The following is a 288358-nucleotide window of genomic DNA, read 5'->3' as shown; positions in this document are numbered from 1 at the left end:
GATACCAGCTGAGCTTTCTCGCTCTCTCATCTCTGACAGCGAGTTCACACACACACACACACACACACACACACACACACACACACACACACACACACACACACACACACACACACACACACACACACACACACACACACACACACACACACGCGACACACACACGCGCGCGCCTGCCTCCCCTCACTCACACATTTAATTTTCGCCTCTCATTAATAAATGAAGTTCTTTTTCACTGCTTATTGTGCTTAAACTGTCAAATACACACAAAATAATGTCAAAATGCCCGTCTTGGTGAGTATTCACATATGTTTTAAGTGAACGTAAACAGTTGAGAAAGAAAATGCATGTGTAACAATATAATGGATATGTGTGTCACATCTTAAAGTGACAGCTGCCTAATATAGCTGCCACATTATGAGATAATATTACAAATATCTATATGGCAGTTATTTCCCCATGGTATCAATGTCAAAAGTGTGGCCAGTAAAAATGCTGAGTGGCTAGTAACTGGGAAAAACCACTAGCCACAGTGGCTGGTGAGCAAACACGTTAATGTCAAGCAATGTCAAACAATGTTAATGTTTTCATATATATACTTTTATAATACTTTTTCTAATAAAACACGACAAAAGGTGGCTAACAAGTAAGACCATTTTTTTAGGGTCAATACATAATTCACATACTTAGTACTATTTTATTTGATTTGATTTGATTGAATATCTCTAAAAAAAAGATCATTCAGTCAAATGAAGATGCATATTTCTGACAATATAACATACATGATGAGGAGAAACAGGAGGAACTTTTAACATTCATAAATGAGTAAAAACTAAAAAAAGGAGTAATTAATGTGTTTCTCATCCGTGCAACTGAACCCTAAAGCAAGACTTTCCATCGAGTGCTCTTAACTAATGACATTGTATTGTTTATTGTACTATAGTGGTTTATTCAATTATTGGATTATGTTCGGTGTGTCTAACACTGCTGGGAAATTACTGGGCGTGCAGGATTGGAGGAACAGAGATGGCCACACACACATGCTTCACAACATTGCGCAAGATTCACTCTCACACACTTGTAAATAATTTTCATTGTAGTTTAACACCCTTGTAAATGTTATTCACCTCATATAGTCTATTGAATGTTGATATCTTTTTGTCTTTTTGTTATGTTTTTCTTGTTTCTCTTGCTCCTCATCTTGTCCCAGATGTTCAGCGGTTCCAGAAGCAGAAAAGGTTCAGATTTCTCTTCGCTTCTCCGTCGTGGTTTGGTCAGCTCTCTGCCTGCAGGTTCTGATGATTTTAACAGACTCTGACCTCCCTTTTCAGATGCATTCATCACGTCTCTCGTCTGGTCTGCAGATCGGTATAAATGCCAAGCATAAGGCAGACAGAGCTGCTTTAATCTTGCCACTCTTTACTTGAACCAGTTCTGAGATTGAATCCAGATTGCTTGCAAAAAGTTGAGTCATCGGCCCCGATTCCACTTTGCATTGTGTAACTAACCTTTGAATGACGTGGGATCTCACATAACTTTCTTTTATAACAATGATTCAAAGCCTTTGTCAGGTCAGGACGTCTACAGGAAATTTTAATGTGAGTACATGGTTTTCACAGGCCCAATTTATGGGTGGTTGACGTGAAATATTCTTACGGAAAGATTGCATGTCCTGCAGTGTGACATGCTATATGGCATGTAAAACTATTTTAGATGCTTAATTTAACACTTTATATCATACATATATGTGTGTATATATGTGCCTTTTCTCCTTTGGTCTTAAAGCCCTGGATAGCCAATAACGTCCTCCCTTCCTTTTGACTTATAGTGTAATAGTTTCCACATTAGGGTTTATAGCTTGTGTGTGTATTCAGACATGCAGCCAAACAGCCATTGACACCAGCAGGGACCCTTGTGTCAACTATCCTTTAGAGAGTACTGGTGGTGTTAAGGATAAACTCATGCAACAGCTGTAACCTGCTTTGATCCCATTGGTTCATTATGAAACGGACTGCACAGAAATCAGATTTGCAGTCATCGCAGTCATTCATTCATTTGCCAGCAAAAATGTCCCATCAGTGACTATATTTAGCATCATTAAGTGCAGCGGTTCTCAAGTGAGAAGTCGTGACCCAAAAAGACCCGACATATTTATTGTTGTCAACGTCAAACTTTCGGCGCAAATTCATGTGTCACTTGGTAGAAGCTCTACAAACGAAGCGAATGCAATATGATCAGGTTGCGTGACATGTCCCCATTCTCGAAAACCAAGAACAAAACTACTCAAGGTAAAAGAAAAGAAAATCCAGACTATATTAAATACAGATTCATGTGCGGTGAGCCAGGGAGAGGAAAAGAGCGAGAAGGACAGAATGTGAAGCGGGTAAATAGGAGGGTGTGGGTCACACAAAAGTGTCTGAGTTTTATGTGGACATTTGGCCTCAGGTTTACTGGCCAGATCCTCTGACTCTGAGCTCAGCCCAAGGCAGATGGCCGAACGGGTCATCATCTGCATCCTCCACTGATCTGCCACATCACACTCTCCAGATGATAAATGAGCACACAGTGTCTCCAAAGTCCCACCTGTCCCTGACAAATAGCTCAGGGGTCAGTCAGAAGAAATTTTGAAACCATATTACTTTTTCATCACCAATAAAGCCGGACACAGTCTGGTTCAAACTCATTGGTGATTTTAGACCTTATTTAGGGGTCTTGATGAGCATTTAATGCTATCCGTCACAATTGAATGACGTTATTTTTTACTTGAATTATATCTCATTTGTGATCAGATCTTCTTACGCTTTTCAAATGGCCAGTAATGTAAGGCATCCAGTTGTGTGATAAAATCGCTGTCAGTGTGAATGAGGCTTGAGGCTGAAATCCTAATCGCCCCCTTTCTGAACGTACAGCTTATCTTTCCTGTCTCCTGAAAATGTGCCAGAAAAGCTCAAAAGCTGATTTAGGAGAATTGACTCATACCAATTCAGCAGCCTTTCAATTTCGACAGGAAAAAGAGAGAAAGTCAGGCAAGTGTAGAGTAACCGAAATAAAGAAAGACACAGAGGGAAGAAAAACTGGGTCTTGATTTCAGTAACTAGCTGAACTCGAGCCAACTCCTCCTTCTCCATTCTGGGTTCCTCCATTTGCACATTCAATGCTCTTCCATGCCTGTTACTCAGTACAAATAAACAAGCTTAATAAGGATTTGGAAATGCTGTACGTGTGTGTGTGTGGTTGAGGTTACGGGTCACCGAAAAAAAGTTTCTTGTTTCAAAAGAAACAAAAGTATGGTGGGTGGAAAGGAGGGGAATGTTTCCACCACGCAAAAAAAGCAGCGTGAAGTCCACCGAAAGGTTACGCGAGAGGGAGGGAGACGCTTTTGTTGTATCCAGAATTCCCTATCTTTACCAGATGACACAGTATGGGAGCCCGCCAATGCCTGTATAGTCCCAGCCTCCCGTCTCCAAACTTTTTTCCCCCTCGTTCCAACTGCTTTTGGATCGCTCCAGACCGGGGGAAGTTCTTCTCCAATTGTCTCATTTGAAAGGGACGAAGAAATCAACCCCTCCCTCTCTCCTGTTCTTCCCTCCCTCCCTCCCTTCACTCGTCCTCTCTCTCTCCCTCTCTGTCCTTCTCTCCATCCCCTCCCCCCTGACAGAGCACACCTGCCTGATCTTGGCTACAGGCGTCCACACAACGATCTGCCCTCGGCCTGCCGCGCTGCACATCGGCTCCAGCCCTCTCTGGATTTGCGGATCTTCGTCTACGCGCTCCTGTACGTACAGGTAAGATCAGCTCACCGCAAGCTTTCCTGTTAACTCCTCTGAGTGCTGAAAAGTAGGGATTGTAAGAGAACAGATTGACTGCCTCAAAGAGAGGTTGACGGTTTGCACGGATGAAATGTGGGTATAACCCCTCGGGAATCTGCGGTTTGGTGGCTTCTGCAGATCATTAAAGGTTGGTGCAGAAATGAGGACTTTGCGTTGGTTTGGCTGTTTGCCTGAAGCTTTTAAGTGAAGTTTTCAATGAATTTGATTCCATCTGGCACATTCTAGATTTAATATTTCAGATATAGTGCAATTGAGAGAATACAGAAGTGTGTTTATGATTTAAAAAATACCTTTCTTTTGAAGCTGCCTGTATATTTGTACCTTGGTAATAGCTCTGGATGGTTTGCATGTGGATTAAGGTCATGTTTGCATTCTGATGAGAAAACCATCATCTGTATTTCAAGCCAGAAAAGTGTATGTTCATGCAAATTGATTGCCGGTTTGATTTTATTTGTTGTTCAGATGGGAGGACAGGACATTTTCTGTCTTCTCCAAATTGCAAGAAGTTTCCCTGCTCTGTGAAATCCCTCACACACACTCACTGTTGTGAAAAAGCCATTAACTTTTCGAGTGCCCAAACTCTCACTGCTTCGTCCTGGCTTTTCCATCCCAGTTTTTCTTCCTTTTGTGCAGCACTTGGCATTTAGAGAGAGTTCATGCAAGGCCTGAAAACACTAGAGGATTTCTAACAGCGCTCTCCTCGGATAGACCTGTCTGGAGAGATGTTTTGTCCTCTGGCCTCGCTCTGCGTCTGCTTGCCTCCACTCGCTCAAAGTCGCATCCTAAACTCTTTATTCATGGCGTGGAAGCCAAAGTGCCTTGAGCCATATCGGCTGAAGGATGAAAGCGCTCTGAAGGAGAAAAGAGAGAGATGGAGAGAGTGAGAGCGTGGGACTGGTGTCTCATTAATCCTTTAATGATAGCTTCCTTCCAATCGTAGGCAACTTTGACAAGGCACTTCCTGGTAATCCCACCACAAAATTCCCAGCTAACTCAAAACATTCGGAGGGGGGAGAGGAAGAGGCAGCCGAAGGTTTAGACGCATTCGATGTGCGGAAATTGAGACACTTTGTGATCTTGAGATGACACTTTGTCTAAACTATCAATTCGTGGGTGCCATAATAATGACAAACTTTATTTGTCTTTTGTTGGGGTTAGGGATTGGGACTAGGGTTATAAAACGTTTTACTCTTTTTTTTTTTTATGGCTTACAACTTATATTAATTGTGAACAGAACCCACATACACAGTTTGTACCATGACATGCAACCCTCTCTTCCTCTCTTCCTCCCTTCAAAGACAACATCATCAGGCCATGCAATAAGTATTCTTTGGAAGCCAAAGGTCTCCATTTGATTCAAACTATGTGATGTTAGAAAGATAGAGTCAATATAAAGGACCATGCTGGTCAATGTCTGCTTTTCCGCTCTTTATTTGACTTTTAACCCTTTGAGGAAAGGAAATGGGAGCTTTGGACCAAAGTCAAAGCAGTTGCTTATGACAGATGGGCAGTTGCCATGGAAAGAGGAAGTGAGAGGATGAGTGTAAGAGTGCTCGTATGTAAATGTGAATCAGAGTCAGAGAGTGGGATTGACTCAATTTGCTGTCTTAGATCAAGGACAATACAGTCATGGTCTTTTTTTTTTTCATTCATTTTCTTATTAGCCAAAATAATCAGACGTCCCATAGCATAAAATTGCTTATTCGATATCTGAAGGACCCTTTGTGGCTTTCGAGGTAGGTTCTTTTGAAGAAAAAAACTTTTTTGATGGGTTTAACTATGGTTTTGATCTGTGAGAAAGTCTAATTGTGCTCTGGCAGTGGCTTTGGAGTTTGGTTTAGTGGTCTGGAACCAGTTTGACCGCAGAGAGCAGAGTGGTCAAAACCCTTGTGTGCGGGTGTAGTCCATAAGTGCAGTTTGTTGAGCTGAATAATAAGTCCTCATATTTCTTTCTTTTTTTGCCCTTTTTGTGCTTTTATTTTGATATATGACTCATTGGAATGAGTAGATAAATACATTTCTGAAACATTCTCTCTGTGTTCGTGGAATTCTGCGTATTTTAGAGCTTTTAGTGGGCGAATGCTTTCATAAATAAGAGGCAGTTTTCAGGGTGCATTGATAAGATTGGGCCGTCTATGTTTTTACGTTTTAAAATGAAGGGAGCAAGGGAGCACATATGTTTTAAATGTCCTGTAGCCTGTAAATGCCTTTGTGTGAGTCATTGCTGAAAGGAGCAGCAGGTCAGTGTGTGTGTGTGTGTGTGTGTGTGTGTGTGTGTGTGTGTGTGTGTGTGTGTGTGTGTGTGTGTGTGTGTGTGTGTGTGTGTGTGTGTGTGTGTGTGTGTGTGTGTGTGTGTGTACAAGGAAAGGAAATCTATTAAGTTTTGTTGTTGTTTTTGCATCTTCCAATGGGGTACGAAAAATAATCTTATTTTCCCTTTGAATTAAGTTTATTTTTCTCACCCCATTGAAAGATTCTTTTTATTGTTTTAGGCAAAAAATCTCCCTTAATTTTTATAAATTATCTTTATTATCTTGATTTAGAACGGAATGTTTTTGCTGAAAAACAAGACAAATACGTATAAGAGTTGTTATATGGCAATGCAGTTAATGGCAACAGGTAATTATAATGTGTACAAGTTACATGTTGGGTGCATGTTCTACTACTACTATTACTACTACAACGTTATACAGTAATATACAGTTAACATGAATATTGTAATCTGAGTTTGCTCACATGACCTTATCTCCACCACACTATCCCATAAATCACTTGTTCTGTTTGGATAAGCCAACCTTTCTAAGACACAATGCAGTCTGAATGATACAGTACAGAACTATAATTACTAAACAAACTAATGTCCCAATTCTGTAACATAAACCACCTGTAGTGGACCAGTCTTGAGATTAAACTCAAATGTAGTGTATGTATTTATACATTATAAGCTATTTATGTTAGCTGCTATGTCAGTCTACACTGCCAGATTATGTATTATTATACATAATACGTTCTATCAAAACAGGTCCCCATGTCTTTGGCTCTCAAATTTATCTTATGTAAGTATGTTTGCATACATCAAGACAAAATTGGTTGATTGAGGGAGAGAAAAAGAAAACTAGACGTTTCAACCCTCCCTTTAAATCAGACTTGCTGTGACACAATCCAGACCTCAAGAAAGACAAGAAGGTAGAGTGAAAACAAGGGCAGAAAAGCATGGAGAAAGAGAATTTGAGAGTCAAAGTGGACATTTTCCTTTCTCCTCTTGATTATTAAAAGCCCACATTTATAAGACCAGAAACAGGCCAGTGCTGATTCTGGATTCTGTGGAGCACTTCAGCTGGATCAGACTGTTGCCCGACCCGCAGACGGAGAGAAATCAAATCCGAGGGCCTGTACCAGACTGGCAGAAGCTGATAGTTAGGCACAGACCTGCGTCTGTGAAAAAGCACTTCTCAAGTTTATTTAAACTCAGTCCTGTTAATCGTTGACACATTGAGCCATCTGACACTTTTCCTTTGGTTCCTGCTGAGAAGATACAGACATAGCATCCTTCCTGTTGAGCTGGTCTTCGGCTACTTTCTCTTTGACTGCGGATACAAGTAGAGAGTGAATTGAGCCAATTAAACCAGCCATTCAGTTTTATTACCAGCAATGAAACTATTTTGCATTATTTGTAAAAAAAAAAAAAAAAAAAAAAAACTTTATTTGACAATGTATAAAAACATAATGTACAGATGTGTAAACATATTTTTAAATATATTTTAAAATCTAAAAATATATAGATTTAAAATATATATATTTATATAAAATAAAATATTAGAAATCACACACCATTATACTGATGTTGATGACATATTTAACTAATCACATTTGGTTAAATACAATGAATCAGAAAAATGATTTCATATTTGTAGGTTTCTGAAGTTGTTTATCCGCAAAATGCTTACGTAGATGCAATATTAATAATTAACATTTATGTGCTTTAATCCCGATTTACCTACGAATACCTCCTATTTTTTAAGAGATCACGTTCACACCTTTTTTTTATGAGATGATGGTCCTAATATATTTGTTTTGGTGTTTGGCACATGAAGTTTTATGTTGAAGTTCCTTATAAAGTTACCAATTTGTTAGTCTTGCGTAGCCAGACTTTCAGACTAATGGCAATAGGTATCCATCGAAGCTTCGATTGGCCAAGAAAGTACATATAAAGTAACCAATCACAGTTTGTTTTGTTTCCACATCATGTTTAGGGACGTGAAAATAAAAACTTGACGTCCAATAACAGACCGGCGTGCATCCACTAAATTATTCATTTAATAACAATGGCGCCCATACTTTTGAAAATCCAGCGTTTAGTTGATGATAAGCGCTCATTGTCAAAGTTGTAAACGTGATGGCTTTCTTTTTCCATGAGGGGGTTTGGCATCACAACAGCTTTGTTTTACGTTAAATAATGCGACACGAGTCTCCCGGAAATCCTGTATTATTCAACCAATCAGATGACGACTTCGAAACTCCTGAAGTGTTTCCCATTTCGTGTGTCTTACGCATGAACCTTTCAGCCAATGGTCCATGGGAGTGACGACTGAGACTACCAATTTATTTATGCGCTAAAAGTCAAGTTTTGTTATTGCCGCATGTGAACTTTGGACCTTGCCTGCACTTTCCCAACAACGGCATGACACCATCAATCTGTCTTGTCTGTTTGCCTGGCTCTCATAGCAGCCTGTGGTTTGTTGACAGGACGCAACTCAAATGCAGCAACAGCTTCCCATGATCCCCCTTCAAACAGAATCGCTCGTGGTGACAGCCTGTATTACTCAAAGGGCTTTTCATTCTGCTGACCTGGACCTGAGGCTCTAAACTCTTACTGTGGCATCATTCCTGCTGGGAATGCATATTGAAGAAGGGGTTCATGCGGCTCAACTGGTAGAGCATGGCACAAGGCATGGGTTCAATCCCCAGGGACGCACGTACGGGCATAGAGATTCTGCAATGTGTTTCCTCAAAGCGTCTCATTTCCCAATGGGTCAAAGGTAATTAAAGGTGTCTAAGGGGATGGATATTGTACCCGACCTGAAAACGTTGCATTACATTAAATAGCATGAGGTCAGTAAGTTGTTGTTTTGAAATGGCGTTGAATAAAACTACTATTTCTCATCGTTTCTCTTGAAACATGAATACTGGTTGTGGTTGAGCTGAAGGAACCTCAGAAAATGGTTTCAAATTGCTCTCATGTGATGCAAATCAACAGTAACAAGGAATCTAAGGCTGAAGGTTACTTGCCATGCATTGCAGGAGTCACTGTTTTCCATTTTTTACTGAATAGGACTTATAGGAGTTTGAAACTTCTGATTAATTTTCTTCGGTTTAGGAAGTTTGCCTTTTGAGACAAATGTTTGGATCTACACTCCATTTGCTTGTAGATATTGGCTATAAATAGTGATTATCCATGTTTCCAACAGAAGTCTTTTACGGTTCCTCAGTGGAATGTGTCACCAAATTCATCTTCTATAGGTCTGCACTAAGATAAAATGTATTTATCACTGTCTCCTACTGCTTGAGGAATTAGGAAAAGGAAGTCATCTTTTCCCGAAGGTTGTCAAGGTCAGTTTCTGGGTTTCCAGAGTTTAAGAACAGAGGCACAGTGGTTATTCACTGTGCAAGTGACGTGGCCGCCCGGAGGATTTGAACTACTGTAATTATGCTGTATGTTGATTACATGGACCTGAGATGACCCTGAAAAGACAAACTGGCCTCTGGGAGTTACTGTACCTACTTTACAATTTCCTCGTCATTCAACGAAGTTCCGCTTCTCCTCAGACATATGTTTATGTGTGGGCTCGTGGACAACTTTGTGCACTTTCTCTGAGATGTTTTTTATTTTTCCTGACATGAATGCGTTTGGTCAACCAAGGTCAACTTTCAACAGTTTTCTCAAATATAGAGTGCATGGTTGTCCTTTTAACAGTTTATGCCAGTGGTTTTCAAACTGGGATCCAGGGACCCACAGGAAATATTTGTGGAATATTTAAATCACTTTTATAGAATTTGATATTATTACAGTTTCATTTAGCTTTCTAAAGACTGTTTGCATATTAATGAGTATAATCCTAACTCATTTATTGTATTTACATTTTATTGATTTATTTGATTATTCAACAGTCATTGCTCCAGTGTCACATGATCCTTCTGAAATCATTCTAATATGCTAAATTGATGCTCAAGAGACATTTCTTATTATTCATTATAATATTTTTCTGTGAACTGCAATAAATTTTTTTAGGATTCTTTGAATAGAACGTTCAAAATAACTAAATTTATTGGACAAAATCTTTAACTTTTGATCAATTTAATGTATTCTTGCTGAATAAATGTATTAATTTCTTTCAAAAATGCCCCGAACTTCAGCACAATACTGTATTTTATGCCAAATGTGGGAGGAGTCCCGCGCAAGGAGATCATATTTCAAGTCCTAGGCAAAAAGTTTGGAAACTCCTGGTTTACCGCATTTGATTTAATGGTTTGATTCCCTTCATTACAAATGCCAGTAGTGATTAAAAATGTATGAAGCATTTTTAGGAACAATTAAAGAGAATTTTAAATACTTTATTTCAACCCATGAGGTTCTGTTCTCAATATAATTAATCTCCTTATTTTATTAAATGTATAGTAATGCATTTAGTCATATAAAGATAACCTTTAGTCTAACACCATGAAAAGTCGCAGCAATAGCCAGCAGAGACCTCTACTCTAATATGCCTACGTTTGACCCCTGACCTCTTCTCTGCCTAGTTATAACCCACATTGCTCAGTCACATTCATGCACTCTACATCTGTCATTTGACTTTTGACCTCTCACCATCACAGGTCCAGCATATCACCCCTCACCGTTAACCCCTTCTCTTCTCCATTTGACCTTCTAGGCCTTCATCAGCAACATGAAATCGGCCTGTCTCTCCCTGCTTTTGGTGTCCGTATGCTGGGCTCTGCCCTTCCGCCAGTCTGGCTTCATGGACTTCATGATGGAGGACGAACCGGGCTCAGGAGATGAAAAATTGCCTGCGACTCGTAAACCAGTCATCCAGACACCACCTATGTCACCCGATGGACCTGATGGACCTTTCTGCCCCTTCCGATGCCAGTGTCATCTGCGAGTTGCCCAGTGTTCTGATCTAGGTAATCACTTTGTGACACTAGACTAGACGGCTTGATGAAAGCTGCATATGTTCTATGTGATTTTTTTTTAAAAACCATTATCACTGTTTCTGACTGGATTTGGGCAACATGGTAAAATTATCAATGGCAACAACAAACTTGTTGAGTTTAGGAATAAACCCACAGACTGGCCACAGTTATCCATATTACCCATCTGATAGCCTACATAATGTTTGTAAAACTTCAAAGTACTTTCTCGATCTACCAGGCTGTAATTTAATACCCTAGCAACCCCCCGGAACACCCAAGCAACTGACTTGCAACACCTTAGCAACCATGCAGAACAACCCATGCAAGATAGCAACACATTAGAAAACACTCAGAATGCCATAGAAACCACATAGTAATGACTTCCTATCTTTTTTTTTTTTTCAAATTAATTTAATCAATTGTTTTTAGTGCTGTCAAATCGATTTATCGGGGTCAATCGCATCTAACATAAAAGTTTTTTAAAAGACATAATATATATATATATACACACACACACACACACACACACACACACACACACACACACACACACACACACACACACACACACACACACACACACACGACACCTGATGTCAGTTTTTTCATGGCATAAACTGTCAAAGGCCAAGCAGCCATAAACACAACCTTTCTCTTTGTTTGATCTGCCCATTGTGGAGTCACCATTGAATTACTTATGTCACTTTTTCAAAACTACTTTAAATGTTTTCATATGCTGTTAACTGCACTCACTTCCATAGACGACTAGGCATTAACCTCCAGACGGCTGCCTCATTTTCCTAATTGAATCCCCAGGCATGTGTGTAATGCTTGAGAAAGGCTGTTCTTTTATCAGTTTACTTCCAACGATTTCCGCTTCTCTTTCTGTAAAGCTGCCCTGTCCACAGAGTCACTGTGATTTACACAGAAAAGAGCAATAGAAACAAAAGAGTGAAATAGTTACAAATAGTCGACTGATCCTTCTGAATTGTTCTGCGATTGTTTTAACTATAAGTTTTATTGCCTTTATCATAAGATCTCTTTTTATTTCATACCCTTCTATCCCGTAATTCAAAGCATGTTGTCTCTATTAGCACAGCTTTTTCTTACAGGAAATTACTCAGAGGACTGTTTGATAGGCTGAACGTCTGTTTGGAAAGAAATACTGTTGACCGGGCAAAACGAAAACAGCAATTCTCAGAAAGGGCCAATTCCATTCTTTCGTAACATTAACACTCAACTCCAGTTGAAATGGACAGAGAAAGAACGAGAACGAAAATGGGATTAAAAACAAGGACAAATAAAAAAAGAAGACCTCCAGCTCTCATCTGCTCCGCAGGTCTTTTGGCTTGTAACAGACCTGGAAAAGAATAAAGGGAGGGAGGGGGATAGGTGTGCCGCCAGGCCTGTTCTCCATCTAACTTCACCTCTTTCCAGTGAAATATGTGACCCAGTTTATACAGCTCTGCAGCTGCAGGGAAAACCGTCTGGAAATAATGCCAGAACCCAAGAACAACCAATGGCAAAATTAAGTTTGTTTGTCTAGAAAAGTTTGATTAAGAGCCTGCTTGTGTTTTTACTTGCTAACCAAATTTTGGTACCAGTTGATATCCATTTAGTACATGTATTTCTCATTAGAAAGTGGGTTAAGTGTACAGAAGTGTTAATTAAGTGTATAGAAACTTAGTTATAGGAAGCAACCAGGGCGGTTCCCCTGAAACCTAAAGGTTCCCCTATAGGGCCAATTTCCAGGTTGCATTCACACCGCCAGTAGCAAGCGACCGATAACGACGTCATTTAAACACGGCATTCAACAGCGTCAACAACTGGAGAATGGAGGACAATTAGTTTCCCCAAAAGGCGTTCCTTGGAAATTCGTTCCCAGTTCCTCCGGTGTGAACACGCCAAAAAGTGCGTACTTCCGCCAATGAATAACTAACTATGAAAAGGTTCCTCTGGTGCAAAAATTGCTATTTTTCGAGTGTTAACGGATTATTATTTTGTGGATTAAACAGCATCTCGTATTTTTATTCTTCTCACCAATATAAGGAATGAGTTTAGCACCTGTGGGCCTGTGAATGATGGTTTTGTGTTGTTCTCTGCTCTTGATTTTAATTCAGTTGCTGATTCCAGTGGTTAAATAATATTTTTAACCACAGAGGACAGTTTTCTTTGAAATAGTTTCATATGTTTGTTCCATAAGGGATGCCATTGAGCTGCACTTTTGGAATATCTTATTGCCATTTGGGTTTAATTTTAAAACGGTTAACTCCTATTCTGATTTTCCCCCAAAGGATTTATGATCTTATTTTTTATTGCTTTTTGGATTACATGCTCCATAATAAAACACTCTTTGACCTATATTGATTGCTGTGATTTTAGCTGAGATGTGTAGCCACTAGAAAATGAGACTAAACCGAGGAGAAGGAAAAGCACATGTGTGAGAGATCTCGACAGCATTGATATGTCCAGCTGTGATCTCTGTGTCCTCTGTCCTGTGGTTATATAATTTACAAGGACATATTCTTAAACTGTTTATACACATGCACTGATGAGGAAACTCACCGCAAAACAAGACCAAACAATGTTTGTGTGAGGTTCTGCCTAAAGAGCTTTTAGAGTTGGTAAAGCCGATATATTTATGGTATGTGGATATGTGTTTACCTTATTTTTCCTATGTTTGAAACTAAAAGGCTTTTGGACTGTAAATGTATGAATTTAATTTGTCAATGATGCCAAGTTTATGAGGATTTTTTTTTCTTTTTTTTCTTGGAAATGTTTTGATTCAAACAAAGTGTGTTTATGCTATTTTTATTTAAAATATATGCCATTTGTTTAATTATTTTTGTTATATAATGCAAAGACATTCATAAATATTAAAGTGTGACTTAAGTGTCTAAATACTACCGTAGTTGTTTCCATGAGCCTGGTCTGCAGCACATTAAATGAAAGCTGCGTCATGTTGTCCAATGTTGGCAAAATCAAATTCCCCTTTTGTGGAAATGTTATGTCAGCTTTTGCAGTTGACAGCATCATACAGCATGTGTAATCCTTCCAAGAAAAACTGTGAGATATCTGGCATAACAGCTGTCTATGATCAACTCAATGAACCGTTTCGAAACACTAAAACGCATGTGAACCATCATCATAACTCACTGATGTGCTGCACTCCAACCTTTTTTTTTTTACTGTTACTTAAACTCTAGCCCTTAAAATTGATTGGTCCAACTGCATATTCATCATTCAGACTTTTTAGAAGTCTATATAGCCCTCTTTTTCCTTATTTATTTTGTTAATTTTTTAAAAGTGCTTTAGTACTCATAGGCCTGTCTACTCAGACCATGCAGCTCTGGAAATATTTTATTTTATGTTTTAACTTGTTTATTAATTTAGGTTTTGAGAATAGAAATGTAGACAAAATATTATTTATAATTGTTTTCCCTGTTTTAGCCTTGGTCCAGACATTTCTTAGAAATGCTTCTCTTAATGGTAGCTTATAAACAGTTTAATCTATACAATGATGGCTGAAGCTCATCGAAAACTAAGACCAGTCCAGTCCAGCGTTCACATTCGTTCTGCCGTTTAAACGTTGTTGTTTTTTTCAGGAATGCAGTGGCTCAATTTAGTACCAGAATTTACTCTTGAAGGATTTGTTGGTGTTGGACCAGGGTCCATATGTCCACAGCTGATTTGATTTCAAAGTAGATTCTAGCCATAAAAGCCCAGTTCAGCTCTTATCCCATTTCATCAGTGTCATTTTTCTTACTACTTGCGTTTTGTGTTTCTCAGGTCTGAAGAACGTTCCAGAAAAAATTCCACTTGATACCACTCTCCTGGATTTGCAGAACAACAAGATCTCAGAGATCAGAGAAAACGACTTCAAAGGCCTGAAGAGTCTCCAAGTGAGATATTCAATTACTCACTCTCTCCCTTGTTCTCTTTTTTTCAACCACTTTTTCTTTAATTCCCTAAATTGGATCGTAAAAGCAATGACATTTCTCAATCCCCCTTAAAGTCCTCACAGGACAAATCCTATTTAACTTTGATACGTGTTAAGACCAATTGGCTACTCTCGTCCTGATAACTGGAAGTGACAGCGTGATGTTTTTTTTTCACGACCTTAAAACCAGCTATTTAACACAAAGAACATATGTCCAAATTTTCAAATCGAAGCCATTTGTGAGCCTTGTTTCACATAAAAGAAATTCTACACTAAAAGCAATTCTTTTCCCAAAAAACAAATGCTTGAGCAGCGCTGAAAAACGCTCCAGAGAAAACACTTGAACACTGTTTGTCTGCCAAAATGTGGAACTGGGTGCTAAAACTATGCGTTGCAACCACAGCGATCTTTGAAGGCAAACGTCTGCTGCTCTATTTCGAAAAACACTGCAAAAATTCTCTGGAGATCTTTAGAGACACTTTACGAAATAGCGCTTGGGGGAAACTTATGATCCGGAATGTGAAATCCCTGTTTCCAATCCATCCTCTCCAGAAAACAGCTCTCAGTGTGAGAAATGTGTCATTCCCAGGTGCACAAGTGTAATGATTCACATTTGGAGCGGATCCATTGTTCAGCCTCCTGAACTTCAATAAATATACAGCCTCCCGTCGAGGGCCCTTTGCTATTTCTCGCTTTCCAAGCTCAACATTCACATGGCGCCTCGATCTGTTAGGCGCCAATGAGCGATGAATGCAAACAGAACAGAGAGTGAGAAAATGTTGCCAAAATGCTATGTGAGCCGTCGCTATTTAATTATCACAGCGAAAATAAATGAAGATTTTTATGTGCTGGAATGTACTATAGATTAAGCTAGTGACCTTTTTGTGACTGAAAATCAGGGCTGAAAGGCATTTTACAGATTTAGACACAAACACTAAAACAACTTTAGGTTGATCAACTGAAATTGTGTGCATTGAAAGACTAATAACTATAAACTATAATATTTGCACTCATACAAATGCCATAAAGTTCCCTTTTCCCCTCCTTCAGACGCTCATCATGGTCAACAATAAGATCACCATTATTCATGCAAAGGCCTTTTCTAGTCTGATCAATCTGGAGAGACTCTACCTGTCCAAGAACCTTCTGAAGGATGTTCCTGCAAACATACCGAAAAGCCTCCAGGAGCTGCGCATTCACGAGAACCAGATTAACAAGATAAAGAAGACCTCCTTCTCCGGCATGGCCAATGTCATCGTCATGGGTAGGAATCAGTGTCTGTGCTGCCTAGAAAACCACCAATGGAGTGGCCTTTTGTTATATAAATAAAACATCAATCATCAGTTTTATACATTTATTTATGCAGGTTTGGTTTCAGTATTTTATTTTATTGTCCTGCACTTAAAGGAAAATGCACGTATAAGAGCATCAGTCCCCATCAAATCAGCAGTGTAAAAATATTGCATTTCTATGTTTATCTAACTGGGAACTAATGCACATTTTGACTCTGTCCCATTCCAGAGCTGGGCTCGAACCCCCTGAGTAGCTCTGGAGTTGATAATGGTGCTTTTGCTGATCTGAAGAGGGTCTCTTACATTCGAATTGCTGACACCAACATCACTGCCATTCCCAAAGGTACAGAATCATCCCTATTGTGAATGATGGTGGATATCCCTTTCAGTCAATTCAACACATTAATCTGTGTCTAAAATGTCCAGGTCTGCCCAGCTCTCTTTTTGAACTTCACTTGGATGGAAACAAGATCACTAAAGTGACCGCAGAGAGTCTGAAGGGCCTGAAGAACCTCTCCAAGTAAATACATCTTTCTCCTTTAATACATTTCTCTTGTTGTGCAAACAAACAACCAGTTGAATGTCTTGCATGGCAGAAATGTCTCTGTAGCTGAAAACCTCAGCACAATCTGACTCAGGAGGAAAAGCGTGATATAGAGGAAATTATCTTTCAGATTTCATTAGATGTGTTTCGAATTTGCATGAGAACAGCTTAGTTGGAGGTGATGGTTGGCTCACACACCCTGTGAGACTCAAACACCATGACATCATTGCATGCTTTGGATCACACAGAGAAATAAGAACATTCAGATTTTCCACTGTTCATGCCGAGACTGAATCACAGCCGAGTTGTTATAGAGTATTGACTCTAATAACCGCTGGATAAGAAGACTGGAAGATTGTTTTGCTGTTGGTCTCTTAATTTTGATGATATTTGATGAGGGAAATCTATAATATAGGTAGAATTGTTTCTTTATCTTGCAAAACTGCACTGAGAATATATGTTTTTTTACTTTATAATAGTTTCGTTTTCTAGTATGAAAGAAATTAATGCTTTTATTCAGCAAGGATGCAATAAATGTATCAAAAGTGAAATTAAAGACATTTATAATGTTACAAAAGATTTCTATCTTAGACAAATGCTGTTCTTTCATTAAAAATGTATGATTTCCACAGAAATATTAAGCAGCACAACCGTTTTGAACAATAATGTAGGCTACCGTGTATCAAAAACTAAAACTAAAATTGTGACCATTTATTATTTTATTTTAGTTGTTTTTAGTTGTTTTTCTTGATTTAGTTTGATTGTTTCGCAATTATGTTTGTTTTTCTTTTTATTTCAGTTAATGAAAATACATTTGTTTTAGCTTTCATTTTCATTATTAATAATATCACTGTGTGTTTTCAGGCTTGGTCTGAGCCATAATGAGATCAGTGTGGTGGAGAACGGCTCTCTGGCCAATGTGCCTCACCTGAGGGAACTTCACATGGAAAATAACGTGCTCACTACGATCCCGTCCGGCCTGCCAGAACACAAATACATTCAGGTGAGAGATCCCACACGAGTTAACACCATTTACACATATCTTTAAAGTCAGCATGAAACTGAAGTTGCGATAGTCTCGTAAGAATGTGTATCCGAGTGGAACGGAATTGATTTTGTCCATGGGGAATTGATTGGATGGTTGTGGTTTGCTATTGCTGTATTTGATTTAATCGTGACTTTAAGTCGCACATGGTCATGCTCTCATTCTGAATTCCAGGTGATCTACCTTCACGCCAACAAGATTGCTACTGTGGGAACCGAGGACTTCTGCCCACCCGGCTATAATACAAAGAAGGCCATGTACTCGGGCATTAGCCTGTTCAGTAATCCAGTGTCCTATTGGGAGATCCAGCCAATCACCTTCCGCTGTGTCTTCGACCGCTCGGCCATTCAACTGGGCAACTACAGGAAGAAATAGAGCGTCCAATCAGACGGCTCAGTCACTGTTTTCATCCCGCCCCTTCCTGTCTGGCCTAATCCTTTCAAGCACATAACTTAGTCTGAATGTCATATCTCAGTTAACTCGAAATAAACTACAATTCCATTTTCAACATGCACTTTACTGGACAGATATCACATGATACTTTCAAATAGTCAAATGCATATCAGTATTGTACTGAACATACATAATGTGTTGCTATAAGTGCAGTTTACGCAAAGGAGAACAGAAATTGTACGAAGTTTCGAGAAAATGAAAATGAAATAAAGTAAAGCCATGACCACTTAGAATATCCAATAGCGCAAATCGCCCAGACGAAATGTTCTTTTTCGAAGGTCCGTCCCGGATCTTCTGGACCTAAGCCATGTTCTTCTATGTTTTCCGCTGGCCTGCGGAGCGGGCAGCAAGGGGTTAACAATTAACAAAAGCTTGTATGCTAGAATGTACTCAGTTATTACTTTCCGTGTAGCGCTACTTCAGAGTGTGCTGTCGAAAACCGTTGGTTCCCTCGTAATCAATTGAAATGGGAGAAAACAGGGAGCTGGGCTGTACGAGTTTCTCTTCGTCTCAATGTTTCGCTGACATTTGCGCTCATTAGTTTCCTTGGATCCCGTCTGCTCTGCCGAGGTCAACATAGCGCTTCGAGATGTAGAATACACTATTGTCATTTCCACGAACACGATTCCCTGACGTATACGCATGCTTTTTCTACTCAGCTTCTCAAAGACTGTGGTGTTATGTGCGAGTGTGTGTGTTTCTTTCTTTTTTGTGTGTGTGTTTGTTGATCGTCTGTGTTTCAGTCTGGAAGGACCGGGAGGGAGACGGCGGACATGGACACCTCCTGCTTTCATGAGAGTCATGAATGTCTCTTGTATAGACGCTGTATATAAATGCTGTATAAAAGAATCCTATCAATGCTTTGAAGCACAAGCACTTACAGTAGTTTGGACTTTAATATATCGGCAATAAAGGTAATCCCTTTCTCTCTCTCTTTCTCTCTCTCTCTCTCTGTCCAACGAGGGCTCCGACACAGGTGTCTTTTGAACCAAATAAACAGTCAAATCTCTCACCATGCTCTCTGGGAACTTTCACTGGCTGGTTTAATGGGCTTTTTTCATGCACAGGGTTGGTTTTCAGGTAAATGGATTTGAATGATACCTCAAAATAACACAAGGCAAACTTTCTTGGATGGATGCTACAGTCGCAGAAGACCTTGAAAAGCTACGGTAAAAAATGTCACGTTTGGGTGCTAGTTCTGGTTTCTTTCTCTACCAAAACTGTTTAAACTGATGTGTTTGTGTCATTTATATGAATTATAAAGCCTTTGCTCAAGTTCAAACACTAAGCACAAAATTATATATTTCAATATTACAGCACTTTTAGGGATCCATTCCATAGTCAATCCAAGGTTTCCAAAGCCTTTCATGTGGCCGTTTTATTGTCCAAAGACTCAAAATACAAAAGAAATTAAGTTTTATATAAGGGAACTTTTTTTTTTAGTATGAAAATATTTGTTCATTTTAAATCCTTTTAATTGTGTGGTTTAATTTCCTTTCATTTATCTCAATGTTCTATTTTGAACTGAAATATTATTTTTCCTTTGGATTTTGTTTTCTCTGATAGAGAATAGCAGCTTTTTAAAATATCAGTTGTGTGTCCTCTCAAATACACCACTGCAGGGTTGACCATAAACAGACTTTATGAGAATGAAAAAATAGTCACGAGTCTCTCTAAACACAGGGATTAGCTGTTAGGATGTTAGTTAATAGTAGCCTTTGTGAAGATGAAAAAGATATTAGGCCCATGTAATTTCCTGATTGGATAATGACAGTCTCTAGCCAATATATGCTTATGAATCAGGCACTTCAAGAGATGGAAGGGAAATTATGAAAATATCATAAGTGAAGATCATATTTGGCTTAGGTGCATTTTTTGCTCAACTATGGCAAGACACTGAACATTAACTAACAACAGCAAACAATCAAAACATTCAAGTAGTAATAGCCTACTTTTAATACTGTTATACATTAGTTTTCAAAGCTATATGTTGAAATATAGCATACAGCAGAGGTGTACATTTATTAAAACACACAGGTGTCTGTTTCATTCATCAATTTCATAACAAAGCCACCTGATTCTCTCTCGTTTCTCTGGTGTCCCCTTGTGGACTATTTTGTGCTGCACTATTTGAACTCATATGAGCTTTATCAGTTAAGCCCCTCCTCCACAACTCAATGTTAAAGTGGAGAGGACTGTGTGTGTGTGTGTGTGTGTGTGTGTGTGTGTGTGTGTGTGTGTGTGTGTGTGTGTGTGTGTGTGTGTGTGTGTGTGTGTGTGTGTGTGTGTGTGTGTGTGTGTGTGTGTGTGTGTGTGTGTGTGTGTGTGTGTGTGTCATCAGTATCTGTAAATAGCTATTGTCAGTTGAATAGGCTATAATTCTATTATAATAAATGTAAGAGGTCATTTTTAAGAGGCCATTATTTTTACAAATAAAATCCAAATAACACATTTAGGCCCGGTTTCACAGACAGGGTTTAGATTAAGCCAGGATTAGGCCTTAGATCAATTAGGACATTTAAGTAGCTTTTATAAACATGCCTTGAAAAATACATTACTGGTGTGCATCTTGGGGCAAAAAGAATGGAACTGACATATTTTAAGATCTGTTAGTGGAAGTTGCTTTCGGATTTAATTCACTGAATCTCGACAAGTATGAATATCATCACCCACGAGTCATATAACTCTCATCTACACAAACTGACAATATAAATTCCATATATACACGGTTTTCTGATTTATTCATGAAATATAAAATAAGTAATAAAAATGCCCAAAAAGCACACTTAAACTAAAACTAAAATATAATTATCTGAATGATCTAAAATTACTAAAAACTGAATAAAAAAATCGAATTCAAAATATTAATAAATACTTTAATAGTAGCTTATATAGGCTACCAAAAAATCTAAATACCATAATAAAAAGTCACATAGTGAAATATAAAGCTGAAATTGTTTCATTAAAAAAAAGAAGTAGCCTATGAGCTTAATCAGCGTTAATTATTTTCATAAAACTGACAGCACTAAAAGGGATGTCATAAGTTCTGTTTGTAGAGTTGTGAATCCTGTCACAATTAGAGCTGATGATAATGACAGAAGTGACGTCATTCTCAGAATGGGAAACGCTTATTGCGTAGTGCAGTGCACTGCACTGGTGAAGCCTTGTGTCTGTGCGAGCTTTGGTGAGCTCTCGGTCTCACATGCCTACAACATGCACGTGTGTGAGCTCTGACATCTTAACTAGCTTGCTGGTATTATATTAAGTGGATATACTGAAGTCTAAACTTACCCTTGCAGCCACCCCGTGGCACATGCGCTACCGTGTGTGTGTGTGTTTGTTTGCCAATGTGAGGCTCAGCGCTGAGTCTGTTTGTGGCCGTACGGAGGTGTCTGAGGTGTATTTGTTCACCCAACACTCGACTATTTGTGTGTAAACTGCGTCTGCCTAAAAAGCCTCTAATTAAGAGGAAAGAGGTGATAGGAGGGATTTTACAAGGTTAACATATTGATCTAGAACAGCACCAGCTAAGACATTTTATAGTAATTTGCCCCAAACACACAACCAGTGTGTCATAGTGCTAAATTGTATAACTGTTATAACTGTATACAATTTAAATAATACGTGCATAGAGAGTTATATAGCCTAAACCTAACCCTACTGGCCTATAATATATATAGGTCTAACAAACACACACACTTACAAAATGTTTAAAAATGTTACATATATTTAAGTTTTATAACTCAGCTCTACTTCACACTGGGTTCATAATGTTGGCTATATAGCCTATATATATATTAATATTTATTGATACATATTTTAATATATTATCTGTTTATTCAGACCTTTTCAGCATTTGGCAATATTATATTGCATTACTTTTTAATGTATTTCAAAGCAAATATACAGTACAGCCAAGTAGATTCAAATGTGTTAAAAAAGTAAAATGCAATAAGACTAGTTGAAATCTTGTTTAAAATAATCAAGACATCATTTACATGCTTGAATTATCACAGATTTATTTCTTTATTATTTTATTTTTTTCCTATAAAATGCACATTATTAATCAGCAGTATAATTACCTACATATATTTTTACTAAAACATTGTAATATATTTTTGATTCATGCCTCAAATCAATCGGATTTGAGAGAAAATCAGAGCTCACAATTGATTTGTTTGAAATTGATAGTTAAATAGGTTGCTTTTCCATTTATTGACTGACAGCTTTCCTGTCCTCATGTTGAGAGAAATCTGAAGTGCAGACTGCAGAGGCGTTGTGTGCGCTGTGTGAACATGATGGGTTATTGTAGTTCAAGAAGACTAAATGTGAGCATGCATTTACTCACTTGGACAAAAAAAACAGATTAAATATTCCTCAAAATGAATAAAAACGGTAAAATGCCAACTCAGAATATTACGCAAACTTGCATTCATTAAATGTTACATTAAACAAATACACTTTATGTATTTAATCTCATTTTATTAACCAATGCATTTACTAATAAGCAAAATGACTTTAGATAAACATGTTACATTTGTTGTTGGATTTGAAGACTTTCTTCCCCCACGTCCTATTCTTCTGTGAGAATGGCAGCACAGCTGGTTTGTTTGAGATGTTTCCATTTCTGAACAGGCGTTAGTTACGCTAAATAATTAGTTAATGTAATGCATTCCTTTAAAAGTAATGTTAGATAGCATGATTTCTTAAATTAGCATAATCTCAAAGATATAGTGAGTAAGGTTGACCAAGGTTTATGAACTCACTGTTTTGCTACTGTAAACATAAGCCACCCTGCCACGTTTTACAGTGTTTTCTTATGTTTTCTTAGTCAGCTCTCTCTGCAATTTTTGAAACCAATGTGAATTGTGTGTGGCTAAACAAAGACATGCATTGAAATGGGAACCATATGAGGTACTCCTCAGATATAATAAAATGAGTATCCTGACTCAGCTGGCAAAAAAAAAAAAAAACTGTTGGTTAGTATGACTGAAGCAACCTGATAGCATTCGTTTTTGCCAGTGAAAGTCATTTGCAAATGTCTGGTCAGGTAGAAATAACGCCTTAAACCAAGGAGAGGATCTGAAGAATCAACATTCATTAGGTGGTTTAATTTAGTCGGTCTGTCTCCAAAGCGTCCAGGCCAGGAAAATGGTTGGACATTAGGAAACTTGACTGGAAGTGTCTGGCGCTGTCAGAAACCAAGCTGAGGTTGTAGACTTTCCTGTGCGTAAGACCGAAGGAATATAACGTCACTGTAAACTCATGTAGGTGAGATGAAAAGAGGAAATGATGATACTCAACTGAAATCGTCAAGGAGACAAATCTCCCAGTAAACACTTCAGAGTGGGTCGAGAATCTTTCCAGTGATCTTCAGGATGCTGAGCTTCTCATTTTCCATGTGTCCAGACAGGAGAGACAGAGAGAACACAGCTGGACAACAGAATACTTACTGTATTATACAAATGACTTCACGTCATTGCTCAAGTCGGGCTGGAAATAGTCAGGCTTGGACACTGGCTTTGTGGTCAAGTAAATACAGTTGTACCATAAAACTGCCAGCTGTATTTGTCAGAATTTTTCTCCAAAACAGAAAAATTGTGACAATGTTATAGGTTGGTAACTGTATATTTGACAGTTCAATTAATGTCGTAAACAATATATAATGTTATAGAATACACATTAACAACAATCAAATCCAAAAAATCCAAACAAATATGATGGTTGTGGGAATGACCTTGTCCCTATAAATCATGGGGCAATATTCATACTTCTTCAGTATTCAATATTACAATATTCAATATTCATACAAAACACTATTTTACAATAAAACTACATCTGTTTAAATACAGTGCATTTCAGGGTTATTGTTAACTAAAACTTATAAACAAACAAATAAGATAAATTCTAACTGAAATAAATAATAAATAACACCTGACCTAAAATTAGAAAAAAATTAGAAAAAGCCTCTTCATTTAGTTGAACTTGATGTACATAAATAACAAAAAAAAACTAAACTAAAAAATAATAAAAACTATGTAGACATTTTTTTAAACTAATAAAAACAACAAAAACACGCAACAAAATTACCAAAGCTTTAAAATGAAAATATAAAAGTAAAAACAAATTCAAATTATGAATAAACAAATACATTTTAATAAATAAATACATTTTAAATAAAAATAATTTATATATATATTTTTTTTTCATACTTCATGAATTTGTTTTTATAAATTGTATCTCAGTGATACTAAAATAACACTTGTGTATAAAAAAAAAGATAATTACCACCAGTTAACTGAGCATTTAATAAATTACCTGTCAAATGACTGATTATAGGGGAGAGTTTGAAGTGGCATTCCAGAATGCGGTAAGCAATATGCCCAGATCGTTAACAAAGTGCTTCTGTGCTTCTGCAGCAGATCTTTTCAGTCACCCTGCAGATGTAGCATTTTTACATGGTTTGAGAGCAATTGCAAGTCTTGCATACCTGCATCAGGTACAGCTGCACAGGTTTGCCTTGACCTGCCCCTGCTACATAACTTCATACACGATGTCCAAACATGAGCTCTTGCCCTGAGGCCTGACAGATGAGTGGAGCGATGACCTCCAGGGGACATGACAGATGAGGAGCGGGTGATAAGGTCACAGCGCTGTTGACAGGCATGGGCACTGTCAGAGCAGAGCAATTTAAGACCATTCAACTGCATCTGATCTGTGGCCTCAGTCACCGCACATGCTATAACATGCCATTGTGTGAAAGTGTGTAACTAGTGTTTGTTGTATTTGACTCTCAATCTCTTGTTTCTATTCTCCCATCATTTTTTATTTTTAGTAAAATTATGACCATTATTATAATTGTATATAATAATTTTATACTTTTTATTTATTTATTTTAAATGATGGCAATGGACCCTACATGATTTATGTTTTTATTTTATTTTATTTTATTGAACCCCTCATTTATTTTTATTTTAGTAATATGATAACCAAGTTTACAAATTTGTGAATTATTCTTTTAACATTTTAATTTATTTGACTTTATTGATATATATTTTATTTTTGTACAAATGAATTGTTGTGGGTAGTAAAATGGTGACCATGTAGAGCTTTTGTCCTGTATGATTCATCAATTTAATATTTAATAATTATAATAATAGAATGACAATTCTTTCATTTTATTATAATTTATTTGACATTTGGTGTGCTGATTTTATCTTGATAATCTTTATTGACTTTGCAGTAATCTAAGACAATACATAATCTCATCACCTCTGATAAACACAAGGTTTACAGGACCGACCTCTCATCTGGTTTTCTGGATTTACTGCATTCCTAAAAGCCAGCGTGTGCTATTAAAGCCAAACTGACCTGCAATCATCTCCGTCTCCTGGATCCCTCATGAGTGCCAGTCCACCGCTGTGTGCGAGCTGCCCATCACAGAGGTCTATGACTACAGCCAGACAGAAGCCGTCTGGCTTTTATGAGGTTTAAGATTAAAAGATGGCACACTGTTTGATGATATATAGTCTACCAGCTGTTAAGAATTGGATACACTCTCCGTTCAGATGCTGAAGACAGACAACACAGTTATGTAAGACTGGTTTGGCCCACTACCTTCTTATTTGGTCAATTTTTCCAAGTCTTCTTTACAGCCTATAGTCTAATAGCAGACAGCTGTCATTTCAAGTAGCCAACTTTTTTTCTAGGCGAATTTCCAAATAGTTTCGTTAACCTTTGTTTTATTAAGAATATTTATTTTTTATGAGAAATGCTTAGCATTGGCTATGACGGAACCAGTGGTCGAGGTGTTTGTTGGCTTGTTTGCGACTCACACAATAGTTGAATTGTTTTTTGGGGATTGTTTGGAAAGGATGGCTTGGAAAAGTGTGTGTGTGTGTGTGTGGCAGCTATACAGGTATATATATATATTTTGCAAACCCTCCCCAGTGAGTCGTTGCTCCCTTCTTTGTCCCGTGAAGGACTACATGTCCCAAGCTGCTTTGCTACACCTGAACCTTGTTAGAATCCATATGTGCCACGGTGAACAACTGCAGACTTCTACACACTAGAACCGCATGACTTCTGTTTTCTATCAATCTTGGGCGACTAAGGTCTGGCTTGAGTGTCTCTCTCTCTCTCTCTCTCTCTCTCTCTCTCTCTCTCTCTCTCTCTCTCTCTCTCTCTCTCTCTCTCTCTCTCTCTCTCTCTCTCTCTCTCTCTCTCTCTCTCTCTCTCTCTCTCTCTCTCTCTCTCTCTCTCTTGCTGTCTGCTCTCTCCCTCCCTTACTCTTTCTCTCCAGAGTCCTCGGGCCGCACACAACTCTACCTGAAGTCGTACAAAGAGAGAGAAGCAGGAAGGTAAGGATATCTAGCATCTGAATGCTCATGCTCGCTTTTGATCTGTCTGGATGAGATTATCAGAAATCTGCTTGGCAGATTTTCTGGGGTGGATGAACATATTGCGGATACTCGGCTTGGTAAAGTTTGAGATGCTTCCAGTTCTATCAAGTACATTTTAGTTAAATCATTATATTAAGTTGTTCTAAATAATTCAGTTTGATGATTTATGAATGCATGAGCTGGTAGAAGAGAATTGTTAAGCATGCATGAATTTGTATGTTGTGCTTAAACAGAGAGAGGTTTTGCAGTACTGGATTTAATTTGGCATTTTCCTGCTACGAATTGTTTTGACACAAATACTGTGTTTGCAAAACTCCGTGCGTGACACCTGCTGCAAGTTATTCTTCTTTTAACCTTCATGAAATATTGTTTTATTAGCCAATATTATAAACAGTACTCTTGCATTGTTAATTTACAATTCAATTATAATTCAGAATAGCACGCAAAGACAGAGGAAGATATAGGTATGAGGTAACGTTAATGTAACTTGAGATGAACTTGGATCTGCACATAAGAAATGTGCGTCTAATTTGTGTGGGGAGGAACGGCTGTCTGGGCCTTTTTGCACTCTTGAGGATGAAGTCATCAATTTCCATTAGAAGAATGTCTCTGGTTTTAGTTTATGTCTGAGGTTCACAGTAGAAAATTCTGTTGTTCTTACAAATTTTTTCACGTAATATTATATAACCAAAAAAACCTTCTCTTCTCTTCTCTTCTCTTCTCTTCTCTTCTCTTCTCTTCTCTTCTCTTCTCTTCTCTTCTCTTCTCTTCTCTTCTCTTCTCTTCTCTTCTCTTCAGGTTCGATTCATCTAAGTTGTGCAGCCATGTTTGCTCTGGGCTCCTTCTTATTGGCTGGACTGGTATGTCAGAGTTTGGGTCAGTACGATTACGAAGACGAATACTCCATGCCCTACGCACCACAGGAGGGGGCATCAACTGCCAATTGTGCCCAGGAGTGCGAATGTCCCCCCAACTTCCCCACAGCTATGTACTGCAACGAGCGCAACTTGAAGTTCATTCCCATCGTGCCAACTGGAATCAAATACCTCTACCTACAGAACAACTTAATTGAGGAGATCAAGGCTGGCGTGTTCGATAACGTCACCGACCTTCGCTGGCTCGTCCTCGACAACAACAACATCACCAGCGAAAAGATCCAGGCTGGTACCATTGATAAACTGGGCAGCTTGGAGAAGCTCCTCTTCAGTCATAACAAGCTGACCAAACCCCCTGGTCTTCTTACGAAGTCTCTGGATGAGTTGAAACTGGTTGCCAACCAGCTAAGCTCGTTCCCCGCTAACACCTTGTCTGGGATGGAAAACCTGACCAGCCTTCACCTGTCCAAGAACAAGCTGACTACTGAGAGCATCACAGGTGCCTTCAAAAGCCTCAAGTCCCTCGTTCTGCTGGACGTGAGCGAGAACAAGCTCAAGAAACTTCCCTCGGGAGTTCCAGCTTCGCTTTTGATGCTCTACGCCGACAATAACGAAATCGACAGCATCCCCGGTGGCTACCTGGCCAAGCTGCCGCTCCTGCAGTATCTGCGCGTCTCCCACAACAAGCTGGTGGACTCAGGAATCCCTGCTGGTGTGTTCAACGTGTCCTCTCTCCTTGAGCTCGACCTGGCTTTCAACAAGCTGAAGACCATTCCGGAGGTCAACGAATTGCTCGAGCACCTGTACCTGCAAGTCAACGAGATAAGCAGTAAGTCTTTCTCTGTATTCCTTCTGATCAAGCAAACAGATTTTGCATGGTTTTTACTCCATTTCTACTTCTTTCTTTTTTTCTTCAGAGTTTGACCTGACGAACATCTGCAAATTCAGCTCCCCGGTCAACTACTCAAGACTGAGGACCCTGCGCTTGGATGGAAACAACATAACACACAGCAGTATGCCAGATGACACGGCTAACTGCCTACGCCAGGCCTCAGAGATCATCTTTGAATAGGGTCACATCCCGCCAGGGGTTCATCAAACAAATTAAGGCTATTGCTCTTATTAGAGACGCTGGTTGACATCTGCACGTCTTTATTCATGATCCTGGCAACCACATCTGGTAACTTGCACGTTGACGACAATATTTACTCTCTGAAATGTTGATGAACACGTTTGTACGAAAAATGGGCAGCAATAGTCCGGAATCTTGAAAATCTTGCACATAAAAAATCAGTCTTGTATGATATTGTACGAAGAGTAGTAGTTGAGTTTGACAAGGTATCTATAGAGAGACATATTTGTGCAAAGTGTGAATATCCCAGTGTGCACTCTATAAGAAGTTGCACTATATGTCATTTAACTGCATCTTAATATTTCCGCATGTTAAACACCTTAATCGCTCAAAATTGTAATCATATTATTATTAAGCCTGCCGGTAAGGAAATTAGATTGTTTAGAGTGAAAGTTATGAAAAATATCTACTTGTATATAAAATGGCTAAATGTGCAGCGATGTTGAAGGCTATCTAGAATTCAACTGAAACACTAAACTGAAATGAAATATTGCTGGACATTGTGTGAATTTGCTGAGGTTTAGCCAACTGTTAGCTAAATCATATGTTTTTTTGTTTTTTATTTAACTGAGGAATTACAGTGCCAAAATGTTGTATTAATTGCAAACTATTAGCAGCTTGAATTTCTGAACACTGCCAACATTTATACCATATTCTACTGTATCTGCATGCAGTTCATCTTAATTTTGTAACTGTAATTGCTTTCACTTCTATGGTAAACAGCATTTTTGTTGATGTATTCAATACAACATTTCACATCACCACAATGTTAGTCAAATCATTGAACCACAAGATTACAGTAACTTTGGCAGACTATTGTAAAAGTTGTAAGTTCCCTCATTTGTTGTTGTTCTATTTTTTATTTTTTTATACTAAAGCAGTTTGTTCATCTTTAATTAAATAAACCAGATTTCTTACATATGTGGGGAGATACTGATGGTATCAATCCTTACAATGAAATCGCATGTAATAAATATATTAATATTATACACAATATTCAAATAATATGATACATATAGCCACAATATTTTATTGTCAATACTAAATAATTGCCAATTAATTTTATCATGGGGAATTCTCTAAAGCATCATCACAGGAAATCTTCAGTAGATATTATACATCTTCGTAAAGTCATTAATCGTATTATTCATAAGCATAAGGGCATCAATCTTCATTTGTCTAAATAAAATTAGGCTTGATTCTATCCTCTACAGATACTAAACACAAAATAGCTTCCTTTACGCACAGGCAAGCTACTTTTTAACTTGATTGCCGATCTTCTAGCTTGACTCATGATTTCCTTTTCTCAGTCCTGCTGTCTGGGATGGAAAGAAACTTCTGGTATGAATCTGTCCTCAATCCTCATCCTTTCTGGCCACTCAGCCAGACTCATGGATGGACAAAGTTCAATGAGTTTTGTTCTATTTGCAATATAGTCATGATAACATAACTACTTCCTGTAGGAAACATGTTCTCTTGATGTCTCTAGCTGAAGTATAGGCTGTGAATATAAATATAGTGATAGTAAGATGAAAAGGCTTTGGTAGAATAGGGTGTTATTTTTGTGGCATATCCGCTGACAGTAAACATTTAAGTTAATACTGCTTTCGAAATCATTCTATTAAGGGCTTTAGTAAGGATTATTGAAGTAGTTTTAAGATATATGTAATATTTGTGTCCGTAAATCCCAGACTATGATCAAATGACCAAAAATGTCAGAGTTTGTATACTGAATTTTATGGCAAACTTGATGAAGTATGCCGGTGTGTAACATAAATACATGGCCAACTATCTGCTAATGCCATGTTGACATTATCCTTTGACTGTATTATTCACTGACCTGTGACCAAGGCCTACTATAGCAAAAACCACCAAAACAATTTACATGGCCGTTAAACAAGTACAATTTAGCCCTGTGGAACAAATTTATTGGTACTTATAACACTTTTACTTGAAAATAGCTGCTCAGTTTGCAGTTCTACACCAGTTCAACATTTGGCCATGTGCAGTTGGGATGTTCGCATATTCAGACCGAGGGCCAGTGTTTGAGTTAGTTGTAAACATTCATTCCCTTCCTCAGCTCAGGACATACCTTGGATGAATCATAAAATAGCCCAACATTCGGTCCATTCTTTCCCTTTACCTCTTCCAACCATCTGCTCCCATCTGTCTCTCAATCCTGAAACACACATTCATGACAGGCACTTCAAAAGTTACTACAGATATTTCTGCACAAGTCTGAGCTAGCACTAAAAATTAGTGTTTTAATTTAAAACAGTAGAATTGCAGGCAGACAACCCAGCATTCCAGAGGAATGGAGGGTCTGGGGTGACCATCTGATAGTTGCAGGGAGGCATTGTGGGAGTTATTTTGTCCATGTGTTAGAAACAGATGATGGATAAGCAGTTCTGGCTTTTCATTTGAAATATCTTTGCCACTTTATAGCAGCCTGAGCATTTAAGTTCACCACAAGCTGATTTTGCAGGACCAAAAGGACATTTTGATTGCTTTGGCTTTTCCAGATTTTGATGATGAAATGCAGTTTTCGAGTATCCTCACCCTCAGTCTTTCGAAAACCCAAATGATTTTTTTCCCAGTGGAACACAAAAAGAGTTAATTTGCACAAATTAATAGTTCACAATAAGATAAATGACAAAATGATGGTGCATTTACATGCTGATTTAAATGTCTTATTTTATGTTTAATTCCATAACCTAACAGTCAAAGTGCATTGATATTATACTGTTTCTATGGCATTGCAAAGATGATGAAAATAAAATGTTGCTGTGTCATGTTTTGTGCGAGTGTTCTTGTTCTTATTTCCGTGAATTGGTTCTTTCAAACAGTTTGTTTAAAGAAATGTTTTGAGTCACCAAACCCAAATCAAGTTATTATATTGAGACAATGGCTTAAGAATTGCTTGGTGCCAATGGTTTCTACAATCTACTTAGGCTTACAATGTTTTTTTGGAAATGCAGCCCTAAATAGGTAAGGCCGGTTTGTTATTGAATCGTTCAGATTGATTTTGTGAAACATTCGAGCCAATTAATTGAATAGGCCGAACTCAAAATAATTGATTCATGAATAAAACATTGCTGGTGTAAAGAAAATAAACCTACTTTTGTGGAGCATTTTAGGCACGACCAAACATTTGGAGATCTGAAAGTGCATGTGTGCTTTGATTGTGTGGGAATGTGTGAGATTTGATGGTCCCAAATACTTCAGAACAGAAATCATGAATCCTCTTTTATTCAAGACAATAGCATCCTTTCAATAGGACGTTTTACTCCTTTTTTAATAATGCAATGGAACTTTAATCAGTGTCCTACCCAAATCAAAGACCTCCTATATCCCATTTTTCTCTTCTCCATCTTGAAATGTCTACAACAGGATCCAGATGTTGAAACAGATGTCGCCTGGTTAGTACACACTGCCCTTTCATTCATTGCGAAGCTATGCACAACTCAAGGAGAGAGAAAAAGAGACAAACTGGGATATGGCAAGAGTGCTGGATTAACCCTGTATTTTCACCAGTTTTTGCATTCCAGCTTAATTCCACCTTTCACAGGTTGGGACGAGTCTCCATCAGTGCAAAATGACAGCTTGATGATGTGCATTGCCCCAGAGCGGCCTAGTTCAATGGGGTAAATGATCCCTCAAAGTTGTGAGTGATGGAGATGAGATATGTTTATTGAAAATAAAGACCTAAATGTCTCGAAGACACCTGCAAGTGTTCGGAGAGTGTCATATTTACCAAGTTCCCCCAACTCCCGAGATGCCACAGACCCTTACTGCACAAAGAGAAGAGAGTAAGAAAAGAGAAAAATGTGCTGTGCTAGAAATAAGTTCCCAATGCACGCTTGCGGAAAGACAACTCCACACGTATCTGTCAAACATTCACACACACCCTTTTTCAACCTCACCAGCTGATGTCAAAGGTTTGGCCTTGGGGAAGTTACACTGCTAACAATAGTAATCTAATAAGGCTGTGTCTTCTGATGCATGTCCGGACCAGAAAGAAAGAGGGAGAAACTGCAGACTGGACTCAAACTGGAGACGAAAGCAGGCGGACCAAGAGATTGACTACATCCCCAAAAACAGAAACAGACACTCCACCTGCGCAAACCAAAATCAGCTCTATGACTGAGATGAGCAGGTAATGTTTTCATTTTTTTTTTTTTCTTATATGTGGTGGTGATATAGTAAGGAAGTGGGTGGTGGGTATAGGGGGTTCATGTTTTTTCTGTTGTGGAGTATTGAGTTATTTCAAACTCAATTTCGTAATATTTTCCTTATTTTTATGTTTCTCTGCACCTCTGCTGCAGATCTTCATATAAAATAATGAATTTCATATAATTTCATTTAATTGGGTAACACTTTATTTTGATGGTCCTCTTTGATTCTGTTGACTATAAGTAATGTTTCACCTACATGTAATCTAACTCTCATTAGAGTATTAGTAGACTGTCTGCTTAGTATCTGCCAACACTTTATGTGATGGTCCACCAAGAGACATTCTACAAATTATAAGTAACTTTGCAAGTACGTGCCAACTTATTCTACTAACCATAACACCTACTGTCTACTAATACTGAACAAATACTTTGAGAGGTAGTTGACATGTAGGTGCAATGTTACTTATAGTAAACAGAATGTCAAATTAAAATAAAGTAAAAAATAAAGTGTAACCTTTAACTATAATTGATTTTTTTTTTTTTTTACTAACCAGCTTCTACAGGCTCACGAACTTGAAATGTATATGTATTTCTTTTGTAGTGGTATTCACTCAGCTAACATTGAAACTGCAAAAATTCCCCAAAAAAGTAACCCAAAAAAATAGCACCTTGGTATTTTTTGAAATGGTATAAATCAAAATACTATCTGTCATCGCTGTGCCAGATTCCAGAACAGCATTGTATGTTTTTTTAAGGAAAGTCTCAGATGTTGCTTGTGTAAGCAACATTGTTACAGTGCACAATTAATTATTTCAACTTTAATTATCTTTTTGTAGTTAAGTGATGCTCTTTCTAAATAATATGTATATCAAAGTAAGTAATCGCAGCATTTTGTTGTAACATAACTGCCTGAGACACAATGCCCCAAACAGGAAATTAAATGAGAGCATGTGTTTCTTTTTAGGTGAAGCATAAATGTCCCGCAGTTGTCTTGACCATATTGTAATTTCTCAGACATGATTTCTTTTTAACATCTATGATGGATTTTATCCTTGTTCCAGTCAAATATGCTACTAAATTATTTGACTAAAGATAATAATTAAGCACAAAGGTGTTCAAATATTGTTTAACAGTCTCAGATTTCAAAAAGTGTTGAGTTGTCATGAGGATATTCTCAAATATTTAACAATTAGCATTAGCACATATAGCATAAGCACAAAGCACAATGCAGTTTAGACTATTTTGATCATAAGCAACGGATGTGATTACTTAATCCCTGCTACTCAAGACAATCTCAAGACAATGCACTTACCTGATAGAAAATCCAGTCTGAAATGTGTAAGCCGTGTCTAGTCTCACATGTGCAGACACTGAAAGAGTTGGCACCTGCTTTGACCTGGGGCTTTTGTCGCAGACTAGTCACACATAAACGTGTGACAAGGTTTAGTCTTGTGGTGTGATCTTGGTTTCAGAGACTCATAGAGTATAGTAAGTCTTTAAAATTTCCCTATTGATATTATGTATTAGATGTATATTGATATTGCAGTTTGTATGCTTGTATTGAAGTCATCTTTGAAATAAAGTTAAACAGATATCCAAGATACAGAGTAATTTAATAGACTTAAACATCTTGCAGCTAGATACAAATTGCTGCCCTAAGAATGACCTCTTGTCATGTCCTGACACTCTGTGTTTAGAGCTCTTTTAGATTCCTGTGAATAATAGGTTTTAAATTTTGTAATTGGATTGGGTTGGTGTTTTTACTCTTTGCCCTTAGACCACTGGTTCTAACGTAGAGCTGCACCATCCTTGACACGAGATGCTAATAGACTGGATTACTAATGGTCTCAACTGGAGGAGCCCATTGCAGCGGATTACAATGACACAGTAAGGTGTTGTTGTCGTCAGTGGAATTGAGAAGTAATCAGCACTTGGCAGTCAGCTACCTGTGCCAACTTTAAATCCGCCTCTAAATCCAGACTAGTGCTCCCGTGGGGACAAAAATGTCAGCTCACGCGTTTTGGAGATCGTGCACATTAAATAGTGTAAATTTTTCATTATTGATTTTGCAACTGTAGGCATCTACAAAAATAAGGTGGGCCAACTGTCATTTACCAGTCAAAATGGTAAATGATAGATAGATAGATAGATAGATAGATAGATAGATAGATAGATAGATAGATAGATAGATAGATAGATAGATAGATAGATAGATAGATAGATAGATAGATCGTGTGGTCTGATAGAGACATTTGTTTACCCAAAAGACAGGAGACAGGTGGTGTTGAGGGGCGATAAAGAAAAGGATGAAGGATCCAAAGTAATATATAGGCCCGTATTAGCCTAATTATAACTGGGCCAAGGCCCATGTCTTCCTTTGACCAACACGCCAGTGTCCGTCCCCAAAGGATTATGATTCTTGATCTCGAGAGCCTATGATTGGCTAAGGTTGTGTCCAGTGTGTCTGTCTGTGAAGGGATCATGAGATATCATTGACACTACAAATAGGGGCAGGAGATGGCAAAATAGCTCAGAGTTGAGACATCTGTACCCACAGCAAAAGATACAGTAGAAGAACCCCAAGAAGACAAAGGTAGGTCTCTAGCATTTGTGCAATGATTCTGTGCATTAGAAATATTTTGGGATGCGTATTGTCAGTTTCATCTACACTATAGTAGAAAGCCTAGTCCTCCAGAAATGCAGACTTTGAGCTATGAGTCATTTTTACATCTGCTTTAGTCTTAATGGCTTCGTGTTAATTTTGTCTTGGTTTAAAATAGAAGTATGCTGCTTAATTTAGGGTACTAAAGAGGGTACTATCTGCTGTTTTTCTGCAAAGCCAGTTCGGTGGTCATGATTTAAAAGTATTTTTCTTACTTAGAGATCTTTACAGGTGAAGCTGGTTTCACCTGACCTGTTCAATACCCAGAGCCTCCATTTGATCTCCTCTGGTGTACTGTGAGAACGCTGCCCATAGAAAATGATCTCCAGACAGTCTATTATAGAGCTCAGGACCCAAAATTTAAACCAATTCCAGATGAGAGAGAAAGCTCAGCTATGAATATGTGTTAACATTTTATTTCTTGAGCTTTCTCTCTCTGTTTGCTGTGTATTTTATCCTTACAGGATACATTTAAGCCAAGAGAAATATGTGGATGTCAGCAAATAAACTTCTGAGGGAAATCCATAATAATTGATTGGGAGGATCAGGGCACATACACATTAGACGAAGGTCCTAAGTGCATTTCACAGATATAAATGTTTAAAGGTCAAATGGGAATTCAACAAATTGAACCTGGCCATAGGATGTCTAATGTGTAGGTGTCCTTATTGCAACATGAGGGCCAGGTGTTGTTAAATTGCCATGATTGTTATACCTGGTTCTCTCTAGAAGTAGTCAGACATACCTGAAGCCTTATGTTTGCCGGAGTCCAAGAGGAAACTGTTTTCTGAATGGACATGAGTAGCACTACACCAGGCTTAAGTCAATTAAGGCTGACCTGGCAGCAAATTCTGAGTTTAAGAGGATTACTACTTAAAAGATGAAGACACATGGAATGGTTATCTTAACTAGAGGATGTTCCTAATTTTTTGTTAATGAGTTTATCCACTTCATTGTAGGGTTTATCCACAGGTAATTGTAGGTTGGTTTGCACGGCGGGGGACGGCTAGGAACATTGTTCCAGACCTTGTGACAAGGGGGCCAACTCATTGAAGGGAGAAACCCATCAAAAATTTTTGTACCAATCCTGTGAACTTTAGTGACAGTCCTGTTTAGTACTCAAATGAAGTCTCTAAATTAATCTCTGAGATTTATATAGTTTTAATATTAACAGCTAATTTTGCTACTTTTTTCTGTCTCTGTTTTTCTAGGTTAAACCTAGTCATGGAGTGGCTCACGGTTGCATTTGTTGCCCTACTTTTGGCCAGCCAAGTCCACTCTGATGAAGTTCCCTACGAGCACATGCTGTCTCAGCTCCAGGCATGTCCTAAAGAGTGCCACTGCCCTCCAAGCTTCCCTAACGCTGTCTACTGTGACAACAAGGGTCTGAAACGCATTCCTGTCATCCCTCCCTATACCTGGTACCTGTACCTCCAGAACAATCTCATTGATGTCCTCTCAACCGATGCTCTGCGCAATGCCACACAGCTTAGGTGGATCAACCTCAACCGCAACAAAATAACAAGTGAAGGCTTGGAGGTTGATGCTCTTAAGGCTATGTCTAACCTTGTACACCTCTACATGGAAGACAACTTGCTGAGTTCCATTCCATCTCCTCTGCCTGTTAAATTAGAGCAGTTACGGCTGTCCCGAAACAGAATCTCAAAGATCCCAGTCGGTGTCTTCTCTGGGATGGACCATCTCACCTTGCTGGATCTGCAAAGCAACAAGCTTCAGGATGATGCAGTGACTGAGGCCAGTCTGAAAGGCCTAAACAACTTGATCCAGATAAATTTAGCAAAGAATCAGCTAAACAGCATGCCCCTCGGCCTACCACCCACAACTACACAGATCTTTTTGGATGGCAACAACATTGAGAAGATTCCGGTTGAGTACTTCAAGGGTCTTCCAAAAGTGGCGTCTCTCAGGCTCAACCGCAATAAGCTGGCTAATGGAGGTATCCCAAAAAACGTGTTTAACCTTTCCAGCATCCTGGATCTACAGCTTTCTCACAACCAGCTCACAGAAGTGCCCGTTATCTCTTCTGGCCTGGAGCACCTGCATCTGGATCACAATAAGATCAAGAGTAAGTCCATAACTCTTTTTTTTTTCTTCTAAAACTTAGGAATTAGTTAATACAGACATGTCTCAAAAGTATCAGTTCATATTTTTGCTTTGGTCAGGACAAAAATCGCACAATGATTGTATCTGAAACTTGTGACTTCATTTCGACCATGCGATACTGTAGTCTATACTTGTTTGGTTATCTATAAAGCTCTAAAGACTTATGAAGCCTTTGGAAATTACCCTTAGTTAGAACCTTTATAGACTACTTAAGTTGTTGACTGACAGCAAGAAAACCCTTAATTGTATTGTACCAGCATGTTTGTGACTTTATCAGTAAGATGTATATTTTTTTCTGTCATTTTCATAGGTGTGAATAGCTCTGACATCTGTCCATCTGGTGCACTTGATGATTACCTTGATGAGAACAGCCCACGTCTCCGTTACCTTCGCCTTGATGGTAATGAGATCAAGCCCCCCATTCCACGAGATCTGATGATGTGTTTCCGTCTCCTCAGGGCTATTGTCATATGAAGGTGCCAGACCATCTAGATACTCCTGTCCATTTCATCTACCAGAACTGAAAATGCATGTAAACTAAAACACTTGAAAAAAGGGGCCAATAAAGGACTATCTTTTTGGAAAGTCGGTGAAATATTGAAAACTATACACTGCTGAAAAGACCAGCCAAGACTGGAATGAATTTCCATGCTGGTCCAGATTGACTTATGCTTGATTGTACTGAACCAGTACTGGTCTAGCTAGTGGGCTAGTGAAACTAAGCTGATAAAACTGTTTTACTACCCTGATCTTTCTGGGGGAACTTTTGGCCAACAAAGCCCATCTAGTTAAGCTAGTTAAAAAGCTGGGTGGGGATACCAGTATCCAAAATATGAGATATTCTGGGGGTCTCCTGTTCTGGTCTTTTCAGCAGGGTTAGGATCCATAAGACTGGTTCATATGTGCATTTGTGAATGGTTTCTCATGGCTGTATTAGAAAACCACTGTGCCTTCCTTAATTCCATGCATATGGGAAACTAGCAGACTAAGCTCCTAAATATAATTGTCCTCATTTGCATGTAATGTCATTTCCCCATCCTGTGCAGAAGTTGTTTTTATTTCAAACACATCAATCTTAGTAGGTGTACCATTACCCAAAAACTTTTACCTCACCACACAATTCTGGGGTGTTTTTGGACAGAAGAGTTGTGGTCTGATTGTGGAGCCAAATTTTCTGGTAGTGAACTTAATACATAGCGGTGGTTTATTGTATTTTATTGAATGCATGGTAACTCTCAGTAACAGCATCAACAGAAGATTGAAATACGAGAAACTTTAGAAATCACAATTGTTTATTGCCTCTGTTGTAGCGATTGACATGTACTGACATAAGTTTACTTCTACTTTTTAAATATTTCTTTACATCTTTTTACAATCAATATTTCAATATTCAATCAATATTTAGTGTGACATTCATTTTATAGATTGAGCACTTCAGATTTATTCATTGTCATTAATTGTAGTGTTACATACTGATTATTAATATATAAAAACAGTTTAGCAGTTGACAATGGTAAAATGACAAATTTATTTTCCTCTAGGGTATAAAATAATGTGAATATTCTTTTTCAACGCACAAATCTGACAATTCTTTTTCATGTTTTCATTTATCATTCTTTGCAGAAAAATGACAGGAATTAGGATTGACAAAAGGGAAAATCTAAGATGAGATAACTTTTGTTTGATGTTCCTGATTAAACAGTGTATTCATCTACAATAACGTAACTTGTGTTTAGACTTGTGATTTATTTTAACAAGCACACAGTTTTAGCTTTTGCTAAACATTTAGTGTCCCCAAAAAGCAATTCCAGTCTTCGATTCTCATGAGAATATGGCGTTTGAGAACTTCTATACCAGCACATATTTATGATTCAAGAGCTTTGCGGTTATCAAACCCGTATGAATGTACTGTACAACAAAAAATTGGAACACTTTCTTTGGAATATTTATACATATCTGACAGAGAGGAAGAGCAACAGTGAGTGCACAGTATATGTGGGTATCAGTTGAAACAATGACTGCATTTATACCTCAAGCCTAATGCATATATATGGTCGCATCAGTTACGTTGACTTTAGACATAACTGACTGTGTTACATTAAATCCCTCACTACACAGTGCAGGCCTGTGCTGCTCAAATTGATCGTGCAAGTAAATGGATTTGCTTGGCGCTGCTCAGTGGGTTTGCATGGCTACTGGTGCATGCCGTATGGTTCAGCTAAGCACTTCTTCTGGTGCCTCTTAAAGCTCAACTATATAAAACAGGCTGCAAATAGTAGATATGTTTACCCACCCGTTAAACGTCACAATTAATCAAACAAAGCGAGATTAGTGGTTAAATGTGTCAGTGAGACTGAAACAAAATGCAGTATGTGCCATTTGTTATTCATTTGAATTGCTTGACAGTCCTAGTCCTTAACGGACTAATATTCGATTTTTATTTCATGTGACTCAGCAGAAATATGATTACCGAGCCGCCAAAAAAGAGAATTAGCATGGAAAAAGAGATTGAGGCCTGTAATAACATCCCACCGAACATGAAGCAGGCACTTGTATGCCGCTTCCTAATAGGTTAGCAGGTTTTCTGCAGTGCGATGCATCTACAGTAGGTAGTAAGCAGAGGTCTGAGTTTTATCACCGAGTCCTGGCGCAGAGCAGAATGGAGGCCTTTACTCTTCTCAGCATTGCACTAACAGAGGAGCCTTACAGAGGGCCCATTGTGAGCTGGGGCCCTGCAGATCCCTACATGAAAGCAGAGTATGCCTCACGCTCACCTCAGGAAAAGGAAGACAAATATCTCATAGTTAGGACTGAATAACTTATGTGTCTCTTTGGGAAACAAAAAAGAAAGATGGTTGTAAGGGATTAAAGGATTTTCGCAGTTGGGGGTCTGTCAGCGTGCAAATTGTGTGTCTGTTCAGTGTGTGTGTGCGTGTGTGTGTGTGTGTTGCAGTGTGGTATGGGGTGGGCGCTGCTGTAGATGTGACCAAAACTCAATTTCTCCCTTTTCTCAGTCTCATTTCTTACCTTCACACACACAGGTAGGTAGGGCACACAGGTCCGGGAGTGTGTGCACACGAACACGTCACACACCCAGAAGCATCCACACACAGATACACATTCGCATTCTCACTGTGAGTGACCTGTTGCCATTGGCCAGGCCCACCAACCCTCTGCCTGTCCGATCTGAAGAACAGGACCATTTGGAAAAGGAGGAGAAAGAGGTAAGGGTTCTTCTGTATGTTCCTCTAAATGCTGGTGCTGTGCTTTAGAGGGCTTCCCCTTCTGAGCCTCAGTGGTACTTGGCACTTGGTACCGGCTTTCATTGATTTTTATTGATTTTTTTTGTCTTGTATATGACTGGCTTTATGATATAATATATGGGTGCACTCTGTGGTATTTATTATAAATCTATTTGTAATTCTTGTAACAATCATGCACATTTGCGAAGCCACAAAAATTCAAATGCACACAACCGACTTTACTGAGACTTGGATTGCTGGCTTGGTGATATAATACTTCTATTCTCCATGATCTTCATGAATATTCTTATCATATTGACAGAACAGTTTAAAGTGGGCAAAGAGGTCACCTGTGTGGCAATGATGGCAATTCATACGTGTTCTTTATATTGGTCAGTTTTCCATTCCTTGTTTTTTGGGGGTTCATTTTGGGTGTGATGATGTTTCTGCTTGATTTTAAGAAGATAGTTAATTTTGTTAAGCTGTACAAATCTAAGAGTATTTGCAGAAAATGTGATGAAGAGCTGTAAATACTGTTACAGACTTTTGATGTCTTATACATTGTTAATGTGTTGAAGGTCAAAGGCCGTATCACAGAAACTTCCTGTTTTAAATCTTCAAATCTGATAAGTTATAACGTAAATTGCCAGGGTTACTAAACAGAAAAGATATGTCTCTAATATGTGCTTACTTAAGCTACAGAGCTTGTATATATTTGCATTTTTACTTATTGTAAGATAAAAAGTCATACATTTGCCGATATTGGCTGCACCACTAGAAGAAGAAATAGTATAATCAATGAGCATGGGGAATGCTGTATAGAGCCAAAAACAACATTGGGATAGTTAGTTCTAACACACATACTCACACGGGGTGTACACACTGCAAACACTGCCGGGAGTGTGTAAAAGCCGAGCTCTGTGTTCAGTATAGTCCCTCTTTGAGCATTTCCCTGCTGAAGCTGTCAGGCATTGGTACATTACAGCTTTAATGAGAGAGTTTTTTTTTTCATAGTTACAAACAGAACTAATTTTTGTCTTTATCCGATATCACCACTATTTAATATCTATTCATGATGTGATGGCATGTGTTGATTGGCTGTCAGAAGCCCACAGGGAACTGATTTATGTTTAAAAATGCAGCGGTTTCTAGAGAGCAGCTATGCCCCAGAATAGCCTTTCACTGAGTTACGTGGATGTGTGTGCATGAAAGAGAGAGAGAGAGAGAGAGAGAGAGAGAGAGAGAGAGAGAGAGAGAGAGAGAGAGAGAGAGAGAGAGAGAGAGAGAGAGAGAGAGATAGTAACTCACTGCCATGCTGTCCACAAACCTCGGTGGAATTTCGAACTTGAGTGTAGAGTCAGACACTCATAAAGGGGCTCTGTAAGAGTTCTCCCTCTCTATCTCTCTCTTGCTTCGTTCTCTCCGTCTCACCCTGAGGACCAGAACTTGGTCTGCCCATCAAGTCCACCCTTCTCTTCTTCCACTCCAGTTGGTCATTGCTTTCCTCTGAGCCTCATCATTCAAAAGAATATCCCTACTGTTAGAGAAGAAATTTAAACTAACATTATGGGTTTTATCCTCCTGGGACCCAGAAAAAAAAGTTTTTTTTTTCTTCCTTCTTTTTTTTTGTTCCAAGGAACAAATGGTTAAAAAAAATTCTTTGAAAAATAATATTTTATTCATATGTTATGCTATGTCCTCTGTAGTGGACACCAGGACTTTTTATTTAAAAAATAAAATGACATGAAATTATATGTATAGCCAAAAATAATGGGATTTTTTTTTTCAATCACCAATACATTTAGGGGGTTCAGGATTTTTTTAAAACCAAAATTTGTATATAGATGATTCTCAACTATGAAAGATATAATGGAATGCATTGATACACCATTTTACTTTATGCAAAATGTGGGTAAAATGGCCATAAATTAATATTCCCATTCAATGTAATATACACTGTATCTAATTTGCACATAGATGTGTTCTTGGAGCAACATTTAATGAAAAAAATAAGTGTAATAATTGGAGTAATAATCAGCAACATTTTAATAATAATATCAAATATTACATAGGAATATTGATGTATAATTTATTTCCATATTCCTGGTTGTGTCTGCCAAAATGACTGATAAACATGATTTAAGTCTTGATGTCCTCTACAGTGGACATGTATGAAATCAATGCCCTGTTCTGTAACATAAAGTCATTTTTTGATTTGAAACCCCGTAACGTTTCCCTGAGATGTTGGTTTATTAAATACAATTAATGTCAGACATTTTTAAAGACCAAGGAGGTTTCCATGGTGAAACCTCCAAACATTTGGTATCTCTGAAAAGCCCTGAATGTGCTCTTTACTTTGTGACATGTGACATGTATGGTGTCAGAGAAATTTACTAAAATATAATGTCCACTACAGTGGACAAACGTCTATTCCTGGCTCCCAGGAGGATATATTAAAAATGAGAAAGAATACAAAGCAATACATGTGAGATTGAGATTAAGAAGATGAGGATGAGAAAGTATGAGAACTAAAAAAAACTTTTATGAGCAAACTTTTTATGTATGTTTTTATGTTATGTTTTCTTTTCCACAATAAAATGCTATATGTTATGTTTAAAAAGAAACCTGTATGATGTCAGCCATCTCACCTCTGACCTTTCAACACACAAAGCAGTCACTGAGTGGATTCAAGATGGCCGCCGGGTTAGGCGGTGGCTTATTAGCCCTTGTAAGTGAGCTAAAGACTTTAGAGGCTTATATTTCAGTATTACAGGCTGTCTGCACCCTGTTAATGAACACTTCTCCTATGGCCACAAAACTATGCAGAGACTGTAAATGCAAGGGAGGTAACAATAAAACTACTGATTAGAAATCAAAATTGGATTTGGATTGAATCTCATATCTATGTACCTATCATGTCCCCATGTTTACTTCTCTATTGTTGCTCCTCAACATAGATCTCACTAGACATTAATCAATCTGACTTTGTGTAGCAGGAAGATGGTAACGCTGAGATTGATGTGGGGACTCCTGGTCCTGTGTGTGGTGGCAGCCTCTCCCCCCAGATACGCCCGACAAGCAGAAGACAACTATGACAATGACAACAACAACAACAACGTGGAATTAGACATAAATGTGGATGGCGGCGATTTATATGACTATTACGATGAAATTGATGAAACACAGGTAAGAGAGTCATTCAAGGTTTCATAAATTAACCTGATATGTTAATGTGCTCATGGCTGGACCTCAATAACTGAGATTTTGGGTTGACCCTATTTTGCAGCTATATTTTGCAGCATAAATGGGCTTTAGCACCTGAACTCTTTCATTTCAAACAAGCAAGTCTTATTTTCAATTACATGTTTGCATATAAGAGTTTTGTATCAAGTCTTATTTATATCTGGACCCTGATTACGATTCTTGTCTTTGCATATTCATTCGTTTCCTCCGGCCTGTTGAGATGGCTAATGCTCAAATATTGGACTCGGTTCGAATTGTCATGCAGGAATGTATTGCAGAAGTTTTGCTTCAGGGTGTTTGACAACTTTTCATTTGCTCTGCTGGTCCAAATGTTCCTGTGGATAATCGTATCCAGCTATGTCAGTCTTTGGTTTATGATTTTCATTTAGAAACTGGTTTTAACCCAGCTGCTGTGCTTCAGGGTCGGTCATCGAGGGCATGTTGGCCTGTTTACTCATCCTCTCTGATTACAGATGACTTTTCGGCTGTGCATACTAATGTTAGTCCCGTCTTCTTCATAAGAACCATCGCTTTCAGTAAATTGCCTTTTTACGATACAAACTCAATTTGTGACATACTTCATTTGCATTCAAATATTGTTTTTTTGTTCTTTCTTCAATGTATTTTGTTTAAAGAACTACTCATGGACAGAGGTATATTGGTGCAGCAAAGTTCAGTGCGTCAGACTGATTTATATGTCTTTCTTTAATATAATAAATACTTCTCTTACACAACATATCATCTGTATAATGGCCAGACCAGATGTTGTTGAACGTGAAATGTTCTTAACTGAATTTTCCACTGGCACAACCTTGTTGAATGAGAGGCAGACACTGGCATTTTTACAGTACTGAAGTTCACTTATAATCAATATTGTACAACACTAGTCATACTGGCATGTCGGATTATTTGACTTAAGTGGCCTTTTTTTATCTGGATGCACATTCACATGATCAATAGTTGCTCAGAGCATCTAAATTTGCTAATGCTTACTGACCATTTGGTTGTCATTTCCAAAATTACTTTTGTATCAGCATCCACAGAGAAAATATTAAAATTTTAAAGGGATATTTTAGTTAAGAACATGAATTTGTGAATGTCTGGTATTATAATGCTTAATTTTACCCATCTACATGTTTTATTAAATTAAATGTTGATTTAACTGCATTGACCAGTTTATTGGCCAGAAATTTTGTAACATCAACATTTAATTTAATAAAGCAAGATGGATAAAATTAAGGATATCAGAAAGTTAAGATACAGATATGAAGAAATGTATTCAGTAATAAATATGATATAACGATGAAAACAACAACCATTTTATTATCTTCAGCATGGAAGAAAGACTAAAACTATGCTTGACTGGCACAAGCCAATATGGGTTTTTAGAAGAATCATATCGAAGCCAATAAACTTAACTTGATCCTGATGTGAACGTTATGAAGTTAAACTAAACCCACAACCAAAAGCACACATGTGAGTTACAACACATTTTTTTATTGTGTAATGTGCTTTAGTTTTCAGCTCTTCAGGATATTATGAATGTTTCATACTTTGGGGGAATATTTGTTGTTTCTCACCATGTGGAAAGTTTTTTATTATTATTAAGAAATACAATTTCAGAACAGTAGTTGATTTAAATTGCTGGTAAAACTTTTTAATGTAGGCTACATAAACTGATAAAAAATTTTTTTATCTTGGGCTCTAAAGGTCTAACTTAATACACATCTGACTGTTTTACAGGTTTCTGAAAAAGAATAAAGGCATATAATGCATAGTTGCATTGCTAGTAGTTACATCTATGCCTAATCAATGCTTACTTTTTCCTATATTTCACCATCATCTTCCGTCCCGGGTGATGAAAATATAAAATTAGCTTTCAGTTTAACCTAATGACCCCTTACTAAGCTGTAACAGGATAAAAAACAAATGGTTGCACTGCTAAACTTCAACAACAGAACGATTTTGAATACTTTCAAACTTACACAACACTTACACAATGTAAATTCCCTCATAAAACCATCTTTTGTCTACCCCTTTCTTTATTGCTTCAGTAAAGAACAAAATCAATGTCAGCACAAGCTTGTGAGTCACATGCCTAACCGTTGTAGAAAATATTTTGGTTGTGGTTCCAGAAAGCTCTCATGCATCCTGGTATCTGAAATGAGTCAATGTCACTGTTTATTGCTGTACACGTTGTTGATTTATTTTAGCCATCCTTTTAGCCTTTGGCTTTGCATGTTTGACTAGTTTGGTGTATGAGAAGCAAGCATATTCTAAGCAAGGCCTCTCTAAGACTTATTGTTTTACGAGCTCTCATCATCAGTAGGTTTTGGCCATTTGTCTTCTTCACACATGCTGAATTAATAGTGTAGTGCATTTTATGCATTTGCAAGTTACTGCTCTATAGTTGAATTGTTATTTTTTCAATCTAGTTTTAGTATGTTCAAGTCGACCACACTGTGAGACAAATGAGATGCCGTCTCTGGAGTTAATACAACACTCTGGAAAGAAAATGTGCAGAAATATGGATTTTTCTGCTACCATGTATGTCTTGGTTCCACAAGGACCCTTTATAGAGAATAGCAGCTGTTTGCAGATGAGACTGTGAATGGTTTCACAGCTCCCCACTCTGGATTGTAGCGGAATCAAATACAAAAAGAGAGAGAACTGGTCAACATCACAACATATACAGAGAACTTTTTTTAAATGAATAGAAAAGGTTTTAACAATCAGCACATCAATATGACCAGTAATTTGTCTCACACCTTACAACAATTAGCAATTGTATGGAAGAGGGCGAATTTGAAAGCTTTGATTGAATAGGTCCGACACCCAGTGAAAAGCCCATTACTCTTTCAAAGGGACAGCCTTCTGCTGAGTCACACCTCTTACTGAACCTTGGAATTGTTTCTCTTACAATCAAATGTGTCTGCAAGACTTTATGCTTTAGTAGGACACGGAAATCTAATGCATAAATGGTTTGTATTGGAACATCAGTACACAGTTTTAAAACAATATGAGGTGTGAATCAATTCGGTATAGCTAAATATAGCAGTTGTGTTTAATTTGAGTTGGAGCCAGACTCTGCAGAAAGGTGGCCCTACATGAGCAGTATTGGGAACCTTAACAGATTGAGATAATTATCTTCTACACCAGTATTTTTGACACAGCACTTTCCGTCAGTCTTTTAAATCATCGGCCGTCTGAGAAAGCCATGTTTTGATTTGTAATATGACAAAAATGAGTATTGTGTACTGACCTGAATTCTTCTTGCAGATAGAGATTGACACCTTGGGCCCTGATGAGGACATTGATCCTTCAAATGGTGCCTCGTTTGAAGAGGAAGAAGAGGGGGAGGAGGAGAATGTGGAGCATGAAGAACAAGAAGAACGGAGGACAGTTGAGGAGAATGACCACAATGAATTACCCATTAAGCCTCAGCTTATTCCATCAGGCTCTGGGGAGTCAGGGACTCTGATGGGCCCTAGTGCTCAGGGAGGTTTGTACCATGCATGTATAATTGCACACACTACTAATAACCATGACCAGCCTTCCAACAATTTCATGCTGTTGTTCCATTTAACTGGCAATCCGATTGGTTAAATGAGTTTTAATAATTCTTGTGTAATAATAACTTTTTATGTGCATCATTCTTATGCTTTTTATGTGCATCATAACCAGTAAATCACTCATAGTCTTTACTGAACCAGTCCATTTGGTTCTAAGTGTAATTCTAATTCTAATAACTGTTCTAACACCTAACCTTGTCTTGAACAAGAGGAGGAGCTTCGTCTGACGCCCATTGACATCCTTCAGATTTCTGGGGACATTTCGGGTTCGGGTGACTTGGGCTCTGGAGCCTCTGGAGACTTGCTCGATAACAAAGCTTCTGGTTCTGGAGAGCCTTTGAGCTCTGGAGGTTCTGGGGCCTCTGGTGACATTTCAAGTTCTGTGGACTCAGGGGACCTTTTTTCTGGAGTCTCTGGGCTTTCTGGTTCAGGCATAATATTGATCTCAGGTAGAGGTCAGTACTCAGGACTTTGGTTTACTTTATATATTTACGCTGTGAGAAAGAAATGTGCAAAAATAGAATCTTTAAGGGTATAACAGGTTGTCACTGGGGCAGTATCCTTTAAGGTATAACCTCTGTACCTTTGGCAACCTTGTACCTTATCTACGCATAAAGGTGCATATTAGTACTTTAGGAATAGTAATATGTAACCTTAAGGTACTACTGTGAAACTTTTAGGGGTAAATAAGTTACAAATATGTCCCTTCAATCGTACTGCACCTGTGAGAAGCTGTTGTTCCCCCCAAGGTACAATTATTGCACAATTTTTTGTAAGTGTAGCTTAAGGGGGTTCTTGAATACTTTAGCATAGTATTTTTTTCTGTGGGTGCGGTGGTGTCCAATGTATGGTCTATACCTGTTAGATCGCAGTGGGGAGGGATGTCTTAAATGTTTTAAAGCAAGTAACCATGATCTATAATTCACAACTATTTATCTTTTTGTATTGGTTAAAATCTTGATCCAAAATGGCAACCTGATCATCATTGCCAGCATTGTTATCATGCTGTTATCTATCATCTGCTGTTGAGGAGGCTAATTTCCTTTTTGCCACCCCACCTTGTCTCTTACAAGAGGAGGAGCTCCACCTGATGCTTGAGACCCTTCCACACGAGGCCTCTGGGGATTTTGGGGAGTCTGAAATCTCTTGGGTGTCTGGAGCCTCTGGGTTACCAGATGTGTCAGGGTATCCTTGGGCCTCTGGAGTACCTGAGGTGTCAGGAGAATCTGGGGCATCTGGGGTACCTGAGGTGTCAGGAGAACCTAGGGTACCCGAGGAGTCAGGAGAGCATTGGGCCTCTGGGGTACCTGAGGTGTCAGGAGAACCTGGGGTCTCTGGGGTACCTGAGGAGTCAGGAGAGTCTGGGGCACCTGAGGAGTCAGGAGAGTCTGGGGCACCTGAGGAGTCAGGAGAGTCTGGGGTACCTGAGGTTTCAGGAGAGTCTGGGGCCTCTGGGGTATCAGGAGAGCCTGGGGCCTCTGGGGTACCTGAGGTGTCTGGAGAGCCTGTGATTTCTGGGGTACCTGAGGTGTCTGGAGAGCCTGGGATTTCTGGGGGGGCTGAGGTGTCTGGAGAGCCTGGGATCTCTGGGGTGCCGGAGCCCATTGAATGGTTTGAAGAGTCTGGCATCCCTGAAGAGACTGGAGAGCCTGTGGTCTCTTTGGAGACTGGAGAGCCTGTGGTCTCTTTGGAGTCTGGAGAGTCTGGGGGAACTGAGGCCCCAGACATCACCACTGAGATATTCATTCCTGACCTATATAAAGGTCAGTACAATGATATAAATACCTTGCACTTCTATGACTTAGATTTATGTCAGAAATATGACAGTTGTTGTGGCTCTTTTTATCAAGGATAGTTTAGACTAGAGTATCAAGAATTGTGACTATTTAACTTATTGTTGCACTCATCAATGCTAGCATTTTCTACAAATGTAACTCCCAATGGAAAACCCATGTAACTGGCTAATATTGGTTAACTGTGTGTTCATTATAACAATAATAATGCATTATAACTTCTCAATGTCATTATTACTTACTGTCTGTCATGTTCCATTGTTCATCTGTTCATGTGCTAATCTGTCTTCTAACACCTTAATGTTATTGTGTTTAACAAGAGGAGGAGATACTCCTAACTACCCTGACCACTCCCCAGGAGGGGACTGGGGGTGATATAGGGTCAGGGTTACCTGATATTGACACAGATATTGACACAGATACAACAGGTCAGTATTTCACTTGCATATAGTGTTAACTGATGAAGTTCTGTTGTTTAACAGAGATACCTACATATCACTATTCATTTGTGTAATGTATTATACTGTAGGAGTCTCCAATTCTGCTCCTAGAAGGCCACCTTCCTGCAGAGTTTAGCTCCAAAATACTTGCCTGGAGACCTTGATTAGTTCAGGTGTGTTTATCGAGAATGGAGCTAATATCCTGCACTAAGGTGGCCCTTCAAGTGTAGGATCCCTACGTACTGTATGCAGCACATGCTCATGTGACTTTGTCAGACATTGTGGCTTTGCAGTCTCTTAATGACTGATAAAAAAGTGTGTACTTGTGTATCCAATCAGGCTGCTCCTGGATATTCATCAGTACAGCTTCTGTGTTTTAATATGTGTTTGTGTTTGTCTTCTGAATACCACCGAATGGTTTGGTGGTAAGGTATGGCTACATGTATGCTGTGCACCTGTCTGGTCGGATCTGTGTACTGTGATGACCTTAAGCTGGACCGTGTTCCTCCCCTCCCCAAAGAAACCACTCATTTCTATGCCCGCTACAATAAAATTGCCAGGATCAGCAAGTCTGACTTCGCCAACTTGAGTATGTGTTTCATTAATGGGAAAACCAAACTGTTTTAATGTCAAAATTAAATAAAAATGGACAATTTTTTTTCAAATTAAGCCCCACCCTACAGCTTTCTAGATGAATATATAGTTTAATTCGAAAACGCTTCCTAGTACAGAAGTAAATGGGTTGGAAATAACTATTCCTGTTTTTTTTAGGCATAGAATTCATAGACAGCCGTTTGTCTAAAAATCGTAATAATGTTTCATAGCCTGATCTGATAGCGTTAGCCACATTTGATTTCTTTAGCTTAATGCTAAAATATGAATTTGATGTTTTCATACATTTTACTGAATGGATTATTGTCTTTTGTTGTCATAAAGATAAATTAAAGAGGATCGATCTGACTAGCAACGGCATTTCCAGGATTGACGATGATGCTTTCTTCGGCCTTCCTGCTCTGGAAGAGGTGATATTACGGGAGAACAGTATTAGACAACTTCCTGCTCTGCCACCCTCTATGACTCTTATTGATGCCTGTCATAACCAGTTGGGCAACACTGGCATCCAGAGAGAAGCTTTCAAGGTGAGAAAAGCAATGTCAAAATGTGAAAAAAGTTTAATAAAGCATAGCCTTTAGCACATTCTTTGCTGTGCTGTGGTGTGAACTTGAATCTGTGATGGCCTATTGTAAGTATACCTGAGGGAACAGCTTACATTTAGTTTAAATGAGACAAACCAGACAGCAGAAAAGCTGATGATGGTCCGGTCCCTACGGGAAGGGCTGCTATTGCTCATACCGAGAGGTGTTGAATGTACCTTAGCTAATTTTGTTTGACAGGTTTGTCATCAACTCATGTTTTCTGTTTTCAGGACATGCCAGGGCTACTTTACCTTTACTTGACTGACAACAACATAGACCACATCCCAGTTCCTTTGCCTGACAGTCTGCGCTCCCTGCACCTACAGGTACCTGTACTCCCACCTCACTAGTGCCACACTGTGGACATCTATGGCACTTGTCACCTAACTGAAATATTACCATTTATGTACAGATTCTAATTTAAAGGAGGCAGTTTACATTTAGAAATTATGCTATTTGAGAACATCAGGAAATTTGCTAAGGTTATTATGAATGGCAGAGAAAATAATAACCTAAACCAAGCATTAAATTTATTGTCTATCTTTCTGGCGGTACACATAGTGCTCTTTAATTAATATTGACACCTTAACTATAGTAAAATGATGAATTATCACCCAAAATGAAAACATTAAGTAAAATAAAAAAATACATAAAAATGTATGTACTTGCATGGTACATCTAAAACGTTCTGTTTTATCCTTCAGAATAACAATATCCAGATGATGCACGAGGACACCTTCTGCAATCCACATGACTTAAATTACATCCGCAACGCTCTGGAGGACGTTCGCCTGGACGGTAATCCCATCAACCTCAGCAGAACCCCACAGGCCTACATATGTTTGCCACGTATCCCCATTGGTGCCCTTATTTAAGCCGGAAAACGCACACTCAAATGCACACATACAAAACTCACACGTATGCACATGCATCAAAACTCCTCTGTGCGTACCTCTCTCTTTTTTTTTTTTTACTTTGGGCTCAAGCAAACACTTGGATATGAATGGCTGTCTTTAAAGGAGTTTGGCATAAATACATAAACCTACACTCACAGGAGTTCTGGTGGACACTTCCAACGCTGCTTGTGTATCTACCTTTTCACACAGTACATACTTTTCATAATGTAGGTTTGTAGTCGTATCTGGATTAATGACGCCTCAAACACCCATACATTCTGTTTTAGAGAAACAGAGAACAATCCATGCATAACTCTGAAAGTTTTTTATTTATCAAATACTGGAAAACAAAATGTCATTCATTTACAAATGCAAATCTGAACATGACAAAAACCTTTATTTTGTGTGTTGTACTGGTTGCCTGTTTGGGGCTAGCTGCAATAAGCCAGCCCAAATTGTTTAAATATGTTTGTTTTGTAAATTAAATATTGTTAATATTCATATAGAATTTAACAAATGTTTATCATAACTAGCATAAACTAATTGAAGCTGGTGCTCACTGAACTTCTTGAAAGGTAAACTTGACTAATGCAATAAAAGCATTCTATCAATTAATTTGTTGTAAAGTCTGTACTGTAATATAAATATGTAAACTGATTTTTTTTTTTTTTTTTACAAGAACTGCAATATTTTGGTATATCACATCTCAAGCTGTTGTTATGACCAGTGGCCTTCAAAATGAAATCTGTTGTTTTGGCTGAGGGGTTTGAGAATGATTGGGGGGGATGGGGGTAAATATTAGCTCAGCATTGTGTGTTTTGTATGGAAATAATCACACCTGAATAAAGATTTCTGATGACCTCTCCAAAACAGAGGTGGCTTAACGTTTTCATTGTTAGCTTGTAAAGTCTTCAAAGGCATGAAACCGACACTTAGCGCTTCAAAGTGCTCTTTTAAACAATAGCTACTAACATTACAAAAGCAATCACTGTAACACAGAACAATCCACTTCCGGCAACAGTAAACAGTTTTACTTCGAGCAGAAGGTGTACAAAAATAATGGCATTTACATAATGGGTCCCGTTCAGAACAATTAGTTCGATTTTAGAAGTTCTCAATGAGCTTTTCAAACAGGTTGAGGAATTTCTGCCTCCTCTCTAAGGAGGCCGGTTCCATCACTAAGGGAATAGAGGTGTCAGTTCCTTCTGAATTGTCGTTCAGGTTAGCCGGCTGCTCCCCCTTTACCATCCCACGCTGCTGCTCAAGGACGGCACGCTCTCGCTCAAGCTTTGCCCTTTCCCTGTCAAGAATCGCTCTTTCCTTTTCCAGCTGAGCTCGGATGTACTCCACAGAGGCCCGATCTCTCTCCACAGCGGCTTTCTCTCTCTCTAGGGAGGCCCTGTCTCGGTCCAGTGCCGCAAGTTCTCGCTCCACTCCTGCCCTTTCTCGGTCTAAAACCATCTTCTCCCGCTCCAGGACCATCCTCTCGTATTCAATAGCGGCTTTGTCGCTCTCCAGAATGGACCTCTCGTGCTCCATCTCATCCCTGTCTCTGTCTAGATCTGCCCTGCTGTCTCGCCCCATTTCCTCAGACATCATGTCATCCTCTTCGACGAACAGCTCGATCTCGCTTCTGTTCGGCTCACGCGCCCTCTTGCTCCTCCTGCGCGTGGTGTTGTTCGGCCGATACTCGCTGTCATCGCCCACAGAAGAAGTGTCTACGGTGACTTCGCTTCCCGCGAGTCTACCCTCCATGGCGTCATCCATGAGGGAGAACCACGGCCAGTTAGTGGGGTTCACTGAGACGCCAGGTGGGGGATTCTTCATTTCCTGATACACACAAGGTACACAGACACAGTTTGTGAGCACAGAGGGCAAGATCATGCAGATTAGGGGTGTAGAGTGTGATTACACAGTATGATGTTTACTTGTGTGTAAAAAATTATTAAACATAATATGAATATATACATTTAATGAAAATGACGTTCTGATGTTTATATTTATTAAAATGTAATTTCAGTAAATTTGTGTGTAACTTTAATGTTATGTGTATGTATATAATACATTCATGCTACTCCCACTCATTTTAAATAGGCATTGAGATTTTTTACTATATAAATATATCATTTGTCATTCCTAAATGTAATGACATTCTGATGTATAATATTAAAATGTCATTAATTAAAATTACACACAAAATTAACTAAAAGTTATGTTTAGGTACCGGTATAAAACATTCATCCTATTACCATAATTTTCAAATAGTTATTTATTACATATTGTTTGTCATCCGTAAATTTAAAGACATTCTGTTGTTTAATATTTAAATGTAATTGAGGTAGTGTGTGTGTGTGTGTGTGTGTGTAGTGCTGGGGGGCCTGATGAAAGGATTGAGAACCGCTGAACACTTATAACATGGCATAAGCATACCTTATACTTCATCTTTAGGTTTTCCCATTTCCTCCTTGCCTGGCTGGCAGAAATTTCCCTTTGCAGACCAAGCTCTTTCAAGATGGCCCTATAGCAGATTACAAATGCAGATTTTAAACACTGATTGCTGCAGGCTGCTGGCATAAACATCTTCTGTATACTTATTTCTTGGAGCAAAAACTTGAATGGCTATGCATGTGTGTTGGTGTTTAATGTTTTACCTATAAGCCAGAGTTGAAGAATTTCTCTTTCCAGTGAAAAGTGAGTCGTTGGTCACACGCAACTTCACGAATCTAACAAATTCTTCATTTGACACTTGATGCACATACACATTAAGACACATGCAGATATTAATATCGGTGAGACACGTGATTTGTATAATACATGCATCCAATTTACGTGGCCAGCTCAATGCTAAACTGCTAAAATTGGACAGTTAATTAAATGCAACGGGGACTTTAAATGCATACAGTTAATCGCTACTCACTCTTATAAATGAATTCTGCATGATCTGGGCCATCCTTAATGTCCTCGGAGGGACTCTGTACAGTGTAAAGTTCGTGGTCCATACTTGCGTCTGTTGTCTTTGAGTCATCAAGTGCGCTACTCATGGCGCTAGTGCACAAGCGAAGGGCACTAGAAGAGAAAATGGAGGGTTACGTTTATTCCTTCTGCTATTAATTCACGGCGGTCAGAGTCAACACATACCGCCACCCACTGGACTGCTGTGATACCGCAATGTAAAATGTCAGGAAAAGTGAGATTGTCTTGAACAGGAAAAATTTATAAATTAGTATAAACCTTTAAAAATGTGGAATTTATGATGAAACATTTACATATTTTTTGCAGATGCATCACATACTACACAGTATATAAAGTATAAAAATAAACATACATCCACTTTTTGAGTTGAGAAACGCGATTATGCATCTGTTATAACCATGCCAGTTCCGCTGCCTATGTTCTTGTGCGATAAATAGTACTAACTGGTGTTATTGGCCCTTGTTAACTAAAGCACCACAATGTGTTCATTTATAAATTGATTCATGAGCACAATTATTCAATCACTATACGTAAAAAAACATCCCGTTTTGCTTCGGCTGTCGTGGTCTCAAACCCGCCTATGTCTACTCGATGAGCACTAACCTAGTGTCGAGGTCTGATGTTGCACATTTTCCAATTAAATGTCCCATAATGTTAAATTAGATTCAACATTAGAAAAGCGCAATAAGCTCGATACTCACTAAGATAGGACCCGTTGTGCTGTCTTTCATTTTAACATTTTCACTTGTCATATTTACAAACTCGCGTCCCGAAACTGTTGGACTTAAACTGCTGGCGCCTGGCGGTGCTGTTGTGCTGTTACTGTATTGTAAATGGCGGTGCATTAATGCAAATACGCCCTTCGATACGGGCAATCCTGATAATTACTTGAAAGGGAAATGTTTTTTTTAACAAAATAACAAACACCTCGGACAATTTCTGAAGATGAGATTGATCAAGTAAATATGTATTTCACAAATAGATTCATCATATTTTTTGTAAGTTTCTCAAAGATGGCAGCAGAGAGCTTCAAGAGGCAGGATCACCAAGCAGAGAGAAGACGGCGCATTTGCGTCACGTGGCCTCATCGGTCCTGGGGGCGCCGACATTTTGGTGAGGTCGACAAGGTACCTCGCCTCTTTTGTTTTGGAAAAATTTAACGTTTGGGTGATGTTCTTCATGATGTTTTCCACAACATATATTTTTTATTTTATTTTTTACTACTTGACCAGTTCAATACGCGCTCCGAACCACTGATTCGGAACAAAAGATTCGAGAAGGTTTCGAAGCTCCATGAAGCAGCGATTCGAAAGCGGCCATCACTTTTTTGTAGACCACTTTCTACTACATAAAGATAGCTTTTTGTTTTTACAGCTACAGACGGTCGCAGAACTTGAAATAGCTTGAACTTGAGCACAGCATACATAATCAGACTGACTAACCTAATGTAAATGATTAACATAGAACATCATCAAACGTTTATCTCACTGAAGGCGTTTTTGCATTTAAAAACGCGAGATACGGGGGAAAACAATGTTTTGACGTTTTAAAACTAACGTGCATGTGGTGGATGGCTTGTATACCTATTTTGTTTTTTTGTGTGTGTTTATAAAGTTCCCGGTTGCTTTTATTCATGTTTGAATATGTTGCAATGTTTAGCTGATAAGTCCCTAGCGGGGCACTGTGTTCAAATCAATGGTCTCATGATCACCGCCGAATAAGACGAGACGAATGCTGATTCGTTGGAAACGAAATACGTCACTTCCGCAAGTTCGTTAAGTACGTAAGTCGTCCGTTCCTCGGCCACGTTTGTCATTCGTTTTTGAACGTCGAAGAGTTAGCAGCAGCAGCTGAATCCTGTGTTCCTTTTCGACTTTTTTTGGTTCAATTTCACTGTTATATTTCAATCAGTCGGTGGTTTTTGTATATCTCACATTTAGGCAACGACTGTGTATGTTTTTTTGTTTTTTTTTGGTAATGTGTCTTGAAGTTATGACAATGAACGGAAACTACCAGAAGGACACCGAGACCGCGCCTGTTCATAAGAAGAAATGGTCAAAATCAAACAGGAAGACTTTTTTGCGTGCAAAAATCAGCGAAAGGAGACGACGGGTCCGCGCCTGGTCAGTCAAGAGACCACAGCTGTGCCTGGACCGTGTCGACGGTAACGTTACAGCCAACGTTACGAGGAATAAAAGTTACGTTCCACCGGTTGCCATGGCACCAAGAAACACAACCCAGTATTTAATGGACCTGGTGTACGCTGAACGATTAGATGTTTCATTTGAGGCATGTGATGTAAGCCCTGATTTCACAATGCAGAGTCATCATGTTCAACTTGATGAGAACGTTTTCTCATCGTCGGACTCTGATTACGACAGATCTTTGGACTTTCAACAGCGAGACTTCGAGGACGTGTTCTTCAGGAATGAAATCTGACGTGTTTCCGAAACCTGACTTGATTTCGTCGGAACGAGACGACGACCTGGCAGCTGTGAAACCATAGACAGTAATATGTGCGTGACATGACAATGGTTTTATTGTTAACCTAGCACTATGTAAATGTGTGGTAATATCGAACAATGTTTTATTGAAACCAAGGCGTTCAACAGAATTCTTTGAGTTGCATGTTACGAGTTGAATTTGGTTTCATTTGTCGGCTCTCCTTGTCTCACAGCATTGCGCAGACTCCAACTCAGGGAGGCGGAACGCTCTGCGTCACAGCTACGCGATGACGTGTACGCCACGCCCCGCCTCCAGTACGGCCACCACCACGTGGCCTGCAGGTAAACCCGCTCCACCCTTAATGTACGCGGTGTTAGAGCGTTGCAGTAACCTGATGTCGCAATGTTTCTGAGCAAATGTGCATGCATTGTTCTGCCAACGGATGCATGTGTTTTGAGAGACTTTTACAGGTTGCTGATCCTCCTCGACGGATCTCAGCTGTCTGTGCAACCCACCCAGAGCCTTGGGACAAAGCCACATGGCTGCCTGGTCATCACTGCTGGGTAACTGTGGTAAATGTTTGAATGTGAGCTCACACAAGTGCACTCAGATCTTCATCTCATGTGATATGATCTTATTTTGTGAGAACTTTTGTAAATATCGATTGTATTAACTATTAAAACACACATTTGACTTTCATGTTGATTTTGTTTCTTGTTTATTATACATTGTATGAGTTTCATTCAAATATATGGGACAGGAAAATGAGCATAAATGCAGAGACTGCATGCACATATGCCTAACGACATCGGTATTGCCTGTATAGCAATCTGTCATTTCCATAAAGGTTTTAGTTGTATTAAAATGTTAGCACACAAAGGCCTAATGGTGGTGTGTGACCAGGTTTTCATGGACCTAAAATGCATTTAGAACTGGTTTTCAGCGAGGGTTCTGCCAGAGTACTCGAGACTAAATATTAAACAGGCAAAAATGTGTAGAACATGTTGTTCCCTCTGTCTCCACCACTCTAATCAGCATAGTTTACGTAACCACAAAATGAATTTGTTTTTTAAGTTAAATTGTGCCAGTTTTAATATTTGACGTGTGGGGTCTTTTGAATGTTGTCTTGCACAATTGGGGCCCATGGACTACTGCTGGAGCGAATGGATAATCTTAAGGTGAGAATATAACATGCATGTTTGTGAAATGTGAGTCAATTTCTAGTGTAATTGGGTCAGAATTAAGCTTCAATAACCTTTTTGTTCCTCTTAATTTAGTTCTACATTTACACCGTGTAGGCGGGGTTGAAATCAATGGGGCTAATCGTGTAATGTTAAAGTCTACCTTAGTCAATTTTATCCCTTAAATCTCTTTGAGTACCAAAATTACACATTTAAACGTTAATTCACTCCCCCAACCTTCATGCCTTAAAATACCTTGAATGTAACCACCCATGCCTCAGTATACATGGTTCTGTGAATATGCAAATTGCCCCGCCCCCCACTCACACCAGCTCATAGATCCACTCGTAAGATCACACAGCAGTTTGAAGGAGAGAATACTCGGCAATGATGTTATGAATCTGCATATGGTTGGTGTTCATATTAAAAGCACCACATAGGCATACACAATGATACAAGATTGTTTTTCACCACTTGGACTTTAAAATAGCCTATTGAAATAATACAACCAAAATCTGTTTTTAGTGTAAAGTTTGCCAATATTTTCTGTATACAGATAACTCTGTTATGACAATGATCTACCATAACAATAAAACCTTAAATCAACTGCAAAAATATATAAGTATACAACATAGGGATTAATGTAACCTCCTGAGTTGAGGATATTCATGTGTTCGTAATATGACGTGGTTGTATTCAGTTTACACAAATTACTGCACAAGTCTACATCCAAAAAGAGCACATTTGGAATAAAGGAAAGGCGCCTTGAATATGTTTGAAAATGAGCATGGACTGAAATCTATTAATGTATCAAGCTCATTTTCGGATCCATAGGGGGTAAATCAGGTTAGCCTATTCTTGAACAAAGTTCTTTATAAATACACGATTGCAATATTTGGGTTTTAAATATGTGCACACAGCAGTTCCTCAAATGAAACGTAAACAAGCTGTGGATCAGCTCTTCTGTTAACTGACTCTACATGATTGTTTTGAGCACAGGAACACTTTGTTCCTTTTCCTCACCGCACAGGGCGTTTTTTATTATTTGTTATAAACCATGTGGCAAACAGGTGCACCTGCCTAACTGGCTTACACCACAAGGTGGCCCTAAATTGCCACAGTAGAGTAAGTCCCACCACCGGAACTCTAGGAAGGCTGACAAGAGCAATGTGTTGATGATAATCCTAGTGCCACATTTAGAATAGTGCATGGCATCTGTTTGTGAGGGCCATGAAGCAATGGAGGAAAGCAGGACAGGGAAAAACCTCTCAAATTACACTGAGGACACAAACCACAAAAGAAGGAACTCAAACAAGGTAAAGCCAGTCTATTTCTCCATGGCCTGGTTTCACAGAGAGGGAGATAAAGCCAGGATTGTGTATCGTTCAATCAGGACCTTTCAGTAACTTTATGTATCTCAACTCCCACTTTACTTTAATAAGCCAAACTTTAGGTTTCGACTTCTCTTTTTATGATGAGTGTTTCTCCCACTCTGGCAATGCTATGTGTCAGCTCAGTTGCCCCGTGGTCCATCTGCCAAGAGTAATAGAAGAAACAACTCGTCCCTGGCCCACTGTGTGCTGTCGATGAGAATACAAGGCTTGTGCATTATGATTGATATGGAGCCCTGCAGCCAGGCCGCTCTGCCAGCCTATTGATTAGTCACCAGCCTGGCCTCATGGGAGGGCCTGTCCCTCGCTCATCCATCATGCACATTTTCTCCCCTTTTAGACAGGCAAGAAAAGTTACCAGGATAAGCTTCTACTTGAAGGAGCAGGCTCACCCATTTAGGCCATATCTCTAATCTATAGATTTTAGTAAATGGTACACTTAAGGTTGTAGGTAATTCATGCTGGTCTGGGTTTCATGAGATTTTAAGCTAAATCTAAACTAAATAGGTCATTATCTGTTATCTTTCCTTAATGTGATTCCAGTCCAGTCCATTCCCTTCACATCAAACTGTGGGTTTATAAAGATTTTTAGCTTTCAATTACATGTTTTTTTTATTTTGTAAGAAAAGGGGGATTTACATTCAATAGCTTATAATCTCAGAAAGCCCAATGACCTAAAATATTAAAATATGCAAAAGATTTTTGCAATGAAAAATATTTCAAACAAAAGAACAGCGAACTGAAATGTGTGTGTGTGTGTGTGTGTGTGTGTGTGTATATATATATGTATGTATGTAAGTTACTCAATATCAACTAGTCAAGCAAGGCTGTGATCACCTGCTGTTTATTGCTTGACTAAATCAGATGTTTATAATCACACTGTTTTACTGTCTGTTTTCCAACCTTATATTTCTCGCCTCAGGTTATGCGTTTATCGTATGCTATGGACAAAGCATGGAAAAACTTGGAAAAGCTGTTTGGTGATGGATGAATGGACCAGCCTTTTGGCCTTATAGGCAAAGCACCAGTTCAGTTCAAGAATATAAAGGTAAAGCCATTGAAAGCAATTTGTTTGCTTTTCTTTATTTTTGTGCAAAAAAAGGCTGTTTGCTCGTTGTATTTAAAATGCAACACTATTCTTAAGCAGTTTGTACTCCATTTCATTTTCTGCAGTTTCTTTAAATGGCAGAGTAGATTCATTTAACTAATTTGCTAAATTAAGGTTGAATTGATACATAATTAACACTCAAACTGAATTCCCATTGTTGAAACTGGGTATTGAATTTCTTAATTGAATTTGAAATGAGTTAAAATATTGCTGAGAGAATGCCCGATATTTATAAAACATGCATGTCTATAGACGTATAAAAACAGCACTTTGACCTTCACAGAGACAGGTGCCTGTGGCGTTGTGGTTGGACACACCCACGGAGTGGACTCTGTTCAGCCGAAAGAAAAGGTCACACAAATGTCGTGCAGTCATGTCCTTGTAAGTTTGATCAGACTTGATAGAAGCAAAACTGCTGCTTGGTTTCTTCCTGCTGTACTTTTCAACCTCCTAATAACTTCACACTACTCATTTAAACTATGTTGTGACGTGCGATGACTCCGCTAACAACCGTTGTGTTAAATTTGCATTGTTCAATAAACATTATATCATTATTACATTTCCACAATATGCACAGTAATCTGAAGTATCTATCTTACATTTATTATCTGATGCCTTGCAAGATTTTGACATTGACTGAATTAGAATAGCATTCTAGCATGCAACTCTTATTATTTCTTCCCAAGTGTTATAGCTGTTTTCTATCTAAATATATTTAAAAATGTATTTTATTCCTGTGATGGTAAAGCTGAATTTTCAGGATCATTACTCCAGTCTTCTGTGTAACATGATCCTTCAGAAATCATTCTAATATGCTGATTTGGTGCTCAATTATTAATAATGGTTCCAATTATTGTCAACGTTGAAAACATTTCAAAACATTTTCAGAACAGAATTTATTAGAATTAGATTTTTTTTATTTATTTTTTTTACATTATACAGTTTTCTTTACTGTCACTTTTGATCAATTTAATGAATCCTTGTTGAATAAAAGTATATATTTTTTATCTTACTTTCGCCCAAACTTTTGAATGGTAGTGTATCATGGTTTCCCCAACTAATATGGATTTAAGCAGCACAACTGTTTTTTTTTTTTATCATTGATGACAATAAGAAATGAGCATCAAAGCAGCTAATTTCTTTTGTATCATGTGACACTGAAGACTGATGCTGAAAATTCAGCTTTGCCATCGCATGACTACATTACATTTTAAAGTACAAGCAAATACAAAACCGTTATTCTAAATTGTATGTTTTTGTACTGTATTTTTCATCAAATAAACACAGCCTTGGTGAGCATAAGAGACTTCTTTCGAAAACATGAATAATTTTATAAATATTCTAAACGTTTGACTGGTAGTGTAGATGTATTTAAGTATCACTGATATACCAGAGAATAGGTGCGGAGCGTGTGGGAACCAAACATTAATGGTCAACCATGTGTGTTGTTGATGGTCTGTGGTTTCTTCTCTGAGATGCAGGTGTGAAAAATGACTAATCTGTCAAATGACAAATTGATATTGAGTTGAATGCTTTGAGCTTACTATTTTGCCTTGACCCAGTTGAGGCCCTAAAGCCTGCTCGCTGGGGCCATTTTAATGAATTTCTGTACCGGAAATAGGCCACGGGTGAGGGGGGCAGGGGCTTTGACGTGAGCGTGTGCACCTCCGGGAGCATCCCTCTCCTTCAACCTCGCCTCATTAGTCTGGGCAGTTGCAGAGCTGTTGTGTGTCACATCTATTTCGGTCCCCCTAAACTCCAAAGTGCTCCCTCAACTTATATCTTCCTGCATTCTCCATTTCATCTCTCGCCACCCAAGAGACGAGGTGGTAGAAACGCGATTGGCCCCTGCTCCGTCATCATCAAGGAGACAGTTTGGCAAGGAGGAATCGGACACTGAAGCGGTCGCTAACTGTGTCAAGGACGCAGAAGCAAAAACCTGCTACAGTTCACCTGTAAAACATCTGAGAGCACAAATGCAGAGAGGAACTGACCCACTAAACCAACTCACAACTCTCTGCACTCTCCCTTAAAGGGGGGGTACAATGGTGTTTCATATATTCAGAGTTGTTTACAGTGTTAAAGAGATGGATTCTCATGCTAATAATGGCCAAAGTTTGAAAAGTTATTTTGAACGAATAACAGAGAATTTCTGTGCTGAAAATCATACTTCCGGGTTGCAACACGTTTCGGCTGGTTTTTTTCTATCGTAGATCTAATGACGTAGACCAGAGTGGAACTCCTTATATGAGCATTGCTCTCGGAAAAGCGCGTTCACGCACACGTCGACCAGAGGAGAGAAAGACCGCGCTCATCGACGCGCTACTACCGGAAATCATCATCAGCAGCAGCGCTAAATAGGAATGGTTGATGTCAAGAATGTCTCCAAAAAAGTGTGTTTTGGGATGTGAGGGAAAGTTTACCTTGTTCAGCTTCCCAAAGAACCCAGTGTTACTGGAACAGTGGATGCAGTTTGTATGTTGTGGATGCTCCCGCTTGACTCTATAGCTCCGCCCACGCCCAGAATCAAGGACCTCGGCTTTTTCCGGATAGAATCGGAAAGCTGTATTTTTATTTTATAAATATGATGAAACTAAAGACTTTTTGGAGATATGAAGGACGCACTATTACTCTATAGGTACTCAAGATTAACATGAGATTGACTGAAACTAAGTATTTTACCCCCCCTTTAAATGAAAGGTGTAGTTCACACCAAAATAAAAACTTTGCCATTATTTACTCAGTTATTTTTGTTTCATTAGAACAACCCTAATTAATTTAATGTTGCTTGTTTGCATACAATGATGTCAAGCTTTAAAAAGCACTATTTGATTTGTTTTCATATGATGGATTTATGTGAGGAAAAGAGCCAAAATTATTTTCTGAATATTTTTCTGAATATATATGTGTATATATATATATATATATATATATATATATATATATATATATATAAAAATATATTTATTCAGAAAGTATGCATTAAATAATTAAAAGTGACAGTAAAGACATAACATTGCAAAATATTTTGTTTTATTCAAATAAATGCTGTTCTTTTGAACCTTCTATTCCTCAAATAGCCCTGTTTTCTTTGTGTGTTTTTTTTACAGTTTTAACAAAATATTAAGATAAATATTATCATGATTTAGTTTTCATAGTTAAGAAAGAAAATAAAAATATATGTATTGAGTAGCAAATCAACATCAGAAGAATCATGTGACCCTGAAGACGGGAGTAATGATGCTGAAAATTAAGCTTTGCAATCCCATAAATAAATGAATAAAATATTAATTTATATATATGTAACACAATTTTTATATATATAAAACACAAAATGTAAAAATAATTTTTCAATCAAATAAATTGCTGAGCAATCATGGTGAGCATATGAAATTTCTTTCAAAAACATAAAAAAATCGGACCATCTTAACTTTTGGACGGTAGTGTAACTGCATCCTAAATTATTTAATTTCAGTCTTATACAAAGCTATTGCAAGACTTTAAAATAGTGCAGAAGTTGTAAGGACAATACCTTTACAGTGTTGTTTTTTTGTGCTTTAAGGAGCTTGGCAGCTCAGAGAGAGAAAAAAAATAAACAACGTGTTTGTGATGACACATCAGAATTTTCATTTTTGGGTGAACTATTCCTTTTAAATGTGGCTGTTTCATAGCCGAAAAAATCTAGCAAATGACAAAAATGCGTCAAAATCTAGATTTTTGCACACATGTCATTGCATGCACCCATCACATCACTCTCATTGATTTATCCTTGTGTCGTGTATAGCCTGTCCCACCCAAACCTGGAATGTGCCTGTCATGCAATCGCTTAAAGCCTTTTGAAAGAGTAGAAAGAGCTCAGACAACGGTCCTACTGTTCAGCAGAAGACACTGCTCTGTTGATAAAATCAGACGTGTATACACCAGAAATGAAATAAGAGGACCTTCTTGTGCAAGTGTGTACAGACCAGCCTGAAACTTGAACTAAAGAAGCAGCAATTTTTTTTATTTTTATAAATCATTGTTAATTACGTCAATGGTGTCCTCCAATCTGATATTCTCCCACCTTTGGTTGGTGTTGTATATTTCAAGTCTATGAATGTACCTCCTATTAGTATTATTATGTAATACTGTGTGAAATCCAAGACGCTCTCGTCATAACATTCATAATCCGAGTGAGAAGTCGCACTTGACTCCAACACCTTATAAACACACTAATGTGATCCAAACACTATTGCTACAGGGGGGGGGGGAATCAACCGTAGTCTTCCCAGAATCATCCCATCGCACACTCGTAGGAGTTTCCGTCAGGCAGAATGAGAGGGATGCTGGCATGGAAGGTCTAAAAACGGCACTTTGTTGAGAGACAGACAGTAGCTTGATCAGGTCAAACCAGGTGGATCTGTGATGTGTGTTCATGACGTGGCTCTATGGTACCTCCCTGTATTTTGGCACATTTTGGAACAGTCATGGAATTTAGGATGGGCAACTTCAGGATTTACTTGATTTTCAGTGCAAGAAGTAGAGAGATGTCATGGGGTTCTGCGTTTATTTTGGCCTTTGTTGGATAATGATGCAAACACAATCACTATTGCAATCTTTAATTTTATAATGTAATTAGTAGTTTAGTTTATTATTTATTAATTTATTCCTTTTTAGTTGTATTCACATTTATTTGATTTAAATGTGAGATTAGTATTTGGGTTGAATATACCCATTTCTTTTCAGCACTTCTATGATTCAATTTCATTAGGATGATCTCACTCGTGTTGCAGCGTTCCTCGTTTAAACGTTGCTTTGAATTAAAGAGTCCGCTAAATAAATAAATATAAATGTAAATGTCAAAAATAAATAGCCTTTTTCATTCGTGCTCTAAATGCGCCGTGACTGAGAATTAGGAGAAATGTCAAAGTTTTCGAGATCACGGCCTTAGAATGGACAAACTGGCGGTGTTTGTCTAATGTTCATTTTGAAAGGAAAATAAAGTATAAATAGCCGCATCACAGACCTCGTAGTCTCCGTGTGCGGTGTGATTCATATCTCGTTAGAGAAGTCAGTCTCGTTAACCTCTCTGTAATTACCCAATGCGCAGCTCCGGCCCACAGCACACACAGCGTTGGCAAACTGAAGCCAGTGTGCGTCAGTCAGACACCAGTCAGGCTTCAGATCTCTCGGATGATTACTCCTACTCAATATTATTAATTCTACATCTCAAGTTTAGTGGTCGTCTTAACTGACGTATACAGCGACCCTGAAATGATCAAGCCTGTCCTTGTCCACTGGGCTATTTAAAAGCTGCAGTCATTTGTCAAATAATGCAATATGAATCCCTGAATGTGTGTGTTTCTGTGACCTTCTATGTTTTTTTTCCTCTGGTTTCTGGGATCTGTCTTGGTGATGTGCATAAGACTTTTTTTTCTTTTTTTTCTGTCCCTCCCTACTGTTCTCTTTCCATTCGGGGACATTTCAGAGCCTTGGGAACGGTTTCCATGGCGACCGGAACTGCAGACAAGGAGAGTGTGCTGAGACAGGGATGTGAACGCACTTGCACTCTCGTCTCATGTGGAGCGCTGCTTTGCCTCCTTCCTTCCATCTCATTTGTAAAATGAGATGCTATATTTGTTTGTTTTTTAAGTTGAGCTTTTTTCTTCTTGGTTCACATCATCAAGCTTATTAGACTGCTGGTTGCAATTAAAGCATATTATACTACTTTTAAAGACTTTATTACATTTTTATCACATCCAACTTGAAATGTAAGATTTTGCTGCATCAATTAAAAATGTCCATCCATCCATCCATCCATCCATCCATCCATCCATCCATCCATCCATCCATCCATCCATCCATCCATCCATCCATCCATCCATCCATCCATCCATCCATCCATCCATCCATCCATCCATCCATCCATCCATCCATCCATCCATCCATCCATCCATCCATCCATCCATCATATTTTAACTGCGACTTTGTTTTTTATATATCTTTTTCTATATAGTTTATTTATATCTCACAATTCTGACTTTTTTATTGCAATTTTGAGTTTATAACAATTCTAGCAATTCTGCAGTTATAGAAAGTATTCATAGCAAGTATGAATTGTGAGAAATAAACTTGTTGTACACCGTTTTTTTGTTTTTATTCCGTGGCGGAAATAAGCGTCCATACACATCAGCATGAATAAAATGTACATGTTACCTTTATTATATTACTCCATCATTCCATATCACTCCACTGCTGTATGCATAATATCTATTAATAGAAATGATCTCCATCAGACTAAGGGGTGTTTACATGACACCGCTTTCATTAAAAACGCAAAAAATTTTTCAAAAACGTGAATTCCTAAAACCGATGACGTCATGCGTATGTTTATTACGTTTTCAGTCTATAGGCTCATAGTGTTTTGTTGCAAAGTGTCATCGCCAACTACTGGCCTGGCAGCATAATACAGCTTTTTTTTGTCATTTTCGTGGATCTGTGTGAAAGGGGATGATTTTGACATCATTGTCGTCTGTTCATTCGTTTCCTTAGATGAAGTAAAGTTGGGATCAGAGAGCAATCGGTCACTCCACACCAGTAACCTTAATCTGGATCTGGATTTAAGATGGATTATCCAGCACCCTCAGGGGAGATATGTATTTTAAAAAAAAGGTTAATGCAGGTCCAGACACCATTTGAGTCTGAGGAAATGTTCAATTGCTTTTTAGAAATGAGAAAAATCAGATTTTATTTCTAGTTACAATAATGAAAGGCTTTTACACACCCACATACATATGCATATACATATTCCCGCCTTGGTATGAATTGGTTTGTGCCTCTTCAGTTAAACTGACCATCACCCTTTGGTAGGTTGTGACATTGCAAGGCTTCAGACTATTGTCGAGCGCTCAGTGAATCTTTATTGTTAATCAATTTGTTTTGATATGTAGGAGAAGGGAAATGTGGAGATGTCTTTGTGTACGCAGATGCTGTATGCCACTGCTATTTCATCCTGTTTGCAGCAGGTGAAGTGAGGAGTAATTGGCTTCTGTCAATACTGGCTTGTGAGTTTTAGCAGCAGCTATACAAGATGGAAAAGAGGTCGATGCGGAGAGAAAGAGAGAGACAAGGACAGAGCGGTTCACTCCCACCCACCTCAAAGCTGCCATTTCTCACATCTGCAAACCCCGCAGTAAATGGCCTCCTTTGACGCTTTTCTGCCTCACCACACTGGCATTAGCAGATTTTGCCTTCTTTTCACATTGGTGAATTGCATGTGAAGAATTGTTGGGTAGAGAAAAGAGTTTCAGGCACAAGGTTAATCAAAGTTCTGCTTTTATTAACACCCCCCCCCCCCCCCCTCTCTCTCTCTCTCTCTCTCTCTCTCTCTCTCTCTCTGTGCGCAGATAGAAATGTCGCACAGCCAGCCCCCCCCCCCCCCCCCCATATTTAATACATTCCCATTTCCGCATTTATAATAAAACTATTAAATAATTAATAGTACAAAAAAACACATTGTCAAATTACTGTACATTGTAAAAAAGTTGCTGCGTCAAATTTTTAAGTACAATCAACTTGGATGTTTGAGTCAACTTAAATTTTTGGAATCTTGTAAAAAAAAGTAACTTAAAAAGTTGTAAAAAAAGTTAAATAAATATAAAAACGTATGTTGTCATAACTTATTGATTGTTTCACAGTGTATGCCCACACCGAGATCCAGTATATATCATAACACATGTGACATAAAGTTGCAATTACAAAAAAATGATAAGTCATAATTGCGTCATAACCTTAATTATGATGTTTTACTAGTCAAGACACCCTTTCAAATGTATTTATTGGTTTAAAATATTTTTATGTGTGCAGCACTTTGAGCTGCATTTGATTAATTTAATGTGCTTTATTATTATTATTATTATCATCATCTATTGACCTCAAAGGTCCTATAAATCATATATTCTGTGCTATGTGACCACCTCTGTTTTATTTGTAATGAATGACTGTCATGAGAGTCTCTGCCGGTCAGTTTTGTATTATCTCTGCTATGAGTGTCTCTTATAATTATTAAAAAGAGAAATATGTAAATTTGTGGCAGGTGTATTCAAACACATGCTCTCATCTGAACAGGCCCTGTGTGCACTATTGGATGAGAAACCAGAATTAGAATTGCTTTTCATGACTCCAATTTTGTTTTTATTGTTCTTTTTATTTGCAAAATTATATAACTAGACTGGCAGCCTTTTATGTTGTTTTTCTTCTTCTTTAGTTTGTAAGACAATTGAAATCCAGGCTGAGGTGTTGATTTCCTGTCAATTAGTATTCCAGAAATATCCCAGAAATTCATTTTACACTATAATTTTTCTTTGTTTTTAATATTTGTAAATACTAAAACTTTATTTCCAGTTTTAGATAAAACATTTTTTTGCATATTTTCATATTTGCATTTTAAAGTGCATTATGCATCACTAAAAAACTGCCATGTGCTAAATTTGAGTTATCAGATGCCACTTTCAGATTTTTGTGCTGGGCAGCTCAGTATGTTAATGAAATAGATTGAATGTTTTTCTTACATCAATCGTGCCAATTCATATACCTCGAGGGATGTATTATTTTTGGCATTTGAAAATAGCCACCTCTCTCTGACGGCAGAGCACCGTGTCTCTGAGGACATTTACGCATTTACTCTCATAACTAGCCTGGCGATTGAGCGGCATCAAGGACACTCCATGCACTGAAAAACTCTGAAGCAGATTTCTCTCGCTCTTATTCTGCTCCCCTCTCTCTCTCTTTCTCAAGAGTGTTTTCCTTTTCATCACGTTCCAGCCTCCAGGGGGCATCTTTTACCCTTAATGTCCTCAACTAACAGGTGTCCCATCTGCCCTAAAAATACAATACGCCTGTTGCGTGCAGGAAAATCTTAGACTAGAGCCACTGGGGTCTCACATTTCCACACCGGTGCTTTCCATTGCACTAATGCATTGTGAATCCTTGTCGCATGGTGGACCCTGAGAGATGTTTTAATTTTGTTTTTGTCTTCTATAGTCTTAAAACCTGGAGGAGAATGTTGAGCCATGTGTTCCATTGAAAATGCATAAGAACACCCCTTGGCCTTTGTGTGGCTTATTGCTTTATTCTTAAGCAGTTTTCTTACTTTAGAGTTGTCAGCTTATTTAGTAGCTATCTTTCAAAAAAGGTGAGGTTAGTTCTGGTAAAATGTGCGTTGATCCTACAAAAACAATATTTATGGATTTAAATATTCATAATTATGTTAGTTTATTATTAGTTACAAAATAACAACTATAAACTAAAAAAACTTTTTATTCATGTACTTGTAAAAAAAGTTTTTACAAACGTTTTAGAAAATAATGAATAAGGGTACATTTACACGACAACAATCTACTAAAAACAGAAACTTTTTTTCCATTTGTGTTTTTCGTGTACAAACGACAATGTTGTCAAAACGATCCCGTTCACACGGATTCACAAAAACGATTAAAAACGCTATGCATGTCAGGCCAGTAGTTGGCGATGTCACTTTTTAAAGAAACACTACGCGCCTATAGACTATGAACACGTAATACGCATGCGCATTACGTCACCGTTTTTAGAAATTTGCGTTTTTGTAGTTTACACGAGATGATAATGGTATCGGTTTCAAAAACTTGCACTTTGTGTTTGTGTTTTCAAGCCTCCAAAACGCCGGTGTCGTGTAAATAAACGGCCAAAATGCATTTTGTTATGCCGTGTGTCGTAGGCCTATATATGTTGTGTAAACGTCCCCTAAAATGGTGTATACTCGCATGTACTGAAGGTGTAAGGCAAATATTTATTACGTTTTTTATTTGATGGTACAGCATTTTAGAATCCTTAATGTATAGAATCCCCTATGAATTGCTGTTTCTATCCAGTCTGATCCCTCTGATCCTTCTGTTTTCCTATGCGTCAAGAGGTTGCCCTTTTCTATGAGAGAGTGCTTTCACACCCTTGCCTCAAATGTGAGTATGTGTAACGCCGTGAGCCCCTTGATTGTGGATCGTGTCTCATCCTGCACGTTGCATGAAAGCATGAAAGATCATCCAAGGTGAGAAGTGCTATCAGTCCTCGCACCCTCATTCAAAGTCATCCAGGGAATGCCTGACTGAAAATACAGGTTCTTCTGGAGGGATGGAAATGGAACAGCAGACGTTATATATCCGGGAAAGGGAGGGGTGTGGTGGGATCGAGTAGTAATATCACTCTCATTAAACTATATCTGCAACCCTGCCCCCTAATGCTATTCTAATGAGAATCCTACCTGGCCCCCTGCCGTCTGCACATCAGAGTGAGACCACAGCAGACCTAGTCAGGTTCTTTCCAGGGGGGTCGTGTCTAAATCCATGTTTTGATCAGTGCAGTTATTGATTAATCTCATCACTGACTGAATGTGTTTACGTGTACATAAAAAAAAAACATGCACTGACAACTATCAAAAAACAATGATTTTCGCATGAGATTTTGAAAGATGTTTTTTCTTACGTCAGACCGTAAAGATGGTGAAATATTGTGAAATCCAGCAATAATTACTTTTTATGACCTTTTGCCATTAATTAAAACAGCCTACAGTCTTATATTACATATCTTAAATATTTTTAAACTATTTAATTATGGAAAAAACATGGAAGATTTGATAGTGAATATAAAGTTATCTGTGATAGATAGATAGATAGATAGATAGATAGATAGATAGATAGATAGATAGATAGATAGATAGATAGATAGATAGATAGATAGATAGATAGATAGATAGATAGATAGATAGATAGATAGATAGATAGATAGATACATGTAAATCTTAACAGGAAAATCATGGAAATTGTGAGACTAAAAAAAGTCTCTTTAAAATGATTACAAAACACTTTTAAAAAAAGTCGTGGAAATCCAACATTCCGAAGGTGTGGGAATCCTGATAGATGTTGCTGCATAATTATTAAGCATAATTGGTGTAAGATTGTGCATGTAAATACACTCACTGAACGGATTCTAAGACGAAGGTATGATTTTCTCTCATTGACATCAACGCTTTCTCTCTATCATTCGCTATTCCTCCATTCTGTCATCCTTTCCTCACAGACTCAAAGGATTATACAATGGAGCATTTCAAATCAAAATGGGATTTTCTCACTGATACTGCACACACACACACACACACAAACTCCCTGGATGATGACGTAATCCAGTCATGCTGGTCCAGACCGGTTAGGCCATCTTAGTGACATGCAACTTGTTGTGCTTTCACATTCCCCACATCTCTTACATTGCTCAAAGGACACAAACACGCACATTTGAAGGCTGCAGGCAGTATTCACTTAGGCTTGAAAGGCTCTGGATGACAAAGGTGGCCATTGCATTTCTCGTATAGAGAGAATACAGTGTCTCTTCAGGTTAGATCCAACTACAAGTACAGCAATTCTCCTGCCAGCAGCAGTCCTGCGGGGTCAATCCGGGAGGATGCCTGGCTCAAATACACTTACACTTGCACAATATCAGGACAACTCCTAGAGCAGCAACAATCAATGAAATCGATAAAGAAAATCCCCAACAACAAATATCTTTATCAATAAATGCGTGGTTTAGTTTGACCTTATTGATCATTTTGTGACTTTCCTAAGGCTTTATTATCGTGTTTTGATCATTTGGATAGCTGTCTGCAAATAAGCCATACATACAATATTTAGCGTACAATTTAATTTTATACAATTGCATATTTTCCTTATTTATGCAGTGAGATCAAATTAATTAAATAAATAATTGACATAATGATTACTAAAATTAATTATTTATTATTTATTACCATACAAATATTTGTAAAGGGGTGGTATAATGCCCTTTTCACAAGATGTAAAATAAGTCTCTGATGTCCCCAGAGTGTGTATGTGAAGTTTTAGCTCAAAATACCCCACAGATATTTTTATATAGCATGTTAAAATTGTCACTTTTTGAGGGTGAGCAAAAACACACCGTTTTCTCTCTGTCCCTTTAAATGCAAATGAGCTGCTGCTCCCGGCACGGGGGCGGAGCTTCAAGAGCTCATGTCCTTTTGCCTCACACAGACATGCACAGAAAATGTCAAAAACTTTTAGCCCTTTTATGGTCAAACCAGAGTCAGACAATGATGGAGAGACTCAAGAAGAAGTGACAACATGGAGAATGCAACAGGACATTTCTGAATGGTTAGTTGATGAATTTATGTAGCTGATGTAGAGTAATTCTAGTCATTGATTAGCATATTCTATCATGATAATCTATAAATTGTGTTCCCGGGGGCGGGGTTTATGTAAATTTTAGGGTTGGTGGTGTCACTAACCTTTGTTTTAGTCGTTAAAAAAAGATTTCTGCAAAAGCAATCTTCCTTTGCTTTGAACTCTGAGCATCGTAACTTTTCAGATGTTATTTATGCTCAAACGGCAACATTACACACTAACTAAAGTTAGAAAAGTGAAATCATAATCAACCACCCCTTGTGACATGTATAAAATTTTCACAGGCACATTTATTTCCCCCCTTTTTTCAAGGTTTATGTGTTCAGAAGTACCTGCAAACGAGAGTAACGCTTGTCTGAGCTCCGTTGCCGAGTTTGTAGAGCGTGGCCAATTCAGACGTGAAGATGAGTGAGTGAACAATGTATCAAATGAATGAAAGGCACTCTGAGGCAAACCATGTATGACAGCGGGCAATTTTGGCATCCCAGGCTCCTCGATTTTTCTGCTTTCCAGCCAAGACCGTCCCTACTTTTTTACGCTAGACCTTGTAGCCTATTAAGTCAGCTTGGGAAAACCATTTTGTTAACTGAAGGTAAAATCAATACTCTTCTCTTCCTCTGATCCCGGCTGGACGCAGACAGCAGCAGTAAAGGCAAGGCTTGACTAGATGAGTTTTAAATTCTCACTCTTGTATGATATAAATCCATTTGATGCCTTTGAAGCCAAGGTACAAACCTATCTCGTCTCCCCAGGCTCTGTTTTGGTCTGGCGCTGCGTCCATCTGTCCATGTGTATTAGAGGTCAACAATCAGTAACCACATGCCCAAACATATGGTCGTGGCAAAAGCACCACAAGGTGGCGCTGTAACCCAGCCCCTCTCTGGGAGCAAAGTGTTTATTACCCATCACGCTCCTCTCTACAAAATGTTCTCTGTATCCTATTGATAGGCTGCTGGATTGTGCTCTTCGAATGTCACACCATCTGCCTTGGCATGTTTTTAGCTTTGTGTGTGTGCGTGCATGCGGCGTTGTGAATATTTCATGTCGGCTCTGGCTCAGTGCAGGTTGGCCCCAACAATCTCTTTAATACACCCGCGTGGCTCTAGTTACAGAGTCACACACTCAAGCACACTTGGTGATATACATGTAAGCTCAAAGGCGCTCGCACAGACACGCGCTCATTGTAACACACTCGCCAATGCTCATGCTGTTAGACATGCTCTTAAACGACGGTTCGTTTCTGGAGGAGTGTTTTACATTACTGAATGTAAGATCCTACGCTAACATTTTACACCTCCAAGGATCCGTTCTATTTCCCGGTGACGCTAAATAGAGCTCAAAGCATGACTCATCCTTTCCTTAAAGTCACTACCTTTCTGTCCTCATGTAGCTCACCTCTAAAAGGGACAAATGACAAATCAGGACTTTGTCATCGTTCTTGCAGCAGGTGTAATTATTGTTGCTGTTTGTTAAGAGTGTTTGTCATTGTCACTAGAAAAAATAGAGCTATAATGACAGATACGTATGGTAGTCTCCCTTTAAAAACCTCCATTTGTTCATAAATGATCTCCCATCATCTTTTGCTGACACCATTTGCATATTGTTATAGGCTATGCTCATGTCATGTCCTCCACTAAGTCTTATTAGTAGAGAAATGGTGATCTGGACTGGGTCTCCTATCTAGCTAATGTGTGAATGCACACATGATGTCTCTGCTTGATTTCAACACCTGAGACACCGTCGTATCGGTGCGGCGTTGCACCGCAGGCGTCGGACAAAGCTGATGGTCATATTTAAGCTTCACTTAATTTGAATGTATATTATTGGGTAGGACACATGCAAGCACACGTAGATGCACATTCACTTGAGGCTCTGTACAGCTGGTTTTTGAATATAAAGTAGGTTGGTAGCTGTTTGCAAGCCATTTCCCCTCCAAATTGTGAAATGGAGCAAGAACAAATGTGAGTTTGCTAAAACAATCACTGCAGTTCAAAAGTTTGGGTCAGTAAGAATCATAGGAACAAATTGTACTTTTTTTGTTTTGTTGCAAAGATGTATTAAATAGTTTGAAGGTGAAAGAAAAGGCATAATGTGACATTCTTTAAAATATATTATTTTGTGTTCAACAGAAGAAAAATAACTCATACATATCTCATATCATATCGTATGATGACACATCATATGATGATAATTTTTAATTTTTTGGGTGAACTATCCCTTAAACCACTGATAATAAAAATGTTTCTTGAGAACCAAATCAGCATATTAGAATGATTTCTGAAGAATCATGTGACACTAATGATGTCACATAAATAGTGACATCACAGGAATAGATTACATTTTAAAATACAAGCAAATAGAAAATGTATTCTAAATTATAATAGTATTTCACAACATTATTGTTTTTGTATTTTTGATCAAATAAATGCAGCCTTTGTGACCGTTCAAAACTATAAAAAATATATATATATATATTATACATAGTTGTTATTATTATATTATAAAATTATAATCATAATGCTAAAAATCTATATCATTTTATATATATATATATATATATATATATATATGTATATATAATATGTATATATATATATATATATATTATATTTGATAGATTTTGATTTTGTGTTGACTGAAACGGTCATGTTGTCACTGATTGATCTACCTGGGATGATCTTCTTCTGCTGGTCTGTGTGTTCTTTAGTTAATGACATCAAATTAGACCTACTTCCTGTGTCACCTCTTGTTCTGCACAGAGTCACAGCTCTGCTCTACTAAGACGCACACGATTAACCCAGAGTATCATTGCCTTCACTCTCAGCAGGGTAAAATCAGCATCTGCCATGTGTACCTCCGTTGTTCCCCCTTTAAACACTCGGCTTGTGTCATCCTGTACGCACGAGCCCCCAAACAGTCTGAAACCGATTTGATTGATGCGCTCACGTCTGTGGATGTAATTTCAGAAGATGATTTCCTGTGCAATCGAGTACCCTGCGTTTAAATAGTGAGGCTATTTCATCATTCCTCTCTCACTCACCAGCTCCACTAACAAAGTTATTACACACTTAAGATGATGAAAATGTCAGGTCATGTTATAGGGCAAACCTCACATTGGATCTGTTCTGCGTCCTCATACTGCAAGTACACATGGACAAGTGTCCAAGAGTGTTTTTTTTATAGTTTACTTCACTTTTCCAACACATTCCATGTGAACCCTAACGCTCAAAATAATTAATTTGTTTGAGTTGGAAAACTTAAATTAAACAGACTTAAAGTAATCAAATTAGTTCAGTCAAATTAACTTTTATGAGTATTTAGCACTTTTTTTTCTTTCAAGTTCACAGAACTGATGTATTTTAAGTAAACTGAACTGTTTCATTGTTTTGAGTTTCATGAAATTATCTCTTTTAATTTAGACGAACTTAAGTTTAACTTAAACAGCTGGGATGTCTATTTCCCAGCATGCTTTGCCGATGGCACTCGAAAGGGAGAGTAAATTAGGTGTAATATAATGGGGTTTTTTTGTGCAAGATTAATGTTAATTGTATTTGTTGTATGAATTAGTGTACTCATACATTGTAATTGTTTAATTGTTTTATTGTTCAAATACTTGAAATGTTTAAGTACAAAATACAAATCTGCTAGTTCTGCTTACTTAAACTTTAAATTTCATAACTTAAAAAAATTGAGGCTTTAAAAAAAAAAAAAAAAGTTAGAATTACAGGATATAAACTCGCAATTGCAAGAAATAAGGTCCAAATTGTGAGATATAAACTTAGAAATTGAGAAAAAAGTCAGTCATCAAAAGTCATTACCTTTTATTTTTTTCTGCTGGAAACTGCTTCCTTATATCAGTGCCATCAACATTTATTCTATTTATGTCTTCATAAAGGCCACACATCTCTATCTTTATGAAACATGGATATCCGGATGATAGCAAAAAAGAGAAAAATAAAGTTTTCCCTCTGCCACCCATCATTAGGCGCAGTCATTAGAGAGCTGGAGCGATAACATCAGAGCTGCCATGTTGTGGTCAAAAACACACATTCATTTAGCTGAAGTCTACTAGGTACATGTACTACATGAATATAAACACTGGACAATAATGAGTTGTCTTCAAAGAACAGTAGATGTTGAGCAAAATCTTCCTTCTTTCCCTGTTTTTTCAGCTCCATTTTACTACACACAAAGTTGTCTAAAGTGAAAGCACATTCATTAAAGAGATATTCTGGGTTAAACGCACAATTGCTCTAATCACTTTTCACTTCGTAACTAGACACCAGCTTAAGTTACAGCTTTGTAATTCGCAATGAAAATTACATTTTTACAATTTATTTATTGTTTGTCTATAATATTTATTGTTTGTAGTGGAGCGTTGCTCACAGTGTTTTTACAAGTCTTCTTTGTATTTCTTTAATTTAGGGTTAACTCAAAGACTTACAGTGAAACATTTCATTCAACCCTTCAAGTATCCATGGCAGGAGTTTATCAAAGATAAGTATTTTGTTGTTTAATTCTTCGCTTTAAATATTTCACTGAAAATACATAACTGTCAGTATTTTATTTTATTTTTATTTATTTATTTATTTTTATTTTTATTTAGGTGGTATGTTCAAATGCTGTACAATGGCTTAATTTGTGTTTATATGTGTTTAATTATTATTATTATTTATCATTTTTCATTATTATCCTTTTAATAAAAAAAACTCAATGTAAGTTTTTAAAGACTTAATTTATATCTAAAAAGGCTTAATTTATTTTAGGGCTTAATTTATAGTTATGTATTTTTACATTATAAAAATTATAATAAAATATATTATATAAAATATTTATAAAAATATATTGTTTATGCTTTTAAATTATTATTATTTTATTAGAAAAATAATCATTTTAATCCTTAAAGGGATTCATTTGTATTTATATTATATCTTTATCTTTGTATTTATATTTAATATAATTGTTTAATATATGTTTTAGATTATTAATTTAGCCCTTTTAAAGCTGAATTAAGATTTGTTAGATACAATTGACATCTTTAAAGATGTCAGGTCCATTTAAATACATTTTAGAGGGATGATTTAAAGAGTATTTAAGACACCATAAAATCTATATATTAATTTAAAATTAAATAGTTTTTTTTGTGGGTGAGTAAATGATGACAGAATTGTAATTTTTGGCTGAATTATTCCTCCTTCATCATCATCATCATATATGATCTATGTGATGCCTGAACATCCAGCCTTCTGGGTGGCACGGTTGTTGTGGAATGTTCCAAACTCCACGGAGCACAAAGGTGAAAACAAAAATATTTTCAAACACTTATTGTACATCTATTTTTACTGTCAGCATTGGGGGGGGGGATCTCCTATCTGCCCTGTCATTGCATGGTAGAACCCCCTCATGCCCTCTTTCTCCTCGAGTCCGGAGCTAAGTTTGGATGTTGCTAAGTCCCACTTGGAAACTGAATGCCCCTCTTTGTCCCTGAGAGCAGGATGTCTCACATATGACATTTGGAAGGAGAGGGAAGCAGGCCGAGGGGGCAATGTTCAGTGTAGGGTTACTCTGTCTGGCAGCTGAGAGCCACAGAAATAAGAGAGCCGTGGTGTGAATGTGTGCGCTTGTGCACATGTGCGTGGCTCATCAGACACCCAGTTCTTTTATGAATTATTCAGTGTTGTCAATTTAACACATTAATTTAGTTCAATTATATACTCAATGGTCAATGATATGGAAACAATTGAATTCTAAAACCACTTGTAGTGCTGTATTTTTAATGGTTATATCTTTCTTTGAATCTTCATTGTGCTTTTCTCACCAAATACTGTTATGTCCCCTTTTTTATTATTAAATATTATATCATATAATTTATTTAATAAAAACTTCTTCTTTTTTAAAAGTCTTTTCAATGCTAATTTCAAGGAATGGTTAACCCCCCCCATAATATGTTCATAATATTGTTATGCGATTAATATTTATTTAGTTGTCATTTGAAACAAAACTATTTAAGAGATTAACACATCCCTGAAATAAATGACATTCATTTTTCAAAGGTTTGTTTGTAAGGTCTCGCAGTGAACTCTGGCTTTAGCAACAATGGAAATGGTGGCGGAAATATAATCTGATCGTGGAAAGATGACATAATGGTTGTCCAACTATAGAGATGCCAGAGCGAACGTCACGACTGCGCTCAACCTGAGCGCAAGAAGATATATGCCTCTCAGATTCCTTTCTGCATTTATCTCCAGCTTCCCCCCATTGCAAATGTGTTGAAAAGTTGTAAACCAGTCATCAAGGTACAACTCTGTGCTTAAAGATAAAAGGCAGACATCCACTGGCTTGCCATTTATAAAAGCTGATAAGCCTTGATGACTTTACAGTGTATGGTTTATATAGTTTGAGCCAATGCAAACTGGAGTTGTGGCCTCCGAAAGAACCAGTTATACTGCAATAATTCTTGCAGGGAGGAGAGGAAGATGTTGAATAAGAAAGAAATAACCGCAGTTTTGGGGGCAAGTCAGAAATTAGGAGTTGGACTTGGCATTGCCTAACATCAGTGCCGACACAGCATTCTGGGAAGCATTTTAGCAAACGCGCTTGAGTTGGCCTGCCGACAAAAAATGAGGACAATAAATGCAGTACTATGCATATGTTTAAAAAGGGATATTAAATTGTAAATTACTTAACACTTTGTCATTACAAACCTGTATGACTTTCTTTGTTCTGAACACAAATCTGAAGAACATTTTCCATGTAAGGGAAGTGAATGGGGACTGGAGCTGTCAAGATCCAAAATGACAATAAAAGCAGCATAAATGTATTAAAAATGAGTATGACTTGTGTCCAAAAAGTAAAATGACCATTTACTCACCCCCATGGCATTACAAACCTGTACGACTTTCTTCTTTGGAACACAAAAAGAAAATGTCCTGAAGAATGTTATATGATGGAAGTGAATTGGGGACTGGGTCGGTCAAGCTCCAAAAAAAAAAAAAAAAAAAAAAAAACCTATAAAAGTCCATATGACTTATGCTTGAGACTTAAATCTTCTGAAACAATGTTAGGCCTACATATTTATTTGAGGAACAGACTCAAATTTCAGTCATTTTGCAGTGAAAATTTAGCTCTCAAATCATATGCTGCCATTAGATTATCAACAAATAATGATTTTGTAACAATGATTTCAGTCTGTTCCTCACATTAGGCTGTCACATGGGTTTTAGAAGACTTATAATATAGCACAGAAGTAAAACAAACAGCCAGGATGTTTCTCAGAAATATACATTGTGTTCCGTGGAAGATCAACACGAAAGTGATGACATCATTTTCCTTTTTTTTTTTTTTTTTGGTGAAATATCCCTTTAAATTTGCATGTGTGGTGAATGTGTATCTATGGATGTTCCATTTGTCCCCGGTGGACAGGGCGTTAGCATATTTGATGCTGCTACCTGATTTTTGGCTTTTCCCTTTGCTTTTGCCTTTTTATTTATCTCCATCGATCTTTCGACCTTGTTCCTCTCCACCCTTGTCTGTATCTGTCTCATGTAGCAGTAGGAGACTGATGAGTCCACCTGGACTCCCCGGTGTGTGAGATGTCCCTGTGAGAGCGAAACACAACGTCGACTCCGCCTCACTAAGTGTGTGTTTGGAGTCAAAGGCACAATCCTCACTGCTGTGCCCACAGATGGTCACACTACAGGAACAACATTCTGTTGTGTCTCCAATGGTGAGAAGGAGAATGAAAAAAGGCAAATTTGGGGTGTTTTTTGTCTTTGCTTGAAAGAGAGAAACAACCACATTGTCTGACCTAGGATACATACAGTGTGGTTAACAAGCCTCATAATTATTACAACGACAGGTAGGCTATACTTTTTAGATGCAGTGAGTTCCTCTCAAGTTCACACAGGTGTCCTCGCATAATAACCAAAAGTGTAGTTCATCACATTAATTCACTGCAAAAAAAAATATCATGTTACATATGACCACAAAAACGTCAGTTGTGGTTGCCAGAAATGCACTGAAAACATACTGTGACAATCAGGTTATTATACTGGAATACACACCAAGACAAAACACCATCATAGTAACACAGATGACACTCAAATAATGCAATAAACATAAACTAAAAAACAGAAAATGTAACATGAAACACCCTTATGTACATTACTGAAAGTATTTATATAAAATATAATAATCATAGGATGTGTCACGCAGGGGATTGAATGTCCTTTTACTCATTTTCACTGTAAATTATAAGTTAGGCCTATATATATTGTATTTAGGGAATTGCATGTGTACACACACACACACACACACACACATTTTTATATATATATAATATATATATAATTATATATTATTATTATTATATTTGTGTGTATATATATTGTGTGTGCGTGTGTGTGTGCGTGTGTGTGTGTGTGTGTGTGTGTGTATATATACAGTATACACACACACAGAGAGACATATACATAGCTAGTGTATATATATATTAAAATGTATGCACAAATAATGTAAACAAAAGTTTTTTTGTTTGATGCGATTAATCGTGATTAATCGATTTGACCGCACTTAAATATATAGTATAAAGTTGCTGTGTGTGTGTGTGTGTGTGTGCGTGCGTGCGTGTGTGTGTGTGTGTGTGTGTGTGTACATTTACAGTGTATATGGTAAGGTAACTTGCAGTTGACCAATAATCAACAGGTAGGCCTAGTATTTTTCTTCTTCCAGACATCAACCAAACACTTTTATTAGCACATTTATTATTGTGAAATGTTTTTGCTTAATGTGTGCTTGTGATACATTTCTTTCAAATAAATGAAATAAAACTTTGTTTGACATATTACTGTACAATTAAGTAACATTCATACTTTTTAAAAGTGTGGTGTAAGTGTCCAAAATGTATTTTGGGGCCACTGTGTGAACTTGAGTAAGTTTTTGCTTTAGACGCATCCTGCTTTGTGTCCGTGTTTCCACAAATGCACAAATTGCAACAGCATGTGTCCTCAAATGCCTTGTGGTACTTGCCTGGGTGCTTAAATATACACGGCTTGAGTCTGAACTATCTCCTATTCAAGCCTTTTGAACACACCATTGGTTGCGTAGGAGAGGCTTGATTGGTTAGAGGATTACATCAGCAGTGATATCATGAGTGGCGAGTTGGTCATAACGTGACATCAGAAACATTCAAAATGCCACTTGTGATCGTTTCGATTTGAAGTTCTGTCTAAAGTCTAATAAGGTCAATATCATCTATATGAATGAACATGAACATTAATGAACTGATACGCATTATATAATGTAATAATGATAGTTAATGTTTCACTTTAAGTGTCACAGATAAATAGCTTCTTATATTAGGGGTCACTGGGTCTAACCAGCTTGAACTAGCAGAGCCTTCTTATTGCATTCCTTTAACCTTATATTAATTTTGCAAAGAAGTGGATTTTCTAAATCGAATTAGTCGTTGTGCAGGTTTTAATAAGCCTTGTATCTGAGTGGCGTTGCCTGTCATGCGCTGAGGCACATCTCTATATCTCCCCTTTCAGCCTCATTCTCTTTGTCAGACACACAGCATTAACCTGGTTTGCTTGCAGTGTATTATAAGTAGGTCAAGCTTAAGGTCAAGTAATGTTGCATTTTGCTTTCAAATCATGCAGCAGTCTTCACCGGGATAAAAGCATGCCGGCATTTGTTGCCGGTGAAGAGACTGAATATTATATTGAATGATTTAAATTAAATGTGATTCCTCGTCTTTATGGTCGAGGGAACATCATGCCCCACGAATGCCCTTGTGTGTGTCATCCAGCCTGGTTTTGAGGTCTCACATTGGCTGTGTCTTAAAGCAGCTGCTTTTACAGAAAGCATCTTTATTTTCTGACATGATGGCAGTCTGCATATGTGTCATGTTATTTCATATTTTTATTCAGTACTGAATAGTATCATTGGGAAAAAGAACTGTAACCGCCATGTATTATGATTGTTGGTCAATCTAGCCAATGGTTTTTCATTGGCTAATTTCTAAAACATCTCCCAAAAATAGTGGATTGATGAAGTCAGGTCCTCTGCTTTAATTGCTAACATGTTTATAATAGGCTATAATATAATATAATTTAATATAATATCACACTGTAAAAAATTATTGTTAAAATAAGTTACCTTACAATAAGAATTTAAGTTGAGATTGGTTTAATAAATAGAAACTCAAAATATCATGTTAATTATTCAAGTTGATTTGATAAAAACAATTGTGATAACTAATCATTAATTGTTTTTTTGTTTTTGTACGGGGTTTATAATATAATAATAACTGTGCTACCAAAATGTGTGTAAATAAATCAGTGATTTGTTAGATTTTAATTAAGTATTTGAACGAATATTGATGTAATTAATATTAAAATTATAAATACAAATATTTTTTTAATATTTTTTTTATATTAATAAAAATGTATACTGGTGTGTACATATTAGACTATAAGATTATAAGAAAAATTATGTGGAGTGCAAAATGTTGGACATGACTAAATATCATGTTTTTAATAATAAACAAACCTTTTTTTACTACAATGATTTTATATTCTTAAACTTTTACACTTAATACCCCTCTAATCTTGAATATTTGATTACATCAATGTTCCTTATACTTACATTTAAATTATTTCATCCAATATTTGTGCTTCATCTTTTTTGTGTGCTTAATAGAGTATAGATTTCATTTTAGAGTACGTTTTGCACACTTCGGGGCTTATATTATTGTCCAAAAAAAACAACCCTTTTGAAAGATGTCTGTTTCTTTTTTCCATTTCCCCAGTACCCACGTATGACTTGCGTAGTCTTGCTTTTGTTGCATGTACACGATGAATGAGTCAATGAACCGGAGTCGTGGCCAGTCATTAAGTATAAACAGCGAGAGCGCACCTCTGAAATAACACCACGATCGCTCTCTTCTAAGTGCATTCAGAAATGCACTTTTGACAATCTCTCACTCCCATACTTCCTGTACATTTTAAATGTGCTCACTGCTGCCGGAGCACGCTCCTTCTAAAGGTTTCGCTTATTAACAGGAAAGAGCTTACCTTTCATTTTTATGCTCTAATCACCCTGCGTATTACCATATTCAAATGAGATGAATACATTAATGTTAGGAGTTGCTTGCACTGGGCTGTAGGTCTCATGAACTGGCTATTGCGTCCATAAAAGCAAGCACACATGTGACATGCGCAAATGCTTTTTATTTGTAGGCTGTACTGAAAAGTAATGCCATCAAAAACCAATCCTGCTATTTAGTGCACCGCACTTGTAGATAAAGCTCAATAGTCTATCTCACTCATTATAAAGCGCTTGTCTATAATGGTAGGACATGGTTGCCAACAGCGGTCAGCCTCACTGAGTTAATGTTGTAGCCGCTCATCTCTCGTTCTACTTTCCAAACAGCCTGTGCATCTGGGAGCTGCTCTATATATTATTATTGGGCTCCATGTTTTATTATTGTAAACCCCCCAGTGAGCCAATGGCAGGCCAACCACCGTCCTCATGTCTGCCACTAACGGCCCACCCTTTATATCTTCTGTGTGACCGTTGTCATATCCTGGTTTATACTGTGTATTCTGTATGATGCTTTTATTTTTCTATGGTGTGACTTGTCTATATACACATTCAATCATGTGGATCATATGGTGCGTGTACTGGACTATTTTGTCTATATATAATTATATATACACACATTGTTATTCGGTATATCAATATTATATAGCTATATGTGACCCTGGATCACAAAACCAGTCGCATGTCGCATGGCTATATTTGTGGTAATAGCCAACATTGTATGGGGCAAAATTATTGATTTTTCAAAAGAAATTCGGCGTAAAATATTAAGTAAAGATCATGTTCCATAAAGATATTTTGTACATTTCCTAGCGTAAATATAAAAATAAATAAAAATTGTGAGTGGATGCAGCAAAAAGTGTGTGTGTGTGTGTGTGTGTGTGTGTGTGTGTGTGTGTGTGTGTGTGTGTGTGTGTGTGTGTGTGTGTGTGTGTGTGTGTGTGTGTGTGTGTGTGTGTGTGTGTGTGTGTGTGTGTGTGTGTGTGTGTGTGTGTGTGTGTGTGTGTGTGTGTGTGTGTGTGTGTGTGTGTGTGTGTGTGTGAGAAACTATGTTATATATTATAATAAATAACAGTTTAGCTCGTTTTATGGAGTTCAAATACTGAATACCAATATATGGCATCTATTTATGACTCACTAAGCATGTAAAAAGATTTTCACACCAACTACCCATAATATGTGGCGTTTCAGTGGCAGTGAGATCCTCTCCTGTTCAATTACAATTCATCATCTTTGCAAGCCACACAGGCAGACCAGTTATCCATGACTCTGATATCTCACAGCAAGCATTACATAACAGCCTAAAACATCACAGTCAGTTTCATGTTTCACATAATCTGGCATAAGATTAAAATGTTTGTCACGCTATACACAAATAAATTATGACAGCGGCATTTGTGCCTCTTAGATGAGTCTGATAGCTTATGCATTCACAAAATTGGTCTGTGCAATTATTTTGCAAGAAATTGTATGAAGGAAATGACTTGGACTTATTTTCTAGTTACCATTTACTGTATTCAGAGATCGCTGCTCTAATTTTCTACATTTTTATGGAGGCTGTTTATTTATTCATTTTTTTTTTATTTATTTTTTTAAAGAACCATGAAATAAAAATGTATTTGATGGAATATTGCACTATTTATTATAAATTATTTGTCAGTGCACTTCATTATTTTAATATTTTTTTTAGATGTGCAATAGCAATGGCAAACCATAACCATCCAATCAATGGACAAAATCAAGTCTCACCCTACATTTTTTCTTGTTTGAGAAGCCGTTTCATGTCACAATAAAAAGACTATCGCAACTTCTGTTTCATGCCGACTTTAAACTAGTTAGGTTCTTGTCAAGCAAAGTTTTGTTAGATAATAGCTAATTTAAGGGGGCATTTACACAACACGGTTTTCAACTATGAACCAAAAACTTTTTTTATGCATTTTGGCCTTTTATTTAGATGACAACAGTGTTTTGGGGCCCTGAAAACTCACACTGAAAACAGGTTTCAAAGTGCAAGTTTTTGAAAACGATACCATTATCGTCTCCGTGTAAACTACAAAAACGCGTATTTGTGAAAACGGTGACGTCTTGCGCACGCATATTACGTGTTCAGTCTATAGGCGCGTAGTGTTTCTTTACAAAGTGACATCGCCAACTACTGGCCCGGCATGAATATTTAAAAAAAATATTTGCCGGATCCGTGAAACGGGGATCGTTTTGACAACATTTTCATCTGTACACAAAACTTTTCAAAAATGCAAAGGAACAAACGTTTCCGTTTTTAGTACATTGTTGTTATGTAAACATACCGTAAGTTGTCTAATAGTTCAAACATCTAAAGATTTCTATCAAAAAAACATGTAACCACAGCATACTGTAGTTGTGGAAAATGCCATACCTCTTCCTTTCTCCTTCACAAAGCCTGAGCGGGGCAAGAGAGGTATAGTACGCCTGGCATCTGAACAGATGGCACTGCCATGTTAAGAGAAGTGCCCCCAATCCAACTGTGGCTCAGAAAACTAATTATGCGCGTGTCAAAGGAAGCAAAGCAGCAATGCTGTGGCATTTAGACATCACATGCTCATACAATAGCCCCGTTTATCCTCTCCGCTTGAGCGCAGAGATGATTCTGCAATTAAAATGTTACTCATTAAATAGAGGAAAAAATTAAACTGTCGTTAAGTGTTTTCAATTTGCCAAACCTGTTCCTTGTCTTTCATGTGATTTCCGCGCTGTTGACGAACCACCCCGTGGGAGGAGGGGTCAGTCGCGCTACAAGAAAAATTAAATCAAGAGGTAAAAAAAAAAATAGATAAACAAAAGGGTTTTAATGAATTATTTTAAAAAGCAACAGGGGACAGGCAGGGGCAAGGTTATGGTGATTACCTGAAATTAATTTCTAATGCGTGTATGCTGTGGATTTTAATGTGCAAATGCCAAATTTAGTCTTTCGTATGGCCGTGTGGTGATTACAGAATGCAATTAGAGAGGATAAAGGCAGGTGATGGCAGAGTAATTATCCTCTAACTAAATTAGTGTGGCAGCAGCATGCAAGAAGAAAATGAAAGAGAGTAGCTTACACACACATCAGCCACATCATTCTTTACATCCTGTTCCCAGACGTATTGTTGAATTATCTGACACACTTACTATCAAAACCTGCAACCTATTATATATAATTGTGTATAGAAAGCAGGGACAATTTAATGTGTTTGTATATATATATATATATGTAGGTTTAGGGATAGGGTTATTATGGTTAATGTAATGGGATACAATGTATGGTTTGTATAGTATTAAAATTATGTCTATGGAAAGTCCCCATAAAACTTGAAAACCCATATGAGGAATAAATACATTTGTCCCAAAGTCATACTGACTTTAGTTTTCGTAGTCATGTGTGTGAGTACTGCTTTGTGGTAAACATATTGTGGCTTTTGTTCAGTGCTCTATCATCAGGAACTGGTATGAAACTTTCACGTGAACCGTCTGTGTGATAAACTGGACAAATTTGTGTCTGGTTTTGTTCCATAGACTGTGTGTGCACAGTGCAAGGCCCAAGGCCAGAGGAAACAACAAACACGTCTGTTTTCTACCCTCTCCCTCTCTCCCACTCTCTCTCATCAGCCCATCTGTCTACCTTTGTCAGTGTGTGTGAGAGTGTGTGTGCCGTGCGGGTGGAGGTGACTGCCAGACAGAGGGGCGGCAGGTGTGCAAGCAGAGCTCACACACACACACACACACACACACACACACACACACACACACACACACACACACACACACACACACACACACACACACACACACACACACACACACCAGACAGAAACACCTCATTGTCTAGAAGTGTTCTGTTTCCTCTATCCCTCACATATGTCAGTGTTCCTGGCTTAAGACACCCAAAACAAAAGCACCCTATTTAAGATCAGACCAATCTTTAAAAGTTTCCATTGCATCCTTCGAAAATGTGACCTGCGTTTTACTATGAGTTGCATGGGAGAGAAAAAAAGAAAAGAAAAAATTGTGTGTGTAGAGTTCTAGAAGATGCACAGTTGTACACACATTTCATGTAATTTGTGATAACGTCCAACAGCAAATGTGCAGATTTGTCATGATAAATGTTAAATATTTGTTTATAATGTCATTCCCACCACAACTTTTATGCATTGTGTTTAATATTCTGTGGTGGAAGTGACATTATAAACACACATTTCATAGCATTTTATGTATCCTAAATTTTTACTTTGATTTTTACATTTCTTATTATTATTTTTATATCTCAAACATGCTCTTAACTGACACTGTTGTCTCCTTTGTAACTTGATAAATATTAGGGACAAAAATGGTGGTTGTAAAAACTGATATTATTTTCACGCAATAAATACTGAAATGGTTTTATGATTATTTCTCTCCATTTATTTTTTTGTAAAAGTTCCTCCATGTTTAATAAGGAGGTTCTCTCACTTTCAAGGCGTTCTTGACCACGGCTTTCAAAACTCCGTCCAAAAATAGCGAACTGAACCCAAATACTTTTTCAGCTTCGGGCAATCTTGGCTGAAAACCTCTGTCAAAGTGGAAAATGGACTTAAAATCTTTCAGTTCAAAATTGGGTTTAACATGGCTCTGAACTTGGCCTGAGGTGTCTTGGGGCATAGCAGAAAACCGTGTGACTCATCCTAGCAGACATTTTGCTTTCAGTCAAGTTACCATTATTTATATAGCACTTTATACAATACAGATCGTTTCACAGCAGATTCACATTGATAACAATAATGCATTTTATTCGGCTGTTGTTCAGCTGAAGTCAGTTCATTGTTGATTCAGTTCCGTTGTAAAGATCATCAATTATTAAATATGTTCATTTCATCTATAAAGCAGTTCTGCAGAAAACGGTTATGTCATCAACCAACTCGGTTCAGTTCTCCTGTGGCAAACAAACGAACAACACGGTGTGTTTAGCATCGTAGCATTTCTGAAATTGCTGTGTTTTTTCTTTCCATCAATCTATTTTGAGTCAAGCAGATGCTGTAGAAGTGGAAAATGTCTTGGCGCTCTTAATTGGCCTATAAAGAAGGAAGTGCAAAATAAGGACGCAGAAAGTACAACTGATGTAACATTGGAAGACATGGCAACCCAAGATGCCCAAGGCTCCAGGCTACTTGCTCTGCCTCTCCTAGCCCGGCTACGAAGTGGAAAGAAGGGCAGAGGAAGCTAATGAGGTGTGCTACATAGCAAACATCTGCTCACCCAATACATCACAGTAATTTAATGCCAGAGACATTCATTCAAACAACATTTGCTTGGCAGGCTCATGTGGAAGACATATGATTTCGTAAAGCTGAAGTGCGTTTAATTTTTTTCACCATTCAACCAATGGTGTGCAGCAGTCAGGTTCTGGAAGTAAAAATATATTTAGGTGAATTGATTTTTCAACTTATTTTTTAAAATAATCATGTTTAACAGTAGAATTCCTGGTGAAATTACCTATGATTCTGCAAAGAAATCTCCACCAGTCAGAGAATAACGACAAGCAAACAGAGTGAAACAGTCAGAAGTAAAAACTAATTTTCTCTGTGCGAACCTTATAAACCTTGAAAGACAGACCTATTGTGAGCTTTTGTCAAAGCCATCTGTTTGCATTAATTCAATATATTTTTAACAGCGGAATTTGTGGTGAAAAACTAAATTACCCTTGATGCCTTAAAGAAAATTCTACCAATCAGACGACTGCGAGCAAATCGCAGAGATGGTCCTCACTGCAGAACACGAAATCAAGGGGGAGGAGTTGGATCCAGATCCAGTAAAAAAAAATGTTGGTTTAACTTAAAAAAGTAAGTTACCTTGTTGCCTTAAAATTTTGAGTTTGTTGTAATTAAAAATTTTAGTTAATACAATAAACAGAAAAATAGTATGTTAACTTCATACATTAGTTATCGAAGTTGATTTGACAAAAGATAAAAAGTTGTGATAACAAATCATGAAAATATTCTCGGCCTCTGCATCACAGTGAATGATGTAATCAAGTCTTATATTGCTTTAACAAAGACTTTTTTTTTTAAAATCCCTATGGGAAAAATTTATGGAAAAAAAGAAAAGAAACTTTAGCACCCGCCCACTCCCATGAAGCACTTTGAGTGACGTAGAGTCAGTATTTTTTCTCTATAGCTTATAACTCTTTAATGAAGACTAAAATCCATTACTAAAAATACTACCAAGACTGCTGAAAAAGTGGGTAGGGTGAGTTTGGGCAGACAAATTAGTTAAGGCATTCAGTTTTGCCCCGTATAATGTCTTCTATCAAAGATTAGTACTTGGTTAACAAGGAGACAACAGTGTCTGTGGAAAAAAAACTTGAGAGGAAATCTGAAGCATTTTGATGTTTGAAGAAAACAAAGAAAAAGTGCTCATTGTTAGACACACACTCATAGTGTTTGAAGTATTTGGAAGAAGCAGAATTTTCAAAGAGCCATAAACTACAGAAAAAGCCCTATAGTGCAACAGAATGATGAAAAGTGAACGAATACAACGGCTTGTTTGGAGCGAGAGATGGAGAAGAAGAGATGGAAATAGATTGGGTGACAGAAACAGGAAGAGAGGTAGAGGATGAAAGAGAGGCAGATGAGTAAATTGCTGTTCGACTTGCCGGAGAGAGGCCCACTCTTCTGACTCCTACTTGTGTATAGACTCTTTCTGCAGGAGGTAATTAACGTATGACAGGAGAGCGATCCCCTCTCTCTTACTCACAGACTGAGGGGGTCTGGTGAGCATGGAGAACCGAGGCTGGCATCCCCAATGTGTCATGTGCTTAATGAAGACGTCCTTGAGGCCTTCTGTCCTAGACACTTCTAAACACTCACTTGCCAAGACGCCTCCATATTTATCATCTCACACAGCTAGGCGTGTACTTAATGATCCAATCCATAGAGTTTGCTATTAAAAAGTTTGGGTGGGACTTTTTTTAAAAGACATCCATGTGAAATATATATATATATATATATATTGTTCCAAACCTGTATGAATTCCTTTCTTCTGCTGATATTTTGCAGAATGTCGGTAACCAAACAGATGATGGGTCTCATTGACTTCAATAGTATGGGGGGGAAAAGTACTATGAAAGTCAATGGGCGTCAACTGTCTGGTTACTGACATTCTTCAAAATATCTCCTTCTGTGTTCAGCAGAAGGAAGGAAACTTTATATTCGTGTGTGTGTGTGTGTGTGTGTGTGTGTGTGTGGTTTTGATCTGAAGTTTTGATCTGATTCACACAATCACAAATATTCTAAGTTGCTAATGAGTTCAGATACACACTGTGTGTTTTTGTACACTGTGATTACCTTGATGTGTGTGGGAAGATGTGAGATTACTCCTTCCTCTCTGTCTTAAGCTAAATTTGCCCTCTCATCCCCTCCAGCGATAACACTGGCTTCATTATGTAATTAACACTGTTGACACTCACACCAGCTCACCAGACACCAAACCCATATCAACTACACTGTCCAAAGTGAGTCATATGTACATTGTCCTAGATGTGTAAGAAAGATCAGGTCATGCCTTTTGTCCAAGTCCATCGGAAAGTTAGTCCGGTGTTATGTGTCTGGTGTTAATCTGTGTTCATCTCCTTTCCCTTCTAGAGCACTCATCACTAATTTCATGTATAAGTGTGTGTTTGCGAAATGCAGTTCTTTTTTCCAGGTATCCAAGTGCCTGGCGGTGCGGTCAAGCAGTTCAAAGTGAGTTGGGAATGATGGGAGAACAGTCACAGATATCTGACTCTGCATTTTCAGTGGCTGCTGATAGCAGCTTAAAGGCTTATACTGTAATAAGGAGCCTGTGAGGTTGGTTAATCATGCTTTGATTTGGACTTTGACATTTTTTGAAGAGTACACTTGAATGTGTGTGTGTGTGTGTGTGTGTGTGTGTGTGTGTGCGTGCGTGCGTGCGCGCTGTTTTTGATTTGGTAATTTCAGTACATTTTACTAATATATGGATTGAATAAAAATTGAATACAATAATAAATACTAAGTTCTGTCATGAAACCCTCGATAGCACAGGCTGTTGAGTGATAGGTCCTTCACTCAATCTGCTCACAATCACATAATTCTCTATAAGGCAGCTGATTGGTTCCTGTTGTATCAGTAGCCAATGAGCTCGCTGCTCAATCTTCAAATACTGGTCAGCATTTGCTATAGCAGTTGCAGCGCGCTTTCGGAAACCCTCCACCTTCCCCAGCTCCACCTGTATAGATCTGCCATGAGTAATTACTTTACTTGCTCACAGCAGTGTGTTGTGTATAGTAGCAAGTCCCATACTTGTTCTGCAGCAGCCGCAGCGTAGCAGATCTATTCCACCAAGATCATATCAACATTGTCATATCCATTACAATGCCAAACACTCTGAGACTTGTGACAGATTTACTTCCCATCTTTACCCTCTTTTTGCTTTGTTTCACTAATTTAATGAAAACAAAGGCAATATCTAATAAAGACTCAGATTACAATTATAATATTCCTGTCAAATCTGCACAATTGCAGTTCATCTGTAGGGATTTATTTAGGTGTGTGTGTGTGTGTGTGCTTGTGCGCGTGTGTGCATGCGTGCGACATTTGAGGGCCCACTGATTTACATATCCTGTAGGCTCGATTGGCGCTTTATTTTTGCACTGTGCTGTGTAGTGAAGTCCCATGCTTTAGTGTGTAAAACTACCCTGATTTGCAGTGCTTTACTTCATAGAGAATTCTCTACATGTATGCATAATGGAAGATTATTCTCCGATCTGATTCCCTACATATTTCAGATGCACTGGCTTAAAAATAGCACCACGGTCTTTCTGTGTATTTAGCTCAGCTCTCTCTCTCTCTCTCTCTCTCTCTCTCTCTCTCTCTCTCTCTCTCTCTCTCTCTCTCTCTCTCTCTCTCTCTCTCTCTCTCTCTCTCTCTCTCTCTCTCTCTCTCTCTCTCTCTCTCTCTCTCTCTCTCTCTCGAAACACTTATGACTTGATGATGATTGAATAGCTTGAAAAAAATAGGTGGGTCAATCTATAAATTGACTTTTTCACTCTTAAATGATTAGGGAGATTTCTGTAAAAAAATTCTCATCGGACAAAAACCATAATGTAGTGAGCTACAATTTTACTAATTTTACTTACTTAAAAGAAAAAAAAAAGAGGAGATTTCACAACAACTTGTCTTGTTATTTGATACATAATCTGGGGGCACAACTTTTAATTAATATTCGAATAAACATAAACAATTTCCTAACACCTCTCACAGCTTGAATTCTTAAAGAAATCCATAGCATCTTTCACTTTGAAGTGTTTCAGGATTATTTGAGTCTCTCTCTCTCTCTCTCCTCCTCGACTCTACAGCCCTTTTAATGTTCCAGACAACTAACATGCCTTAGGACTACTTTACTACAAGCTCTATGAGAGCCATCAAGGCTACTTAATTCACATTATTGTACTTGACAGCCATGGATGTGACTCACTAAACAGTTTAATACTTCAGTATTCACTTGATTTTCAGTGGGAACTTGCGTCATGTCATGTGGCAATGTGTTTTTTTTCAGCTGTGATGTGATGTAACAACCTATTTCTGCGAAATAGGGCTTCTTTGTTTTTGAAAGGCAGGAGAATACAGGAAAAGATAGGCAAAGAGAAATGAGAAAAACATAGCTGTGAAAAGAGGAATGAAATGTTGTTGACAACAGAAGACCATGTGGTAGCAGGTAGAAAATAAATATGCAACGCTAAGAAGAAACTAAAAAATGAAGGTTCCAGTTAGTGTTTATGGATTAATTTATTGGATTTGCAATCTTAAATATAAGGGTTCTTTATTTGCATCTTTGGTTCCATGAAGAACCTTTAACATTCATGGAACCTTTCCATTACACAAAAGGTTAAATATAGTGGAAAAAAAATTTCTTTAGATTTTAAACTGTTCTTCTGTTCTACTTTTAAGGAAAAACAAGTTATTTTAAGAACTGTTTACTGAAAGGTACTTTGGAAAACCAAAAATGTTTCTTCAATGGCATTTGTGTTGGGATGATGGCATGATGGCATGATTTTTTGGGTTTAAAAAAAAAAAACTTATAGCAAATCAAGAACCCTACATTGAAAAATATCATAGATATAAAAAAGGGTTGTAGGAATAATCTTTGTTTTTTTGGGGAGCCCCAATCACCTCTGGGTTGTCGAAAAACGGCCAATGGAATTGGCGAGTGGAATTTGCATGCCATGCCCGTACATACAGGTGTAAATATGGTAGCACACATCCACACATTCTGGTTTATGCTGAGGAGCCAAGACCCCGGCCATTGGTTCAGGGATGTGGCCGGAGGGACATAACATCTCTGTTCCCTCCATCAGGTAATGAGGGTTACATCAGTAACCAAGAAGATCCCTATCGGTCAATCAAGTCTGACAAATGGGGTCCATATGGAAACGTCACAGCCCCTGAACTGCTACGAGCATGCAGATGCTGGCAAGCTGTAGTGTGCCCTTTTTGGCAACTGCCCTCATATAGTCGTAACCTACCAAGTGCCCCATGTAAGCCCAAAGAATAATGGTCCTCCATGCCTCCTCCGGGGGCAGCGCTTGCAAGTTCACCACCTGGTCCTGGAAAGGAGTGGAGGGATGGGCATGGAGTCTCAGGATCACGTGAGAAGTGGCCAGCCTGAACTCAAGGCACAATTCACTGACCGAAAATGCCTGCGGGTCCCCCACCCTCTGGATGGAAGTGAGCACAGTCTGGAGCGTTGTCTTTAGAGACAGGATCTTAAGTTCAACTGACTCATGCGGCTCAAAGGGAATCAGGAGGAGATGAGGTGCGGCCTGGGAGGATTTAACCTTCTGCCGGGAACCTGATGACCTGATGATCAGGCTTTGCCTGTGACCTACGGTCAACTGCAACTTGTTGTGCCGCGATGGTGGCAACATACACCTTCAAGGATGGGGACAGCATCAGCTCCAACATATCTTGCAGGAAGGAAAGTACAGAGCTGTTCGGGCATTTCCGGAACATTCCGCCAGGAAGAGCACCACTCAGCGAACCGAATCCACTTTAAAGCGTAAGTTTGCCTTGTAGAGGGAGCTCTGGCTTGAGTGTTAGTGTCTACCACCGCTGGTAGTCCTCCACATCCCGTCCAGAAGCCACACATGGAGGTTTGAGAGCTCCGGACATGGGTGCCATCTTGTTACTCAGGGGAATCCGACAGGGAGGGGCTGGCGCGAGGAGCATCAGGTCTGAAACCCAGGTCCGGGTGGGCCAGTAAAGCACAACCATCAAGACCTGCTCCTCGTCCTCCCTGACATTGCACAGTGCCCGTGTAAGCAAGTTCACTGGATGTGCTTAAGGACCTCAGTCTGCTTTTGGACTGTCGAGAACTGCTGGGCAAAGTCTTCGACAGTGTTGCCGAAGAGGCAACCTTGCGAGATACTGGTGTTGAGAAAGCAGACTTTGTCAGCATCCCGCATCTCTGCAAGGTTCACCCAGAGATGGCGTTCCTGCACCACTAGGGTAGACATCGTCTGGCCAAGGGCCCGCACAATAACTTTCGTCAGTTGCCATGAGCAGTTTCTGCATCCAGCTCAGAACTACCGTTGTGCAGGCTCTTTAGCCTGATGGACTTCCAGGATGGCCATTGCATGCATGGCGGAGGCTGCCTGTCCAGCGGTACTGTAAGCTTTAACAGATATAGAAGCCTTAGAAGACATGGATGGTTCTGGTTCCACCTGGGGAATCTCCACGTACCCCCAGGCCATCGAGTGTAGTGAGAGTGGAGGACGCTGCGAAATGGCTTCGAGCTGTAAAAGATGCCTTCCTCATACACTTCCGGGAAGAAAGGCACCGAGGTGGAACAAGGCTGTGAACTGGGCGCTGCACCCAGGAAACACCAGTGAATGCGAAACAAGCTCTTTTAGAGACAAGAAACTCTTTGAGAGGCAGTTGAAAGAGATTGATCGCTGTACCCAACCACTCGGCTCGGAAGCAAACATCTGAATGAGTGGATGCGCGCCGTATATACCCGTATGTACGGGGGAGTGGTTTGGCATGCAAATTCCACTCGCCGATTCCATTGGGCATTTATCTACAACTCCGAGGTGATTGGGGCTCCCAAGTGAGACCCCATTTGACAGTCCTCGTCATAATTCCGAATGAGACTGACAGATAGGGAACATTAGTTTCACGGTTGTTTTGACATAAACACCATCAATTTGCATTGTGACATCACTATTTTCATGAAAATTAGGCAATTTTAAAATAAATAATAATAGTTATTTACCAATTTCATACATTAATTAATAAGAAATATATTATGCTGCTAAATTAATTTCACCCTCAAATTCTCAATTACCGCAAAGAAATATCATTCTCATTACTGTAACTTCATTAAAAAAACAATGATGTATATTTTTTAACTAGAGAGTATTTATAGATCAGAGTATTGTTTTTTTGTAATGTCAAGTGTCACAGGTGCAGCTGAAATCGTTTCAAGTTAAGATAGTGAAATGAGCCGCACACAACAGCCTCCTGAGCAGAGCAGTCGAGCTAATAGCTCAGTGTGGGTTCACCACTTCCCTCCTCAACAGCATCTACAGCCCTGTAATTAAATGAAAATAGTTTTCCAGGCTTTTAGAACAATATTTATTAGCTCTGTGATTTTTACCAGGTCTTTGCATGTACACTGCAAAAATGCGACCTCACCTGATACATCATTGTTTTTTTCTGTTTGATCTATTGTTGCTTGCCATGTCTCGTGTGTGTGTGTGTGTGTGTGTGTGTGCGCGTGTGTGTGTGTACGCGCCCCCATCACTGTGCCACAACATCTGTCCCTGTATATTGCTGATAAGAAGCACCCTCCTCAGCCAAGTGAGTGAGAAACCATGGCAACGGTCCAGTCTGGTGTTGACATCATGGTGCGTTAAATATAACGTTTTGCCACACAACCAGTCATTCAGCCATTTTAGTCAGTCTGCTTTTCTATAAATACACATTTTTCTCCTCCCAACTGTAGCTCAGCCTCTTCAGACTAGATGAGAGGAAAAGAAGTTTGTGTGTGTGGGGGGGTATTTATGAGACAGCCATAACAAATTTGCAAGGACTCTCTATATGTTTCACACAAGCACATTTATGTATTTATTTTAAACACCGTTTAAACAGCAGCACTGCAGTCTGTGTTTTAAAACACTCACCTGAGGCCAGATGTTCATAGTGTTCTCATCATCATCAATATCCACATGAGAGAAGAATGAGGGGTGTTAGAGAGAGATATTGCATTCAGAAACTTGTAACATTGAATAATATGGGCCAGCATGGTGTTTAACTCTGTCATCCATTATTGCTACAACTTGCCAAATAATTTTCCTCGGTTACTTTACTACAGTGTTTTCAAACAGATTCTGTGTGATAAAATGTGCCTGGAAATCTTGATGTCTTCTGTGTGTGAAGAGTGCACAGCTCAAATGCCTTTATAATCAGTGTTTTTGCTGTCTGGGGTATGAGTTGCCTTGGAACAGATATGGAATGTCCTGATTTTGCCGAGTTAGACACGTTCCTGGGTCAACATATTTTGTTGACCTTGGAACAACATTCCTGTACGAACATTTAATCTATCCCTCTATGAACCTAACCCTACCCATAAGTTAACCCTAAAATGATAGGTGACCAACACTGACATCGAAGCACCTAACCCTGGTTATATATAGTAAGCTTAAACTTGGCGTAACGTGTACCTCAAATCTGATATTGGTTGATTGGAATGTTGTTCCAGGATCAGAAAAAAAGATGCACATCCAGGAACATGTTGCACTTGGTCAAATCAGGTTCTGCAACATATATGCAGAAAGTATTTTCCACTGATGGAAAATCCACTGGTGTAGTCATTTTTTTTCTTCCTTTTTTTTTTTTATTATTATTTTTTTTAATCTAAACATTATTTACTTGTCCCTAGTTCAGTCTCATTTGAAATGCATAACTGTTTTTCTCTTTTCTCTCCTCTCACCTTCTCTCTGTCTGCTGAATTAATTCTTAATTCATATTCTGAACAAATCTGCAAAATCTTGAGGAAAGGTTAGATAAAGTATTGATTCTCTTGTCTTTTTTGCGATTATTTATTTATTTTTTAATGGTTTTTAATTTGATTTATGAATAATTATTCATTTATTTAATTTATTTATTACTTTATGCTTTTAACAGTTCTTAAAGGTTTAAAATGTTTACTGGCAACAAGACATGCTGAATAAAAATGTGACCGTTAGCCGAAAATATTACTTTATTTGCTGGTTACACCACATTTTACTTTTTTACAGTTGTTAAATTGAAAAGTTTCTTATTTAGTTATTTATTTAAGTTTCAAAATTTAAAATTTGAAACCATCATGACTGCAAAGATTTGGCCTGTGCTTTAAACTAAAATTTTAAAAGCTTTTTCCTCTTCTTTACCCTTGACACTATTAGTCACTGTCTCAGGTATTTTAGCTGGAAAGCAAGACACGCACCCTGTATACTGATTACAAAAATGTTTCAACTGATTGTAGATTGCAGGCTTGTCGAACTTTATCTAGTATTCTGTTTATCATGTGATCTCTCTATGCTGTGACTAATTATTACCATTGATCACTGAGCCTGATGATAAGATGGCTGAACGCATAATAGAGGTGAGCTGGCAACAAGGCAACTAACACTGTGTATTTGTGTGTGTGTGATCCGTGACTAACACACAGGTGTGGGCATCTATTCAGACACTGCACTGGAAAGCGAGGTCTTATTTGCAAGACAAAAAAGAGCACACACACACACACACAATAAACGCGGGATGAGTCAGACCAGCGTTCTACATCTCTTTTATTTCGCTATTATTGATTCCGAAGATTTAGAAAGCATATACAAGTATCTCTCTGCGATATGTCAGGAATTTAGTCTTGTCAAAATGATAAAAGACCCTCTGATACAGTGTGGCAGCCAGAGGTCAGTGTATGCGTGCGTGTGTGTGTGTGGCACACAGTGTGACAGTGGAGCGGGGAGAATAATGCTTGCTTTATTTAGCTCCCACTGACTTTCTGCCAAACCCACAACAGCATGGAAGTGAATGCGTACAAACACACGTGCACACACACACACACACACACACACACACACACACACACACACACACACACACACACACACACACACACACACACACACACACACACACACCATTAAATACCTTCCAGCACTTCATTAGTGCTGTGTAAACATTTTAGACATGCATTCAGCCCTTCACCTGAAGGGTTGTTGTCTTTTATTGTTTGATCATATTTTTCCACATGCAATTCCATGCGTCTATACCGAAGATGTTTCTCATCACTGGCACTTCTCTTAGTCAAACCTGTTATGTTCATGAAACCTGTATGGGTCAATGAATGTTGTGATGGGTGATACAATTAATGAATGTTGAATGACGTTTATTTATGTATTTATTTGCTGCTTATAAATTTGAAAAAACTTTTGTCCACCAAGTCATGTAGAAGAACAAGCCGGAAACTGCAGGAAAAACAAACAAACATAAAACAGGAAATTATGTCATAGTGAGGACCCCTGCAAACCCTCATGAATGTGTCTCGTGGTCCATAAGTATTTTAAAATATCAGATAACTTTTTATGACAAGGCAAGGTTAGTTCATGTTGTAAATGTTGTGTGGCGCTACTCTATGAAAGATGGATGGATGGATGGATGGATGGATGGATGGATGGATGGATGGATGGATGGATGCTGAATGAGAAAATGAATGTAAGTGTTCCTTTAAAAAAAGGAAGGTCGCACATGTGGGCTGTAGCTGGGCACCATATATAACCGCTGCTCTGATAACTGTGGGGTTTCACAGACTGGCAGGACTGTTAATAAAAGCCTGTCAGATTGAACCTTTCAGCCCATGGAGACACCAAGACTGGACTCTGATAAGAAAAGAGAGAGAAAAATTCCCTTTTGAAAAGCATAGTGGCTTAGCACGGCCAGTTTCAGGAACCCTACGGCAGATATGAAGAGCAAAGGATATATGTGTGATCCACTTATGAGTGTGGGCATTTGAGATTTTATTTGGAAGAATTCAGAATGGGAATGTCCGTGTATGTATGGAATTCCCAGGGCTTTTAAACCCTTTGCATTTCTGGTAGTGAAGGGGATCCCCTACAAGGTGAAAGCCTTACACAACTCTGAAATGTGACTCAGGTCTGATTTACGAGCAGGATGACTTCTTTAAATATCTTCAAGGACTATGACGGAGGTCTTGGAAAAGGGTTTTGATCAAGGGTTGACATTTCCAGACTAGGGTTCCCCCCACCATTCCATTCCCACCTCCCTTTTGAACTTGTCTTCGGTCACATGACCAAGCTCAGAATGACAAGACTGTGTGCTCAGGTGCATGTGTGTTTATGTGAGAATCTTTATTTGTTTATGCGTATAAATCTTTGAAAAAAAACCTTCGTGCACCAAGTCGAGTGCAGAGCCTCATGACTGTGTTTAAGATAACTTGATCCATTTATGACAAGGCAAGGTTAGTTCAGGTTGTACTAAGGTTGCAGAGGTGGGCAGTAACAAAGTACATTTACTTGAGTACTGTACTTAAGTACACTTTTTGAGTATCTGTACTTTTACTTGAGTATTATTTTTTCTGGAAACTTTTACTTTAACTTCACTACATTTGAAAGACAAATATTGTACTTTTTACTCCACTACATTTCTGTCAAGGGCCTTGAGTAGAAAGTAGTAGCGTCAGGGATGATTTAGGTCGCATTTTGGTTGGAAATGAAAGTCGGGTTGAAGTCAGAACTCGAGTGATGTTGGTTTCTGACGTCAACCGATTTTCAACCACAATACAACGTCTGTCCAACGTTGGAGATTAACGTCAATCTGACATTGGATTCTGACATCAATATGATTTTAATTTGCAACGTTGGGTTTGGTCTTCCGAATTTTGTCATTGTTTTGGAGCACACAAGCTTATAGATAACAGTAAGGCTAACATATTCATACTAAAAGCCAAAAAACTGGGAACAGCCATTTGTGTGTCCGAAACCATTGTGGACGTTATTGAGTGACTTATTCAATCCCACTACAGGAACTGTGTTCTAGAAATACATGTGATATTGATATGAGGGTAGGCAGGCATAGATTCATAGATTCACTTTTACTTAAGTAAACATCGGTCTTTACAACTTTTACTTGTAACGGAGTAATATTTGACCAGTAGTATCTGTACTTTTACTGAAGTAAGGAAGTTGTGTACTTTGTCCACCTCTGTAAGGTTGTCATGTGGTGCGACTCCCTAAAACATATTGATATTTATGAATTAAAGATTGTACCTTAAAAAAAAATATTAAAAACTAATAATAATTAAACTTCTGGTTGTGTTTTTGCTTTAGATTATTTTTGTGCTTTTTTTTTTTCTTGACCTTGTTTGACCTTAGTGTTCCCCTTCACAAATGACCGGCCAGCCTAGCATGGATAAGAGCAGGGAGAGCAGCAATAACCCCCCTTAGGGTTAACAGAATAGAACCAATATGAATGTATTGCAGATATCATTAATTCAAGATTTTAATGTACAACATAATTCGAGAATTTAGTCTGATTCAAGGGAAATCAGAATGCAAAATCCTGACTGGACGAGAGGAGGAGCTGGGGATGGAGGAGGGGAATTCGGTCCTAAAAAACGCAACAGCTGCTGATAATACTGAAGGAGCGTATATACAGTGATAGGCTTCGTATTCCTATAGGTAGACGTGGATCAACTGATGCGAGCTTGACTAACGTGACCTGCCAGAACTTACGCTATACGCTTGATATTTTGATACGCTTGCAAAGGCTGGTCATTTTGTGATTTTTTTTCAACACAAGGGTTAAGATAATGTAGTCACATGTACTGGAGGTGTAAGGAAAATATCACTTTTATTTTGTTTAACCAAATGAAAAAAATTCAGTCATTAAATGGAAACTTTTCTTGAAGTTGTTCCCCATTCCATTCTTATCATGTGAACATGCTCAGAATGACAAGACTACGATCACGTATGCGTGTGTGTTTATGCTATGTTGTGCGCCAAGAATCTGGTTTGTCAGGGTCACCACCATATAAGGGAACTGCTTAGCTCAGCACCAAGCGAATTCCTCTCGTTATTTCGCGACAGAAATGTTGCCGTTCATCTGTCATTGTCTCTGACAGTTGTTGTTAATTAGCTCACACTCTTTAAAGGTCAGTTCTCCGTTCTGACACATGCCGAACTCTCTATGTGACTCGGCCTGAAAGCTCATTCCGTAATGAGCGCGACTGTGGCCCAATGTTTGTATTTGGGGAGCTTCTGTACTAAAGAGTTTGGAGGGAAATCTCCCTAAAAGCCAGTGGGATTTCCCCCTATGTTTCCACAGCTGTCTTCTGCACCACCTGGGGCTTTGCATCAGAACTGGGCAACTCCCAGCAGCTGCCTATCTGTCTCTCTCTTTCCCTCTCAGTCGTCTTGAAGACTTGACACCAGGCTTGCTGTCGTTACGCATCATGCTGCTTTAGACAATTGAACACTCGGAGTGATATAAAATAAGCTTTGATGGTTTTATGAGTAGCTTAAAAGTCATATGCATGTCCAGTCGCCCCTAGAATCCCTTTTTTGGGATTCTGAAGCTGCACTTTAGATCATCAAATTAGCATTAGATCAGGGTTTTTTTAGGGTTTTTTTATCTTCTGAACCATTATGTTCTTGTGTTAAAGTTACTTTTGTCTCATCCAAGTTTGGTTCTATATATAAATGTTGATTTTTTTTGCATTTAATATGTAACTGAGCTTGAAACACTAGTGTGAGGATTTAATTTGGCATTGGCAATTCTAGAGGTTTGGGAACTTTTTCTCTGAACTGAGCCATTTTTGTCAGTCTCGGTCATGCAGGTGGCCAAACAGAACAACCACGAGTTTGAAACCTAAAACTAGAACTGGAACTAAAGCACCTTAAAATAAAGTGTAACCCATTTACATTCATAACAATTGTATTGTTTTCTAATGTCTCTTATAATGACATTCAGACATTGGGAAGTGTCCAAATACTTGCCATGCGAATATTACTACTTTGAGTTATTTTTGATGGTGCTGAGTTTCCTCTGTAGAATTTTCCATCCCAATGGATTTACATTGTGATTCACTCTGTCAGATGTACTTTAACTTTGACCTTTTGACTTAAGTGACACAATCACCAATCATTGTGTGATCCACCCTTTGAAGTTATGGAAACTTGTAGATCTCGTGACTCGCTACCTGTTTGTGTATATGGGTGTCCTACGTGACTTTGGACCATGTATATGTGTTTCCTTTCCGAGCAACCATAAGGCTGAATTTGAATATTATATATCATGGTTTTCATATCTTGTGTGACTGCCTAAATCTTTGTACAAGCCAGCCTTTTGATGTTTAAAGGGGCGGTTCAGCCAAAATTAAAATTATGTCATAATTTTACTCGCCCTCATGTCATTCCAAACCTGTTTGATTTTCTGTCTACCATAAACCACTAAAGAGTACAACGAAAGACTATATAGCTCATCAAACTAAAATGTCAAGCTGACATATGGCTTCAAAATACTTAGTGTATCGCCATTCACTTTCATTATATGGAAAATAGCAGCATGAACATTCTGCTAAACATCTCCTTACACACTCTAAAAAATGCTGGGTTGTTTTTACCCAATTTTGGGTCAAATATGGTCAAACCCAAACGTTGGGTTAAACATGTAATTAAAAAATGTAACCCAAAGGCTGAGTCCATATTTGACCCAAAGTTGGGTTGAAACAACCCAGCATTTTTTAGAGTGGCATGTTCCATAGAAGAAAGAAAGGTCATACCGGTTTCATTTTCTGGAGAACATTCTCCTTTAACTATTTCTGCTTCTTTTCATGCTTTGTGGTTCACTGTCTGGTGATAAGAAAAGGAACTGAAAGTTCACGAAGTGGAAGGAAAAAAAAGGGAGATATAATATGATTACATCAACAAACCTGTTTACACTCCAGTCATTCTCCCCATCAATAACTTGAGTCAACACACACACACATACACCGCCACTGTTTACTAATGTAAACATACACATACAGAAGGTGCTGTCTGTCTGGAACAGCTCCACATCTGCGGCAGGAGCACATGATATTCATGAAATGGGAGTCATTATGAGAGCCAAACATCCATTAGAGCTGTAAGAGCCGCTGCGAAAGCGGACGAGGGCTCATAAAATCGAGATCAACTGAGGATTTAGCCCGGATAATAAACAGGTCTTGTTCGGGGAAATGAGATGCTGAAATTGAAGCTCATCTTCAGAGTTTTCTTTAGAGGTTATTTACTTCTTTTCCTTTATGGGTGTGTATTTGTTGGTTCAACAGTCTGCTTTGACACGCAAACACATGAACAAGACCCAGCTAAATCTATCCTAACTTAATCCTCATGGGAGGAAAACGGGAAGCCAGAACAATCAGCCTCTGACGAGTAGGGGGCTTTTGGAGGGAGTTTACAGTAAAACGGCCCTCTGTGCCACCAGTCTGCCCACCTGCCCCTTTGCCCCCATGGGAAAGAAAGCAAAGATAAGCCAGTAAATAATAGCTGTTTGAAGCAGGGGAGGGGTCGGGTTTAGGTCATTATCTGGACAACAGTGACTAAGGGTTATTCTGCTGATCTGAGTGCATGTGGATTGTACCATCTGGTGAAGAAAAAGGGGTGTGGTGATACAGTCTGCTCTAGAAATACAGTAATTTCCTCTCTTACTCATGTTTTCCTTGACTCTTTATCGAACCGCTGCGATCTTTATCCGTTATAGATCGAAAAAGGCCTGGAAATCCCCCATTGTGCAGGACATATGAATTAATGAAAAAAATGTTGTTTACATAAAACACTGAGGATATATTCATCAGTCATTGCCTTTAACATACAGCGTTCTAATATTTTGTATAATAGTCGAGCAGATTTTTTTCAATAACATAATGTAAGCACTACAAGATGATTCAGAGCAGAACAATACAGAAAATCAAATCATATATCAGCCATTATTATTAAATATAGGCCTAGTATTATTTTGACCATCAAAGACTGCATGTTTACATTCTTTTCACGTTAATAAAAATCCCGGGTAAAGACAAGCGTTCTTCCACCATGGTTAATATAAGATAAATATGATATATAAAAATAGTAATATCTGTACGTGGCATTTTAAACTCTGATTATTAATACATCTGATGTTTCTAGAAATGTTGCATATGGTAGCATGTTTATGGGTATTTTATACTGAAAAACTACACTTACAGTAGTTATATACAGTTGGGTACACTTTATTTTAAGATGACGTAGTTACTTAAGTACTGAGTAATATTAATTAACTATGTACTTTATGGTTAGGCGTTGGTTTATTTACTTGTAATTATGCATAATTTACTGTTATTACTGTAGTAAGTAGAGTAATGTAATTACGTCACCTTAAAGGATAATTCCGGTATTTAACACCTTGAGTCTATATTGTAGTTTGTTTTGGATGAACAAGAGTGGTGGACAACATTTTTTTGACAATGGTTCCTCTCTCGAGTTTTTGACTATAAAAGAATTGGCCATGGACCCATTTAACATTGGAGTCAATAGGCATGTCCGAAAATGTCATTAAAACAGCCAATAATGTTCGTTTACAAAACTGTGCAACTCACCGAGTGATTAGTGATGTTAGTTGATGTTCCAGAAACAAAAAGTGTTGCGAAATACAGTTTCTGTCGTGTTTTATTCGTCATTTTGTAAAATCCCATTGAATTCTGTTGAAGGACTGAGTGCTCGTTAATATAAATGCGCTACCGGAAACGGAAAGGGGGCTGTTTACATTTGGTCGATGTAGTCTTTTTGCTCGCTTCCGTTTCTCATAAGGCTAGCGAGCAGAGCAACTGTGCTCCGGGAGAGTAAGCGAAATAAACAAACAAAACCTTCATTAATTGTTACTTGCAATATGAAGTTGAACTCGACTGTGACCGAGAGTGTCCCGCGAGACATAAACATCGGTTATCGCCATCAAGTGGTCGGGAGTGTGCTAACGCTTCAGATTCAAATATTGAGCGGAAGTTACACGGTTGTGAAGTGTCTGAAAAAATAGTTCCACTATAGCAAAATAAACGGATTGGAATCATATATTGCGACGATATATTGTTTATAATCATCAACGAACACCACTAACCACTCGGTGAGTTTAACAGTTTTGTAAACGAACATTATTGGCTGTTTTAATGACATTTTCGGACATGCCCATTGACTCCAATGTTAAATGGGTCCATGGCCAATTCTATTATAGTCAAAAACTCGAGAGAGGAACCATTGTCAAAAAAATGTTGTCCACCACTCTTGTTCATCCAAAACAAACTACAATATAGACTCAAGGTGTTAAATACCGGAATTATCCTTTAAAATAGTGTTACCTAATTTTTTTAAACTTTTATTCTTTTTTTATTATTTATTATAATTACATTAAAATTTAATTTAAACGTATACATTATGTTAGCTACTTAATTCAATTAAAATTCAGAAATGTAATCAGAATTTAAAGGGTTCGTTCACCCAAAAATAATAATTCTGTCATTAATGACTAACCCTCGTTAGAACTATCCCTTTAAAGGACATTCTCAATTCAAATCTAATTGGCCGACAGCTCTCTCCCCAGTATGACGTTGGTGACCCATCGACTACTGCCCTAACCTAGTGGCTTAACCGGCAGGCTAATTACTACGGCGTTTGGCTTCACCGTTGTTGTTATCCCATCCCTGAGACCATTAGCCTGAAGTGACGCATGGAGCACATGTCTGAAATGACTTCTTTCATTTCATCATCTCGCTGCGGCCTTCTCGCTCACTTCTCCTTGACCTCCTCCGTTACACGGCCTCTCCTCCTCCGTCATCCCTCCGCCTTCTCCCCTGGAGAAACGATGAATAATACATCAGGCTTTACATCACCGTTTGTAAGGCGACAATGTTAGCATGTCAAGGCACGGCATTCGATCTGCTCTTCCAATGACAAGATGGAATATGTTGGCCAGTATTGGTTTTCAGCAGGCATGGCTGAAATATTGATGAGGGCTGAGGCAGTTTTTCCACTGTGGTTAAGCTAGTCACCAGCCACTTCACCTTTTCCCCATCACTTGATACGGCCTGCCCGATCCTAGGCCACAGCCTGGCTAGCGTCAGCGAGAGGGAGTGAGAAAAGAGACATTTTCCATCTGCCGTGAAATTAGAGCAGCTCATTATGGCAGAGTGCTCAACGTGTGTGTGCGGGAGATGTATCCTACATTTCATTGCGTGTGAAGGTGACAAAGAGAGGGACGTTTCCCTCAAGTCCACACCTGTTTTTTTTTGTTGTTTTTTTTCACGTTGGATTAATGATCAATGGGTTGGATCAGCGCACAGTGTAACCCAAACAGCGTTACGCTGAATCGCTAAGACCCCTCTCAGTGGAGCAGATGACTCAGTGCAGCGCTTCCTGAATAAACCATGACTCCAAAAGCGCATTAATAATGCAGAGAGCTACTGTAACGCATACAGCCAAGTGGTACAACAGTTGAATCTAATGTTTATCAAGTTTTCGCAGACCTAGTTTAGTTCCAGGTTGTATTAATACCCTGAATAAAATGCAGACAGAAAGTGGGGCATGTTCGTTTTTTTCTTCTTCTTCGTGTCCTCATCATCATTTAGAGTTGGGTATCTGTCTCTGAGCCGGTCCAGGTCTCTTCTCACTGCTCTCCCTTTATTTCCATTCCTCTTCTCAGTCTCCATACTAATGCAAGCATTATGCTTCTACATTCCCTGTGTACAATGAGCTAACAAATTACAAAAAGTCAAGTGGATTTATAAAAGGTTTTGTGGTGTAGGGGTGCCTTGGGGAAGTTGTCACACTATTTAGGAGGTTTATTTTGGAATGTATTGAACTTTTTTTTTGAACCCATTTGTGTGGCATGTTCTCACAATGGGAACCATATTGTGTGAACAATTGTGGAATACAACAGTTTTCAATAGCAAATATGTAAAAGGCAACATGCTAAAAAATGTAAAACCTTTGTTTTGGTTCACAAATATTGTAATTATTACATAAAATGTGAAATTTGTAATATGAGAAAACTTGATCCAAGCTGACATTTTTCAACCCTGAAATGTTTAGTTTTATTTTGGAGGATAGAGTGTAATTGTATTTAATGTACATTTTTAAATTAGAATTAGTGGAAATGTAAAGTTTTCTTTTTATCTCACATTTTTTGGCTCTTTATATTCATTGTTTCTGTTATTCAGATTTGTTTAAAACCCGTCATAGATCATTTTCTTGTTTGATATTGTTGCAGCAAGATAACACAAGCTCAATATTTGTACATGTCACAGATGCTGGTTGACTCAAATTGACTGTGCATTTTGTTTGTTGGATGCAGCTTTTGTCTAGACTCTCTGAGGCCGACTCTAAGAAGCACACATCAAGCCTGGTGCATGAATTAACAGGTTGTCCTTGTTGAATAAACTCCTCCAGCACTCGAACTGAATAAAATGTCTTACTGTTCTTCTAATATGTCTTCTCTCAAACACCATGGAATTAAATTCCCTCCGCCAGTCCCTTTGATTGATTTCAAAGCCTTTCTGTAGAGCTAAGTGCTTCCAATCCCTTGTAAGGAATCTGTTCCAACATATATTTTGTGTTCATATTTCATATTCGACTATTGGACAGGAATAGTAACATTGCGGGGTGATTTTTGTTTTGTTTTGTTATGTCTGCATTGCAAATGCAGAAAGACCCATATCTCAACTGACAAAAGAGCAAAAAACAACCTATATATTTTGTTTTATTTTTTATTTTTAAGTTCACATATATCATGCAGATTGCTGGCATAAGTTTGACCCAGACAGACACATTTCAAAGGGCTCTTGAACCATAAAATGGTTACAGTGCTGTAAAATTACATTGGAAATCAAATCTTAAATGGCACTATCAACTCGCCTCTTATCTTGCATTGCATTTCAGGAAAGGTTTTTTTTTTTTTTTTTTTTTTTACAATGGAAAAAAAATCATTTGATTACAGGTGCTTGCTCAAGACCTAACCTTTAATCTGTTGCAGTCTGCTGTCTTCAGCATAAAAGGTCTAAACCTCAATTAAAGTTTAGCTTGGGTGACTTAATCATTCCTCAATGGAAAATGAATCCAAATGAAGTTCACAAGCAATTCCTGTGGCAATTCCTATAAACAGTTCTCCAAAACTGTGCGTGCTAAATCTATTACTTAACTGATAAAACATTGATTTTTGTTAAGTGGCAGAAACTCCTTTTGAAATCTACTTTTTATGGCATTTTGCATTGGTTTTCAACCACTTAGAGGAAAGTTCTGCTCTACGTGCATGATAAAGTGTCACACGAAGAGAAAAAAACATTGCCCTCGACTTTGTCTTGCATCATGAGTGGTTTATGATCATCATATAGAGACGGCTATAATATGATATATCTGCATGATGTGGCAGCACTTCAACTGTTGTACATTTTCTTTGAGGCTAATGAACTGTTCTGATAGATATTTTACATTGAACATTGTTTAGGGATGCTGGAATTGCGTTTCTGCTTGAATTAATTAGCTAATATTAGGCTATATGTTAACATTTGATGTTTGAACACAGTAAGAAATTATCTTGTAAAAAACAACAACAGTAAACTACTGGCAGCTGTGGTTGCCAGCATCATACCGTAAAAATATATAGCTGTTAAATTACAGTTTTATACTGTATAGCTGACAAAACTGTATTTAGCTGTTAATTTCTAAAACAGTAACACACCGTATTTTTACGGTATGATGCTGGCAACCACAGCTGCCAGTAGTTTACTGTTGTTGTTTTTTTTACAGGATTATTTTTTACAGTGTGGTAAAACTTGTTAACAGAAAAGCCATCAATTCTCACTTATTAAGCAGTCAGCTGCACTATTTTAGAAATATTTTCTGTCCTGTACAAGTGGTTGTGATCTGTTTACATGCTCGTTTCCCAGAGGATGGTGGTAATTATTTCCTTTCCAATCTTGCTCTCTCTGCACTTGACATCTTTATAACATCTGTGTCATGCTGGAAAAAACAATAGACTTGAAAATTGTTATTAGAATTGCTTAGCGATTCCCATAAACCCTACATTATGGGAACAAAATGTCCCCAAAAAGATGGCAATATCCGAAATCCTTGACCTTGTGGGGACATTTTTGGTCGGAAACAGCTTATAAATCACACTTAGTGATGTTTTTTGAAAATGTACAAATGCAGAAAGTTTTCTGTGATGGGTAGGTTTAGGGGTAAGGTTAGGATCGAATATACAGTTTGCATATACAGCATAAAAATCATTATGTCTTTGGAAAGTCCTCATAAAACATGGAAACACAACATTAAAATAATTATAACATCGTGGTTTCCTCAAAAATGTTTTTACAACACAATGGTTTTCAACGTTGATAATAATGATAAAGTAAGTTTTCAAATAGAATAACTTTTAAACGCTATATACTGTATATTGTGATTTATTGATATGTGCATATTAGCACAACACACAAACTTTCAATTTGTGAGTATATAGTCTATTATTTGCATCACCACTTCTGTGTGTTTGTGCGTGCATGTGCGTGTGCGTGTGTGTGTGTGTGTGTGTGTGTGTGTGTGTGTGTGTGTGCGTGTGTGTGTGTGTGCGTGTGCTTCTTATCTTGAGAACACAAAAAAGCATGTCATGTCTTACAAATTCTCCTGCTTGTAATGGAAGCTGTTGCAGTGTTAGAGCTTATATCAGCAACCTGGACCATGGCTTAAACGATTTCTATTCTGCTATAAATGTGAGAGTTATCGCTTGGCCTACAGGGGGTAGAGTGTGGGATTATGTGTGTTTGATAGAGAGAGAGAGAGACAGAGCTAGTCCCATAGTGTCTGCTTGCTATTATAGTCATTAGCTGAGACGGCAGTTAGATCATGCTCACTAAGTCAATTCTGCCTTTGGTACCAATTAGAATAAACCATCCGGATCTGTCACTGAGGAGGGAGGACGGTTCTTGGAATGATGTGGAATTCAATTTAAATGGTCCGCTGATCCCACGGGATGTGAGGGTGTAGAGATGGAGGGGGGGGGGGGGGGGGGGGTGTCTATGTTCACACCTCTAGGGTTAGTCTGAACCTTAGATTGAAGATTCTTTGAAAATGCGAGTGCTGGTCTGAAATTAACACTCACTGAACATCAAATGTGAGTAAATATTATGCCATGTGGTGCGACTTCCCAAAACTTTAATGATATTCATTTTTGTTCAAGCTTTTTAAGATGGAGTATACTGTTTATATTTTATTTCAGGTAAGAACTTGTTTAAAACTATATTTTCAACAGATTTATCTTTCTTCTCTCGTAAACACTCTACTGTGTGTCATTGACCTTTATCTCTGTCAAATTCTCTACTAATAGATCAGTCAATCACGACTTGAACTTTTATCCTCTGGGAAAATGGAATCATGAGAAGTGTAGCCTATCTGGAATATATGGAATATTGTTCATATTAAGCTGACAAAACGAAAACGTAAGAAACAAAATCCCAATGGGTGGTGATAGTTAACTCCACCTGCCACAATAGTGACACCGATCACCACCCATTGGGATTTTGTTTCTCCCGTATTGTGATTTTTAATCACATAGAGACTGTCTGTGTGATACAAAGACCTCCACTGTTTGCCTCAGATACATAATGAATATAAAACAGCTAAATATTTCCATTATCATATGGGTAATAAAAATACAGTTTCATGACAGGAATTCTTTTCTCAATTCCCTTGTAATTGGCACTTGTGGCAAAAAGTTACTTTAGGACCCTGTGTGTATATAAATGGCAGCAAATATTGTTTTTAGGGTACTAATATTAACTTTGGGATTCCACTTTGGGATGGCTGTGGTTTTGGCCTTCACTCAACCAAACCAGTCTAAAACCCACAGTCTGCATGGGCGCAATGCCACGGAAAAGCGCAAACACTTGTTCTTCCATGTCATCATGATACTCGGTGGCAGTGCTAGTGGTGATGATGTCATTGCCTCTGAGGCCGCAAGTAGGCCTATAGTTTGTGTCGATTTCCCGCTTTCTCTTCAGCGAGGAGAAATCGCTAATGGCAGACACTTGGGACGGGAACGGTTTTGTTCAGTTTGAGGAGATTATTCAAAGTCGGGTTCATGGACTGAAACGTACCCCCGCGTTTCCATGCATATTATTAGAGTCGTGATTGAATTCGTCCACTGAGCTGATTTTAAGTCCTGCTGTGCAGTGGAGATTGTGCGTCGCACTTGCCACTCGCCTGAAGTTTCCAGCTATTTTCAGAGAGGCTGAATTGTATGTGTTGTTGTGTTCCTATATGGAACAGTGTGCAGCATGATGGGTAAATTTCTTCTCTCACTCTGGAAAAAATGACACCACAATCTCTCCATCATGCAGAGCCACCTCATTTGGAGGTTGCCTGTCAATCAAAGCAGAGAGCGTGTGTGTGTGTGTGTGTACATATTTTGTGGGCAAATTTTCACCAAATGTAATATTTTTGTGATATGCAAATCTATATAAAGTAATGACAGTATACTTGTCATATTGTGTTGCCTTACTGCCAGATACTAATTGCAACGGAAATTGTTCAAGCTGCATTCAGTTTCTATGGTTACCTCCTCAGGGAAATGTGACTTGTTTGTGAGCGTTGCAAAATAATGTGTACTTTTTAATACCCCTATAGCCCCCCCACACACACCTACCTTGCATTTTGCACCCTGTGAATGTGTGAGAGACAAAGACAGTGTAATTGAGTTTGCACGTGTGTGTGTGTGTGTGTGTGCGCGCGCGCATGTCCGCTGTGGTTTGTCTTTGACCTGATTGCTGAAGTGAATTGTCAGACTGGGCCATTGGCTCTTCCAGCGCTCTGTGGTTCCCACCTACTTTTCCAACTCCACTTCAATCAGCTGGGTCAGTCGGACTTTTTCTCCCCCTACTCAGATCTGGGACATGGAGCTTTTTGAAGGCCTGAAAAAGGTGCGATTCTAATCCAATGTGCCACGTTTGATTAAATGTTTGAAAGTTTTCTACATATATATATATATTTGTAAAAAAGAGTCAAAACAAGTCTTTTTCATTGCTGTGAGGTTAGATCCCGATTTCACCAAGTGCAACATCTTACCGGATTAACACCTTTGTTGATCCTGGAACAACATTCCAATCAACCAATCAGATTTGAGGGACGAGTTTACAGTGTGTTTCAATTTAAAGTGCTTCAGTGTTATTTACCTATCATTTCCCTCTTATTTTAGGGATAACTTATGTGTAGGGGTAGGTTTAGGGATAGGGATATGGTTATGATTAAACAGGAATGTTGCTGTATTTCAATTTATCTATTCTATATAATATAATATAATATAATACTGGTCAAGGACCAAAAAAGGTCCCAAACTGTGACTGTGGCTTGAGCATTTCAAGTCATCTTAAGCCAAACAATAGCTTTGTGTGATGAACAAACTGAAATCTAGGCAGACTGGCAGAGATGAAGATTCTGAATACAGTGCACTATTATAGTCATATTGGACTATTTGCTGATTTTTTTATGTGTGTTTTTCAAGCTTGACACCCCATGGTCACACAAACGATTTCATTTATTTTTAGGGGCAAACTCTTCCTATAAGTTGTGCTAGTGTTGCAAATGAATTTAAATCAAGCTGGCATTTGCTTTTCACTGAGTCTCGAGGAAATTTGTTGCTCTGAAACGTGCGTGATCCGTGTGTAATTTGCGCTTTCCACATGCAGTTGCATCACAGACCGCATCGGAAGTGGAAAGATCGCATTAGGCCATGGTATGATGTCATTGTTGCTGCTGCTGCCCTCAGCTTTGCCTAGAAAACCATTATGGATGTAGCTGAGTGCTGGCGTAATCCTGTGACGTTTGTTTTTGGGGGCATGTGTGTGCTTCTCTGTAATCCTAGTGTGCCTGTTGTGTTTGCAATCCTCTGTGTGTGTGTGTGTGCCTTTTATGTACACTTGGATTTCTGCTTTGGACTATTTGTTTTTCCACCTAATACCTGGTTTAGGTGCTTGTTCCTTCTTCTTTTTTTATGGTCTGTCTATTTTTTCTCCTTCGTCAATGCAGGTGTGTGACTGTCTTTCCCAGGGGTCTGTATGCTGTCACGCTGTGAATAGTAAACATCTCTCCCTTTCACCTGTGGAAAATTGATACAATCCTGCTGTGAATAGCTGCATCCTTTTGGAAATCGCTGAGATTTCTCTGAAAGTAGAGGGAGCTGCATGTCTGTTTTCCCCCTCATTGTTTTGGCTCATTGCAATCCGTTCACTATCACTCCTTGTCAATGTCAGCAGCACCAATGAGCTGCTCTCGAATGAGTGATGTAGCATGCCAGAGTTTCGAATGCTCTTAAAGGCCCCATATACTGTTTTATGTCCAGCCAGTAATTTTATGTTTCATCAGGCATGGCTGCGTATGTCAGATGTCATGTGCCAGTTGTCTGTGCAGCCTCAGAGCTCACATGTTGTATCTGTCATGTAAGAGTGCTGATAACTCAAACGAGAAGAGCTGTGCTCTTTCCCAGATTAACCGCTCCTAATTATGCATAATATTATTAAACAAAGAACCTGTTTTTTGTACAATATTGATATATTTGAAATATTCTTTGCATTATTTTGCCACTGTCTCTTGCAATTTTTCTGTCATTCTGGGTTTGTGTTGTTTGGTCTGCTCTGCATATCTGTAATGGTGGAACATTCTGACGGCCTTGTGGTTGTAAGTGGTTTTTTTGTTTTTTTTTCTGTGTGAAAACCATGATGTCATTGTTTATATGTTTGCCCACATGTGTTTCTGGAGGAATGGCAGAAATGCAGTGATGTCACCGCAATACTCGTGTGCATGTCTGTCTGCACTTATGTGTACATTCGCGTGTAGGAGAGGGAGTTTAAAATGGTGACGTGGCGTAATCTAAAATACAGGGAATTGCAGCTGTGTGCTGATTCCGGGTGCGGAGTAAAGCAGGCTTAAGTTATGTCATCTGCTCTGCTCTCCTGTGAGGATGCCACAAGCACACACTGCACTGCTCTGGACTCAACAGCACCAGAGGACACGGTGTTTGTGGGGGTGGGGAAGATGTACTCGTGTAATGAGCATTTACTATATTACCTTGACATATCTTGAGATAGTCATGCTCATATTCAGTACAGCCGTATTTTCTTGTGTGGTGTTGCTTATTATATTATATTATATTATATTATATTATATTATATTATATTATATTATATTATATTATATTATATTGTATTGTATTGTATTGTATTGTATTGTATTTATTAGTATATTAATTAGTTAATGTAATTATTTTATTTAATATTTAATTAGTAGTGCACTATTTTAAGTAAAATTGCTATCTTTTACTAATTATTTTTGTAAGGAATAGTGTATAAATATTACGTAAAAACATATACATGTGAAACTAAAAAAATTAGAATATCGTACAAAAGTTAATTCATTGTATTAATTCAACTTAAAAGGTGAAACTAATTTATTATATAGACTCATTACATGCAAAGTGGGATATTTCAAGCCTATATTTGTTATAATTTTGATGACTATGGCTTACAGCTTATGAAAACCCCAAATTCAAAATTCGAATATGGTGAAAAGTTTTCATATAAGCTGTAAGCCATAATCATCAAAATGAAAACAAATAAAGGCTTGAAATATCCCACTTTGCATGTAATGAGTCTATATAATAAATTAGTTTCACCTTTTAAGTTGAATTAATAAAATGAATAATAAAACTTTTGCAAGATATTCAAATTTATTGAGTTTTACCTGTGCACACACGCACACACGCACACACACACACACACACACACACACACACACACACACACACTCACACACACACAATTTGTCCACATTGAAACTCTGGAGTTCGAAATAAACAAATCTAACACAAAGAAATGTTCTGACAAAAGGAATAATACATATTTCAGAATCTTCACCAGACCTGCAAAGATGATTTTTGTTGGCCGTATCTGTTGCATGCAGGTGCAAGTTTACTGCAGACTTGACAGCTGAATTTATGGATTATATTTGATATATAATTTAATTTGCGATACTCTTTCTCATAAGGAAGTTTGGTCGCCAACCTCATGATTGTGGTCATGTTGAATATAATAATGTTTAATGCATTAGATGCTGATGGCTGTGGCATATTTACCCTGCAGACTCTGTAATGAGGTCACCCACAGTTGCAGTTGCGTAATTATTCTTACACTTGCATGGCTATTTATGGCATATTTCTTCTCAGGCAATCTGTCTCTCTGATTTATTCATCTCTTCCCAATACACCTGGGGTCATTTATAAAACTGAAAGAAAAAAAAAAACCCAATATCATTTGACTGGACAACCAGCCCCTGAGATTGATGTCTTGTTTAAAGGGATATTAATGTAACTGCCATATGAAAACTCATTTCATTCTGCCAGTTAGACTGTTATTAATGTCTGTTTACTCAAGGAGGGTTTTTATGTATTTATTTTAACACAGCACCAGGACTAGAAAAACAAACCCTTTTGATGAAATATCTATTTTTCCATCTATTTTGCGATCTGCAGACTATCTTGAGTTACGATTATTATGATTTATTTATGATTGTTTATGAGCTGGTCATTGATCAACTTTATCTGAAAAAGTTCTTCATAACAGGGTTATTTGGACTGCAAGTGTGTGTGTGTGCATCTGCGCTTGACCGGAGATGCATTGTATTTTGATTTTAATGTAATAAAATAGCAGACATAATCAACATTTACATTCAGCTCATTGTTTTATCCAAAGAAACTTGCATCTAAGTTTATTAAGCATTTACGTGCATTCCACTCTGAATGAACTGGCATTACAAGATGTTCGAATGTCAGGTCTATTAAAAATGCTGTTGAATTCAGCACTAATTTACCATCTTCTACTAAATGTCACATGGAAAAAAAATAATAATCCATAATTACTTTCATTTGCACCCCTTATATTCCAAAGAGTAAAGTTTGTATTCAAGTACAGCTCCTTTTTTTTTTTTTTTTGGGGTACCCATCAGTATTTCAAATCTGTCACTCTTTAGGCTGCCTTTCTGTTGATCGTTTTTAGACGCTCTTGTCGAGTTGTAAGCCACTTGAGCTGGCATGATGTACCAAAGACACTCATTTGGAATGACAAATCAAGATGGCAGTGATAAGTGCAGCCAAATGTTGCATCTCTGAACCTCTGTTTGACCCTTTCACTGTGCGGTAGGAGAGAGGATCTGCGTAATGGTTTTCTCCTCTCTGCCAAAGCCACCGCACACAATCAAACAGCCACTTAATCATATATTTATATGGACGCTATTCAAGTTTTCAACAGACTCCAAATCAGCCTCCTACGTTAGCATAAGTGCCAAAGCCACATGAGTGCACAAACTCGAAAGCTGACTGGGGGTTTTATTTGCCCACAGAACGCTTGCTGACATTTACTAAAGGTTCTGGTCAGATATGGTGAGATGAACTACACGGTTCACTTGAAGCCCTGCTTGAAGTATTAAGTGTTACATTGATAAATGGAGTGGAATACAAATCTAACATTTGCAATGAGGGAAGTTGCTGTGGTCTATGTATAGCCAAGCTATCAGACAATCTCTCAAGTCTGCCAGGGAATCAGCCAAGCTCCAACATTTATTCAGAGGGAAAGGACTATAAATATGATTGGATAAAAACCACAGTATATTTAGTCGTTAATAGTTCATATTTATATCTTATTTCTGTCTTATGTTTGTGCATTTAGGAATGTTATGTGACAGCTACAACAATGATAAATAAATATATATAGTCCATATCCATGTTCATTACACATATACTGTATATAATTTTTGGACTATATGAATATATATCAATATTTGCTGCATAGTACAATACTTATGAAGTTGCTCTGAAATGAGCTGCATTGCTCAATTTTGTTCAAATAAACCATTAATATTTGAAGTTAAATACAGTAGAATGCCATAACTAAAACTATTAAAAGCAGTTTTCATCAATTGAATTGAAACAAAAAATATATATATTATTCATCTTAATGAATCTTAATCTTAAAAAACTTAAACTAAAATTAGAAATGTTGCTAACTGACATACAATTAAAGTTGCTAACACTAAATAAACTGAAATAAATTAAAATAAATAGAAATAAAAAAAACTTATAACTAATGGCAAAAGCACATGAAATGATACAGATTTAAATTAAAAATCAATCTAAAAAAAATAATTCAAATATTAATTAATACTGTAATATAATACTTAAATAACACTGTTGTAAGATGTAAACAAATCACTGAATCAGTTCTGAATCAAATCATGATTCACTGAAATGAATTGAACTTTGAACTCCGAATCAGTTTTTGTTCATTATTTTTATATCGGCAAATATATATTGTGCAATGGCTTCTTGTGGTTTTAGCACAGCATAGTACAATTAACCTGAAGGTGTTTAGTAACAACCCTTTGACTTCCTTCGTACTGAAGCAAATCTACTGTCAAATTTGTTTAATGTCAGAGAGAAAGCAGTTAGCACCTAGACAAAGAGGGAGAAAAGAAACATTGCTCGCAGTCTTTTTTGTCACCTTTGGCCTTTAAACCCAGTATGTCAAGCTGTGGGCTGTACTGGTGTGAATGATACGCCTGTTGGTAAGTGTCAATCAAACAGCTCTGACAGTCGACATGTCACTGCGATGTCACCTCACATTACTCCCCCCATCGCTGTCAGATGATTTTGGTTTTCACTGGGGGAAAAAAATTGTTTTGTAATCAGTATTTTGTCTCTTTTTTTTTTACAGTAAAAAAAAATGGAATCAACTTGAATGTTTAAGTCATTTCAACTATCCGATCTACTTCCTATCATGTTTCCATTTTGTGTTTTGGTTCGCAAACATTTTTACAGGGTCAGTGCAACGATTTTGCACAGAAGGCAGATGCAAAAGCATCCAGTGTCCTGTAATAATCTGACTTGACTGGACAGTTTTCTCTCATTGCTTTCCTCAAGAATGGCTCGACGGTCAATAACGGCATCATACCCTGTCAACAACAAGCATTCCCAACTCTGCAACATTCCTTTTAACACGGTTCACACATGGGTTGTCATGTTGATTATGTTATGATTTAAGCTCAGGTGTTTTTACAGTACCTGACCTGAGCTCCGATGTGTGTGTGTGCGTGTGTTTGTATGCCATAATTGGCGTGATGAGTTATTTATACCGTGCAGTGGGTACACCGTACAGCCCGAGGGTTGATCAAGCCATTTGCCAATCAATTATTTATGCCCTCTTGGAACACTCTTATTCATCCTTTTTTGCAAAATGCCATGGCAACACAACAGGAAGAGAGTCCAGTTATGGGGCTTTTTCTTGAACAGGAGAAAGTGCATCTCAACCCAGAATCCCCTGCAGTGAAGTCCAGTGGGTCTCTACCTGTAAATGTTATTTACCTTTTAATCTATGTTGGCACTGTGCTGAGATCCACTGGTTTAATGCTTCTGCTGCTTCTGTAAATGAGATATATGCGGTATGCAATGCACTACAGTACTTCTTTAAAAGAATATATATATACTTTTATTCATCAACAATGCATTAAATTGATCAAAAGTGACAGTAAAGACTTTTACATTGTTCGAAAAGAATATATATATTTCGAATAACTTTCTATTCATAAAAGAATCCTGAAAATAAATTAAGCGGCACAACTGTTTTCAACATTGATAATAGCCTAATAACAATAAATGCTTATTGAGCAGCAAATCAACATATTAGAATGATTTCTGAAGATGACACTGAAAACTGGAGTAATGATGCTTTGCATTACAGGAATAAATCACGTTTTAAAAAAGTTCTTTTTTAATTATTTAGTTTTTACTGTAAAATATACCAAAAAAAATGATGCAGAAAAAAAATATTTAAATACAAATAATTGTTTTCAAATAATTGTTGATAATGTTAATACACATATTGTGCAATCGTGTATTGTTGAATAAAGATCTGGACAAAAAATGAGCATCATAATTTTACAACACAAGATAAATAAAACCATCAATCTTGTATTTCATTTTTTTTATGTTTAATATGCATTTGTATATGGAGGTACTGTTCTAATGCAAATGAAATTCAGATTTTATTAAAAGAAACCTGCAATAAAATTATTATTATTATTTTTTTCAATTAAGTGACATTATGATTACCCATTCCAACACAGTAATTACATATTCAGTGCAAGTGTGCACTCATGTTTATGAGCGTACGTGTGAAATCTGCTGTCTTTCAGTCCAACGGCATCATCCTTTGAGTCCATCACAGAAACACCCACATAGAGCAAACTGTGCATCATAACATGCATACAGTACATACACATCTACATAATTTATGCATTATACAAAAGCCACGGTAGATTTCATTGAAAAATTTTATAATAACAGTGCGTATGTACACATTTGGCCACGAGAAAGAGTGATAAAGGGTATTATTATTGCAAAATTGATTGGAAGGCAGAGTGTGCAGCTCTAACATCAAACCCCCAAGGGTCAATTCCACCCTGCAAAATATTTTCCCCAGCATGCTTTGCACACACCTTAAGGGCGTGGAGTTGCAGGTGTCCCGCTGTTGGCTTTAAGCCCATTATCTCTCCGAGCAATTAGGATAGAAATTAACATTGACATGCATTAGTTAAACAGATCAACAAACATTTGAAAATCCATATAGCCTCAGCACAGCTCATGTTAACAGCTAACTCTAGTAATTTAACCAGACATGCATGTATAGATATCTCTCAAAACGTCCTCAAAGAGCTCCGAAACTGCACAGATGATTGGAAACTACATTAAAGGTGACTCATAGAGGTATGAAAGTTCATCCACATGCACACAAATGTGTGCCTGCACAGTTCATTGTGCACCGGTGATCTGACGTCATGTTTCCATGGCTCATCTGTGTCAGGCGAAATGGGAGACTCTCCGTCGGAACACTTTGGTTGTTGTTTGCTGTGTGTTCGCACGTGATGCCACCTCAGATGGTGTTTGGAAAGACACACGGTCACACACCGTGGAAATGTTAGCGACACTGTATACCTTGCCAGCGTATTTGTTCACTTGTGAAAGAGGATCCACTCACACACACCAAATTACGTATTCTACCCAATCAAAGACTTTACAGGTTTCATTATGATTCATACACTTTAGAGACTGAAGACGCTGAATCTGATTGGGCGACAAAGGATTGGGCCTGAGACAGATTAAAGTAAAGACTTTCTAAAATAAAACATGAATAAGGTTATTTTGTTATTCAACATCACAATCTGATAGACCCTCCCTTACCTTTACGTGATTAAAACTGCAATAGTTGAGTGCATGAAGTGTCCAAAATTCCACACTTTTTTATTTGTGGTTGGTTAAGTGCAGTTTTTCTTTTTGGATATTTTTTTTTTATATATATATATATTGTTTAAAAAAACTAAAATGTATTTTTTGTTGCGGATTTCCCAATTGGGAGACTAGAGTTGCAAGTTTCAGAGTTCAAATACATGTTCATGTTATATATTGATTGTGTTTGTGAGTTAATAAAAATGTAACTGGTTGTGCATATAATATTGTTATATCGATCATAGGCCCCCAAATGTAATTAAATAATATTGCTGCATTTTTTGAGGTATTGGTAAATAGTGTAACGCTGATGGAACCTCAGATTATTTATTGCGCACCGATAAAAGACCAAGAAAATTACACTTTACAATAAGGTCCCATTAGTTAACATAAGTTAAAGCATTAACTAGCATTAATTAACAAAGATCAATACATGACTTATAGTATGTATTCATCTTTGTTAATGCTAGTTAATATACAACTGTTCATTGTTAGTTCATGTAGTGTAGGTCCACTAAATAATATTGACATACAACTTTTAATTTTAATAATGTATTAGTAAATGTTGAAATTAACATTAAGATTAATACATGCTTTAGAATTATTGTTCACTCTTAGTTCATGTTAACTAATGTAGTTCATAAATAAAACCTTATTGAAAAGTGTTACTGTTTAAATTGATCCTTTTGAAAGATGGCATGTGGGGTAACCATTAAATACATTTTTTAACATATTTCCCTTAGACCTTGAATATATATAAGAATATACATTAAATTAAATAATAATGCCAAATAAGGTTTTCTAGAAGTTCAATATTTTTTCTTCATTATGATATCAGGACAGTTGTGCCCTTAACATTTGGGTTTTAAGTGTTTACATTTGTGCATAAATTGAATGTGCATGTGTGATATATTTTTCAATAAATAGACCCAGACCAAAAAGAATCATGTAATCACATGTCTGTGAATGTGTAAAAGAAGGTCTTATCTAGCTGAGCAAAAGCTGCTGATGTTTACTAAAAGTCAAGCGGTGATGCCTCACCTTTAATCCCTCTAAATATAGGGACACCTGTGACATCATCTTAGTCTCTACCATTTTCTCTCCCTCCCTCCTTCCCTCTTGCATGCGTAAAGGCACATTATCTTATCTCCTCAGTGATGTATCCTCCGGGATTCATCTTCTGAAGTGATGCAATAGCACAAGGATTTAACAGTCTGCTAGTCACGGAGCTATCAGTGCCTGCCATGCAGGGACACAGGGTTAGTTATTAGCCGCTGACTGCATGAACAAACCTCGTTTTTTACCGTTTGCTTATTTGTTTCTCAGCAAGGGTTCTGATTTGGTCAATTGGTAGTGTAAAAAAAAAAACATTCAGTGGGGGATATGAAAAACAACAAATGGGTCCCATGAGGTGTTACGGCATTAAGCTCTACCGGGTTTCAAGATGGCGTGTTGAGAAGACCTTGGCTGAGATTACAAAAACTGCAGTGCTAATAGAATGTCATTAAATAGACCATAAACCTTTCAAAACAAGTGTATAATAAGCTATTACACAATAGCGCAGGACTTGTTAGTTTGACCAGATGGAACTGTTTTTCCATTACAGACCTTAGGTGGTGCTCCCAGGCTTCTGCTAATTTGAGACATGGTTTGAAACGTTTTGAGCGGAAAATATTGGGAGTAAGTGCAGCCGCTCATAAAAACCTCCCAACTACTGTATCAGCAGCACACGCCTCACGGTCCGCTAGAGAGTAAGAGAGAGGGAGGGAAGTACGAACAACAAAGGCAGAGTTTTTGCATCTAGAAATAGCTAAAAGCTTTTTTTAACTCTTATATTTACTGTTTTTTATGAGCATATTTACTAGAATAAGTTTAGTAGACAGACCATGTTTTTTGTTGGATAGGAATCTTGATGTTTTAAAACTTATTTGTGCAATAATGACAGATACAAACCGGTATTAACATATTTTTAAGGCTGTCAACATTAATTTAGTATATAAAATTAAAGTAATTAAAAAATAGCACTTTAAATTAGGCCCTATATTCGTAAAAAAAAGAAAACATCCTACCATCTGTTTTTGTCTCGACATGCCGTCATCTAACAATTAATCAATAGTGCAGAAGATACTCAAGAACATGTCTGCTTTTGTCATATTGACAAACTCAAATGCAAAATTGATTCTGTAGGCCAGTGATAGACTTTTGATCAATTATATTGACCTTAAACAATACATATATTGACTTCTAAATACAGTTCTTGTGTCTGTTAAATGTTTTAATTGGGATCCAAATTGTGGTGTTAAATTATATGGGAGTATCTTTAGCAAAAGTTAATATATGAGTCATTGATTTTTATTATGACAGTTCCTCCTATCCAAATGTGTCACACATGCATTGATTTGACATATCTGTGTGGTTTCTTATTAATGAAATGTCATTGTGTTTTACAGCTGAAATCTAAAGTAGAATCTGAAATGTTGCTCTTCCTGCCTCCAGCGCTGACACTGTCTATTCTTCTCTTTCCTTTTTTCCTTTAGACACACACACACACACACACACACACACACACACACACACACACACCTCTCTTTCTTTTTGTCTCGGAGTGCTCTGTCTGCCTGTCTCATTGCCTCAGGATTCAATACCTTTCATGCCTCCCCTTGGATCATTCACGCACACACCTTCCTCTTTTCAGCAGCACTTTTCTACAGGAATGTTACATCAACATCGCCAGGGCAACGGCTGGCTGAGCAGGACTCCTGTGAATTGAACACAGTGATGATATCAGGCATCCACTGTTCCCAGATCAGTTAGGGGCATGTCCTGCACCTGCACAGCCGAAGTGTACACCCAGTAAATGTTATTATTAAAAGTCTGCCAAATGATTATGTTTGGGCTGAAATCTGAATACTGTTTGGTATATATATGAATTAGAAACAAAACCTTTTTTTTATCAATATTGTTAAATGATGCAAGTGAATTTGGGCATCGAAATATTATAGTGTACAGTAATGAATATTTATTTTGAGAAGTGCATTTAAGATTACATTTTTAAAGTTTTAATAAATTATAGTGCTTTTAAACATTAACGTATACTGAGCATAAGATGTCAACACAGGCTAATGTAAAAGAAAATGGGGAAAATGAGCATGCAGTTACATTTCCAAAACCGTCCAATGACAATTAAGTTATATATATAAAAAAATATATATATAAAAAAAAATATATATATATATATATATATATATATAAAGATTTCTATTCCAAATAAATGCTCTTTCTATTTATAAAATAATCCTGAAAAAATATGTTTGTTTCCACAAAAATATTAAGCCACATATGTTTCTTGAGCAACAAATCATCATATTAGAATTATTTCTAAAGGATCATGTGACACTGAAGACTGAAGTAATGATGATGAAAATTCAGCTTTGTGATCACATGAATACATTAAATTTTATATATTTGATCAAATGAATGCTTGGTGAGCGTAAGCAACTTTTTTCATAAACATAAATCATCTTACTTACCCCAAACTTTTGAACGACAGTGTAAATTCTGATGTTCTATATGCATATTAGCACAACACACAGAAAGTTTACATTGGCTGCGTTACGTATTGCGTCTGTAATGTGCATTACCACTTCAATATTTTGTGCTTTGTGTATATTTCATCTAAACTATAGTCTCACAATCATTATAATGTTTTCAAGACAACCATCACATGAGTCTTGACTTGGTCTGCTTAAGTGGTTGTCAGAAATCCACACATTAACAAAGAGGAGAAAAGCATGTGAAACACAATAGCACAGAAAAATATAATTAATTCCAACATGAATTAAATCAAGTCTGACTTGCAATAACACAGCCGTTTCTTTGTCAATTTGACATCAATTCTCCAAAACCAAACCCAGTGTGAATGTAGCTTAAGCTGCTCCAACAGTTGTTTTTTATCTTTAATATTGTTCAATGAGTTTATTGCATGGATCTCACTCGCTCTCTCAGAGAAACCTTGTTCACTCTGTCATTGACACTGACACCCACAAGCTCTGACGGAGCTAGCAGTGATTTTCACTCCTCGGTGTCTCTGAATCTCTCACTAATGCTTGCAAATATGCACCAGGGCTCCTGCATAGCATGTGAACCCATTGTGAATTCAGAGCGGCGCATTGTTCCACGTTCATGGGTCTCTATCAGTCTGCATTAATGCTGCACAAAACGCTGTGTGGGCGACTTGTCTGATTCTACTTTATGCAGATGACAGTTATTAACTCAACTGTGACTTTTGGACACTAGTGTTAGTTATAATCAGCTCCAGCTGTTTGTCATTTGTGTGTTGGTTTTCTGGGTGTGCCCTGTTGAGAAGTGTGTGTGTGTGTGTTTGTATCTATTTTAGGAGTGTTTTGCACCCTACCAAGCAAGGTCTGTCTCAATACACACACATATTCACATAGACTGCCAATCATTCATTTACATATCACCAATAATGGTGTGTTTGTTGCCTCACGCGTTCACACTCCGCTCTTCTCTTTCTTCACAGCAGGTGCACGCATGTACACTCGCATGCACACAGGTGGTATATGTCGGCTGTCTTCCATGCTGGGTTTGAGACTGTTGCAATTCATGCCCTGCATTGACTCCTCTCGCCCTGTGGGGTTTGGTTTTTATTAATATCTCAGACGCCGTATGTTTTCAGTTTGAGGGCTTGTTTAATTTTAATGAGCCTCGGGCATGTGTCTCTTAGTTATTTATAAAATGTTTTGTGCTCACAGGCATCACAAACACAGCGCCGAACCCCATATCGCTTTTCCTGCTTCTTTCTCGCTCCCTCCTTCACTTGCGTTTAAAGAGGAAGGAGATTGAGCATCCTATGCCGTTTTTTGTTGACTCTTTAGGTTATGAATTATTTAAATTCAGCTAATATTCTTACAAATAAGACAACTAAAGGCAAAAATGCAATGCAATGCAAAAAAAAGCATTTAGTAACACTTCATTTCGATAGTCTTTAGACATTCTACTAACTAACTAACTAACTATACAGTAAGTAACTTTGCAACTATCAAATATCTCTCATTAGAGTATAAGTAGACTGGTTGGGGTTAGGGTGAGTAGAAATAGGTTGACATCAGTGTTGGGTGTGTTACTCTAAAAAAGTAATGATTAGCTGATTACATCTTCAACAGTGTAATTAGATTACTGTACTAATTACTCTCTCTCTAGAAAGTATTGCATTACTTATTACTAACTACTTTCTACATCTTTGACCAGTTGAACAATACAAGATTGACATGAAACTGCTCTTTTAATTCTTTCAAATAAGCAATATAAAATTGCATAAATTATTCTTGAGCCTTCTTGAGAAGGTTACATTAAAACATATAGGCTAATATTAGACAATAAATGTTAATGTTAAATCCACTGACATTTACTTGATATAAAATTGCATACGGCAATTATACTTCTTTTAGAGAATGTATGAAGGGGGAAACTAGATGATGGATGGATGGATGGATGGATGGATGGATGGATGGATGGATGGATGGATGGATGGATGGATGGATGGATGGATGGATGGATAGATGGATAGATAGATGGATAGATAGATAGATAGATAGATAGATAGATAGATAGATAGATAGATAGATATTAAACAATGCATTGTAAAAATAACCATGTGAGTGAATAAAAATAGGAATAACAGGGTAGCAAGGGTAAAAGGAAAAATAGTTTGTTCCAAAGATGTGACAATCATATCAAGGATTATGGACTCAGGGCCAAAGAAACAGGACGGTGAACCCTGGGTTTTATTAGAACATTCCGTTCTGCTCTGTGCTACGCTTCGCTGAGACTGCTGATCATATACTAAAGTGTGTGATATTAAAATAATGCCTGTGTGCTTAAAGTATGTTCCATCTCTCTGTCTGCAGGTCTGTGTGGAAGAGATGACTGCACTGTAATATGATCAAATTAGATATGGCTCATGATGGTCAAATAATGGTCTCTGACCCTTCAGCTGTCAGTCTCAGATACTTCAGATTTATCACCCATGTCTGATGGATGCACTGTGTATTTTGCTGATAAGGGCATATTCTGTATATATGAATGACATATGTAGGGTTGTGGAGATTGATTAATGTTGAAATGCCCAATATGATGAAAGAAGAGAATTCATCTGTGCTATTAAGACCTTAACTTATCTGTCAAATCTCATGAATCAAAAATCCAAATCAAATTGTGTCTCCTTGGTGATGACAAACATTATATCAGTGGTTATCAGCTGGTTTTGCTTTGTACATAGATTTTACATTGGACAGCATGGCCCAAAGGTAAACAAAAATACCCTTAAAATAAAAAAAAAGTTAATCAAAAATGTATATGCCCAACTATATGCAAAATTATTAACATATACATTGAGTGTTCTAAATATTTTAGCAGCCATAATTGATCATTCAAATAATTTATTTAAATATATATGTATCTGAATAAAATAATGCTTGCCAACAATATGCAAAATTATTAATATATAGTTTTGGTGTTGTGTTTCTAAGTGTTTTGGCAGCCAAATATTTATTTGAATAATACCATGAAATATGACTAGCAATAAGCAAAATTGTTTATATATAGTTTGAGTGTTTGGTTTCTAAATGTTTTGGCAGCCATTATCATTTTAAATATAATAATTGACCATGAAATGCATATGCTGCAAAATATAGTTTTAATAAAAGACCACTTCATTTCTAGCTAACAGTTGAGCTACAGTTTTGGGTCCCGACTCTTACCTTTTATAGTCTGCTGCTCCAGTATCCCAAAATGCAGCTGGAGTTTAATTTGAAGCCACTTAGCTCAAGGGAATTGGCCAGCCAGAGCGTCGTCTCTCAACAATCGCTGTCATAGGTCAAATGTGCAATCACAGAGACCTTGCCCTTGTCATAACCAAACAAATTGATTTGGGATGTGCACACACTGGCCTAGGGAATCGTGGGTAATAGTAAGATATTCATTTTTGTCGTCCATCAGTAATCTGTCCCTCAGTGTCCCACAGTTATGTTGCATCTAGTGTAGAAGCAAAGGAATGGGTCCTGTGACACATAAGGTGACTGCGACATCTCATTTGACCATGACAGCTGAGAAATTTTGTTTTGAAATTAAATTTGTAAGAAAAAAGGAGCTTTATTCCCACAGTTGAGGTTTGATGGATGGGGCAGAGGTGGGCAATCTCTTAACACTAAATGGATCTCCAGTATCAATTTCCCCAGGGTGACACAGTTAACTCATCAGCGTACGCAAGTCTTGATTGCATTTTGGGAGCAGGATTTGCCACAGGGGAAGCACGGGATGGGAACACGTTCTCTGCGGGACCCGAGCGAGGGCCATTATAGCAGTACTTGTCATTTCGAGAGCAACAAGTCAGCATGTTGTGCCTATGATGAGTTACTCTGGGACTGGTATATGGTAGGTGCAATAAAGAGGAAAGAGACGCATGCAGCATGGTCGCCCCATGCACCAAGCAGACACGCCACTGAGTTGAGCAGACAGGATGTATCCTCCTCTGACCTTTCTCTTAATCTCCCCCCTCCATCTTCATGTCTCTCCATCGTACCACCCCTCTCTCCTCTCCCGGCTGATCCACTGCGCTGCTGTGTTTGAAGTCGGACATCAGAAGCCTTGAAAGCTTTTCCCATCCTGTATTGTTCATTTATTCATTCTTTTGTTTTTCATTATGCATTCACTCCTGCATGTGTCACCGAAGTGTCCAAACGGCTTTGTGTAAACACACCCCCACATACACAGTCATGCAGGGTACACTGTCACAAAAAATTAAGGAGCAACTAACTAACTTTTCCAGTAACAAGCTACTTTATCAGCTTGTAGAGTAGTGCAACCAAACAGTGAACCAAATCGTTTTAAAATCAGAGCTGAAGGAATAATCAAAGATCCTCTAATATTCCTCTCAAATCTGGCTAATTTATTCGATTGAATTGGTTCTTCCTTTCGAATGTGGCACTGCAATGTCTCGTTCATTCTATTGAATCAGTTCATCCAAGTCATCTCTCTAGAAATCTGATTCATTTTTGTGAATCAGTTCTAAACAGCTTTCTCTTTCATATGTGATGGAATCTTTGATTCATTCTAGTGAATCAGTTCATACTAAATTAACCACTCTCTCTCATAGTAATAGAAAGTCTGATTCATTCTATAGTGAATCAATTGGTTCTAAACAGCTCTCTTTCGTAAGTTGTGTTTGAAATTGATTCTTTCTAGTTCGAAATTTCATTTAATAAACAGATTCACAAAAAATTATTCACCATTTTAAGTATGTGTTTTGTTTTCAACTGTTATGCAAATTTTAAGTTTTAGTTTATTACTGTTAGCTATGTTTGAGCTTGTAGCGTAGCTAACTACTTCTTCAAATTATGGTTAGCTAGCTTCTAAGTTACACTTCCAAAGTAGCTTCCCCAACACTGCCTTTAAGATACAAATGAGTTGACAAAGTACAAAGGTCTTCCGTATTGCCCTAGTAACAAGCTGTTGTACCCCTAACGGTTACCCTTTGCACATTTTATCTGACAGACGAGACTGAACAGATGTTCTTGCCATCTGGCTATGGTTTCTGTTCATCCAAAGGAAGTTTGCAGGAGTCGTAATTCTAAACGCCAAGACTCATATCATCACCTAAACCAAGATAGATGATAAATCATTTATTTAGTCCCTACACTACTGTCTCGAACGCTCCACGTCCTCCTTGCCCCAGCTGCGCTCAGGACTCGATGCCTAAAATCAATGGGTGTTTTTTGAGGTGTGAAGGTTTTAATTAATTAGATGGAGCTGGTGAAGGGGACGGGCGGCTTTACCTGCTGGGCTGCGAGAGTCCTGCCGTGTGGGTCCGCTGCATTCCAAACACCTGTGTCTCTGAAGATAAAATTTGGTGGGAACACTTACAGTAAGTGTTTTTCCATTGTTTAAAGGGAACACCTGGGACACTCGTCTCTTTCCATCAAAAAGTAAACATCCCCTCGCGCTCTAGACAGATGTACAAAACTCTGGCTGTGTTATCAGCATTAGGCCAAAGTATCTGGCTACCGGAGCAAATTAAGAGTGGTCCTTAAAATATGGAGATGTGGCCTTGCACTAGTTTGCATCATGAGTCTTATAACTTGAGTGTTCTTCCACTGCTCCTTGCCAGGCCCCGGAAAGATGAAACAAATATGCTTTTTCCAAATTAGGGCGGTCATTTCCTTTTCTTTATAAATTATAGCTGCCTCCGTTTCCTGTTTTTTGGTTTCTTGGACCTTAGGTTATTTTTTTTTTCTCTCTCTCTCTCTCTCTCTCTCTCTGAAGTTGAGAAGAGAGGAGGCCATAGAGTTTTTCTATCCCACCTTATCCTCAGGTTACTCACCATTCTCATTCATTATTTGTAGACTGTTTTATTATGAATGACCAGGTACAATGCACACGGCTGCCGAAGCCACCGTCACACCTGCCTCATAGAACTCTGACCCAAATAGAGATGCAAACAACCGGACTCCATATCACAAATGGAGATGACCATTACAGCTTGATTGAAGTGGATGGACCTTGGTGAAACAGAGTGGACATTTACTCGTTGCCTACTGTCGTTATAAATGTGTATAATGAACCTGATCACTTTCCTTATCCTTTATAAGACAATATTTGCTGATTTTACACAGTGTAATGCATATTTAACTATACAATAACTGCACACTTTTAGGGATAGTTCACCCAAAATTTGTAATTCTGTCATCATTGTCTCACCCCCTCATGTCCAAATCTATGACTGCCTTTCTTCTGTGAACACAAAAAAAGATATTTAAAATAAAAATTTGTCAATTGGGGTTTAAAGGGGTCATGAACTGCATTGTTTTATTATTTTATCATGTTTTCTGAGGTGCAATTATATTGTAAGTAAGATTTTGACATAATTTATTTTTCTTCAAAATTTAGAAATAAAAGGCTATTTTCTCCTCTGATTTTCTCCCTCTGATTTGAACGCTCTGTTTTAAGGGGCGTATCTGCTATGAGACTTCAGTGTAAACACCCACTGCTGTGATTGGCTAACAGCTTTGCATATGAAATAAGTATTACATGTGAAACTCTGCCGAAAACTTTTACTATGTCTTTACTATAGATCTACTCCCGTGGCATAATACATTGCAGCGATGAGCATTGTGACAGACATGTCTGTTGAGCGAATGAATGTAGTGATTTCGTCATTTCAACTTGATTTCTGCACTCTCAAGAATGCTTTCATCAACAGTGTAAACACGATGTAGATAAGAGATTAATTGTGCAGTGTCATTGATTATAACAGGAGTTTTGGTGAGAGTCCAGAACTCAGTCACTGATAAACCCGCGCTGTGTGATTGACAGCTCCAGTGATTATAAAGGGAGGGTTCTTTGATTGCTTTCTCTATATAATTTAATCGCAATTTAAAATAACAGATTGTTTTATGCTACTAGAAACTATGTGAAGTTGACTGTAGTCACTGGCTTCATTTACTGACGCATAAATGGAAATAAACTATTTTGAGACATAGAATGTCTGACTGTACATGAATCATTACATATAATGCCTAATCTTTCTGATAAGTAACACGTTATTCAAATTTTGTGGCATTACTGTTGGGTCCATACCTTACAGTAAAAGTCTGTTTGTAGAGCATGCACCGAAATTGCGACTGATTTGTTCTGTACAGTGAAATGCACCAAACAAACAATGCTCTACTGAGGCATTCACATAGTTGAAAATAAATAACTACTTTTTAACATTATGATCCTTTGGAAGATAATGATATTTTTAGTCCAGTGATCCCGTATCTCTCTTCTCATCTCACTAACTATTGATTTCTTTCTGCAGAGACGGGTTTTCATCGCACTATTATGTCATAACGAGTCATTTTCAGAGCTTGGTTTTAATAAAAGCTGTTTTTCGACCAACGAGGAACTTTTGAGTTCTGAAACTTGAAGTTTATAGTACAATGATCTCTTAATTGTCAAAAGATCAAGGAAAATGTTATTTCTCAATTCATGACCCCTTTAATGTGTTTTTGACCCAGGTGACTTTCAATGAATCAACAAAAACGGTTGAGAAACATTTCTTTATAATGTATTATTCGTTTGTGTTCGACAGATGAAACAAAGTCATACTAATTTAGAATGACCTTACATTTAATGTGATAGTTCACCCATAAAATGAAAATGATTTTACCTTACTAACCCTTGGTAAACAATTACAGGTATATTTTTGGGTGAACCATCCCTTTAAATGTAATGTTGAGCGTTCCTGCAGTTTAACTAAAACGTGGTTCTAGCAACAATTACGTTTACCAGGTAATACTAGAGAAAGAACTACGGTTCCCAGCATGCACTACAACACAAATAAATTATGCAGACTACTGTTTTATTGTTCATTTTGTTATTTACACTGATAGTGAGGCAGTTGTTGACCATTTAATGTTGTTTACTACAGTTTCATCTTTGTATGCGGTAGAACTGAGTGCGTATTTGCTGCCAAATTTTGTGTTTCAGTTCATATATTTCAGGCATCATCCACAGATATTCCTTTAAAATCAATGGGAATGCTTTTTAAGGTATTATGCACCTCCTCTTTCCATCTATATTCACAACCGATGATATGCATATATGTGAATTTTATTTATTAGTATATTCTGGCAATTAAATTGGGTGGTCTGCCTTCAATCTGGGCGTCCCAGTGCCACCCTGGCCCTTATGTGTCCTCAGCTTCTATCTTGTACACTGCGTTATATCAGGTGTGACAGCACCATGTGGAGAAAAAACAGGTTTGTCTTCTTTACAACAAACACAGGGAGAACACAGCCATCAAATGCTCCAGATGATTAGCAGCACTCGCCTTTCTTCCAAACATTCGTCAAGATTTCTGCCCTTATTTAGCTGTCTGCTCAAACCGTTTCTCCAGGGAAAGCTCTGGGGAGTGTAGTTTTTGTCGTCTTTCCACTAAGTTTGACAGGCTAGAGGTTCTTGTTTGACAGGAGGATGTAAACGACCGTTAGATTCCAGCTGGCCTGCATCACACAGCCAGACGATCAACAGACCGGGCTCAGACTCTGGCATCGGGAGCTAGTTTCGGCCTGCACCGTTTACACTCGCCGTCGCCATGACCAGGCAACATTACGACTTCTGGGGGTGATGGAAGAACGTGTCAGCTGGTGTGGTGAAGCACAATTTGTCTTCATCATGTACATAGACGCTGCTACTGGGTTGAATGACCTGTTACTGTTAACATCTGCTTCCAAAATATACAGTTTACTGCTAAGGCTAATTCACATCACTCAAATCTTTCCAGCTTAAAGATTTTTTTTTTTTAACATGACCTTTCACTTGCACAGCAACCAAAATAAGCTTGACTTATGGTGTTTTACAACACCTTAATCTACTCCATGATGCTTCAGCGACTACTCAGACATGAACGGAAATACAGAAATAAAGTTCCAGATATTCACTTTCTAAAAAAGTCCCCCAAGTCCAAAAAGGCTGGTTTATTTGAAAGCTGTGGTGATAAATGGATATTAACGGAACATATCCCCAACCCGTAACTTTTCATTCTGATGTTAAACTTAAAATCTTTTCCCCTCTCTCACTGAAATGTGTTTAACCTGGTTCAGGGTTTGGCAGTGACTTTCCAAACAGGGATGTGATATTTTCCTTCACTGTACAGAACAAAGAGTGGCCTGTCTTAATGCTTTTACACCTTCTGTATGCATGTCTCCCAGGGGGTTTAGGCTTTTGAAGCATCTGGATACAGCCAGCAAACCTTCTGGAAGTATTCTTAGAAGAAGCAAGTTTTAGTTGACTTCTAATAATATAATTAATATAATATAATATAATACAATATAATATAATATAATATAATTCTTTGTTTGTTTTATTTCTTTCTTTAGTGGTATGGGTTGGAATTCAAATATTTATTTATTTATTTTTTGCCAAAGAGTATTTTTTTATTTAGGTTAAACTTTGGGAAAATTAGTTATTTATTTTATATATTTATGTATTATAATATATATATTTTGTAATTTTTATAGCTATATGTTAGAGAAAAAAAGTTTAATTTCTTTGAACATCAATGAAGACTATAACTTTAACAATATAACTATAATTTAAAGTTAGGATTATAACTTCATGAAATTATGACTCTCTTTTTGTGTGTACTCATTAAGGGAGTGGAAACAATCTAGTTTAACAAGAAAAGATGCCATGTAAATAATGGACAGTGATTTCACATTCCCCACATGCTGGCCATGCCAAACAAACGGGCATTTACAGCAGAACCAGTGGGGCGGCTTTACCAATCACCTCTGGCAGCCTCTGTCTGGTTTGGGGCCATCAAGTATTCACCAGAATTAACCATCCTCACAATCCTATTTTCCATGAAAAAAATATGCTTTCCAACAATAACTGAGCACTGCTTATGATTATTAAACAGAACCTCAATCTGAAGATAAAAACACTCATGCTCTACTCTACTGCACTTGAACACAGTATAGGCCTACAAACAAAATGAAGAGTTCAAAAGTACCGGTATGTAAATAGTATATGTAAATAAAGGAATTGGTATATGTAGCTAAAAAAAGAGGGCTTTTGCAATGGAAAAAATCTCATTAGCTTTATGTACACTCACAGAGTCCGGGTAGCTCCGCCCACCATGAATTGTCATTGGTCTACAATCATGCTGCACTTATACTAAAGGATGACAGTCTGATTGACAGTTTCTTTGTCTGATGTGAATCTACACTGTTCTTCATCACAAGAAATCACAATGGCACTGCAGAGTGCTGATATGTTGAGGGCTGGCGTGATTATAGTGTGAATTCAGACAGGGAATAATTCAAGCTCCAGTTGACTGCACTCGCTCCTTTGTTGTAGAATCATTGATCCCTCCTCTGCCTCTGTCTGAGCTTCGACTGGCCCATGCGATCACAAGAGGAAAGAAGCTTCAACAATACGCCTTTTGATTCACGGTGCCAAAATTCAAATATTAATTTAAATTCTGAGGATGAACGAATCAGAGAAATTTTTTCAAATGTATCGTTTCAAAGTACAGCCCATCATTTTGCTGCACTAGTAGTCACTTTGCTTGTTCCAGTGGTCAGAGGTAGGAACATTTCAGCTCTTAAAATGGTTGTGGTAGTTTGAGCGCAGCACCATTTTTCATTTCACTTTCCACTTTCTCCCTGCTCTGTTTATGGGTTAACCACACGCTCACTCATTCATTCAGCACAGAACAGATGCTGCTGTAGCCACCGTGTGTGGCATGTGTGTGTGTTGAGCACATGCCTACACATTGGAGATAGCTGAGTCAAAAAATGCAGCAAATCCATCGATTTCAATGGGGAGGGTGCTTCAAAAAAGTATAACAAAAGAGATTCAGAAAGTAACGGTCCCTTATACGACCAGAACACAACAGCCAATCAGAAACTTTTTGATGTTTGATATACAGAATTGTGGACCAATGAGATTTCAGAGTGTGCGGGGCTCACAACACTACAGAAATATAAACTAAACGAGTCATGTTTTCAACAAGAAAGATATCTAATTTGGATATCTTTATCTAAAATCTTTATCTAACATCCAATTAATCTCTCACCCTCTTTTATCATCTATCTCCATCTTTGTCTCTTCCTCTCCCATATAATGCTCTTAGTTCAGGACCAATACCTGTTACAGATAAGGGGGCATGTGCATGTGTGTGTGTGTGTTACTGGACTTCAGGATGTGAAGGCCCACTGTATTACCCCGTTTCCTCTTCCTCTCTTCTCCCTCTTGCCTCACAACAGGTAGTCCATGGGAAAAGGAAGAGAGTGAGACGAAAGGGCGCCTATTTCCCATAAGAGTGGCTCCAATTCTCAACAATCCAGCATAACCAGCTCAGGTCAGTCGAGGGTTTGCTTTATTAATGTTGTGACACTGGAGTAAATGATGGCTGATTGGTCACTTGGTTTGTAGCCTGGCGCTCTAATAAATCAAGGTGAAAATGACACATAAATACATCTGTTTCAACCAATTTGGTAATATAGACACTGCCATCCTACAGATTGCTCTCCATTTGAACACCAATACAGGCTGTAAGGCCTTAATATCAGTATGATAGTAATTGTTCTATAAACTCACTATTTGGATGTTGATTTATAAGATGTGTAGTGTTGCACACAGAATGTGTTTTTTTTTGTATTCCACTGAGCTGCTTTTACATTGTTTTTCCTATGTACATTTGCACCTTTAAACGTTGGATTCGCTTCTTTTGGAGCATCCCATGCATGACTTAAAATGAGGCGCACAAGTTAAAAGAAGTTACATTTTTAACCAAAAATCTACGTTTTCCCATTACACTGTTCGTCTTACACCTTTTCACACACACCAAAAAAAGTGTTCTGTGGGAATGACCCTTTATGGAGTATTCCGAGTTCAAAAGTTAGGCTAAATTGTGGCATACCACAGAGAATAATTAAGTATTTTTCAAAGATAGCAAAATCTTTACAGTGAGGGATTTACAATGGAAGTGAATGGGGACAATCAAAAAATGTTACAATAGAATAGCCACAAAACATTAACAATATGCATGTTAACATTCTTTTACTGTTCAGAGTAAATATTTTCTACAAATTGCTCCTAATCACTTCCATTGTAAGGGCCTTGCCATAACCCTGATGTTTGCTCTTTTCAAAGAATGAGAGATGAGAAACAATATTTTGAGCTACAAATTCTGTCGACTAAACTTATTGAACCCGGAATATTCCACCCTCACTGTGTGTATAAGTGTCCATGGTGGTTCATTGACCTTCTTGAAGAGAAGGTCTTCTGCTTCCATTACACAACATACACAAACACACTCAAACACTAAGTGTAAATATCTTTACATGGAAATGGTTTGGTTTGGAACTGGAGGATGTTGGGGCAGGAGAGGCACTTCTGTAGCCCTCAGAGTGAGGGATGTCCTCTCACACACATGCACATATACACACTGGGCACTTGAGGTGAATTATTGTTCGCAAGTGGAAACTTGGCCCCCCGGCCCGGCTGCCGGTCCAGTGCTGACTAAGAGCACTGTCTGTGTTTTTGCCCCCCTCCCCTCTCTCTCTCTCACACACACACACACACACACGGAGTGTACAGCTGTAGTCTTTCTCCACTGGGCCATTCACCTCTGAGTTCCTGCTGTAAATTCCACTGGAAACTGGAAACACAAACATGCCCCTGCCCAAAGCAGACTAACATCTTTCTTGCGGTCAAATTTTTGAACGTTACACTTTAACATATCCCAAAACCCCGCCCTGGCTGCCGTTACACTCAATGAAGCATCATCAGACTACATTTTGTGTGTTTTGCGGGACGCATTTTGTGCAAACGCTATTTCTACTCTCTCATGGAAAATAACTGTCGCTCTGACAGTGAGGGGAGTTTATTGTTGACTTAATTAAGGAGTCTTACACCACACAAACCCCATATTCACCCCCATGTAGTATTTCTGAGAAGAGACAATTATTGTAATTACAGCTGTCTGATGACATGTTTGGTATAATGAATGTTTCTCATTAAGTTTCTCTAACCCCAAACAACCTGCCCCAATAGAAACCCATGCCTGTTTGGCATACTGCAGCAATAGCAGCGTCTGATAGCGGTAACCCCATGTTTATAGGATTTAAGAATGTTTGAAATGTAATAGCACGTCTTGCCACTAAACATTGCTTTTAGTTACATATCTTCTGGTATTTTATTATACAGCGGCCCCAAAAAAGTGTTTGGGCACTTAAAAATCCATGAATTTTATTTCATTAAATAGGTTATCAACCAGAGTGACGTTTAATATAAAGAAAGGTAGCATAGGAATTATTTTCAGGCAAATATAAAACAGCAAAACAGTAGATATGCTCAATATGCTTCAATATGCTCAATATGCTTCCCTGATGCTCACCGTGGTTGCATTTATTTGATTAAAAATACAGCAAAAACAGTAATATTTTTTATTTAAATATATTTTAAAATGTAATCTATTCGATGACAAAGCTGAATTTTCAGCAACCTGTCTTCAGTGTCACATGATCCTTCAGAAATCATTGTAATATGCTGATTTGGTGCTCAAGAAACTTTTTGTTCATATTATCAAAAGTTGGAAAAGTTGTTCTACTTTTAAATTTTTTGTGTAAACCATGAAACAAATGTTACCTGATTATTTGATGAATAGAATATTGAAAAGAACAGCATTTATAACAATGTAAATGTCTTTACTTTTACTTTAAAAACAATTTAATGCATCCTTGCTGAATAATATTAAATATATAAAATATATAAATAAAGTATTACATTAAAAAAGAAACCTTACTGAACTTAAACAAAGTATTTGGACACTTTCTGGTGTCAAACATATCTGGAACATGTTCACACAGTGTTTATTCTGCTAGGATGCATCTGTGTGAAATTGAAGGAAACTAAATCTCACCTTAGGACAGTTAAAAGTACCAGCAAAAATGGCTCAGAAAAGTCAAATTTGTTCTGAGAAATTGTATTGATCTTAAGTTTGGCTGAAGCGTCCAAAAACCTTTTGAGGCCACTATGTTGTTCTAATGCTAAATATAGTCTGACTTCTGTCTTTTCTCCCTGCTTTTTCTGTCTTTTTTGTGTCCCAACAGAATGAAGGAAGTTCTGTGCTGACATTGTGGAAAAAGCTGTAGTAAGAGCCAGAATGCCGGAGAAGGGAGATTGATAACCAGAGGAAGTAATAATAGCGTGTGTGTCCTGACTGATAGGGTACTGGACCCTCTTGTGCAAGTCTGCTATAATGAGCCATTTCCACTGTCATCTTCTTCCACATTGATTTGAGTCAGCTGACATTCCATGACACATCTTTTGTCATTTTTTGCATGTTTCGGCAGTGACACCTGTAAGTCCTATGACAACATCATCGCCTGCCCTGAGGAGTTTTTCCTCTCAGAAGTATTTTTGACCCAAGAATGCTTTGTTTTTTCACTCTGAACCGCTTGTTAAGCAAACAATCTTATCTTAGATCTTGATATGAAAGCAAGACCGCCACCAACTTCCCTCTTCTGACATCACTGTATGTGTGGCCTACTGTCCAGCAAGGTCATACATTCAAATATTCGTTGTAGTTTATATTCAGTCAATTCACAATACAGTCCATTGTGCATTTTTTATCTGAAATGATATCCTGAAACCCAAAACTTTGACACTGTGGGTTATAGGTGAATGGCCGCACATATGAATCTGTGTGTGAGAATATGATTAAGAATTAAAAAAGGCGGCTTCACTTGCGGGATCTGTGCGCTGCTGGGACATCTGCTCAAGGGCCAGGCATCAGTGTGCGCCGGCTCCACATAAAAATCTCAGAAGTGGAAACTGGATCAAATAAAAATAGGATTCATGTCCTCTACTTCAGAGGTTTTGGAAGCCTGAAAGGAAACTTGTTTGTCAGCCTCTTGTGGCTCAGCAAGGGCTATATGTTACTTTTAGATGAAAATATGGTGCAAACCGAAATGGTCTGGCCTAATGGATCGACTGGTTCCTCCAGAGATTCCTACAGCAAACATATGCATCACATGCTCCACATTTACAAGCTGCTTGCACAAAAGCTGAGCAATCAATGCACTCACTGACACCTCCCCTCCCCACGCTATCTGATTGAACATTAGCAAACCTTTGAGCCTTGCTTAACGCGAGTTAAAAGGTCTTACAAAGTTGAAGTTTTGCCATACATCAAAACCCAATGCTCTACAGGATTGAAGATGGTCTTGTGCAGTTATGTCCTTCTTGTTAATGATAAAACCATCATTAGGTGAAAGGATCTTGTCAATGGCACCCAGCACAAACGCTCATCAACTGTGCTGGTTTCCACCCCAGGTTGAGCAGAGGTGATTGTAAAACCAGGTCTTTGGGTTTCCAGAGAGTTATTGCTATTGGATGGAAGCAAGTCTACACAGTCTATATATATTAGGGTAAAAAAAACATCATACCTCATCATAGAGTTGAATACCTGAATCATAACATCATAACAATCTACATACTAAGGTAAGCTCTATGTATGCATGTATTTAACATTTACTAATTAAAATGTATTATAAATATAATATAGATAGATAGACACGGACATATATGTGTTGTTCATCATTTGCAAGTCACTTTGAATACATGGCCACATGAAATGTCAGTAGAGCGGTTACAAAAGAAAAAGAAAAAAAACAGAACGAAGATGGTAATGTGGCTTCTTTTGAGGCCTTCATGGGGAAACCCACAACACATTTGGCATCATCTTTCAAGTAGACCATGATCAACAAATGCCAACAATGGTTGTCATGACAGCGGAGGTTGTAAAGAAACAACCACAAGAAGCACATGGGGATTTTGTTAGGTGTGGAAAGAAAAAGTATTCTGGTAACATTGTTCCTTTCAGGAATAACTTTTTCAACATAATTTCAGGCTTAGTTTAAGAACATTTTGAACTGAGCTAATATTGGTGTATTTTTTATAGTCTGGAATCTGGATCCTTTTACACGTAAGTGACAGAGCATTCACGTGTATAGTTGAAATAAAGTGAGGCGCTGCTTTATAAAAATGAAACATCTTACATATTTTATCACATTCTTAATAGATAAGATTTGACGGTTACATTGAAAGTCTTGCAGCACTCCACCTCAGGAACAGGAAATGCCATCTGTATATCACAGTGAAGAGGAAGCTGTGGTATCTGCATGTAAAATGAGAAATAGCTAACTTTTTTTTTATTTCTTTTTTTGTGTGTGTGTGTTACCTAACCGATTTCCATTCGCCTCTGGTACAGGTAGTCCCTGACATGAGAACTTGGTATATTTTATAACAAAGGTTCACAAACAGAAATGCTCCGGGCTTGTACTGCAGTTTTAAAGGAAGATGCCAGAATGGCTGCTAAACTAAGTGCTTCAGTGGACATGAGTTTGATGAAAATGCAGAGAGAAAAAATGCTGGTCATGCAAGTTCACTCTATTAGCATCAGAAAGAAAAAACACAGGATTGCACAATATTTTTTTTGCACAATCTGTCTGGTTGGTTATCTATTTCAATGAAGAGACTCAACGTGATCATTCAAATGACCCATATTGATATGTTAACCAAGTTAAACCAACTGACAAATGTTTAATGCATATTGTTGGTAAAGAAGGTGAGCGAGGATCAAGGCTACAGAATTCATCAATCCGGTTCAGATCAGCGAGAGTAATGAGTTTCTGCGCACTGCGAATCAAACAAGACCAGAATCGTGGAGAGAGAGAACGGGCGACGTCATGGAAAGAATGACGTCAGGTTTAATTAGCCTCCGGGGAAGACTCGTCCGTGACAGTGGGCGGGGCTAAACCACGCCAGCACGTGCTGAAGCGTGCCGTTTATTAGGTTAAAATAAACAACAACGCGGAACAAGTTATTTTACATTCAACCGGTCTCAGGAACATCTTTATAAATTGTGTTAATGCACGCGGACGCTGAGCAGAGGGTGCGCCCAATGTGATTGACATATCGTCTCAGCCAATGAGGATCATCCTGAATGTCAGTGCCCGTCCTCCTGACGTGCATCACATGTCTCAGGCTACGCGAGGCTGTGGGAGGGATTTCTCTGCAGATTGGAAGAGCTAGATAGACGGCAGAGTGAGTCTGAGGGAGACCGAGAGAGTGAGGGGGATCTCTGAGGCACCGTTCGGAGAGCTTTGTGAGTGTAATTTCACCATTTCTCGCATGCATGCTTGTTGTTTTACTGCATTTGAAATGCACCAATTTTTTTGCTTCCTCTTTGCCGATTGTCTACATCCACCCTGCTTTCCCTTAGCCTGCGTTATTATCAGCTAGCCAAATTGGCTAGGCAACTCCTGCTAGTAGGTAGCAGGCAGAGAAAGGGGCAAGAAGGCAACCAGGCTGCTGTGCATTTTTAACCCACGCCTGCCTATTGTCACTGCAGGGGAGGGGGTGTGTGGAAAATCAATGAGGTTTTAATATATCACACCATGTTGAGATGTTGGACTGATGTGTAGTGCACGCTGGAAAGTTGCTTTTGACGTGAAGCTTCTGAAATGTGTTCGACTGCGCGCGCCGCGTTTCTACAGATTCGATCATGCGATAAAGAGTGTATTTTCGAAATACTCAAATGTATAATTCGGAGTTTTAACGTGATTTAAAATGTATAGATTGGAGATTGTACATTTTGTGTTGTGTTTTTTTTTTACTCGTTATCCAAGACCGGGTGACCATGCTATTTTAACCGCAGTACAGTCGTTTAAAAGCCCTCAAATAAAAGACTCGCGTTTTTACCGTTACAGAGCCCTTGACTGTCATTCGGTCCCTGCTATAAGAATGCTAACTCACTAGAAAGTACAGTCTCTATGATTTTATGCGACGATTTCTCCAGTTCGCTCCACTGAAATGGTGTGTCAAACGAGCCAACTTGATAAGCGACCGTCTCTGTCCGTCGGTGGCTTGTGACTTTAGCCAGCTGGGGGTATTTTTAGGGTTTTACCCAAAAATGACCGTTTGAATTGTGACTGGAAGTTGGAGACCCCTTCAGTTTCGGGGAAAGATAATGTTGGTCTGGTGATTAAAACAGTGCACCCTTTTTGACAGTATGACTTGGGTTGAGAGCGCTAGCAAGCCAAATGCGAGGACGCCTCAGCTGTCAACTTGCCTTTCCAACCATTAACGTTACCTGCTTGTCAGTTATCGCATTTCACTGTGTTTTACAACAATTTGCGTTTAACCAACGTTAAAATGCGATTTGACTCAAAAATGGCAAATGGGTCATCATTTACTCACCACTATGTTGTTCCAAAACCGTGTGACTTTCGTGTTAAGAGATGTTAGTCAGAATGACAGCCGCAGCCACCATTCACTTTCATTGTGTGGAAAAATGCATGGGTCATCGGTTATTTAATTAAGAAAGTAAGGTGTGTAACAAACATCATTAGAGTGAGTAAATTATTTTTTTTCTTTATTTTTGGGGGAACTGTCCCTTTAAGCTTGGTGCAATCGTGTCAACAGTTGTAGTATACAGCCTTAATTCCTCCTGTCATGTGTGACTGGGCATGGAGACTGGAACAAGCGCTGTGCGACACGTCAAATTTGCTAGGATCGTATTTGAAGGAGCAGATGTGCAAAACACAATGTACCCAATCTAATCGGCTGACTTATTGCGTCTACTGTCTGCCTAATGTGTTGAGATTGAATATGGCACCTAGAATTTCTAGATAGACCCCGGTGTGCGTTTAAATAGCGTGTCAGGTCTGTTGCTTCATGACGTTCATCATTCGCTGCCTTGTTGCTTCTTTTGCTTAAGCTTTTGCTGCCCATGATAATGCCTCGCTGTTTGACAGCAATGCTGAATTTGACCTTGAGTCTACAGTGTATATTCAGCTTTCTCTAACTCAAATCGTAAGGGTGTATTTTTGCACTTTTTTTGGTCTTCTACACAAATGATTTATGTGTAGTGTGTACGCTGACCTTTGATATGTGTAGATCACTACTTAGGAAATTGAGATTTAAATGTGTTTGTGGTGAGCATATTAAGTCATTGTAATAACAACAGTTACCGGTGCATAATAGAGACAAATTTGAATCAAATACTGAGGATTTTGTTGCCATTCAGTATTCGTCAGAGCAAAGTTGTCCATATTGCAACAGCTTAGCATCAAACTGTCTTTGTTAAAAAGTGTTTTCTGATTTATTGCAGGATGGAAATATATGATTTGACTTAAGTAATGGTTTCATTTTTTAATGATTTACCCTTAACATAAACTAACCTTTGACTGTCAAGTGAGCTTCAGAGGCCTTTGGACTGTAATGTGCATGAGCATGGCCCAGTTGTATATCTATTGATTTAATATCTATTTTTTTCTTTACATATTTATATTAAATGAAGTATTTTTCCTAAAGCTTTATAGTAGAATTGTTACTTAAGCTCTGTGAGAAGCAGCTTGCTTGATTATGATTATGATTAATCTTATTATCATGCATCTATTATTATTGTCATATTATAATGTTATATATTATACTGCACACGTTCAGAGCATTCTAGCAGGTTGCAACTTAGTCACCATGAAATCAAAATTACCAATTAATATTTTTTACGGAACATTACATTTTATTATTAAAATATTTGTCTGTTCACATCAATATTTTTTATGAACTTCATGTGCCCTTGTAATCTTTAATCAACCCCCCCCCCCCCCCCCCATCTTGCAACGACATCTCTTCTCTGATGACGTGTTGTTGGCGTGAGACCTGTCACTCACATGAGATCATGGCAAATGACAACGATCCAATCAATTCCCAAAGGAAAAGTCAAGTCCCGCCCTACATTCTTTTTTTTCTTATTCAAGAAGCCGGATATGTCACAATAGGGAAGAAATGACTATTGAAACTTCCATTAAATTCCGACTTAGTTAAGAAAGGAGTTTTCCTAAAGGATGTTGGAACGATGCATTGCTCTGTAGTAGGGCTGTGTAACAGAGCGTAGTTGATCCATGATCCGTATACTGACCAGGCCAGAAATCGGATGTGTATCAGTATATTGGATCGGTGCATTAGCTCTGCAGCGATCTGTGTCACTAATGCAAATCAAACAACAAAACAAAGATGAATCTATATTTAATTTATACAGTGAACACGATAGTGCTATTTTACTATTAGCCTAATTATTTGTTTACCTGCTTCAGTCGGACCTTACGTTATTTGTAACTTTGCTATATTGTTCTTATTTATGCTTGTAATTACACCCTAATGCTCAGAATAATTAATTGGTTTGAGTAGGGCAAGCTTAAACAAATAAGTTTAAACAAATTAATCTTGATGAATAAGTATTAAGAACTTTATTTTTCTTTTCAGTTAATGAAACTGACACATTTTAAGTAACCTTAATAAAGTTTCATTATTTTGTGTTTATTAAACTTGTTTCTTTTGATTAAGAGAAAGTTAAATGTATCTGAAACTGGGCAGATAATTTTACCAGCATGCTTTGCATCAGATTGTATGAGGAGAAAAATAATGAATTGAGTGTTATTTTGTTTGTTTTGGCACAAGATTAATACGTGGAGAGAAATTTTAGTGTTCAATGTTCTGTTGTGTTGGGATTTATAGGGCTTTCTGTCGTTGCGGTTACCATTGTGCTGAAGATAGAGCCTGTGATTCGGTCTAGGGTGGGCTGTGAAACTTCAAGACTACATATGCTGTATGTTTAACCTGGTGTACATGCCTGTAGTTGTAGTCTCTTTGTTAATGATATTAGCACTGGTGTGCTTTTGGTTGTTTAATGTTTAATAATAATGTTTATAATATGATGCAATGAAATTGAATGAGTCAGCCTCATCAAAATTAAAATTATATACAATGAACATGCTTTAAATTTTTTACTAACTTAAAATGTTTAACTTTGTAGCTCTTCTAACTTATTAGGGTTTACATGTATGTACTCAATATTTCAAGTTAAGGGAAATTATCACACAAGTACTACAAACTCAAAATCGAATAGTTCTACTTCCTTAAACTTGGAAATGTCATAACTCAAGTCGAGGTTACTGATTACTTTATTTTCTTTTAGGGTTTAGTGTTGTGTATTTGTATTTTACTATTTACAGTTCACTTGTCTTTAATAATGTCTGAACTTTATTAGTTAGGCTAGTAGTCTTTGCTGTGGTATCGAAGTGTTCTTTAAATGGAAAGCAAATTTACATTTGCCTCCACCCAAATTAATTAATTTATTGTTGCTGATCCAAAATATTATCCTATCCGTGGCTCAAACTGTAATATGATCCAAACCATGAGTTTTGTGGTCTGTTGCTCTACTACTCTGTAGTATATCGTTTTGTTTAATTTCAACACTGTAAACCCAAATTATTTGATTATAGATATTGGTTGTACCTCTAACGAGATCAAACTAAATTGGCATGGCTTTGTACAACGCTTGTAGTAAAAGCTGTAACGTAATATTCTATTAATTAAGTAAATGTGAATGTGTCCCATAATGACTAGAATGGAAAAAGGGTAACTTAGCCCCTCTCTCTAGTATTGTTTATGTAAGAGTCCAGCCACTGCCTTGGTGTCACATTAATCTGAGGTGACATTCAACCCCTCATAAGCTATTATAAACAGCTAAAAATAGAGCGCTGTGCTATTAAGTACATTTGAATAATGTTGCTATTTAATTACTGTATAGCGTCATGCTTTATGCCTTAATCAGATGTTGATGACAGAGATAAAATGGCCATCTTAGGGGCAAATATGTGCTCTGTCCACAATGTCAATGAGGTCTGTAAATAACAATGTTGTATATTTTCTTCTACCTTAAATGACTGGGGTAAACTACCACCTTCAAGCAGATGAAGAATTGCTGTTCAGGCTTTTGATTTGCAACCAAATGTATTATTTGTTTTGATAAACTCAACTTGATGCTCAGTAAAAACAGTTAGTGAAATCCCATTTCCCCCCACAAAGGAATGTGGAAGCATAACTCTTTGACTGGTGCTTACAGGTGCTGTCTTTAAAAAGTGTGCATCTAAATATAAACAGATTGTGTTTGGACAGAAACAGAACCTTTAGTCATATCGGTCATGCCCGCATCCATTCACCAAGTGACATTCAATGAGTTAAGCTGCAAAAATAAATTCTGAAGCCTCATCATGCGCATCACTTCTAATGGTTGGAGTCATCTCTGATTTACTGTGCAGTGTCAGACATGGAGGCAGGGGTCGGAGCAAATGGACGGCTTGTGTGCTGCGAATGGCACCCATAACAATCAACTTAAAGGTTTCTGTTCTTTAAAATCACTTCTTTTGATATGCTGTCTTAGGCCCTGGTGAGAACATGAAAGCACTGAGCTTTTAAGTATGTAGCTGTTTGCATTTTTAATATTTTTCCCACTGTGCTCATCTAACAAAGCAGAAATAATAATTAGGGCCCTTTTGAAATCCGTTTTATTTCTTTACCAAATTCTGTTTTCAGTTTGAATTGTTTTTAATTTTTAATAATCAAAATTCATTAAACTTGATTAATTACATAATTTATATTAAAAAACAACAATAGTGCCATATGGATTGTTTTATTTTGAGCTTTATAATTTAATAAAAATGTTGAGACTTTTTAAAATGGCAATCTATAGTCCTACTTTTGATTTATTCATCCAAATTGTGGCAATTTCCGTGACATTTCGCACTGTACAGTACATTCCATTTTAATGACTGGATTCCATGTTTTCTGCATCACAGAAATCATTGCGCCCTAGAAATATGAAGCAATTTATTTTTCAGCATGGATACCTTTTTTTTTTTTTTTTTTTTTTTGGAGGTGTCATTCAGGTTCTTCTTGAGGAGTTGTGCTTTGTGTGGTTGAGTGGGTGGCAGGCTACTGTGAGTTGGCAGGATCAGTGTCTAAGGGTATAGTAGAAGTGCCCAGTCGGTGGTGTGAAGTGGCCTTAAGTGCTCTGAACCATGTAGCATGAGTAAGGCGGGGGGGTGTCTCTGCCATTGTACCCTCCACATAGAAATGGCCTGACCCATTTCAGCAACAGCCAGCAAGGGGGATGGGCTGTCTGAGGCTGCTAAAAATACCCCATTACCGACAGCTCTACTGCAGAGGGATCCCTGGAATCGTTGTCCTTGACTAGCGTGAAGTTGGCTTGCAACAGTGTAGGGTCTCCAATTGCCAACCAAGAACGAGAGGGTTTTCCTTAAGTTTTCTTAGGTTTGCAACTTTACATTTTGTCATTAGGGAGCTCTTAGATCTCATGCAAACCTGCCTATTTATTCACAGGTGCATAGATAAGTGTAGTTTTTAGGGTGGATAGAATGGTAGCTAAATGCATGAAATTACACAACGCCAGGCATAAATGCCTGTTTCTTTGTGAGGACCATCATATAAGTATATGATATGATGCTTAAATGATTAGTCTTAAGGCAGTCCACAGGTGCAGGTCCAAAACTGTCCTCCAGCTTTGTATGGCAAGGGTTAACATTACTGTTGCTCAACCATACTGTGCTAGTTGTTGGTTTGAAGATCCAATCACAATGATTTTCCACTGTTGTGACATGTGACCTGCTCTGCAACCTGAAACTGTCACGGCTAAGCAAAGGTTTGGCACTTCCCTCATCGTGGCCGCGCAGTCACTCATAGATGATAACTGGAAGAAAAAAAAGAGGTTGGCTGTTTAGGACAGAGGTTATCTGCTTGAAACCTGCACGCATTGTTATTTACAGTGCCTTTTCTTTCTGAATTGTCAGAATGAACTGTGCACCACGAATGCTTGAGATGACAGTCATTTCAGGAAGGTTTCTTTCAGTTTCCGTTTTACAGACACATTCTAGGACCAGTTGCTACTTTAAGGGAGGAACACAGTTAGCTGTTGCAGTGCAAAGCTCTTGGGTGTTTCCCTTTTCACTTCCAGTTTTAATAACAGATAAAACTGAGCTTGTTGACTGGCGTACTTCAGACTTTATTTGCTAATGCTTTTTGTTTTACTGTGTTTATTTTTAGTTGTGCTGGAAGGAACACTTTTTGTCGCAGCTTCATAAAAAGGTCAAGTAGTTTTAGCCACAGATTGTTCTCTTAATTTGTGTCTGCAGTGTTCATGACATTGGCTGTGAGAGAAGTTGATAGCCCAGCTGGTAGCCTGTTACAGAGATGCATGCTGTTCCACGCTCTGCATGTACTACTGCAAGTAAATCAGTCCTGGAGGGCTACTACACTTTTTACCTCTGCGTACAGAACAAAAGGACTCTCAACAACACCATCTTCTCATCCTCAATCTGGTCGTTCAGATAATCTCCTTTATTATAATTCTAATAATGTAATTTAATGAAATCTTCTTGATAAAGGCAAGGATAGGAGAGGCTGGTAGGGTATGAATGGCCACATGACAAGGGAGAGACGGGCTGTATGGTGCTCGGACAGACAATGTCTTGATTGTCTGCGTTTTACTTAGCCCTATTATCTACTAAAATAGTCCCAAAGAAACTGTTCATTGAAAGTCCAGTGGGTTTCCCAACGGCAGCGGAACGGCACCTTTCAACTGTAAAGTCTGATTGTTTGGTTTGAGGGCATGTTATTATAGATATGGACTGTTCTCTTTTGTTTGTGTACATGAAGATATTTGTCCAAGCAGTCTCATTGGGCTTATTTACACTGTCACTTCAAGTGCAGTTCTTGCATTTACATTTTGTGCATTTGGCAGATGCTTTTATTGCATTCAATGTATACATTTAATCAGTTTGTGCATTCCCTGGGAATTGAACCCATGACCTTGGCCATTGCTCTCAAACACAGCATTTAGTCAGCATTGACTGACTATATAGAAGTCATTCTGGCAGTGAAATCTGTACATAAACACGTATTAGACGTATTGTGCTCTATTCCATGAGTTTCCAAATTCAAAGCATTTTCATGTTGCTCGAAAAAGCCATGGATAATATTTGGGGGGGGGGGGGGGGGGGGGGGGGGAGAAAAGGCTTTTTTTGTCTCGCGTAGTTAAGATGGCAGGTCAGTTCCCACGCTACCCACATAGTTGTGCCTGTAAAAGTGGGTAGCATGTCACCTTGAAACTCAGCCAATGACTTCGTTCTTACTAAGTTCAGGCCCAATGGGGAGTTTTCTAATCTTATGGGGGGTTTTTTGTGTGACTTTTAAAAAAACCAACAGACAAATCTATTATCTAGTTGGGGATTTGCACATTTAGTGAATGTTTACACATTTATACTCAAACCTTCTTTTCTTTTTTTTTGCAGGTCCTTGGGCTGATTGTTTAAGGTTTCATTCACAATGAAAGCAACGCCACAGGCTGAGGAGAATGGCTTGTGAATTATCCCAGTCCTGCCACCTGCAGTCGGGCATCCTCCTCCTCCTCCTCTGAAGGACGTCAGCTGTTTATGGGAACTACTGGCATTGGTCTCCTGAGGATATAGCTCTCCTTTTGGGACGCCATTTTTCCACCCTTGCTGAGTCGCGGTGTAGCCGGGAGACATGGCTAACAACTCATACAGCGGGGTGAAGAACTCTGTGGCAGAGCCCAATCACGATGGAGAGTTTGGGGTCTCGCTTAATGATCTGCGCTCTCTCATGGAACTCCGAGGGGCTGAAGGATTATACAAAATCCAGGAATCTTTTGCGGACGTTAATGGACTTTGCAGCAGACTGAAAACATCGCCTGTAGATGGTACATAATCATTATTTTGCACTTTCTTTGCTTTCCAAATAAACAGGTCCGGGAGGTATAGTGGAAGGAACACCCACTCTTTGGATGGTTTTAAACGGCACTGTTGCATCTCACTCTAAACATACAGATGTTAGCAGTTGTGAGCAGGTCCGATACACTTGAATGGCATCTTGCTGCATTTTCGTGCATCTGCAGTCTATTGGGAGGTTTGCTGCTGTTGTCCCATTGCTGCTCGCTACATGAGCCTGGGCAGTATGCTAATATCTACACAATGTCTGATTGAGATGAAGATCTTTCTTCCCTACTAAACAGTTAGACTAGACAGAGAATATCCTGTATGTCGGTGTGTTTGACATTTCAAATAAAAGACCTTAATGTCAAACACAAATGCATTTACCATCCCATTCGATATAGCTTGTGAGAATGTGGCTGCAACAGAAATTTAACAGCTTTTGTAATGACTAGTTTTAGACCCTTCCTGCTCTGTCTATCTATCTTTTGCTCATACTTTATTTGTCCATTTCTTTATCTCTAGGGTAATTTGTCTCTACAACTATTGTAATCTCTTTTTTTATAGGAATGCTAAATCACAAACGCGCTCTTAGGAGTATTTTAATTTTAACAGCGAAACACCTACTGTTAGGATGCACTCAATTAACTTTTGAGGTTGAAACATTTACCAATAAGATTATTTTCGCAATTGAACAGCATGTAAGTAATAAAAAGCAGAAGCAATCTGTCGAAGCATCTGACACCCCACATGCAGCCATATGCTCATGACTTTCTTTGAAGCTTTTAATACATAATTCTCCCATACTTTGGGCAACTTTGGTCGCAAACTTGTTCCTCCCAGCAAAAAGTGCAAAGTAACATCGTTGACAGAAGTTTCTGTGCCACATCACAGACATCCGACTTAATCGACAATGAAATTCATTACTGATTATTTTTATTATCGATTTGAATTAGAATTTATTTTGTGGCTGTTGCAGCCCTATTTGTCTCGCTGTCTCCGCTTACAGTTGCACATTTTCTTTTACTGACTTTCATTGGAAGAGATGTGTGAGCAGGTATATAGTCTTTAGGGTAACATATAGAAAAGTGCAGAGTCAGTGTGCAGACCACAGCTGTAGCTCCATTGGTTTATTACCTCTCTGTAGACATTAGGTTTAATCGCTGACCTGACCTTGATTGAACTCTTGGGGGAAGGGATTTTCAGTTTGATCCCAGATTAAAACGGCACCATGTCCATAGCAGTTTTCGGCAGGCTCTTTGAGACACAGTTTTCTCGTGCGTGAACACGCTGGGGTCGCAGATCAATACCAATGTCAATTGGGGGCTTTTGGGCAGTGTTTCCTTGAATACTTCACTTATCTATTTAGCATGCAGGCTTGATCAGCAGTGATGCGTTTTTGTTATTTAAAGTCAAAATATAGCACATGTTCCTGATGGAGAGCTACAAAGGGACAATATTAGTGCCTTGACCCTTAATTAGTTGTGCTCCTCCATTTGAAGAATTCAAAAAATAGGGTATTATGGGTTACATTTAAAAAATAGGGTATTATTGGTGCTTGCTCAGATGTTCTGGTTGTTGACTATCCCAAGTTCCCCATGGCTCAGGTCCATATTTGGCCTATTTTATAGTCCAATCCAGTCAACAAAATATTTCAGTATGAGCAACAATAATAATGGTTATGCTTGCATTAGTATTAATGTTGCTGCTAGGTCTTAATACCTAATATGCATTCCACGTATCTGACACTTGGTATTATGAATAATATGTTTGGCAGAGCAGCAAACTAGGGATGCACCGATATGAAAATTTTGGCCGATAATTCCTTTTTATTTGAAAGCTGACAACTGATAGATTGGCAGATAAATCTAAATCCAAGTTTTTATATAATTTTTGAGAGCCTGATTACAAAAACAAAAGTCTCACTATTAAAATCCATGCCCCAAGCACACAATAATAATGTTCTCCTTATAATTTTATGTAGCTTATTTGACAGACTTGCGCTGAAGGAAATAATCCATTAATTATCGGCTTTAATATATCAGACAAAAAATTTTATCGGGCCGATAACGATAACATAAAACATTTGTATATATCGTCCGATTCCGATATGGTGGCTAATATCATGCATCCCTACAGCAAACTCTCATCTTTCAGTCTTAATAATTCTACCTTCTGATATGCATGGCATGCTTGGACGCTTGTATGTAGTGTCACCTGCTGCATCTACCCTCACAAGGTCTGACTTTTATTAGCAGGCGATGAAATACTGAGTGATTGAAACAAAGGCTTACTGTGCTGTCCGCAGTCCAGAGCTATACCTTTGTCATGGTGTCAGTGGAAACTATAGCGTCAGTGGAAATGTATATTTCGACTTCATGGCTCAAATAATGGGGTCACACTGATAACATCGATATGACTCCTAAAAATGCGTATTTTGTTTCTTGAATAGACTGTCTGAAATTTGGCCCATGCTGTGCCCGAGCTTTGTATACCGTGTGAATTATGTATTAGTCATAGAAGAATTTCCCCCTCGGTATTCTATTCAGTGCCCAGACTTCTAGAGGGCCCTGTCGCTTACCCAGTCTCTCTACACGGCACAAGGCTAACTGAGATTGGAGCCCCACAGTGATCCGCCGGTTTAGCTCTGCCCGGTTCCCTCCGCTTCACAATAGCACGCTGGCAGGCAGCCCTGCTGTTATGACACGTTTTACAGCTTAATCAGATCACTCAGTTTTGCCATAGGAAATTAAGCAGTCATTCAAGATTACAAGAGCTTTGACAATTGAAAAGGGATTTCTAATTAGTAAGTAGGCCATTTCTCAATTTCGTAGCAAAGCCACCACTAATCTTTCTACTTTTTTTATTTAACTAGTTACTTTTTAAAGCTCTTTTGGCATCACTTTAAATTGTGATGTTCTTTTCATCATATTTATGTGAATATGTATTTATGCTAGCCCATTTGACTACTATTGAAAGGTTCCTTAAATCTAATGTATCACACAATTCAAATTTGTAGACGCGAGGGACTTCTACTGCAATTTAAAGGTGAGGGCCGGGGATTTGTCTAAACGGATTTTTATTTGAAAGGGCTACCAGTATACATGACCCCGTTTCATGGGCCCTCAGGACAATCTTTCTGGGGAAGTAAGAGTTAAAAATGAGTGTTAAATTCGGTATTCCCTAGGGATGCACCGATCTGAACATGTTGGCCGATACCGATAATTCTTTAAATTTGAAAGCCGATAACCGATATTTTGCCGACAAATCTAAATCCATATTTTTATATAATTTTTGAGACCCTGATTACAAAAACTAATCCATGCCCCAAGCGCACAATTATAATATTCTCATTATAAATTTATGTAGCCTATATGACTGACTTGTGCTGCACATGTTGCACTTAACTGCATTTTCTTTTTTTGAAGTGATTCCAATCATATTTCAAGCAATTCAAAACCACCATAGTGAGCATCTGAAGCATCTCAGCTGAAGGAAATAATCCATTAATTATCAGCTTTAATATATCGGCCAAATCTGAATAATAAGCCGATAACATTAAAAAGGAACGATGTATCGGCCGATATCGATATGGTGGCCGATATATCGTGCATCCCTAGTATTCACAATTCTTTTTAAAAGACTTAACACACATATTTCTGAAGGATATCTCCGAAAAGACTTCCCTGCTTAAATCAAGTGGGAGGTGATGTTTGTAAGGTTTACAACCAGCCGCAAGCTTCATCCAGTACTCGATACTAGTATGTGTGACCTGGGCTCTGGCACTCTCTAAAGTGTGTTAAAGGTGAAGTGTTGGTTTTCTAGCACTTTCTTCTTTCTCACCTTACAAGCAACACACTCGTAGGTTGATTTTCCACGAAAGGTGTATACTTCAAAACATTGCTCTGTTTGTTTGAGCATCCTGACCAGACCGACACAGCAAAATTGGCTCAAACAATTGCGGAAGTTGGAGACGGAATTGTCTAGATTCACAGAAAAGAGACAAGAGACACAGTAGCTGCACCTGTCAGAAATATCCTTCTGTCTTAAGCACTTAATATAGATGTTTAAGAATGAGCTTTTCGGGAAAAAAAACATTTAACAAGCTAGACAAGACAATAGAAAACATTAAATGATGAATAACTATGCTAATCATCAAGCCATTCAGACATCAACAAAGCAAATTATAAGCAATGGTTTTGAATACCTCACAAAAAAACAATCTACTGAGCTCCATGCTGGTTAGATTTTAGTTTTTCTCGCTAAAAGCTCATTCTTAAACCTCTATAGTAAGTGCCTAAATAGAAGGATTTTCACATTAGAGATGAGTAAAAACATTTTCTAGTCTACAGAGGCCCCTGTTTTTGTGGCTTTCAAGGTCTCATGTGAAAAGAGAAACTGACGTCAAATGATTTGGTCTCCTTTGGGGAAATTGCAAAAACCTTGGAGTCTTCGCAGCACACGCTAGTTTTAGGCATACAACACCTAAAACGTATTAGCACTTCCAGCAATCATAGCGCTAATTCTGCACTCAGTAGCATGCAAATGAATAATTAGCTGTCTAAATGGCCATGTTTTGATGGTCTTATTTTTTTTTTTGCCTCTTTCTTGTTTAATCTTCGCTTCAGTGATGCTTTAAACTAGCTGTCTGCTTGATCTTGAGTGAGAGTGGAATTGAGATGTGTACTGCAGCATAAATGCATTTTTGACAGAGGCGTAAGACCTGACTCATCTGCTCCTTAGCCCACACTCTGCAAGCAGGGAGAGAGAGAATGTAATCCTCAGCCTCAATTTCCACACTACACAAACCTGGATTTAATGCACTGCCGTTGAAGCAAGCCGAAGTTTTCAGCAGTTAGCTGCTGTGCTTTCATCAAGAAGTATTGGCTACCAGTACAAACAAACATTTTTTAGTTTGCTTCATTTTTGGTTTCGCTTCCTTATTTCAGAATCTATGTACCAGTATGTACATGTCAATGCTGAAGTGATAAGTCATCTTGTTGCATGCAGTGTTGGTCAAGTTACTTGGAAATAGTAATTAGTTACTGATTACTGATTACTTCTCCAAGAAAGTAATCCAGTTACTTTACTGATTACTTATTTTCAAAAGTAATTAGTTACTTTACTAGTTACTTTACTAGTTACTTTACTAGTTACTTTACTAGTTACTTTACTTCAAAAACATGATGCACGACCTGAATACGCTATAAAAGCAGACCTTTCAGCCTAATTCTATTCTTTCTGCATATTCCATCATCTAAAATTGAATCAAATTAAACATTCTCTTTTTTAAAACTTGTTTAATTAGTTTCAATATTTTAACTTTATGCACATTGCATCAACCAATAATGTAATTAAATGCAACAGTCTCAGACTTAAAGAAAAATGTTGAACATTTAACCAATTTCTGCAGTCCACCATATTTTAACGAAATACACAAAGTCCTTCTTCTGTTAACTTATATTTCTGCATATTCCAGCATATAAAATGCAAATATTTTTTTGTAAAATCCTCTATTCGAATAGATTCAAATAAAATACAGCAATAAAATAATTAAAATGAAAGTCTCTCAGACGTAGAAAGCCTTTCTTTAAAGTGAATTTCGTTTTGTATAAATTGTATCTTAATTTTAATAAATATTGCATCAACCAATTGCATGTATTTAATAAATAAAAAGCAAATATAGCAGACAATAATAACCGTGCATTGAGGCGGTAGCGCGCCGCGTTCACTTGCATTGCATTGTTAAAAGCCTTTCTTTAAAGTGAATTTCGTTTTGTATAAATTCAATTCTTTTTGTATCTTATTTTAATAAATGTTTCATCAACCATTTGCATGTATTTAACAAATACAAGGCAAATATAGCAGACAATAACCGTGACATGGAGGAGCCGGCGCGCCGCTTTCACTTTCATTGTTAACTAGAGCGCGCACCTCATAAATGAATGAAACTCAGCGTAGGCCGATGTCTCATACATTAGCATTAAATATCTTTGCTGCATCCTTTCTAGAACAGACTAGGGCTTTCTTGCGGCTCGCATCAGCATTTACGGATGATGAGTTTTGTGATGCGGTTGCGGATGAAATAATACCCCATTCGCGCAACTCTATCGATAACAACCCAGACAGCAACATGGTTTCGCTCAGATCCGGCCCACATCTGGTACGCATGGAATCCACATGTACCAGATGTGGCCAGGATCTGGGCTGACACTATGTTGCTGTCTGGGAACATTGAACACTATAGGCTACACAAATAGTATTTTTTTATTTTATTTAGGCGATTAATTTTCCATAGTGACATAGGAGGTGCCGGATCCTATAAAAAAGGTTCCGTAACGTCGGGCGTGTTCCGGCTCAAATTAAGCCACGACTCACGAGACAGTCTAACGAAACAAAATCACAGTAACGCAGTAACGCAGCCTCCTTACGGGGAAGTAACAGTAATCTAATTACTTTTTTTGCAATTGTAATCCCTTACTTTACTCGTTACTTGAAAAAAGTAATGGGATTACAGTAACGCGTTACTTCTAACGCGTTACTGCCCATCACTGGTTGCATGACATTGTTCAGATTGTTCTGTGGAATAGTTTCCACTACAATAGAAACCACTAGATTTTTAAGCAGCAGTGTAGAATCTAGCTGTATGTTTTTTTTGTAGTGAATAAAAAATAAATTGGTGTAGGATTTAGTTTGAAATTATTTTAATTACAAAGAAATGGCAAGTAACACATTGAATTAAACATGAAATAGAAAGACTTAAATAGTATTTTCTTGTAAAACAGTCCAATAATCTTTATTTAAAAAATTTTTTGGCGCTAGCAATGAGAAATTAATTATATTTATGTATTTAATTAATATCGGCTTGCATTGCATTCAAGGTATACATTTGAACATTTATGCCTTCTCTGGGAATCAAGCCAATGACCTCTACTGTTTGAGCTCCAGGACTTCCCATGTATACCTCAAATGCTGTGTAAGTTGCTTTGAATAAAATCATCGGTCAAATGAATGCATATGTCGCAGACATTGAAGTTGTCCAGACCAAAAAAGCTGTTTGGTTGTGTACGGTCAAAAGTTGAGTGTTATCCAGTAGCAGAAATGTGCTTTTGAGACACTGAGTGTTAATATGCATTGAAACCTTCAGCTCAATGGGTGACAGCAAGAGCCAAGCGGCTCTATGGCTTTGCTGAGTAATGTGGAGGATGTTGTCATGACAATAGGCTCTGCTGACCAGGCTTCTCTCTGGTCTGGCAGGCAAACCATACACATTCATTCTGACGCCCAGACACTAGATGCATAAACGCACAATCCATTCGTCCGCATGGCTCATTCACATGTAGACATCCTTTCTTTGTTTCTTAACGTGGTGAGTGTGAGTGAACTGAACGCACACACTATGACTTCTTTGAATACCTGCTTTGAATGTAGAGAGTTATTCAAATAGGCAAACCAGAGGACTGCTGTTACACCAGTACATTTGAATGATTCCTGAGAATGACCGTGTACAATGAACCCAACATTTGTTTTTGGCCTGTCAGTTTTTGGCATTGGTCCTGGATTAACTAAGTTTTCACACCCAGGAAATTCTCAGGATCTTGTGTCAAAATCCCACTTGCTCTACTGCTGTACGGACAGTATTAATGGATTAGCTGTGCTAATAGCTCATAATCGATGAAATACAAAAGAGTGTAAGCCTTTTTGCAAATGTTTTTAGCCTGGGCATGGAAAACATGGCTAAAACCGTTGCCTGTTCTGTCGGACATCTGTAGAAACAATGTTCAAGATTGTAGACCGTCAAAAGATATTATATAAAATATAGATGTTCTACTGCCATTTCAAAATATTTGGGTCAGCAAGATTTGAAGTAAATTAATATTTTTATTCAGAAAGTATCTAATTAAATTTTTTTATTAGAATGTTGCAAAAGATTTCTATTTCAAATAAATGCTGTTCTTTTAAACTAGCTTCTATTCATCAATTAATCCTGAAAAAAATTGTAACAAATTTGTTTCCAAAAAAATATTAAGCAGCAACTCTTTTGAACATTGATAATAAGGAATGTTTCTTGAGAAAAGTGTCCACATCAGCATATTAGAATGATTTCTATAGGATCATGCGACACTGAAAACTGTAATAAATAGTAACTGTTTAGGAACTGTTTGATATACTGATATAATATAAACTGCTATAAATTTTTATTTCATCTATTTCAAGTAAAAGTAATATTTATATATATTTATATTTGTTCTCTGTGATCTTTTGGTCTTATTCTGAAAGACTTTATCTCTAAGCTACTGTCGCTGACCCACAGGTCTTTTCTTCCTCACTAATCCTGCCTCTCATAGAAACTCATTAAGTATCGTATGCTGCTATATAAGAAGGGCTGTGTTCTGCGTTTACTTGAGTTATTAATTTTGTGTTTCTTTCTCACTCTTTTTCTTCCAGGATTAAGTGGGCAGCCCTTAGATATTGACAAAAGAAAAGAAGCATTTGGACAGAACTTTATACCTCCGAAAAAGCCAAAAACCTTTCTTCAGTTAGTATGGGAAGCATTACAAGATGTAACATTGATTATTTTGGAAGTGGCAGCAATAGTTTCTTTAGGCCTTTCTTTTTATAAACCTCCGGATTCAGAAAGTAAAAGTAAGTAACCCATTTCTTTCTTTCTGCTTTATTTATAGCTTATCTCCATTTCAGGCTGTTCTGAGCTGAGTTTTATTGTGTGTGTGTGTGTGCAGATTGCGGGAATGCAGCAGGTGGAGCAGAGGATGAAGGAGAATCTGAGGCTGGATGGATAGAAGGAGCAGCGATCCTCCTGTCTGTTGTTTGCGTGGTGCTCGTAACAGCTTTTAATGACTGGAGCAAGGAGAAACAGTTTCGTGGCTTACAGAGCCGCATAGAACAAGAGCAAAAGTTTACGGTGGTTCGGGGAGGGCAAGTCATTCCTATCCCTGTGGCCGAGATTGTCGTCGGGGACGTTGCACAAATTAAATATGGTAAGCTGACATTACTTTGCAGAGATTTCTCATTTCCTTTCTAGAGGGATGTCAAAAGTGCCAGTCTAACATTTCACATTAGTGATTATTACCTTTTCCTGTATGGTCACCTTGAAATAAGTTCAAAAACTGCTGACAGAAATGAGCATTATTGTGACGGGATACCTTCTTTGTCAGGTGACCTCCTGCCTGCTGATGGCGTTCTCATCCAGGGCAACGACCTCAAAATAGATGAGAGCTCTTTAACCGGAGAGTCTGACCATGTGAAGAAATCGATGGAGAAAGATCCTATGCTGCTGTCAGGTGGGACATAAAGATGCAATCCACAGCGACAGCAACCGATCATTAGAGTTGTTAAAAGTTTTTAAACAAAACTTTTGTGCATTTCCTGTTGAGTCCTGTCTCGCCTCTACCCAAAAGTTCAGTCAAACCAAATAAATGTTCAGATGTTGGCTACGTAGGACCTGCTCCCTCTCAGCAAGGCTATTGCACATCTTCAGCTAATCCCATTTTATGAAAGCAAGTTGATCCTCTGATAGAATGACATTGCTGTGTGCCTTCCCAGAGGAGATGAAGGGGGATTTGCGAGCCTGAGTGGGCACTCCTCCAGCGGAGCTTGCGTTAGCATGCTGAATCTAGCCTAGCATAAACCTCTCCCTGACATTTTTTTTTTTTCATAGTCCCCTCCTCAAGTCTCAATAATAGTAGAGGAAGTCTGAGATGGGAGGCAGAAAAATGGCCAGTCATTTCCATTTTTTTTAAAAGCCCAATAAGTAAATGAATAGTGCGCATAGAGCATAAGAATAAAAAATCAGATGACCTGCCTGTAGAGTGCTAAAAACTGTTGCCTTCTCAAACACAGTTTGGTTCCAAATGAGAATGAGCCCAAAATGTTCAGGACGTACACCCACATTTTGAATACTAAATACTCTACTAAATTGGATACTCTATATAACTAGTTTTCTGTCATAAAGCTGAGCTGTGTGACATGTTGATGGTTTGTCACTTTTTTAGTCTTCCACATACCATTACCAGAACACAGAAATGAACGCCATATGGACTTTTATTCACCTCATCTTCCTCTGTGCAGGTACTCATGTCATGGAGGGTTCTGGAAAAATGGTCGTCACTGCTGTCGGAGTCAATTCCCAAACTGGAATCATCTTCACGTTATTGGGGGCGGGAGAAGATGAGGAGGATGATGAGGAGGAGAAGGAGAAGAAGAAAAAAGAAAAAGAGAAAAAGAAAGAGAAGAAAAGTAAGTCGTCTGTATTATTTGGTGCCTTTTTAGTCTGCGTCAGAAACTAAAATAGACCAACCCGTGGTGGCCTTTTCATTCTGTAGCTACCGTGGCTGCAGAGAAATGAATTGAATAGGCATGTGTTCCTGTATTCATGAAGGTGTGCTTTTGTCTATCTCGGAAAAGAGTTTTTTTTTATTTATCAGTATTTTTTCCGTCTGGTATAAAATGTCTGAAGCAGTGACTCCTGGAAAAATGTAACGAGTTCTCTTGCACTCCATTAACTAACTGCCATTTAATGCATTTCTGGCAGCCCGTGTTGGGGCTCCAAATGAGTGCCTGCAGATACATGAATATTTCAGTACTTTCAGAGGTTGCGCCCCAAGTTGCTGTTCAGTGACTGCGCACCTCTTTATAATTTTGTGCGTTTGGGGTCTAGCCACTGCAGTGGATTTGCAAGCCTCATGAGGTCGTGGCACACATCTGTTCTTAAATATTCGAGAGCCTTTTCTCATTCTGTTAAATCAAAAGAGAAGATTTGCATAATTGGAAATGTGTTCAAATGTGCGCTGCAGAACAGTCGCTTACATAATAGTGAATAATGAATAAATTAGTGAGTGTTTGTTATGTGGCTTCTTTTTCTCTGTCAATACAGATAAAAAGCAGGATGGCTCTGTGGAGAACAGAAAGAAAGGTGAGTTACCCTATTGACTTAATGACATAATGAACACCATATTGGCTTAGCAGGACACCCTCTTACAAACTGCTGCCTGCATTAAAACCATCGTCTTAACCCATTAGTGCTATTGGATCTTCATTAAAGCTTATCCACATTAGTGAGGTGCATTGAAGTGTGTTTGTAGTGTTGAGAGGTTAGGTTGGTTTTAAGAGTGTTTTGGAGCTCGACAGTTCAAATGTTTGGGTCTGTAAGATTTTGAAATAAATAACTACTTTTATTCAGTAAGAACACATTAATTCGATCGAAAGTGACAGTACAAATATTTTCTACTTTCTATTCAAAGAATCCTACAAAAAATGTTTAGCCTGGGAAAACCCTGTCGAACTTCCTGCAAATTTAGATTTGCTCTGCAAGTCAGTCTGGCCAAGAGCCCATTCAAGCCCATTTCCAATCTTTCCAAATCGAGGCACCAATCACAAACGTTGAGGTGGGCTTTACACTATGACGATCGCTCTGATTGGTTTTAGGTCTATCCAATTGCGCCCAGAGGCATTTGAGCGATGTCCGGTCGTGACGCCCCTTTGGAAAAGGGCTGTGAATGAACTTTCCCCAGACCCACTCTCAGTTACAACTGAGAATGGTCTGGTGTCAATCAGGCTAAAAAATTGTATCACTGTTTCCATAAAAATATTAATCAGCTTAGCTGATTTCAACATTCATAAGAAATGTTTCTTGATCACCAAATCAGCATATCAGAATGATTTCTGAAGGACCATGTGACACTGAAGACCGAAGAGCAATGGCTGATTGATCACAGGAATAAATCACATTTTAAAACAAAAAACAGCTATTTAAATGTATGCAGCCTTGTTAATATTAAGAGACATTTTACCGCCCTTTGAATTGACAGTGTACAGCTCTTAGTCCAGAAATGCCCACCTGTCTCGTTTGAAACCTTTTATTATCAAAAATCACCTTCCCATGCAGGGCAGTGTCCACATTCAGGCCACCCTGTGTTCAGAATCAAACTCTACTCTAAAAGTAGAGCATGCTTGTGTTTATTGAAGCCCCGGCTACAGATTGCCCTGCCAGAAATTAGTTTTAATCCAGCAGACTAGCGTTACAGCTCTGTTAGTAGGGCGCAGCAGCACAGCACGGTAGAATAGCAGTTCCACATCGCCCCTTACCCCCCCACCCCCCCGCTGATTCAGATGCAGTCGCATTACCTCACATCACACACCCGTTAAATCCTGCACACAAGCCGACTACGTCATGCTTCAGCGGCGTTAGACGTAGATATCTTGCTGTGTGCTTGTCTGTATGATTGCACGCATGCTGAGTTCTTTGTTTGTGTGAAGTCACCTCACTGGCAGGCTGTACTTTTAGCACGCAGAGCGATGGCCTTGAGATCAGGCTAAGTGTGTGCATGTCTTCTTTTATAGCCGATAGTGATAAGTGATGGGGCTGGACATCCGAGTGTGGCGATGAGGGTTTATGTCTCCTAGGTGATTTGGTCACATGGGTTTGCATGCGGCTCTTAAATGCGAGGACGATCTCGAGCTCTGTTTTTTTTTTGTTGGACTGTAAAAAAAAAAAAGATCATCCATTTATAATCACTGTTATAATGAATCTTCTCAATTATATTTGTCATGTGGGGGAACCACTATTTAATTAGATTAGAAAAGGCTTCCTGTGGTCTGAGCGGTGAATTCCTGTGCCCACTGCATATTCACGGTTTTCTTTCTTTCTCTTCGTAGCTAAAGCCCAGGATGGTGCCGCGATGGAGATGCAGCCTCTAAACAGCGATGAAGCGGCCGAGGGTGAGGAGAAGAGAAAATCCAACATGTCAAAGAAAGAGAAATCGGTCTTGCAAGGAAAGCTGACCAAATTAGCGGTCCAAATCGGAAAAGCAGGTAAGCATGTTCACTTAGAGGGCAATCTATATCTGCTAGTGTCCTCCTAAAAGTTGAGAAAACGACACTTTAGGATTTTAAATCTACAGTCTTTCTCTTCTGGGAAATCTAGCCAAATATATTGATGACTCGTCCAGCATTACACATATTTTTGTCCAATCAAATGCGATCTACTATGAAAAAATCCCACCCCCTAATACCTTTTTTCAACTGACTAGCAATAATTTCATGGCCTTGACATAACTAAAGCCTGTTGGTTATTTAAGAATCCATGTCTCAACAAACCTCAGTAGGAAATATGTCAACACAGAACAGAAAACTGCATTTGTCAGGTGTGAGGTCTCAAAGCCTTACAGTCAATCTCTCAGTGGTAATGTTTTTTTCGGTGTGCGCATTGGGCTTTAGAGGTGTTAATGTATGTGTCTCTGTGCAGGTCTGGTGATGTCAGCCATCACAGTAATCATCTTGGTGGTGTTGTTCGTGGTGGACACTTTCTGGGTCCAGGGACTTCCTTGGGAAAAAGATTGCACGCCCGTCTACATCCAGTTCTTTGTTAAGTTCTTTATCATCGGTGTGACTGTGCTGGTGGTTGCTGTCCCAGAGGGTCTTCCGCTGGCTGTGACCATCTCGCTGGCTTACTCTGTCAAAGTATGACCCTGCATCTTTTGTCGAAATGTTCATGGTTTTCATGACTTGGAACAAATGGCTAACGTCACACCTCTAAAATGTCCGACACATTGTCTGACAGCATTATGCTGATCTAATAATCATGATTTTCCATCTCTTTTCGCATATCGCTTCGTATTTATTACCCACCCCTTGTAGCTGTTACAGTAATATTTACTTCGCTGGATTTCTGCCATTTAGTTGGGGATTAGTGGACTTTCCTGTTTAATCTTGCGCTCAATCTGTTTATTGTTTATCTGTCAGTTTATCACCTCCCTGCTACCAACCCAATTTTTCATTGTTTTAATTTGCTGCTGTATTTCAGAAAATGATGAAAGACAATAATTTGGTGAGGCATCTTGATGCCTGTGAAACCATGGGCAATGCCACAGCCATCTGTTCGGATAAGACAGGGACTCTGACTATGAACCGGATGAAAGTTGTTCAGGTCAATATCGCTGACAAGTACTACAGGAAAGTCCCTGAGCCTGATCTCATTCCTGCCAACATCATGGAGCTTCTCACAGTGGGCATCAGTGTCAACTGCGCTTACACCACCAAAATCATGGTGAGTTATTTTTATTATATTTTTTGTTTTTTTGTTTTTTGGGATTGAGCATTTTTAACTACATTATCAGTCAATAGTGACTAAAATTACAAAAATAAAGACATAAACAAATAGCAAAATGGCTTAAATTAAAATGAAAATGAAAACTAAACTAAAATGAAAAAAAAAGCTAATTAAAAATATGATTTAATAATACAATACTATCTAAATAGGCAGGAAAGTCAATGGCTATCGTCAACTGTGTGGTTACCAACGTTCTTCAAAATATCTTTTGTGTTCAACAGAAGAAAGAAACTCATACAGGGTTGGAACAACTTGAGGGAGAGTAAATGATGAAAGAGTGTTCATTTTTGGGTGAACTATCCCTTTAAATAACAGTATATCATAATGCTGTATCTTTTACTGATATCAATTTTGGGCAGTTTAGGACCGGTGGCTGAATTAAAACCCTTTTGCAAGATGTTTGAAAGCTTATCTCATATTATTATTATAGTTTTTCCGATTTTTAACTAGATGATCTTTTCTTCCAGCCCCCTGAGAAGGAGGGAGGCCTGAATCGTCAGGTGGGCAACAAAACTGAATGTGCCTTGCTGGGCTTTGCCGTGGACTTGAAAAAAGACTATCAAGCAATCCGCAACGAAATCCCTGAAGAGAAGCTTTACAAAGTCTACACCTTCAACTCCGTCAGGAAATCCATGAGCACCGTGCTGAAGAATGCTGACGGAAGCTTCCGGATGTTCAGCAAAGGAGCCTCTGAGATTCTGCTGAAGAAGTATGTCATGCTCGATCATAAATGCTTGGTTTGGTCATTGTTAATGGCTAAAATTCTGTCGCTTTTCTTAAAAGGTGTGTGAGAGGTGTGTCAGCAATCTTGATTGGCAGATCAAATGCCTCACCTCACCCTCCAAAGCCCCTAGGCTGTGTTACTGATAGATTTCCCTGGAGAAATGACTCGGATGGCTCAGTTGCCATGTGCTGTTGTTGGGTATCTGCAATATCTTACCTGCTCTCTCCTCACCCAGGTGTTTTAAAGTCATGACAGCGACGGGTGAGGCAAAGGTTTTCCGGCCCAGAGACCGAGATGACATGGTGAAGAAAGTGATCGAGCCTATGGCCTCTGAGGGCCTGAGGACCATCTGCCTGGCTTACAGGGACTTCCCTGTTTCTGAAGGAGAACCAGACTGGGAGAACGAGAACGATATCCTCAGCAGGCTCACCTGTTTGTGTGTCGTTGGTATTGAAGACCCAGTCAGACCAGAGGTACAAGCAGTAGCCATTTGTAACAAGTTTTCCTCAGCATATTACTTGCATTTTACAGTTATATCCTTGTGTAAATGTTAAAAAGCCAATCAAATATTTTCATTTTGCTTAAAGGCTTGTCCTGACAGCGAGTTGGCACCAGCACGTGAATGCGCAAAAAAGAGACGGAGCACTATATAATAGGAGTGCAAAAATTCTAACTAAAATAATAATTTTTCTAAAATATTTATTGTTTACATTAAAGACATTAAATATAAGGCTAAAATTTGACATGTAACATGAGTGATACAATTTTTATTTAGTGATTAATTTCTACTTTCAAATGGTAAGCAATCAGTTCCACAACTCCACATAATGTTAAATTGCACATGGCATACTTGGATACATTCAACATATTTGTTTTCATTGCCTTCAAATTGTACATTGTTTGGAGGACAACATTGGGCAGGATGTGGAATAACAATTTTGTAAATAATGGAAATAATTTTTGAATGGTAAATACAGTTTTTTCCACACGATTTTGTGAGACTGTTGTGGGTGGACCTCAAGAAAATTGTGTACATTTTAAAGTTAAATTCATCAATCTGGTGCACTTTAAACGTTCCAAATTAAGAGCCCCAACCCATATTCAGTGTGCAAATTTAACAAAGAAAAAAAAATTTGTGACTTGACTTGTACCTGAATTTTAAAGGGGACTCAACTCTTTTTTTTTTTTAGTTTTTTTTTTTTGTTTTCTTATAGTGTCTACATTACATTCACACCGGTATTTTAGGAAGCCAAACAATTACAATATAATAATAATCATTTTATATTTTTATTATTATCCCTATGACAGTAATAGTCTTAAATTGTAAAACAAATGCACTGTAAAATAAATGAAAATTAATACTTCATAATATTACATTTATTTGCGCTACAATAGGGAAATTACTTTTGTTCTAATTTCTACACTTTCAAGAGAAAAAACCCTTGAGCTTTTATTTTGGCGGAAAACGCCGGATCATGTGCAGCGTGAACAGACTTATTTAGTCACAGCCTTTTGCTATTTAATTAGAGGATAACGCAATATTGCCGTTAAAGGCCTTTTATGTGATGTTTAAATATATTTTCGGTTCATTATGAAACTGTGGCGGGACAGATGGGAAACACTGAAATCAATATTTTCCCCTAATTTATCAAAGAAATAAATAATCCGTTATCAAAATAATAGTTTGTTGCAGCCCTAGTAAAATTCAACCATAGAAATACCAAACTATTTTAATTTCAAGAAAGAGTCTCTTGCATTAATAACGTCTCTCGGTCATGCTCACTTGTTCTTTCCCGCTCAGGTCCCTGATGCCATTAGAAAGTGCCAGCGTGCTGGAATCACAGTGCGCATGGTCACCGGGGACAACCTTAACACTGCCCGCGCTATAGCATCTAAATGTGGCATCCTGCAGCCAGGAGATGACTTCCTCTGCTTGGAGGGCAAAGAGTTCAACCGCCGGATCCGTAATGAAAAGGGAGAGGTGAAAGGCACAGTCTATTAATGGCAGGACTTTTCACACAAACACAGAAGCTCATAATATGATTCCTTTTTTCTTTTTTTTTTCAGATCGAACAAGAGCGGATTGACAAAATATGGCCTAAACTCCGAGTGCTGGCGAGATCTTCGCCGACAGACAAGCATACACTAGTCAAAGGTGCTCAGAGACTCGCTCCTACAGTACGAGCGATTCATTCTGTGCTCAAAAAGTGTCTCTGGAATCGCTGTGTCTTGACACATGTCTTTTCCTTCAGGTATAATTGACAGCACTGTTTTGGAGAAGAGGCAGGTTGTGGCGGTAACAGGAGACGGCACCAATGATGGCCCTGCCTTAAAAAAGGCCGATGTTGGGTTTGCCATGGTATGTGGCTACAGAAAAAAATTAAATTCTATAAGGTTTCTGTGCATTCGATTTTGATTTGAATGCCTTTTATATTGTGTGCTTGTTATTTTCAGGGCATTGCTGGCACAGACGTGGCTAAAGAAGCCTCCGATATCATCCTCACTGACGACAACTTCAGCAGCATTGTCAAGGCAGTCATGTGGGGGCGGAATGTGTACGACAGCATTTCAAAATTCCTCCAGTTCCAGCTCACCGTCAATGTGGTGGCTGTGATCGTGGCCTTTACTGGAGCTTGCATCACACAGGTATCATTAAAAAAAGCCTCGCTGGCCGTGCTGTTAAGATAAATAGTGCCGTTCTGCGCAAAGCATTGCGTCTTAACAGATGAACCGTGGTGGTGGATGGAAGCCGCTGATTGCTACCCATCCTGTGTGAAGTGATTGGAAATTGTTAGGCTGAGGCATGAAGACTCGCAGGCTGTCAGCATGGGATCTGGCACTGCTGTCCACAGACAAAGCACCAGTCCGAAATGAGCCAGCTCTCCTCTGTTAAATGGAATGATAGTCGAGCTGATTGCAGTTGAGGTCCTGTATTATTGCGTAATGAACGGGGGGATTACATCCGCGCTTTTGCATTGCTGTCAGTAGCCAAGGCTGGACGTGGGCTCAGGCCTCAGGTGTTCTGCTTGTTTCGTATGTAATTGTCCCTGGATATTGTTCATGAGCTGGCCCACTCACTGTTTGTGCTCGCAGACTCCGCCAGAATTTCCACACCTCTAATTCACGTGGTTCTGCGCTTTGTGTTAAATATTTCGTCTAATCGGATCATTTTTCAGCTCCGTATTCACATGTTTAAATTCATTATGCAGATTTCCACTGAAAACCTGTGCACAAAATGCAAAAAGTCAGCACTCATGCAAATGCAGAACTGAGAGGGTGTTTTTGAGCGTTGTGAATGAGGTCAGAACGGTCACCTCCTGTTCGCTCTCTCTCTCTCTCCCAGGACTCTCCGTTGAAAGCTGTACAGATGTTATGGGTAAATCTGATTATGGACACATTTGCCTCTTTGGCCTTGGCCACTGAACCCCCCACCGAATCTCTTCTGCTGAGGAAGCCTTACGGCCGTAATAAACCCCTCATCTCCAGGACAATGATGAAGAACATATTGGGTCATGGGGTCTACCAGCTCACCATCATCTTCACTTTGCTCTTTGCTGGTAAGAACTGGCAACAGAATGATTAAACCAACCGAGTCAAGCACGTTATAATGGCATAAAGCAAACATCCATGAAAAGGGAGCCTGCAGGTTGTGAAAAGTTAAAATAATTATTAATAACCAACAGTTGTTAGTTTTAATTGTCTACGGTCTATTGTAACTGCTGTTGTATCCTTAATTCTGTTCTGATGCTACAAAGAGCATTATTTCTAACCCTGCAACGTTTTAACTTTCTGCTCAACTTTCAGGTGAGAAGATATTCGACATCGACAGTGGGCGTAATGCCCCTCTTCACTCCCCCCCTTCTGAGCACTACACCATCGTCTTCAACACCTTTGTGTTGATGCAGCTGTTTAATGAAATCAATGCACGGAAGATCCATGGGGAACGAAATGTCTTCGAAGGCATTTTCAACAATTTGATCTTCTGTAGCATCGTCTTTGGGACTTTTGTTATTCAGGTATACCATATGAAGATATTTCTGAATTAAAAATGCTTGTGTGATCTAAGCATAATGTCATGAACTCAATAAGTGGATCTATTTGACACTTTCTCCCTCAGATTGTGATCGTGCAGTTTGGAGGAAAGCCATTCAGCTGTGTGGGGCTCAATATTGAACAGTGGCTATGGTGCGTCTTCTTGGGCTTTGGATGTCTACTCTGGGGACAGGTGAGCATCATCTGACTATTCCTCCTCGTATTATATAAATCAGCTGCTTGTAGCCAGCCTGTAAACTTGCACCAATACAAACTCCTCAATAGTAATAGAGCAGTGCCCCCTAATGGCAGTGAGCTAAATTGCATGACAGAGCTTTTTTTGTTGTTGTTGTTGTCCTGGCCCACTTGATATCTATCTGATTCTGCGCTCTTTCATTCAGATCATTTCCTCGATCCCCACGAGTCGGCTGAAGTTCCTGAAGTCTGCTGGTCACGGCACTCAGAAAGAGGAAATCCCAGATGAGGAGCTGGAGGAGCTGGATGACATGGAGGAAATCGATCATGCTGAGCGAGAGCTCCGCAGGGGGCAGATCCTTTGGTTCAGAGGCCTCAACCGCATTCAGACTCAGGTAACCTCTCGAAAACAGCGCAACTCCGCAGTCAGGAGCCCTAATGCCCGCCTTGCTTAATCAATTTTGATTTTTTTTTCTTCTGATTATGGTTTGAGTTAATACACCCTCCCATCGATCCACCACTTATACTGGTGGAAGAGGGTTTATTAATGCAGTTTATCAGTGCAATAAGCCGATCAATGCTAAAGGCAAATGTCAGGTCAGGTTCTTTTAATTCAGTGCCTTTTTTTTTCTCTCTCTCCTCTCAGCTACTCTCTGTCTCTGTCTTCTTTATATGGGTGCCCTTCTTCCTCTATCCCTTCTCTTTTCTCACTTCTTCCTCTGACTCTTTCTTTCTCTCTCCTGTGCGTTCTCTGGGCCTATCACACTCTCTGATTCCTTCCAGATGGATGTAGTGAGTGCGTTCCAGAGCGGAATTTCCTTTCAGGCGTCCGCCAGGCGCCAGCCCTCCAGCACCAGCCAACAGCACGATGTAACCAATGTTTCTAGCCCTACACATGTAGCCTTATCTCCTGCTACTGCCTTCAACACCGCTTCTGCCACTGTCGGGTGTGAGTGCGTGTTTATTAGTGCATGACAATTAACATTTCCTCCTCTCGCCTAACGGTCTTCATTCCTCTCCTAATGTCTCCTTCTCTCTTGTCCGAAACGATTTTGTATCTCGAAACATCTTCCACATTGCTTCTCAATGTTAACGGCTGTTTATCTTAAGTGTTAAGGTTGAGGTATCTGTGTCTGTGTTTGATGGCTTTGGCTGGGTTTCACCGATGAAGAGTAGTTGTCTAATACCGTCCGGTGTGTCTGCAGCCCTGCGCGTGCTCTCCAGGCTCATAGTCTTCCGCGTGTAAATGTTTTGAGTATACGCCCATGGTCACACTGATAACCCAGCCAATCGCACCAAATTGGTCTTGTGAATGGGTTTGTGGGACTTTTTTTTTTTTTAAAGGCATTGTTCTGGTAAGTATTTCGGGTTCCTGTAGGATCGTCTTTTAACAGATATGCTGGATGTTGTGCTGTAGTTTAGCCACAACATGAACTTCCTTCCCCCCTCTTTCTGTAATCCTGCTGTTCGTCACCTTTCCTGTGGTGTCAGTTTTTGCTCGTTCACTCATTCTTGGCGTTACTGTCCGTACTCAACGCGGTTTCCTCTTTCTCACACTTTCACATACTCCACTCAGTGCCAGTTTTCTCATTCTCTTTCTCTCTCTGTCTGTCTTTTATGTAACTTTGTTATTTTACAGGGATGATCTGCGACTGGAAGAGAAGCTGGTGAACTCATGTCGTTTCTGTTTGTCTTTCAGCACAATTCTAACCACATCAATATTTCCATCTTTCATCAGGTCCTTGGCTGTCCACAAACCCTTTTTCTCTGTTCAGGGCACTTTGTATTTTGTTTGAAACTGTCTTTTGTTTTTAGTCTTGAAATGGGCTAATAAAATGGATATCGGACTTTGGGGAACTGAAACGCTACGACACTGACTGCCGCATATTCCTTCTTAGATTCTGTGAAATGTGTCATGGGCTATACTCAAAGGTTTACCTCTGTTGAAACACAAGGTAGCGCTGCTCTGCATGGGTCCAGTCTCTAGACCGTTTGTGGATTTACTTGTGCTGGTTAGCTTAAACTTGCTTGGCTGCTTTAAAGTTTTGCGTCTCTAATTCACAACATAATAAGTGATCGATCCCTCCCCACCAATACAAGCATGCCCAAAAATATTAACCTCATGTGTTGAGCTGTGTCCTCTGGGGTTACCGTGTCCTCTCTCTTCTCCTGTCTCCTGTTTTCGTTCTCTCTCTTTCTCATTTGCATTTTGAATAATTGGCTATATGTGACAACTGAGAAGTTTTTTCTAGTTTGGTACATCTGTTACTTCTCAATCCTGAGAAAAGAGGATTTTCTGTCCCTTGGTCAGAGGATAAGCTCACCGTAACACAAGCATCAGGTTTTCAAGAGTTGGATCTATCTATCTATCTATCTATCTATCTATCTATCTATCTATCTATCTATCTATCTATCTATCTATCTATCTATCTATCTATCTATCTATCTATCTATCTATCTATCTATCTATCTATCTATCTATCTATCTATCTCAATATCTATCTATCTATCTCAATATCTATCTCTCTATCTCAATATCTATCTCTCTATCTCAATATCTATCTCTCTATCTCAATATCTATCTCTCTCTCTCAATATCTATCTCTCTCTCTCTCAATATCTATCTCTCTCTCTCTCTCTCAATATCTATCTCTCTCTCTCTCTCAATATCTATCTCTCTCTCTCTCTCAATATCTATCTCTCTCTCTCTCTCAATATCTATCTCTCTCTCTCACTCAATATCTATCTCTCTCTCACTCAATATCTATCTCTCTCTCTCTCAATATCTCTCTCTCTCTCTCTCTCTCTCTCTCTCTCTCTCATTCAATATCTATCTTTCTCTCTCAATATCTATCTTTCTCTCTCAATATCTCTCTCTCTCTCAATATCTCTCTCTCTTTCTCTTTCTTTCTTTTGCACGACATCTGACCACTCACACACTCTCTCTCAGACAGTTTTGGTGCGCTAACCTCACTACTCTCCACTCATCAATTAAAACCAGTCCATTTGGCCTTTGGTTTAACCTTTACTTAAAAAAAAAAAGAAAAGAAAAAAAAGTGATGTTTGACTTTGTATGCCTGTTGTGTTCGTGTGTGCGAACGAGCGGCAGATCTCTGCGAGCGGCAAGGCTGACTTTACGTCCCGTTCTCCCACAGATCCGAGTGGTGAATGCATTCCGCAGCTCGCTGTCGCCCTATGAGGGCCTGGAGAAGCCAGAGTCTCGCAGCTCCATCCACAACTTCATGACCCATCCGGAGTTCCGGATAGAGGACTCAGAACCCCACATCCCCCTCATCGACGACACGGATGCAGAGGACGACGCCCCCACTAAGAGAAACGCCACACCCACTCCTCCTCCCCCACCCTCGCCCAATCAGAACAATAACGCCGTGGACAGCGGCATCCACCTCTTCCTGGATCCCAGCAAGCCAGCCACTCCCTCAACTCCCGGGAGCCCCATGCACAGCCTAGAGACGTCCCTTTGATCAGCTCTGCCCCTCGGTACGACGCACAACACCTGCTCGTCTCCGCAGAGACTAAAGCCTGGAGAACTCATTGGATGAGAGGGGCGGAGCCAAGGATCTCTCGGGGGCTTAGCTCTTAGCTTTCGCTTCTCTTTATCTGGATGGTGTTGTACATTTGTTCTTTTTGCCCTTTGCTTATTCAAACACTGATTTCTGCAACATTTGGCTGTTAATATTTTGAATTATTTATGTTTTTTGGAAGACACAGGTCTGTTTACAAAGTTTGTAGATACTTTTTTTTTTTTTTTTTTTCTTCTGTTTGTTGGTGGAAGAGCTTCCTGATGCAGAGAAATGGGGACAAATGAAATAAGAGAAATATTTCAGATACTGCTGTATTTTCAGGAAAAAAAGGGTGTTTCTATGGAAACCGAATTATTTTTGCCTGCAAGTTTTATTTGTTATATATTTGTAGATACATAGAACCTTCTAGCCAAATAGAAAACACTAAGGCTTGTATAGCAGAGAAGGTATCGAGGTCCATGTGAGGTTTTTTTTTTTTCCATTGGACTAGTGATGGGAGGGAGCCGTAGTCGAGGATCTCTGTCCTTTCATCTCCTCTCATACTTACTATTTCACCCCTTAAAGTGGTTAGTTTTGTTTTGTTTTTTTTAAGTTCCAAGATTCAGTGTCTCCTTCTCATTTGGAAGTTGAATTGTGTGAAATGGCTGGAGTCTTCACGCTTTTAACGGTGTGATTTTTGAAGTGGAGGCCACACCATGTCAGCCTTTAAAGAATGAATGCATCTGTGATTTAACTTATTTGAAATGGTCCACAGTCAGTTAAACAATGACATTTAAGTTCCTGCCAATGTATCATAAGTTTGTTTACTCAGGCTGAAAAAAGAAAAAAAAACTAGAAAATTGAATTGAAAAGGATGCAATGATTTAAAAAGTAAATAATTTTAACTTAAGATTGTCTTTTAGGTAGTAAATTGTTGTCTCGGTCAAAAGGAAAAATAAAGGAAGGAAAAAGAGTGAATTGTTTTCAATTTTCTTTTCTTTTTTTTTTTCCTTGTTTGTTTCTTTGAAAGAAAATATTTCCTCAAGTGTTTTGGTTTGTTGGTCATATGAAAATGACAAAGTTTGTATTTTTTTTTTTTCTCCTTCATATTCCATAAAGATTGCTGTCAGTTAAGAAAATATTGCTGCAATTGTTTGTAGAAGACCTGAAGTACTGGAAACACAAAGGAATCAACGTGAAGAATTTTCAAAAAAACATGCGTATAACACTGGTATCACAGCACAGGGTACTTTATTTCAGATTCCCAAGGAACGTTTTGATACAGACCATATAAATAAATTGTATTTTTATGCGGAAATGAGAACATCTCAACCTGCTGAACCAGACCTACAGGGATTTTACATAAATTATATTCATGGGGGGGGGTGGGACACTCTTTAAACAAGGGTCGTGATTGGTTCTCCAAGTAATATAATACTCAGGGTGGCTTATAGCATGAAACTTATGGTCAAAATACTAACATGTTTTGTGTTTTTTGTAATGTTTAGGAGTAGACTTAATTTTTTGGCAGCGGGTTCCAATTCAGACTGTTGCTTCTCTCCATACGTTGGTTCATTTAAGGGTGTAATAAAGGAGAAGAAAGGAAGAAAAACAGGAGAAAGGGATTCAGATTTGTTCAGTCATTGCAACTGCACTTTTTTTTTAAATAAGTTATTTCGGGGTTTTTTTCATGTTTATCAAATAAAAAAAACTGCTTGAGTTTGCTATTTAGAATAGATATATTAAAATAATCCATAACTTTTTTTTTCTATAGCGTCTTCCTATAATGGGAATGAATGTTTATCCATCAGTTTTAAGGATCTGTTTTTTTTTGTTTTGTTTTTTTAATAACGTTTGGAAATAAAAGAACATGTCTGTTTATCTTGCGCAATGTAAATGGATATCGTGATTCAACTTACATTTTAAACTTGTCGAGTATCGTGTATGGTTTTTAAGAATAAAAATTGATATTTAGCGTAACCTGAGGGCCATGTTTTCCTTCATGTTGAGCACACATTAGATTAAATAAGCATAATGCAAGATTTTTCTCATACAAAAGATGCATACTACAAAAATGCTAAAAGCAGTCCATACGGCTATTAGAATTCTTCAGAAGCCTTACGATAAGCTTTGTGTGATGAACAATTAACTGGTTCATTAAAAAGAAGTTAAGAACTGACTCGATTGAGCGACTCAAGTATGATCCGGTTGTCCAGTTCGACTTACTGACTCGATGGGTGCTTCTCAAAAGTAAGGATGCACATATCGGCTGCCACGAAATCAATCAGCTTTTAGATTTAAAAATAATTTTACAATTATATAACCATCTCTGTGTGGCTGATGTAACGGTCCAAACATCTTATATTCTGTAGTGGACAGACATTATTTTGTATATTGAAATCTTTGGAATAAATGATTTAGTTGTAATGATGCTAGTTTAAGTTTTGTGGCTTGTAAGACTAAATTATTACCAACAGTTAAGACAACAACAACAACAACAGAGTTAAAAAGTGTACTGTTGACTGACATTATGGCCCGGTTTCACGGACAAGGCTTAGTTTAACCTAGGATTAGGCCTTAGTTTAATTAGGACATTTAGCTAAAAACTGTATTTGAATAAACAAGTGATGTTATTTACTCACATTATGTATGTGCTATCAGCTTGAGTTTGACATGTAACATTTTTTTTTTTGATTGTTTGTACATTTGATACAATACTAAGTTTAATATTTCAGTTCATGAACATTTAAATTGTGGTTTGGACATTGACTTTGTGACTCTGTCTTGGTGCAAATCCCACAATTGCTAATGTTTTTCAGCAGAGCTCTCAATAAAGCTCCGTCCAACTCGCACTTTCACTCCTCAGACTCATTACTCAGGAAATTAAGCGTTGTGTTTAAAACTAGTTAAAAGTCCTGAGTTCACTAATACACTTATTTAATTAATTTTGCTGTAACTGAGCTAAAAATCTAAATAACCTGCACAAAACTAAAGCCAGCATCACAATTTACAAAGTCTGATTGGCTGTCTTAGTTCAAAACATGCATTTGCTAATGTTTTTCATCATATAAAACAGATCGTAACAAAACCAGTCCAAAACACCTAAGCTTGTCAGACTCAGTGGCTCAGGTGTTAAAGCATTATGCTTTGAGCGTGGTGCCTTGAGTTCAAATCCCACTCTCGTTTACATTTAATTGTTGTCATTATATCCAATTTCGAATTCTGCAGGCAAGGATACAATACAAGCATGGATACAAACCCTTGATTGTGCCATTTTTTCATCATATAAAACTAAGGCCCTCCATAAACCATGTGTGTGAAACAATTATCATAAGCTTAGACTTAGTGGTTTGTGTTTCAGTCTGGGAGTCCTCAGCTCAAATCTCACTCTTGGTAAGTTCAATTGTTGTTTTAATTATTGTTGCAGCCCAAATGAAAATCTAAACCACCCTTTACATTTTTTTTTTTAAACTTCATAAAAGCTGTGGTTCAATAGTTAATTGCTTGCCTTCTGTGGAACTCTTGGTTTAAATCCCACACTTGTTAATGTTTTCTGCTTGGGTTCAAATCCAACTATTGCTTATGTTAAATCCCACATACTGCATTATATCCAACAAACCTTCCCAATATTCAACAAAACTTCCCAAATAATACCAGCATTCAGTGTGAAAGCCATGATGGTGCAGTGGCTAAACACACGTCAGATGCGGATGAGGCTGTGATAAATGCATGGGTTCAAACCCCAGATTGGCTGTATAATACCCCTAATCCAGCAGCACTTTAACTGGTTTATTGTAAAATCCCAGCTCACATACAGGTGAATAGTGAAATATAAGTTCCTTCACATGTCCAGACAAGAGATCTGTGGCTCACAGGTAAGAGCGCTGCCTCATGGTTTCAGAGGTTGCTGGTTTGAGTCCAGCCAGATCTCTGTGATATGAATGAATGCTGTGGTGTGGGGGGATCACGATGTCCTGCAGTGGTTATGCTTGTTTTGACTGAAAAAATAAATAAAAAGGCTATTAAAAAAAATCCTTCCCTCCTTCCTTAGGTTACCATCATTTGCTTTTCAAAGGAATGACCCTTCAAAAAGAAAATGATGGTAACCTAAACATTTACACACCAACAACACACACTGACATGTTAGAAGCATTACCTGTGTCTGAGCAGATGTCCATCAAACAGTGAATGTGTCCACACGTCACTGGGTGTAACGGTCCAAACACATCTTATTCTGTGGGGCAAAGACATAAATCACAGAACAGCAACTAGTTATATTATGAAACATGAATCCAGTAGACTATTAACTACACCACAACATCAGCAGATAAAAAGCTTTTACTTTTAAACAGAGAATGAGTGTCTGACACAGAAAGAGCAGCATCACCAAAATAATCCAGCAAACACATTAAAGCCCTGCTTTGACACATAGAAGAATGATACATCAACACAAACGTAAATCAAATTCAAATGATGATTGCTATATAATGTGTGGTAGTGACTTTACAAGAGAAAAGCACTTTATGTGGAAAGTGACTTACAGGTGAGTCGCGTGACATTCTTGATTCCTGCACTTTATAACAGTGTGTGTCGGTTGTTTTTGCACATGAGCTGAAATATGTATTGTTAAGTGACAATACGAGTCTGTCACTGAGCTGTCATCTGCAGGATTTGTACTTTAATGGCCTTAAAACTGTCAGCAGGTGTCATGCTGTTGTTGACAAGAATCCAATGGTGTCATGCTGAACGTGAACGCGCTTACGCCGCCTAGAGGAGCGGATGGCAAACTGCACAGTTTCTACCACCAACAGACCGAAAATTACCTCAGGTCAGGTTGGGTCATTGACTAAGTTCTTATGCGTCTAAATCCTATTTATTACATGAAATAATATAAGACAGCTGATCACCAGCTCCCTCCTGTGGCCAATAAGTGCATCAACATCATTAGTAGATGAAGCGCCAAACTCAAACAGCCATTCTTTGGTGAGACGACAGAAATGTTTGATTTAAAAATTTTTTTAAGTAAATCTCTGATTTTATCAGGACCTGGACCAGCAGATAAAGTTGGAATCTACGAGTTGATTGACTCAGATCAGCTCTCAACTGAAGGGTAAGACAGATCAAACGTCTGATGTGTTGAACTGAAAGTCACATGGCCGAAATACAAACACAAATAAAGGAACAAAAGATATTACTAAACTTCTTGAATGGTTTGTTTATGAGTAAAGAAGAAATTTGAATCTTTTGATTTAACGTTAGCGTGATCTTTGTCATGTTGTTCACAATTAAACAATGATTTCGAGTTGTTGTTGTGTTTGTATTTGCAGATTAAAGCAGCATACAGCCCCTCCTTGTGGACATGAAGTATATCTAATAATTGATGACACCAGCAGGATTAAAGAGACGGAAGGAATTTTGAGGAATGAAAGGAAGAGGAGCGCCTGGATAGAGAGCCGTGACAAACTGGCTTCCTCTGTTCCTGCTCGCAAAGTGTGACAAAGCGGCGGCTCTTCGTTTCACGTTGGTCCAAAGACTCCAGCGTCAACCCTCTTGCATAGCTTTGGACTGTAGTGCCACTAGCACTGTGTAGCCCTGTGTAGACGTTTGAATGGTCTTGTTCTCAGATTTAGCTGGCAAACTTATCATGGGTTGCGTATATGACTTCTCAACTTTTCAGGATTTGTGACTGGACCCTGCATATCTCCATCTCATTCAGACGAGCGTGGGATGTCCAGTTTCGTCTCTGTCAGGAATAAAAAAGGTTATATTACAAATAAGAGTTACCCGTAGTTACATACATAATGCATGTTTTTTCCCCCATGTAAACCTTAGAGCGCTCCCTGGCTAATGGACCCAGGGTACACAGCAAGTGTTGAGAAGACCCCTGGACCACCAGCAGCCGAAGTGCTGTCAACAGACCTTTGGCCCTGCCTTCAACTTCCCCTTCCTCCTCAAACCAACCCAAGCGGGCACCCTTGCAGTCCTGCAGCCCAAACCACATTGTGTGCTCGAGCTGCATTAATCTGGACATTTACTGAACAACAAACTCCATTTTGTAACCCAGAAGGCAGAAGCACATTTTTACTGAATATTTTTAATAAATCTGTGGCCCATTTATATTAGTACTCAATGGAATCAGAAGGTTGGATACAAGTTTTATGGTTTGAAGCATAGACTGTAAAAAAAGACGGACGACGCCCGTTTGCTCTCTTCCATTGGTGAGAAGTGAAGCCGCCAGAGTTCCGATATGGCGCTGACATCTTGGGACCTGAGTCTGCGCAGTAGTAAGTAGGAAGTAATGCCGTGAAATCAAGGCCCTCACTTTCACAGAATCAATCGCAAGCACACGCTCCTGCACTTTTTAAAATTTAGATATTAAATTTAAAGCTCCAATCTGGTCAGTCCTCCGAAGATCCTGTAAAAAAGTATGTTGGTGCTTCAGTGACTACTTCGCTCAGAGAACCTGTCAATCACAGCTCTCAATCATGACATCACACCACCACATCAAATAACTAACTAAAAACAAACTTATTTTAAAAACAAACATTTGATCTTACATCAGCGTGATAAAAACAACAGTAAATGACAGAAACCATCTTTGGAAAATTGTAATTTTAAGTGTAATTTAATTGTTTAGTTGGTCTCACGGCATGGGGAGGCGGGGTTTATGACCTATACTAGGACCAGTCACCGTGGGGCGATCGAGACGCTTTGGCTTCGCTTTTCAGGGCTTGTGCGGCACGCTTGGTTTGAAGCCTAAAGAGTTTCATGTTATTGAATCCTGGGAAACGTACTGACCTGTCACAGTTGCAGATTCAGTGGCTCCGCCCACTTGCATGAGTTTGACCTGCCACCTGCCTGTAGAGCCTATGAAATACACATTTAGCAAAGCATTATCTTCCAAATGCAAGTTTTTTTTCATGTCACACAAAATAGCAGATGTTTTTCACAACAAAATGTTCATAAAAAAAGTTGCTATTTTATTTTAAAATGAGTCAATTTTAAAAGAGTTGCATTGTGATGTTGTTGCATAAAAAACAATAAAATAAATCCATTGTCAGTTTAATAGTTAAAAAAAATTTTTTTTACATGGTTTCATGACCTTTTCTCTGTCATACTATAAAAAACTAAATAAAAAAGCATACATCTCAAAGTTGTGTTAATGGTCATTCATATTAATTAGAGATTTTAGTTGACTATGATATGACAATGATTTTTAAAAATTGATTAGAATAATACTTTTCACTTTGTGCGATAACATAATTTTGGAACAATGTTCCACTTGTCATGACAAATACAGAGCACTGGGCGTCTCTCAGGTCCTGATAATGATATGAGGCTCAAGTTGAGATGAGCACGCACGCACGCACGCACGCACGCACGCACGCACGCACGCACGCACGCACGCACGCACGCACGCACGCACGCACGCACACACACACTCATTGTGCTAGGAATTATGAATTAACTTAAGTTCTTAAAACTGACCATGCTTGAAAACTAGTTTGTGAGTATTACATTACCAAAAAAAAAACAGCTTCATGGTTCAGAGGCAAATTTTTGCTTTTCCAACATTAAAGTCTGAATTCAAATGCCACATTTCCTAATGTTTCCATTTACAGTAACAAAAAGAACCCCTTCAAGCTCAGTGGAGTGAGACAAAGCCTTGAAGTTTTACATGCCAGCCTTGATGATGTGTTATTTAAACAAAAGTCTTAGAAGAACGAAACTACAACAGAGACCAGTTCAAATCCCACTGATGCACTAGTCGTTTAAAATAATTCACACATGACCCAAAAGCAAACCGTGCCTCATTACAACTGCTGTGGTGCAGAAGATAAACACATGTTCTGTGATGGTTATGGTGTGCTCAAATCAGGGATCAAATCCCACCTTGGCATGTTGTCCCTACAACATAAAATAAGTTGTTATCGATAGTTGTTGTATCAAACAAAGGGCCGCAGACACCAACACTGAGTATGGAAGCCACACTGGTGCATATTAGTTGTAGACAAGGTTGTGCTTCAAATCCCACACTGCTGACTTTTTCCTTCAAATACCATACAAAACACTCTTAAGCTTGACAGACTCAGTGGCTCAGTTGATAAAGCGTTGGACTTTAATCAGGGAGACCAGAGTTCAAATCCCATTCTTGCTTCTTAAATTGCTGTGATTATATCAAACAAAACTGCCAAAACACCAGCTTTCAGGGTGAAAGCCACAGTGGTGTAAGTGGCTAAACACACGTTTGGTGATTGTAATGGTGCGCTGACCTTAAGGTTCAAATCCCATTTTAGTTTGCGCTCCCCACAATTTGATTAAATTGTTATCCATAGTTGTTATATCAAAGAAAAGGCCCTAGACACCACCAAAAAGTGTGAAAGCCACAGTGGTGCAAGTGGATTAACACACATGTTCTCGGCTGATAGGTTGCGCTGGAGGCATGAGTTCAAACCCCACCTCAGCATGATTTATTGTAAAATCTCAGGCCTCATCCAGGTGAAAAATCGTTTACCTTTCTTAACAATAAAAATTCACACATGACCCAAAAACAAACCATACGTCAACACAACTTCTGTAGTGCAGAGGATAATCATTTGCCTTCAAACATGAGAATCTGGGTTCAAACCCCACAACTGCTGACTTTTTCCTTAAAAAAAAAAAAAACTCTCAATAAAAACCCATCCAAATCACCCTTCAACTCAACAGGCTCAGTGGCTCAGTTGATAAAGCGTTGGGCTTTAATCAAGAAGATTCGAGTTCAAATCTCATTCTTGCTTCCGTTAAATTGCTGTGATTATATCAAACAAAGTGACCAAAACATCAACTCTCAGTGTGAAAGCCACAGTGGTGCAAGTGGCTAAACACATGTTCTGTGATGTTAATGGTGCGCTGAACTTAAGGTTCAAATCCCACCTCAGTTTGCAGTCCCCACTATTTAAATTAAATTGTTATCCATAGTTGTTATATCAAAGAAAAGGCCCTAGACACCACCAAAGAGTGTGAAAGCCACAGTGGTGCAAGTGGCTAAACACATGTTCTCAGCTGATAGGTTGCGCTGGAGGCATGAGTTCAATCCCCACCTCAGCATGATTTATTGTAAAATTGTACAGGCCTCATCCAGGTGAAAAGTGAAATATAAGTTCCAGCACATGTCTCAGCAAGAGATCTGTGGCTCACAGGTAAGAGCGCTGCCTCACGGTTTCAGAGGTTGCTGGTTCGATCCCAGTCAGATCTCCGCGTTACGAGTGAATGGTTGTGTGTATGAAGGGATGGGGACGCGTCGGGTCCCCCCCGAACCCCGTCACAATGTCCAGCAGGGGTTATGCTTCTTGATACAATGAAATAAAAAATTAGCAGACTCAAAATTTTGGCCCGCCGTCCCTTCCCCACCTATTTAGGTTCCCATCATTTGCTTTATAAAGGGGTGACCCTCCAAAAAGAAAATGATGCTAACCTACATGTTTAGCGCCAAACAACAACATTCACACGTTACAAGTCTTACCCGTCCATCAGCAGAAGTCCATCATTACAGGGAACGTCTGTCCTAACGTCCCAGATCTCAGCTTCTGATGACTGGACGCTCCAAACACATTCTGTAGAGGAAACATAAACACAAACATTAATACATATAGTATATCTAAAACATTCAAATTAAGTTAGTCTAAATAAATGTAAACTGACTACAAAAAAACTAGTCTTAAAGCTGTGTGAAAATATGTGGCAAAGAATATGAAAATTATTTTTTCTCAGTTTAATTGACGCTATTATTTGAATTACAGTTTTACAGGCTAAAAAAAGATAAAAACACTGATTAGGAAAAAAAAAGTCTATTTTCCACCCTTAAGTGTGAGAGCTGACGGATGAAACCTTCCTTCAAACAACAGCAATCCTAAAAGACATGTTCCCTGCACATGGATTGATGCCTGACAGTTTTCATAAGAAGAAAAGCACTGCAGCTCTACAAAACAATGAAGACGCAGACATACACACTACACACACACACACCAACTGATTCTATTAATAAGCATCAATCCACTAGATTATTACATACAGTAACAACTAACAACAACAGAGACTAAAACCACGATTCCTTATTATTCTACTTCATTACACATATATCAGAGGACGATTCATTCGAAGCTTATACATGTAACAAGAACTACCGATTCATTTGTTTATCTAAAGGTCTGACAATGAGTTCAGCAGGAGTGCGTAATTGACTGCATAAATTGAAGTCCGAAAGCTGTACAGTATAAAATATATAATGCATAGTATGAATGCTGAATCAATAATAATCTTTCTGTTCAATCTACTGTTCTTCTAATGAAGTCACTGTCTTCCAGGACACAGAACTACAGGAACATTGCATAGAAACAACAAACACCCTCCTACAGTTGTGAGTGCTGACCAAAAAATAAAAAAAATAAAAATAAATAAAAAACATCAATGCAATGTTTACATTATTTGGAACTTTTAAGGTTATGATTAGGATGAATTCACTATAAACAAATTAATAAAGAAAAATATGACAAATCTAAGTGTTAATAGGTAGTTATTTAATAGATTATAGGATTATTACCTAAAGTAAGACCAAGATTCTTACTTCATAATATGAATATCAGAGGGCGATCCATTCAAAGATTATAAAGACAATGCAAAACAACTGATTCATTCCTTATTCTAAAAGTCTGACAGTGAGTTCAAGAGAGCAGAATGTAAACAAAGCCTGTGATAAACCTTCATAGAGGATGAGCTTCATAGCCTTCATAACTGTCAAATAACAAGACTTAGCGTTAAAGACCACAACAAAATGAACGTTTAGTGCGTCTTAGTTCATGTTCGTTCATTTTAGTCACAATAAATGCAACTTTCAATCATCATCACAATATGAATCTAAATAAACTGACATGAGACCTGCTATGAAATATCAGAGGAAATCAACAGCATATAACTACTTTCAAAACTTAAACAATGACTTGAGCACAGAATAATGACTTAAAGTCTTAATAAGATAATGCAAGAGAAAAGCACTTTATCTGTAGTGTTTACTTACATTACAGTTGAGTCGCTCGCGTGACATCTTTGCTTCCTGAACTTTATCGAAGCGTGTGTCGGATTTGTTTGTTTATGGGTTGAAATATGTGTCGTTGAGAGACATTAAAATACTGTCATCTGCAGTTTATATAGTTTAAACGGTCTGCAAGTGTTGTGGTGTGTGTGGCCACTGTAACAAGCGTCATGTTGTCAAGCATCAGAAGCTGTCAGACTGAACCTGAAACTCGTGTACGCCGCCTAGAGGAGCGGATGAAAAACTGCACTTCAGTTTGAACGACATGATCGAGTTGGCGGTCAGTTGTAGGTGAGGCTGCCGCTGAAATATACATTTGATATATTTTCTGACAAATCTAAGATTTTGTCACGGTCTCGGCCAGCAGAGCAACATGGATCTACCAGTTTCAGAAAATGAACCAGATCAGCTCTCAACTGATGGGGTAAAACTGATGAAATGTGTTGAACTCACGTGCTCAAAGTGTAAACACATAAAATACGGTTCGATTTTATTCTGTTTCTAAGTTTTTTGTATGTTTAAAGTAGCTGTTTGTCTGTCTATAGTTATGTATAGTGATAGGCATCATGTTAGTTCACAGTTAAACAATGCCCTCGTGTTGTTGTGTCAGTTCAGGTAGGTTTAAGCAGTATTTATAATAAAGCATGATTGGGTATTTGAAACATAGGACAGATCAGATCAAGACAAATCATTACTCATTGTTTTAAATCAAAATGACTGTCTAAATCTATAAACCAATGCAATGGCTGATATCACGATTAAATGTAGTGGCTATTTACTGATTAAACAGGCACGAGATCAGATCAGAATAGTGTGTCAGCTGCTCCCCCTTGTGGGCAATAAGTGTGTCTGCAATAATTTATGAAAACAGCAGCAGTAGGAGGACATGGGTTTTATTTCATGCAGCTCTGAAAACTTGTTGATGATTTGAATCAGATCAGATGTATTAAATGAGGGAGACAAAAATGTGCAGTGCTGGAGCAGGATCAAGAAATACAGGTTTGCATGAGAACTGAATCATGGGAGGAGGATGAGTGTGTCATCTCTGGGTGAAGGAAGGTGGTTCTTCACCATGTCCTCACTGATGAAGCCTTGCTTGTACTCACAACCTACCTCATGAAGTCGATTATTGGCCTGTCACAAAACCCACACTTGCAGTCTTGGCCACTTGACAGGAAGTTAAATGCACACGACTGTCCCGGGTCTGATAAATGCCAAAGTTCATTGCCCTTAATGGACACTAAATCCACATTATCTCTAATACCACATCAGAGCGATATTTGAAGCGTATCCCATCCTTCATCATGTTTTTGAACTCAAATGACCCAAAATCACAAGATGTTGAGAAAAACTTTAGCATGCACGTTAAATTAATTAGATATTACATAAAATTAGCTTTGGTAGTTATACTTAAAGTGCACATTTTGTTGGTGTTATATTTAACGTCTGCAACTGCTTTATAATACCAGAAGCATCACAATTACTAAATGCGTTGTCTGTTACATAGGGACGACTGAACAGACATTTTAAAGTTTATTTTAAAAAGTGCTAAGTGTTGAAAATGTTCTTAAAGCTCTGTAAAAACTTTACTTAATTTTACACCACTATGATGTAAATGTGCCCCATTGAATAATCAAATTCCACACACACGATCTTCACGAACATTTGAACACTTGGGCCAAATACAGGAAATGCATCATGTAAGTAAATACATCAGACTCAAGTGTTGCTATTGAGACAGGCCCTATTTTAGCGTGTCACCTTCTGATGACCTAAACTGAGGTTTATTTGCCTAAACAACATGTGGAAAAACAAGACGTTCTTACCGCTCACAGTTTAGAATGTGTCGGATGATTGTCCGTGACCTCTTCTAACCCGGAGCGTAGGAGAATGTCTTTTTCTGTCTGTTCGAGAACACAAAAAGGGTAGTGAGTGGCAAAGTGGGTGTAATTCTTTGTTTTAAATAATTAAGTTGACGACACCTGTTGGTCAAAATGGTGTAAATTTAATAAGAATGCAGTGCAAACAAACAGGTATTGACACCTTTTACAAACCGATTGCAGATGTTTCCATTGTTATTAAATAAATGTATCTCTGGATGTGAATACTGCAACGGATACTTTATGCTCCACTTTAACTTCTTCTTTAGACAATATCTGCCCTATCTCCTCCAGGCCAGCACGCACTACTCCCTCGAACCCCTGGTTATCTGAGGTTCTTCGTGAACACCGGACAAAACTCAGGGCAACGGAGAGGAAATGGCTGATGATTTTGCTAACTTCTTCACCAACAAAACAACTATCAGCAGTCAGTTCTCAGCTCCACACAAAGGAACCCAGACCAACCTCTCCCACTGCCAAAAACCTGTTCTCCTCCTTCTCTCCCCTAACTGAGGAAGAAGTATCTAAACTTCTTCTCTCCAGTCATCCTACCACCTGTCCTCTAGATCCCATCCCCTCACACCTTCTACAAGCCATCTCTCCCACACTTCTACCAGTACTCACACTTCTACTACACACATCATCAACTCATCCCTCCATAATGGCACTTTTCCTACAGCATTCAAGCAGGCTTGGGTAACTCCACTGCTTAAAAAACAAACATTAAATGCATCACTCTTAGAGAATTACAGACCTGTTTCCCTCCTACCATTCATTGCGAAAACACGTGAACGAGTTGCTTTCAACCACGTATCATCTTTCCTCTCTCTGACCAACCAGCTAGATGTAAACCAATCTGGCTTCAAGAAAGGGCATTCAACCGAGACTGCATTGCTGTCGGTCACAGAAGCCCTACGAATTGCAAAAGCTGCTTCCAAATCATCAGTTCTCATTCTCCTGGATCTGTCTGCTGCCTTCGACACCGTGAATCATCAGATCCTTCTGTCCACCCTCTCATCACTAGACATCACAGGTACTCCTCTCCACTGGTTTGAGTCCCATCTCACAGGTAGGTCCTTCAGGGTCGCATGGAGAGGCGAGGTATCCGAAGCACATCAACTGACCACAGAGGTTCCTCAGGGTTCAGTTCTTGGACCGCTCCTCTTCTCCATTTACACCACATCACTGGGACCCATCATACAGGCACATGGCTTCTCTTACCATTGCTATGCTGATGACACCCAGCTCTACCTCTCATTTCAACCAGATGATCCCACAGTAGCTGCACGTATCTCAAGCTGTCTGGCGGACATCTCGGCATGGATGAAGGAACATCACCTTCAGCTCAACCTGGCAAAGACTGAGCTTCTCGTCCTCCCTGCCAATCCGTCTCTACAGCATGACGTCACTATCCAGCTAGATTCAACCTCAATCACCCCATCGAGGTCGGTCAGAAACCTTGGAGTAACATTATTTGATGACCAGCTGACTTTCACAAACCACATTACAAAGACAGCTCGATCATGCAGGTTTGCACTGCACAACATCAGGAAGATCAGGCCCTTCCTAACAAAGCATGCAACACAACTTCGTCCAGGCCTTGCTTATCTCAAGGCTTGATTACTGCAATGCTCTTCTGGCCGGTCTTCCATTATGTGCAACTAAACCTCTACAAATGATCCAGAATGCTGCAAGCCCGTCTTGTCTTCAACGAGCCCAAAAGGGCCCACGTCACTCCTCTGTTCATCTCTCTGCACTGGCTACCACTCGCTGCTCGCATCAAGTTCAAGGCATTGACGCTTGCTTACAGATCGACCACAGGCTCAGCTCCCTCCTACTTTCACTCGCTCCTACGAGTCTACATCCCCACCAGAAGCCTGCGATCGGTCAATGAGCGATGGCTCGTGGTACCATCACAGAGAGCCACAAAATCACTCTCCAGAACATTCTCATTCACGTTTCCATGCTGGTGGAATGATCTCCATACCCTCATCCGGAATGCAGAATCCCTGACAACATTCAAAAGACAACTGAAAACTCATCTCTTCAGTGAGCACTTAACATAAAAAAATAAAAATAAAAAATAAATCCTTTTCCTTTAATCCTCCTTTGTCTGGCTTCTGAGCAATGCCTGAACTTTGTATTTTGAGCACTTCTTGCGTTGTTTTTGCAGCAATCAAAGTTGTTCTCTTCACTATGACTCGCTTGCTTTAGTCCTCAGTTGTAAGTCGCTTTGGATAAACGCGTCTGCTAAATGACTAAATGTAAATGTATTAGCTGCTGGTTCATGAGTTTACCAGGTTAACGCCACCTAGTGGTGAAACAAATGTTTCTAAACAGTATGAAGTGGCGAAGCATTGTTTTGCAGCAATCAAATGCCAGTTTAACACGTGCTCTGAACCACTGATTCAAACAAACAATTGGTAAAAGTTTCAAAGCTGCATGAAGGAGTGTTACATATAAGAGCTGTAGACTCACCTGTGTTAGAGGCCCGACATGTCTTGATCACACTCACTTACTTTCCCATCTCTGCTCTGCTGTCCTATAAACAACAAACATTACAAAGTTGCTCAAATACAGTCGAAACAATGAAATTAATAAACACAAAATACTGCTAGAAATGATTAGGTGAATCATATTTATAAACCTGCAAAAATTGACAGCTTGGGGGGAAAAAAGATGCTAAAAAAATTAAAACGTCTAAGAAATGCAGTGATCTATGTCTTTAAAAATCGTTTACCTTTCATAACAATAAAAATTCACACATGACCCAAAAACAAACCATACGTCAACACAACTTCTGTAGCGCAGAGGATGGGTTCAGATACCACAACTGCTGACTTTTTCCAAATAAACCAAAACTCTCAATAAAAACCCATGCAAAACACCCTTCAACTCAACAGACTCAGTGGCTCAGTTGATAAAGTGTTGGGCTTTAATTCGAGTTCAAATCTCATTCTTGCTTACGTTAAATTGCTGTGATTATATCAAACAAAGTGGCCAAAACATCAACTCTTAGTGTGAAAGCCACAGTGGCGCAAGTGGCTAAACACATGTTCTGTAATGTTAATGGTGCGCTGAACTTAAGGTTCAAATCCCACCTCAGTTTGCAGTCCCCCATAGTTGTTATATCAAAGAAAAGGCCCTAGACACCACCAAAGAGTGTGAAAGCCACAGTGGTGCAAGTGGCTAAACACATGTTCTCGGCTGATAGGTTGCGCTGGAGGCAAGGGTTCAAACCCCACCTCAGCATGATTTATTGTAAAATTGTACAGGCCTCATCCAGGTGAAAAGTGAAATATAAGTTCCAGCACATGTCTCAGCAAGAGATCTGTGGCTCACAGGTAAGAGCGCTGCCTCATGGGTTCAGAGGTTGCTGGTTCAATCCCAGCCAGATCTCCGCGATACGAGTGAATGGTTGTGTGTATGAAGGGATGGGGACGCGTCGGGTCCCCCCCGAACCCCGTCACAATGTCCAGCAGGGGTTATGCTTCTTGATACAATGAAATAAAAAAATTAGCAGACTCAAAATTTTGGCCCGCCGTCCCTTCCCCACCTATTTAGGTTCCCATCATTTGCTTTATAAAGGGGTGACCCTCCAAAAAAAATGATGGGAACCTACGTGTTTAGCGCCAAACAACAACATTCACACGTTACAAGTCTTACCCGTCCATCAGCAGAAGTCCATCATTACAGCGAATGTCTGTCCACACGTCCCAGATCTCAGCTTCTGATGACCGGACGCTCCAAACACATCCTGTATTCTGTAGAGGAAACATAAACACAAACATTAATACATATAGTATATCCAAACCATTCAAATTAAGTTAGTCTAAATAAATGTAAACTGACTACAAAAAAAACAAGTCTTAAAGCTGTGTGAAAATATGCAAATGATTTATTCTCAGTTTAAATGATTCTATTATTTGAATTACAGGCTACAAGATGATAAGAACACTGAAAAAAAAGTCTATTTTCCACCCTTCGGTGTGAGAGCTGACGCTTGGAGTTATAACTTTAAGATGAAACCTTCCTTCAAACAACAGCAATCCTAAAAGACATGTTCCCTGCACATGGATCGATCCCTGACAGTTTTCATAAGAAGAAAAGCACTGCAGCTCTACAAAACAATGAAGCAGCAGAGCAAGACATACACTACACTGTTAATAGACACTATTAACAAGCATCAATCCACTAGATTATTACATACAGTAACAACTAACAACAACAGAGACTAAAACCACGATTCCTTATTATTCTACTTCATTACACATATATCAGAGGACGATTCATTCAAAGCTTATACTTGTAACAAGAACTACCGATTCATTTGTTTATCTAAAGGTCTGACAATGAGTGCAGGTTGTAAACAATGTCATCTCATGATGCTATTAAATTCAATTACTGTCTTCCAGGACACAAAATCATGAAAACACTGAACACAAAAAAAACTAAAAACTAACTCCCCATTCAAAGAAAGGCAGACCTACAAAACATCAGAACAATAATAGAAATGCTATGCAAAGAAAACCAATTGCAAAGAGTCTAGTCACTGCTCTTTACTTTCTTGTTTTATGCTTATAGTAATATGCCATTTTAATTAAAAGACCATTTTAAAGGCAGTGTTTGACTCTCATATAACGTTACCAGTCATAACAGGAAGTAGAAGAAAAGCATTCGCAGCAGGAGAACATCAGAGCTTCCCACAAGACACAACTCCTGCTGACTCTATAACATACATCCAGAAACGACTGCGATATCAACTGAGTCCTTATTCCACTTTATAGTGTGAATATCAGAGAGCGATTTATTCAAAGATTAAAAAGGTAACGCTACAACTAGCGATTGATTTGCAATATAGAGCGGACAAGTCAATTGACAAGAGAAATTGACTTCATGCTAAAAGTTACTTACAAGTGAGTCTTGTGTCATACTCGGTTCCCTCATTTTATCCGTTTGTGTGTCGGTTTTATTTGCAGTTGAGCTGGATTATGTGATGGTAAAGTAACATTAAGAGCTGTCATCTCATCTCCAGGATCTGCACGTGTTGTTGTGATTGTCATCAAGCGTCATGTTGTCAAGCAGCCGAAGCGTCAGACTGAAGGAGAAACCGCTTCTGCCGCCTAGAGGAGCGGAGGAACAACTGCACTTTACTGTCGTCGTATTATAGTGGAGAGATCCCACTTTACGATAGTGTAGTTTACACAAATCACCACTGGAGGGTGAAACTATTTTTATTTGATAAGACTCGATTTCCAGCGGTGTAATTCACACAAATCACCACTGGAGGGCGAAACAATAAAAAAAAAAAAAGAAGTAGACTCGATTTGCAGCAGTGTTACCATAGACTGTAGAGTGTCACACAAGATTTGCAGTGGTGTACTTCACATAAATCGCCACAGGAGGGCGAACTATTTTAAGTTCATTCGACTCGGTTTGCAACGGTGTAATTCATACAAATCACCACAGGAGGGTCAATATATTTATTTATTTAAAAAGAAGACAGGACAACAAAATCACACACAGATTGACAAAGAATAACTTAAATTACAATAAATGTATTATAGCGTATATTTATCTTATATATATATCAGTTTGCATATTTCATTGTCAAACAGAACAAAAAAAGATTTCCATAAGAGTAGCTTTGGTTTTCTCATAATTGAATAATAAATCTAAAGAAATACTTGGACCAGAAATAAATACACAAACAATCTTGTGGAGTAGTCAATGAGTTATCAATCAGTGATGAGCATCTTTTACCTCATTGCCTCATAGGTTCTGTGGCTCAGTGGGATAGTTGTCTCCCTTTCAAGCTGGAAAGTCCTGGTTCAAACCCCACATTTGCTGAAGTTATTCATCATTTAACACAAAGCTCTGTATCAAACCTGTTGAAAACACTCATCATCTCTGCAGTCTCAGTGGCTCAGGAGAGAAAGTGTTGTGTTTCAATCACAGTGTCCTGAGTTCAAATCCCACTATTGCTGACTTCCAATTGTTGTTCCTTAGACGAGGAGTCCCGAAAACCAGTTATTGTTGTAAAATCCATGATGGGCGAGTGGATAAACAAACTCTCTGAGGAAAAGGCTGTGATAAAGACACGGGTTCAAATCTCTCTTTAACTGCTTTATTGGAAACTCTCAGGATAAAAGTGAAATATAAGTTCCTTCACAAGAACAGACAAGAGATCTGCGGCTCACAGGTAAGAGAGCTGCCTCACGGGTTCAGAGGTTGCTGGTTCGAGTCCAACCAGATCTCTACTAATAGAGTGAAGGGTTGGGGAGTTTAATTTATATTAAATTGTTATCCATAGTTGTTATATCAAAGAAAAGGCCCCAGACACCAATAATAAGTGTGAAAGCCACAGTGGTGCAAGTGGATTAACACACATGTTCTCAGCTGATAAGGTTGCACTGGAGGCTTGAGTTCAAACCTCACCTCAGCATGATTTATTGTAAAATCACAGGCCTCATCCAGGAGAAAAGTGAAATATAAGTTCCTGCACACATCTCAGCAAGAGATCTGTGGCTCACAGGTAAGAGCGCTGCCTCATGGTTTCAGAGGTTGCTGGTTCGATCCCAGTCAGATCTCCGCGTTACGAGTGAATGGTTGTGTGTATGAAGGGATGGGGACGCGTCGGGTCCCCCCCGAACCCCGTCACAATGTCCAGCAGGGGTTATGCTTCTTGATACAATGAAATAAAAAAATTAGCAGACTCAAAATTTTGGCCTGCCGTCCCTTCCCCACCTATTTAGATTCCCATCATTTGCTTTTCAAAGGGGTGACCCTCCAAAAAGAAAATGATGGGAACCTACGTGTTTAACGCCAAACAACAACATTCACACGTTACAAGTCTTACCCGTCCATCCGCAGAAGTCCATCATTACAGGGAATGTCTGTCCACACGTCCCAGATCTCAGCTTCTGATGACTGGACGCTCCAAACACATTCTGTAGAGGAAACATAAACACAAACATTAATACATATAGTATATCCAAACCATTCAAATTAAGTTAGTCTAAATAAATGTAAACTGACTACAAAAAAACTAGTCTTAAAGCTGTGTGAAAATATGTGGCAAAGAATATGAAAATTATTTCTTCTCAGTTTAATTGACGCTATTATTTGAATTACAGTTTTACAGGCTAAAAAAAGATAAAAACACTGATTAGGAAAAAAAAAGTCTATTTTCCACCCTTAAGTGTGCACATGGTGCCTGATTGATGCCTGACAGTTTTCATAAGAAGAAAAGCACTGCAGCTCTACAAAACAATGAAGACGTAGACATACACACTACACACACACACACACCAACTGATTCTATTAATAAGCATCAATCCACTAGATTATTACATACAGTAAGACAACTAACAACAACAGAGACTAAAACCACGATTCCTTATTATTCTACTTCATTACACATATATCAGAGGACGATTCATTCGAAGCTTATACATGTAACAAGAACTACCGATTCATTTGTTTATCTAAAAGTCTGACAATGAGTTCAGCAGGAGTGCGTAATTGACTACATAAATTGAAGTCCGAAAGCTGTACAGTGTAAAATATATAATGCATAGTATGAAAGCTGAATCAATAATAATCTTTCTGTTCAATCTACTGTTCTTCTAATGAAGTCACTGTCTTCCAGGACACAGAACTACAGGAACATTGCATAGAAACAACAAACACCCTCCTACAGTTGTGAGTGCTGACCAAAAACAACAAAAAACAAAAACATCAATGCAATGTTTACATTATTTGGAACTTTTAAGGTTATGATTAGGATGAATTCACTATAAACAAATTAATAAAGAAAAATAAGATGACAAATCTAAGTGTTAATATGTAGTTATTTAATAGATTATAGGATTATTACCTAAAGTAAGACTGCAACAAGATTCTTACTTCATAATATGAATATCAGAGGGCGATCCATTCAAAGATTATAAAGACAATGCAAAACAACTGATTCATTCCTTATTCTAAAAGTCTGACAGTGAAGAGAGCAGAATGTAAACAAAGCCTGTGATAAACCTTCATAGAGGATGAGCTTCATAGCCTTCATAACTGTCAAATAACTAGACTTAGCGTTAAAGACCACAACAAAATGAACGTTTAGTGCGTTTTAGTTCATGTTCGTTCATTTTAGTCACAATAAATGCAACTTTCAATCATCACAATATGAATCTAAATAAACTGACATGAGACCTGCTATGAAATATCAGAAGAAATCAACAGCATATAACTACTTTCAAAACTTAAACAATGGCTTGAGCACAGAATAATGACTTAAAGTCTTAATAAGATAATGCAAGAGAAAAGCACTTTATCTGTAAGTTAGTGTTTACTTACATTACAGTTGAGTCGCTCGCGTGACATCTTTGCTTCCTGAACTTTATCGAAGCGTGTGTCGGATTTGTTTGTTTATGGGTTGAAATATGTGTCGTTGAGTGATATTAAAATACTGTCATCTGCAGTTTATATAGTTTAAACGGTCTGCACGTTTTGTGGTGTGTGTGTGTGGCCACTGTAACAAGCGTCATGTTGTCAAGCATCAGAAGCTGTCAGACTGAACCTGAAACTCGTGTCCGCCGCCTAGAGGAGCGGATGAAAAACTGCACTTCAGTTTGAACGACATGATCGAGGTGGCGGCCAGTTGTAGGTGAGGCTGCCGCTGAAATATACATTTGATATATTTTCTGACAAATCTAAGATTTTTGTCACGGTCTCGGCCAGCAGAGCAACATGGATCTACCAGTTTCAGAAAATGAACCAGATCAGCTCTCAACTGATGGGGTAAAACAGATGAAATGTGTTGAACTCACGTGCTCAAAGTGTAAACACATAAAATACGGTTCGATTTTATTCAGTTTCTAAGTTTTTTGTATGTTCAAAGTAGCTGTTTGTCTGTCTATAGTTATGTATAGTGATAGGCATCATGTTAGTTCACAGTTAACAATGCCCTCGTGTTGTTGTGTCAGTTCAGGTAGGTTAGGTTTAAACAGTATTTATAATAAAGCATGATTGGGTATTTGAAACATAGGACAGATCAGATCAAGACAAATCATTACTCATTGTTTTAAATCAAAATGACTGTCTAAATCTATAAACCAATGCAATGGCTGATATCACGATTAAATGTAGTGGCTATTTACTGATTAAACAGGCACAGGCACGAGATCAGATCAGAATAGTGTGTCAGCTGCTCCCCCTTGTGGGCAATAAGTGTGTCTGCAATAATTTATGAAAACAGCAGCAGTAGGAGGACATGGGTTTTATTTCACGCAGCTCTGAAAACTTGTTGATGATTTGAATCAGATCAGATGTATTAAATGAGGGAGACAAAAATGTGCAGTGCTGGAGCAGGATCAAGAAATACAGGTTTGCATGAGAACTGAATCATGGGAGGAGGATGAGTGTGTCATCTCTGGGTGAAGGAAGGTGGTTATCTCTAATACCACATCAGAGCGATATTTGAAGCGTATCCCATCCTTCATCATGTTTTTGAACTCAAATGACCCAAAATCACAAGATGTTGAGAAAAACTTTAGCATGCACGTTAAATTAATTAGATATTACATAAAATTAGCTTTGGTAGTTATACTTAAAGTGCACATTTTGTTGGTGTTTTATTTAACGTCTGCAACTGCTTTATAATACCAGAAGCATCACAATTACTAAATGCATTGTCTGTTACATATGGATGACTGAACAGACATTTTAAAGTTTATTTTAAAAAGTGCTAAGTGTTGAAAATGTTCTTAAAGCTCTGTAAAAACTTTACTTAATTTTACACCACTATGATGTGCCCCATTGAATAATCAAATTCCACACACACGATCTTCACGAACATTTGAACACTTGGGCCAAATACAGGAAATGCATCATGTAAGTAAATACATCAGACTCAAGTGTTGCTATTGAGACAGGCCCTATTTTAGCGTGTCACCTTCTGATGACCTAAACTGAGGTTTATTTGCCTAAACAACATGTGGAAAAACAAGACGTTCTTACCGCTCACAGTTTAGAATGTGTCGGGTGATTGTCCGTGACCTCTTCTAACCCGGAGCGTAGGAGAATGTCTTTTTCTGTCTGTTCGAGAACACAAAAAGGGTAGTGAGTGGCAAAGTGGGTATAATTCTTTGTTTTAAATAATTAAGTTGACGACACCTGTTGGTCAAAATGGTGTAAATTGAATAAGAATGCAGTGCAAACAAACAGATATTGACACCTTTTACAAACCGATTGCAGATGTTTCCATTGTTATTAAATAAATGTATCTCTGGATGTGAATACTGCAACGGATACTTTATGCTCCACTTTAACTTCTTCTTTAGACAATATCTGCCCTATCTCCTCCAGGCCAGCACGCACTACTCCCTCGAACCCCTGGTTATCTGAGGTTCTTCGTGAACACCGGACTAAACTCAGGGCAACGGAGAGGAAATGGCTGATGATTTTGCTAACTTCTTCACCAACAAAACAACTATCAGCAGTCAGTTCTCAGCTCCACACAAAGGAACCCAGACCAACCTCTCCCACTGCCAAAAACCTGTTCTCCTCCTTCTCTCCACTAACTGAGGAAGAAGTATCTAAACTTCTTCTCTCCAGTCATCCTACCACCTGTCCTCTAGATCCCATCCCCTCACACCTTCTACAAGCCATCTCTCCCACACTTCTACCAGTACTCACACTTCTACTACACACATCATCAACTCATCCCTCCATAATGGCACTTTTCCTACAGCATTCAAGCAGGCTTGGGTAACTCCACTGCTTAAAAAACAAACATTAAATGCATCACTCTTAGAGAATTACAGACCTGTTTCCCTCCTACCATTCATTGCGAAAACACGTAAACGAGTTGCTTTCAACCACGTATCATCTTTCCTCTCTCTGACCAACCAGCTAGATGTAAACCAATCTGGCTTCAAGAAAGGGCATTCAACCGAGACTGCATTGCTGTCGGTCACAGAAGCCCTACGAATTGCAAAAGCTGCTTCCAAATCATCAGTTCTCATTCTCCTGGATCTGTCTGCTGCCTTCGACACCGTGAATCATCAGATCCTTCTGTCCACCCTCTCATCACTAGACATCACAGGTACTCCTCTCCACTGGTTTGAGTCCCATCTCACAGGTAGGTCCTTCAGGGTCGCATGGAGTGGCGAGGTATCCGAAGCACATCAACTGACCACAGAGGTTCCTCAGGGTTCAGTTCTTGGACCGCTCCTCTTCTCCATTTACACCACATCACTGAGACCCATCATACAGGCACATGGTTTCTCTTACCATTGCTATGCTGACGACACCCAGCTCTACCTCTCATTTCAACCAGATGATCCCACAGTAGCTGCACGTATCTCAAGCTGTCTGGCGGACATCTCGGCATGGATGAAGGAACATCACCTTCAGCTCAACCTGGCAAAGACTGAGCTTCTCGTCCTCCCTGCCAATCCGTCTCTACAGCATGACGTCACTATCCAGCTAGATTCAACCTCAATCACCCCATCGAGGTCGGTCAGAAACCTTGGAGTAACATTTGATGACCAGCTGACTTTCACAAACCACATTACAAAGACAGCTCGATCATGCAGGTTTGCACTGCACAACATCAGGAAGATCAGGCCCTTCCTAACTGAGCATGCAACACAACTTCGTCCAGGCCTTGGTTATCTCTAGGCTTGATTACTGCAATGCTCTTCTGGCTGGTCTTCCATCATGTGCAACTAAACCTCTACAAATGATCCAGAATGCTGCAGCCCGTCTTGTCTTCAACGAGCCCAAAAGGGCCCACGTCACTCCTCTGTTCATCTCTCTGCACTGGCTACCACTCGCTGCTCACATCAAGAGTAAGGCATTGACGCTTGCTTACAGATCGACCACAGGCTCAGCTCCCTCCTACGAGTCTACATCCCCACCAGAAGCCTGCGATCGGTCAATGAGCGATGGCTCGTGGTGGTACCATCACAGAGAGCCACAAAATCACTTTCCAGAACATTCTCATTCACGATTCCATGCTTGTGGAATGATCTCCATACCCTCATCCGGAATGCAGAATCCCTGACAACATTCAAAAGACAACTGAAAACTCATCTCTTCCGTGAGCACTTAACATAAAAAAAATAAAAATAAATCCTTTTCCTTTAATCCTCCTTTGTCTGGCTTCTGAGCAATGCCTGAACTTTGTATTTTGAGCACTTCTTGCGTTGTTTTTGCAGCAATCAAAGTTGTTCTCTTCACTATGACTCGCTTGCTTTAGTCCTCAGTTGTAAGTCGCTTTGGATAAACGCGTCTGCTAAATGACTAAATGTAAATGTATTAGCTGCTGGTTCATGAGTACCAGGTTAACGCCACCTAGTGGTGAAATAAATGTTTCTAAACAGTATGAAGTGGCGAAGCATTGTTTTGCAGCAATCAAATGCCAGTTTAACACATGCTCTGAACCACTGATTCAAACAAACAATTGGTAAAAGTTTCAAAGCTGCATGAAGGAGTGTTACATATAAGAGCTGTAGACTCACCTGTTAGAGGCCCGACATGTCTTGATCACACTCACTTACTTTCCCATCTCTGCTCTGCTGTCCTATAAACAACAAACATTACAAAGTTGCTCAAATACAGTCGAAACAATGAAATTAATAAACACAAAATACTGCTAGAAATGATTAGGTGAATCATATTTATAAACCTGCAAAAATTGACAGCTTGGGGGGAAAAAAGATGCTAAAAAAATTAAAACGTCTAAGAAATGCAGTGATCTATGTCTTTAAAAATCGTTTACCTTTCATAACAATAAAAATTCACACATGACCCAAAAACAAACCATACGTCAACACAACTTCTGTAGCGCAGAGGATACTCGTTTGCCTTCAAACATGAGAGTGTGGGTTCAGATACCACAACTGCTGACTTTTTCCAAATAAACCAAAACTCTCAATAAAAACCCATGCAAAACACCCTTCAACTCAACAGGCTCAGTTGATAAAGCGTTGGGCTTTAATCAAGAAGATTCGAGTTCAAATCTCATTCTTTCTTACGTTAAATTGCTGTGATTATATCAAACAAAGTGGCCAAAACATCAACTCTCAGTGTGAAAGCCACAGTGGCGCAAGTGGCTAAACACATGTTCTGTGATGTTAATGGTGTGCTGAACTTAAGGTTCAAATCCCACCTCAGTTTGCAGTCCCCACCATTTAAATTAAATTGTTATCCATAGTTGTTATATCAAAGAAAAGGCCCTAGACACCACCAAAGAGTGTGAAAGCCACAGTGGTGCAAGTGGATTAACACACATGTTCTCGGCTGATAAGGTTGCACTGGAGGCATGGGTTCAATCCCCACCTCAGCATGATTTATTGTAAAATTGTACAATTGTACAGGCCTCATCCAGGTGAAAAGTGAAATATAAGTTCCAGCACATGTCTCAGCAAGAGATCTGTGGCTCACAGGTAAGAGCGCTGCCTCACGGTTTCAGAGGTTGCTGGTTCGATCCCAGTCAGATCTCCGCGTTACGAGTGAATGGTTGTGTGTATGAAGGGATGGGGACGCGTCGGGTCCCCCCCGAACCCCGTCACAATGTCCAGCAGGGGTTATGCTTCTTGATACAATGAAATAAAAAAATTAGCAGAATCAAAATTTTGGCCCGCCATCCCTTCCCCACCTATTTAGGTTCCCATCATTTGCTTTATAAAGGGGTGACCCTCCAAAAAGAAAATGATGGGAACCTACGTGTTTAACGCCAAACAACAACATTCACACGTTACAAGTCTTACCCGTCCATCCGCAGAAGTCCATCATTACAGCGAATGTCTGTCCACACGTCCCAGATCTCAGCTTCTGATGACCGGACGCTCCAAACACATCCATCCTGTATTCTGCAGAGGAAACATAAACACAAACATTAATACATATAGTATATCTAAAACATTCAAATGAAGTTAGTCTAAATAAATGTAAACTGACTACAAAAAAAAAAAACAAGTCTTAAAGCTGTGTGAAAATATGCAAATGATTTATTCTCAGTTTAAATGATTCTATTATTTGAATTACAGGCTACAAGATGATAAGAACACTGAAAAAAAAGTCTATTTTCCACCCTTCGGTGTGAGAGCTGACGCTTGGAGTTATAACTTTAAGATGAAACTTCAAACAACAGCAATCCTAAAAGACATGTTCCCCACACATGGATCGATCCCTGACAGTTTTCATAAGAAGAAAAGCACTGCAGCTCTACAAAACAATGAAGCAGCAGAGCAGACTACACTGTTAATAGACACTATTAACAAGCATCAATCCACTAGATTATTACATACAGTAACAACTAACAACAACAGAGACTAAAACCACGATTCCTTATTATTCTACTTCATTACACATATATCAGAGGACGATTCATTCAAAGCTTATACATGTAACAAGAACTACCGATTCATTTGTTTATCTAAAGGTCTGACAATGAGTATAGGTTGTAAACAATGTCATCTCATGATGCTATTAAATTCAATTACTGTCTTCCAGGACACAAAATCATGAAAACACTGAACACAAAAAAAACTAAAAACTAACTCCCCATTCAAAGAAAGGCAGACCTACAAAACATCAGAACAATAATAGAAATGCTATGCAAAGAAAACCAATTGCAAAGTGTCTAGTCACTGCTCTTTACTTTCTTGTTTTATGCTTGTAGTAATATGCCATTTTAATTAAAAGACCATTTTAAAGGCAGTGTTTTACTCTCATATAACGTTACCAGTCATAACAGGAAGTAGAAGAAAAGCATTCGCAGCAGAAGAACATCAGAGCTTCCCACAAGACACAACTCCTGCTGACTCTAACATACATCCAGAAACGACTGCGATATCAACTGAGTCCTTATTCCACTTTATAGTGTGAATATCAGAGAGCGATTTATTCAAAGATTAAAAAGGTAACGCTACAACTAGCGATTGATTTGCAATATAGAGCGGACAAGTCAATTGACCAGAGAAATTGACTTCATGCTAAAAGTTACTTACAAGTGAGTCTTGTGTCATACTCGGTTCCCTCATTTTATCCGTTTGTGTGTCGGTTTTATTTGCAGTTGAGCTGGATTATGTGATGGTAAAGTAACATTAAGAGCTGTCATCTCATCTCCAGGATCTACACGTGTTGTTGTGATTGTCATCAAGCGTCATGTTGTCAAGCAGCAGAAGCGTCAGACTGAAGGAGAAACCGCTTCTGCCGCCTAGAGGAGCGGAGGAACAACTGCACTTTACTGTCGTCGTATTATAGTGGAGAGATCCCACTTTACGATGGTGTAGTTTACACAAATCACCACAGGAGGGTGAAACAATTTTTATTTGATAAGACTCGATTTCCAGCGGTGTAATTCACACAAATCACCACTGGAGGGCGAAAAAAAAGAAAAAAAAAAAGAAGTAGACTCGATTTGCAGCAGTGTTACCATAGACTGTAGAGCAGGGGTGGGCAATTAATTTGCCCAAGGGGCCACATGAGAAACTGGGGCGGTTATAGAGGGCCGGACCAATACACTTAACTCAGTTCTGCCCAATATATTACATCTCTCTCAAAAAAGAAAAACAGTAAATGAAATTAATTAAATTAACACAACACACAATTATATAACTATTTAATTAACATTCACAAAAACTTTCTTTTTTTAGCTGACATATTTAAGGGCTAACGGTAAACTCGCATTTCTTGAACGCTGTCCTGCATGAGCGCGAATACAGTTGAGTGAAGGTGCATGTCACACACACTGTGACTGACGTAAATAAAATAAACAAAATCAGTTGCCTTGACAGCAGTCCATAACTTTTGGCACTCTAGCGGTTATTAAACAGAACTGCATGCGTATTGCGGAAGAACATTGCAGCCGGAACTACTTCTCTCATGTCTATGACGAGTCACTCAGGGACAGTGTTACTCTGCAGCGGTGCCGACTCGACTGGCCTAAAATAGTCCGAATATAAACACTGATTATAGGTGTACCATAGTGATTCAGGATAAGACACAAACACGGTTTGGAACATTGATTCATGATGTACACACTCAATATCTATTTTTTTATATATTGAGAAAATAAAAAAAAATTACGGACTCCAGCTTTTATTTACCAATTACATTACGTGGGCCGGTCAAGGATAGCCAGAGGGCCTGATGTGGCCCGGGGGCCGTACAATGCCCAGGTCTGCTGTAGAGTGTCACACAAGATTTGCAGTGGTGTACTTCACATAAATCGCCACAGGAGGGCGAAAAAAAAGAAAAAAAAAAAGAAGTAGACTCGATTTGCAGCAGTGTTACCATAGACTGTAGAGTGTCACACAAGATTTGCAGTGGTGTACTTCACATAAATCGCCACAGGAGGGCGAACTATTTTAAGTTCATTCGACTCGGTTTGCAACGGTGTAATTCATACAAATCACCACAGGAGGGTCAATATATTTATTTATTTATTTAAAAAGAAGACAGGACAACAAAATCACACACAGATTGACAAAGAATAACTTAAATTACAATAAATGTATTATAGCGTATATTTATCTTATATATATCAGTTTGCATATTTCATTGTCAAACAGAACAAAAAAAGATTTCCATAAGAGTAGCTTTGGTTTTCTCATAATTGAATAATAAATCTAAAGAAATACTTGGACCAGAAATAAATACACAAACAATCAAGTCAATGAGTTATCAATCAGTGATGAGCATCTTTTACCTCATTGCCTCATAGGTTATGTGGCTCAGTGGGATAGTTGTCTCCCTTTCAAGCTGGAAAGTACTGGTTCAAACCCCACATTTGCTGAAATTATTCATCATTTAACACAAAGCTCTGTATCAGACCTGTTGAAAACACTAATCATCTCTGCAGTCTCAGTGGCTCAGGAGAGAAAGTGTTGTGTTTCAATCACAGTGTCCTGAGTTCAAATCCCACTATTGCTGACTTCCAATTGTTGTTCCTTAGACGAGGAGTCCCGAAAACCAGTTATTGTTGTAAAATCCATGATGGGCGAGTGGATAAACAAACTCTCTGAGGAAGAGGCTGTGATGAAGACACGGGTTCAAATCTCTCTTTAACTGCTTTATTGGAAACTCTCAGGATAAAAGTGAAAAATAAGTTCCTTCACATAAACAGACAAGAGATCTGCGGCTCACAGGTAAGAGCGCTGCCTCACGGGTTCAGAGGTTGCTGGTTCGAGTCCAACCAGATCTCTGCTAATAGAGTGAAGGGTTGGGGAGTTTAATTTAAATTAAATTGTTATCGATAGTTGTATCAAAGAAAAGGCCCTAGACACCACCAAAGAGTGTGAAAGCCACAGTGGTGCAAGTGGATTAACACACATGTTCTCGGCTGATAGGTTGCGCTGGAGGCATGAGTTCAAACCCCACCTCAGCATGATTTATTGTAAAATTGTACAGGCCTCATCCAGGTGAAAAGTAAAATATAAGTTCCAGCACATGTCTCAGCAAGAGATCTGTGGCTCACAGGTAAGAGCGCTGCCTCATGGGTTTAGAGGTTGCTGGTTCGATTCCAGTCAGATCTCCGCGTTACGAGTGAATGGTGTGTGTATGAAGGGATGGGGACGCGTCGGGTCCCCCCCGAACCCCGTCACAATGTCCAGCAGGGGTTATGCTTCTTGATACAATAAAATTAAAAATTTAGCAGACTCAAAATTTTGCCACGCCGTCCCTTCCCCACCTATTTAGATTCCCATCATTTGCTTTTTAAAGGGTGACCCTCCAAAAAGAAAATGATGCTAACCTACATGTTTAGCGCCAAACAACAACATTCACACGTTACAAGTCTTACCCGTCCATCAGCAGAAGTCCATCATTACAGGGAACGTCTGTCCACACGACTCAGATCTCTGCTTCTGATGACCGGACACTCCAAACACATCCTGTATTCTGCAGAGAAAACATAAACACAAACATTACTTTACATTACACACTGAATAACTAAACTATCAGAATTGTCTAAACGATAGTTATATGTAATCGGTTACATAAATTAAAATCCTAAAGCTGTACAGTGTACAAAAATATAATAAATAGTATGAATGCTGAATCAATAATAATCTTTTGATTCAATCTACTGTTCTTTTAATGAAGTATTTATTCCCCAACTATTTAGGTTCCCATCATATAATAGTTAGGCTAAATGTAATTGACTACATGAATTGAAGCCCTAAAGCTGTACAGTGTAAAATACATAGTATGAAAGCTGAATCAATAATAATCTTTCTGTTCAATCTACTGTTCTTCTAATGAAGTCACTGTCTTCCATGACACAGAACTACAGGAACATTGCATAGAAACAACAAACACCCTCCTACAGTTGTGAGTGCTGACCAAAAACAACAAAAAACATTAATTGGAACTTGCCATTGAAACAGCTTTGATTAAATTATAAATACTAAAAGTCATTATATAGACAGAGCTTTAAATTTGTGGTACAGGAGGAGTGTAATGACTTCTTGAAATGGCTGTGAGTCTTTCATCTATTATTAAACATGAATCCACTATTAACTACAGTTACACCACCACAACACCAGCAGATAAAAAGCTCAACTGCTTAGTGCTTATTATTCTACTTTATAAGCCTTATAGGAATCACCTCCTTAGATTCACATGATAAAGATCATGCAACAGCAGGGTTAAAGTTAGACTTTTAAACAGTGAATGAGTGTCTGACACAGAAAGAGCAGCATCACCAAAATAATCCAGCAAACACATTAAAGCCCTGCTTTGACACATAGAAGAATGATACATCAACACAAACGTAAATCAAATTCAAATGATGATTGCTATATAATGTGTGGTAGTGACTTTACAAGAGAAAAGCACTTTATGTGGAAAGTGACTTACAGGTGACTTTGTCGGTTGTTTTTGCACGTGGGCTGCAATATGTGTTGTTAAGTGACAATACGAGTCTGTCACTGAGGTGTTATATGCAGGATTTGTACTTTAATGGCCTTAAAACTACCAGAACGTGTTGTGGCGACTGTCAGCAGGTGTCATGCTGTTGTTGACAAGAATCCAATGGTGTCATGCTGAACGTGAAACGCGCTTACGCCGCCTAGAGGAGCGGATGGTAAACTGCACAGTTTCTACCAGACGAATCGTGTAATTACCAAGGGGGTAATCCATCCGCCGGAAACTGAAGCCTCCGCGGGCGCCGCCATTATAGCAGAACTTCACCTGCTGTTAGCATTCCATTGACTCCCATTCATTTTTGCGTCACTTTGACAGCGAATAACTTTACATCTGAGGCGTCCAAAGACTCCATTTGTCCATTATTTATTTCTAAAGAAACTCGACAATGTATAAAAGGCTCCATTACCTTGTACCTTACGTTATGGCCCCGTAGAAGCCGTTTTTGTAAAAATAGGCTAACGATTGCGTCATAACTCACGCGACTCTCTGTCGCACTGTAGAGAAATTACCGTACAGACCGGCGTAGAAGCTCGCAGGCAATCGGGGGAACGTGGAGGCATTAAGTCCGATAAAGTGAAGGGAGTAGCCCACAGAGAGTGATAAAGTTGCTCCTGCTGCTAGCTCATGGACAGCTAATACTCACGCTCTCCGTCTCTGTGAGATTCGGAAGGGAATGATTCAGATTTCTCTCCGCACAGCTACTAGAAGACTGACAACTGTCAGACACGTTGCTCACGTGTTCAAGCTCAGTTTGAGCCTGCGCAGTTCGCCTGGCGATCAGGAAGTGAGTGCTTCAAATGGGCTTCACTTTTCTCCGTTGAAGTCTATGGGGTCGCTGTGTCCATCTTATATACTGTCTATGGTAATTACCACCAACAGACCGAATATTACCTCAGGTTGGGTCGTTGTCGTTGACTAAGTTCTTATGCGTCCAGCTTACTTAAAAAAAGTCATACTCTAAAAATCCTATTTATTACATGAAATAATATAAGACAGCTGATCACCAGCTCCCTCCTGTGGCCAATAAGTGCATCAACATCAGTAGTAGATGATTTTTTGTGTAAATAATAAAGCTTATAGACCAGTCAGGGTTGCAACATGTTAAGACTACTTTTTGACAGGAATATAACGCTGTGAGGGATACAAGAGTGTTCAATGGATTGTACTGTAGCTAAACAACATGCCAATGTTCAGCAGTCTTTCCAAAACCATTTTAGTAGACACATTTTTATTTTATTTTTTGAGTTTTAAAAATGACATGTGATCTATGTCCCTCACAGAGTTACATTCAATATGACGTCTACCCTGACTAAGGTCTATTAACAACACAGATTTGTCCTAATTGTTATTAAAGCCTGTATCAAAATGACTGTATCTATAGGCTGGTGGTGCATTTGACATGATATTTGTGTACTGACGTCTATGTTTTAGCCAATAAGTGATTGATGAGCCAAAACATTATGACCACCAGATGCTGTTGGTCCTCCAAATGCTGCCAAAACAATGTTGACCCGCCGAGGCATGGACTCTACAAGACCCCCGAAGGTGTCGCCATGGATTGAACTTGTTGGTTCACATCCCACAGATGCTCAATTGGATTGAGATCTGGGGAATTTGAAGCTCGGTGCAATACATTTATGTCCACATGAATGACCGGACTCAGGGCTTGCCAGCAGAACATTGCCTGTGTGTGTGTGTGTGTGTGTGTGTGTGTGTGTGTGTGTACAGTGATTCAACTTATGCCTCTAAACTCTTTAAAGTGGTGTTTAAAAATAAAAATGAATATTTGGCATAATCCGAGGAACATTTTTTCCTTGCTCAGCACACATTTGATGTGATAATTAGGGCTGCAGGTTTAAAAAAGAAAAAGAAATACTAGGACAATTAGATAAAAGTGTGCGAATAGTGTTATCATTGATACTGTAGATAGATATAAATAATGTCCACAACAAGGGAGAACTGCTAAATGTGCCCATTCCTGTTGAGGTTACCATTATGCACCATGACACCATTTAAATGTTTTCTATCAGCAATCAGTTTTAGATTAAGCAGCTATACCGTATATATTATCTGTCTTACCCCATCAGTTAAGAATTGATCTGAGAGTGAGACAATTACCTGGTAGATTCCGTGTTGATCCCTTCGTTAATAATAATATTTATTAATAATTAATATATATTAATATTTAATAGTATTATTACTGTGATACACTTATCGACCAAAAGAGGGTGATCACTTGTTTTGTCCAACATTTAATCTAATAAGTAGGGACTTTCGTTTGAGTACACAAATGTAAACGGTTTCGGTTTCGCTCGGTAGATCCTAAAGTGCCGTTTGCCATCCGCTGCACGAGGGGCGTAAGCGAGCTCTACTTTCAGCCTAGACCTTTGGATCCTTGGCAACATGACGCTTGATAACAGTCGCGACAGACCGTTTTAAGGCCATGCAAGTACGGATTCTTCAGATGACAGCTCAGTGACAGACTCTTAATGTCACTCAACAGCACATATTTCAGCCCACCAGCAAAAACAACCGACACACACTGCGATAAAGTGCAGGAATCGAGAATGTCACAAGACTCACCAGTAAGTAACTAGCACGAATTATTTGGCAGTTCTTATTTATCTTAAAGTTTGAATTGAATCGTCATATAAAGGCTGCATTGTCATTTCATTTAAATTCGTGTTGTGACGGTGCTTTGACGTGCTCGCCTATGTCTGTCTATCTGCCTCTACTTCTAATACATATAAGGTCCAAAGGAATCTTAATACAAAAACAACTGCAACATACATCACAAAATAAAGTACAGTAAAATAAAAACGTACCCTGTCTCTCTCTCTCTGCAGCAGAACGAAAGTGAGTGCGGGCCGAGCCGTCGCGCGAGCAGGGAGTGGTGGCTTCACGTGAGTCTGTTGTGCATTCCTCTGCTCGCGGTGTATCTGCACATCCCTCCTCCACAGCTCTCACCTGCGCTCAACACCTGGCGCGCTTCCGGACACTTCTTCACATTCAGAGGAAATAACATCTTTTACAAAGGTATATCACAGGCTTTGTTTACAAGCTACACGATATACTCTGTTGATGTTGGTCTTATTGTAATTCTGTTTTTCAATAGAGTCAGTTGGTGTTGTGGGAAGCTCTGATGTCCTCCTGCTGCTTCATGGTTTTCCTACTTCTAGCTATGACTGGTATAAGGTATAAGCACAGAGCCATTTTAAAGTCATTTTCCAACTGCATCAGCATTTCAGAAAAGCTACTGTAAACTCAATTTAATGCAACTTGGAAGCAATTCACTAACATTGACTTGATACTTCGCTTCTGCTTTGCACCTGGTGTTCATTGTGCAGCATTTGCTCTTGATGTGTCTTAAATCTTGTTGTCGTTTTGTAGATCTGGGATTCTCTCACTCAACGCTTTAATAGAGTCATCGCCCTCGACTTCCTGGGCTTTGGTTTTTCGGACAAACCGGTGAGATGAAAGACATGCAGTCACTACAACTACTGTCTTTTATTATTCATAATTTGAATTATTATTTCTATCACACAAACGTCCCACCTCACGATGACACTCCAGCGACCACACCGTTACTCCATCTTCGAGCAGGCCAGTGTGGTGGAGGCCCTGATCGCTCATTTGGGGCTTTCAGAGCAGAGGATTAACCTCCTGTCACATGACTATGGAGACACTGTAGCTCTCGAGTTACTGTACAGGTGAGCTGTAAGGATCCTTCAAGCTCTCTTGTCATAGTTCAGCTTAATGTTCCTGTCAATATGATCTGGCTGGTTCTCACGTGCAGTTAAACACACAGGAGTGACCATAACAGGAACGGACACGTCACCATAAACAGCCTCTGCCTCTCAAATGGAGGTGCATTAAATTTGTATTCATTCTTCATGAAAATTATATATATTATTTATTTATTTTAGATAACAAAAGTCTGATTAGAGATCCTTAACATTATGTAAAAACTGAAAATGTTTTATGTTTTCAATCTTTAAAGGTATATTCCCTGAGACTCATTATCCAAGATTCCTTCAGAAAGTGAGTGTGACGCTTTAAAATGCATATTTGTTTTCATTTGTGAACTGAGAAGGGAATATTTCTAATCTTTTGTCATCTACAGGTGCTGAAGGACTCAGGCTTCATTTCACCTGTACTTACTCGCCTAGTAAACTACCAGCTTTTCTCTAGAGGGTGAGTGGAGCGTCTGGATTGGGAGTGGTGTAGCTTTTTGCTTTCTTGTACACAGTTCAAACTATTCGTTGTACTTTACACAGTCATAAATCATTGTTTATAGGTTGTGGCCTATCACCTTCAATTTCAAATATTATATGTATTTACCCTACAGAATAAGGGATGTGTTTGGACCGTACACCCAGCCAACAGAAGCAGAGTTCTGGGACATGTGGACAGGCATTCGCTTTAACGACGGAAATCTAGTCATGGACAGGTGTCCAAGCTTTTCCATGTGTTGCATCTACAGTGCTTTACTTGTAATGAAAACCGTCACAAACAATCCTTTGTTGTGTCTCGCCCAGTGTCCTGCAGTACATTAACCAGAGGATGAAACACAGAGAGAGATGGGTGGGGGCTCTAACCTCGTCTTCAACACCATGTGAGTACACACACCATTCATTCAGTGGTATAAAGTGCTGGAGTAGCCATCATGCTACCAGACTGAAGTGATTCACTGTGGGCAGTGCTATTGAGGCTAAGTAGTTTAATCCACTGAAAAGGACTGCAGAAGCTGCTTAGCCCGTCTGCACCCCAGGCAATATGTGTTTGAGGTGAGGTGACAGCATATATTATTAAGTAGTGAACATTCACGCAGTTAAATGCAGTTAAATGTGTAATGTTACAATATATTATACATGCAATGCAGCAGGATAAGCATTTTAACACTCCTACTATATGATGGGACGGTTGGTTCTTATTTCTAGAGTTATAAATAGTTTTGTGCTTTGGAAGATTAGTTGATAAATCACTTCAGGCCGTAATGTGGCCGTACAAAATTATGAACGTGTTTCTTTGTAAATGTCACTGATTTACCAAATTTTAACTTTGTAGTGCACATGATTTATGGACCCCTAGATCCAGTTAATCCACATCCCCAGTTTATCCAGCTCTACCAGTGAGTATATATGTCTGTTTATATTTAATATCTCTATTTAAACTAACTAAATTATGATGTGTATCATTTCTAAATGAGAAATATTTGTAAGACTTTTTAAAAAAAATTATATATATATATAAAATATATTAATATATTATATGTATATATATATATATATATATATATATATCATGCATACGTTTTTTCTCCCTTAACTTTTGTGAAAAACATTTACATAAGGGTTAGAGCTCATGGCACAAAAACTTTTCCCAATGAGTCCTTGGTTCAAATCCAGGGTGTTGAGTGGACCAGAAAGCAAAGGCTTTTTTTATTGATTTGTTGGTTATAAATTTGGATGGAAACTATTTTTAAAACATTTGTTGTACCTCATTTTTTGACAGTCAATAATTGAGTTGGTCCGTTGGTTATTTGTTGTAACCCTAACACATTGAGGTGGGATTTGAACCCAAGCCTCTATCACAGTCTTAACCACAACTATTTTGTGTTTAACCATTGAGCCATCATGACTTTCACAATGAGTGGGGGGTTTGTTGTATGTAATGATATTAATTTAATGTAAGTAACATTGGGATTTGAACTCAGGGCTCCAAGATTAAAACAGAACCTGAGCCACTGAATCTGACATGCTGATTGAGTGTTTGGATGGAGATTTGTTTTATATGCATGAGAAAAATGTGTGATTTAAACTCAGGATTCTGGGTATAAAACACAGAGGTTTATCTTTTGAACCACTGAGATTGGACTATTTATTGTCCGTTTTGAAAAAAAATCTTGATGAAATAAATTTAGTAAAGAAATTGTGGGATTCAAACCAAGACTTTCTTGTACAAAAGAAAAAAGATTTTTAGCACTTGTAATTGTTGAACATTTTCTTCTTTATATACTTTTAAAATATGACATTCAAAAGGTTACTAATGCATTTGCTCTTGACTGAACCTTAATCCTTTAAGTTAAAAGCACATTAATTACCCACCACACCAGTGTCTCTCAACCAACAGTACACATTTTCTATGTCCCCCTTTACCTAATCCATCCATTTCAGGTCTGGAATATCTACTAACGCGCTGATGAGTTGAATCAGGTGTGTATAATTAGGATGTTTAAAATGTGCACTGTTGGTGTGCCCCCAGGAACAGGTTGGGAAATACTATTGGTGAATGTAGAGGGTTAGTTCTTTATTATTGGTAAAGATTTCAAGTGGAAACTTAGCATATAAACCAAGATAAAACTGCTATGCTGTCTCTTTAGGAAAATGGGCACTGTAAGAGAAATGTTTTATAATCAATTTTCCCCTCTCTATTCCTCTTCTACAGGAAACTAGTTCAAAGATCCACAGTATCGGTTCTAGATGAGCATGTGAGTCATTATCCACAGCTGGAGGATCCCACGGGCTTCATTAATGCCTACCTTAGCTTTATCAACTCATTCTGAGCAAGAGAGTGATGTGATCATTCTGAAAAGAGTGGAATATTGCTCCTATGAAGATGTTGTTAGAGAAAATATTCCAATACATGTATTAACAAACCGTAAAGTATGCCAGTCACGTTTCTAAATGCATGAAACAAAGTATTGCACCAAATAATTTTTACAATTGTCAATAAGTTTGCTGAAATACAATATGCCATTACTTGTAAATACATTTGTGTTCAAAGCATGAATGATTGTATTCAAATAAAAAAGTCTTTGTATGAATTGTCATGTTTTGTGTGGAAAAAAAACAAAACAAGTCTTGTACTCTTCCAGACTTTTTATTATTGATAAATGATAGGTTTTTTTTAAAGGACTATTTCCCCCGAGCTATGACACAAGGCCAAAACAGCTCAAATACCAGAGAAACAACAATGATCAAATCTCTTCCACGTGAATTTAAGTGGCACAATATTTGAGAAATCTCAGAACAGACCAAATACAGAAACAGGATGTTATAGAGGATTCATTTTAAGCCACAAAGATGGTTGTGTGAAACATTATAGAGCTACTATATAGATGCATATAAAAGGACAATGACCCAGATTGATTGGCATGTGACCAGGTCACTCACATCGCTCGTTTATCCGACAGACGCCAGGATGACGTCGACCACACTCTCGTCTGTGCTCCTTACTGTCACCTGCATAGTGACCCCATCAGCCAGCGCCAGACGCGCCCTTACCAACACGTCATGACCTCCCCTAAACACACCTTCAGAAACACGATCATTAATCATCAGTCAGGTTAGAAATAGAGAATATATATCTAAAACACATTTCTAGACCTGAAACTCGCAGAACTAAAAAAAACTGGATTGATGAAATCAGTACAAACCTGCTAAGACCAGAACGTGCGAGTTCTTGTTTTCAGGAACTTTGTCTGAGCGTTCACAAGGCTGCATGCCCAAGAAGCTGATGATGTTATTTACCGCCTCTGTGAAGATAAATACAATCAAGAGATGATTATTTCTACAGCCACAAAACTCTTATCAAACATACATTTATTTGACATTCTTATAGATGGTCATTAGGATATTAAAGTTAGATATTTTAATCAAACTGACCATCTAGAGTTCTGACTGTGGCCAAAGCAAACGTCTCTTCCTTCTCAAACTCATCTCCGATCTCCTCCCACGCTGCGCCGAAGTTCGGCTTTAACACCTTCTGTATGTGGTCAGCGACTGTTACCTCTAAATCTTCCAGCTAGGATGAAAATGTGAGATTGAGTGAGGAATGGCCGCTTATAATCTTCCTGTTTTTTTTTTTTTTACCATGAATTGATTTTGAAAATTCACATACCACATATTCATCATCATAACCGTCATCATCAGGCTCTCCCGTGTTGGGATCGCAATCCCGGACTAGATATTTCATTGTACAGCTGAACGTGCACGAGACTAAGACAAATGCAAACAATTAAAAACTTGTCAAGTAACTCGTAAGTACATCCAAGCAAGCAGTTTAGTCTGTAATGTACCATTTACACATAATCCGTTTAAAAATGTGAGATGCGGGGTAGCAAAAATGAATAAAAGAGCTAAATGTAGAGAGGTGTAACTTCTTTCAACTTGAGCACTACAGTTTTAGAATGGTGTTTACATGTGCAAGCTGCTGGAAAAGATGTGCGTTACATAGAAAAACAACCAAAACGCAGCAAAGTGGAAAGCAAAAATTAATTCTGTGTGATATACCTGCAGTGGGGTCATCCTCCGGTAACCGGACCAGACTGTAGCAGGAGCCAGGCTGGCTGTAGGGGAGGTTAGGTGCAGGTACGTAATGTAGTACCTCGTAGGCCTCTGACGGCTCCATCTGGACCATAACCCGCTGCAGCAGCTGGTCGTTCAGCGTGTTGGTGCAGTCGAACTGGAAGATCATGTGATTTGCAAAAGTGTGTTTGATGCAGCGCACTACATATTCCGTCTCTGCTTCTGTTAACTGAACCGGCTCTGATGACTTGAACAGGGGACCCAGGCTCTTGAATTCTGGGATGGCTGCAAGTTGATCTGAGAGGGAAAAAATGTGGCACAGTTTGCTTCAAACTCTAGTTTGACGGTGCCGCACACATTGCTTTGCTGATTAGCTAATCGTCTTACCTTGGTAAATGTCTTGGCGTGAAGGTGCAAGCTTTTCAGGTAGTTTGCTTGTTGCAATGGGTGCGATTTCTGCCATGAAGGAGAAAAATAAAGTGAACTTGTGCAATTTGAGTAAGCTTTGCAATTTAGCCGAAAAAAGGTTTAAGACATAGGAAGATTAGCATCCAAATCAGATGCCAAACAATGGTATACAGTAAACAAAAAAATTGAGCATTATGGATTATAATTATGTACTCTGGTTCATAAGTAGTGTGGAAATCTATTCACACCTGTTTTCTGTTCGGTGATGGGCGCGGAAGCCAAGGGAACGGTCTTCATGTCAAATGGTTTCTCAGAGGGCTCTAGTGTGTACTGGTGGAGGGATTTCTCCAGTCCAGGAACAGATACGGACAGACCTGCGAACAAACGGTTCAACAACCATTATTAAACCATGACAACTTTAATGAAGAATAAAACTTTTTATTTTTTTATTTTTTTAACCACAAATGTTAAATCATTCACATCAGCATATCAGATACACAATAAGGATCTTAACTATGCAGAACAATGGAAACCCACACACAACTACCACTGCAGCACAAACCCTCACCATTGAAGATGTATGCGGCATTCAAGGCCTTCTGCTTCTGCTGAAGGACATTCATGTAGAATGTGGCTCTGTCTCTCACCTCATCATCACTGTCCATCATACACCTATCAGACACACATGCTTTAGCAAATCGAAATTCTTTTTTTAGGTAAAATGTTGTTTTATTTTCCGTTTTGCATTGTTTCTTTTTAATCCAATCAAATGAGGATTTTCTCTTTTTAGTTTAACAAACATTTGCACTGATTTCTCAACACACATTTCTTTGGTCATTTCCTAACTCTAATACTCAAATTACCAATATAAATCCCCCCACACCACACACCACACACACCACACACTTTCTGCCAGTAAAGGCCTACCTCTGCATCAGGACCAAGACGCTTGGCAGCAAGTCATCATTTTGAGCCCCAAACTTGGCCAGCGCACTGACCGCAGCTTTGAAGAAAAACGTGAGACGAGAGTCAGAGCAGAGGAATGCTTCAAATGTCCTAAAGCTCAGTCTCTGAAGCTGATTAATTACAGATTATCAGGCCTGCTTAAATATACTCCAACTTGCAGTCGGACAGCAGTTAATTATTTGGACACGTGTGTCGCTCAAACCTGTACTACTGCATCGCAAACACACACATCCTGAGATCTTAAGGTGGCACGAGCAGGTTTTATAAGCTCATTGCAAGGAGGTTAACGCACAGGTCAAAGGTCATATGAGATTACTCACCTGCCCGCACCGCCTCACTCTCTAGCACGACACGGTTGAAGATGAAACGGATGTATTTGGAGGGGGTTGGGGTACGTGGCCCTTCTTTCCCCAGCAGGTGGAGGATCTTAGTGGCCAGGACGGTGTGCTCGCAGTCCTCGATAAACTCACACAGGTGAGCCAGGCCTGTCTCCTTACTCTCTGGGTTTTCCTCTATGATGCTGATGATACAGTCCACGATGGCTCTCTTGTAATCAAAGCCACCCTGCAAAAGAAAAGAATAATGAAATATGACGCTTCTAATATAAAACATTTTTTTCAATGTTCAATGTTGGTGCTAATTAAGTAAAATACAGATACAAATTAAAACAGGTATTAAGAATATCAGTATAAAGAAAAGCATAAAGACTAAGAGTGATTACAAGACTCCATCTTAACAACAGAAGAACAAATGTCCTTGAATGAACTTACATCATCTCTAAGCATGTTTGAAAGGAAGTTCATCATCACGCTGTGTTTTCTGGGATACTTCTGGCACAGAGCACTGATGGCCTGGACCACAACCACCTGGAAAACAAACACACCATTTAGTTATGAAAACACATTGTTTACTGGAACATTATGATATAGACAAATTATTTAAAAAGGTACAATATGTGCAATAATAAAATATTAAACTCCCGAATATGCATCTAAAACAGATGTTTGCTCTCTAATTCGCTGTCTGGGTGATGAAGTCACCTTGAACTCATCCGAGATCTCGGAGACGAAGGAGGAGATCTGTTTCATGAGACGGTCCACGCTGCTCTCGCTGCCAGTCTTCAGCAGGGTGGTGATGGCCAGGGTGGCGATGCTGCGGTTGGAGTCAGTGATCAGGTTCTCCAGGTCCAGGTTGCATGCGGTCACTGCTGACGGATGCTTCATTGCCACCTGTTTGAACATTTGTAGTTCAAAAACATCTGTTATTTGAAATAAAATAAGACGCACAAAAAAAAATATATATATAGACATGTAAAAAAAAATCTAATTCAAATCTTTAATAAGAAATATATTGGTATTTCAATTAACCTAAAATAACACGTGTGAAAAAAGAGCAATTTTTTGCACAATTTCTGTGATAAAAGGTTGATAGCAAAGTGTCTTTGAACATTAAAATGTGTTCTTTGGTGTCTCCATGTGGTAGTTGTTAATAATACAATGGTTTACAAATGAAATCCTATTCAAACAAACAGGAAAAACTAACCTTATTAAGGGTCCGTACAGCTGCATATCTCAGGGCTGCTTTGGGAGAGCTGCAAAACAGCTGGAGAACTATGAAAAGAGAGAGAGAGAGAGAGAGAGAGAGTGAGAGAGAAAATTAATTTAACATCTAGTGTACTTTGTCTTGTGCGCTGGTTAGAAAGCAAAAATGTAGCAGCAGCCAGAAGTAAAATGCACAAGACTAACCGGACACTGCGGGAGCCAGCTCACGAGCGGTACAGTTGGGCATGTGGACGATGGCGGAGGCCGCTTCATAAACCACCATCTCATGTTTATTCCTCAAGCAGCTCTCAATGAAGTCAAACATAGGGCTATCGTGCCTGTTAAAACAACATATTTAGACAGACTAAGGGCCAGATTTACTAAAAAAGGCAAATTAGCCGGAGAACAACAACAACAAAAAAGCACAAATGGGAGTGGAAAATTCTGTGTGTGATCTGACACAAGTCGGATCATTTCCATAATGACCAATGCAATCTAACAAGAGCAGCACGCTTTTTTTGGCAGGTAAATAATGGTGAAAAAAACGAGTAAATTGACTAGCGCAAACCTTAGTAAATCACATTGCATGATTCATTTAAATACTCTCCTCCTATAAATGTTTGCGTCTGAAAGGTAAACTCCTACAAAACCTTATGCAATGAGGTCAGCCACAAAAACAACCCTGTCCACACCTTTTCAGGACTATTTTTTCACTGCGTGTCTTTATTAAATCCTGACAGTAGTTTATTTCAACGCCAAAAGAGGGTTTGTGCTGGTGCAAGCTGTTAGTAAATCTGGGCCTAAGTAAGTCTACATTATAAGCAACTGCATGATGTTAATAACACCTAAAAAGCTGATGTCAAAAACACATACCCTCCATCCGTCTCCTCCAGCAGCTTACTGGCAATGCGAATCATCATGCAGTAAGCAAATGGAGACTTGAGGCCAGATTTGGTGAATTTGTTGAGCATCTTGGTCACAGCCAGACGGTCATTCTTCCTCAAGTGGTACAGAAGACCCAGAGCATGGTACTGTGCAGAGAGATCCCATTTTATTGAAGACAGACAGGCCCCCAACTCATAAGACAATGGATGCAAACATCTCACTAACCTGCACCATGATGTTATCACTTGAAGCCGCCTCCTGAGCTTCGTTGACCCAGCGTTTTACCACATCAAAACTCATCTTCACCATGTGCTGTGAAACAAATACAGCAACAAACAGGACAGCTACATTATCCAGGACTAAGTTTAATAAACAGTTAAGTCAAAACAGACTAGTGATTGGCTAATACTATTCAGTTTACACGTCATTTTAAAATATTGATGAATACTATAATAGTGCATAAAGAACACTGGGCACTAGTAGGTTGTGGTCTTACCAGTGAGGAGACGAGAGCAGAGCTGGACACGCTGGGCACTTTGTCCACGATGGCCTGTTTCATGTATCGTTCAATAGCCTGCAGCATGGTGGTCTGGTGGACAAGATGGAAGAAGCACAATTGAAATGATCATTTACATCAGTTCCCATGTAGTTTCTTTCTCACTGATAGCAAATAAAGTCTGTTACGAAATGAGTTTTCAAACGGTTGAGACTCACATCAGTGATCCTGCAGAGAGCTCTGATCGCCGGGCCTCTGTAAACATCCTCTTTACCAGTCATGTCCTTTGTCAAGCTGAGACACAAACAAAGCATTAAATCAGCAGTTTTCAGGTAATATCGGCGGCATGTGCAAAGATTTCCATTCCTCATCAAATAACAATGTTTTACACTACTACCTACACATATTATAAAAAGTATATCGTCGGGAGGAAACCTTTAACCATTAATAAATCATTACTATTGGTTACCCTTTAATGTCTGTGGGTTTTGCAAATATTTAGCCAATGAAAAGTATTAAAAAGTACGCGACTAAACCTTCTATCTCCATTGGATCCTCAAACTGCCTGTAAAACCTCATAACTTCACCCTGCCTCTATCGTGAATGAAGTGCTGCACGCAGTTTGGACCGTGTCTGCTTGTTTGCAGTGAAAGGGTAAATAAAGGACTGGTTCTTTGAATGAGTACATCGCTTTTTTTTTACTCAAGAAACACTCAACAACAACTAAGAAATACACTGCTATGACAAAAATAACTGCTCACCTGCTTGTAACGATGATCACATCCTCTGAGATGTTGGCCATCTCCTTTATGGTCAGGTAACACATTCTTCTCAGGGTTTGCTAAATTTTTTGGGGCAAAAACGAGAGAAATTTTCACTTTAAAATCAGCTCTATGGCAAGAGCAGCTCATTATTTGCATTCAATTATTAATTGCTGCAACTCAACTAAAATAAGTATTAGTGTAAATGTATATTTATTATTCATTATATAGGATACTATTATAGTTTCGATTAGTATTTTTTTTTTAATTATTATTTTTCCAGTTTTTATTTAAATTTTTAGTAATTTTGTTCTTTGTTTTTGTCATTTTACTTTAATATTTCTTTAGAGGGTTCAAAATTGTGTATAATTTTATTGGTGTCATTAATTATATTTACTGACATTAATTATATTATTATATAATGCAATATGTATATATTGTCCATACTGCTTCCTTGATCTAGGCTTAGCCTTTTTTTTTTTTTTTAAACGTATGGTAAAAAGTAAATAGGGCTGCAAATACAGTGTCTTACATCATTAGACTGGAACAGCCTAGTCATGGCAAAGAAAGCTTCAGTGGCTTCTGTGGTTCCAAAGTGCTCACCCTGAAAAAAAGAGTTTAGAGATGAATCAGTCCATAGAGAAAGAGAGATGCTGTAGTGTAAAACTGCTGAAAAAGTAATATATAATCACATACCTGGTTGAGCAGGTAGATAATCTTCGTCAGGATGTGCAGACATCTTCTCGGATTGATGGGTGTCTCGTTGAAGATCCGAGCCTTTGAAACAAACATGCAATGTAATGTACAGTACTAAAGGGAAGTTCAGATACATTTTAAGATTCAAATGCATCAAACTCACCTCCTGTAGTACAGCGCTTTTCTCCAGATGCTGAAAGGGGTTTGAGCCACTTCCTAAACGCATAACAGATCTGTCAATCAACTAATAGTTTGTGCCTTCAATTCATTCAGATACAATATTAGGTAATAGTTTAATTTAGGGTAATAACCTTTAAGTTATAAATGCCATTTCTTCAAGAAATGTGCTCATAGAATAAGTGATGAGAGAACGAATAGCATCTATATGTGGCTCTTTGCCACTGCAAAACAGCTATATTAGTTACATTTATTAACCATAGTAAACCAAACCCAAAGATTTGGATGTTCTGAATCTTAACTGTCAAAAGATTATAGTCCCTTTATAAATAAAAGTTGTTACGACAAGAGAGAATAGCATCTAGCTATATGTAGCTCCTTTGCAGCCCTTTAATCAACTTCAATAAGAAATTCCCTTTAAATATACGCAATACAAAGCTTATGGAGAAAAAACACGAAGCAAATGTTAGATATTCTTCGTTGACAAGCTTGCAAAACGAATATAGATAACTAAAGGCTACTGCTAGCACATTAGCTTCCTCAACAAAGATTAAACTCTTACTGTAGGATACAGCAAAAATCACATAACGTTAGCCGCTACTACTAGTTAATCAACCACTCAAATTAAGTATGAAACTGAAACATGTACATAAATCGTTTGTGTTAAACAAGTGTAATTTTGTTTCCAGTTGCAGATGTGCTGTGGCCTGCAGAGACGCTCTTCCTTAGCAAAACAACCGACATCATTTCGGTGACTGAAATAAGCTGTTTATCATATGATACAGATTGTATCATGTGTCAGCATTGATTTAATAATGATCTTACCAGACTCCTCGTCCTTCTTGTCGAATTTCTTGATCATTTTGCTGAATGTTTAGGAGCAGTAAACGAGATGATCAGACAGTCATTCACGCTCTTTTCCTCCACGTCAACCAGAGTGACGTGTATTGTGAGCTGGCGGAGGTGGAGTCCACTGAGTTCACACTTCAAAATAAAGGTCTACGCTTAAAAGTCGAGATGACGATGAATAGGTTGGTTTTCTTAGTACGTTCCAGATACGTATTCCAGACACATATACAATAAATATAAAATGAATATAAATATGTGCATTTATATACACATTTAAAATATGACAATATGTTATAATATTATAAATAACAAACACATAGTCTTTTAATGGTGTGTAAATTAAATATAAATGATTGTGTGTGTGTGTGTGTGTGTGTGTGTGTGTGTGTGTGTGTGTGTGTGTGTGTGTGTGTGTGTGTGCGTACGCACGCACGCACGCACGCACGCACGCACACACACTCTCTCATTTATCATTTAGGCCTATATTTATATTTAATTTACACACCATTAAAAGACTATGTGTTTGTGAATTATAATAGGCCTATGTACAGTATTTGTAACATATTGTCATATTTTAAATATTTATAATTATTTAAATATAATATTAACCTTTATCATTTGTTCGGAGACCAGACTTTGAAAAATGAATCAACATTTTTTGCCTTCACCAAAATGTAGTGATCAAATTGATATTTTGAATCAAAAACTGTTAGCCTGCCCTGTATTATAATTGTGTTGACTAGTCTGTTTGGAATGATGTTACAAAAAGTTGTGAATGTGGAGCTATGATAGGCCTATAAATGTGCTAGCTAAGTGAATCAAGTTGCTATATTATTATTTTATTTTCAAATCCTTGACTTACAAACATCTAGGCTATACATTGACTTTGCTTTATGTATGCCTATTTTTTTCATTATTAGAAAAAACAACAAGTACCCTGGCCATCGGTATTTCGATAGCGTAATAGGCATATTAAAATATGAACATATAATCAACTGACTTAATTGATCATCTTCTATGTTTTCTCTTTTCTGCGTGTCCTGTGATCAATAACGTTGGGCCTAAAAGGGTTAAACCTGTGAAAACAGACTATTGAAAGATGCGTACGTAACACAGAGAAAATCCCCTTCGAAATAATATGTTTCCAATGGACGCTTTGTTTTCATTTGCATTTATTTATTTATTTAACGAAAAAAATAATTATTTTCAGTACAAAAATATTCGACTGTCGGTTTGATCAACCCACTTTATATATAGCCTATAGCCTAGAGCGGTACGTATTTTCAATAATAATCAGTTCACCTTTCATTGATTTGTATACAGATAAATTGTGTGAATATAACAGAGGATTGGCAAACTATGTCGTAGGCTACTTTCCTTTGAGACCCAATATGATACTCCAAACATGTCTCTTTTAAGCTTGAGCATACAATTTGACCTACCAAACAATTGTTTTTATTAAAAATGTCATAGTCTCACTGCTATTAGTAAGCCCATTTTAAACACTTCCTGTAGCCTACAATCTAAGAAGAGTGACCAGTGTTAGTGGGTAGGCTAATAATTCAAAACCCTTAAAGACATTTATATCACCTGCTAACAAATTCCATTAATTTTCAGTATTGCTAAATTGTTTTATGCAACTGAAAAAAACCTTTTATTACATTATTAAATTAGATATAACATGCCTCAGTTGGTTACAAAAACAAATGTTAAAGTCAGGAATAAGAATTCATTTCCTCTTTCCAATCTGCGCCAGCAGGCGCGCGTTGTCATCCGCCTTTGCGCGCAGGTTCTTGGCTTTGGCAATGTTGAAGAGGATGTTCATAATGTTGGTTGGCACGTCGAGGGAAAGAGTGACCTGGTTGCGTCGGTCGCTCTTCGCACTGTTGCGGTACAGTTTACTCCTGAGCTGCGTCTGGCTCAAGTATCTGTATTTGGACGCGGGTACAGTCCTCCTCTCGCGCGGCTCCTCAGAGGAAAGCGCGTGCGCTGATTTGTACAGGAGGTTTACACTGTCCAGCAGAGAATTCGACGGTTTCCCGTTATCATTCGCCTCGGAGAACATCTCGTTGTTGCAAAGAAAGTTGGACTCTGGGTTGTACGTTGGTAAGCAGAGGCTGGAAACCGGTGCGCAAAGAAGTGCTAGAGCGAGGAGGGTCCGCGCGAACCACATTGTTTTGCCCTGTTGAACGGAGGTGCGTGAGAATGTGAGGCACTATCAGATTGCATTTGGATTAATATTTCTTGCGTACTGATTATTTAAAACTTCCAGAAAGAAACTTTGCATAAAAAGTGGCAGATGGCATTGCGCCTATAAAGGAACAGTTCAACCAAAAACTGTCATTATTTACTCACCCTCATGTTGTTCCAACCCGGTATGAACTTCTTTCTTCTGTTGAACACAAAAGCTGTCGCTGGACAGAATGACAGCTCGTCACCATTTATTTTCATTGAATAAAAAGATGCACTGAAGAGTGAAGCTGTCACCCTTTCAGATCCAGAAAGTCATACAGGTTTAGAACAACCTTTGGGTAAATTATGGAAGAATTTGGTCTCTTTTAGATGAACAGTTCCCTTGAATCTCACACAGGACTGCAAAAGTACTCACCTGCACTGTTTGGATGAGAAGAGTCTTCTGAAGTGAAGCAGTGTTTGTCAAGCAGAACTTTTGGATCGTAAATCCAAAGTGTTATTAAAAAGGTGAGCAAGTCAACAACTCAACGTCAACTTAAATAAGAGTGATTTTGTGGGTTTGATATCTCCCTGGCTGGTGATAATATCCGTTTGGACTGTTTGCCCATTGGATGTGCATTCATTTAGTATAAGCCCATTTACGCTGCAGTCGTACGCCAGCAATAACGTCATTTATTGGGATCCTCCCAGTAAAATGAGGCGATGATTAATGCGCTTGTGAGGCGCTTTTATCGTCACCATATAAAAGAGATAGCCGACCGTGTGTGCTTAATATTTGATAAACGCCACGAGATATGTACAGACTTCCTGTAGGCTAATTATAACCAAAATAAAAATTTGAATCTGCTCCCTACTTCAGTTTTAAGGGCTGTCTCAATCGTAAAATCATACTAGTGCACTGAAACGTTCGCTCCCTAAAAAGTCCCATACTAGTAGCTACAACGTGAAAACAAGGGTGCATCGGTGCTCACAATGGCTGCATCCGAAAACTTAGGCAGCTGATTCCTGTGCCTTATCAGGTAATGGTCGCGGTTTATGTAAATTTTAGGGTTGGTGATGTCACTAACCCGGGAAGGAAGTGTAGTCCCTACCATCACTTTGTAGGCTTTTTAATACCATCTTTATTTTCTTTACCTCAACTGTCACAGAATACAAAGCACAGGATTGTGGATTATCAAAGGCAGCGACTGATTGGATATATGTTGTCTTCAAAAATCGATCAGATGCAGTGCGTCCTAAATCGCGTAGCCTACTGTCTGAGTTGGTACTACATTTGAATTTGAACTTACTTCGCCACCGTTAAAAAAGTACATTCTGTATATGAATGTAATCCGGATGTAATCATAGACAGTATATAAGATACAGCGACCCCATAGGTTTCCATGGAGAAAAGTGAAGCCAATTAGAAGCACACACTTCCTGATGGCTGGGTGTACTGCCAGCATCAAACTGAGCTTGATGACATAGATGTGACGTGAGCAACCTGTCTGACAGCTGTAAGTCTTCTAGTAGCTGTGCCGAGAGAAATCTGAATCATTCCCTTCCGAATCTCGCAGAGACGGAGAGCGTGAGTATAGCTGTCCATGAGCTAGCAGCAGGATCAACTTTATGACTCTCTATGGGCTTCTCCCTTGACTTTTTCGGACTTTATGCCTCCACGTCCCCCCGATAGCTTCGAGCTTCTCCACCTGTATATACGGTAATTTCTCGACTGTGCGACAGAGAGTCGAGTGGTTATGATGCAATCGTTAGCCTATTTTTTTACAAAAACTGCTTTGAGGCCATATAAGATACAAGGTAATGGTGCCTTTATACATTGTTGTGTTTCTTTCTAAATAAATAATTGACAAAATAACTGCTACAATGGCGGCCTCGGGGAAGCTTTAGTTTCCGGTGGATGGATTACCCCTTTGGATGTAATACATCCCCCATGTTCTACGGTCATGTGACCTAATTGCGTCGCTTCACTTCCATTCATAAATCCTCTCCCATTGCCTAATGGGATGTCGATCGAATCGATCGCCGGAAGTAGTAAGTCATCGGGGGACTTTTCGCCTATACTGTTTTTCGAATACTAGTATTTGGACATACCACCACTGATCTATATGACAGTAGTATATATAGATCAGTGCATACCACTCTATTGGCGTACTGTTTTTCACATACTATATTATATAGTAGGGAAGGATTAGATTTTGGACGCAGTGATGAAGGTATCTCAGGATACAGGAAGCGAAGCTAACTTTGGATTCGGACGTGCCTTGATGCCTTCCTACCTTGGAATGCATCCTCCGAAAGCAGCATTTTTAATCTTTTGATTAATAAAAGTTCTGAAGTGCGAAACATTATGTGAGCCAACTCAACACATAGTGATATGCGATTTCTTTTTAAATACAAACTATTATTGAATTATATTTTAGCATAAACATACACGATTAGACGGGTAACGAACATAATGTAATAATTTATACATTATAATTAATAACATAATTTATCATTTACAGGTGAATTAATTACAACTTTATTTGATTGAATATTTTAGTTTATCACTGATTTTTAGCTATTTTTGCCATGAATTCGTTGTACGAAAACATAAGATTTTTAGGAAAAATGGTTAGCAATAAGCTTTTTAACTTAACTCTGGTTATAACTAATATATTTAGCTAATTAAAAAAAAAATCTTTCAACTTTTTTTTTTCCATTTACAATTTATTTGTCATTATACAAAATAAAATAACCTACCAATCAATGTCATGACTGGACATAATTATCCATAAAACTTTAGAATAAAAAGGTTATACGACTTATAATTAAGCTGGCATACTGATAACTTACCAACTCGTCTAAAGGCATTCAGCACCATGGATAGCGCAGCAGTTTACTTACTCTGCATGTGTATTGAGCCATTCATAAAACAGGAATTTTGAGTTTTCAGTTGTCAGGGTCAATGACTATAAAATGTTTGTGTTCCTTTTTTTAGACGTCCCTGTGAGTTAATTGCTGTGCAGTTCATGCTCATAAGTTTAATTAGTTTTCTTCCCACCTCCCTTTAATGATTGATTGCTTTGCTATAAAGGGCTCTAAAGTTTGGAGGCTTCATTAATGATTACCTTTAAACGCTGTAAACATTGTGCATTGGACTGAATGATAATACTTTTATTCCACATGAAGTTAAAGGAAGCTCATTAAACCTTAAAAACTACATTTTAAAGCAGGTGTAAAGGGCATCTGTGCTCTGTTGTGTGCTCAATGAAGTTCACTCAGGGATCCCCTTAGACACACTGTAAAGGGCGTCCTGTCTTCTGACTTGTACCACGGTCTTCTCAATGTGCTCTAAATTGGACTACAGCCTGCTACACGCTCCCCCCTGCAGCTGGGACATATGTAAAAAGCTAGAAACCTAGGGATGCAACAGGGAGCAGCTTAGTTGAGAGATTATATAAGACAGAACAGAGTCAATGTCAGCGGAAGGTAAAGCTTGTAAGATGTGAAAAAGATACGGAGGGGTAAAAATAATGAGGAAGGAAACGCATACAAATACATGCACAAATGTACACGTACTGTACTGAATAAAGCCACCCACAAATGCAGCTAGTCTGCGCACACACTTTCTCTGCCTGCCCCCAGGAGACACCGTCCAGACACGACTCGACAAACATTGTTGAAGAAAAGCCAATATGGCAGCATTTACATGTATACACAACACAGGGCCAAGCTTAGAGAACACGGTCCAAAAATCAGAGGTCACGATGTAAAAATGTTCTCACGCACACACCCACCCACCTACAGTGAACCCCTACGACTATATAGCTCATTCAAAAATATATACAGTTCGTTGTTTTATTGTCTCACATATTATTTTAAAAGCAGTCAGAGTAAGAACATTTTACAAACACAACCATTAGTGCAAAATGGCGAACCTTATGGTAAACAGTTCATAAACACAGTTGATTATATTAATAGTGCATTTACTCTTAGAATCATGACCTCCGTTAATAAACATCAAACTAGGTTTTAAATAAGATTGTGGTATATTGGTTAGAAATTCGTAGGTAAGCATGTATCACTATAACAGTGCAACAATGTGTGGTGCTATAGAAACGCAAACATGATGTAGAATAAACAAGTTATGAACACTTTTTTTCTTAACATATACAGTACAGCTGTGATAAACTAATATACATATGGGATGACAAAAATGTACAAAACTAGTATTTTTTTGTGAGATAAACATCAGTTTAGCTGTTAAAAATAGCTAAATGTTCTTCCTCAGGATCCAGAATCTGTAAAACAAGAAAAGGGGACAAGAAAAGTTAACTTCTGACAAAAATCGCACGTCTTAGGGAGAGCATCTTTCAAATAATCATCTATAACCATTTATATTGGCACCTGAGGTTTGAGTTCTGATTGGCTCTTTACCTCTCCTTCCCAGAATGCATTTACTCTGACAATCCTGTTTGGAGCTGAAGCGGTTTCTATTTCCTCCGCAGCCACCGTACACAAAAGGACGGCATTTCCCTGAGACGGCGTAGTAGTACCAGAGCAGGACGTATTCAGTGCAGTGGCCCTCAGACATGGGTGCAAGGCACATATCAGCGTCCGGGTCTGCGTTCAGTGGAGGTAGCATTACATAATCAGTTTCAATTAAATAAATAATGCATTCACACTGTTATATATGAAAATAATGTTTTCAAATTAAAATGATGAAAAAAAAAAACCATATAGATTTTTGAAATTAAATGTATTAAACTATGAATATATATGCATGAAACAATAACTTTATGCTATTTATGTATTTTTTAATGATACCTATATTTAAAATAAAAATATGAAATAATGGATCTAAGCTGTCTATATATCACTGCAAGGATACAAGAATCAATAAATGGTCATTATGCCTCTTTTTATAAAAATGTTATCTTGTATTTCTCTGTAAATCAAATGTTCTATCTTCTGTCTCACATATATGCACATGTAAACTTGTGGAGGGATGATTTGAGTGTTACTAGTATTATCAATGGTTTAATTATTGTCTGTTTCTGTTCCCCGTGTCTCATATTGCACTGTGGATGTGACAGAAATAGACCGTAGAAAAAAGACAGATAAAATAATCTTGGCTAAGTGTAATGCCTTGCACTTTTGGTGCCGGGACCATTAATGCGTACTTCTTCGGACTCCTATCCTGGATATAAACCCAACATTACCACTGCAAATGCTTTTAATTCGAGGACCAGGTTTGATTTGTGCAGGAAATCGGACTACATTGCTTATGCAAGCTGTATTTGTAGATGTATTAACTGGTTAAAAGCACTTGGAGCAGCAGTCAGCAGAGGACGATGTTCTCCTCTTTTACTCTACACACACCTGAGTGGAGTTTGAGTGCACGTCTCTTTTCTCTCTGCTCTCCATCTCTCTCGGTACTGGCTCCTGAGTGCAACAGAAAAGCTTATATTATATCCACATTTTTCAGTTAACACCATGTGTGCAGAGTCATCCCACAAACATAATCACATAGATGTGTGTATTATGGGACGACATCTGGAAATCATTAGGATAATATTGCAAAATAAATCACCCTATTGATTATTTACTATAAATAAATGTACATACAATTCTAATTTTATTTGACCTGTTTTTATTAAATGAGAAGAAAGACACCTCATCTTTGTGCATCACTGAGCAACACAGTCTCAGCATTGGCCTTAGGTCATGAATGAATCATTGTTTTTGAACGAATCACTTGAATTAATGATTCAATGACTCGCTCATTAAAAAGAACTAAATGGTGTTTATGGATGAATGAATGAACACATCTACAAAGATGCCAGATCTCAACATAATAGGATTGGCTTCCTGGACTAATGTTCATAAGACAGTGCAGAAGACCAAAATGTACAGTTAATCAACACTCGAATATAAAACTGATTATATCAAATTAGAGTTTCCCCATCCGAACGCTTCCAGGCCCAAGGACAAAATATAGGCATGATATCATAAGAGAGAAGCCATGTTCTAACATATTGGTTCAAAGCAGGAATATACCTACTTGTAATGTTGCCATATGCTAATGTTGGCTCAGACTCTGAAACAGCAGGACGAACTGTAGTGGTCCCGTCCTCCACCTCTTCATCCCACACTTTGGGCCGGGTGAGCAAGAACCGAGAGGCAGAATCCGCTCTTCCGTCTTCCCTTAGGATACTCCCATCATCTGGATCATTGGTGTTCACCATCAGGAGTATTTCCTTTCCTTTGGTTAAGAAAGGGACCGTGCTTTATGCAAATTTCATTAGGCATCAACATCCTTAATTCATTTAATTTCACACAAATGGAAAGTAATTCAATCTTCTTTTTTTTAAACCAGAGAAGTCATTACTTCAATAAAATTCTGAAAGAGTCCCAGTTTTTTGTTAATTTGGTTTTCGCATTAATGAATGACTTCTGAACATGGAGTTCTTCATAGTTTTTCTTCAGCAAGAGAGCCCACTAGAACACAACAGATGGTGGAACCCGTGGGGTCCAGAGGTCTCCACAACAGGGGCCTCCAAACACATATACTGAGAGACACAAACTCACACAAATACACAAAATCACACACTCCTAAGCACCAACAAATAAATGTGTTAACCAAGCTCTGTTATTCAGTTCAATTTCACTTCAATGGACACTGCACAACTGAATAGATTTTAGTGCGGGTAGACGGCATATTTAATTTTACATGAATAGACAAGTTTACTCAGTGGGTTGTAGTGTTCTATATCTTGGCCGTAATTGTATAGCCGATAAAATACTTAAAAGACATAATTTCAAAACATTTCCAGTGGACAGAAACATCTAGAAACAACATCTAGATGTATAAATTAGAGGTGATCTGATACATTAAGATTGTATTTACTGCAGAAAAATGACTTTCTCACTCAGTATTTTTGTCTTGTTTTCTGTACAAATATCTTAAAATGTTTAAATTGAGATGCATTTACTTGAGAAGCAAAATTACTTAAGATATTTAAGTCCTGTTTTCTGAAAAATGATCAAAATTAAGTCAGTTTATCCTTTATGCTTTTGTTTTTTTTACCCCACTGACAGATTTTTTACAAGCATTAACTTACAATCTGAAGTCATTTTCCTTCTCAAGTAGCCTAAATGTATCTTGATGTAAAAGTTGTAATATTTGTAATGGAAAACAAGACATAAATACCTTAGATATCCTCACAGTTTTGTTTTCATTTGCAGTAATTTCAATATGAAGTCCCCACTAAGATCCATTGTGTGTTTAAGAATACAAATGAGCATACACACATATACTCACCACACTTCTCAACCACCTCCTTTGACACTAGATCCTTCACTTCCTCCACCTGACCGAAAGGACAATATTTAAAAGTCACACAGAAATAGTATCTGTAATCCATAATGATAAATATATCATAGAAAGAGGGCATTGTCAACATACACTGAGTCCTCGCTCCCCTTTTTCTCCTTTCATGCCCAAGCTTCCCATCTCCCCCTGCAATAGAAGATATACATAACTTTAGACTGAACATGTTTGTGAATGGACAAAGTCCTAATAGAGTGAAGGATACAGTTATTTGTGTGCAGATTCCTTATTACATCCAGGCCTGCGAGGCCAGGAATTCCAGGGGGTCCCCGTTGACAGGCTTTTCCTCTGCCTCTCCTCCCCTTCTCTCCCTGGGAAGATACAGTAAAACACATACTGTATAATACATACAGTGCTATGCATAAGTTTAGACACCCATGCTAAAGTTGACTAAAAAGAGGAATAAAAAATCATCTTTTGGAAATTGAACTTACTGCCTTAATTTAAAAAAATAGGAAAAATCCAACCTTTAAGGACACCAATTTTCTTTGTGAATGAATAATGTATCGTAAATAAATAAATGTTCTTCCTTAAAATACAGGGTGCATAAGTTTGGACACCCCTATGTTAAATTCCCATAGAGGCAGGCAGATTTTTATTTTTAAAGGCCAGTTACTATATGGATCCAGGATACTATGCATCCTGATAAATTTCCCCTGGCCTTTGGAATTAAAATATCCCCACATCATCACACACCCTTCACCATACCTGGAGATTGGCATGGAGTACTTTCCATAAGATCATCCCTCAATGCAAATCAAACCAGCTGTTAGGCTAACTGAAATAAAACCATGCCAATCTCTAGGTATGGTGAAGGGTGTGTGATGATGTGGGGATATTTTAATTCCAGAGGCCAAGGGAACTTTATCAGGATGCAGAGTATCCTGGATCCATGAAGTAACTGGCCTTTAAAAATAAAAATCTGCCTGCCTCTATGGGAATTTAACATAGGGTTGTCCAAACTTATGCACCCTGTATTTTAAGGAAGAACATTTATTTATTTACGATACATTATTCATTCACAAAGAAAATTGGTGTCCTTAAAGGTTGGATTTTTCCTATTTTTTTAAATTAAGGCATTAAGTTCAATTTCCAAAAGATGATTTTTTATTCCTCTTTTTAGTCAACTTTAGCATTGGTGTCTAAACTTATGCATAGCACTGTAAAAGCCTCATGTCAGCACAAAACAGCCACTAACCCTGGACCAATCTTTGAGCTTAAGGCTACACATAACCAAACCAAGGAATTTCCTACTTTAGTTTCAACTGACATGGTATATGAGTATAAAAATGTATTTGGCCTGTTTTAGAATGGAAAAACACCAGAGTAGCACATTTACAATAATGTGTAATTGATAAACATTACTACAGTACTGTCACGGGTACATCCATATTTGTTCATTTTGGTTAACATTAACGTCTTCTTAAATTAAAAAGAAATAGTGATGTGGAATTCACATTACCGTACTTTAATTTGACTTCATTTTAAGGCAACGGGCTTCCTCACTTTTTTAACTGATCACTTTTTACAGTGCTGTTGGGTCAGACACATGCAGATGCATATTTTTATTATGAACTTTTTTTTTATGTGCCCGACTCATTTTTTTTTAAATGAAAGTTGGTTTTCAAAGTGTACATCATATTGTACCTGTTTGATGTACTTATGAGCTAAAAGGGTTATAAAATATACATTTATATAATCATAATAATAAAATAAATAATAATAATTATTATTTTCATAAATTTTCTTATAAAAAAAAAACACATTTACAAATTTACATTTAATGTATTATGAATAAACATTAATTTATTTATACAGTTAAAGTTTAGGGATAAAACGGTAATAGTATTTTATAATTATTAATAATAGTCATATGATTATTATTATTATTAACAACAACAACACACTGCAACCACACACACACACACACACACACACACACACACACACACACACACACACACACACACACACACACACACACACGTTGGGGACTTTTCAAAGACATAATGATTTTTTATTATATCCCCTTACACTAACCTTACCCCTAAACCTGCCCATCACACAAAAACTTTCAGCATTTTTACATTTTCAAAGTGTGATTTATAAGCTGTTTCCTCATGGGGACAAAAAATATGTCTCGACATCATTTCCATCTTTGTGGGGATATTTTGTCCTCATAATGGTTTACCAGGGTTTCACTATTACTGTTGAAACTTGTCAAATATAAAACTATTGAGAAACCTTGACCGCTTCAGCAACCTTGACCGCTTCTATCTAACTCACAGAAACGGCCTCATGTTTTAAGCAAGTCTGCTGATTCTGTGCTGGAGTGCAGTTCACCTTCACCAAAGAGACTCTGTCTGTGAGAGCAGTTTGCCGAACCCTCTCCATTCCTATCCACATCAAGAGATGCTTAATTGTGGCTAAAGGCGGCCTTAGTGCAGTGTTTGGTTTGATAGCTCAAATCTTCATCCCAGCAGAAATAGCTCACCCCCCCATCCCTCTCATCCTCTCCTTCTAGTGAGTTAATTAGGGACTTGTCCTCCTACACGGTTCCTCCACATGAGATTGAGTGTGGTATGAAGATGACCATAATTACAATGGTTTGACTATTTATCCATCTGCAAGGTCTGATGAATCACACACACAGATAGGAATAATGAATTCAGCTATATTATTGTTTTTGGTCGTACCTTCGGTCCCACTTCACCTTTGGGTCCAACTGGACCAGGCCGACCCGATACCCCATTAGTTCCTGGTATACCAGCAGATCCCTTAAAACCTGAGAAACCTGGGAAACCAGTTGCACCCTGCACGAGAATGGGTTAAATAAATGAAAATGTGAAAATTAACATATTGGCTTTGGTTAAAAGGACAGAGAAAAAGATTGCTCAAATTAAAATTTGACACAATGATGTGAAAAATCATAGTTTTTGTATGTCTAGTAACATACAAAATAATTTTTAGTAAGGGCACTGGCAATTGGGCATGACCGTGACACGATAGCAGTGATATTTTAATACTATTTATAGACTATAATTTTTTAATTAACATTTTGAATGAGCTTTTTTTAGTTTAGTTATATAATAACATACATTTAGTTTCTCACACAAATTGATCATATCACCTCAGAAGGCTTTGAATGTAGCGCATGAGTCATATGGTCTAGTTGTAAGATACTTTTATGGTGCTTTTTAGTGCTTTTTGACAGCTCTTGATTGCAATATGCTTTCATTATATGAAAAAATAACTATTCCTTTAATAAAAAGATAAAATAATAATAATAATTATTATTATTATTTCAATTAACAGTGGTGCTGTAATTTTTACAGTGTCAGTATACCTTCTCTCCTTTCTGTCCAGGAGCTCCATCAAGACCATTCAATCCACTATCACCCTTTTCACCCTAAACATTAACAAAAACAATACATTATACTTAACTTTACATGATGATGATGATATGTGTTTGTGTAGTAACTCACCTTTCGTCCCGGGATACCGTTTAGACCTGGAATGCCATGCCTGCCAGGGTCTCCAGATTCACCCTGTGTTTTACAGTCAAAAGAAATGTTATTAGTGGTTTATTTAATCCAGTTATTTTATTTAAGATGAAATGTAGACAAAAACACCTGTTCTCCATCCAGTCCTGGGTTCCCTATTCGACCAGGGAAACCTCTGAAGCCCTGCAGGAGAACAACGCAATGGTTACAGACAGGTGAGAACACAAAAAGAAATCAATAAGTTCAGATTGACACTTCTTACCTTCTCTCCTTTAATTCCTGTATCTCCAGGTAAACCAGGCTCGCCTGTCTCACCCTGAACACAAAAACCATTGTGCTTGCAGTCTATATCCCTTAATAAAGTGTGTGATCTTTTAAACAAAAAAAATCTAAAAGGACTACCTACTTAAATATTTAATCATTCATCTAAATAATGTAGTTGTAAGAAAGGTTACGGAACAGTGTTCTCCCTCTCAGTTGCCTCTGTTGCTCAGAGGATTTTCTTCATAATTAATATTTTCTTCAGATGGTTCATATTCTTACCTGATCCCCCTTTTTGCCCTGCAGACCCATGTCTCCCTTATCGCCTTTTTCACCATCCAATCCATGTTCTCCATTTCGGCCCTGTAACAAATCTCAGCCAATCAGTATGTTTTATAAAAGTATAATTCTTAAAAAGGCAAACATCTCAAACTTGGTTTATGAAACAATCACATCCACTCGTGCTACCTTTTCTCCATTGGCGCCGGGCTCCCCTGGATCTCCCTAAGGAAACATTTTTACTTTCCACAGTAAAAAACATTTAACAAAACAATATAACCCATACTAAAAAGGCAGTTTTATATACAGTAGCAATATAGTGCAAAAGCGTCATAGTAGTGCTAATTCTGACCTTTTGTCCTACTGGACCACGTGCGCCAAAAGTCCCCATGCCTCCTTTGGTACCAGCCTCACCCTTCAGTCCCTGAAATGATATCAAACAAGCATTGGAAATTCACTTTACATGGTCCATCATGAATGTACTGTTCACGTTACTGTTCTAATGTTTTTAAAAGAAGTCTCTTGCTCACCAAGGATTCACTTATTTTAATACAGTAAAACAGTAGTAATGTGAAATATTACAATTTAAAAACACTGTTTCCGATTTTAATTTATTTTAAAATGTAATTTATTCCTCTGATGGCAAAGCTGAATTATTACTCCAGTCACATGATCCTTCAGAAATCATGACCCCAAACATTTGAAAAGTAATGTATATTTCACTCAGTGCGGTGTGTAAAATACCTTCGCACCAGGTGGACCATCTTCACCCTTCTCTCCTTTATCTCCATCAAATCCTGGAAGCCCACGTTCACCCTGCCATATAAAATTCAGACATTGACGTACATATCAATATACATTGACCTGTATATGTCCTTTCTACTTCAAAAAGGTAAGAGTTTACATTAAAGTCTCATTTTTTAACATAATGAACATGAACTAATAATGAGCAATACATTTTTACAGATTTTATTAACCTTTGTTAATGTTAATTAATCAAATGTTCATGTTCATGTTAGTTCGATGTGCACAGTGTTAACAGATACATATATTGACTTTAAAAATGTCTTAAATGTTGAGTTATACATAAGCTAAGACAAATAAATTCTGTATTGTTCATTGTTAGTTCAAACTAACGTTAACAAATTAAACCTTATTGAAACAAAAACAAAAAATTCAAATGGCTCACAAGTGTTGTGAAGTGTTATGAGTTTGCACAGTCAATCATGATTCAAGTAGAAAAAATGAGTGACATAAATACAGAAATCTTACCGTCTCTCCTTTTAGACCCTTATATCCTCTGGGTCCTGGCATGGAGAGAGGGCTACCCTATAAAACCAGGAAAACAATAAGGTAGTCGGTAAATACATCTAAATAAACGCCATCCATGTATGCTTATATGCTGTCCTTACCTTGTCTCCTCTGTGACCAGTCACACCTTTGTCACCCTGTCGGTCAAAACGTTTTGTCTTTGTTAATTTTGTCTGGTTTATATTCTAAACAATTGAGTCTAAACGTGGTACGTCATATAGACTGTTAAAGGTTTCTACAAACACTGTTGTAAATTTTAACCTGTCATGCGTTGAAGAAAATACATTTATTCACAACTGACGCAGATTGTGACGTTGGTGTGAGTGTGTGTGTGTATGTCTGTGAGAAGAAAGTGCTGTTCACAGCAGTTTCAAACATACAAAGATTGGCTTGAGCTGAGAAAGAGTTGAAGAGAAGGCACTGGCAAGTCAATACAGAGAGAAGAGAGGCTCTGTGAGCACAGTAGTGCTGTCAAAGCTGCCTATAAATCTTTGAGCTACAGAGAATGACTCTGGCAGAGTTGGCTTGGCTATTAACATTCAAAGCCCTTCAATGCTTGGCCATAACCACCATATATATTGAGGGGGACAAGTCCCCAATAGTTAGAAACGGAATAGAATATTCTTGATGCTGCTCTGCTGCACTCCATTACATTGCACTCTGTTTGAACAGTGCTCGTCAATGTCAAAATGGCTGAGTTGGCCATTCAAATCAAAGGAGGCGGGCCTTGCTGTTCACAGAAAACAAGTGCGAATTCCAACGCAATACTTTAGTTTTAAAGGCCCACTGAATGCCTTGAAACGCACAGCATTATTTAATGTGCTGACGTAATTTCCACTGAAACAGGAAGACAGGGCGGGACATATCGAACAGCTCCTCCCCTTTTTTAAAAACAGCGTTTAGTTTATATCACAGCTCGGCCAAAGCCGTTGAGTTCTGCAAAGCCGCAGTTTCCTCCTAATCTACTCCATGTCGCTTTAAAATCTAGCATTCGGTGTAAAATTCGAATCGTACATATAATCTGCTCAGTGCTATCGTGTCTTTTGGACCGGAGGAGACTGTGTGCTCGCTGAATAAAAATATGTTATCATTTACACGAATCATGTAATTCATACATGAATGTGACGAGACAAAGAAACGTTTTGCGTTCACCCCCCAAATAAAAAAACTTTGGTCACCCCCAATGTTGCAAACATGTTGTAAACCAAGATGGGTTAAAAATGGAAGCTCACCTTGTCTCCTTTCACACCAGTCAGGCCTTTGGGACCCTAAATTAAAGAGAAAGGTCACAAGAACTTAACACATTGATAGAATCACGACAGCTGCGGCACTTCGATCATTTCAAGTTTTGCCAGGTATTGTGTATCAAAATATTTATTTTGGGGCATTTTTGCCTTTTTTTCAGTACAGTTGAAGAGAGGACAGGACTACAACGAGATATTGGTGAGAAGTGTTATTTTCCCATGACAGTGAGAGCAGATGCAAAGAAACAGAGATGAGAGAGTGTGATTTGGTTAAGCTTTTGATAAACATGACACTTGAGCTGTTGTTGTCGTGCCCTACAAGCATGTGAGGTTGATAGGAAGAGATTCTTTATCACTAAAATATGGAACATGTTATTCACAAACTCCAATGCAGATCAGGTAACAAATCAATCAATATAAAGCAGAGGAAGTTCCTTGTGATAGGAATGACACATGACTCACCATGAGACCTGGAAGCCCTCTAACACCGATAGTGCCTTTGGCTCCCTTGTAATAATGAGAAGATATTAATAAACAGAAAAAAACAACAACATGCAACTGTTTTCAACACTAATTTAATTTCTCATTTATTTATTTCCAAAATGACAATAAACTAATATGCTATTACAGAATAAACACCTACAATCTATCTGAAGGAACATTTATCATAATATTACCCGGCGACCTGGGAGCCCGGCATTTCCCCTGTCACCTGGTTCCCCTGGGATAGTGTCTCCCTGGTGATAGCAGATCAAACTTTTCATAAATGTTTATGTTTATGTCTGTTTGTGGGGAATTTCAACCTAACCTGTTCATGTTGAGCATCAACATAACATGCAATGACTTACCTTTTCACCTTTAACCCCGGAGAGGCCAGGAGGACCCTGTAAAAAGACCAGCAAGTTCTCAGTTCATTCTAGCTCTTCACTTTTCACTCTCTAAATTAAAATCCAGAGTAAATGTATTGAAATGCACAGTAAATGCAGCAGTGGTACCTGCTGTCCAAGAGGACCAATTGCACCTGGAGTGCCAGATGACCCATTCTTTCCTCGTCTCCCTCTATCACCCTGTAAAAACATTAAAAAAACAACAACAATTCATTCATCAGTGACATTTTTCGCTTTCAAATAGCAAAATGTGATTCAACATAGTCATAACAAGGAAATTATTTAACATATAGAATGGGTTGATCATTACCTTTCTACCTGGCTCTCCAGGGTCACCTGGCTGACCTCTTTGGCCTGGTGACCCAGGGATGCCAGGATTGCCACGGATGCCCTGAATGCCCTGTGCTCCAGTCGGTCCTGGTTCGCCAGGCTCACCCTAAGCACATAACACATCGGCAACAAGACATCTATTATTAGCTGTGTTTGGGTTTATGCTGGTATTATTTCCTATATATCAACCATTAAACAGCCCAACTGGGAATGACAGTTAATTTCACAGTATTGATAATGGACGCACCTTTTGTCCTGGTGGACCGGCCTGACCAATTGGCCCACGGTGACCAGTTCCAGGTTCTCCCTGAAACAGAACACATAAACAAATCATAGGAGGCTAAAGCATTATGGGATAAACAGTTATTGACACCAGGCTGAAAATGAGTGTACCTTCTGGCCTTTTTCTCCAATCTCCCCCTGCGCAAATTCACAAATGATCAGCCACTCGCAACCACAATTTTTACAGGGCAAATAACAAAGAGCTCAGAAGTTCTCCATCAGCTCTACAATATTAACCAAGACCAATTAAACCCATTTCAGGCTCGCAGGAGTAAAAATGCAGCTCTGGGGGCATCAAAGCAAGCGGAAGGGGACTGCTGAAATTCCACCCACCAGGTTTGATTGACAGTAATCATTTCAACATTGTGAATGAGGAGGCGGGGATGTCATGTGTGTGGGTGGGGTGCAGACCAATCAGGAAGCAGGGATGATTATCTAACAGACTTTGGTTTGGGAACACGCAGAGCTTATTCAGTAATAAGAGCCGGCGAGAACATTGCTGAAATAACATTATTTATCAGGATGGGACTTGTCATGCTTATTACTAAGAACAGATCGTTCTGACTTAGAATGAAAAAGCTTGCCTGACCTTAGGGCCTGGTTTTCCGTTTTCCCCTGGAGGTCCCTGTTCATTCGAGGAAAAACACACATACAGTACGCCATATTACAGTTAATAAATTAGAGTCTGTCCTAAATAATAACCATGGAATATATAATATCATATAATATAATGTTTATTTATATATTTACAAACATATATTTTATAATTATATGTTTTCCATTGGCTCAAAGGTAATAGATATTGTATTCTTTATTACATATATGTTGTGGATATGTGGAATATTAGTATTTTTGTTCAAAACTGTCATTTTAAAGCACATTCTTACCTTCAGATAATCACAGTGGGAAATACGGGGCCCCATGTCTTCCTCTCCGTTTGTCTCTCCCATCCTCTCTCTCTCCATCTTTTCTCTTTGTCTCTCCCATTCCATTCGTTGTCTCTGCAACTGTCTCTCTCTCTCCTCATTTTCCTCTTCCTCCATCTCTGTCTCCCTCTCTAGCTCTCTCTCCCTTTCAAGTTCTTCTGCCCTTTCTCGTTCCATCTCCATCTTTTCTTTTTCCATCTCCTGTCTTTCTCTCTCCCTCTTTAGCTCGAATTCTTCCTCTGTCTCCTCGCTGCCTGTCTCCTTGTCACCATCACCTGAACTGTATTCTTTGGTCTCAGTCGCACCATCCTCTTCCTCCATGTCCCACTGTGCCTCGGTTTCCTCTTCAATCATTCTTTCCTTGTTCTTAAGATAGACTTCGTCTTCTCTCTCGCCCTCTTCATCCCTCCCTCCTTCAGTGTACATCTCTGCAACAGGCTCAGTCTCAGTTTCTTGCTTCTTTTTCTACAAAAGGGACAGAAAAATAAAGTGTGAGAGCTTTATATCATGTAAGATTCCCCTTTTATTGCACTAAGTAAATAATCAATAAAATAATCAAACATTAATTTGATTTATTTATTTTTGTTTACTTACTATTCCAAAATGTTAACAATTTTAAGGAACATAATGCATCTCAACACAGTTTTCTATTAAAATACTAACAGTTTTATGTGTCTAACAGTTCAAATAACTACAATTATTAATGTGGTTATAATTTTGACTTGTCGTCTTATGATGCCGAGATGAGTTTGCTCCTCTATTTAAACTACTTTTTATTTAATTGATTCAATGTAAGAATCTTCTTCAAGTTTAATTACAAATCTAAGAAAAACTCCTTGCATGGCATATCTGAGTTCCCTTTTCTTTTCCATCTTCTATGATTTCCAACATCTCTTTTAGGCAGATTAAACTCACTCACATTTAGCTTCTTTTTGCCTCCTGCTCCTGAGGAGGTGGAACGCTAAAAGAAGATGAGATAACACAATTTTACTTTCTTCCCTCCATTACATCATGGAAATCACATCTGCAGCTCTCCATAATGAGCTTATCAAATCAGAAGCACATCACCTTATATCCTTGTCTGTAACGGTTGTGTCCTCCTGGCGCTCCAGGCATGTAGGCCTACGGGTGACACACTTGATTTGTGCTTCATTGAGATGCTTATTCTATGTACAAATTGAAATTCTCCTAACGAAACATTAGCCGGACTGTTATGAACAAGTTGTTTTACCATGTACTCAGACGAGGGGGCGCTCCTCTTCACTTTAGATCTTGCCCCATCCAGGCCACTATTGTGGGACAAGTACCCCTGTTTACACCCAAACAGTCTTATAAACATCTTTCTCTTACTCATGTACATTTACTCCACTACTTTACTATATTTACTTACTAAATCAATTGTTTTAAACACTGGATGTGTATTTAGCCAGCATAACATTATAATATACTCATACTGTGCACTTTCAGATTTTTTTTTTTTTTTTTTTACAATTTATGCATTAATAAGCACACTTTAGGTGTAAATAAGGTACAAAGGTGTAGCTTTCGAAAGGGTGTCAACCTACTGACAGCTTTTGTACCTTTTTTTCTGAGTGTATGCACTTTGAAATGACATTTAACAGTGTTATTGAATTAATAGTGTTTTAAAAGATTAACTTCGATGACGGCAAAGGAAATCGAAAATTAAAAATAGGGGAAATGAGCATGCACAATGACATGTAGAATATAAACTGATACCGATAAATTAAATAAAACCTATAATATCGGCCAATAACTGATATGGTACCAATATAGTGGACGTCTTTATTTAAAAATGTTATGAACTTATGAAGCAAACATTTTTCATGATTGTGAAAAGAATTAAAGACACATAACACACAATAAAGACTCAGAAACTGGTTAAGACTGGTTTAGGAAGAACACATTTACTGACAGACATGCACAAACAGATTAAATACAAAAAGAAAAGCAATATGTCTTTGAATTTCACCAGTGAAAACAGGTAGCACATCATGTTACCGCAAAAGAAAAAAAGTAAATATGCAAACAAACAAAATACAATCCTTTTTCAGTCTTATCAATAAATAAGGAACTGATGAACAAATGGATGAGCTGACAGAGCAAATGATTTGAAACTCTAAGCAAGTTATTAAAACAACGTTAAGACAGCGTTTTTGTGTTGTCATATTTATATGAATTATATGAATTATTTAGCTCAGTAAAGTTCAGTAAAGATGTTTATACTGGGCTGGTATCTCTTCAGAGAGTGCTGGTGGTTCTTCTCAATCTATCAAAGGCACTGCAGCGTACTGAACGCTACACGCGGTGGAGGCGGCATGGATGAATGACATCATCATTGTGCGACGGGACAGGAGGCTCTCCCAAAGTAATGCCGGCCAGTGAGATCCTCCCCCTCTTTTACCCTTCACAGTTTCTACACACTTGAATGTCTCTCTTACAGATTTTAGGGGAGCTCCTGTGTTAAGAAAATAAATATATTAAAAGAAAACCTGTAGCTAATCTGTAAAAGCGACTATGAAGCGTGTTTAATGTTTCATTCTGCAAGTACACAAACCAGAGGAATCATGCTTGGATGTCAGTGTGTTACTTCATGATATTTTATGTTCTTGAAACTCACCCTTTGTACTTATACATAGAAGTTGACTGTTTAAAATGCATATGAACTTGCGCAAAATGTTGTTTGCACTGGTGAAATTCATTGATTTTGTCATGCAAAAAATAAAGAGCTAATTGCTAAAATTAAAGTGCATGCTAAACTCAAATGTGTTCATCAGTTACAAGCTAAAGCGTCCAACAAACATGCTAAAGGAAAGATTCCCAAAGCTGTGGTTAGTTCATGCTTCAAACAAAAGCAACATGCAAGACTGAGCTGTGGAATAAAACAGAGCAAAAGGGGGGGGTTTAACAGAAGGATGACAGAAAGCAAAATCACAGACAAACTTTTACCTCCTCTGCAGTTTGTGTTGTATTTATCGCTGATAATAATGTGGTTTCAGGCGGCTTCTGTGAAACACACAAAAAATAAGTTAATGTGTGTATCATATACATTAAGCTGCTGAAATGCGAACAAGTACCTGCTCTGTTACTCTTGATGAAAGCAGGGGACCCGCTGGTGTTGTGTGAGCCGTCTGAAACTAATTGAGATGACATTTTTCTATCATTGTTGTCATAAAGGGAATTATATCAATTAAATTATAGTACATTAAAAAGATCCTAAAAAAGTGTCTATTTAAAATATGCATTCACTACTGTTCAAAATGCATTCCAGACTGTTTTCAACATTGATAATAATAAGAAATGTTTCTTGAGCAGCAAAATCAGCATATTAAAATGATTTCTGAAGGATCATGTGACACCGAAAACTGTAGAAATGATGCTGAAAATTCAGCTTTGCTGTCGAATAAATTATATTTAAAATATATTCAAACGCATCAGTTATTCTAAATGGTAATATTTCACAATATTGCAATTTTCTGTATTTTATTTGCATCAAATAAATGCAGCCTTGGTGAGCATTAGAGACTTCTTTCAGAAACATAATACATCTTTTGAAAGGTAGTGTATACTCTTACCAGTCTGATCTCCTCTGGGGACTGTGTAATCCGAGGAATTGTTTCTGTCTCACCCTGTGTGAATTTGTAACATTTTTGGAACATCATAAAAATGCCCTGCTCCTACGCAACCATTAACATTTGAAATGATTAATAGTATTAAAAAGAAAGGTTAAGCAGAGACTCTTACCTCATTTTCTTGTGTGTATAAAGCTGTTGTTGCTGAGAATTTTAGCTGAGGAAAAAACAGGTTCCAGGAGAAAAACACTTTAGCTCATTGCATATCATACAACCGTATAGTATTGAGGAAAAAGGATTGCACTGTAACATGCATTTATCTAAATTGTGACTGTGTCTGCAATAGTGCTTTCACTTGTAAATTTATGAGTATATTGTGATTTGATTTGGTTTTGATAACGCTCACCTCCTCCTCTCCGTCCTCCTCCTCTCGAGAGGGAAAAGGCTCTTTTGTGGGCAGCTCGTCCTGACATGATACACACAAAACATTTAAAAATGTGAAAAGTTCATGAAAAATCCCTACAGTGTGTAAACCATTTGTTTTGAAGACATGAACAGAAAGCTGAGAGATTATGAGAATAATGAATCAACATTAATTAGAAATGTTGTGAAATTACGGTTTCTTATTTAGGCTGGGGAGTGGGAGTAATATATTAAAGTCTTTTAAATTGCGACGTGAACGTTGTGATTGGACTCTCCAGTGTGTGTGTGGGTGAGGAAGATATGAGGTAAACTTATTAGTGTAGGCTGATATGTCAGGTCCCATTCAGCTAATTATGCATGTGTGAATACTAACAGACACATTATAGATCAAATCTGATGTACTGTGTGATATCTTCCGAGTTTATGAATCACATCAGTGTATTTGCATTCATCAAGGTGTCTTACATTAGATTTTACATCATGCTGTATGATCATGTGATCATACATTTGTCTGTTTAACCCTATAAAAGCCTACTTTATAGACTTACCTCGTATTCACTATACTATAGCGACTGTATAGACTAGAATTACCTCGTATTCAAGACTGTATTCCTCATCATCATACGATGCTTCCTCAACCTCCTCTTCCATGTTGTCTTGGCCTTCCTGTAATTTAACATAGAAAGAGAAATGATTTCTGCCTTCTAATTATAAGTATAGAACATGATTAGCTAAATAGGTTTGTTTTGATGCTAATGAACAAGCAAACTAACAAACAAAACTGAGAGAGAATAGATTAGTAATACATTTACATATTAGGAGAATTTAAGTCTTTATAAACCACCCAAAATTTGTAATTCCATTAAAACCATATTTTCATTTTTGGGTGAATTATTCTTTTAGTTAAAATAGTAATCCTGTGAAATGTGTGGCATATTTGTTAAATTATTAATGCATTATGATTATGGCCAAACCTGTGCATTTAATGTTCGATTTAAGAGTATGTTTAACATTTATTTAGGGTTTATGCTTTTTTAATTAAATATTTAGGCATATTTAGACAGGTCTATAATATCACTAGCATCAGAACATTTAAGTAATCACAAAAATAAAGCTCAACATAATAGAAAAAAGGCCATTATTTAGCAATGTTATGCTCCTTTAGATGTGAATGATGTGTGCATGTCAGGTTAGATGCGATGATGAAACATTTACCAAACGTTTCCTTTGCCGTTTTTGCCGTCCTTTATTTCCTTTGCCCTGGTTGAGAGTTTAGCAGTTGAGAAGCATCATAATTCATAAGAAGGCTTTAAATAACAATCATCAGACATATTTAGAGACACTTAAGGGGTTAGCAGCCATGATTTTTTATTATATTTAATTGTAATGTTTAGTTCTAGTTATATCTGGTTAGGCTTTTACTAGTACTGCGCAAAATTTTCACCAGTATAAAGATATGTGTCTGTTTAACCCTATAAAGCCTACTGTATCATATTTGATACACAAATATCATTCAATATGAGCCATGAAAGCCTGATGTATCAAATATGATACTCAACCTAAAACTTTTTGTTTAGATTTTCTCTAATTATTTCTAATTAATTATTATTATTATCAGATTTTGTCTAATTATTTCACATGTCAGGCATTACAGGGTTAATAGCCAAAACATGTTTATGGCTAATTTGACTTTTTTATTAAGTGATGTCCTGTCAATTTACAGTAAGTACAACACAGAACTGTGACTGAAACTCATTTACAACACATTGAGATCACTTTACCTTCCCCCTCTCTCTGCCTTTCTTCTTCTCTCCAGATGATTTTTTCCCTGTGTCCTCATGGCTGTGGAAAACTGTCTCCATACTTACCTCTACCTTCCCAGAACTCAGCTGTCAAAAAAACCAAAACGAACCTTGTGTTAAAAGTAGCCATTCTGGTATTATGTTAAAGTAAATCAGAAAAAAGACATCCCAAATCAAAATCCAATCATTTTAACATTCTAAATACTGCAAATTTAATTTAGATTGATTTAAAATGTATAAATGCTTAAGTGCTGAGGTGTATGTCTAACGTTATCCTTTAGATGGAGTGCATTTTGTCTATAAACAACAATAACAACACACTCTAATGAGCTTCAGTGCAATAAACAACATTTAATATCACTACTGATCATACCTTCTCAGAGGAAGTGTTGGTTTGGATAAATTTCAAAGGTGTTACATCACTGAAGTTGGTCTCCACGAGTTTCTTTTCTTCGACATCTACCAGCTTGTCCTTTGTTTTACTGAGGTCAGTCTTTTTGTGAATAGTAGAGATGGTCCAAAGGGTAGGACCCACCTCTGTTTCAGTCACAGGCTCCTTTAAAGACAACACAAGCCACATTAAAAACAACAACAACAACAACAACAACAACAACAACAGCTTTCATTAAATGTTTAAATGATTAAATGATCTTGAACTCAATCAGCACATGAGGGGGACAATATCACATTACTCTTTGAAAAAGCAAGATTACATTACATCAGAGCAAATCAATCAAGTCCTAAATCTGAAAAACGGAAAGTGTTGATTTTAGGTTAGAAATGGATTATGAATAACAGTGCTGTAAATACTGACGGAGGAACAAATGTTTTCTTACAGGACTGGGTTCGGGTGTCTGCCCCTCTTCAAGGTCAGACTCTTCATCAATCAAATCCGTATCAGGTAATATCTCTTGTGGGTGACTGTACTTTACTGAGCTCTGTGGATTAGAGTGAGATCTCATGATTCAATAAGCCTAATATAGCCATAAGATTATTGCTGATGGTAGGTATGATGGTGAATCTGACTAGAAGTCACATATTCATTCGTTTTCCTGAGATGTTTTGTATGTTTAGGAGGCTACTCACGGTGTATTCGGTGATGACGTTGGAGTCAGGCTCTTGTCTGTCTCCTTTCACTCTTCTGCTGGTGCCGATCTCGTGAAGAAGCTCCTCCATTCCATCCTGAAGCAGCCTGTCAATCAAGGCCTTCAGCAGCGAGAGCTGGGAAGTGTGTTTTTATTTATTGCAAATGTGATTCTGTTTTATTGTAGTGTAACGCAAGTCAAAATGGTTAGAATTCATATAAATAAATAATGGATAAGATGGCAATATAATGGTTAACAATGTAGGAGGGACTTTTATAAACCATTAAAAAGCTTAAAATCATTTCTGGCCTATTCACATTTGTTAATGAGTAATTTGATTTTCAAAACAAAAAAGTAATTTCAATTATTGATATGTTATGGATGTAATGAATTTCTCAATTGAGAATATAGCAGTTGTCATATTCATAATGTTTTACAATTATTTATATTTTGTTTATAAAAGCATGTTTTCAGTAGTATATTAAATATTAAAGCAAAAGCTTAATATCAAAATGAAATAGTAAATCTTAATTTTAATATTAAAACCTAATATTTGATCAAAACTGAAGTAAAGGTTAATCTAGGGGCTAATTATATTAGATTTTGTTATTAGTTAGTAAAACACCAATTGCACAAATATATAGTGTCATTCAGTTTTTAGCATTTAGTATTTTGATATTAGTAAAAATAGACATTCATTCAATCTAGCTACAAATATTTAAATATAACAAAATCATTTTATTTATATATTTCCATAGCATTACTTCCAGGCATCATGCCTAAAAAGAACCCTCATCCCCCAAATACTATTTTTAAAAATGTGTTTTTAAATGAGTAATGAAGTCCATCTATGTAAGAAAATGAAACACTGTGCTTTCAAAATTCCCGCAGGGTTAAAATCAAGCGGTTTAAATACAGCACACTTACTTTAATACCATATGAATCAAACAAGCCTTCAATGTCCTGAAATAGAACAAAACAATATGTTTACACCACGTAAGATTAGTTTTTGTGATGAAGTAAATTATGTATAGGCATTGAGAAGACCTTCATTTCAACAGCTCTCCCAGGTGGGCCAGCATCGCCCTGTTAAATAATACAGTGTCCACTATCATACCTTCTGCAACATAGACATGAAAGGATAACTTCAATGCAATCAATGAGATGTAGAAGGTTTGGTACCTGCTCTCCTTTCAAACCCATCTCTCCTTTCTCTCCCTGCCAACCAAAGGAGAAAAATTACATATAGCCTCAGAATATTTTAATTTCTTCAAGGTTTTTTTTGGCAATTTATACTTTACCTTCATCCCAGGAGGACCCTACACACAGAAACACACGTAAGGGCTAAAAAAGTACCTCAAACTCATGATTTAAAAAAATAACAGTCTTTGCATCCAAATGTCTCAATGGTCTGCAGTCACATGTTCATATACGTGTTGATTACAGTATTTGGTAAAGCAGTTGGTATTCACAAGGTTATCAATGTGAGACACTCACCGCCGCACCAGGGGGACCCATTGGTATTGGAAATGCTTTTTTGATGTCCTCAATGGACATACCCTGTGAAGAAGAAAAAAAGAATATAATTTAGCAATAGTAATGGCTGCAAATGCAATGTTGTCTAAGCTTAAACAAAACAAACTTTTACCTCTTGGAGAACAATGGGAGGACCTGGCAACCCTGGAGATCCTTGCTCTCCTTTTTGGCCTTCATTTCCCTAAAGCAGTTAAAATGTCAAACATACCTAACATATAATAGATATAAACAAATCATTGAATTATACCACAGTTTGCTTAAAACGGTTGATTTTGGATATCTTACATTTGCACCAGGTTCACCTTTTTCACCCTATGCATTTAAATAAAAAAATTATGTTAGCCAAATACATTTAATCTTTAATAGGGTTTAATGGGATAATGGAACAATGGAATAGTTCATATCAGTCTGTTTTCCCACCTTTGTTCCTTCATCACCCTTTAAACCTTGTTCTCCCTGGGGGAAAAAAATGGTTTAGTTTTATAAAAATAAAAGTTTTTAACAAAAGCATTTAGAGCTACAACAATATATAAAACGTACATCTTTTCCGGCTACTCCACGTTTCCCATCAACACCAGGTTTGCCCTGATAGAGGAGAGAACAGAACATAAGAAAAGACAAGAAAGGAAATTAATAGCTTTATTATAGAGATATTATGGCTTATATCTGCTGTAAATATTACTAGTACTATATACACTCACAGGAGTTCCCGGTAAACCAGGCATACCAGTTATCCCAGCACGTCCATCTCCTTTCTCTCCTTTCTGTTTAATAAAAAAAAATATTTTTTACGGTTGTCCCCAAAATATAAAAAAAATCAGGTTTTACTGAATCCTTTTGGGGAGATTTGGATCACACACGCATGCACGCACGCACACACAGAACAGCATTAACTATAATTATAATAATAATCTGTTCTTCAAGAACAAAAGATAACCTTTAGGAAAGTGCATATATGTGACAGATTGGACCATTTTAGCTAAATTCTCCATTTCCATTCAGCAAAATGACACATTAAAAGGGTCCTATACAGACTCATTAGCAGACATTGTGTATTTTGACGCACTTTAATACTGTACACCTGTCGCACACCCTGCAATTCAGTTAATGTCACTGAAATGTAAAATATGAATCACATGATACATGATCACAAAATAATTGTTATTAGGCCTACTCACTGGTCCTGGGTCCCCTTTTTGTCCTGGTTCACCCTGCGCATACACAACCACATGGTTACTTATAACTGAAAATAATTACAACAGTACATACGAAAGAGAATGATTAGCCGTCACTATATTCCAGAAATATTGAAACAGGAAGTAGTCGAACCTTAGATCCAGGCCTTCCTGATAGACCATCCAGGCCATCTCTTCCTGTACTAGATCCAAACTAGAAGAGAAAGAAAATTGAGCTTCATTAAATGAAGTCTTTCATCCTCCAATAATTAAAAGACATGCCATTTGAAAAACTGACTAAATGCAAAAAATATGCAGAAATGAAGTTTATTTATGACTGTAGTGACTCACCAATGAATTCCCTGGAGATCCTGGTTTACCTTCAGGACCCTAAAACAGAATAAAAGCAAAATGTAACCTATATCATTTTGTTTTTAATGTGTTTTAAAACGTCACTTACAGGTGGTCCAGGACGTCCTATCTCCCCTTGGAGTCCTGGGAGTCCCGGCTCACCGGGTTCACCCTTTAATGACACCAAACACACACAATCACAATTGACTGAAGGTTCCTAGATTGTGTAAATTTGTATGAATTTCTAAATGCCTTACTTTACCTTAATGGCCCTGGTGAGAATGGTGTTGCCTGACGTGGTGAACTAGGGAAGAAGAATTATGAGAAACTGAAGTATTAACAGAGATAACAATGAAACGGCCAATCAAATAAATGACAAAAAAGTGACCTAACACCTCAAACAGTGACAAAACAAAAGAGCAATACTATCTTGACAGCTTTTGACATGTGTAACAAACAAATATTTGAAATCAACCAACCGAAAACAACATGATCACATTAATATTAATTTATGTTAAATAGCTTGATTATAAATACCCAGTAAGGACAGTAAAACTCACTTGAGTATCTCCCGGTGGTCCCGGCAGCCCCTGCAGAGAATACAATATTAATATGGAGACTCCTGCTCTTTAATTTATCACCAGAGAGCCCCAGCATGACAAGACAAACTGAGATTCTGTTATGCGAGCACAGAGCATGACCGGCCAATGAAATATTGAATTCAAGTATTCAAAATGAAGTTATTCTTGTGCTTTTTAACAGCACGTACCGGCTCGCCCCTCTCTCCTTTGTGTCCTTCTGGACCCTGAAAAATATGGACATTCATAGTATTGACTATTCTGTGCTGGTATGGTTCATTATTCAGTGGCGCTCTGAACGTGCTTCACGAGAGCATCTGTTCAATGATTGAATACAAATGGTAAAATAAAGCAAGCTGCTTACTGGAAACCCTAATTTTCCAGGTTCGCCTATTCCCCCAGGGTCACCGGGTCGTCCTGGAAGACCGAGAGGGCCCTGACATTGGAGATGAGGAGAAGTGTGAGTGCTAGGCTTAATGTTTTGAGCAACAAAAACAACTAGTGTTATATATAGAGAGGGGAGGGTGATATTATTACAAACAGGCCAATACAGAAAATCTGATTTGAACAAAGAGAGACATTAGATCAAGAATGCATGAAAAAAAAAAAATTGATTTAGAAGAGACAATACCTTGACACCTCTCTCTCCGGGCTCTCCTGGTGAACCAGACTCTCCCTGTGACAAAAAAGTTAATAAATATAACAAAAAATATAACAATAAATAAACATCTACACTTTAAAGACACAAACAGCTTAATAAACATGCAAAAAGGCTAATGTGTGATTTAGGGGACATAAAATATCATTAGCTCAGAATAAAAACAATATAAGTCAGTGGAAATCTCCACCATACTATAAAAACATGATAGTGTGTGAAGGTGTGGGTTTCTCTGTGCTGTTTGTTGTGTAGTCTCACCCTTGATCCCACCTCCCCTTTCGGTCCTGGCACACCCTGAAATCCATGAAAGCAGAACATTTAATTAAATATGAATGAACGAAGGATTAATTAAAAAGCGAACAATAGGGATTTTATGACTAAATAACCCTTCAAAATCTCTAATATCCTTAACGCAATGATGCAAAGCGGACGTACACACGTGCTCGCAAATACACACTCACACGCTTCTTGCATTAGTCACTCTGGGCTCTCGATTTACTTACATCTTTACCTCTTAGTCCTGGAGAACCAGGGTTGCCTGCACCCACCTCCCCTTTCTCTCCTTTGAACCCATCATTGCCCTGGACACAACCAAAGGAAGTGTTCATGTGATTGTTCTGTTTCATGTAATATTTTATGCCTTCTCTTTGCCAATGATTCACAATCACTTTTGTAGTCTGACAGAATGTCACAGGTATTAAAATCAAGAGCATATAACAAACTTACTTTTGGCCCTGGTTTCCCTGATAATCCAACATTACCCTGTGCATAAAAAAAGAAGTGAGACAGAACAGTCTAAATATTGTTTAATGTTTGTTTTTTTAATCTTTTGTGTCTTCTAAAACATACCTGTCAATATATATATATATACACAGTATATATATGTTTTAGAAGACACTAAATATGTGATTGATGTGGGGGGAAAAACAAGTCATTTTGACCAAGATTAAATGTTATCTTCATACATGACACTAAGAATATGAAAATAAAGTTTCCGTATAGTGTATGTTAATAAATAATGTGACTTCCCGTGGGCTGATGATGTCATTATCTACACTACCGTTCAAAAGTTTGGTTTCAGTACGATTTTTCTTTCTGAAAGATTATTTATTAATACTTTTATTCAGCTAGGATGCATTCAATTGATCAAAAATTACAGTACAGACATATAAATATTACAAAAGAGTTCAATAAAAAAAGAAGCTATTTTTGAACTTTATATTCATCAAAGAATCCTGAAAAAAATATATAAAGCAGCACAATTTTTTCAATAATAATGAAGAAATAATAATATAATAATTTAGCATATTAGAATGATTTCTGAAGGATCATGTGACACTGAAGACTGACGCAAATTTTTTTGACATCATAGGAATAAATTACATTTTAAAATACATTAAAATAGAAAACAGCTATTTTGAATTGTAATAATATTTCACAACATTACTGTTTTAACTGGGTTTTTTTTTTTATGCAGCCATTGTAAGCATAAGAGACTCTCAAAAACAGTAAAAAAATCGTATCGACCCCAAATGGTAGTATATATAACTAGGGTTAATTCATATATTCCAATTTCCTTCTGAAGATCTGAGAAGTTAAAAGATTGTTGTTGAATAAAATCTAAAGAAATAAAATAAGTGTGTGGACATTTTTTCCAGTTTTCTGCATTGTGTCATATTAGCTTTTCTAAAAGCTAACCTCTCATAAACACTCACTCTTTCTCCACTCTCTCCCTTGGGACCAGGCTGACCGGGGATTCCAAATCCAGGGTTGCCCTTTAAAATCCCAGAAGACAATAAATCAATACATTCAGATTGGCAGCTAATCAATAAATGCAATTAATTGTTCTTTAACATCCAAAACAACAAACCCACACCTACCTTTTCACCTTTATCACCCTGATCTCCTTTCATTCCTTGTGGTCCTAATGGCCCAACTTGTCCGACGTCCCCCTTTATATCCAGTTCAGGGAGAAAAAAATAACCTAGCTTAAATCTCTCTACTATTGACCATTTCAAACAACATGTAACCAACCAACAAACATCACCGACTGGCCAATATGGGTTATCACCTAAACCCTTTAATGAAATGCGCGAATCACAGATTTTACCCCTGGAGTGTTTGGGGACTTGCATCAAAACTTTGTAGTTTATAAAACTGTCCTTTTTTGCTTTGTTTGTTCATTGACACGCAGACCTGGAGGAGCTCTTGGATTCATATCGATGCTCACGGCACTAATTAACCGTGTTTAAGTTGCCCAAGCGCTGGATGCACTGCTTGTTTTCATCAATGGAGATGAAGGGAACCCAAAGGGAAATAAATCTCTGACTTGAGTCATGAGCTCAAAAAACAAAACAATAAAACAACAACAAGACAGCATCTGTTTGTGGGACCCAAAGATTACCAGGTTTGGTGTAAACAATTGTTCACATTTATATATATATATATATATATATATATATATATGAAACTGATTTTTGATTATCTTACCCTGGCGCCCTTTTTCCCTGGAGGACCAAGTATCTGTGAAACGTGAGGGGAAATGTTAGCAATAGTGTATTTTTAAGTAAAAACACAATGTGTTAGAGGAGACACTAAGCCAAGGCATCATTTCTACCCCTTTAGCTGGGTCACCGGGAGCACCGCGCTGCCCCTGTGAATCAAGCACAGAAATATAAATCACACAACTGTACACTTCTATAAGTGCTTATGTCATAGATTTACATGTATTCATTTACTACAGACACTTAATGTGAGAAGAAGCCACTTTCACTCGCGGACACAAACTTACACAACAGGGACAATTAAATGATGGCATCCTGTGAAGGTTTTGAAACATTGAAAGTCAATGACTACATTGCTATGTATTTGATTATATTGTAGGGTGTAAGTAAAACTGTTATTTAGAAGAGGATGTCCTCATAGTTTGGGCAGTGTAATGTAGAAGTATTAAATCTGATTAAATGAAGAAAAGAGTTTAGATTCACCTCATCACCCTTTCGTCCAGCAGCTCCAGGGAAGCCCTACAGTTTAAAAAAGAGAAAGTAAGCTTTCCCTCTAATCATTGCAAGAATTATGAAATTAGTATTCAGCAAATATGAATGACCTCAGGTGCTTTGAGAGGAGTATTGGTTCTCTGTGAGCTGCGGTAGAGCTCCAAACCAAACGTTTTATCATGCCGCACTGTTTCTGAGAGAACCGAGCGATAATGAGGAGTCGAAGAGTTAGAAATGTTTCCTTGATCTCCTCTCTGAAGGCTTGGGTTTAATAATGACTGCGTAAGTTTAATTTGAAAGTAACTGAAAGTCGGAATTGCCAGAGATGGACACACAGTGACAAGGTTGCATGTGAAGGATATAATAATATAGTAGTTCGTAATGTTTCGCACGTGTCATTCTCTCATTATTAGGTGGAAACTCCATCCAGGTGTTTCCTTTTTTAATCAGGTCGATAATGTGGATCTGGAGCTCTGACGTGGATTTTGGAGTCCATCACTGGCTAGAGAGCAGAGAGGAGGCGGTTTTCCTATTTCTTAATCGACTCCTTTAATTTCCCCAGAGATTTACCGCTCGTTCTTGCTTTTAATAGAACTTCAACAGAACCATACAGAGTGGAAAAGTTTGAAGAGCGAACAAACAAATAAGGATTTAACTTTTTAACAAAGCTTTTTTTTAAATGTTCAAGTGCAGGGAAGTGATTTAAATCCATTAACTGGTTCATCTCACACATCTGACCTTTCCTGCAGTCGCCATTTTATATTTTTCAGGGATGTGAACAGGTAAAATTGATAAACTTACTGCAATTCCTGGAGGCCCGATTGGCCCGAATTCCCCACGTTCACCCTGTCAAATAAATGCAGTTGTTGATTACATTGAAGGATTTAACATTTGTAGTTTATGTAGTTGATAACAAAGGTCAGGTGTCAAAACATGTCTCTAAAATCAGATGGTTATTACAAAATACACTTGAGAGGGTGGTCAGGTCTTATGACCAGCTGACTATACATTCTGCAACTTAGAACATGATTGTTTACCAAATAAACAAATCAATTTGAGATGAAAATATTCTATTATGTGAGAGGAAAGAGCCAGAGGAGTGATACAAGAGATTGTAAACTATCATGTAGTAGCTTGTCAAGGTTGCCAAACAGTAAAATATACACTTAAGCATCATAATACAAAAGTATTAAAGGACAAGTTCGGTATTTTACACTTAAAGTCCTGTTTACAGATCGTATCTGATGAAATAGAACGGTTAAGATTAAACTTTGGACAGATGCTGCTGTCGCGAGAATTTTAGGTTTATATCGCTTTCCCCCCTCACCCCCACAATGGTTGTCTATGGCCACTGGAAGATTCCTTCCTAAAACACATTAAACTTTCGTTTACAAAGACGTGAAACTCACCGAGTGGTCAGGGGTGTTCACTGATACGGTCCCAAAAAAAATCGCTGAAAAAGATGCATTCCAACAGGTTTTATCGTAGTTTTTGTCCAACTCCATGACTTGTATTGAATGTGCTGTGTGAGGTGCGGTATTACTCCGCCGCTTGAGTGTCTATTATTCAAGCTCTCAACGGAAGAATCACGGGTGTGACACGTTTGGCAAAATAGGTCCTAAATAAACCTAAAATTCTCGCGACAGCAGCATGTGTCCAAATTTTAATCTTAACCGTTCTATTTCATCAGATACGATCTGTAAACAGGGCTTTAAGTGTAAAATACCGAACTTGTCCTTTAAGCATCATAATACAAAAGACCAAAGAATAACATAATTGGCCAATCAAAATCCAGAGAATCTCAGAGAGCATCTTTTAATGAACAATATAGGTTCTCATTATGATGTTTAGTGCTTTTTTTTTAAAGTTCACATTCCATTATTTTGAACTTGTTGAAACCTTTGTATGTAGGATTAAATTAAATACAGAGCAGCAGCAGCACTAGACAAAAGCACTGACATGACGTGATAGATTTTTTCATGGTGGAAAAGCTAATCGTTTATGTGCCTGAGAAAATTCATACCTTGTCTCCTTGATCTCCTTTAAGACCCTTTTTCCCCTAAAAACACAACAACAGTGAAACACCTCCGTCATTATGAAGCACTTAACATGTATTAAACAAGATTGCATCTAAGGCTGACATCTGTTAAAAGATGCATGCTGATTCACAGTGGAAGACAGATATGATTAACAGCATGAATTGACAGATAAAACACTCTGATGGTGAAATGGTTGTGTATAGTCTGACAAACCCGAGGGCCTGCGATTCCCTGGACTCCTTGGATTCCTACTTCGCCCTTTGGATGAATATGGAAACGACAAATTACACACTGCAAGAGACAATCATCTGTCATTCTCCATTGATTTTACAACCAACATGCTTACCTTTGGGCCTTGTATCCCTGTATTACCCTGAAAAATGATTACCGTTAAATACTCTTAAGATTTGTTAACAGCAGAACATACATAAGTTAAATAAATGATAAATAATAAATGTGGTTTGTGTATATAAGAGATATGTACCTTCTCTCCAGCTGGCCCAGGAGGACCTTGGACACCTTGAATTCCGATACCTTCCTCTCCCTTTATGATTAACACAAAAGAAATTCAATCAAACAACCAGCTGCTCTAATTTTAGCTTTGTGCAGTTCTGACAGAGAGGAAGGGCAATTTTTTACAGCACTCCGTCCGAACAATGAGACTTCCAAAACGATAGTAGGCAGATGAGCCGAGAGATTTAATTTATGCATTTCAACTATCCTGTGCAAGCTGTAGGAAGCCATTGCTTAAAATAACTTTTACATCACTGCTGAAAATACAAAATGAAACGTGAAGCTGTTTTAGATATTTAGATATCACCCACCTTCTCCCCTTTCTGACCAGGAAGTCCTGGAAGTCCATCCACTCCTACTGGCCCTGGTAAACCCGCTAGACCCTAGACAAACACATCCACAAGTTCAAATTCAATTACTTGTTTCGTTATTTCAATCAACCTATTAAATGGCTTACTTATAGAGCTAGTTCTTGCATATAGGAGAAAATATTTTAAATCTAATAATAATAATAATAATACACACTGTAGCTTTAAGAGAGTAACTCTAACATGCACTAACGTTATTCCCATGTTCCCCTTTTTCTCCTTTGGCACCTGGTTTTCCACGTGGACCCTAGAGAGTGTGAGAAGCATTATAATCACACATTGTATTTTACATGTATATTTTAATGGTAAAATGTTGCTTGTGCAGTGGATGTCTTACTTTAGGACCAGATTCTCCAGTCTCGCCCTAAGAGGAAGTAAAAAAACAACAACAACAACAACCAACTGAAACTCATTTCGAGCCATTTTATATGCATAGCCTTAAGTTGTAATTTAAAAAGCCACACTCAACACAACTAACATGAGATTATAATATAGACTATAATATTATTATACTGTATTCAGGTAAGGGTTAGGTGTTAGGGTTTGGGTAAGTAGAATAAGTTGACATGTTGTTGCATGTAGAATGTCTTGTAGGGGAAGCATCAAAATAAATTGTTAGCAGATAATGGACAGTCTATTCATAATGGGAGTTAGCTGACATGTTACAAGTTATAGTTAGCATAATGTCTAAAGTGGACTATCGAAATAAAGTGTTACCGGTTATAATATAGATTACTTCATGTGTGCATCCTCAGAATATTTCATACTAACCTTAACAGAGAGTCCAGGAGACCCCGGAGGCCCAGGCAGAGCAGGGAGTCCCGGAGGACCTGATACCCCTGGGACCCCTGGAGCACCTGGAGGGCCCTTTTAATCAAGAGAGAAACGATGAAAACCTTGAAAAAATCTATTTCATTTTATAAACAGCTTTTTAGCATGATAACATCACTTACCGAAGATCCAGGTTCTCCTTTACGCCCTGGAATAACCTCCATACCTCCCATCACATAGCCTGGCTCACCCTACACGAAAAGATAAAGTCAATATAGGTCAACTTGATTTAAATGTATTTATTAAAAAATAAAAAATAAAATAAAATAAAAAATAAACATATGAAATGCTTATCAATGTCTAAACTTACTCTCTCTCCTCTCTGCCCTTTAGGTCCAGTATTACCAAGAGGCCCCTAAGATTGTGGAAAAAAGAGTGATCGCACAAACACAATCGATGTCACAATTACACAGAGAATAATCAACTTGTCTAAAACATCTAATAAAAAAGGGTAAAACTTTAAGAGAAAATAGGGGCAAATACTCTATACTATTACTGACTTGTCATAATCATTCCTCATTACTTCACTCTAACATAATTGCATATTTCCCAATTCTCCTACTAAGATATGCATGATATGTAGGACATTGCGTACATGCTTTAATTTAGTGAACTACCTACAATTTCCAGAATATACCGATTTAAATACCACCACCAATATTGTCTTTATATTGTGAGATTTAATGAGACACTTACCATGTCACCAGGAACTCCAGTTGATCCCTAAATCAGATTATGAGATTGTTTAGGCACATTTACACATTTAATCAACAACATCTTCTCAATAAGTTACATTCATTACATATTTTGCAGTACTAAACTGATGCTTGAATTTGAATTCATCCATTACCCTTTGTCCAGGAGAACCAGGGGGTCCGGTTCTACCGGGTCGTCCTGGTAACCCTGGGATGCCATCCGTTCCGGGAAGACCCTGATAAATGGGTGTGGATTGGGAATAATACAGATAAAAATAACAAACAAACAAAACAAAACATACACAAATACAGAAATTGTTTGATGCTGCTCAAATATAACACATCAGAACATCTTCAGTGCATTTATTGCTTTGAAATCAAATATAGAGCGATATAAAATCCACGCATTCGCATGGATACATATCACAAAAATAAATAAGGAAACATCTAGAACAATGCTGATCTTGTTAGCAAGACCTGTCACATTTCGTTTGTTATTCATAAGAGTCGCTTTGATATGACAAGCACTTTCATGTGTCGCCTTCTCAAAGAGATAACAGGAAGAGAGAAAAAATGAAAGTATGAATAGCACCCCGCATAGAGAAAGAACTGTGATATTATTAATTATATTTAATCCTTTAATCTACTAAAACAACAACCGAGCCACAAAAACAATCTCATCATTAACAGAACGGCTCGGTTTATGCTCCAGTAATGAACAAACATAAGCGTGTAATTACGGAGAGGACTGGGGTGTTTTATTTATGTTTATTTAAGTTTGCGCTGTGGAACGGCATGAGTGCTTCGGATGTTGGATGTACTCACCCGCTCACCCTTCTCCCCTTTGACCTTTAGAGAGAATGAGTCATAATGCCCCGGGCCTTGCTTGAGTCGCTGTGTCAACAGAAAAATATTTGAAAAAGAAACACGGTCACAGATTAGGGTCCGATTCTCACTATTACCTAACTATTACCTACAACTTTTGCCTCAATAAACTCCTAATTACTGCTTATTAATAGTTAGTAAGGGAGTTGTTAAGTTTAGGTATTGGGTAGGATTAAGGGATGTGGAATATGGTCACGCAGAAATTGAGTAAGTCATTAATATGTGCTTTATAAGTACTAATAAACAGAGAATATCCTAGTAATATGCAAGCTAGTAAGCGACTAGTTAATAGTGAGAGTTGGACCCTAAACTAAAATGTTACCAGAAACACACTTAAAATATATATATACTGCAAGACACTACATTTTTATATTTTCTGAAGAAATTGTGTGGGCAAAACCAATGTTGTTATCGTGAACTAAAACTAAGGCTATTCTAATTAATTGAAATAGGCTTAAATGCAAGTTTATCTAATATTTATATTTTGTTTTATTTTATTTTAGCAAAGTCAAAAGGGCCCACTGTAAGTGTCTGTGATACTTTGGTCCCTAAAAATTACTCTTTCAATGTAAGTCTATGGGAAGTTTTAGTCCAATTGATCATATGTAAGGCAAATATCCTAGTCTTATTGCTAAGAAAAGTTATAGCACACCTCTACTCAATAAGCTAAATAAGTTAAATACTTAGTATATAGTTATCATTCTTGGTGTGAACAGGCCTTTAGGGTTGAGGGTTTGTTCAAACTCCTATTTCTGAGTATGAGCAATAACAATAGTGATGTTACATTAGTAAAGGCCTCTACCAAAGTGAGAAAGACTGTCTGTCAGAGTTCAAACAGAATTATGAAGTGAGCCACTGAGATTAGAGAGAAAGAAAGAAGGAAAGAGCTGAAACTGTCGAACATACCAAGCCGCCATGACCAACTCCATCGCCCTGCAGCGGAGAAATGAGATATTATCATGTCATCACTTATAATTCTATGATCGAATCGCACACAGTAACATGGTAGCCGCTTACCTTCTCTCCTTTCTGACCCTGTGAACAACAACAAACTGGGAATGAGGTTTCATATAAGACATGGTGTGACCGCTGTAATGAGGATGTAGAGGAAGCGTTTACCTTGCAGCTAAGAGGACAGCTGGGCCCTTCTGGTTTAGCGAAAGCTTCTGGGTCATCTGTAGGTGTGTCCAGTTGAGCAGACTACGACAAAGACATATACAATTTTGACTTGTGCAGTAGCCTATGTATTGTGAAAATTTTACCCATAATTCCACTCTGATCAGCACGACCCACCTCGTCCTGTTGTTTGAACTCTGATAGTAAGGCCTCGCTACAGATGCTGCTGATAAACTCTCTCTCGATGGACGGAAGATCGTCAAAATCACTGGCGAAGAAGATGTTCTTGTAAGTGGTGGGGGAGGCGATTTTCCTCAGCTCCTCAATGTCTGCGTGAGCGATGCCGATGGCCAAAACACTGACACCTAAAACACAAATATACCAAAAACTGAAGTTCGGCCTTATACTAAAGAGTTATAAAGTATGCTACCATACTTTATGGTTTAGGATCAGTGCGATTTTTTATTTATTAAGAAATCGATACATTTATTAGGCAAGGACACATTACATTGATCAAAAGTGACAATAAAAATCATTAAAAAAACAAAATCTCCTCTTCAAAGAAACGCTCTTCTGAACTTTCTAAGAATCAAAGAATCCTGAAAAAAAAAGTATCATGGTTTTCACAGAAATATTAAGCAGTTTTCAACAATGAGAGTAACATATTAGAATGATTTCTGAAGGATCATGTGACACTGAAGACTGGGCTAATGATGCTGAAAATACAGCTTTGTCATCACAGGAATAAATTACATTCAAAAATAGATTAAAATAGAAAACAGTTATTTGAAAAATGGTAATAATATTTTACAATATTACTGTTCACTGTATTTTTGATCAAATAAATGCAGCCTTGGTCAGCAAAAGAGATTTCTTTCAAAAACATTTTACTTTTTTTTTTTGAACAATAGTGTATATTTAGTCATATATGAATGTTTGGCTATTCCTGTATTGCAGTTTATATTACTCACCCAGAGCATGCGCTATTCTGGACGGTGGCTCTACATCATCCTGAGCTCTTCCATCTGTCAGCAACACTAAAACGTGAGGGACTTCCTGTCTCATACCCAAAGACTCCTGAAACATCTCCCTTAGGACATAGCTGATCCCACGACCTACACACACACACATTCACAATCGTCAAATTTCAGATCAGATTGGACCCTAATATGTGTCATCAACTATTTTTGATCTTTAAATGTGCACATAAACCTGTTTTTGTGTTCCCTCCTCCATAGTGGACTTCTCGGAGTGCTCTCAAAACGGAGCTACGGTCTTTGTGAGAGTTAAAGTTGAACTCGATCCTGGGCTGATCACTGTAGTGGACTACTGCTATCTAAGGCAAGTTAATGAGACGGTTCACTCCACACTCAAAGCATTAGATGTTTGATCAGAGCAAATGATTGAGACTATTGATTCAATGACTAAGACACAGAATGATACCGAATGAGGTGTAAAGTTCTTCACTTAATATATGCTAGAGCATTAACATGTCCTACCTGTGTTCCTTTAGGTCCTATAGTGGGGAAGTAGGTGACGGATCTGAACAGGAAATCCTTCAGTTTGCCAAAGTTATTAGTACCAATGCTCCAGGATTCATCGACCAGAAACACAATATCTGCTTTCACCCTGCCACACACTAACAGACAGATGCACACAATTCATTCACACACTGTTTAGAGTGGGTAGACAGTGTAGTAAAATGTCTGCTTTTGAAGATTCAGTTAAAATGATTATTCACCCAAAAATGATTCTGTCATCATTTCCTCACTCTCATGTTCCAAACCTGTATGACTTTCTTTCTTCTGTGTTTTTGTCTATACGATGCCAAAATGGTCATTTTTCAAAAAAAAAAATCTAAATATCTTTAGTCAAACAGGTACAACATGAGGATGAGTAAAGGATGACATAATTTTTATTTTTGTGTGAACCGGCCCTTTAAATGTTTAATGACTGAAACATCAAATAATACGTTTTTTTTGTTTTTGCTTTGTTTTGGGTAATTCCTGGGAAATTGCACTTCTTATAAGCTTCAAACCATGGGAAAACAATGATTAATAGTCTATTTTTGTGGTATATTTCAGCAAACTGAGCAGTATATTTAAAGGTGCCTGTTAGAAAGGGTTCTTGTTTAAAATTTCACATGCAAGAGGGACATTTACAAGTCTAAAAAGGAAAAGCAAGAAAAAAAAAAAGCCTGTTTTCTTCTGAGGGTCACTGAGAGGGTGGGAAAAAGTCATGAATAACTAGCAAATTATTGCTTTGGGTGCATAATAATCAATAATTAAAAAAAAATTAAAGCAGAAATTAGCAGAAATGTAAACATTTTAAGTGCAAAATATAGATTTAAACTGATTAAGACAACATTTAATTTGAATGACCTGGTCCAGGTGGGGGCGTCTCGACAGACAGGGTGGTTTGGTCATTTACTGTAGTAATTCTGGTCAGTGCTGAGGCCGTTTGGCCGATTGTGATCTGAGGCCTCGCAGCGAGTCTCTGAGTGGTAGTGGGTGTGCTGGGGGCTTTGACCACTGGGGTGCGAGTGTTTCTGGTTGTGGTGTGGAGGTGCATGTCGTTGTTCTTGGTGTTAGTGGAGACAGAGGCCGGCGTGAAGCTCTGGACAGGAATGAGATAAGGAGCTCCCACTGTAAGATGAGCATAAAAAAAAGTCCTGAGCTCAAATAAACCAGTGTTTACTTTTAGTATACACTACCATTCAAAAGTTTGCAGTCGGTAAGATTTTTGGTTTCACTTTATTTTGATGGTCCCTTTAACACCATTATATAAGTAATGTTGCACCAACAGTACAAGTCAACTAACTCTCATTAGTAGAGTATTAGTAGACTAGGGTTAAAATCAGTTGACATGTGGTTGTAAAGAGTTACCAGATTTTTAAATGTTTTTAAAAGAAGTCTCACAGAGGCTGCAATTATTTGATCAAAAATACAGTAAAACATTAATATTATTACAATTTAAACTGTTTTATATTTTACACAATTTAAAACGTTATTTATTTCTGTGATGGCAAAGCTGAGTTTTCAACAGTTATTACTTCAGTGTCATATGATCCTTCAGAAATCATTCTAATATGATTTGGTGCTCAAAAACATTTATTTTTATTATCAATGTTGAAAACAGTTGTGCTGATTAATATTTTTGTTTTTCAGGATTATTTGATGAATAGAAAGTTCAGAAGAACAGCATTTATTTGAAATTGAAATTATTTGCTGTATTATAAATGTCTTTACTGTCATATTTGATTAACAAATAAAAAAAAACGTACTGACCTCAAAATTTCGAACGGTAGTGTGTTTTAAAGATACATACACTTTTCTAAATGATGAGTTGTGATACTACATAATGACATGAACAGAGAACATAATTTACACCTGATGTGTCTAGCACATCGTTCATGCCTTACAATATAAGTGATTAGCATTTAAAAATGTAAAATGCTAATGATATTTGCAGAGATAAGGCCTTACAGATCCTTTTAGTGATGGTTGTGACTGGACCCTCCACTTCCCCATAAAGTGGTCTGATGGAAAAGATGTAGGTTCTGCCGTACTGGAGATCTCGGATCTTATAGGAGGTGAAGCCAGAGCTCAGCAGATCAGAGGAGAAGTCCACCTCTACACAGAACATAAAGAGAGGCATTTGCATTAGGACAGAATAACGTCACCATCAATGTGACTAAACAGGAGTAGGAAACTGAAAACTGGAACATCTGGGAGAGGCTATTGTCTGCAAAATGATCCAATAAATGACTCAAAATACTTGAGATACGTCATAAATCTTTTATACCAGTTTAATCACTTCAAAAAAACATCAAAATGTAAGCATTCTCAGGACGACGGTCTTGTAAGAGTCAAAAGCTTCAGAATAAAAGCCACCTTCAAACCCCTCATAACCTTCATGTTCAAGCAAAGGACACCCTCATTAGAAGGCTTCGTTGACGTCATCGCCATAACAGGAATGAATCACAGATCTCATCATGACATTATCTACGTTGTCTATTCTCTTCTTTTTTTATGTCTCATATCAGACAAAATGGCTTTTGTGGGAGGAACTCTTATTACAAGAGCTTATCTGAAATTAGTTTTGCCCTGCCATTTAGCAACACTCATTAACAAATAAACGGCCATTCTCCTTGTTCTGTGTTAGAGCCTAGAGCCAGGATAATCACCTCTATATATTATATGATAAAATATATGATATTTAAATAATCTATAATTTTATTTTATTTTATTAAAAAAATTCAGCCAATGTGGACAATTTTTAACATGGATTAAAAAAAAATGAAATTTAAATACCAATATAGAGTAGGCCTATGCCATATCTATACAACTATATCTTTCACTCTGACGTCATGTGTTTGCATGTTCATACGCTATCCTTTATCTCTACAGAAATATTTCTGTGTGCACATTTAGGATTTTTGAGTAAATGTGGATGCATATGGACCTGAAATGTGTCTCCAGGACAGCAGGTATCCAGACACTCCGGTCACTCTGGTCCAGTTCAGTACAGTGCTGTTGTCGGTGGTGTTCAGAGCACTAAATCCGGTCACTTTGGGCAGATCCACTGTAACACAACAGCAATTATTCTTCAAAATACGTACATTTGCATGCTTACCGTTGTACATTTACACGAACACAAGCAGACTCACAGGTGCGGGCGGTCACCATTACTGGGCTTCCCTCTTTGCTTTTGACCACTGCAGAAACCTGGATTTTGTAGGCAGAACTTGCAGGCAGATCAGTGATGGTGAAGGATGTGACGGAAGAAGATACAACCTCACTCTTCTTCTCTCCACCTAAGAGAAAATACACAGAACAGTGAAGATGATGGATGGATTATAATGAAATGCAATGATAATGGAGTGTAATGAGGACTGCCGGTGCCCACCATGAAAGGGGCTCCAGGTGATCTTGTACCCGGTGACCCCTGGAGTTTTCTTCCAGGCCAGATTAAAAGAGCTGGCGCCAATATCCACAACTTGTACATCCCGAACTGTCTCAATCAGCTCAGAGTCAGTTAAAGAAGCTGCAAAACAATATGGCACAACTATTATTGACACCAAGTTTGATAAAAGTCCAAGAAATATATTTATTATTTAAAGATTATTCAATTATAATTCATTCACATTTGAAATTCATTCAAATATATTTTTTATTTATTTAATATTTTTAAGGTATTAAATCTAGAAGCCCCTTGAAGGATTATAGTCCAATATGTAAGACACGTTTAAGTCAAAACAGGTCAAACAAAGACTTATACATTAGTTTTTGCGTTGTGTTAAGTGTACTGTAGCCGTTTTGCTGTGAAGATGTGCTGATAACAGTCAGGCTGACAGCAGTGAAACACACGCACACGCGCACACACACATGCAAACATGCATGCACGCACACACACAGAGCTTCAGAAAAAACACTGCTCTATATATAACTGTTGTCCTAAAGCTGGGGGCTCAAACACAGGAGCTGTCAATCAATCTCCTGATATCCCACAATCCCACTGGAACAATGGGCGGAACATCTCCATATCCCCGAACCCTGACTGTCTGAAGTGTTTAATTAACTGAGCAGAGTTTTCTTCTCATGGCTCTGATAAATGACTGTCAACCAGTTGTCATTGAAAGAAGATACAGAGCCAAACTGAGCAGTCAAACCAAACCGAATAGATCAAGAACTGTTGGCACAGCTTTCCTACAGTCTAAGTATGGCGCCAATTTTTGGAGGATTTAAAAGCAGAAATGTGAAGGTTATCACTTTAAATCTAGATTTAATTTACGATTTAGGGTTTATGGAGTTACATTGTAATGGCAACAAATATGTAAAATCAGATATCACTTTATACATACAATGTTAGTAATTTACTTTTTACACATATATTGTTTTTCCAATGTCTATATTATTGAAACAGTATTTTAACATTTGCAAATTTCCCGCATTGTAAATGCTTCACTGTGACCTAAATGTTTACGTTTTTTAAAGAAAATGTGAGACAATTTGCTATTAATTTTTGTTGTAATCACAAACTTAACTTGTACCGAACTCAGGATATTCCTTTAAATGAGCGTTTGGGTGTCTTGAGACAGAAGGACAGTTAATAAATCCAGAAGAAAAAAAATCCAAAAAAGGTTTAATCAAATACTGTCGTTATTCTTCCATGACAAAAAAATATTTCTGTGAATGAGTTTATTGTTGTAAAAAGTACCTGTTTGCTGCGAGAGGGTGATTTCTGGCCCTTCTGTGTTGCTGTAGAGAGCGTGAATGCTGACAGAATAAAGCGTGTGTGGCTGAAGACCAGTTATGCTGTGCTGTAAAACACTGCGGTCAAGATAACGACTCTGAGGACGCACAAATTCTGGGAGCAAAAGCACACACACATGCACAACACAAATCAAAATAAGGAATTATAATTGTACGGGCCTTATTAAAACAGACTGGACACATGCCAGTGATTTAGATTTTGTAGATGAACAGTTTTTACCTGAACTCCAGGTGAGTTTGTACTCTGTGGCCCCTACAATAGGACTCCATTCCACATTGATGGACGAGCTGGTGTATGAGGTCACTTTAAAATTTGACACGTATCCGAGAGGCGCTGGGGAGCAGAACGCATGACATAAGACTCGACCGATAAGCAGCTGCAGTCACTGCTAACTGTCAGAATGTGTTTATCAAGAAAACAGGAGAAGGTTTCAGGTCACTCACAGGTTCTGAATGTAGCGGGGATGCCCGGCCCAACCACAGAACCAAAGAGCACGTAAAGAGAGAGCACATACTCCGTGTCATGGGCCAGATTCTTCAAAACGTACTTAGTAGTGCTGCCATTCAGAGCCAGCTGTCTGGGACGATCTCTCCCTGTGAACTCTTCACATAAACACACATAAATACATATATAAAACACACATAAACGGATAAAAGAGGTATGTACAGCATCAAAAATATATATGTAAAAATATATATGTACTTGCATAGTATACAGTATACACACACACACACACACACACACACACTCACAAAACACACACACACACACACACGTGATCTTTTTTTTTTAATACTAAACATCGAACACCTAATTTAGCCTCTCTCGCCCTTCATTTATCTTCCTTTTCTCCATAAACTCATCCTCAGCCTCATCTATATGTGTCAGAGCGTGTGGTATGAGTCACAGAGCACTTCTTCCTCAGAATGTTCTTCCAGGTCGCTCTTTTAAAGCAGGGGCCTGCAGCCCATCACAGTGACAGAAAGGTGTCACTTTCAAAGACTCTTCTTTTGGGGGTGCTCAGAGGTGACATCAATTCATTTCTTCCACACAGAGCCCCGAACAAACACACACACACAAATTCTCCTAAACACACAGATAAAGTTGACGGCATGAGTCATGAGGCGGCACAGCAACACCTCATGTTGTCACCAACCTGTCGCTTCCATGAAAAAGAGACTATAAATCTCCTACTGAGAGAGAGAGAGAGAGAGAGAGAGAGAGAGAGAGAGAGAGAGAGAAGGGAGAGGAAATGAAAGAAAAGTAGAGACAAAAAAGAGAAGCAGACTACAAAGTGAAGTTGGAAAGTGGAGAATGGCCAAGTTCAGGACAATGTGATCCTAGGAGAACAGCAAAGGTACTTTTTGGGGTACCTGCAGTAGGACCCCAAGCCAGTCTATAGCCTGTGGCTCCAGGTACACCGTTCCACAAGATAACAGCGCTGCTAGTGCTCACCGCAGATGCTCTCAGGGTCTGTACTGCACTGCTTTCCACTGAGACAGAGAGAGAGAGAGAGAGAGAGCATCATAATCTTTCTACGTGGTATCCCAGCTAACAGGAAACATTCTTGGAACTTTGGCTAACATTCTAACTAGGTTCTCTCAAAGTTATGAACAAACATACTTACAGTAATGTTCTCTGGTCTTTATTGATGTTCTCAAAACGTTAGCACAAAAACATTATTACTCATGGGACATTTTATTTCTGAAACATTTTATTAGGACGTTTTTTCAAACGGTTTTAAAATGTTAACAGAGAACATTCAAAAGTAACATTCCCCAAATGTTTGCAAAATGATAAATTGGAATGTTTCCTTAATGTTCACAAAACCAAAATCAAGCTTTTAATGTTGTTTTATATCTCTATGTGGTGTTTTTAATATGCTTTAAGACAAACCAGGTGCACATTTATAAGTCAACAACTCCATTGCTGAGTATTGCTGCAGTGAAAAAAACTGCAGTGAAAAAAAAGTCACAAAAACAAGGTTTGAAATCGCTGGTGTTTCGTACGTCACCAACTACCTTGTAACCAATCCCGTCACCGTGCGACCTTTAGCACATCATTAAATAAAGCGAAGCAGGATGGGAGTCTCAAGAGAAGCCAGGATCAAACATACAATTATTGACTACAGGAGGACTTTAAATATATATATATATGTAAATATATAAATATATGTGTGTTTAAACATTTAGAGAACATTTATAAAAAAAAAACATTTACATAACTTAATGGGAAACGTCAGCAAAACTAAATATATTTTTGCTAGTTGGGATGATTTATTATCAGCATTGTATCTTCTTGCTTTATGTAGTCTTTCTGTTTTTAATAAACTGTGTCAAGTTAAATAACACCTTAAGACCCGTTTCATTCTGTTGGCTCCGTCTATCTGTCTTTCAAAGCAAGCATGCGTCCTGTGTGAACGGCCCCTTATAGTGCACGTGCAGCACTCACATGTCTTGGCTTTGGCAGAGGTAATAGGCCCTTCAATGTCCACAAAGATAGGGTTGATAGTGACGGTGTACTCTGTGCCAGCATGCAGGCCCTGCACCATGTAGAAATTAAAGTTGTCTCCTAGGTTCACATTTTCTATGTGTCCCTCTGCGGGAAAAGGCAAGCAGAGATTTGCATTTATATTTATGTTTGTAAGCAGGCTGCATTTATTATCAAAGCAGCTCAGTGCTTGTTACCTGGCGATGACCATGTGAGTCTGTACCCTGTGGCACCTCTGACAGACGACCAGCGGGCCTGAACTGTGTCTGTAGTGGCGTTCTGCACCAGCAGTTGATCAACTGGGACCAGTTTCACTGCAACATCCAGAGAAGGAGAAGTGCACAGCGTTTTGAGTGGGATGATGATGCATGACAAGAATCACAAAGTATTTACTGCAGGATTTTTCATGAAGAAATGTGTTAAACTGCCATCTAGTGGCTAAACCAGCAACACACAACAATTCCAAGCCAAACTATTTCATATACAATTTAATTATTATTCATAGTCCTATAATTATAAAGTATAAACAGGTGACCCTCGAAAAAATTTGAATATCGTGCAAAAGTTCATTTATTTCAGTAATTCAACTTAAAAGGTGAAACTAATATATTATATAGACTCATTACATGCAAGTGAGGTATTTCAAGCATTTATTTGTTATAATTTTGATGATTATGGCTTACAGCTATGAAAACATTTTTACAATATTCTAATTTTGAATTTGGGGTTTTCATAAACTGTAAGCCATAATCATCAAAAATTATTCAAACTTAATATTAGTTTCACCTTTTAAGTTGAATTACTGAAATAAAGGAACTTTTGCACGATATTCAAATTTTTCGACAGAGTCCTCCTCTACGTATAGCCTATATACAGGAGGACTGAAATGTTTATGCTTACCATAATACCATGTTTTTGGACATGCAACACTGTGGGCCCTATCTTGCACCCAGCGCAATTGACTTTGAACACCGACGCATGTATCATTCCTATTTTGCACCCGCGCACAGCGGACTTTTCCCTCCACAGACGCACGTCGGTAAATTAGGGAATGAACTTGCGCTCGCGGGGGAGGTTCAGCGCAAAGAGAAGGCGTGTTCCGGCGCAAAACTTCCATGGTGCTATTTTCCAGTTTTAGAAAGCAATTGCGCCATTGATCAGGAAAAAAACAGTCTAAAGACAGTGGCGCGTTGCGCGTTAGTGATATGGTATTTTAAGGGCGCGTGCTTGGCCATAATGTTAACGCGCATCCACTTTGATTCTCTAATATAAACAGATGCAGCAGTTTTCATTTTTGCAAATCATACATTATTACAAGGAAAAATATTAACACACGAGGGAAATCATTGTTGTGTCCGTGAAGATGTGAAAAAGATCTATCTAGATAATAAAATAAAAAAATCTAGATTAGGCTACACATTTACCCAAATTATACGCCTGTTTAACCGAACCTAATTTGGGTGGGTTTCTCCCATCATCCCCAATGTCACTTCTCTGTGTTTTACAGCCCTGACGAGAACGTCGGTTTCCTCGGCTGTGAACCGCTCCTGGCGTGCGCCGGCAAATCCGCCGTTATAATAGCAATCCGCCATGGAACAAGCGCGCCGGCTCTTAAAGGGAATGTGAGATGGCGCTCTGATTGGTTTATTTCACGTTACGCCCAAACCACACCTATGAATAATGAAGCTACTTCAGACCAACCCCTTTTACATTTGCGTCGGGCGCAAGAGTCTTTTATCCCGCTGGGAAAATAGCAACAGCGCCGGGATCCGCCCACAAAGTTACTTGCGCTTTGCACTTTGACACTTGCGTTTCAGATCGTTAAAATAGGGCCCTGTAACAGTAACACTGTAACTGTAGCATGGATTCTTCTGATACCATCATAATGACACTTATTATTTTGGACTTATGCATGAGGAGTGAGGTGAAAATATGAGGGGAAGAAAGAAAGAGGAAATAGACTAACAAGTTTTCCCGGTGATAGATACAGGCTCACTGGTGCCCTCTGGGTAGATGGCGTAGATGTTGACCTTGTAATCTTTATTCTCTTCTAAAGTGTCAATCACGTGAGAGGAGGTGTCGCCCGTCAGCATCTGCTCATAAATAAGCCCGGGTCTGTCCGCTGAGGAGGAAAAGATATATGAGAATAAAAACAACATCTGTAAAGTATCTCATAGACAGTTTGAGAATGTCTGCTGGTTACCCACTTCTTGGAACATTGATTTTATATCCATCCACTTTTCCAAGCGGAGGCGTCCATCCCAGGCGCAAAAAGAAAAGTCCTTCTTCAATCACACGGAAGTTCGCAACCGGTGGCACAACAGCTGAAAAGAAAGCGTACGTATGCATGCTGGGATATTGCATTCAGACGATGGGAAAGCTTGCGTACAAATAAATAATCATTATTCATTTCTAAATATATATATGCATGCATTTATCATGTTTAGAGACATTTTTGGTGTACACTCTTAGGAAAAAAAGGTTAAGTGAGGTTCTATATAAGGAGAAATGTCTTAAATTGCTAGATAATAGCAAATTACTCTCATGTCTAATGGGTTATTATTTTTTTCTAATTAATGATTAATGAACTAAATTCATGAAAAATGCCTAAAAAAATTCAATGTATGAAGCACTTGAAAGAATCCTTGGTGAACGTGATTTCACCAAATGCAACATGTTTCTGGATTAACATCTCTGTTGATCCTGGAACAACATTCCAATCAACCAATCAGATTTGAGGGACAAGTTTACAGTTTATGTCAAGTTTAGGCTTACAACCAGGGTTAGGTGCTTCTACATCAGTGTTTTTCACCTATCATTTCCCTTATAGGGTTAGGACAACATTTTCAGACAGGAATGTTGTTCCAGGATCAACAAAATATGTCTTACTTGGCAAAATCACAGTGACCCAGAATCATTTAAGGTTATATATAGAACCTTTTCTTCTAAGAGTGTATACAGTTTGACACGCACTGGTTTCTGTGATAATAGTGGCAGATTCTCCAATGCGTCCGGGGTAGATGGCGTACACAGTGAGAGAGTACTCAGTCCTAGCACTCAACCCGGTTACTGGAGTACTACTAATATCTCCCTTCAGATCAATCTGAGATAGAGAAAAAGAAGAGAATATATTCTGAAACCATACACACAAACACTTGCAAACACATAATCAACGTTGCCACATAAACAAAAGTTGTCCATCTGCTGTGCTGCATGGGGTGTGCATATGGACAGGTGAGTGTGTCTCACCTGTCTCTGCTGTGCTGGGAGCAGATGGCCCTTTGGAGACACTGGGGTGATGAGCAGCCGGTAGCCGGTAACGTCTCCTGTGGCCTGACTCCAGGTCAGCTGCAGAGAGCTGTAACTCAGCTCACTCACTTGCAGATCTTTAGGTCCTACTATCCTCTCCAGCACTACAGCAGACAGAACAGCACACAGGATAAACATGATAGAATTAGCTCTTCGCTGAGCCTAGCCGTCCTAATGTTGCTGACCAGTTCTACCTAGCAACTGAACTTTTGCTCTTTACTACTACAAAAGATCTGTCTGTTTGTGTAGATATGAAAAGTGTTCATAGATGCTGTAATTTATTTCACTTAATAATAGTGACACAAGTGAGAGGATCGGGTGTTTTTTCTTTTTCTTTTAAGATCTTTATTTTGAGGTAGATACCTTTATGATAAATCTTGAGGTCAAGCTATCATTCCCAAACAAACACATATGAAATCATTAAGACGTCCTGTGTTAGTGCTACGACATTAGTAATATAACTCAAATTTTGTCATTAAAATGAATGTTTATTTATATTTACATTTAGGTCATAAATAAGCAAAACGATATCACAGTATCATAATGAAGGTTTTAACTGTTACATTGATGTTGTCACGTTTAATCACTATTAAAAGAAAGGGGTTAATAAGACAATTAATATATAGTTATATTATTGATTTAACTGCACTGACACTATTGGATGAGAACTAAATTTGAAAGGAATTGAGCTGGAATGATACTAACATTGCAGACACTTTTAGTGAACTGAATTGAATCAACATTGAACTGACTTGATCCGAATAATGACGCTATTGCCTTGTGTAGAGCTGAACTGAACTCTATAATTGTCATTTGTGAAATTATTTGTAATTTGGCCATTTTTTGTGTAATTTTGCTCTTTTTTTAAAAATAAATAAATATATCACAGGCCAAGTAAAAATAAACCTATATAAATAATGAGTTTTTAAATGAAAGTGTTCATGTAAATCTCCCATGTATTTCTGTATACATGGTAACCAAGGAGGGCAGTTTAACAAGCGGGCCAACTGTGTTTAGACAAGCTTGAAATGCAATAAATACTAAAAAGATAAGCCTCAAGTTCCATAAGCAAAACTCATGGTCATTTTACCAGGTGGCTTTTGTTTCACAGGTCGGGGAGGTTCTGAAGCAGTGAAGCAGATGCGGCGGGAGAGTTTGGGCAGCAGGTGCTCGAGGAAGGAGAAATCTGGGCTGAGCATTAGGTGTTCTTCATGGGGTTCTGTAACAATCTTCTTCAGCTCAGACTGATCGGCGTTCCTCACTCCTGAAGAACACGCAACACACATCGCCCAGGCACAGATTAGCTTCAACACAGATCTACATAATTTCTAACAGATTATGGGATCAGAGCACGTTGCAGGCCAAACTCGAACCTTCATCACCCATATGATCACCAAGGCTATTCACTTGTCACTATACCACAGCTCCAAAGTGACTTTATTTTAAACAAAATATAGCATGGAGGCCTGTAAGGTGCAGTCAATTCTTAACAGGTGTGTGTAGGTGTGTGTGTGTGTACATGAGTGACCCTCATATTTCCCAGACCCGTCTGCAGTGTTATCAGCTGTAGAGTGATGATGGGAGAACGTCACGCCATGTCGCCTTGCTGTACATGTGTCAAACGGCCAGATCTCTCTGGGAAAACTGATTAGAAAGGCAGGACACGGTGTGTGTGTGTGTGTGTGTGTGTGCGTGTGTGTGTGTGTGTGTTGAAGGGGAGCAAGGAGGAATGAGCTTGATGAAAAATTACAGCAATTAGTTGGCCACCGGGTAATGAGCCATAATTATTTCAGCACTCTGGGCGTCAAAACAGAAAGAGCGTCAGAAAGTCAAGGAAACAAGGCTGACACACACAAACATACACGTTTTATGGCTTGGCACGTTCACCAATACTACCATTCAGTGTAAATCACTCCACTATAGTTACTCTGAGTCACACGTCAAAACATAAAGGAGTGCACACACACACAGGCATGCACACACACACACACACACACACACACACACACACACACGCACGCACAAACGCACACACAAGCATGCGCACGCACACACAATGAATAATTTGACATGAATAGCACCAAGTCTGAAAACTCACCCACAGCAAACAGTGAAATCCCACTGTCTGTAACAGCTTTAGCTGGACCGTCCACTGGATCATCCGATTGGCCATTAGTGATCAGAACAGCAATCTGATGCCAGAAAGAAACATAATGTGATGCTTTATATCCCAACATGCAAAAGGGTGAATCTCACAAAACCTGACGAACACTCAAAAATTAGCTTAATTGTAATTAAAATGATGCCACAATGCAAACCTTTTTGGAAAACAGTTTTCCTTTCTTCCATGTAATTTTTAGAGTGAAACACATGTCTATTGTGAGACTTTTTATAACATCAGAAATATAAAGCCAGTCAACGCACAAAGTAATAAAACTGGGTCATATACTTGTAGATCCCCCTTAGACATGCCACAGGCATTACATTTCAAAGATGTACAAAAATATATTAAAGAGTAAATCTCACAAAGACTATCGAGAAAGGTCCTGCTTATATTTAACCACAAAGAAAAAAGATAGTACTTTATTTTACAGCGTGTGCATTTACAGTGTACTTACATGAGAAAGTAATATAAGTTAATTATATGGGTTAAGGTTAGGTTTAGTGTTAGCAACTAGTTATTATAGTAAATACACAGGACTTAGATGTAAAACAGGGCTGTAAAATAAAGTGCTACCAGGAAAGAAAATAAGGCCTACATTTAGGAATATTTTAATTATTATTATTTTGCATTGTGACATTTTTTAGGACAATTAAGCATTGTTAACACTCTAATTTTCATTACTGTAATGAGTCATCATGCACTTTTACCATTCCCATTATTCTCAACAAGAATTCTCATTATACTGCACTACAGAAAAACAATGATGTTATATAATTCGTTTTTTATTGAAATCATCATAAAGGTTATGTATACTTTACAACTGAAATATATATTTATCTTTCACATTACAGTAATAAGAAACACAATTGAGAACTGTCTTAACAGCTTTCATGAAATCCACCCAAAAGTGTGAATTTGTATTAAGGGACTCAATCTGCCATTAAGAGTATCACGCTGATACTGATGCCCTTGAAAGCACACAGCATGAATTATCATCTCATTGCATACATAATTCCCCTACCGCAGCAGATCCAAACTTGCAAAGTCGCTTACACTGACTCACAAATGAGTATTCTGAAAAAGAAACATCTCCTGGGTCACCTAAAGTTCACCGCATTGGCCGAGCCGAGTCCGTGTTCATCTTTATGCGCCTTACACTAGTATGCCATTACTGTATGTTAAAGAGAGTTTTAAAAAGGGGTAAATCTCTGCAGTTCATTATAAACGCCAGCTCGTTTCTTCACACCAGGTGCACCATGCACAGCAAGACCAGCAGCTCTGTGCAGTTTGGAATCCTAATCGAGCCCTAAATTAGGATGGGTGGGACACTGCGGAGCAGAGTGTGTGCACTGCAGCGCAGGACGTGATGTCCTGACAGAATCAATGAAGTGACTGCAGGTGCAGCTCTTTGAGATATAATTAGAAGGTTGTTCTGTGTGTATGTGACAGGACGTTTCATTTGGAAATTTTGCATTTCAATACATTCCAGATATGATTACGGTTCAGTATTCTGTATTTAGACTGTGTCCTAACCAAATGAGGTGCCAAACAATGCAAGCTGTGAGCAAGAACGTGACATTGATTGGTTTCCATTTATGTGCCTTCATGCTGGGTAGCTACACTCTTCAAAACAAATGTGCTTTATTGGAATCTATAGATCCATGAAGAAGCTTTAAAGTCGGGATTAAATGGAAGTTGCGATTGTCTTTTCTTCCCTATTTTGATGTAGCCTATATTTGAGTGAAACGGCTTCTCAAACAAGAAAAAATGTAGAGCTTGACTTCATTTTGTCCAGACGGCTCAGTGTGCTTTTGAATTGCTTTCGCGGAATATACACTGAAAAATCATGATGTGCAAGGATAAATAATTTATAATAAATACTGCATTATACCATAAAAAAAGAAGAATTGTCCATTTTGATTTCATGGTGACTTTAACATCCATGGAACCTTTCCATTGCACAAAAGGTTCTTATAGTAGATAAAGGTTATTATTTTCAAATATTCGTCACACCAAGAAAAAATGGTTCTTTTAATAACTGTTCAGTGAAAGGTGTTTTGTGGAACCAAAAATGGTTCTTCTATGGCATCATCACTGCAAAAAAAATGTTTTGGGGGGGGATCCTTTATTTTTAAGAGTGTAGTCCCACCCACTATGAAATGTCATTGGTCTATAATCCTGATCCTCCTAACTGTACAATAAACATCAAACATATTTTGATTGGCTGTATCATACCATGCAGCAGTTTCGAATCTTTAATTGTGAACTTGAGAGGCCCTAAAATTAATTAATTAATTAAGAGTAAATATGCAATACAGCATAAAAGCCATTTTAAAAATCCATTGTGGCTCCAACGTGGCTTTGGTTGTGTGTGAACTTGTCTTTTTTATATATATATGTAGCGCTTTAGATGCAGCTTCTGTGCCACCTTTGCAGTGTAAAGTTGGTCTTTTTTATCTCACAGATGGGTTAGGCAAGAAGGTGTTTTGGAGTGATTGTGATTGAAGCGTCACACCTTCGGGGAGTTGTCTCTGATGATAGAAGGACTGAACACTGACTCCACGAGGAATTCCAATGCCAGGCCGGTGCGGCTGCTGCCTCCCTCGTACGACAACTCCTCCACGGCTCTCAGCACTTCCTCCAGAGTCGAATAATCCGTCACAGCTATACGCATCCTGAACAAGGACACATTCAAGCAGTTTATTCGTGCTTACTAAGATACAAGGTCGAGCATATAGTATTCACACATGCAGCATACAATATGCATACGGACCTAGGCAGGTCTGAATAGACAGTCACTCCAAAGCGAACGCCTTCCTGTCCAACCACACTTCCCTGGAAGGCTCGGATGATGTCCGCAATGAACTCTTTGATCTGCTGGAAGCTGGTCGGACCCACTGACCAGGAATCATCCACCAGGAACACAATATCTGCAGGCATGGCTGTACGGCATACTGAAAAAGAACAAGGGAGATTGATTTTTGACTAATGTTCCTCTTTTACAATGGCTGAGACTGTTTTATAAGTGAAAATGTTCTAAAAGATAGCTAAGAGTTCATATTAAGAAAGTTGGGCACAATTTAGAGGAATTGGACACACACCCCACAGAAAGCTGAATCGAATTGACAGCCAGATTTAAATTCATAGAAGATCACAAGCAACAGGTATTTTATTAGTCCAACAAAAAGATTTGTCTATTGCAAGTCTGATGTTCTTTGGCTTTGTTTTGAAGGTAGAGCAATCTGGAAAATGAAGTGTTCTTTGAAGCTATTATAAAATACGATGCTATTTTTTTAATCAAACAGTATTTAATTCTATCAACATTAGAATTTCTTTTAATTTTTTAACTGCAGTTTTACTATATTGCAGTTTTGCGTCATTTTTCAATAAAACTGACTAAACATTCTCAGTTCAATTTTGAACCATAATAATAGAAGGGTCCAACCTCACTTTACTCAAGGCTTCCTCGTTCACACCCAGCCACAAAGTGCGCATTCACCATGAGATGGCAGTGTAGTCTCGGAAAAAAACACACCAGATTTTCAGAGCAATTTAATTTATGCCTAGTGATTTGCACTTTAGAAACCACATTAAACAGGAACAGCAACTACAGACACAGAATTAGACCTGATCAGAATACAAGTAGCCTAAAGTCCAGTCATCCAATGCTAGTGTTGTGGTATGATATGACCTGCATTTTCAGGACGTTTTCTGAGCTTCTTTTCCAGTAGTGTGCATCCTGAAAAAAGGTCCAAGTAATGATTTATATCTGTCTTTGATCGGTGCGAATGTGGCCTTGCTTGTGAGGTGATTACACAATCATTGTGACACTTGTCCCGGCTGGCACTAAGTGGACTGCAGATGTCGAGTCTGACAACTCTCTGAAGACGAGGCTAATCAGTACTAGATTAGACTTAATAGTAGCGGACAATGTACATCCAGATCTCAGAGATCAGAGAAGGTAGTTTTACACACCCACATCTGAAATACAAAAAACCCCGAAGGAGACAAGTACAGTACATCCCAGGCTTTTCAAAGGCTCTAGCTCACAGAATGCCCTGAAAATGTTCTCCCCCCCAAAACAACCACAAGATGACAGACGCTATTATAAAATCAAAACACAATAGAGCTCTGGAAACAATAGTATTTGCATTAAACGCCATGGCGTTATTGATCATCTGGCAGGAACTACATAAAAAAAGTCTCATTTCCAGAAAAGTTGCTTCACAAGAGTTGGGAAAATCTGTGCCACCCACATCAGAAGGGAACAAACACTGCAGGCTGTAGTGATTTATCACTCACATACAGCATTCTAAGCGAGAAAAATGCTTTCGTGCAATGGGGAAGTTCATCAAAAGTAAACTTTAGCGGTCCGGTCAGTGCTGATGGTCCAGAGGCATTCAACCAGTGGAAGAGACGAGGACAGACAGACTGGACAAAATGTGAATTTGGCAGATGTTCTCTCAGCTCAGGCATCTTAATTCAGGTGAAAACTTTCAGTATACGGCACATCCTGATTTTGCCAAGTTAGACGCGCTGGAACCACTTCCGGTCTGATAATTTTGTCTTAGCCTATCCCCACCCCACCCCACCCCTAAACCTAACCCTACCCATAAGTTATTCCTAAAATCAGAGGGAAATGATAGGTGAATAACACTGATGTAGAAGCACCTAACCCTGGTTGTAAGCCTAAACTTGACACAAACTGTAAACTTGTCCCTCAAATCTGATTGGTTGATTGGAATGTTGTTCAAGGATCAACAAAGATGTTAATCCAGAAACATGTTGCATTTGGTGAAATCAAGATCTGCCATGTACACGCCATTTTAAGTTTTTTATAATACAATCAATTATTAAACCATGAAACAAACCCTATCCCTTCATTCATTCATTCATTCATTCATTCATTCATTCATTCATTCATTCATTCATTCATTCATTCATTCATTCATTCATTCGTTCATTCATTCATTCGTTCATTCACTCGTTCATTCACTCAATCATTCATTCATTTGTTCATTGATTAATTCAGTGATTGATTCAGAGTTCACTCCATCATTATAATTTTTTCCCTCACTATCTCAAATCCATTAGCATTCACAGTAATACCTGCGACCCTCAAAAGCACCACAATACAGCACTGCCACAGTCAGGAGAGACTCTTCATCGCATACAACGCTTAAACAGATCTCTCCAGTCTTACTTTCTAGATACATCTCTAGATACATCTCAGCTGCTGCTTGCAGACTGTGCAGTTGTGTGCAAAGAGGATTACAACTAAAATAATCTGCTGCTAGATTAAAATCATCCGCCTGTGAAGACGATGTAGTTTAACACGATACAACATAAAAGAGCTGCATTCAGTGCTGAGTCATAAAGTCAGTAAAGAAATAAGGTAACTTACTTACTTTAAAAGCAACAGACTATTAACATGACAACAAGGCCCTGAAGGCAATGAGAAGTGACTACCTTTGTATTTACAGATGTAAGGGTTGATTACTGGGTAAGTTGCTTTTGCTTTTACATTTAACAGGGCTTCGACATAAAGCAGGAAGAGATGGTGAAAGAGTACAAGGACATGACCTCAGAAAGCACATTCTTTCCATTTCATAGTCAAGTGTCTGTCACTGCAAACAGCCATTTTGAAGAGGTGTGGAAAATTACAGTGTTTCGGGGCATTAGTGCCTCAGTCGGTAATTGGTCCTGACAGACTCCTCTAAAAACCATCCTGCGTGAATTCAATATGTTTCACATTCTTGCTCTTTCTCGCTCTCTCCCCCCTCACACACACAGCTCAAGGTGAAACAGAAACACACACACTGATTTTTTTTTTTTTGTAGACAGTTCTAAGCTGATGGAAATCAGAGAGGGTTACAATGATTTATCTTAAAAGGCTCAACCCAGAGGTATCAAGCTGCAGGACGTCTGCATATGTGCCGCAGCAGAACCTGCTGACTCAGCAGGACACGTGGAAAAAACTACACCTGTACTCTTCAGGTGAACTGATACACACGGGAATGATTAAAAGTAAACTTCCCTGAAACACTATTGCAAAAGAATCTCATACAACAGGACATTTGTAAGGATTTGAACTGTGGGCTCATCAAGGACATTTATATTTTTGGGACAGAACGGTGACAGGAAACTATCAGCAAGATAGATGATGTTCAATTAGTACAGTATCTCTTTAATATCTCGATTATTTGTCCTAGAAAACAATAAGATACGTAAATTGAAAAAAGAGTGAAAATTAAATTACATATAAATAAATAAATTAGGCAAAAAAGCACCAACATATATTAGAATAAATAATATTTATTTAATATTAATATTTGTTTATTTCACCAACTAATAAACAATAAAAAAACAAAACAATAAATACAATAAAAAATAGGCAAAAAGCACCAACATTGAAGTAACTTATTAATTGTTCAATAAATAAATAAATAAATATGATTATTTAAAACTGAGTATTAATGAATGTATTCAACTAATAACAATAAATTAATTAATTGTGTTCACTTTTTTACTTTCTACTGTCTCGCTTTAATAACATAATAGTTATGCATCAGCATTTGCAACTTATTACCTAGCATCTATACATATCAACTAATATATTGTTTTAAAAATATTTAATCAAATATTAAAAATAGAGTGCGAAAGTAAAAGAAATCGCAATGTATGCAAAACACTTTTTTTTAGATGCTAGTCAAATCATGAATTGGAAGTCTAAAGTTTCTTTCATTCTTTTGGAAGTTTTCTTTCTTTTTGTCCTGAAGAGTTTAGCTTCAACTTGCCTCAACACACCTGCCAGGAAGTTACTAGTATGCCTATAATACGACCTTGATTAGCTCAGATGTTTCATTTGGGTTGGGGCTAAACTTTGCAGGACAGTGGCCCTCCAGGAGCAGGAACGGACACCCCTGACTTAATTAAAATCATTCACATCCAAAGCAAAGAGTTAAATGCCATTCTTGCGTATTGAGAGTCACTCATTTGTAGTTACTCACCTAACTTTATTTTTTTTTTTTTAGCTTGAGCATTTAATGCTTGGCAAATGTCCATTTTGTACCTTGCCTGCAACCTTTTTCAGAGCGTGATTGATTGAAGGGCGTGATATTGGCAGTTCACTGGGGACTGAAGAAGCCCTATCGCATGTAGATAAAGTATGAGTCAGCAGTCTATACCTTCAGCCTCTGCAGTGGTGCTTTGATGGGAGAGAGACAGGGACAAGAGGAAGATCCATATGCCGCAATGTCCCATTCTCTCTCTCTCGTCCTCTGATTTTCTCTTTCGTTCCCTGTCCTCCCCCTCTTATCTCTCTGCCGGCAGATCCTCTTCCTTGGACTGATGTCCTGAGACGGGCTTGTTCTCCACTTTATTTAGCTGCTATGCTCTCTCCCTTTTATCTGTAAGACAGAGGAAGAGAGAGATCGGTATCGTCATACATATGCATATACACACATCCAGAATAATCACTTTGATCTATTCTGTTAGCAGAGTCAATGTAATCGCTGAATCTTCGCTGAAAATCGCCTGTATAATCCGCCACATTTATCCTGTCAGATATGGCGGTGCAGGCCCGCTGAGCGCCGGTTAAGAAATGAATAGCTCTCAGATGGAGACAGGTATTATTCAAATAAAAGAGAATTGTTTAAGGTTAAGGAACTGGGGTACTGCACAATGATATTCTTTTAAGTTTATTCGTATCAGGGTGTCAGGATTAAATTCAACAGAGGACAATAATAAAATAGCAATACAATAATAATCTGTACAGTAAAAAGAATGATAATTGTATAAAAATGTACATGTTGTTCTTCCATATAATGGAAGGTCCCAAAAATTATTTGCAACATTACAAAAGGGACAGTAAATTATAATGTTACAAAATATTTATATCGCAAATAAATGCTGTTCTTTTGAACTTTCTATTTATCAGAACATTTATTTCATTTTCCACAAAAATATTAAGCAGCACAACTGTTTTTAACATTGATAATAATAAGAAGAAATGTTTCTTAAGCAGCAAATCAGCATATCAGACTAATTTCAGTTGGATCATGTGACACTGAATGATGCTGAAAATTCAGCTTTATCATCACAGGAATAAATTACATTTTAAAATATTTTATTATTTATTATTAAAATAAATGCAGTCTTGGTGAGACTTTGTGCAAAAACATTGACCCCAAACTTTTAAACAGTATTGCACTTTGTTCCTTAAAAAAGCTGTTGGATGTCTTCAGAAAACTGTATTATAACACGTGCGTATGTATGTCATAGGGACCATTATGCTTTTATGGTGATTTTGTGTCATTTTAGGCCACTGCCGTGGTCATTTTTCACGAACAATGTATGGAAAAGAAAACTATTTTTTTTAGTTCTATATTCAAGAAAGAAAGTCAAACTGGTTTGAAACAAGTAAATAATGACAAACACCAGCTGCCCATCATCATTTATAGTGTTTTGGATTCTGGTCTTCAACATGGGATGCTAATGAACTAGCTTAACTAGCAAGTCTTCCTTGTTCGGCCAGCTTTACCAGCTAAGTTTTCCTGGTAAGTTTGCTGAGTTGGACTTTTTTGCAATATGGTTATTATGACAATAGGCTACCTTCTATGTGTTATCTCTGTGAACTGTAATATAACCTTAAGCATCTAGGCAACAGCATTAATAAAACTGGTTATTTTTTTATATGTTTATATGTATATCTTCACACATTGTTGTTCCCAAGAGAACAAAGTGAATTGACACTAGCAGGTTACATCACACATGGAAGTTGACATTGAGGTCAAAGTTTCACAACAAACTTGACCTTTGTGAAAGACACCAAGACTGCTCATTATTACTTATGTCTGTGTGTGGTCTAGAGAGTAAGGTGAGAACTGCAGCGAAAATACTGTACAATCTGCCTTTAGGACAGAAGGTTCTAGAGTTTCCCCTCAAGGACACCAATTCATTGATGTAACTTCTCCATTAACCCTAAAATCCTCACTTATCTGCCAGTAAAATTAGGTTTTTACCTATGTATGTTTATCCCCCGGTTTCACAGACAAGGCTTAAGCCTATAGTCCCAGACTAAAAGGCACGTTTCAGCTGTTTTAACTGAAAGCAACTTGCACTGACATATCTTAAAATATATTAAATATATAAAACATGCATTTTAGTCTGGGACTAGGCTTAAGCCTTGTCTGTGAAACCAGGGGTCAATGTCATAATTGTTATTTGATATCTCACAGTGTGACGGTCATAAAGTTGACTTAATATCTCACAATGTGACTTTGTAGGTCATAATTGCAACTATATTTCTTGTGATTGTGAATTTACTGTAAATATCTATATGTCACAATTCGGGGCAGTTGTGGCCTAATGGTTAGAGAGTTGGACTTTTAACGCGAAGGTCGCGAGTTTGATTCTAAGTACCGGCGGGAAACGACTAAGATGCCCATGAGTAAGGCATCTAACCCCCAATCGCCTCCTGGCTTAACTATGGCAAAATCTCTTTGAAATCAGGACTAATCCCAAACTGTAAAAGCATACAAAATCCAGAGGCATCAGACAGGTGAACAGCTTCCTCTCCAAATAAATACTGTCATTCCAAATACTGTGCTAACTAACTACATACCATATGGAATCGATGATCTCGCACAGAACCGCTATGGCTTTGTCAGGTTACATCAGTAGGGAATATTTACGACTAGCGAGTCTCTGTTCAACCAACAGACAGCACTGTCAAGCTGTGCAGAAACCACCGCCATCCAAATGCAATGGTTTACTGCACAACTGCCACTTCTTATGTGCAGGGAACGACTCTGACAGTCCACAAAATTAATGCAGCTGCGAGGGTTCGCCGACTTTTACAAACTTCTCTGGGGTGCAGAAGAGTCTATAAAGCATTGTTACGTACAGTAGTGCTAAAACTTTATGTTATCACGAAAGACACTTCTAAGCAGCCCTTAGCATACAAAGTTAGCACCGAAAGCACGTTTTCCTATCAGACGCAGTGGAACGCTGTCAGATTGCTCATCAAAAAACTGTGTGGCCATGAACTCTGCACATACCACTCAAACTCAGTCCTGTTCGAGCATGTAACCTCAAGCACTTCTGTACCACAGTCAGTTTACACGACTTTACATGGACTCCGGTTCTCTGGACGGGGCAGATAAGACTTTTTGAAATGCTGCACTTTGGAAACTGCCGTCTGATTGTGCGATTTATGAATGAATCTGATTGAACGAGCGATTATTTGCGCTCACGTACAGACAGGAAGGTGCGACCGCCGTGACTCAAGCTATATTTTTTTTGATGTCTGCCGCACAGCAACTTGCATACACCATACAGAGAATGTAATCTCACAAGCGCAGGCCGACCGGAGAGGTGAGTGTGCAGCTGGATTGCCCACTTTAAAGGATTGTAAAGGTACAGGAGCCGACCCAATTCTCCTTCTTCCTCTCTCTACAAGCCCTGCTGTTTGTTAGCCGTTCCTGGGTACGGTCACTTCACAGGAGATTATATGTGTAGCTCTAAATTAAGAGTTAAGCGCATTTCTTAAGAGCGTCCAAAAACGCACCAGCGCACACATGGAGAGACGCCAATCCAAACAGTCCACGCAATTGTTGCATGGAGCGCAATGGTGAATGCACAAAATCAAACATGAACACAAAGTTCAATAGCGGCCATTCATGAGATGAGCCAAACATCCTTAAATGACGCTTCAGCGATGAATGTTTTTAAGATACTGAGAGGAAAGTCCTCACAAACATCTGTTTGTAGTGCAAATGTCCATACGCATACTCTCAGTACTCGCTCGCTCACAATAAAAGCCGGAAAGGACGCTGTTTGTGAAGGCTTATCAGCGTCAGGAAGAGGCAAGCCGCCGACGTGCAGTGATGAAGTGACTTTATGCGGCTCATCTATGGCAGTACGTACGACTAAAGCCGGAGTGCCGTTCAACTTCGAGGGGCGTGTAAAAGCCTGTGCGTGAAGGAATAAGCTATCAGACTGGAGGCATCACAGACACACTCTATTATTTTGTTCAAGGCTTTTTAGTTGCATTAGCAGGGCTATTGAAGCCGTCAGACGCAGTGGTAAATGGAGTGGAACGGCACATGGTGGATTGAGCCTCGGATTTTGTTCCACAATTACCTAATCAAAAAACGCATTAAACAAATAAATGAACTTGGGTCAAATTATACCAGTTCTAATCAGTAGATGTTTGAGGAAATGAACTTCAAAACGCAAAATTGCAGTAGCTTAGACCCGTGGTTCTCGACTGAAGGGTCATGACCCTAAAATGGGCCGCAGGTCTGTTTTTATTGGGTCGCGGTGAGTGGGAAAGATCTCATCTATTTAAAGGATGAGTAAACATTATGAACCCAATCGAACTCATGTTGAACTCACAGAACTCATTCTGTTGAAGCTAGACAAATTGGACGAATACTAACAACACATTGCTTCATCCTCAAAAACCATGCACCAAACTACACAGGGTAAAAATACTCATTAAATATTAATTCTACTGAGATGGATTGCCACTTGATGTCCAAGAAAGTCTAAATCCTGAAGCAAAACTAGTTGAGAACTACTGGCTTAGAAACTCTGAGAGAATGGCCCACGTCCAGAGTGTGCGAGAAAAAGAAAACGAGAGAAAGGAACTTGGCAGTGAGCTAGATAGATATACAGCTTTCTGCATTGTGAGGCATTGGGCTGCAAAGTTCGTACAGAGGCACTCTCTCACCTTTCCCACTGTCCCACTGTCCCCTGCACCATGATCCTCCTCTCGAATGCAAAACTGCTGTCCACGGGAAACAGACCCAGTCCACTGGAGATCCGTCAGGTAATAATACAATCCAAGCACAGGTTAAGGGACTCCACACGCTGTAGTACACTGTCCCAGGACGAGGGGTGTGAGAATCCAAGAGAGCAAAAGGGTGTGTGAGGGGAAAGAGAGAGTGAATGAATGAAGCAAATACCTCTAGAGGGGAAAGTTTAGGGGGTGTGGAAGAGCTACAACAGGTTGGCTCACAGTTACAGCAAGAAGATGGATGGGGAGAGAGAAAAAAAGTAAGAAAGAGAGAGCAGCAACTAAGAAAATGAAGATAATTCCATTTAATGTTTTTAGGCACAAACTGAGTTAAAGACATTTGGATGAAAAAAAGTTTCTCTGTTTTTTTTTTTTTTTTAAATTCATTCTGAATTTTAAATGTTTCTTCAGCGGTTAAACGTTTGTTGCAGAATTCATATAAACTATATGCAACATTATCCATGGTAATTTACATTATTTACTATATTGTTATGTTCTGAGGTCTTGCACAATTATTATGTGCATCAAAGTCACCTGAGCATCATCATGGCATTAAAAAGTACTGTAGCAAGTTATTAAAATCACTGCATTATAAAAAACTAAAGGCCAGAATACAGACAATCCACAAATTGTCAGGTTTTTGTTCTGTTATGGACTCTTATGTTGAGCTTCCTTTGGATTCCTCCCTGTGTTTAGTTTCTGTTTGCTTGGTTTCCTTGGTTTCTGATTATGTCCTTTGTTTCTGATTTATTATGTAACCTTCCTTAAGTTTTTCATATGTAAAATCTCTCGGGACAAAATTAGGTACTTAAAAAAATCATTCCTGATTATTGTGGAAGTACGTGAGACCTCCCAAATGTGACTTTTGAAAAGCAGCAGCAGAAGTTGGGGTCGAAAAGGTGGAGAGCATGTAGCACCAGGGTTTTTAGATCTTACAAATAAAACAGCCAGACCTCAGAGCTGGTCACATGCCTTCCCAAAGAGCAGCGTTAGAACAGCAGCGTAAAACACAGCAACTGTGAACAGAGAAAGCGATGGGACAGGTCTTTAATGGTCTTCTGCAGGAATGCCGGGATGGAGTTTATTGGTTCTTGCCAGCTGTCACTCATGACACACTATAATTCAGCAAGCCCCATTCACATACACAGACCTGACAAGCTGAAAAACTAGGTCAAAGGTCAGGCATTGAGAGAAAAAAATGAGAGAAAAAAGGGGAAAAAAACCACTCAAGAGGCTATAAAAAGAATGGCATACATATATTTGTTGTATATAATAAAACATATTTTTGGATATAAAATATTTATATATTTTATTTATTATTTATATATTATATTTGATATAAATCAAATATCAATAATAAATTAAATTAATTAATATGCATAGGCCTAAATAATAATATTGCACTAAATCTTCCATTTGATCTCATATTGGCCAAGGATGATAGCACAATTTATGGAGTTACCTAGAGTCCAAAACAAAATCTCAGAGTTGTGAAAAACAGTGTGACACACCTGTGTAATGGACAATCCCTCAGCTAGCCCTATGGAGATGCTACAAAGGCGAGTATTAAAGTTACAGATGAAGAAGGTATTGAATGAGTGGAAGGACAGAGAGAGAGAGAAATTGATTCCCAGTGTCCTCATGGCTGACCCGCAGGTGTGCAGAGGCCTGCTGGGCACAGTAAGGTCAGGCTTTCATGTCTCAGGACCTCTCTGGCCACTGGGTCAGCTCTATCTATAGGACGCCAAGAGAGCCATAAATCCTCATGACTGTGGGTGTCTGCAGGGATGAAGAGGCGAAGAACCAACGAAAAAGAGGGATGAGCAGACTGAAAGAAAAAAGAGATTGTAGATTAGATTTGTGTAAACTGGCTTTGGGAGCTTTTTCATCACATCAGAAAGCTTTTTAGACCACTTTACATAACAATCATAAGATTTCCAGGCTTGAAGAATACTTGCACTTAAAACCTTGTGCACCCATTTCAAATGTTTGGTGCAAGTAAGATTTTTTAAAAAAGAAAAGAAATTAATACTAATAAAATATTAAACAGTACTGTTTTCAACACTGATAACAATAACTAAAGTTTCTTAGGCAGAAAATCATATTAGAATGAATTCTGAAGGATCATGTGACACTGAAGTAATGATGCTGAAAATTCAGTTCTGCTATCACAGGAATATATTACATTTGAAAATATATTTAAATAGAAAGCAGTTATTTTAATAATATTTCACAATATTACTGTTTTTATGTATTTTGATCACATAAATGCAGCTTTGAGGAGCATAACCGTTTTCTTTAAAAAAATGTAATAAACCTTACCGACCCCAACATTTACAACGTAGTCTGTGCCATCTAAAG

General features: G+C 38.2%; 10 protein-coding genes and 2 long non-coding RNA genes across 32 annotated transcripts; 7 read left to right on the top strand and 5 right to left on the bottom strand.

The window, feature by feature from the left end:
* The first annotated feature begins 3272 nt into the window (after window positions 1-3272).
* On the top strand, window positions 3273-19227 carry dcn (decorin). 2 transcript variants are annotated; one of them, XM_079622874.1, is made up of 8 exons: window positions 3273-3785; window positions 10760-11012; window positions 14811-14923; window positions 16012-16225; window positions 16483-16596; window positions 16680-16773; window positions 17662-17800; window positions 18017-19227. In XM_079622874.1, exons 1-8 carry the CDS (start codon window positions 3288-3290, stop codon window positions 18215-18217), a joined length of 1626 nt encoding a protein of 541 aa, XP_079479000.1. In that variant the 5' UTR covers window positions 3273-3287; the 3' UTR covers window positions 18218-19227. The 2 variants fall into 2 exon arrangements, with proteins under 2 accessions (XP_079479000.1, XP_079479001.1); XM_079622875.1 differs by having other exon boundaries at window positions 3635-3775.
* Window positions 19228-26345: 7118 nt separating this feature from the next.
* lum (lumican) lies at window positions 26346-29623 on the top strand. 4 transcript variants are annotated; one of them, XR_013798783.1, is made up of 4 exons: window positions 26346-26655; window positions 27496-28401; window positions 28490-29535; window positions 29586-29623. XR_013798783.1 is itself a non-coding variant. In XM_079622382.1 (3 exons), the coding sequence occupies exons 2-3, from the start codon at window positions 27522-27524 to the stop codon at window positions 28642-28644; spliced, it is 1035 nt and encodes a 344-aa protein (XP_079478508.1). In that variant the 5' UTR covers window positions 26346-26655; window positions 27496-27521; the 3' UTR covers window positions 28645-29623. The 4 variants fall into 4 exon arrangements, 2 of the variants coding, with proteins under 2 accessions (XP_079478508.1, XP_079478509.1); XR_013798784.1 differs by having other exon boundaries at window positions 26650-26774; XM_079622382.1 differs by having other exon boundaries at window positions 28490-29623.
* Window positions 29624-32723: 3100 nt separating this feature from the next.
* Window positions 32724-39396, top strand: kera (keratocan). 2 transcript variants are annotated; one of them, XM_079622380.1, is made up of 3 exons: window positions 32724-32860; window positions 36753-37627; window positions 37976-39388. In XM_079622380.1, exons 1-3 carry the CDS (start codon window positions 32844-32846, stop codon window positions 38137-38139), a joined length of 1056 nt encoding a protein of 351 aa, XP_079478506.1. In that variant the 5' UTR covers window positions 32724-32843; the 3' UTR covers window positions 38140-39388. The 2 variants fall into 2 exon arrangements, with proteins under 2 accessions (XP_079478506.1, XP_079478507.1); XM_079622381.1 differs by lacking the exon at window positions 32724-32860 and adding an exon at window positions 34862-35472 and having other exon boundaries at window positions 37976-39396.
* Window positions 39397-40680: 1284 nt separating this feature from the next.
* On the top strand, window positions 40681-52913 carry epyc (epiphycan). Of its 4 annotated transcripts, none has more exons than XM_079624465.1 (10): window positions 40681-40889; window positions 43901-44093; window positions 47430-47652; window positions 47932-48177; window positions 48796-49485; window positions 49836-49943; window positions 50386-50544; window positions 50892-51094; window positions 51382-51477; window positions 51856-52913. In XM_079624465.1, exons 2-10 carry the CDS (start codon window positions 43908-43910, stop codon window positions 52024-52026), a joined length of 2082 nt encoding a protein of 693 aa, XP_079480591.1. In that variant the 5' UTR covers window positions 40681-40889; window positions 43901-43907; the 3' UTR covers window positions 52027-52913. The 4 variants fall into 4 exon arrangements, with proteins under 4 accessions (XP_079480591.1, XP_079480592.1, XP_079480590.1 ...); XM_079624466.1 differs by lacking the exon at window positions 40681-40889 and adding an exon at window positions 43552-43635; XM_079624464.1 differs by lacking the exon at window positions 40681-40889 and adding an exon at window positions 43562-43753.
* LOC307004901 (uncharacterized protein) lies at window positions 52364-56101 on the bottom strand. Its single transcript, XM_079624468.1, has 5 exons — window positions 55722-56101; window positions 54965-55113; window positions 54699-54792; window positions 54478-54565; window positions 52364-53877 (listed from the first exon to the last, which is right to left on the bottom strand). Exons 2-5 carry the CDS (start codon window positions 55086-55088, stop codon window positions 53152-53154), a joined length of 1032 nt encoding a protein of 343 aa, XP_079480594.1. The 5' UTR covers window positions 55089-55113; window positions 55722-56101; the 3' UTR covers window positions 52364-53151.
* Window positions 56102-56114: 13 nt separating this feature from the next.
* LOC307004902 lies at window positions 56115-66627 on the top strand. 5 transcript variants are annotated; one of them, XR_013799176.1, is made up of 5 exons: window positions 56115-57536; window positions 57698-58643; window positions 60960-61085; window positions 61429-61526; window positions 62965-63185. It is a non-coding gene; the product is annotated as an uncharacterized lncRNA (long non-coding RNA). The 5 variants fall into 5 exon arrangements; XR_013799178.1 differs by having other exon boundaries at window positions 62767-63173; XR_013799175.1 differs by lacking the exons at window positions 61429-61526; window positions 62965-63185 and adding an exon at window positions 66613-66627.
* Window positions 66628-142228: 75601 nt separating this feature from the next.
* On the top strand, window positions 142229-177200 carry atp2b1a (ATPase plasma membrane Ca2+ transporting 1a). Of its 5 annotated transcripts, none has more exons than XR_013799172.1 (22): window positions 142229-142657; window positions 150705-151132; window positions 159591-159788; window positions 159884-160141; window positions 160319-160444; window positions 161232-161399; window positions 162037-162075; window positions 163818-163973; window positions 164407-164621; window positions 164965-165207; window positions 165738-165979; window positions 166230-166467; window positions 167796-167975; window positions 168062-168149; window positions 168247-168353; window positions 168449-168640; window positions 169338-169551; window positions 169799-170010; window positions 170112-170219; window positions 170428-170616; window positions 170868-171091; window positions 173377-177200. XR_013799172.1 is itself a non-coding variant. In XM_079624459.1 (22 exons), the coding sequence occupies exons 2-22, from the start codon at window positions 150940-150942 to the stop codon at window positions 173704-173706; spliced, it is 3783 nt and encodes a 1260-aa protein (XP_079480585.1). In that variant the 5' UTR covers window positions 142229-142657; window positions 150705-150939; the 3' UTR covers window positions 173707-177200. The 5 variants fall into 5 exon arrangements, 4 of the variants coding, with proteins under 4 accessions (XP_079480585.1, XP_079480587.1, XP_079480588.1 ...); XM_079624459.1 differs by having other exon boundaries at window positions 171005-171091; XM_079624461.1 differs by having other exon boundaries at window positions 171005-171170.
* Window positions 177201-177608: 408 nt separating this feature from the next.
* LOC307004899 lies at window positions 177609-205725 on the bottom strand. 2 transcript variants are annotated; one of them, XR_013799173.1, is made up of 14 exons: window positions 205567-205725; window positions 200472-200573; window positions 199221-199282; window positions 196714-196791; window positions 193556-193646; window positions 191611-191819; window positions 190363-190460; window positions 190039-190189; window positions 189175-189238; window positions 186643-186720; window positions 183251-183341; window positions 180544-180612; window positions 177902-179488; window positions 177609-177743 (listed from the first exon to the last, which is right to left on the bottom strand). It is a non-coding gene; the product is annotated as an uncharacterized lncRNA (long non-coding RNA). The 2 variants fall into 2 exon arrangements; XR_013799174.1 differs by lacking the exons at window positions 190039-190189; window positions 205567-205725 and adding an exon at window positions 201714-201913.
* A 2265-nt stretch (window positions 205726-207990) lies between these two features.
* mest (mesoderm specific transcript) lies at window positions 207991-212459 on the top strand. 3 transcript variants are annotated; one of them, XM_079624457.1, is made up of 13 exons: window positions 207991-208220; window positions 208482-208671; window positions 208751-208830; window positions 209026-209103; window positions 209209-209345; window positions 209444-209502; window positions 209636-209676; window positions 209759-209829; window positions 209984-210085; window positions 210174-210250; window positions 210703-210766; window positions 211812-211850; window positions 212083-212459. In XM_079624457.1, the coding sequence occupies exons 1-12, from the start codon at window positions 208125-208127 to the stop codon at window positions 211843-211845; spliced, it is 1029 nt and encodes a 342-aa protein (XP_079480583.1). In that variant the 5' UTR covers window positions 207991-208124; the 3' UTR covers window positions 211846-211850; window positions 212083-212459. The 3 variants fall into 3 exon arrangements, with proteins under 3 accessions (XP_079480583.1, XP_079480582.1, XP_079480584.1); XM_079624456.1 differs by lacking the exon at window positions 211812-211850; XM_079624458.1 differs by lacking the exon at window positions 211812-211850 and having other exon boundaries at window positions 210703-210778; window positions 212083-212215.
* Window positions 212460-212496: 37 nt separating this feature from the next.
* Window positions 212497-220855, bottom strand: copg2 (COPI coat complex subunit gamma 2). Its single transcript, XM_079624455.1, has 23 exons — window positions 220700-220855; window positions 219861-219913; window positions 219698-219778; window positions 219534-219605; window positions 219002-219081; window positions 218459-218534; window positions 218241-218333; window positions 217970-218056; window positions 217733-217890; window positions 217064-217197; window positions 216861-216928; window positions 216359-216547; window positions 216089-216184; window positions 215639-215882; window positions 215280-215355; window positions 214921-215024; window positions 214601-214726; window positions 214332-214400; window positions 213930-214241; window positions 213538-213635; window positions 213303-213441; window positions 213074-213172; window positions 212497-212950 (listed from the first exon to the last, which is right to left on the bottom strand). Exons 1-23 carry the CDS (start codon window positions 220734-220736, stop codon window positions 212820-212822), a joined length of 2622 nt encoding a protein of 873 aa, XP_079480581.1. The 5' UTR covers window positions 220737-220855; the 3' UTR covers window positions 212497-212819.
* A 1559-nt stretch (window positions 220856-222414) lies between these two features.
* ucn3l (urocortin 3, like) lies at window positions 222415-223423 on the bottom strand. Of its 2 annotated transcripts, none has more exons than XM_079622859.1 (2): window positions 223332-223423; window positions 222415-222905 (listed from the first exon to the last, which is right to left on the bottom strand). In XM_079622859.1, the coding sequence occupies exon 2, from the start codon at window positions 222894-222896 to the stop codon at window positions 222453-222455; it is 444 nt and encodes a 147-aa protein (XP_079478985.1). In that variant the 5' UTR covers window positions 222897-222905; window positions 223332-223423; the 3' UTR covers window positions 222415-222452. The 2 variants fall into 2 exon arrangements, with proteins under 2 accessions (XP_079478985.1, XP_079478984.1); XM_079622858.1 differs by lacking the exon at window positions 223332-223423 and adding an exon at window positions 223079-223178.
* Window positions 223424-227048: 3625 nt separating this feature from the next.
* col7a1l (collagen type VII alpha 1-like) lies at window positions 227049-286130 on the bottom strand. Its single transcript, XM_079622860.1, has 111 exons — window positions 285932-286130; window positions 281382-281603; window positions 276968-277148; window positions 276710-276869; window positions 274129-274222; window positions 273121-273294; window positions 271971-272134; window positions 271695-271824; window positions 270929-271045; window positions 270688-270843; window positions 268919-269035; window positions 268683-268829; window positions 267605-267724; window positions 266675-266833; window positions 266451-266564; window positions 266175-266324; window positions 264864-265001; window positions 264625-264771; window positions 264420-264539; window positions 263441-263587; window positions 262337-262600; window positions 261455-261594; window positions 261168-261291; window positions 260927-261070; window positions 260133-260320; window positions 259959-260039; window positions 259857-259874; window positions 259746-259772; window positions 258780-258848; window positions 258110-258190; window positions 257956-257982; window positions 257570-257614; window positions 257382-257450; window positions 257200-257295; window positions 256766-256792; window positions 256622-256675; window positions 256372-256443; window positions 256032-256091; window positions 255894-255920; window positions 255761-255805; window positions 255532-255567; window positions 254310-254354; window positions 253500-253535; window positions 253130-253165; window positions 253003-253035; window positions 252393-252464; window positions 252228-252287; window positions 251239-251274; window positions 251016-251093; window positions 250771-250806; window positions 250486-250530; window positions 250219-250290; window positions 250046-250081; window positions 249837-249866; window positions 249539-249580; window positions 249386-249448; window positions 249277-249315; window positions 249080-249139; window positions 248929-248961; window positions 248452-248514; window positions 248291-248335; window positions 248171-248206; window positions 248036-248062; window positions 247863-247931; window positions 247712-247774; window positions 247516-247533; window positions 247397-247432; window positions 247262-247300; window positions 247142-247177; window positions 246216-246350; window positions 245966-246067; window positions 245503-245685; window positions 245109-245216; window positions 244543-244587; window positions 243919-243993; window positions 243311-243370; window positions 243077-243121; window positions 242908-242961; window positions 242410-242469; window positions 242282-242338; window positions 240546-240623; window positions 240383-240436; window positions 240234-240275; window positions 239276-239779; window positions 238978-239013; window positions 238500-238526; window positions 238354-238413; window positions 238087-238212; window positions 237885-237956; window positions 237738-237773; window positions 237567-237626; window positions 237352-237396; window positions 236878-236913; window positions 235747-235782; window positions 235607-235663; window positions 235079-235150; window positions 234687-234758; window positions 234524-234559; window positions 234338-234418; window positions 234057-234110; window positions 233924-233977; window positions 233777-233839; window positions 233638-233700; window positions 232988-233104; window positions 230525-230602; window positions 230367-230420; window positions 230223-230271; window positions 228963-229163; window positions 228281-228343; window positions 227306-227521; window positions 227049-227199 (listed from the first exon to the last, which is right to left on the bottom strand). Exons 2-111 carry the CDS (start codon window positions 281455-281457, stop codon window positions 227186-227188), a joined length of 9069 nt encoding a protein of 3022 aa, XP_079478986.1. The 5' UTR covers window positions 281458-281603; window positions 285932-286130; the 3' UTR covers window positions 227049-227185.
* Between the last annotated feature and the right edge of the window lie 2228 nt (window positions 286131-288358).

The sequence above is a fragment of the Phoxinus phoxinus genome (assembly GCF_949152265.1).
Source record: "Phoxinus phoxinus genome assembly, chromosome: 9".
Lineage (NCBI taxonomy): Eukaryota > Metazoa > Chordata > Actinopteri > Cypriniformes > Leuciscidae > Phoxinus > Phoxinus phoxinus.
Note: the sequence above shows the minus strand (reverse complement) of the source record. Positions and strands in the feature narration are given on the sequence as shown.

What these genes read in the sequence shown, in the direction of transcription:
- dcn (XM_079622874.1), top strand. Translation starts at nt 3,288, where the DNA reads ATGGTGGGTGGAAAGGAGGGGAATGTTTCCACCACGCAAAAAAAGCAG. An exon ending in GGCCTGAAGAACCTCTCCAA is followed by an intron (nt 16,774 to 17,661) that starts GTAAATACATCT and finishes GTGTGTTTTCAG; the next exon opens with GCTTGGTCTGAGCCATAATG. An exon ending in CAGAACACAAATACATTCAG is followed by an intron (nt 17,801 to 18,016) that starts GTGAGAGATCCC and finishes TCTGAATTCCAG; the next exon opens with GTGATCTACCTTCACGCCAA.
- lum (XM_079622382.1), top strand. Translation starts at nt 27,522, where the DNA reads ATGTTTGCTCTGGGCTCCTTCTTATTGGCTGGACTGGTATGTCAGAGT. An exon ending in GCAAGTCAACGAGATAAGCA is followed by an intron (nt 28,402 to 28,489) that starts GTAAGTCTTTCT and finishes TTTTTTCTTCAG; the next exon opens with AGTTTGACCTGACGAACATC.
- kera (XM_079622380.1), top strand. An exon ending in GGATCACAATAAGATCAAGA is followed by an intron (nt 37,628 to 37,975) that starts GTAAGTCCATAA and finishes TCATTTTCATAG; the next exon opens with GTGTGAATAGCTCTGACATC.
- epyc (XM_079624464.1), top strand. An exon ending in AATATTGATCTCAGGTAGAG is followed by an intron (nt 48,178 to 48,795) that starts GTCAGTACTCAG and finishes GTCTCTTACAAG; the next exon opens with AGGAGGAGCTCCACCTGATG. An exon ending in TATTGACACAGATACAACAG is followed by an intron (nt 49,944 to 50,385) that starts GTCAGTATTTCA and finishes TTTGGTGGTAAG; the next exon opens with GTATGGCTACATGTATGCTG.
- LOC307004901 (XM_079624468.1), bottom strand. Translation starts at nt 55,088, where the DNA reads ATGAGTAGCGCACTTGATGACTCAAAGACAACAGACGCAAGTATGGAC. An exon ending in TGCAGAATTCATTTATAAGA is followed by an intron (nt 54,793 to 54,964) that starts GTGAGTAGCGAT and finishes ATGTGCATCAAG; the next exon opens with TGTCAAATGAAGAATTTGTT. An exon ending in ACCTAAAGATGAAGTATAAG is followed by an intron (nt 53,878 to 54,477) that starts GTATGCTTATGC and finishes TGTGTGTATCAG; the next exon opens with GAAATGAAGAATCCCCCACC.
- atp2b1a (XM_079624459.1), top strand. Translation starts at nt 150,940, where the DNA reads ATGGCTAACAACTCATACAGCGGGGTGAAGAACTCTGTGGCAGAGCCC. An exon ending in AAGACCCAGTCAGACCAGAG is followed by an intron (nt 166,468 to 167,795) that starts GTACAAGCAGTA and finishes TTTCCCGCTCAG; the next exon opens with GTCCCTGATGCCATTAGAAA. An exon ending in GATGTCTACTCTGGGGACAG is followed by an intron (nt 170,220 to 170,427) that starts GTGAGCATCATC and finishes TCTTTCATTCAG; the next exon opens with ATCATTTCCTCGATCCCCAC.
- mest (XM_079624456.1), top strand. Translation starts at nt 208,125, where the DNA reads ATGTCACTCAACAGCACATATTTCAGCCCACCAGCAAAAACAACCGAC. An exon ending in GCTCTCGAGTTACTGTACAG is followed by an intron (nt 209,346 to 209,443) that starts GTGAGCTGTAAG and finishes TTAAACACACAG; the next exon opens with GAGTGACCATAACAGGAACG. An exon ending in CCTCTGCCTCTCAAATGGAG is followed by an intron (nt 209,503 to 209,635) that starts GTGCATTAAATT and finishes CAATCTTTAAAG; the next exon opens with GTATATTCCCTGAGACTCAT.
- copg2 (XM_079624455.1), bottom strand. Translation starts at nt 220,736, where the DNA reads ATGATCAAGAAATTCGACAAGAAGGACGAGGAGTCTG. An exon ending in CAAGAAGGACGAGGAGTCTG is followed by an intron (nt 219,914 to 220,699) that starts GTAAGATCATTA and finishes TTATGCGTTTAG; the next exon opens with GAAGTGGCTCAAACCCCTTT. An exon ending in TTATCTACCTGCTCAACCAG is followed by an intron (nt 219,606 to 219,697) that starts GTATGTGATTAT and finishes TCTTTTTTTCAG; the next exon opens with GGTGAGCACTTTGGAACCAC.
- ucn3l (XM_079622858.1), bottom strand. Translation starts at nt 223,174, where the DNA reads ATGAAAATAAATGGTGACGAGCTGTCATTCTGTCCAGCGACAGCTTTT. An exon ending in CGGGTTGGAACAACATGAGG is followed by an intron (nt 222,906 to 223,078) that starts GTGAGTAAATAA and finishes TCCGTTCAACAG; the next exon opens with GGCAAAACAATGTGGTTCGC.
- col7a1l (XM_079622860.1), bottom strand. Translation starts at nt 281,457, where the DNA reads ATGGGACATTGCGGCATATGGATCTTCCTCTTGTCCCTGTCTCTCTCC. An exon ending in GGCTTGGGGTCCTACTGCAG is followed by an intron (nt 266,834 to 267,604) that starts GTACCCCAAAAA and finishes GTTTATGTGAAG; the next exon opens with AGTTCACAGGGAGAGATCGT. An exon ending in CAACACAAACTGCAGAGGAG is followed by an intron (nt 240,624 to 242,281) that starts GTAAAAGTTTGT and finishes GGGTGTAAACAG; the next exon opens with GGGTACTTGTCCCACAATAG.